This window comes from Acanthopagrus latus, chromosome 10, assembly GCF_904848185.1.
Source record: "Acanthopagrus latus isolate v.2019 chromosome 10, fAcaLat1.1, whole genome shotgun sequence".
Classification (NCBI taxonomy): Eukaryota; Metazoa; Chordata; class Actinopteri; order Spariformes; family Sparidae; genus Acanthopagrus; species Acanthopagrus latus.
In genome coordinates, this window is record NC_051048.1 from 1,814,292 (window position 1) to 2,088,008 (window position 273,717).

The following is a 273,717-nucleotide window of genomic DNA, read 5'->3' on the forward strand; positions in this document are numbered from 1 at the left end:
GTCTGGGACCTGCAGGAATCTGAATCCAATAAGATAAAGACATGAACGACCTTCTGTAGGGCAGACGGAGATAAGAAAATCCTAAATCAAAACATTCTTATCAGCTCAAATAGACTTCTTACAGTTCCATCATCGTCGTCATCCCTCCATCCTGTTAAAGGCCAGTCGGAACTGACTCAACACAGTTTGAAAGTAATAATGACAAAGACTGATTCTGACAAATCTCCTCTCAGCCAGACACATCTTAACTTTTTCATTTATATGTTTTTGTGACAAACCTCAAGGACACCTAGAAGCCTGTCATGGACTAAGTGTTGCCTGTGTCAGAACAATACAACCATCAGATGCAGATAAGGTGACGTTTGCTCTTTAATGGCTCTCAGTTTCACCTGCTGGCTTTAAATGCTCGCTCCACATCTCTGAATCTCACAGTGTGTTGCTGAAGCAGACAGAGGTTTTAAACAAAGTTAATATCTGCCTGATTTGTGAGATGTCTGGTCTGGAGCTTTGTGACTGGTCAAAAAACTCCAGACCAACCGTAGACGAGCTGTAGACATCTGAATCCTCTGTGAGTCGGCACATTTCTGAACTATCTCTGGTACGTTTGTGAGATTGTTATCCAGGTTTGGAACGATGCTCGAGCTTCATCTAAAGATTCCTTTGTGCTCAATGTTAACACTATCTATCAGCTGTTCTCTTTGATTGTACAGTCAGAGGGCTGTCGTGTCTGGTCACATTTTACTGTAGAGTCTCATTTCTTTTTTATCGGTGGCAGGTTCGGTTCAGGAGTGCAGACGATGTGCAGACATCCCACAGTGAGATCATTAACATTCTCCTTTCATCCTGCCTTTATTTCCCTGCAGCGTGCGCTGTTTGTTTCTCTAAATTACTTTGAGATGTAGGGAGAGGAAAGAGTGTGTGTGAGCATGTGTGTTGGCTTGTTTTGATCCCAGATTAGTGAGTACTTAGAGCTGCTTCAGGTGGCTGAGAAGAATCTCCTGTCTCACTTTTATCTGCTCCAACTTTTAACAGATCGTAGAAATTCATTAAAAGTTTCTGTATTTTGTTGTGTCCTTCAACTTGTGGACTTTTTTTTTTCTTGATCCAAACTTACAGAAGAAATGAAGCATTGCAGTCACTTTAAAACTTTTAAACTGAATCATTTTCTCCTCAACACAGGATGGAGACTTCAGGTTTCTTTGTTACTGTGCAAGCAGAAAAAAGTTGCAGTTGCATCAACTGAACACATAAGAATAAACAAGACAAGAATGAGATAACAACAAACAAGAAATACAAGAACCACAGAGTATGATCAGAACCACGTGTCCCTCGTCTGATTGACGTGTAAAGAGGCGACCATCATCACAACGCTGCGACACGATGACACAGGCTGTCAGAACTGTGTCTGTCGGCTTGACTTGGAATTCTTCTGACTCCCTAATTCAAACAACATCGCTCGAAATGCCAGATAAACGCTGGCATTCACATCTTAGCACTCAAAGCAGCACACAGTCGCACATTTCCCCAGAGACAGGGAAGCTTGACGAGGCAGAATATCAGCTGAGGAAGGCAGAGGGAGGCTACAGATGGAGGCGAGGCCGTGGTCTGGCAAAACCTCCTGTCGCTGGGATAATGTTAAGAGACAGGCTGTGTTGTTCCCTCTGTTCTCCTCGGGGAAGCTGTTCTAGTTATTAAACACACTACATCAGGACAACTGATCCATGATGCTGAGGAATTTAAAGGCTCCCTGAAACAAGAAATGCATTTTTCATGGTTGGAGCATCCTGGGCTGCCAACTGTTACGCTGTGTGTCATTTTACTACATTTCTTTATCGGATGTGTCCTTTTCTACAGTGTCATTTTAGGATATTTCCATTACTGTCACATCTGAGGATAAAAGCCAGAGGATAAACTGTAATAACTTCAGTGATCTCTGGACGTTCCCTCTGACTGTGAGGTTGGTCTGTGTCTGAACAGCAGTTTGACCAAATGCCATGAAATTTGGTACCAACATTCATAATCCCCCAAAAATGAAGCCTAATATCTTTGGTGATCCGGAGGCTTTTCAACCTTCACCATCATTAAATCAAAGGTTTTACCGTCTTAGCAGTTCTTCAGTATGTTAGCGTTGCCGTTTTGAGCACGTTAGCCCGCTGATACTAGCATTTAACTGACAGCAGAGCAGCACGAAGCCGCTGTCATCGTTGTATTGTTGGATATTTTATCTGATATGGGCTGGATTACTGTCACATCTGGGGGAGATATTCATGATCCCCAGAGGATAAACTGTAATAACTTGTGTGTTTGCTGGATGTTTCCTCTGATTGTGAGGTTGTCTGAACACTATTTTGACCAAATGCCATGAAATTTGGTACCAACATTCATAATCCCTGCAAAATGAACCCTAATAACTTTGGCATTTCATCTACCGCCATTATTAAATCAAATGTTTTTACCGTCCTACCAGTTCTTCAGTATTTTGGTGTTGCTGATACGAGCATTTAGCCGACAGCACTGCGGCACAAAGAGGCTAGCATTGTTGTCATTTCCCAGTTTCATTTTTTTACAGCAGAAAATCCAAAATAAAATCTTTATTCAAGCCACTTCAGCTATTTTATACCCTATGAAGTCGTTGTTCAGGCTCACCCAGATTTGTTCCCAGCGTTCATATCCATCGTTAGCACAGTGGAAACAAACCATGTTGTGTTTGTTGCGTTGCCTCCAATTCTCAGAATGGAAAGTGTCTAAAATGCCATAAAGATGGTGACAAACAGAGCAACGAAGCAACAGAATGGAAAGATTGACTTCAGTGATATTCAGTGACTTCTCCCGCTGTTTTTATTAACTCGTGTGAGCAAAGCTTTTAAGATCTGCCTATTCATCCAGTTTCAAATCCAATTTTCTGTTGATTTGACAGGCAGTCATTTTACATTTACTGTTTTGAGTCAATACATGGTGAAGCGGAACAGCCCGGAGGGGAAAGAAATAATGTCAAGAGATTATGTTCCCTTCTGAAGGCTCTACCTTTCAGGCCATTCATAATTGATAAGCTCAGCAGATTCTGAGTCAGTATCCAAATCCCACGATGCCGTCTGAAATCATTACATCTTCCCTGGACTGTAACCCTCCTCCACTGTCATAAAGATGCAGGAGACGCTGTTTTTGTTTTGTGCTGAACTCTTGACCTCGGCCTCCCCACTGCTCTGTGGGGATTTAGCTCTCCTGGCAGAATGAATGTTCTGGGCCAGATCTGGCTCAGTGCATTACAGTACAGAAGTCGGCTTACTGTGGACAAAAAGACAACAAACGTATAGATAATTCAGGAGCACTTTTTGAACTTTCTGTAACCTTTTACAGTTTGAAAAGTTGCTGCTGTTATTTATTTATTATCTCATCTGAAGACTCCAGTTACCTTTACCCTCTGCTTTTCTTTTTTTTTTACAGTGATACTGAAGACATTTCACAACATTTTTCAGAGTATCACCAGGACAAAGTATGGCCAAACAATGACGAAATACCAGACTGTGGAAATATGATCAGATCCTTTTTAAACAGCTTGAATGAAACCCACAGTAAGGTGAGAAAAGAATCTAACATTTGTAGTTCATGGACTAAACCAAAACAAATTAGATTTCAGTGTCTCGCTCAAGGGACATTTTGGAATGGTGTGCCACTTAATGTCTCTGTGTGTGTTAATGTTTGCTCTTATGATCCATTTTTGAGGGCAATTTAAGTATCAGACCTTGACAGTGAGGGGAAAAAGACATTTTGGAAACAATTTTCTTAGATAGCTGAAGACTTTTGAAAGTGACATTATTTTTAAGCACAACGACATTGTCGTGAATTGGGTACATCTTTGGAAAATGAGGACATTGTTACAGGAAAGAAAATATTGTCCTGTTCTTCTCTGTTTGAGGGTTAGAGTAACTTGGGATTCTCTCGGGAGGCATCAAGCTCATCAAATTTCTATACATATCCATTCAGCAATGCAGTGCAGCGCCCAGCACGTGATATATTTCTAAAGCCAGTAGTCAACTTTTCAAACATCATTGTCCTTTTTCAACTGTTAGTCAGGATGCATGCTCATATAAAAGTTTCAGGTTTTTGCAATTAAATTCTATCAAACAGGGAAGCTGCAGCCTCTGCATCTTCCTTGACAAATACTTTCTCAACAACACAATGCAGTTCAGCGTCTGCTTTTTAAACAACATCAAAAGTTGTTAGCATCAGCTTTTCAACAGCTAACATCCACACTGCAGTTTCTTCAGAAGCCTCCGACTCTACATGACAAAAAACATCTTGGCAAACTACCTGTCTATCTTACATTTCCTCTGAACAATAAATCAAGATCATTCTGCACTACAATTTAAGACTATTTGGTTTTAATCAATTTTAAAGCAACGATGTGTAAGAACTTGTGTTTTGTGCAATTTGGTGCTCGCAAAGTTGGAGTGCATCACCACTTTTTTAAACACAAATCCCAGGTTTCTGTAACAATATTATCAGATGAGCAAACTAGCTGCCGGCAGCTGCAGTTTGCAGCACTTAACAGTTCATTTAGCAGCAAGTGAAGGTAACTGTCCAGCAGGAAACTCCATTAAAAACAGAGACACAACTCACCTCATTACAAATCAGTGTTTACTGAAATGATTCTGAAGCTTTTTTATTTAATACACAAAGAGGAGTGTTGTGACCTGTATGGCTTTACTTTGCTGTATTTGTAACTTCAAAATTATTGTTTTAATTGTACTTTTGTTTCTATAATTTTTATATATATGGTTATTTATATATGTTGCTGTTGTTGTGTCTTTGCAAATGAGAGTGAGCTCTCAGTGGCCTTCCAACAGGGTGAAAAATGGTAATTAATTCCACACACGCATACATTGATATGCACAGGAATAATTTAGCTAGTCATGCAGAAAGACACACACACACACACACACACACACACAATGTGAAACCATGTAAAATAAATCGAATCATCCCCTTATTCATACATTAGTTAATTGTGTCATGTACCTGTCAATCTGTTGTCATGTTCACTTCTTACTCGTCTGTAAATGCACACACATACACACATACACACACTCCGCCCTCTACAGCAAATGTATTCATACCACATGTGTGTAATGATGCATATGAAAGTGCCATTTCAACAAATTGTTTACAGTAATAATGAAGCGCATCCTCGGTCGCCTGTCACATTAGCATGAGTGTGTTAGTGTTAATGTTTTGGCAGACGTTAACTTATTAACTTCATTCGATAAATTGCTCATGCTGCCGTTTGTTTTTACACAAATAAATAAATATTAATAGAATAATAATAACTCAACAACTCACTGAACTGACACATTTGTTATGGGAGTCTTTCTCCCCGGGACAAAGAAGTAGCCTATATTGTTGGCAGGTAAGACTTTAGACACAGAAGCAGACAGGCTGGTACAGACATGCTGCCACAAACTGACACTTTTAACAAGGAGACAAACAACTTCAGCTGAAAGATTTAATGCTGAATTTACAGCAAGGACACTATGATTCAGAATCGGTCAGAGACACAGTTTGTCTCTATGTTATAAAGTTTATTTTACATCAGCAACTCTTAAAATCACCACATTTGTTAATGGAGTCTGGTGATGTTGTGTTACTGGCTCGGTGGTTGGATCAGCTGAAACAGACTCGGGGGTATTCTCACCTCCGCTGCCTACTTGGGATCAGATTAATGTTAAATATGAAGCTACAGCCAGCAGCAGCTTAGCTTAGCTTAGCATACAGACTGCTGGCAAGAATATGAATACAAATTCAAATCAGTACATACCCTCTAACACCCAGTTAACAGGTGCAGAAATAATAAATGTAAACACATGGAAGAAACACACAAGCACACAGATTCAGTACAATAATGTGTGAACTCATCCAGATGATTTATTGTCTGTAATTTATCTCCTTTCTTCCTCACACACACAGAAATCACTGAAGTGTGAAAAATATTCAAGGATGATTAATGGAAATCTCCTGCGGCTACAACACACATGCACACACATTGTTTGAATGCCACCTAATTAAATTCCTCAGAGGAAATTTACATTAAAGTGACCGTGTTCTCGAGGTTCACATGTCCAGACTGCTTTAATTAGCTGCAGATCCTTCCAAGTGCTCACACATACATGCAAGCTCACATTTTCCATTTGTTTTATTTAGATCCATAAAAAGTGCAGCCTTCTCTCGTGCAGGCAGTGTGGCGCAAACCTGACGCATCACACCGGAACAGCTGTAACATTTTACAGAATGTGCATTATTGATTAAGAACAACAGCAGAAAGTATAAAGAATGACGTGAAAAATTAACAACTCATTATCTATCATGCTGTTCTTGATTCATTCCTCATTTTTTCTGTGGGAACTAAGCATTGATAAGAAAACAGTCGCAAGAATAAATGTCGACATTGTTTCTGCAATGCACTTTCTGTTTGTTTAGGTTGAGGTCTCTGTTTCTTTCTTGTCACAACACTGTCCTGTGAGACACAAAAACACTTGGTTAGGGTTAGGAAAAGATCATGTTTTGTCTTAAAATACCCAGTTTTGTTGCCCAAAAGACAGCTGGAAAATGTTCAAACTGTCACCAAAATGACCTAGATGTCTCGCCATCTCACTTAGATGTCTCGCCACTACCATCCGGTGCTCCTCCTGATAAGAAACTGAGCTCACATACATGTAATTTAACCATCTTATGGAACATGAAACAAACCCACTTGTGTGAATTAACACTTCCTGTCACAAGATCACGCATGAAAACATGCATGAAGACGCACACATACACAGGATTTATGCACATCTGCACACGCACACTGTCATCACGCAATATGTAAACTCAATATGAGCATCACAAACAGAGATCGTGGCAGGCAGGGTGTGATCTGAGTGGCTGAACACATTAAAAATGCATCAGAAGCCAATTAGCATCGGTGTGAGGATCTGTGAGAGAAGAGAAGAGAAGGAAACAAGTGGAGAGTAAACAGAGTGTGGAAGTTGGAAACAGCAGATATGGGCTGCTTTTCATTACTCTGACCTCACTCCTCCTCCGCAATCATGGAGGATCACCCAATCCCTTGAATATACCTCACGGAGCGGAACGAGAGGACTTAAAATGGGCGGCAACACTTGAATGATCAAAATTCTGTATTGATCTGACCGAAGAGTGAACGGTCCTACAGCAGATCAAGAAAATACCTGTGGAACAGAACCTGGCGGCACAAACAGCATCATTTATCCACAAGATATAAACTATCGATTTCTAAATCAATCACAAAAAAAACACTCTTGTCACTTTCCTCTTTTGTATTTCAAGTATGTCTCAGCACCTTCAGGAGGATGAGTGGAGGTTCAGGCCCTGCGTGAGGAAAATGCAATTGCTAAGTTTTGAAAAGTCATCCACGTTTTTACCGTTCCTTGTGCAGCTCGTTTGCAGCTTCTTAACTTGTTTGGTATGTAAAGTAATAGGTCGGCAAGATGAAGGTCCGGTAGCAACAAGCTGAAACGGTGCGCATCGCCATCTATCGTGGTGGAGTCGGACATACTTTCGTCGATAAATGGATGCTCCCCTGGTGCTTGTATACTGGGACAATGGCAGTAGTACAACCTAATGTCCAACCACACTGGGCTCAAAGGTTTCCTGTAAGGCAGCGGAGGTTTACAGCAACCCAACCAACCCAAAGATCTGCTAAAGAACTGCTGAAAAACCAAACAGAGTTTAAAGTTGCTATACAGCAAGTCTACCACCGCAAAGTACCGTTGAAGAACCGCTAAGGAGACCACCATTTTTCTTTGTTTATCATTCTATCCGTCTGGTTTAGTGTTTTGAAATGATTCTTAAATAGCAGGTTCTGTGGACGTTACCACTCAGTTTGACAGGTCATACAGGTTTGCAGCACCATGTTAAGTGCCTGATGTTGCTTTTGACTGACTGCTACGGATCCTGGAACTTGCAAAGTGGTAAGGCGGGAGGCGGGGTAACGTCACCACCTGCCAAACCTCAATCACTAAGGGTCAGCGCGGCTTGTCATTCACCATCACCACCTTCTGTTCTCGAGAGAAGGAGGGTGAGACGGGGATGGAGGAGGGGAACCTTTAAGCTCCTCTTTACATGACCCGAGGACAGAAGAGGGTTTTCCTGGAGGGACGTTATTTTCCTGCCAACATGTCAGCGTCTCGTCAAATAAAGACTCGGCTCACTTGAATCCTCTTGAGTTTCACCAAAACACACAAACCACAGAAAGGCAATTTGTGTGCAAATACTGACCTGCCAGTTCTGTGTGTGTGTGTGTGTGTGTGTGTGTGTGTGTGTGTGTGTGCTTGAAGCATTAACTAGTAAAAGGGTTTGATGATAGAGGAGGGGGATGTAAACCTGTAATCTCGCAGGGCCACAGGGGTGATGAGAGCTTGTGCGGTAACGTTCACAGGGGAGGCATGAAATTGAGGTCAAAGTGTTGCACCTCTACAAACAGCTCACAGACTATGAATACTAATAACTGACTTTAAACATCTGCTGCTTTGAAGAGTGTGTGCTCATTACCCATCAATATGTTTTTGGTCCAGACTGCAAAAGAAACAAAAAAAATGTGTGTTACAAAACCTGGTTTGGAGCACAAGCTGCAGAAGGAGCGATGCATATTTTAATGTAATCGTGCAAATAGTAGAAATATATCAATCAGTTGTATGTACTGGGGGAATACACGTTTTAATTGGCTTAAAAAGCCAATCAAGATGAGATCTGTACTCTTATACCAGGGGAGAAAAAAAATCAGATTGTAGCTTAATAGCGAACAGCATAGCTGCACGTTTCTGTGCTGTACATCTCATCTAAAACTACAACCTTTTATTCAAACTCACATACAGAGAAGCTACAAGATGCTCTGTGAGTCCATACATCAGCTGAGAGGGAGAAGGTGGATGAATTATTAAAGGTTTGCCCAAACTAAAAAAACTGAAGATACTGAAGAAACTGAAGGTCGATACTTGTAGCAGACATTGCGTATCGTGATCACATTATACGCTGGTAAATAGGCGACCACAGTTTGTGTTATATCACTGGATATTTTTTAAGGAGACTTGCAGAAGTTTACAGACGTTTTGCCGGCGACCAAAAGCGTCTTTTTTCACAGGAAGTTAAAGATTGTAGCGTGCCGAATCCAAACCAAAGTGGTTTATGTGCCTCAAACTAACCTGAGCATAAGCAAAGCCCTGTGACACGAGAGACGTATGTTAACGCTGGTAGGTATAACTGTTATTCAGACAGCTGCTGTGAAGGCGAAAACGCCCCCGAGCAACATAACTGGCAACCCAGCAGGGGGGAAACTATTTATTGAATTCATACTCCAGACAATGAGGGGCCAGAATAATACCAGAGTAGATGAGGAATCATTAAAAAAATCACAAAAATCTGAAATTAGATGACGCTGTTTGCAAACATCTAAAACCGTGACTGTCTGACTGACCCCAGTATTCCACCTCCAGCTCTGAAAACAATGATGAAACATAAATTCATCTGAACATATTGATCAACTTCAGCAAGTTGGTGAGATCCGAAGAGAAGTTTGACGTTAATGATGTTGATATATGTCGTTTCAGTGCCACCATGTTCCACCACAGCCACCGTACGTGGGGAATACAAGGATCCGCTGAAGTTCTTGTACCTCAGCCAACTGGCTGAGTGAATCTGTGTGTTTAAAATGTAAAAAGGAGGCGATGTGGAGCTGACAGCGTGTTTAAAAACAACTACAACTGGGGCTTTGACTGAAACGTCGCCCCTCTAATTGAGACACAGGAGATTCGTGGAGTTTGCTAATGTGGGATTTTGGTGTCTGTTGTTCACACTGAAGGGAAATGTTCTCCTCACAGGAAGCGATCGGCCAGATGTTAACGCAAAGTGCAGCGACCCCCCGAGAGAGAGAGACAGAGAGTGATGCACAAAGTGTGACAGGTGTTTTTTACAGAGGCAGGTACAGAGAGAAGACATCAGACGTGCTTGTTGTCTGAAGACTGTCACATGCTTCTGCTACATGAACAACCAGCTCATATTTAGCAACACAACTCACTCACGACTGAAGGGTTTTTGCAGTCCTAGCGCTTGCTGCGGATTCGTAAACTGAATGTTTTGGGGTTTTGGTCCGAGAAAACAAGACATTTAAAGGCTTTTCTGGGGGTGTTTCTCTGACCGTGACACGCCAGAGGGTTCGTTTCATGGATCCATCTTGGAAGGAGCCGTTAGAAAACATCTTTTCCGTCAAGAAAAGCCTTCAGTGTTGCTCATCTTTTTAATGAAGAAACGTTGTCCAGTTGTTATAAAACTGCGCTACAGCAGCATCCGAGCTAACTTCCTTACACACCTGTGATCCTGAGAGTCCAGCGGCCACGTGAGGTAGATTTGATCCCTCACAACAGTAACATAAAAACATTAATGCTTTCACATGCAACAGTTATCGTTCCCTCTGTGGATGTAAACCCTGAGAAAAGCTAACTCTTTCCCCCTCTCTGGATTTAGTCTAATTCACTTGCTCCCAACATCCTGATGCTCGTGACCCTTTAATATGCAGCAGCATCTCCTTGCGATCCCTCGCGACAGGCTGCATGAATAATATTTTTCTCTCGCACTGTTTCCATTGCATAACTTTCAGAGGCCTGAAAGGGTAAAACAAGAGAAAGTAAAGAAGCAAAGAATACAAAAAACTTTCTTTCTCACAGTATTTCCAGAGTTGTGGAGCTCCAGACCCCCCAAGTGAGAGAGAACTGCTCTACTTACCAGGTTTTTGAAGCGTTTACTGCTCCTACACGCTCATTTGAAAGAGTAATTCTATGTTTGTTTTTTTTTTAATGTATCCTGAAAATATCAAATAAGCTCAAATGCCGTCTTTCAGGCCGGCGTGACTGCAGCCCTGCAGCGATGTTTGCTCGGTGGATTAAAGACGTATTGATGTGGCTGCTCCTGCACGGCCGGCTCAGGCTCATATGTGAATTCATTATGTATGAACAGAGACAAGTCTTTGAATTTAGAATGAGGGAGTCAGTTAATTGAGGTTCGCAAACGAACAACATTAGTAAAAGTCACTTCAAAGGGACTTCAAAAATGTCTGTCTTCAAAAGAGCAAATTATCAAAGGACACAGTGTGTGTGTGTGTGTGTGTGTGTGTGTGTGTGTGTGTGTGTGTGTGCTCAATGCATAATGGACTGTTATAATCAATTGTTAAAATCAAATCGTGTTTTCTTTCAGAGGATCAGAATCTATTTCAGGCTTTGTTTTACAAATCCAGATCCCTCTGCGTTTACATTATTCTCCTGTTTGCTACGTTTCCGTGCCTCACGTGCAGATGAACTGTTTATTTTTTAAATCATTGCCAACATTTAGTTTGAATCAACCCTACTGTAACGAGGATGTACAGTGACGGCAGCTGTACGAGGACAAACGCTGATCATGTGGCGTCATCTAGTGGCGTCTACAGGAGAGCTACACCTGAGGATCTGATGCAGCACAGTTTCTTTTATTCCTATTCTTTGTGTTTGCATGTTTATGATCCATATTCAGACAAGATTATTTTGTGTGTCTACTGTGACAGAATAGGGAAAACATGTGTCAGCAGTAACAAAGTACAAACACTTCTTTCTGTGCCTAATTTGTCAGGTATTTGTGTTTTACTTAGTACTTAGTAATTATTCAACTTTGGATTTTTCCTTGCATTATATTAAATAACTTTCCCTTATTACATTATATGATATTGTATTGTGTTATATAATATTATACTATATTATGTAATAATAATAATAATAATAATAATAATAATAATAATAATAATAATAATAATAATAATAATAATGCATTAATGTGCCATTCTTTTTTATGCATTATATTATATTATATTATATTATATTATATTATATTATATTATATTATATTATATCATATTATAAAGCAGTGATATTAAAGCTTTAAAGAAGAAAGACCAAACGCGTATGATCCTATTTTGTCCTCATCCAGGTGCTGTTCCTCAGTTACAAACACAAGCAGCGATTGGCGCCGGATTTCTAAAAGAACCCGCCCCCTGTTCAGTTTCTCGTTGCCCATTGGTCCTCAACCCCGCTCTTCGAATAAACCCGGAAGACAACAAATACTTCGGAGCTTCTTTGGTACGTTTCGTTGTTTTCAATCAGTTTTTTTGCGTTCTAGTAGCAGATATCACAATATTACAACACCGGAAGAGTACTTTTACAGATAGAGAGCGAAAAGACATCAGAAGACGTTTATTTATCTTCGCTTGAAGCCTCCAGCAGCAGGTCAGCTGAGACCTGAGTGCTTTAATACACTGGGTTTAGCTCCGTGTGGTGAGTTTAATGCTGAGATTAACCGGCTTATTATACTTTTTTTAAACTTGTATTTGAGAAAATGTTACACAGCTCGATGAAGATGAAGTGAAACAAAGATAAAGTTTGAAAGATACGAACAGTTTTAGCCAGCAGTCTGTCCTGGGAGCTGTGTGGGAAGTGTTGATGTTCAGACTGTTAATCCTTCACATTCTGCAGAGTCGATGGCGTCCCCAAGCAGTCAGTCTCTGCTGGGCTTCAGGCGGCTTTCCGTCTACCTGGTGGACTGTCTGAAGACTCCGGCAGACCTGAGACCTCAAAACAGCCCTTCAGACTTTGTGGTGACATCAGAGCAACATGATGCTGCGGATGAGGAGGAAGCGGAGTCCGCAGGTGGAGGTAGAGTGATGAAGTGATGAGATCCATTTTCCTTTGATCAACAGAAGCATCCGCAGCAAATATATTGACCTATAGATTCTGATTTTCATCACTTACCTTCACTCATCTCCGCCTTCATAAAGAAAACAAACATCCCAGCTCAGTCTTACTGATTCATCTTGAACAGAAGCTTTAAATATAAACTATGATAATCACGTATCTCTGTGTTTCTGTCGTCTTTTGTGCTCCACAACAGATGAAAACAAGACAGAGAAGAACCAGCAGGAAGGTGAAACCAAAACCCGGAATCACCACTGTGAGCAATGTGGGAAATCCTTCGTGAGGAGGAGCAACGTCATCAGACACCAGCGGCATCACTGCAGCCGGAGCCAACAGGAGTCTGGATCAGAACCGACAGAGCCGAAGACTCGTTCATGCAACAAGTGTAGCCGGACGTTCCGGACGAAACACCGCTTAAGACTGCATGTCTGCATCCATATGGAGAACAGGGAGAATCAGGAGGGAACCGAAAAATCAGAAGAGGCTCCACGAGAGAGAAGTCATGCCTGCGAGCACTGCGATAAAAAATTCTACTTGTTGCACACCCTCCGACAGCACCTCCTCACCCATACGGGGGAGAGAGCGTACAGCTGCGAGGTGTGTGGGAGGCAGTTTGGGAGACCTGGCAGTCTGAAGGAGCACCAGCTGATCCACACTGGGGAGAAACCATATAAATGTGACCACTGTGGCAAAACCTGTGCTAGGAGGGGAGACCTGAAGACACACATGCTGAGTCACTCTAAAGAGAGACCACACAGCTGCAGCCACTGTGAGAAAAGCTTCAAGCACCAAGCCAAACTCAAGCAGCACGAGCGTGTCCACACGGGGGAGAAACCGTATCAGTGCAAGTTCTGTCCGAAGACGTTTAGAGTCCAGATGTCTCTGGTGACACACCAGTACACCCACTCAGGAGAGAAACCCTTCAAATGCTCCCAGTGCCCCAAGGCCTTCAGCATGAGGACCAACTTAAAGAAGCACCAGATGATACACACCGGAGAGAAACCATACAGCTGCTCACACTGCGGCAAGAGCTTCCGACTCGTGCAGCACCGTGCCATCCACGAGAGCATCCACACGGGGGAGAAACCATACAAGTGCAACAAGTGTGAGAAAGGCTACTCGCATCCATCGGGGCTGAAGGCGCACCAGTCTGCTCATGAGGAGAAACCGCCGCACTGCTCCCTGTGTGGGCAGAAGTTTGATGAGCTCGCCAAGCTGACCGATCATGAGTGCCGAGAGACGGCGGAGAAACCGCATCGCTGCTCCCAGTGCGGCAAGTGCTTTACCCAGATTGCAACTTTGAAGAGGCACCAGCTGATCCACACTGGAGAGAAACCCTACGTCTGTAAGGAGTGCGGGAAGCAGTTCAACGACATGAGTAACCTCACAAAGCACCTGCGCATCCACACCGGAGAGAAGCCGTTTGAGTGTGAACTCTGTAAGAGAGGCTTCAGGCTGCTGCAGCACCTCACGTACCACCGGCTCACACACAACAAGAAGGATTAGAAACTCTGGTTCTGGTTCTGAGACTTTTTATGTGGAAGTGGAAGTGGAGCTGGTTACAAGGAGGCCTCCTCTGTCATCATGTTATGTTAACTATTTCAGTTATATTGAACGAGATGAAAAGTAATTCGTTCACACAGTTCATCTCCTCCATCTCATCTTGTGACATGCAAGTGCCTTTAATTCACGTATTATTGCCGTTTACTAATGAAGTTTATGTAATGTTACCTTATTTGGAGAGTCCATTAAAGTTGACTTACGATGTTCAATCTGCTCTGAGTATCTTTTAAACCATCTGAGGTTGATCAGTCAACACATTCATCCAGCAGGTGGTGCTGTTGCTGCATTCTCCTCAGCGTGTAGCAACTGTGTCAAAGGTACGACTTCACAAAGTCGGTACGATTGCCTGGAAGTGACTCACAGTGATGTTTTCATGTTCCGTTCTCAGAGAAAATCTGATGAAATTATGGGTTAACATTTAACTTTTAAGATTGGATTACATTTACATTAAAGTGGTAGAAATTAATTCAAATTAAAGTTTGAGTTTAATAAACATCATTGAAATGACCTCATGGTGATAATCCTGTGGAAAAGTAGACAGTCTGTCTTCAAATGACAGTGTAATAGAACATCTCTGTATGTTGCATATGTCTGCAAAGAATATCAGCACTCAAAGAAGTTTCAAGGACCTTAATAATCATCAAAGAATCTCTAATATTAAGATTTAAGCCCAAATTTCCAAAAATGACAAAGCAAAGAACGTACAAAAAGAGAAATAAAATTGAGGTAAAACATTAAGATTAAAGACACAAAACTGTTCCACAGTGTTCAGACAACAAAACAGACTTTAATGTGTCATTGCTGTAATTTTTTTCTCTTTATCTCATCAGTTAGTCATAATTGTGACAGTTCTGTTTGTCACTGTTTGCTGTGAGAAAACATTCTGGATCAGATGCCGGGAAGTCGAGTGCTGACTGAACTGATCTGTCACTGTGTTTGTGTTCAGTCTGTCGACAAACAAGCCTCCACATCGATCAGCTGAGGTTACTGAACTCTGATCCATACGTGTCCTGATGAGTCACTGCTTCTTCAGAGGCTTCAAATAATCAGACGGCCCGACGGAGCAGCATTCAGCGACTCGTCTTCACACGGAGGAAGAAGCTCAGACACAAAGATGCAGCGACTCGGTTTACTCTTCTGTTTTATTATCGGTGTTGCTTCACAATCGGTGAGTCTTACAACACTGACGATCTTTAATAAGTAAAAGACAAAAACTTACTACCCGGTACACAGAAATCAGATAAGTCTTGGGGTTTTTTTTTGTTTTTTTTTAAATATTTTGTAAGTTTTATATTCTAACTTTCTTTGTGCTACTTAAATTAAATTATTAAAACACATCTGTACTGTTTGTTACTGTGATATTATTCTGTTCTTGTAATTATTTTCTAATTTAGGCAGTCGCTGTTCCCATTTTAGGTTATTAAACTTGTCAAGTTTAGTTACTCAGGGTTTAAAGTACTTGCATATTTTTTCTGTACTTTTTACTCACTACATTTATTTGACAACTTTAGTTACCAGTTACTTTTTAGATTATGCTCTGCATCGGAGCCAAGGCAGCAAAATTTTGAATTACTTTACGTTTTACCAAATTAATATTTGAACATGCTAGCTTCACTTTTAGTCAATGAGTTTTGTTTATGACTCTGCCAGAAGTGAATAATATATATATATATATATATATATATATATATATATATATATATATATATTTATATTTATTTATTTATTTTTTGTTTTGTTTTTTGTTATTAGAGTTCACATCACTCCTTGTCACATAAAATTGTAACATGTAACTAAATGTAACAGTTTCAATGCAGTTATGAACATTTATATTTATTACATCAGAAATATTTGGTGTAATATGTTTTTTTGGGTCATGAAATCCTGAACAACATTAGAGACAAACACTGAAATAAGAAAGCTCAATATTTTTCCTCTGTCTGTTTTGAGGGCACCTCACAGGTCGACCCGAGAGGAGCTCGTCCGGTGGAGCACGGCACCAGAAGTGAGAAATGTGCCAGTGAGAAGGAGTGGCCTTTCTGCACAACTGACGAATGGGTACAAGTCCATCTTTGCTTTTTCACATTGATGACGTACATTTTCCTGAGCTCATATTTCATCCTGATGCTCAGCTCTCTTATGGAAACACAAATTATTTAAAGTTTTCTTTTGCGCTGTTAGTAATCTCGTTCCCCTCCGTCTTTCATCAGGGCCCTAAATGTCCGTCGGGCTGCAGGATCGAGGGTCTGATGAACAAATACGACCACGGCCTGCTGAAGAGGATCGAGAAGATCCGAAGCCTCCTGGATGAGAACACGGTCAAGCAACGCTCCACCGACTCGGCTACCAAACAGACCTACGACTACCTGAAGGATAAACTCACCACCGATGCTGGTAAGTTAAGTTCAACGTTAAATTAACAAGGAGACACTTTTATATTAATGTTTACAGGCATGTAGAAACATAAATGAGGATGTTTGTGTGCAGCTTTTCTCTCAGCTCATCACCAAAAACTTAAACGTGCTCTGTGGGGTTTTCCTCTGGATTTTTTTTGGGGACCCAAACATGAAAATAATGTTCAGTTGAGATGCCGGCGGTCAAAAACCCAACCCAACTTTAAAAATGTGCATCTGGGCATATATTATCTGCACCTTTATCTTGTGTCAAGTGAAATGTTGAGGTCACGTTGGTCAATTAAACAATACAAGTCATCTCAACTTTCCAAAGTTCACACAGAATTTAACACCAGGACTCCTCTTCCACCAGGTCACGACACCAACTACTACGACTTGGCCCAGAGTCTGCGACAGAGGATCACAGACATGAAGATCAAGATCGACCGCCAGCTGAGGATCCTGGCCACCCTGAAGGATCGAGTCAAAGACCAGGTGGTGGAGATGCAGAGGCTGGAGGTACGTAGATATGAAGATGATAAAGACATGCGATGTAACTGGATGGCTTGTTTAGATTTAATCATAATCTTAATGTACAATTTAACAACATTTGAATATGTAGTTTAATGGTAGTTTGTCACCAGGTCATAGGTTGTAGCTGACATCTGCTAAGCTAATTAGCTTTAGCAAGGTGTTATCCATCAGTGTGGTGTTTAGAAACTGAATTTTACACGGTCCGAAAAAAGAAGCTTCTTTAGCTGAAGCAAAGTATTTTTGCTTCATCTAGCTTTCAAGTTAGTGTTACTTGATGCAGCTGTTTGTTTTTAATCAGCAAGAAATTACATTTTCAATAAAAGGCTACTTTGTATCCAGTAAAACACTTCCCACATTTCCCACTCTTTGTCTCCTCTGTCAGGTTGATATTGATATTAAGCTCCGTTCCTGCAAAGGATCCTGCCGAAGCTACACCGAGTTCCAGGTGGACCGCGAGGACTACGTGGTGCTGGACAAACAGGTAAGGTATATTTACAAAATGCTAACATGATGAGGTAATGACTGAGTAGGTAAAGACAAGCATAAGAACTATAAAAACAGGCTGGTAAGTTAAGAAAATGACATTATATTACTGTGATGAGCTGTTAAAACCAGGACATATCACCATATAGTCTCATTTCGTATCAGCAAAAGTGAGACTGAAGACAACAATTATGATACCAAATTATGCAGTTTTGATAGACCTAGCACCCAAAATCTGGCTTTGTTTTGTGTTTTAGTGAGAAGCCACTCTCTGTTTCTGTCTGTTTCCCAGATTAAGCAGCTGGACTCCCAGTCGGCTCAGAGCATCGATTCTGTGAAGACGCTGTACGTGATGAAGAGCCGGCCGCTGCAGGACCAGCTCGTGGACAGCATCTACAAGTCTAAGGACACAACCGGGGCCGTGGCAGCACAGCGGAGAGAAGATGTGTTCACTGACGTGAGTGAAACCATATGTTGGTTTGTGAGGTCACTTTTGACCTAGTGAAAGTTAAAGTGAGCATTAGCAAAGGACACAGTACCATCCTGGAACCTTCGCAAAAATCATTGATGTATCCTTCCCTTCATCCTTCTGTTTGTTATTATTGGATCTTGGTCCGTCTTTGTGTCCTGCCACCATTTTTAATTTATAAGGCCATATCTCAAAATCACCAAGAGATTCAAAGATCTACTGGAGCTGTGCTCGAAGCTTTGGGGGTCCACTACCTGGTGATCGTCACAGGTTCACTTCGGCTCAAAGTCCCTCATCGCAGCTTCACTTAGCTAACAGTTTGCTACTGAGGCTACTTCTCCTGGTCGTCCTGCCACCCCTTGCTAGTAGAAGGCACAGATATGATATTAAACTATTTGCTTATGGTATGACAGGTTTCACTCCAGCATAATTTATTTTGCAAACAACTGTCCATAATCCATAATTCACACAAAAATACACCGTCTGTTCTAGAACCATGACCACTCTGGCTGAAGTTAATCATCCTTTTTGTCCTCAGGTGCCTATGGTTCAGTTGCTCCTTGGGGAGGAAGGCTCCAGTTCATCCCCTGCAACCATCTCCAAGGACCAAGGTACTTCCCACTCTTCACCTACATTCTCATCATCGTCATCATTCTCCTCATCCTCGACCTCATCTTCGTCCTCCTCCACGCCATCTAAATCCATCACTGAGCTCGGAGGCAGCAGCCATTTGTTCGGTACAGACGGTGGGGTTCAAGGCCTCGGCGGCTCCGCTACTACCCACATGTCCACACAAACCATCAGCTGCACCAAGAGCACCAGGAGGACCGTCGTCCACACCAAGGATGGGCCGGTGGAGAAAGTGGAGGAGGTGTATGAGGGAGGCCCTGGGTGCCAGGCCCTGGGAGACAGCTCAAAGGGAGGGATGGGCGCCTTCTTTCCCACCCTAACCCACACTGGTGGCGCCAAGGGAAGCATCTTAGGAAACACCAAAACTGGGTTTGGGGACCCTTTTGCCGCTGAAGGGCTTGACCTCGGCGGGTTTTTGACGGACAATGGAGAAGATGACGTTCCAGATTTCCACGCCCGCAGTGTGAAGAGCGGTCGTGTTGAGCGGCAGGCCGATTATATAGGAAAAGGTACCGAAACATCTGACGTGGAGTAAAATCTGTAGTGGCCACTACAGCGCAGTCAGCTAGACAGCATGCTTTAGCGTCAGCTAGCTTGCTAGCTAGCCCTATGTACCAAAAAAATGAAGTGAACATAGTAATTTTATGCTTAAAGATTCCCACATTCAGTGTGATGTATTAGCTTGTTAATGAGGAATTTGCTGTCATTACATAATCCCTGAAACTGAATGGAAACTAAAGTTTATGAGAAGTTCTTTTGAACCCATAAAAGTTTACGTGCAGACCAGTCTTTTTGGAGATGTTCCTTCACAACCATATTTAATAAAGCTAACTAAACTCCACCCACATTAAAATGTTTTTTGAGGAGTTACCAGCCTAAGTTCATATAATTTGAAGTGTTAATTTAACCAATGAATGAGTAGAAATGTATTTTCTCTTCTGTACACTGCCAGGCTTTGAATGGAAAATACTAAATCTTTTATTTAGATAAAGATATTTACTCCTAACTTCGGTTCACCCCTCAGATACCCACATGACGTTTTTTGTAGCTCTTGCCATATTTGTATATGCCGAAAAGTCGTGCTGATTTTCCAGATGCAGATTTACGGGGGTTAATTATGGAAAGAAACCGTTAGTACTCAATTTAAGCTAGCCGAGCGAAGGTGGTCCAAGCTAACTCGCGGTTTGCGGTGTGCCCCTCTCTGTTCGCAGATTGTGTCGAAGCCTACCAGAACCACCTGAAAGGGGAAACAAACGGCCTGTTTAACATCAGACCCGGTGGCACCGACTCCACAGAGGTAGTGGAGGTTTACTGCCAGCAGGAGGGGCTTATGGGTGGGTGGTTGTTAGTCCAGCAAAGAGAGAGCGGCGCACTTAGCTTTAACCGCACCTGGGCTGAATACCGCGCTGGGTTTGGCTCAGTTGACGCGAAGGGTAAGGGGGAGCTCTGGCTAGGCAACCAGAATCTCCACCTGTTGACAAATCAGGGTGAGACCATGCTAAAGGTGGAGCTGGAGGATTGGGAAGGGGGTGTAGCTAGTGCGGACTACATAATCAGGGTTGGCTCAGAGGAGGAGGGGTACCCACTGCATGTGTCGGGGTACACTGGGGATGCTGGTGATGCTCTGGTGATGCCCAACTCTGATATGGCATCTTACCTGTCACACAATGGGATGAAATTCAGCACTTTTGACAAAGACAATGACAAGTGGGAGGAGAATTGCGCAGAGATGTACGGGGGTGGGTGGTGGTATAACAACTGCCAGTCCGCTAACTTGAATGGGATGTATTATAAAGGCACGTACGACCCGGAGAAAAACAAACCATATGAGATTGAAAACGGAGTTGTTTGGGTGACATATAAAACGGCTAATTACAGCCTGAAAACTGTCAGGATGTTTATCCGTTCATCTTCTTTTTAATAGGAAAGAAATTGTCAATTTATACTCTTAGACACAAAATTAATTTAAACTCCAAGAAAATGTGGTTACAAAACAGGCAACAGGAGCAAAAACAGGACGTGTTAAAGGCCAAAAATCAATTCAGACTGTTGATCTGTTCGTAAATCATTCTGAGATTTCAAAATCATGTCAAACAGTGTCAGTTTGTCCCTGTGGGTGTTTGTGTTGATTCTTGCTTATGTAAACATCACTGACCTCTTCGTTGGGATTATCTGATCAGTGTTCTTGGAACGACCTGATGTTTCAAAAGTGTTCAACTCTGTGTGGAGAAATGATTGACCTCTGCTCAATGAATAAAGATTGAATGTTCACTTCAGCTACTCTGGTTTGTGGTGTTATTTTAGTTCAAATGCGTATTACAGATATTGTGAAACAATTTTTAATCAGTTAAGTTGGAGCACAATGTTTCGATCACCAGGTGCCAAATCCCCAAAGCGTTTTTGCATAATTTGGATTTTAGCATTAGAATTTTGAAATGGTGGAGAGAAGTATCTTTAATTCTAAGAAAACCAGACAGTAAAAATCTATATTTTTCAACTATATATATATATATATATATATATTTATGTGTTTAACAATATTGAAAATAGTTATTGTATTATATTTTTAGTGTTAAACAGTGTTGGAAAACGTTATTGATATGTTTTACTTGTTTAACAGTGTTGAAAAACGCTGTCCTGATGTTGATTGTTTAAAAGTCAAAACAAACATGAAAGAATGAAGTACTGTGTAATTGAGTAATTATATTTAATAAATACTGCACACAAACAGTGTTTGAAAAGACACCTTGTGAAAAATAATAAATATTAGGGGTTTATTTGACAGACATAAACAGAACTTTAATAAATAAAAAAACAGATGTCTACAAAGTTATTTCAGTTTAAATCACCTGTCTGTACGACAAAGTTATGGTGAACGACTGCATAAATTGGTGATTATGTACATAAAATACTACATAAAAACACTGTAAAACATAAGAACAGAAGTAAAACTGTTGATATGTGACAGGAAATAACATTTGTTTCTGTGACTTTTATTCTTTTAAAATTATACATGAAGGTCCTCATTTGTCAGAATGTCCTCATTACGTAGGTACGGTCTCACTATCACAAACAAATAAAAAAGTTAGAAAAGTTTTCTAAGTGTATTTCAACACTCAAAAATAATTTTTTGTCTAATTTACTTACACAAGTGTCTTAAGTAATGCAATGTTTTTCTGTCACGTTGAGTCGATGTGAATGAGCTAAATAACTAGAGTCTGATTAAATTAATATGGACAATTTCTACATAAAGTGTTCTTTCAGTTTGGCCTTTTGGTAATCGAGCTTTGATTAAAGGCAGTTTGAACACAAACGTAGGAGAACATTTTACGAAATCACTGAAAACAATCCAAACTTCAGAGCAGTGACAGAACACAGACACGTCTTATCTTTGCAGCATGATGTTTGAACTGGAGCTCTGTTGAAGGTGAATCGACCCACAGTCCTGTTTGTGTTTGTGTTTGTGTTTGTGTTTGTCTGTCTGCAGTGTGTGTGAGGCTGAAGCAGCAGAATCAAGATGGCCGACAGCACCACAGTAAGGCCTACAAAAGGCAAAAATGTCGAGTGAGAAAAGATGTCCCTCTGTGTTCAGATGATGACTGGGTGAGAACATCCATACAGAAATTAGAAATATATAGAAATATAGAAAAAGAATTTTCCATCGATAGAATTTTTTCCCCTGTAACTACGAGAAAATAAATTCCAGGAGAATTTCTTTACTTTTTGGAAGAAATTTCTTTCAGGAAAGTTTTTTTCTGACAAAATTTCAGGAGAAATTATTTTCCATGAGAAATCTTTTCATTTTTTCAGGAGAAATTTCTGTGATTAGATTTCTTTTCCAAATAACTTTTTTAATTGCCTTGAAACAAAAATAACCTGAAAAGAAAGAAAAGAAACACATTGTTTTGATATTAGTTTTTTTTTAATCTGTTTTCGCAGATTTTTCTTGAAGGAACTTAGAAAGCTTATTCTGGCAAAACTTCTTTGAAAACTTCTAAAATCATAAACACCGGAGCACAACATAGTTTCATCTGTTGCAGTATATTTATTATTGTTGTCTCCAAAACTGCTGGTAAATCCTCTCAGACATTCTCGTAAAACCCTCGTGTTCTCCACAGGTCTCTAAATGTCCCTCTGGCTGCAGACTCCAGGGTTTGATCTCACAGATGGAGCACGAGGTGGAAAGAAAGCTGAGGAAGGTGTGTGACACAGCAAAGACTTACGAAGACGTGGCTGAGAAGTCCATGAAGGCGATGACGCACATCTACAACTACAACCGACGAATCATAGTCAACAGCTACAGTAAGACTGACTGTGACTCTCTGACTTTTTGATTTGGATGGACAAAATATAACAATTACATATTTGTCTGCAGCTTCAGAGCTGAAGTTCGTGGAACAAGCGGAAAGATTGGCCAGGAATCTCACATCACTACAGAAACGGTCATTCAGGCTGTCGCGGGAACTCGATGAGCTGCGCCACAACGCCCAGAAACAATTGGAGGACTTATATCGAACTGAGGTGAGGCTGACGAGAGGCTTGTTCAAAGTCACAAGAATCTGTAGTGTCTTTAAATCCTTAAAGCTGCACTCTCTATGTTTTATTATCAAAGGATCACCACATGCAATATGGAAGATGGTGCTTCCAGTGACGACATTCCGTCATATTTTTTTCCCCCCTCCAGAAACCCTTTTCCTCCTCGGTGTTTCACACAAAACATTTCAGGAGAAAACACGTTTTTTTCCTGACTCATCTGGTTTCACACTCATTTTTTTTCTTACTTGGTTTCACACATTAAAGATTCAACATCAAAAAAAAATTGAAAAAACATTTTTCTACTCAGTATCAGACATATTTTTTTTTTTACCCCCTGCTCAACCTTTTTTTTTTTCTTTTTACTCCATCACACATGGGGGGAAAAAAAAATTAATTCTTCTAAAATTAAACTTAAACAGGAACTTGGAATTGCCTTAAATGCACTTCCACTGTGGACCAAGTTTAAGTAGAGTACTGCATGCTAACTTGTGTTTCTGACGTTTCATTTATGTCACCAGGTGGACGTTGACATGACGCTGCGAGCCTGCTCCGGGTCCTGCCGGTCGGCGTTACCGTTCAGCATTGATCATCAGAGTCATGAAGCGCTCCAGACTGACATGGGCCAGATGGACAAGACTCTCACCCAGAGAATGAAGGCAGGAACACCTCCTCAAGACATCCCACATATCAAGCTGCAGCCTGTAGACTCAGACCTGGCACCATCCTCCGAGTATAAAACCATCCCGACGGTCCGGAGAGAACTATTGACCCAGTTTGAGGACATTGGGCAGAACGAGGTGGTTCTGGAGGAGCTGCTGGCGGAGGCTGCAGATGCGGAGGCTCTTGATCCTCTGGAGCTGGAGTGAAAGGATTTGGCTTGTCTTTTTTCCTTCTCAAAAGCACTTTGTAATTAGGCTTTGAAAGGACCTTTTTCAATGAACGTAATTGTTTTTCTTTCTGATTGAAGATGTAAAACACACCGTGCTCTTGGATCGTGCAAACTGTGGGGCCGATCGCACTCAGATGGCTGGATGGTTTTTAGACGTTGATGAGTTAAATTTTTTCGTGCAAGTTGCTGAGTCACGCAATTATTTTTCTCCATTAATCACATTCAGTCCACTGTTGCGTACTCAGCCCTGCTGTGCAGGCACGAGATGCGGTTGACACTTTTCAAAGGTGTCAGTTTCAATAATTCACAGTCATTCAGTGTTTGGACAATATTTCTCCTCCCCCTCATTCTTTTTCACCAGTTTCAGAGGCAGAGCGTCACGCCTGCCTGATGTTGCAGAGATCCATTCATTTTATAACCTTTTCTAGACATTTGTGCAGTTTTAGTTTGAAAATTCTGTTGAAATGTGTCGTGGCACAGCTGGTGGGAACACGAGCATTGTCCTGAATGGCTGCAATGAGACGGTTCTGGTGGAATCTGCGGGTTAGATGCTGATCACATCAAGATTACGTTTTTCTCACAGGTTGTAGACGTTTTAATTTTTCTCATGAGAGATTTTCACCCTCATAGCTCTCATACCGGCTCAGCTGCTCTGTGAATCTTTACCAGGAGTGAGTGTTAACTTTTAGAATTTCATCACTTGGTGCAACTCTTGGAAGATTTATGGGTTCTGTTTTGGAATCGTCTGGTTCTGCAGGCCACCAAAAGCTCCTTTTACCTCCGTCCTCGAGGGCACACTCCTCTATTTTTCCTGTTTCGTTATTTATCGGTATTTATTTCCTTAAAGATGATATTTGTAAGAAAAGTTGACTCTCTCCTACAATCCCAGAGGGTCAGTTATTTGACGAGTTGAGAATCAGACTCAAAAATCACCACATCTTACAAATAGCACAGAAACAATTACTTTCATGCCGTACAGTGAATTTCTGGATGCATTTAAGATGCTGCCTGTTTTTGTCTGTAATCTTGTGGTTCACAGATCACTTAATAAATAACTGTTTTGCACAAGTTTGAAGCCTCTCAGAGCCTTTATTCTGTTTTACTCTCGTTTCTTATCGGGAAGTTTCCCGTCACCAAGTTTATGAATAGACATTAAATATTTTTCCTTAAAAAGATCACTTCACATGTACTGATCAGCAATACTGTGGTAAGTTCTTACTTGTTTTTATGCAGATGACTGTACTTTATACATTGACACGGTGAAAGAACAATGAGACCAGACAGAACGTAGGTTCCTCAATGTGTTTATTGAGTAGCGGAGGACAGTTGTCATCAACTCATCCTGTCAGTGCACACTGAATACGTCACACGCAACAAGAAAGGATGGATCGCAGCTCATTCACTCACAACCAGTAAGATTTTTCTCTTTATAAGTAAGTTTACCTGATGTTAAACCATCTTGTGTTTTCTTTATTTTGTTAGCGTTGCTCATTTTTTAAACAGATTTCTTTTACACTTTCACAGCACGTCATGTGTAAATGTCCCTCAATATAAATTCTTTTATTCTGGCGGTTTCCTGACTGTGTCACGTGTGCGTCGACTTGCTCAGACATTATTTACTGGGGGGGAAGTAAGGCCTGATCTTCATGCTGATGGCCTTGAGGGAATACCAGCTGCCCTTCCAGTTCATCCACACCACGCCGTCGTCTGTGCCGTGCTTGGCCATCTGTCTGGTGTAGGCTCCGCCCATGTAGTATCGACCATTGGGATTGGCCGAGTGGCAGCGGTTGTACCACCAGCCACCTCCGTCCTCCTTGGAGCACTGTTTGGATGGATCGCCAGGGATCCTGGTTCAGGGGACAGGGACAGAGAAAAACTTAACACCATTCTTTCATAGTGCGTGTTTAGATCACTAAAGTAACTCAAAGTCGTCCTAAAAAGGGGAGAATTTCTCTTACCAGTTGTCGTTGTCTCTGTCGTAGGTGCTGAACATCATGCCGTTGTGAATTGTCATGGTGCGGTTTTCACCGTAGAGCTCCAGAGATCCATCCAGGAAGCTGTTACCAGCAGTACCGGAGTAGCCGTCCACTGCTAGCACATAGTTGGATGTCTCCGATTGGATGGTGAACTGGTTGTACTGGGCATGGACCTAAACGATCGCAGAAAAAAAAAACTGAGTTTCAATTTGAACAAAGACATTAGTAAAATATTTTATGTGACAATTTGTATTTTAGCAATGTTCAAGAGCTGGAATTTTCATTGTTTCATTGTCCACAAATATCTTTATGCAGCTCTAAAGCCCTGAAATCCCAAATTGATTTGAAATTTCTTTTATTCATGCCCTTCTTCGGGCATAAATCTTCTCTGTAGCTGCTAAGCTGACAGCGTTTGCTGAGTTTTAATTTTTGGCTCAATGTGATTACCAAATAATAATTTTCTCTTGATCAAATAAAAGTTTCTGCAGTAAACAGAATCCTCACCTTGGCTCCGGTCCAGTCCTCCATCTCAATCAGAACCTCAGTGGGGCCCATCTTGGTCAGCTGACTAATGCGGTCATTACCCAGCCAGTATTCACCTGTCACATGACAAAGGTTAGGAAGTCATTATCATAGTAACTTCATCACTTAACTATGGTTTCCTATTTTGAAAGTCTCACCTGGAGACTCGCAGTGACCCTTGCCGGCATCGAAGGCGATGTTGCCAAAACCACGTCGGTATTCGTCCCAGCGTCGGCCGAAGTCGACACTGCCATCAAGCCTGCTCTGGATGAGAAGCCATCCTGGGAAAATAGAAGACGTTGTCTTGAAAACACTGAGACCTCCATCATTTATGTCATTTACAATGAAAAACTTATGAAATAATCCTAATTCTCTGTTTTATCCTCACCTCCGTTCTGGCTGGTCTGATCACAGAAGACCTTGTATGGAGGGTAGAAGGCGTCGGGCTGGACTATGTACATCTGGGAGTCTCTTCCTCCACGACGGTAGATCTCCTCACACTCCTTACCTGAATCACACAGGTGAATAGTTCAGCAGAGGAAAACTTTTGTACACACAGATTTGTATGAAAGACACTTCTATACCTATTATATGGACCAAAATGTTTCCTCCAGATGCAATCTATTCTAGGGAATCCCAAGAACTGGACTGTTTTTTTCGTTGGTGTTAATAAAAAATGCCTCGTATGTCAGCATGAAGCTTGCATCTCGCTATAGCCATCATTAAAACAAGTTGTTTGGCGTCTTTTCTATAATCCAAAACAGATTATTATGCCAACAGTGCAGCCACTATCGGCGATGTACTCACCAGACACGACTGGTATGGGACATTTGGTCTTGCAGGGTTCCTTGCACTCCTCCCTCTGGGCCTGGATGGCCTTCTCCAGCCTCTGGATCTTCTGCCTGATCTTGTCCAGGACGCCCTGCAACCAGGACACATAATATGTCACATTTAAGGCCCGATGTACTGGTACCATTTGTTATTTATGTTTGATGCTCCTCTTATGAATAAAGAAATGTTTTCATATTATTGAATGTGTTTTAAAAAAGGAAGTTTAGTTTCCATGTGGATGAATTTAACATGACAGAAAGAAAGTTTTCTCTTTCAGACTCGTGTCAGCTCTGATTTACCTGCAGCACTCTGATGTTGGAGGGGAAGACGGTGTCGACTGTCTCCTTGATGTAGACGTGCTGCTCCTCCACCCGATCGGTGTACTGACTGACCGCCCTGCTGTTGTCTGAGAGGAGGAGGTCATGCAGAGAGAGATGGAAGTTAAAGGACGTCCAAAAGGGACGATTAGACTCTTTATAAATGTTTCCACTGTACAGTAACTAGTAGTAACTAGTATTTATGGAATACCAGAGGGAAAGTAAGATTTTTCTTCCCGATGACCCATTTTTTTTTAAAGAAATGGAAACAGGTTAAAAACAAAAAGGTTGTTAAAATAAATCAGGCGATTTTTTTTTCAAAACACATTTTCAGGAGAATTTATTTTCAGATGAAAATAGAAAGGTTTTTGTGTTTTTTTGTTTTAAAGATGAGTGGAAGAAAACTCTTCTCACCGTCGATGAGCCTCTGCCTCTCCCGCAGAGAGTTGGAGATGCTGTTGACGTAGTTGAAGACGTGGTTTGTGGATCTGGACAGTTCATCCACTTTCGGCTTCAGATCATTGATGCTCTGTAAGGAATGAGGAATTAAATAAATCAGATCAGTCAACTCCAATGTTTTCTCAATAACGTGACAAAGGTGCAATTTTTAGCACTTTTCACATAAACTTCTGTTTACCGTCTTGACGTTCCTCTCCTGCTTCAGCAGGGCGGTCTTCAGTTCGCAGCCGTTAGGACACAAAACACCCTGTTGGATGGGAAAAACTCCGATCAGTATGTAATGTGAGAAAAAGAAGGAAAGAAACCGGAAAATATTTGTGCGTCAGAAACAACAAGAACCTCAACCAAAATAACGACGGAAATGAACTCAAACCAACTGTTGGTGAACTTATGCTCTAACAAAACATCTGGGGTTCATAGTCACTGTTCTGAAACATGCTAAAAGGAACTCAGCTCCTGTGGCGGCCTCCTACCATCTCCTCCGAGGCGTGGGTGCATCCTCCGGACTCCGGCTGCTCCTGCTTCTCCTGCACCTGTGGTTGTCCGACTGGAGCGGGGGTGGGGCGGCCGCGATACCTGGACGAACAGGAACAGATGATTCGCCAACATGTAACTCTGATTTCTGTCGACTGCTTTGTTTTATTTCTTTTGTCTTTTTTTAATGTTTAATGTGTTTGATCAGGCATGTCTCAATATTCACTCTAACTTTGATATATTGATATGACACTGTTGTGTTTTGAGTTATTTATTGGACAAAAAAATGGAGAAAAACATCCAGTAAACAAAGTTAAAGATAAATTTGATTGGTAGCATTTCTTTAGATCGCTATAGATGTAATATTGTTGTCATGGATTATTTTAGTTTGATGTTTTTTTCATGTATATGAGTGTTAGTGTACCTGCCGCGGCCACCGATAGGAGGTGGGGAATAGCGGTTGTTTGTGTAGACGTCTCGGCCCCTCGTCGTTGGACGATGACCTCGTGCATTTACGGCCTGCAGGGAAACAAAATCAAACAAAACATTACAAAGGAAATTTGTGACAAAATATGAAAATACATGAAACACATGAAACAAGTCAGATGGCTTCAGCAAACTGTACATACCGTGCCGTTACCTGTAGACGGACTGTTGGTGTCCTGTTGGAGACAATGTTTATGAATAAATGTGAATATTTAAATCTTTTTTTTTCCTCTCAGGCTTGTAACTGTCATGTTAAAGCTTCATTTTCTATTCACACAAACCAAAAACCCTGATATCTGAAGTTTAACTTGAATAAAATAGAATTTTACGTTGAGGAACAAACTGGTGTGTATCTGAAAATATAAAATCACAGGTGTTTTGTGGGTAATGTATTCACATTCCTTTGCTCTGATATTAGTGAACAAATCTTTAGAAGCTCGACCAACACACTCACGTCGTAGTCGTCATATTCCAGATCATCTTGGGCCCGAGCTGCGTACGCACACAGATACAGCAACAGCAGCGTCCTCATCGTCCACCGTTGATAAAGTTCCACTTCTCAAATTGTCGTTGGTCTTCAGTGTGCCTTCACTCCTCTGTCTGTCCCTGAAATCTGACTGGACCAGGTATTTATCCTCCTTCTGCCTGTGTGTCGACATCCTCCCACACTTTTATTGATCCTCTAAAACTGGTCAATAACTCTGGGGACAGTTTACCCAACCTGACTCACTGCTGCACACGGTCAGTCTGGACTTCATGAGGGAACAAAAGGGCACAAAGACTGAAGAGATTCCAGTCGTTGCAAAACAGATTTAAACGTTTAGCTGGTCTGAGTCAGTCGTTCCGGCTGATAAAGTGTCTTTCCGGAACATTTTCAATTTTGATTTCATTCTTATTAACACTGTTACAGCTACGACTGATGTCATGTCATGTATGTTTTGGGGAAATATGGGGTTTGTTTTGCAATCATGTGTTGATGAAATGGATACATGGATCCTGTACTTCTTTTATATATATATATATATATATATATATATATATATATATATATATATATATATATATATAAAAAAAATCAGGAGAAAACAAAATGTTTTTTCAAGAGAAATAATTTTTTCATGTGTGAAGTCAAGTGAAAAATAAAAACATCAACTAGAGAAAAAATACATTCAAATTGAAAACTGAGAAAAAAAAAAAAAACTAAACCAGGGAAATATGTGTGAAACGGTATATTTTTTCTCATTTGAAAAAAAAAGAAATTCTTGAGATAAAACAAAATATAGTTAAAAAAAAAATCATGTGTGATTCTAAGCAACAATATAAAATCATAAAAAAAAACTTTTCTTTTCAGATCTTTAAAAAATCTACAAAAGTTATCCTGAGGTCACCATCTACAGAATACTTTTACTTGCAATTTTAAATGTTAATTATGTCAAACTGTTTATTATCTTGCCCTCTGATATTGTCACAGTAACACTGTGTGCACTGTGCATTAACGTTACAGTCAGTGTTTGTTTTGATTTTGGTGAACATGCAGTGAGTCCACCGCTGTCTGGAAATGAAGTCGATTGAGTAAATGCTGTTTGTTTGAGCTGAAGGTCCAAAGTTCAGCGTTATGAACTGACAGGCATTAAAAAATAAACAACACTTACTAGCTGCCTGACCAGAATCTTTGGAAAGAAACTCAACTTTAATTCTATTTGGGGCAAAGTAAACTTGATTTGACATGTGACACTGTTGTTTTATTAACATTAGTTAGTATTTAATATCTTTTGTTTTTTACAATTTGCATTAGTTCAACACACGTAGAAATGAATGCTATATTAAGTTGTGACACAAACCTTCACTGTTTCTCAGTCAGTGGTGCGAACATTTTTTTATTAATATAATTTCTAAAAACTCTAATGTGTTTATTGAGAGTGTTGCTTATGTAAGAGTTACAGTTCTTACAGCAGATGAGACGCATGCAACATGATTTAGAGTTAGCCCAGAGTCAGCCCTGCAGGTGGATTAGCCAGACTCGGTGTAGACTCACAAAGAAAACTAAACTCTAAAGCCATGCACGCTAATATCTGTCACTAACGTCTATCAAAACGACGGAAAGAAAGCAGTGTGAGGAGCTGATCGGGACTCCAACTGTTGGATCTAGTAATGGGTCATCTTGGAACAAACAAATGGGAGCGTCTCATTGCAAGAACCGTGGTGCCACTTCAGGTTATCTGCAACGCAAAGACAGACAGAAACACTTAAAGTCAAGCATTTCACAAGTTCTAGTAATTCTCTAATATTCTGACTGAGTGACCAATTTCTCTTGATATTGCATCAACCCCAACTTGTCAATTACAGCAGCTGGTCAGCAGTTTCAGGCTTCAAACTAAGACGCTCTACCTTCCTCTCATGTAAAGTTCAGGAAAACAATAACATGTAACATTCTAAGTCTGGTTAGACTTTCAAAGTAAAGCTTGAGGACAAACAGTTCACATACAGGATTATGACATAATATGACTTTTGGACTATTACTAACATTGAGAAAAAGATGTTATTTTGGGTTGAAGTAACTCGAATGCATCACATATTATGACTTCCAGAATGTTTTGATTAGGTTTGGTTATGTTTAGGTGCAACATTTTACTTAGTTAGGGTTAGGAAAAGGTTTTACTTGGTGTTAAAATAAATGTGTTCAGTGTCATGTCACATGATGTGAGGTCAATGACAAAAGTACATCGCATATCATAACTTTCTGACTGTTACTTTCTACTTACTTACAAATTGTTAGGAGTTTGCGTGTGTTTGTGCACAAAAAAACTACTTGGCAAGGTTTAGGTAAAGATCATGTCTTGGGTTAAAATTACTGTACGTATGTAACTCCCATGACAAAGTCAGTGACTCAAGTACATGGCATATCATGACTTTTGAACTGTCACTAACTTTGTCAAATGATCGCAGGTTTGGTTAGGTTTAGGAACAACATTTAACTTGAGTTAGGTTTAGGAAAATACTTTTCTTGGGGTTAAAATAAATATGTTCATAGTTGTGTCACAACATAAAGTCAATGACAAATGTACATCATATATTGTGACTTCTGGACTGTAATTAACATCATCAAACAGCTACACTCAGTCTCATTACAGAAGTTAGGTAAGTGACATGAGTATAAGATGTGTTTTGGACTGATAACACGGTCAAAAGTCATTGTTTGGTTTGGTTTTGGACATAATCAAACTTTGGGCTAAAACAACTACATTCAGTTTCAGAACGTAAGTGATTTACGTCATGTAGTAAAAGTACTAAAGATGTGTCTGATTTCCCTCCAGTATCTGTGCACAATAGTATAAAATCCAATATGCACTTAGTTTTCGCCTCCTAACACTTGGCTAGATATTTTCTGAGGGATGAAATATTGTAAAAGGTTGAATATTAAAAGTGTGTGTGTGTGTGTGTGTGTGTGTGTGTGTGTGTGTGTGTGTGTGTTATTACATCCATAGTTAATCTTCAGGCAGCAGTCAGTTTTCTCCATTTCGTCGTCCATGTCCATTTTCTTGTGCCAGTTGTCGAAGTCAAACTTGGTGCCATCATTCCACATCCAAAAACAAGACTGTGGACAGACAGACATGAACATTTATGGTCTAGAATTTAAATGTGCCTAGTTGTTTTTGTTATATTGCTTTATAGCATTATAGCATCTCCAGATGTTTATAACAACTTAATTTCCAGTAAATTTCATCCTTCTCTTAGATTAACGATTATACAGAAATACTGAATGAAGAGTTTTTTGTTTTTCTTCTGGAGACCAATTTTCATGACTTGGAGCAGGTGGAAAAAAAACTTTTGCCACGATAATCTTGATAAGTTTGTAATTTTATCCATCTGTGAAAACACGTGGCAGAAAACTTTTTTTTTTGTAGGATCATTTTTTCCTATCATTCTGGTAAATGAGCCTTTCCAAAAACGTTTTTTTCTCCTGCCAGAACTTTCTTCATTCGGTCTCTCTTTTTTCACACATGAAAAAAAAACATCCAAAAAATGTTTTCACACACATCAAAAAAATAAGTGTTTTCAAAAATAGATATTAAAAAAATCCTGAATTTCTAAATATTATCCTGGCAAAACCTTTTTTACCCCCCATCGACTCTGATGTCATTTAGTACAAATATCAAAAATGCATTGGCCCAAACAAAAGAACAAGAATACTTCAATTACCCCTCGGGGCGTCCATACTTTTACTGTCATCAGTATAGAAAAGTGCATTGGCCAATTTGTGAAATGTCCTCAGTTAACACATACTGGCAAAAAATGAATAAAAAATGGATACAAAATATGTATTGATGTTGCCATTGATGTCAGACTAGTGTGTATTGATCAACATGAAAATGTGTGTATATTGAACACTGAATGAGAAAATCTCAGGGTGTACAAGGTAATGTAACATTGTCGACTAAATCAAAGGATTTACATACGTGTACGGCGTTGTGGCCACCGAGCCAGGTTAGGGGAAAGTCGTAGCTGTGTGCTTTGGTCAAAGACTGGATGAAGTGACACTCCTCTTCGCTGTGGATCGATGCCAGGTTTGCTCCTTCGAACAGACAGTAACTCTGTAGGAGACGTAAGAGGAAACACATTTTACGCGTTACATCAAGCTATTCGTCAGGATATTAATGACTCTGTCACGACACTTTCATTTTGTGGGCTCAACATTGCAGCCTCAGGTGGACGCTCCTTCTATCGTCCTCACCTCAGCTTCAACCCATGTCTTCGGGCTGTCGACGAAGTAGTAACAGCGTTTGCCAAAGTGGGACCAGTCGTAGGGGCAGTGGTATTCCATGTCTACAACAAATATATAGAATAAAAATTAACCAAATAACTACAGTAACTTCCAGAGTAGCAGAAAACATAAACAGTCAAGTGAAGTCCGGCCCTTGTGTGCAGCGTACAGCTGAAAAGGACACAATTTTTAAAATCACAATATACATGCTGAATTTAAAATTGTCCCAAATAATGCAGAATGAGTCAGAGACAGAGTTTCACAGAGTTTATAAAGTGTCTCCAACTTAACAACTCACTAAACTGACACATTTGTCAAGGGAGTCTGGGGACTTTCTCCACGGGGACAAAGAAGTCGCCTATATTGTTCCTGTTTAGTGTCTCTGTAACATGTGACATGTTTAGATCAATAACATGTTTCTTCTCTCATAAATGGAGTGTAAAAGGTGAAATCAGTGTAAACAGTGTGTTCAAACAGCTGATCAATGTTGGCAGGTAAGACTTTAGCACTTTAGACACAGAAGCAGACAGGCTGGTACAGACATGCTGCCACAAACTGACACTTTTTACAAGGAGACAAACAACTTCAGCTTCTGGTTTAATGCTGAATTTACAACAAGGACACAATGAGTCAGAATCTGTCAGAAACACAGTTTCACTATGTTATAAAGTTTGTTTTAACGCAACAACTCTTAAAATCAGTGCATTTGTTAAGGGAGTCTGGTGATGTTGTGTTACTGAGGACAGATCTGAAATGTGTCCTCAGTGCATCTCGGCGGTGTTTCTGTACTCAGAGCTGTCCACCTGTGACCGGATCACCCAGGATGGATGTTGATACCAGGTCTGAACAGGGCCTGTATGTTCCTCCAAATTGTCGGTCATCACTTACCACAGTTCACAGGTATGGCCCCTGGCGGAGTCTCGGTGCCCGGTATCTTATCTCCGGTGAGGACGTTGACACACCAGCAGTATCCGGTCGACCCCGAGCACTGCTGCGGGAGGAAGTTCCCGTTGGCGTCACACTGCGGGACGAACATACCGATGGGTACGTGGGCAGGTAAATTGTGCACAATGTACGCGCAGCGGCCCGATTGTCTGGGGATGTCGTGGACGGGGGAGGTGGAGTTGGGGTGGAGCGGGCCGGCTCGGATCAGGGCCAGGAGGGAGCACAGTGCCAGAGACACACTGAGCCACTTCATGGTGGTGGTGGTGATGGTGATGATGGTGGTGAAGAAGTGATCGTGTGACCTGTCAACAAATGTTATTGATCATTTTTGTACTTTGCAACAAGTTTGAAAGATATTTGGTTCTAGCGACGTGGTGATCACTGAAGTTTGCTACGGGCCCCTCGTCACTGAGTCCACCACCTGAATAAAAGTCTCTCCTGTTAAAGTTGGAAACACTTCCTTCTGTTCCTGAAGAAAACCCTCGCCAGCAAACGTGATACAGGCAGCAACAACAATTCCTCTAAACTTATAAAACAAATAAATGGTATACAAATCCGATTCTGTATTAGAAAATGTTTTTGTTGCAATTCCATATGGTTTTCTTGAGACGTGCAACTGCTCATTGTTATTGTATTAATGACATTTGTAGTTACTGTTGTTACTATTATTCGTAGCATCATTTGGGAAATTTTGAGCACAAGCAAAAGTTCTTTGCACAACACAAAGTGTAAATCTAAACTTTATCATTTGTATAGATGTTAGAGAAGGGTGCAAATGAATAATGATATAGAGCACACAATATGTATACAATCTATGTGCTTGAGAATAAAGTGCTCTGGCAATGACACAAAACTATGTACTGCAATCCCATGGTAACAATTTCTATTACAATTCATAACAACTGTCATGAACAATCCAAATCAGACTCACCTGTTTCAGGATCAGCGTGTGTGCTAAACCAATTGCTGTCCTCTGCTGCTTCTCCGCCTTTTATCCTGATGCTTCTCCTGTGTGATGAATTCATTTTCCCATGAACACACAGCAGCTCTCAGATCAGATGTTGCACTAACAATGACCCTTTTTTTTTAATTATTGTATATCAGCAGATGAACCCTTGTGTATGCAGTTATTCTTTTTAGACGTCAGGACACGTTTTGGGTTACATCGTTTTTACATTGAACTTTAACGTCATTGTTCAGTGTCTCTAATTCCCAGACTCTTTGTTCCAGCTCTCTAAAGCTGCACTTTTTTTACCGCCTTGTATTGTGCAAATCTGGGTTACAGACTGTTTCTGCAAATAAACACTGACACCACTTGAGATGGGCTGAATTCAAGGTTCAAGGATCAGGTTTATTGTCATTTACCCTTAAAGAGTAGCATGTCATTTCACACTGACAGGAGCGATTTATAATGTATGGCCTGAATATTAGTTTAACACAAAGGGGGAAAAAAAAATAAGCTGAGATTATCAGCAGAATGTGAAGACAATAGTGTTGACATATGTGTTAGCATGCAAACCAGCCAGCCAGTCTGGAGTTTGATATTAAAACTAATATGCTGACAAAATAAACTCACAAAATGTCAAGAGAGGAAATATTTTTACAGCTATTTTCCATACTACACAGAAAAATACAACCATGCACCGTCTAAATTTGAGTTTTTCTCTTTAACCAAATTAAGATGAACTTAATGACCTTGTGAACACACACATGAAACACTTACACGAACCGGGAATTGGCTAAATCAAACTCACCACAACGGTCTTTGTGTGAAAATGCCTGCTAACGATGTTCGACTCTCTCTACTCTGCAAAGAGCTACAACATGTTTTGCAGAGCATTATGATGACGACAAGGCATTAGACATTTGCTATATTTATTCTATGAATTCTGCAGTAACAGCCAAAATTGTCTTTTGTGGGGTCACAGTAAACTTTGACCTTTGACCAACACATTCCAGTCAGCTCATCTTTGAGTCCAAGTGGACATTTGTGCCAAATTTGAAGAAATTCCCTCAATGCTTTTCTGAGATATTGCATATACGAGGATGGGATGAACATACAAATGTACATAAATTGGCATAAAAACAATAAGAAACCAGAAATCCTACTAAAGTCTTTAATCACTATTTTGTAAGCTTCCCAGAGTTAATTATTCCTGGGGTAAAACCCGAAGGAGAAGCTTGTCCAGGATTAGCAGCATCACCTTCACACTAAAAACCAATAACCGGTGGACAATCTGGGATGGAGGCTGCATACAGAGGGTAAAGTAACGTAGCGTTTCCACCATATGTGCTGGATGATTTAATGTGAGATAATCTAAACCATCTCAGGTGGTCTCACAAAGATAGTACCTCCGATTTGCACAAGGGTATGAAAGAAGAGCAGCTTAAGATAAAACTGAAGAATAAAAGATTTTGATGTGTCATGCTGTTTCTCTAGAACCTACCGCTTGTCTGGGAGGGTGTGACACAATGAGACACTGTGGACAATGAAATGAAAATGATGTAACCTAAAACTGTCAGTGATTACAATAGTCTGAGAAAGAATAACAGGGACACAAAGGGTTGGCCCGCTGATATGTAATAAGTAAAGAGGTTAAGACAAAGTATCTCTTCAGTGTTAACCTCGGAAATCAATCCACTGTTAGTGTAACATCTGATCCCAAACTCGTGGGAAATGTAATAATGACAAAGCAAAATCTGAGTTCAAGTTCTCAACCTCAACCCCAAACAAGTGTATATTCACATACAATAATATATACATATATATATTTATATACATGCAACTGCAATAATTGGTATATTATTGTCAGTGGATTGTATCATAATCATATATTTAATAGCACATTGTAAGTACATTATTAAATATATATTTGAATAAAAATGAACTCTTCTCTCTCACTATATTCGCTTTTCTAATTTTTCAAAAGTTTCTCTCATTAAGTAAACTAAAGAAATAAAACTGAAAGCTCTTTGTGATTCTGTTTCAGCCTAAGAAGTCTCTTGAGAGGGAAAAAAGAGGAAGTGATGCTTAGAGGCAGAACGCCAGAGATGGAACGGAAACCATTGTGGTCATGGTGCTGTTTACATACTGAGTACATCATGTAAGATAAGATAATACAGCACTGGACTGCTTTAGTTCAGCGTGTGTCTAGAGTTATGGTTGACAAGACAAGTTCAAGTAGGCAGTGCTTGTGCTCAGTAGTTGTTTAAGATTATAATCTGTCATATACTATGTATTGTACATTGATTTTAAGGTTGTTTTTTATATAAAATACACAACCATGTGTTTAACAAGTCAGATCTCATGTGTCACAAGCCCCAAAATATGCAAAAGATGAATCGACTGCACTTTTCTTGTACGTGCCTTATTTTTAAAGGGCACACTCGCTCAGATTTCCTCCTGAAAGATTTATTTTCATGTTCACTACCTCTTTTCAGGCCAGGCTTCAACTGTCACCAAAGAGATTTAACTTCCTCTATTCTTTATGACTTATGGTCGTAAAGACTTCTTGCACTTCTTCCAAACGGTGAAGTTTTTCCTGCATTATTAAGAATCAGCTCAGCAGCGAATCAGGTAAGGCACCGCAGATTAGAATCCCTAAAGTCCTTTTTGTCTCTCCGTGCCATCATGTTTGAACAATTGTATCAACGGTGTTCCAGTTATGATTTTCTCATTTTACGACTCCGATTTGTTGCTGTACGACTGTGTAACCAGATGGATGATGCAATAAAAGAAGCATCTGAGCCAACGAGGGCTGTAGGACAGAATTAATGCAGTGACATTTCATTTCTTTTAGTTTCAGTGAATGATTCTGCCAGCCGCTTTGTGTCTGAATATTGTATTTCAAACTGTCTTGACGAGTCAGATCTTTATAATCCCAGGAAGTCACAATACCAGCAGAAGCAGAAATCAGCTTTGTGCATTTTTCTTGTATTGTCCGTATCATGACCAAGACCTAAGTCAAATCTGTAGGCTGTGTTGTCTTAATGCTGCGTCATACAATAATATTTTTCAACAATCAACCTCCAAGTTTGTGACAAGACTGAAAGAGGATTATGGCCACTGTGAAAAATGTTTCTGAGTTCTGAGTTTCAGAAAAGAAAGTGAGAAATTTGACATTTTCAGAAGAATTCTGACTTTCTTCCTCTCGACTTAAATCTCAGAATTCGGTCTCTCAAATGGGAATTTTTCACAATAGCCCTAACCCTCCTACAAATACATCTTTTGATTCCTAACTGTGTACACTTGTTATCACATCTGTGATCAAGCTCACAAGCTTCATGACTGATGGTTAGCTGGCATGTCTCCAGTGGGCTAACGTGTTTGCCCACCAGCTAGTGTAGCTACTGATCCTACAAGAAGTCACTACATCACAAAGCTTCAGGAAACACATACTTGGAGAAGATATGAGGATGAACTCTGCTGTGCTACATTCTGGTGTGACGCGGCCTCAGGCACTCAGGTGGAAAGCCTAAAATCAGAAGACAGAGTGGAGGATTTCAGTTGAGTTTAACCATAAGACAGCTGGAATGTTACACAGTTATTTGCATAGTCTTCTTCATAGTACAACTGAATGTGAACAAAAGTGTAAATGCAACAATCTTGTTTTCATTATAACTGTACTTTCACATCTTACTTCCCCCTCGTATTTCTGTCACGCTTCACTTTCCTCATTTTCTTTGACCTTCTTGCTCAGTTCACTATCTGATTGATTTCCTTCCTCCTCTGTCAGAATTCCCCTCGCTCCCCACCACAGCATGGGACAGCCAACCAACCTTTACTCCGACTTCCAGATCATCATCCTCCTCGCTCTCTGTTGGGGTCAGAGGTCAAACCCAGATGACGAGAGGCCATCCTGCGGTCGCTGTGACCTTCGGCTCACCTGTAACTGCTCCTATGACGGCTTCACGCGGGTTCCCATGGTAACAGACCACGCCCTGAGTCTTGACCTCTCTTACAACAACATCACCGTGGTGACCGATGATGATCTGACAGGCCACAGACAGCTGAGGGCTCTGAGTCTTCACGGTGGGTATGGGCACAAATGACACTTACCAGCTCATCCAAAGCTTTGAATTGAATCTTTTTGAATCTTGAAGCTTTTGAATCGCATTATACAACAACAATCAACATTTGAGGTACTTTTTCGAATGAACATCAGAACTGCACCATTACCCAATGTGGACAAAAAAGGTTTTGAGTTGCTAAGAACAAAAATAAAACAGGACATTTTGTCACCAGGAAGCCAAACTAACTACAAGCACCTTCACCAGATCTGGACCTAGTAAGCACCTGATTACCTGACTGATGACTGAGGAGCACGATAACAACATAATGATGATGACAAGAATAATTTATACAAAAAAATATTATTATTAGGGTGATAAAGATTATTTGATAATAACTGATGGTCAGTTGTCTGAGGATTGACCCTTGTTAAACTCCTGACAACATTCTTGCAACACATCCTCTATCACTTCCAAAGCAACATGGCCGCTGAAACATACTAGACCTTCATCATACCATTGCTGTTTGGCTAGGTTTTGTCAGGTAAGGTTAAAAAAATTGTATATTAGGTTAAAATAAATTAAATAACTCACACGGGACATTATCTGAGCTCTCCTGTGTAAACGTCCTTTGCTTGGATTGGAGGATTTTATAAATCGTCATGTAACTTCCTCATTTGCTGCCGTTCTACTTACTACGGCCACCTTTAACAACTAACTTAAATATGGGTTGTATTAAGCTACTTGAAGGGTCAACCTTTGAGTTTCTTTCCTGATGAGGATGGGTTACAAGAATGTGGGATGTTTTCATATATAGACACTACTGTCATCCAGGTAACAAGATAGCTGAGATCCACCCGTCAGCGTTCGACCCTCTGTGGAGCCTGGAGGAGCTGGATCTGTCTGACAATCAGCTGACTGCTCTCAACCAAAAATGGTTCAACAAGCTAGAAGCTCTACAGCAACTCAACCTGCTCAACAACCCATACAGGTAGAACAGTCACAGCTTAAAAACCAAGCAGAAAGCTCCAGACTGTGTATGATGTTAACATACTTCACCCTCGTTTCCTGCAGCTGCCTGGGTTCTCCTCCAGTGTTTCAGGGGCTGATCAGGTTGAGGAGACTTTGGTTTGGAGGTCCTGCTCTGGAGGAGCTAAAGAGAGGAGATCTGTCTGGAGTCACTGAACTGGAGGAGCTCACTGTGCATGCCAACAACCTGATGAGGTTTGGAAGTGATGCTGTCTTTGTGTCAGAAGTCTGTATGTGTCAGATTTTAAAAGCTCTCACTACGGCGAATTGTTTTATTAGTCCATCTCTCAGTACTTTCCAGCTACAGTGTCTGTGGCTCTTCAAGCCCACTGGTTCCTGGTGAAGACATAAAACTGTGAAACCATGTCGTCTCTGGGTTCTCTTCCTCAAAGGTGTCGGCGTGTAGTTTGATGATACAAGAACTCTGAGGAGGCCAGTCTGGGTGGGATGATAGACCAATCTTTATTAAAACAGGTCTCAAGCCAGCATCCTAACCAGAAGTGGCTGCATTCTGGTGCTCTCAAATCTATGGCAAAAGCAATGGCAAAATGCTTCAGAAATCCTATCAAGCCTTCAATCTTAGGAAATCTACCAAGTACCACCTAACCTTCTCTCCTTGGGCTGTACCTGCCTACCTAATTGCTCACTTTGGTGGGATGAAGGTCCATCTGTCCAGTCGACTAGAAAAGGAGCTGGTCTATCTCCCTGCTCATCTCCCACAAACTACTAACGACTAAATCTGTTACTGTCACTCCTTAGGTCACGTATTCCAAAATTACCTAAACGATTCCTCGATCCTTTTCTGGAAATGTACATGTTTAGACATCTCCCTCCATCTGACATGAGGGTCAGACTCCTTTTTAGTTCTCTATATTGGTCTTGTCTTCTGCTAACCTTTGACACAGCTGTGAGCCCTGCACTGTCTACAGTCCTTAACTCACACAAACTGAGCTACTGTGTGAGTGTTTTGTTCTTCTCTGCAGGTATGAGTCCGGTACTCTGGCATCCATTTGGCCATTGGGTCATGTCACTTTGAGCCTCCACAGTCCATTTTTAACAAATGAGGCCTTAGCCTCAGCTGTGCTTGGTGATGTTTCATACCCGGAGACGCCCATCATTATAGAAGACCTCCATGTCATTGGGAATGATACTGTTCAGCCTTTCAGAGCGGCAGCCAAGAAGAGAATCAGGTCTGGCCACTTTTCTTCTCTTTTAGTTTTCATGCAGAATGACTCATTAAGTAATTTCCATAAAAACAAACTATCTGAATTCTCCATAGGCAACAATACCACCAGTGAGAAGATGCTCCATGTCAATAAGCATCAGACTGACAGTTACTGTGCTATGATGTCACTCTTCAGGTACCTAACTTTACGCAACATTTCTGTGTCTGATGAGGCCTTGGTTCACTTCCTGGAGGAATTCAGTGGAGTACCGCTCACTTTCTTCATGTGTGATGGCGTCACGTTAACAGGCGAGGGCAGGTAGGAGAGAGCAAACAGTAGATCTGTGTAGTCTCCAAAAAAAGAGAAAATAAAGTTGTTCATGGCTTAAAGACAATTTTACTATAGTACTATTTTGTATGGAAAACAAACTGTGTCTTAGTCCTCATTGTTAAATAGTTTGTTGTCTTTTTGGTTGGTTCTAGGTGGGAGAGAGCCAGCTGGACTGATCAAAAAAGCATTGACGAGTTCTACATACGAGACGCCGTGGTGCTGGATGTCTTTAAGTTTGTCTCATTTCTAGAGCTGGGATTTCTGCTGCAGTATCCCAGGAAGGTGTCTGTCGTGAACTGTAAGGTAAACAACACAATCAAACCAATGCACAAAAGTTTGGACATTGTTAACAGAATATGATCTAATGACAAATACTTAAGTGAAAACAAAGGCTAACTTACCTACAGGTGTTCGTGATGCCCTGTCAGACGTCCGCCCTGCTGAAGAACCTGCAGTACCTTGATCTTTCAGACAACCTGCTGAGTGACATGACTCTTAAGGAGACGCTGTGCGATGGTGACGGCACAATGAAGGACCTACGAGTTTTGAACATCAGTGGAAACGCTCTGCAGGTGCCTTCATGAAACCTTGAGGAATTCTTTTTGCCTGTATCTGACCAGCAGGAAATCTAAAAAAGGTCTGAAGGTTTCAGTTTTGGAGAAAAATGACCTGCTGCCTGAAGACTTGTCTGTGTCTGTCCCGCAGTCTTTGTCCTTGCTGACCCACCTGGTGCTGAAGCTCTCTAAGCTGACCCACCTGGACGTCAGCAGGAACGGATACAACTCCATGCCACAAAGCTGCTCCTGGCCCTCCACCCTGCAATACCTTAACCTCTCCCAGACCTCACTCACAACCATCACTCCCTGTCTACCCAAAACTCTGAAGGTACAAGAGTGGCTCAGGCAGCAGCAATCCTGACAGACCTGACACTATCAAGCTAAAAACACTGACCAATAACCCGATTTTATTTGTTTTTTATCCTGTACAGGTGTTGGATCTGAGCAACAATGATCTCAAAAACTTCTCCCAGGCCCTGCCTGCCTTGAGAGAACTCCACCTCACTGGGAACAAGTTCCTGAGGCTGCCCTCTGGATCGCTGTTCCCCAATCTGCAAACACTTACAATACAGGTAAGAATGAACTAATAATTACATTTCCTCTTCTGATCCTCTTTGTTTTACCCGGTCTGACCCTTCTTGTTTTTCCACAGTCGAACACCTTGAACATGTTCAGCCATTCAGACCTCCAGTCATACCAACGACTCCAGAGCCTCCAGGCCGGTCAGAACAAGTTTGTCTGCTCCTGTGACTTTGTTGACTTCTTCCAGTCAGTCATGAAAGGAAGTGGAGACGTGCATTTGACAGACAGAGAGGAGATGTACATCTGCGACTCTCCTCTCTACCTGCAGGGGGGAGAAGTGGGTCAAGTCCACCGCTCCATTGTTGAATGCCACCAGGTTTTGTTTGTGTCTGTGAGCTGTGGAGTGGTGCTGTTAGTCCTCATCCTGCTGAGTGTCCTGTTGTGGCGCCTCCATGCCATTTGGTACCTGAAGATGACATGGGCTTGGCTGAAGGCCAAGCGTAAATCCCGGCAACGACGGTGCAAAGATAGGGATGCAGAAGCGTTGCTGTCCTTTGATGCCTTTGTGTCCTACAGTGAGAGAGACGCCAGCTGGGTGGAAAACTTCTTGGTGCCTGAGCTGGAGGAGCCAAGGTTACGTCCACATTTTTTGTCTAACGTCACATTTCTGTTGTTTGTTAGCAGGATATCACTCATCAATGTTATTAACTGGGTGTCTTGTAAAAATTATTTTTGGGGAGCTTTCCTCTCTGGATAATGATGTACAGAGGCAGACAGGAAATGGGAAGAGGGTCAGGTTTGACTTGCAACAAATGCAGCCAGCTAGATCAAAGTGCTATAACCATTCAGCTACCAAGGCACTCCAATAATTTGGCCTATAATGTTAGTTTTCCCGTATTTGGTTGCTTGAATATTTTATTTAGATGTTGCTTATTTAATCTGACGATTGACAGTTGTGAAGGTTCAAGTAGACATTCTCTTAAAAGTCTGAAGAAGTGGTGCATTCCTGTGAAGTTGGTGCTTTTGGAAAAAAAAAGTCTTACCAATTAGAAACATGCTGTTGTCAATGCCATGGCAGCTGATTCCCCACAGCCCACGGAACCACACCAATCAACAATAAAATCTAAACCCAATGAGAAACATAACCTGCTTTCTGGTTTCAATCCTGCAGGGAGACTGATGAAGGCACGATGAATCCCAGACATCCTCGGCCTCTGACCCTGTGCCTCCACAAGCGGGACTTCCTTCCCGGAAACTGGATAGTGGATAATATCATCAGTGCCATGGAGCGCAGCCGCCGAACCATCTTTGTCCTCTCAGAGAACTTTGTCCAATCTGACTGGTGTCGCTACGAGCTGGACTTCTCCCACTTCTGGCTTTTCGATGGGGATTCTGGCCGAGACGCGGCCATCTTGATCCTGCTGGAACCGCTGTCCAAGGACGACATCCCCAAACGCTTCTGCAAACTGCACAAACTCATGAGCTCCACCACCTACCTGGAGTGGCCTCAGGAGGAGGAGAAGGTCGAGGGGTTCTGGAGGAGTCTCCGCAACGCTTTGAGAGGAGAAGAAGAGGAGGGTGACTGAGGGGGAAAACACAAAGTGATGAAGAGAAAAGATAAGAATAAAGGACAAAATCAGAAGTTGAAAAGGGTGGAGGAATAGTTAGAGGTGAAGAAGAGGAAAAGAAAGGATGGAGAGGAATACTTCAATATTAAATGAGCAGATGTGTCTCTCGGATTATTAATTGTTCTTTTAACTCGTAAAATATTGTTGTCTAATGGAAGCTTGGTATATTTGTTTCACTAAAGCAACACAATTAACATGATGAAATAAAAGTTACCTTCAGCTGCACAACAAGTAATTATATCCAGTCTCACATTTCCTCAGTTTGAGCACCAGGAGCATCAGTAGAATAAGACGTTTAATTTACAAGTTATGATGTAGTGCAGAATCAGCCTGGTAATCTGCTGGTAGTTTGATGAAATGTCCACTTGGGGGAGCAGTTGATTGATTTTTGCCACAACCTCATGATGCTGTCAGTGGATGTGAAACCAGTTCTGCAGTAAACAGTCTGAGAACTTACATGAAGTGAGTCAACTTTCTGTAAAAAGAGTGTTTATATAGATATTTTCTTCTGCTTGTGTGTTTCATCATTTAGTACGTTGTCACTCCACTAGACTTGAAACTGTAGCTTCTCTCTCAAACGTCATTTTGTTTTGTGATAGCTTGAATCATTATTTATTTTATACTCACATCAGACCACCAACATCACATGATTTTACATTTTACATGGCAGAATATGGAGATTTTATAGTGAACTGACATGTAATGGGAAAATATAAATCTTACTGTACCTGCACCAAAGAGACACAGATCAAACTTAACTGGTCAAGATGGTTTTTCAACCCTTTGTCTAGACTGAGAGGAGAAAATGTTGGGAACTATAATGTAACGTTATGGGGAAAAAAATAACAGGAAACAGATTTTGAAGAGAACCAAACTGGTTTTATTAAGTACTGCAAAATTAATCAAAAACATCATCCAAATCACAGATGCTGCATTTTATTTGACAAAGGTCAAGTATGTAACAAAACAGATGTTCTCCAGATGTAATAAAACATGTTTGTTTGGTACAAACCCAACAATTGTCACATTATGTTACAACCCACCCAGCTTGCTATGGGAATGGGAAGCAACATGAAAACAGCAAAGTTGGTTAAAGCACAAACATTAATTCATAGGAGTCACAAACACAATGAGGTGAGGCAAAACTACAAAAGAAAGAGTTAACTGGTGCTGTTAAAACAAAGACATGAAACCAAGACCAAAAGAGGACCAAAAACTATTCTTAAAACAAATATCACAAAACAAATCTGAAAGTAAAGCCTCACCATCTAATCCTAAACAGTGAAAACAGAACCCCTAAATCTAGAGTGTCTAACATAAAATTACTGACTTTGAAAGCACAGAATCAGTTTTAGAACTGTGTCCGGCCCAGTCCAGATAGTTTCACTTATAATCTAAACCAAGTTACAAAACAAAAGTTAACAGCAGATTGTTGAGATAATAGTAGACCAGCTTCTTAAGGAAGGCTGGACTACAGGAGCAATGCAATAAAAGCAACAAAAAACATTTTTACACTGAAATTAGCTTGTCTACAAAAAAACCCAAAAGTAACGCTAACAGTAGAAACACTATCACACTTAAGACAAGGAAAGCATCCGATCATAGACGACATCCAGAGGACATTAAACTTGATTCACAGAGTCTCAAAAACATTCTGAATAAGACACATTGTTTTTTTTCTGAAGCCGATGTTGGACGTTGCTCAGGGAGTGATCCATTCTATCTGATCCCTGTTGAGAGTTGCACATGCACAGTACCAGTCAGGCAGCCTACAGTGCTCGTGTAGTAGCACAGAACTGACACTGAGACTGTAACGTGGTTACTTTCTTAAATATCTTTCACTTCTTTGCATCTGAAAAAGGGGAAGAGCCAATCAGAGCTGGAGCTGGTAAATGCCCTCACACGCCCACATTGTAGACCAATGCCAGATGTTAGTGGGCATTAGTGGGGTCTTTGTTCAGTGTGATGGGGTTCAAGATGTTTTGCTGTGAAAATAAAAAACTATACCCACCACAGTGAATGATTATAATTACAGTAAACAACAAGCATGCTGGCATCCAGCTCACTGCCCCATAAAATACTTTAAAGTATTTACATTTGAAGTAATGAAATAAAATGACTTGGTCACTGGGATAATAATGATTTCATGAACTAGAAACAACAACCTGTGCAGCCAAATGGGTTTCCACACTTGTCTGATGAGCCTCTGAATATTTAATCAGTGTGCATTGGTTCAGAAGAGTCTCAGCAGTTGACTCAACTTTGACTACCTATGCTTCAGATACAGTCTTCAGGACTTTTTGTATTTCTGAGTTTCCCTTTGCTGCCTCCTCAAATCTCTTTAACAAGTCTTCAGGTCCCTTTGTTCTAAGCATATTCACAAAGTGTTTCAGTATAGTACACAGTGGTTGGGCGAACTCTATCACACTCTCCTCATGTTTTGGAAACCCATAGACGTATCCTCCAGTGTGCAAACCAAAGACTTTGCACTGAGCATCAAACACTGGACAGCCTGAGGAGCCATGGTACATGAAAGTGTTGTAGGTTGACCTTTTTTCTGCCAATTTCCCACCAATCATGATGTTTTCAATGCCCTGCTCTCTGATGAGGTGACTGATTGAGTGCAGAATGAAAAGACTGTCTCTGTATGGATGTACATTATCATAGACAGCCTGCCCCCTCTTCTCTTTCTCAATGATACATGTGGGATCCATTTTTTTCACTTCTCCTCCCGGATGACCGATAAGACAGGCTTCACCATTCTGAGGCATTGGACCAACGTCCTTCAGGAGCCCTGGTGGTATCTTAATTTTCTCTGTTTGGGTTTTATGTTTGGACACCCTCTGACCCTCAGTGTTGAGCTGAAGTACAGCATAGTCAAGATCATCCTCTTTGAAGCAGATGTAAGAGTTAGCTTGCTGGAAGTAGTAATAGTTTGTGTCTGGCTCAGGATCGTCATAGTCGAAGAGAACAAACACCTCCACACCCTTCTTCAGTGTTTCTCCTTCAACACAATCTTTAAATAGATGTGCGTTAGTCAAGATGAAGTTGTCAAACAACACAAAGCCTGAACCTTCTCGTACATCCTTAACAATCACTTTGCAGACTGACCTTCCCAGTTCCAGCAGCTTCCTCACTCTGTGCACTTCACTAAACGACTTCTGGATCTTACCAAAGTCTTCCTTCCTCAGCTCTACTGCTTTCTGGTAAGAATCACCAGGGAATCTGCTCTGCATCAGTTCTTTCAGAGCTGGAAGCTGCTTACGCAGTATCTCCTCATTGTCAATGCTGCGGTCTACTTTTTTCTTTTCTGCCCTCGCACCTTTTCCTCTCTGATGTGCTTCACTTTGGACAGGTGTTGATCTTGTAAGGCACCCGTTCTGTGGATTATTTGATTCATCTGTGTTTTCCTGCTGTTTTTTATCATTTGATCTCTTCTTCCGTGGAAGACATATCTTGAATTTGTTTCCATTTAAGCCATCAACATTGTCTACAGGTTCAGTGAGGCAGTCAGGATTTTCATTGTCAGACAAAGTGAAGTTACAGAGATCATCACTGAAGCGACCGTCTCTTTGCAGAGCCTCTTCCACCGTCATCCCCTTCTCCCCATAAACACCTAGATACTTGAACTTTTTGACAGCATTACTTCTAAAAAGCTTCTTTGTTTTGGCGTTTTTTCCTCCGACTGTATCAATGTAGAAAACAGAGTATCTGTCTCTTGAATGTATTGCTGTGGCAGGTTGGATTTTGGCATCTTCAACCATTTCAGATTCACATGATATGGTCAGAACCTCACCACGGGGGACACAAGAGGAAGGGAAATGAGTTGCAACGATATAATCACCTCCTTTTCCCATCTGAATGACAAGGTTTTTCTCTGGATAATTCAGCTGTTTGTATTTCTGTTTTGTTTGTATTCCCTCCAGCACTGTGCAAGGTGGATCACAATCAACAGTGTATTTGATGTCTTTGTGGCTGAATTGCACTTTGAAATGATGTCCACGCCCCCCCTGCAGGAAATCAGAGTGAAGAAATAAGTAAGGTTACACATCCTCAAATGTAATAAAAAATGCAGTCTTTTTTGTACATGCAGTGTATCACACCGTAATTCGCCTCCTTCCCTCTTCCATGGCTGTATTACGTTCCCTGTCAAATTTGTAATATAATTGTTTTTAAGATTGGGTCCAAATTTGGTTTAGATGTTTTGCATTTGCAATCTTTCCAAAGGCCATACTTGATTACTATAATGATTTGTGGCAAGTTACATTTACATAATACATCTGACAGCGGTGAAATTATTGACTGATTTTTATTCTATTTAATACGAATAGATTTATGATCAAGTGTGTGTGATCTGAAGGTTGAGAGTGAAAAACTCCATGCTCATGTGGATGACCAGGACAGCACAGGACAGCAGAATATCAGAGTTGTTGGTCTTCTGGAGAAAATTGAAAATGGCCATACCACCACCTTCAAGGAAACTTTCCTGGTGGAGGTCTTAGTGGGAGGACAGCTTCCCTCGTAAACCAGCAGTGGACTGCGCTCACCGTGCCCTCAGACCGCCACAGCCGAACGGGTCTCCACGAGCCATGATTGTACGTCTGCATCATTACCGGACGAAAGAACTAATTCTACATTTATCCTGGGAGTGGGCTGGGCAGCTGACATACCGGGGGACAGAAGATCAGCTTTTACCTGGACCTCAGCATTGACCTGGTTCGAAGGAGAGCTGTTTTCAACCCAGCAAAGAAACAACTTCAGGAGGCTGGTGTGAAATACTCGCTCGCATATCCTGCAACGCTCTGGTTCACACTTAACGGGTCTAAACAAGAGTTCAAGTCACCAAGGGTTGCATCGGGGGCCACAGGAATGATGATATGCCCACGTTGGAGGACTGGTTCCCTTAGGTGGTGGCAGAGCACATTTAGACAGGCTGTTTGATCGCTGAAATGTGTGCGCTGCTGGAGAATATTCCCCCGATCACAATCCATAAGTGGTGCAATGTTCACTGTCTGTGTCGTGTTTGTTGGACTGCCAACGACATTAGACGCATCCCTGCCCATTTCAGTCATTCTTGTTGGTGTATTAGGTTGGAAAATTGAAAATAGATAAATAAAAAAGAGCTTAAGGTAACCACTTACAGTGTACCAGTTTTGGGGATCTGTTTTACTAGTGATTCGTTTTGCACTAAATGCAACTTTGCATCTAAGTTGTGCTAAGTTTCTATCCTTTATTGCTCATATGCTTTTTTTTTTTTACTTCAAGATGATATAAGTTGCCACTCTCAACTTTGGAGTTTGGTAAGGAGTGCTAAGATGCATGTGTTAGGTTCAATGCATCTTAGAAACATTTGTACTATTTTACCATAGTACTCGGCAAGTGCCATTGATTTGTTTTTGGTCAATAACCGTGGAACCTGAAGTGGTCTATATTAGTTAGTTATTTAATGGGACATGTATGATTGTCATAATTTACCGAGTTTTTTACCGTGCAAGGTGAAGCTAAGCATTTGGCCATGCAGGAAGGCTTTAAAGATCTCTCGAAGAGTACCGTGCGAGATATCTGGTGTAGCATTTGTTTCAATAAAGAATTTCATCTGAGTGCTCACACATTTAGTAAAATTAGAGTCTGAGAGTAAAAGAGTGTTCAAGGACCATGCTCTGCACGCAGCGGGTTGCTCAGGCAAAGATAATTCAAAAGAAAGTGGGGTGTGTTTTCTGGATGACCTACAGTGTCAGTGCTGTACTGTGTTGGACAGTGTTGGACAAAAGAGGACTCCCCACTCACCTGGAACCCTAAGTGTGAATTACCTAAGTGTCATCTTTGGATGAACTGTGAATTTAACTTAAATCACCTCAAAATCTAAATATTAATAAATGTATTTATATTTCAGTCAGCTGATGAGGAGAACTCACCTGAGGGCCTGAGGCTCCACCTGGCTGGTTACTCTCCATGGTGATCAAGCTGGTGCTGCGAGGACGTCCTGATAAAATGATGCATTCACAAAACAAACAAATCAGTTGAACAAGCTGAGGCTGATTTATGCATCAGAATGTTCCATCAGCACAATAATACATTTAGTTTAAATGTTTCAAAACATAAACATCAGAAACATTAAAAGATAACGGCAGTCTTAACCAGCAGGACAATTCAGCGTAAGCTTTACATTGATGAGCACGTCATGACATGTCAGAGGTCCAAAAACTGTTTACCTGTACATCGTTCAGCTCACATAACGTGTTCTGTCATTGTCTCATAAGGTTTGGGGAGTGCAGTTTCATCGTGCAGTTTTGTGTGATGCATCTACAAATGTTTTTGTTAAGGTTCCTGTTGTTTAAAGTGGTAAAAACGTCTTCTTTGCCGCTCTAGAAACAGTAGTTGCCAGGGGCACAGCGCAACTTCCTGTGTTGGCTTTTAGCGCCGTGAAGAAGAACTGATTTGTGTTTTTTTTTGTTTTTTTTTTGTCGTGACAAGCCGATATAGAAAATTTCCCCGGGTTTCCTGCCAACAGCTTTTATATTACTGAGATGACTCACCAGAGTATATATGATTGGACTCCACCCGAACCCTCCGAAACCCTCCAACCAACGGATGGTTGAAACCGATAACGTCCCCTGGCCAAATAAGGGCTGATGTCGACTGTCTAAAACAGATATAAAACAATAAAAGTAAAACTCTGTGACACAACCCACAGAAATACGTTCGACAAAGTACAATCTGGGCATCTTACCTTTGATTGCCACCTAACGTTGCAGCGAGATGACATGCAAACGTATTACGGAAGTACAGTTAGTTCCGGGTTCACCAGTCTTCTCATTTCATCCGGTTCAGTCTTTCGACACGCCCACATCCATGACCCAGTGCCGCTCAACAAGTCAAGATTTAGTTTCAACATTTCAACCGTAAACATGTTAATGTGTTAAGCAGTTGGTACAGTTTGAGTCCCATGCAGCAGACAGCGAAGCGGGAAACAAAGTAGATACAGATAAATTCTGTGTTTTCATTGCTTCAGATCATCTAATGTGATATAAACCGTTACTGGTACCCTGTATTTTATGTGTTGCCCTGCCCCACACTTTACATGAACAGAAAGAAAACACGTTTTCTCACTAATGTTCTCGCAACACAGTTGCAACACAGAAAAGCTCTGTTAGAAAAAAAGGGACAAATTGGAAAATGAACGAAGAGGAAAGATGTGTTTTAAAGATTGCTTGTACCCGTCAGCTCTGTTCACGACACACACACCTATTTGCATACCACAAAATGTAACCAACCCACAGCCACGGCGCACAAAGACAAACATGTCCGCTGTGCAAGTGAATGAGTCATTACTTCAAATTAAAAGAAAAAGAAACTCGTGATGAGCTTCGAAACAGAGAAGCAGAGACCTGGGGAGTTTGTGCATGAATAACGTTCTGACACACAGATGAAGTTACAACGTTTAATGAATTAAAAGTCAATTTTAGCAGCAGTCTTGACAAGAGAAAGGTCCAAAAAAAACTTTTTAGAGGGTGGTTACCACAGTTTTGTTGGAATGTGACATTAGTATATATACTTTATTTAAAGCCTTTGTATAGCACATCATCTCTTTACCAGACTTCAAGTAGCTTCTCTCTCAAACATTTTTGTTTGTATTTGCTTGACTCATTATTTAATACTCACATCAGACCGCTGACATCACATGCTTTTCGATTTTACATGGCAGATTATGGAGATTTTATAGTGAACTCAAGTGTAATGGGAAAATATAAATCTTACTGCACCTGCACCAAAGAGACACGGATAAAACTGAACTGGTCAAGACAGTGTTGCAACCCTTTGTCTAGACTGAGAAGAGAAAATGTTGGGAACAATAATATGACTTTATGGGGAAAAAAACAATGACAGGGAACAGATTTTGAAGAGAACCAAACAAGTTTTAATTAGTACTACGATAAAAAAAACAAAAACAAAACCAAAACCAAGAGCTAACTATTCTTAAAATAAACCAAATCTGAAAGTAAAGCCTCACCATCTAATCCTAAACAGTGAAAACAGAATCCCTAAATCTAGAATGTCTAACATAAAATTACTGACCATGAAAGTGCAGAATCAGTTTTAGAGCCAAGTCCGGCCCAGTTCAGTTTCACTTATTGTCTAAACCAAGTCACAAAACAATAGTTAAGGTAGATAGTTGTGATAATAGTAGACCAGCTTCTTAAGGAAGGCTGGACTACAGCAGCAATGCTATAAAAGCAACAAAAACCATGTTTACACTGAAATTAGCTTGTCTACAAAAAACACCAAAAGTAACGCTAACAGTAGAAACACTATCACACTTAAAACAAGGAAAGCATCCGATCATAGACGACATCCAGAGGACATTAAACTTGATTCACAGAGTCTCAATAACATTCTCAATAAGACACATTGTTTTTTCTCTGAAGCCGATGTTGGACGTTGCTCAGGGAGGGATCCATTCTATCTCATCTCTGTTGAGAGTTGCACATGCACAGTACCAGTCAGGCAGCCTACAATGCTCGTGTAGTAGCACAGAACTGACACTGAGACTGTAACGTGGTTACTTTCTTAAATATCTTTCACTTCTTTGTGTCTGAAAAAGGGGAAGAGCCAATCAGAGCTGGTAAATGCCCCCAGATGTTAGTAGGCATTAGAGGGGTTTTTGTTCAGTGTGATGGGGTATGAGATATATATTTTTTTAAATAAAAAACTACACCCACCACAGTGGATGATTATAATTACAGTAAACAACAAGCATGCTGGCATCCAGCTCACCGCCCCTAAAATACACTTAAAAGCATTTACCCTCGCTGTAATTAAATAAAATGACTTATCAAAAATAACCATTTCATGAACTAGAAACATCAACCTGTGCAGCCAGGTGTGCTTCCACACTCGTCCGTGGACTCTCTGAATGTTTAATCAGTGTCCATTGGTTCAGAAGAGTCTCAGCAGTTTCCAGTGTCTGCTGGCTCAACCTCGACTTCCTGTTCTTCAGATACAGACTGAAGGACTTCTTGTAGGTCTGAGTTTTCCTTTGCTGCCTCCTCAAATCTCTTTAACAAGTCTTCATTTCCATGTGCTTTCACAAAGTGTTTCAGTATAGCACACAGTGGTTGGGCGAACTCTATCACACTCTCCTCATGTTTTGGAAACCCATAGACGTATCCTCCAGTGTGCAAACCAAAGACTTTGCACTGAGCATCAAACACTGGAGAGCCTGAGGAGCCATGGTACATGAAAGTGTCGTAGGTTGACCTTTTTTCTTCCAATTTCCCACCAGTCATTATGTTTTCAATGCCTCGCTCTCTGATGAGGTGACTGATTGAGTGCAGAACGAAAAGACTGTCTCTGTATGGATGTAAATGATCATCGACAGCCTGCCCCCTCTTCTCTTTCTCAATGATACATGTGGGATCCATTTTTTTTATTTCTCCTCTTGGATGACCGATAAGACAGGCTTCACCATTCTGAGGCATTGGACCAACGTATTTCAGGAGCCCTGGTGGTATCTTAATTTTCTCTGTTTGGGTTTTATGGTTGGACACCCTCTGACCCTCAGTGTTGAGCTCAAGTACAGCATAGTCAAGATCATCCTCTTTGAAGCAGATGTAAGAGTTAGCTAGCTGGAAGGAGTAAAAGTCTGTGTCTGGCTGAGGATTGTCATAGTTGAAGAGAGCAGACACCTCCACACCCTCCTTCAGTGTTTCTCCTTCAACACAACCTTCAAATAGATGTGCGTTAGTCAAGATGAAGTTGTCAAACAGCACAAAGCCTGTGCCCTCACGTACATCCTTAACAATCACTTTGCAGACTGACCTTCCCAGTTCCAGCAGCTTCCTCACTCTGTGCACTTCACTGAATGACTGTTGGATCTTTCCAAAGTTTTCCTTCCTCAGCTCTACTGCTTTCTGGTAAGAATCGCCAGGGAATCTGCTCTGCATCAATTCTTTCAGAGCTGGAAACTGATTACACTCACCAGTGTCACCACTGTTGCTACTCTCTTTCACTGCTGCCCTGACACTGTTTCCTCTCTGATGTACTACATTTAGGACCGATGTTGATCTTGTAAGGCGCCTGTTCTGTGGATTACTTGATGCACCTGTGATTGCCTGCTGTTTTTTATCATTTGCTGTCTTGTTCAGTGGAAGACATATCTTGAATTTTTTTTCATTTAAACTGTCAACATCGTCTTTACATTCAGTGAGGCACTTTGGATTGTCATTGTCAGACAAAGTGAAGTTGCAGAGATCACTGAAGCGACCGTCTCTTTTCAGAGCCTCTTCCACCGTCATCCCCTTCTCCCCATAAACACAAAGATACTTGAACTTTTTGACAGCATTATTTCGAAAAAGCTTCTTTGTTTTGGCGTTTTTTCCTCCGACTGTATCAATGTAGAAAACAGAATATCTGTCTATAGAATGTTTTGCTATGGCAGGTTGGTTTTTGGCATCTTCGACCGTTTCAGACTCAGGTGATATGGTCAGAACCTCACCACGGGGGACACAAGAGGAAGGGAAATGAGTTGCAACAATACAATCATCTACTTTTCCCATCTGAATGACAAAGTTTATATCTGGACTATTCAGCTGTTTGTATTTCTGTTTTGTTTGTATTCCCTCCAGCACTGTGCAATGTTGATCACAACCAACAGTGTATTCGATGTCTTTGTGGCTGAATTTCACTTTGAATTGATGTCCACGCCCGCCCTGCAGGAAATCAGAGTGAAGAAATAAGAAACATCCTTGAATGTAATAAATACCCAGTCATTTTTGTACATGCAGTGTATCACAGTCTACTAACCGTGGCTTCACCGTAGTATTCCTCCTTCACTCTGACATGGCTGTTTGTCTGCAAAATGAGAAAAGTAAAAACATCAAGCCTCATTCAAGAAATTACTGAATGCATGAATTTGATCCCATTACGTTCCCTGTTGAATTTGTGATGTAATGTTTTTAGGAATGGGTCCAAATTTAGTTTTACATCCTCTGCTCATGTTGATGCACACAGGCGTGTGCACATGGCTGTTGTTGATTATTATAATGGTCTGTAGCAGGTTATAGTTAAATAATACATCTCACAGATATAAAATGAATACAACAGATCTTTTAAAACATGCATTGAGATTGTCTAAACTGTGGGCTAAAGAATGCTGTAGTCTGTAGTCCTAAAAGCAGAAATCTGTTAGCATGTTAGCACACACTGTTCCCTCGTCTCAAAGTCTTTGAGGTTTCTGAATTTGTTTTCAGTTAAAAAATCCATCATTAATGTCCCCCAGTTTAATCCTGAAGCTCTTCATGTGCTAACAACAGTTAGCGGTTGCTAACAAGTGTCTGAATGAGACTACAGAGGCTGTCGGGGACATTAAACGTCCTCACAGCAACACGGAGACTCATCTACTCACTAGTCCGTCTTTACAGGCCACTTTAGTTCCACACTGTTCTAACTCTGACTTTACAACTTGGACACTGATCAGTTTATAGAAAACCTGGATAGTAATTGTGCAGTAAGACTCTTAGTGGTGGAGACGTTTCAGTCATGTGACCGTGATGTCGTCGGTTTGTAGCCTAACATTAGCTTCTTACTGCTACACAGTTAATTTAGCTTCACACATCACAGAGTGGAGTTCATCTGTGGAGACTATCTGGATCAACAGAACCTGGACGGATCACACACTTTTCTTTTTTCGATGATATTCTGAAATCCAGATAAAAAAAATCCCACAACGGGAACCAAAGCCAAGCTAACTTCAGGGCTGGATTATAAAAATATGTTATCCCTACACCACTTAATATAAAATGAAATATGCCTTTGACTTAAACCACCTCAAAATCTTAATATAAATGCATGTATATATATTTCAATCAGCAGATGAGGAGAACTCACCTGAGGGCCTGCAGCTCCACCTGGCTGTTTACTCTCCATGGTGATCAAGCTGGTGCTGCGAGGACGTCCTGATAAAATGATGCATTCACAAAACAAACAAATCAGTTGGACAAGCTGAGGCTGATTCACCCCCCCCCTTATATCCACCCTTGCCTACAGCCATTTCATCCATGAGAAATCTTGAGATGACTCACCAAGGTGGTAATGATCAGGCTCCACCCAAACCCTCTTGGCTAAGAAAACCTTATGTCGACTGTCTGCAACAGATACAAAACAATAAAGGTAAAACTCTCTGATGCAGCCCAGAGGAGTACGTTTGACAAAGTTTTACTAAAGGACTTCATTAAAGCATCAAACAGTTTATTAATCAGGACTGAGTTAAGATGTTACAGATAGAAGTTCAGCCACAACAGAAGCTTTATAGAAAACTGAGAAACCCAAATGAATTGTTATTTGGTTTCTATATATTGCTATATATATCTATATATTAAATCTATTAAATCCCTAAATATTCATATTTAATACACAAACGAGGAAACTCTGTGTCTTACCTTCACCTCGATCGACTGGCGCTGAATAGCGGAGTGCAATGATGTGCAAACATATTAAGGATGTACCCCTGACTTCCTGTATCCTGGGTGTTGCTCTTCTCATTTCAAATGCATCATGTTAACCCTTTCAGCACACCCAAATCCATGACCCAGCTCTGCTCAACACGTCAAGATTTAATCCCGTTTCAACAGTTAACATGTTCATTTGGCTCAGTTTGAGTCCTATGCAGCAGATGTTTTCCATAGCAGACACCAAAGCGGGAAACAAAGGAGATACAGATTGTCGGAAGAGTTGAGATCCATCTACTCCTGTCTAAGAGATATCAGTATGCACACACACACACACACACACACACACACACACACACACACACACACACACACACACTCACAACATACACTCCTGCCAGACACCAGACATCATACAAAGTCCTGAAATGATTCTGCAACATGTTAAAGCTTGGCCTGCTGCATTATGTTTGCCATAAAGTCATTTAAACTTCGCTGTGTGCCTGTGTAAAATAAGGAACTGCACTCAGAGTTTGTCTCTCTGTCTCTGATGATCAGAATGAGAGTTAAGTATTAGCTTTGCAAAGTAGAAAACTGTGTAATGTGTGATTACGTTTGAAATCGATGTATTAGAGGTTGGCAGTGTAATGAAGGGAATGTTGAATCATTCGAGTAAAACAAAGACAGGTGAAGGGGGTTGTGAGGAGAAAAGGGGAAGTAGCAGAGGCTGTGGAAAGAGGAAGTAGCAGAGGCTGTGGAAAGAGGAAGTAGCAGAGGCTGTGGAAAGAAGAAGTAGCAGAGGCTGTGGAAAGAAGAAGTAGCAGAGGCTGTGGAAAGAGGAAGTAGTCAGGCCTTGTACAGAATCACAGTATGATTGACCTGGTAAACTGGAGCATGTTAAACTAATGCTAAGAGAGCTAATGGTAATCAGTAAAGAAACAGCGTGGGCACAGACCGTGATAAAGTATTATGAAATCTTAATCAAGGGGTGATCAGCCAGTGGATGGAGGGATGCTGAAGAACTGTCCAAATAATTGCATGAGACCAAGCTAATATCAGAAGTAAGAGGGTGTAAGACCAGAGGAGCACGGACTAAAATCAGTTCTTCCACTTGAGACAACACCTGAGACGGATTACGTGACCGGCCTGGACATCGCAAAAAGGATTACAAGAAATCTTCAGCAGCAACAAACCAAGAGAATAAAAGAACAAGGGATTAACCATTTTTCCCAACCAGCTGAGCATTATTAATTGGCACTGGAATACTTTTGTTCACTGCTGGGAGGGAGTTTCAACTTCGAGGGAGTTCTGAGGGCTTCAGGTGCCAAACCAGAGGAAGCAGGGTGGACGTTAGGATTCAGGCAGTTAGAAGCTAGCGAGCCTCCCTATTACCAGCTAAAAATCCATATTTAAAATTCACACTTTTTAGCAACGTATTTGTAGGTTTAGGGATCAAACCCTTTATAAGGGAGAGCGGGTCGAGTATCTCCTGGACAGGGGTAAAGCTCTGATGTGATATAAATCATTAACTGGTTAACTGTGAACAAGTTTTCTCACAAAAGTTATTACAACACAGGTTGGAAAAGCTCTGTTATCAAAAAGGGACAGAATGGAAAATGAATGAGAAAGAAAGGTGTGTTTAAAGATTGCTCGTACCTGACTTGCACTCAGCTCTGTTCATGACACCTATTTGCATACGACGAAATGTAACCAACCCACATCCACAGCGCACGAAGACAAACGTGCCCGCTGTGCAAGTGGATGTTGAGTCATTACCTCGAATTACAAGAAAACGAAACTTGTGATGAGCTGAGAAACAGAGAAACAAAGATGTGGAGAGATTGAGCATGAAAACATTTTCTTACACACTGATGAAGTTCAATAAACATTTAATAAATTAAAAATCAATATTAGCAGCAGTCTTGACAACAGAAAAATGTCCATCTGACAAAAAAAGCGACTTTCTTGTTGCGGCTCTACAGCAAAAGATGAGAGACTCTTAAAGATGTGAACAAACTTAGAGGGCAGTTACCACCGTTTTGTTGGACGATGACCAATCTCCTTTATTTAGAGCTCGTTTTATTCTGTTCAGCGTCACACTCCTGAAGGTCTGAGTCTCAGTCGCACCACAGACAGTTAACACTATGGAGGCTCGGCTCCAGCAACAGTAGTAACAGACATCCTAAATAAAACCTTTTATAATAAACAAAATGATCTGAAATGTAAACGGGTCATGTGATGTTGTAATGAATCTGAAATGTAAGAAAGTAACAGCTTGTGTCAGTGGCATCAACAGAAGCGGCAGTGAGGCATGTGCAAACTATAAAACTGTTCAAAAAGGCTTTTTTTTCCAATCATACAGTACAAAGTAACGCAATGATTTATAACAAAAAACATGACATGCATGACAGCAACGCTTCCACATGTTCCAAAGTAAAATCCTCTCGAGACTTTCTCATGTCATTCGCGATGAAATGATCAAATACTGGATCTGTGCTTCAGGGTTTTTGTTCAGGTCGGCAGCAGTTGGTCATCACAGTGTCCTTTGCACGCAGAGACCCAGACTGCCTGGGTTCGCTCTGCTGGAGACTGTGCAAGCGTTCAGTCCAACATGTACAGAGGAAACAAAAGACTTCAGAAGAAGCCTGAATCAGGTCTTTGTAGCGCTGACTTTGACACTTCGCTGCCAAATGTTTCTCGCGCTGTTCGCGATTCCAGGACGTACCCACAGCTGCGTTCCTCAGGGCTCTATATTCTATTCGAGGCCCAGGGAGAAGTTAATCCCACGGACGATGCCGATGATGATGGGTTGCCAGGCAACCAGGTATCGGAGCCAATCGAGCAGCTGCCCGTACAGGACATGTGTCTTCTCCCAGCTGGCAGGGGACAAAGGAATTAAGGAGAGCACTCAATAAAGAAGTTTAATGGGTCAAGTCTTGTTGGACATCAGGATGCAACCTGTGAGGAGATTTATTTAAACGAGACAGTTCCAATGATAAAGAAAGGAAGGGAGGGGAGAGGAAAGGAACAAGATGAGAGGAAGGAAAGGAAAGGAAAAAGATGAGAGGAAGAACAGGAATGATATAAGGAATCATACTTCCCCATCATTCTGCAAATAAAAGGATACGGGTTGTTCATCATCCTCTTCAAGTCAACCTTCTCGTTGCAGTACGGACACGTCTGCTTCTTACCCACGATGCACCACCCGCGGATGCAGAACTCGTGGAATCTGAGCGGAGGGGCAAGTTAAGGCAGAAAACCTGAAACTCCTTTACTCTTACATTAACAAATGACACAGTCACAGTTTACCAATGTCTGCACAATTACATTAGCTGGGAAACACAATGGGTCCACATCATATAGTCTTACAAGTACAAAAGTAAGATTACAATATCACTGAAAAGTAGCACTTAACACACGTTTTTCTAATTAAATATTCAGGTGCCTTGCGAAAAGCGGCATTGTGTGCCCTCACAATACCCCTGCTTTATAGTGAATTGAGCATTTGACTCATGATAATTCTTTATTGATAGTTTGCTTTGATTACTTATCATAATTAATTAGACAGCCAAATTTAACCCCAAACTCCCTATTAATGTTGCATGAAGCACAACACAGGTAACTTGCTGTTGCAGTTTAACAAGTTTTTTCTGAAATAATATTGTTTAGGGACAGATAAAAGCAGTAAAAAGCATCCATGACCTGTTTGTTTGCTGAGTCAACCAGCTACAAGACACATAAATCTTTTTCTCCTGCAGGATTTTACTGAGCTTCAGGATACATGTGTCCACAGGAGAGCTGGTAGGTGTCTTCTATGAATCCTTCCTCCTCCACATCCACCAGGATCCTCTGGCCACACACTGCGCAGATATCGTCAGTCAGGCTCCTGCTGGGCATCCCTCCCTTGTTGTAGTACTGGAAAATGCAAAAGCAAGGCCAACGGTTTGTTAATTTACAACAATAGAGTCTAAAAATATGCCGAATTAGCCATCAGCAGTTTCTGTTTAAAATGTACCAATGGATGTGCAGGCAGCTTCCAGTGGATTACTTTAAAACTGAAGAAAACCTAAAATTGCGATGTTTTTTAGGCAAGTTCTGCAGTTATAAGGAGCGCCTGTTTTCTATGATATTCAAGCAGATTTTGGATGTTTGTTATGATGTTGATTCATGAACTAAATGGGGGAAACTAAATCTAAAGGGTGTTTAATATAAACTAGCACTGATACTTGAACATTTTTCATGAGGAATCCATCTTTTTCAAAGGTGTTTTACCCCGATTGTAGAAGCCATGCAGTCAGAGCAGATTTCAGCGAAGTCTCTGCCCATGACGCCGTAGTAAAGCCCGTAAAACAGCATGATGACACCGATGTCCATCGAGTCCTCTGCCTTGATCCTGCAGGGAGAGACAAAGATCAGCTGTCTCTTCATAAGTAGAAACAATCAATGTGTATTATCTTGCCAATTAAAGCCATAGAAATTGTGCTTAGCTGAACCGAGAGACAATTAAATTGACAGAAATAACTTTAAGGCCATTATACTGCACACTGAGGCTTTACAGTCTATTGTTATTACAGTTTATCAGCCTTTAAATAAAGAGAGCAGTTCTGCTGTTTCACTGCTGGAGCAGCCAGAGATCAAAACATAAAGGCCACATATTCAACATGAAGGTGGTTGTACTGAAGGTTTCTCCCTTATTTGTTCTTCAGATTATTTTGATCATCTGTTTATCATTTCGGTCACTTTTCAACTAAGTTAATATTTGACTTTGGCTCCTCCAAACAACAGAGGAAAAGATGATTAACAAGTTTTACAGGATGTCCACGATGAGGATTTGACGCTTTTCTTTGTGTGACAGTAAATGAAGAATCTTTGGCTTTTGGTTTTGACTGTCGGTTTGAGATACGAAGAAAGTTGTAGATATCAACTTTTATCACAATTCTGACATTGTAAAGATGAAACTGCAAATAATCTGCGGAATAATCGATAGTAAAAATGTTAAAAAATATTGTTATTTTTTGTTTGGATAGCAAAAATGTGGATATAATTCCCTTCCCCCGAGTCTAATGACGAAACAAACATCCTCACACGGAGGGCAGATTCAGATTCATCAACATCTGAACTCTCACACCACCTTCAAGACTTTATTAAGGATTTTTTTAAGCAATTAAGGAAGTCACATTTTTCAGCCTTTCCCTTGCACCTCCATCACTATCACTCAGGCCTCCAGACTGAGACGATTTTTGGAGACCGATGTCGAAACATTATACAAAATTGACAACCAACAATAACACAGTGACAACTGTTCAAGTTTGGGCTCTAACAGACACGTCTGATCTACTGACTGTCAGCGATGACTCACCTGAAGAAGCCGTTGAAGCCGAACATGGTGAACATGATGGCCAGGTAGCCCAGGATGCCCACCGCATAGCTCAGCTTGTAGATCAACAGGAACCACTTGTACACCATCCTGAAAAACACACCATAAATAAATCATCACTCCATGACAGGGCTTTGCTTTTCTTCTAACTCAAATAGCACACCAGCAACGATCTTCACGGCTCAGTTTCCAGGATCGTTAATATCCTAAACTTTGGCCCATTTCTTCTTCGTCTTTTTTAATAATGAACTTAAATGAAAAAACAGCCCAGTGATGAAAGTCAGGGCGTCTTTCCTCGTCTCACCTCGGCGTCCTGCAGGACAGCGGCTTGCGGGTGGCTCTGAAGATGACGTAGCTGGTGACGACGGAGAACATGCCCCACATGGACAGAAACCTCCACCAGTACAGTTTGATGGTGAAGTACAGAGGAACCACCCACATCTGGATGAGAGTCACCAGCTGAGGAGGAGAACAACACTTTACTATACTTTGTAATAACTGATTCTCCTGCTGCTTTGGCCTGATCTTTCTTCCCCTCTTGTTCCTGACGCTTTCTAATCGATTGTACACACTGTGAAACCTTCTGAGGGACACTTGTTAAAAATCTAAGCAGGACCATTTTACACGTTAGTTCATCAGTCATGGTTAGAAGTCTTCAGGAGCCGACAAAGAGGAGCTTTGTCACATCTGAGCGAACAACACCGGCGATGTCGTCAGATTCATGTCACAGTCTGGAGATTGTAAATTTAGCGGAAAGCTGCTTATAAACTGAAGAACTGGAGTTTATAAGATGGAGATATTTACTGGGCAGGAGGAAGGAAGTTAAAGAATGTGTGAAACTTCTTTAAATACCACACGATTAGTAGGAGCCACCAGGGGACTGATGGAAAGTCAGGTGAAGTATCGCAGTGTGCAAAACATTTCTGGAGCTTCACAGCAAAACACAGTCGCAGCATCCTGCTAAACAACTTAAGTGGTTTTAAATCAAGTCTCCAGCTACGTCAGTTGTTTAGCAGAATGCTGCAAATCTGTCTCAGTGTGAAGCTCCAGAACTGTTCTGTGGACTACGAGACTTCACCAGACTTTCCATCAGCACACAAAGGAGGAGGTGACGTCTCCATACGGACAGTCCATTCACATTCAGAACTTGCCTTGGAAACTTCACGTTTTTAAGTTTTCTTCTGTATCGAAGTGTTCCAGTGATGGTTATCTGTACATGCACATGTACACTGCAAACAGGAAGTGCTTCCAACTAATTCGGGCAAGTTTAAATTGAGGGTTTTTTTTCCCCTTGTTTTACATTTCAAAACAAATCTCCAGCCACTTCAGACTTCGACCTGACTTTGCAACAGCATGGAGGGAGGAGATGATACACCGTCACCACTCACATTGTAGGACCGGTGGTGCCGCTGCTTCCACTGCACCAGGACTATCTGAGCCACCACCAGCGTGGCGATGAGGATCACCACCATCTCTGCATGCATGGCCTTATGACCCCGGTGCTCCTCATGCAGACGCTCATGCCGCACCCTGGCAAGAAGAAGAGAGGGGAACAGTAAGCATGTGAGGATGGATGGTGGAGGTGGAGGTGGAGGGGCTGATGCATGCACAATTTCAACACATGACCAGTGATGACAATGGAAACCAAGTGGACCAGAAACAGGCTGTGTGCTCACTTCCAGCTCTCTTCGTGTGTCATCTTCAGCAGGCCGTCCTGTAACAGAGACAGAAATAGCAGCTGGGAGTCTCTCTGGACGCGTTTATGTAGGTCAATACAACTTCCCACGCTTGTTAACACGTACAACGTTCAGTCAGAGTGAAGTGGGCAACATAAGATGTGACATATAGTGAAGAAAAAAGGCGTTTTCTTGTGTGTCTGTGTTGCCACGTCCCAACAGCTGCAGCCTCACATCTGACAGCTCGTTCACAGCTGACCAGCTAGCTAGCAGGACGTTAGCTACAGTTAGCCACAGTTTACTGCTGAGTTTTACGTTTAAATGGTCGTAAATCAGGACTAACGTTGTGCGAACAGATGCGTTAATAACCCGGGTTCTTACCTGGGGGTGCACACCCGCCATTCTTTGTTTGTTTTGATTTTTTCAGCCTCTCCCGGTGGAAGCTAGCCGGCGAAGAGCAGCTACGTTAGCTCTGCTCTGACAGCAGCTCCCCCGCTGCTCCGTGTACGGCAAGTCAACAGGGCCAAACTCATACGTGCATGACATATGGCTCAATTTGTCCCCATCACTTTTTAGAGCCAAAATACTTTAAAAAAAATAAGAGTAACATGGAACCATAAATGTTAAGGTTAGCGTTACAAATGAAAATGCTTAACAGACATCCACTTTGGTAATTCTGGTGCAAAATAATTACCAAATAAACATTTTAAGATCTTATTCCTACAGGAATCTACCAGGCTGTGCACTGTAAAATCCAGTTACTGAGTCCTCAAACAACTCACATGTCTGACATAAGGTCTCTGTGTATATCAGGCCAAAAAAAGGCAGCTAAATGAGACCACAGAGGTCATCAGATATATTTAATATCATGTCATGGTATCAGTGTCCTTTTGGCAAATTCTTTTATACTTCAAAAAGTTCATTATCTTGCAGAAAAATAAATGCAAGTACCATAAGCTTATTTTCTGTAATAATATAAAAATCTTGAACCGAGGTACTTAAGGGATTTTTTAAGATTTTTAATTGTTTCTATGCCCTTTTAACAAATCTCCATGCAGTGTTGTCCCCACTTTTATCATCTCTGGCATCATACTAAACCTTTTACACTGCCTGCAGTCACACATGTTGAGACGGGTTGAAAATGTTCCACCACTTTAACACAACTCACTGCAAGTCAATGATACAGGAGACAGAGTTATTGAATATCTTATAGCAGCATTCAAATGAAATAAGCAAATTTTATGTTCTGGTCAGTATCTTGTTTTCAGGTCACTACATGATAACGTCACCTCCGGTGTGTGCAGTCTGATGGTAGTTATAGAAATGGAAATTTCACAAGTAAAAAACACTGTAGACGAGAATATTCACACTCATCCTTTTATTTCATTGTGGTTTGATGCAACAGGTTAGCAACAGTTTCAACTCTGCATACACAATCTGATGAAAAGATTGTGGAAAATCCTCTTGAATCGACTGAGGAGAAATGGAGGCTGCCTCATGCTCATGTTCTTCCTGTGGGAGGAAAGAAAGAATGTATATTAACTAACACGTCAAACATTTTGGTCTTACAGCTGCAACTAGAGCCGAGTTCGCTCAGACATCCAAGGAAGGTTTGTGCCATCTTTGGTCTTTCAACCTCTGGTGGAAACTACGAATGGCAGGAAAAAGCATCATCACAGCGAACTGTCCGTCTGTACATTACTACTGGATCAGATTTTCAAACTAAAATACATACCAGACAAGAAGCAGCACCACGTGACACTGGAGATCATCATGAAGCATCTCTGGCAGAGACTTCCACCCTGAAAGTGACAAGTAACAAGTTAGCTGAGAAGCTTAAGACAAGACTTTGATTTATTCACATCTTCTGAATTCGCTCAGACATCCAAGGAAGGTTTTGGCCATCTTTGGTCTTTCGACCTCTGGTGGAAACTACGAATGGCAGGAAATAATGTCATCACAGCGACTGGTTGTCAACAGAAATAAAACTTCACGGAGCAGCTTCTTTAGAAAGGACATTACTCTTTAAAAAATAAAAACCTACCAGCTTCACAGGCTTCGATTGCCATTAATGTGATGGACAACAGCGCCGCCAGCAGGATGCTGACCCTGAAAGTTAAGACAGAGAAAGTTAGATCTAAAAGCAAAGAGATGTGTGAAGTTCACAGATCTTTATTGTTCGCTCAGACATCCAAGGAAGGTTTTGGCCATCTTTGGTCTTTCGACCTCTGGTGGAAACTACGAATGGCAGGAAATAATGTCATCACAGCGACTGGATGCAAGCAGAAAAGCTACCTGAGCAAATATTGTTATCCTAAAAAGCAGACGTACCAGCTTCACGGCCTTTGACTGCAGTCACTCCGACAAGAACTTGGATGGATGCTGAACTGTCATCACCAACACGTTCATCCTGAAAATTAAGAGAGGAAGTTAGATCTGAAAGCAGTGAGGTGTGAAATGACAAGTTTACAGATCTTTATTGTTCGCTCAGACATCCAAGGAAGGTTTTGGCCATCTTTGGTCTGTCGACCTCTGGTGGAAACTACGAATGGCAGGAAATAATGTCATCACAGCGACAGGATGTAAGCAGAACAGCTACTTTAGCAAATGTTTTAATCATGAATACATACCAGCGTCACAGGCTTTGATTGCCGCCACTCTTGATGGTAAATCCCACCACCAAGACCGTCAACCTGAAAGTCAGACAGATGAATTTAGTTCTGTAAGTGATGTTAGGTGACAAGTCAACATATCTTTATTGTTCGCTCAGACATCCAAGGAAGGTTTTGGCCATCTTTGGTCGTTAGACCTCTGGTGGAAACTACGAATGGCAGGAAAAAATGTCATCACAGCGACAGGACTCAACATTTCACACAGCAGCTTCTGTAGGAAACAGATTAAAAATACCTACCAGCTTCACAGGCTTGGATCGCCATCACTCTTGATCGCTTTGATGGATGCAGCACCGTTGCTTCAACAAGACGTCCACCCTGAAAGTGACACAGATTAAATAAGTTTAAAAAGGCCAAAACACGTTATGAGACAAGTTACACACTGCTGGTTTTCGCTCAGACATCCAAGGAAGGTTTTGGCCATCTTTGGTCTTTCGACCTCTGGTGGAAACTACGAATGGCAGGAAATAATGTCATCACAGCGAAAATATGCAAATAGTCTTCAATCACGGGACACAAATCAAAAGATCATTTGAAGAAACTCATTTCAAACAGAGACTGGAATACACAGTTAAACATTTCTATGTAGTAACATCTTCAAATTAGTTTTCATAATCAACTAAATCCTGTTTTTTTTTAATTGAATTTAATGCGTAGATTCTGTTCTGTTTTCATCTTATTTTGGGTTTTATTGGTACATGTTCAGAATAAAATACAGAATTTGCTCATTTTCTCTGAATTACATAATTTTAAATGGAACTGTGTTATACTTTTGACTGTTCGGAGGGTGCAAGTCAACATCACGTCGAAGTCCTGACTGGCATTCTTCATTGTTTTGTTGACTTAATCAAAATATATTGGTGCAGATTTTTAAGAAGGATCTTTGGGGTATTTCTGATATATTGTTGGCACAAAAACAGCTCTCGCTTAATAAAAATTTATAGTCATTATCCAGAACTGGAAGACTGAAATTATGAAATCATAAAAATAGTTGGCAAGTCATTTTCTTTCACTCAACTGATCGGTTCAGCCCAGCATCTACTTTTATTACTTCACTGTAGTTTTATTTTGATATCACAAAAACCCAGTAAATGTATTGATCAACTCACCGGTACCGAGGGTCCAGTGGAGCGGATTCATTTCTGCGTGGCATCTTCCAGAGTGTCCCTGAAGGTCATCATCCCCCTGAAAACAAGCAAATGTCAAATTAAATAAGCATGTTGGAGCCCGTCATTAACTCAATTAACGTCAAATCAATTTAAAAGGACACGCTCAGACATCCAAGGAAGGTTTTGGCCATCTTTGGTCTTTCGACCTCTGGTGGAAACTACGAATGGCAGGAAATAATGTCATCACAGCGTAGAAGGACACGTGGTTCAGAAGGTTAAGGTGGGAAAATATCTTAATAAACCATCTCTAACCTTCTCGAACACGTGGGCAACAGCTCCGAGGTGACGCCGGCATCATCAAGACCAAACGGGCGCCAAGGACGAAACACTTTTAAACCCTGGAAAGATAAAACAGAAGTCATTAAAGTCAGTTAAATACACATTACTCTTTGGAAAAGTGACCCACGTTTAGATACGCAACATCATTGTATATCTTTTACTGTAATATTGTTCATATCTTGACCTCTTTAATCCACTTTATTTTCTATAAAGCACTTTAATGCTGAGAGACTTCATTGGATGAGAGCTGATTTTTCATAATACTTGTTGAATTTCAGTCCATTTGTTCTTTGCTAGAAGCCACAGAAACAAACACGGATGTGTATTTTATGGCTTCATCTCTTCCATATTGGAAAGTTCCAGCACCTCCAACTACATTTCTCTGTGATCTACATCACTAATGATGAAAGAAACACGAGGTCTTGCTTTAATGTGCCACTAATTAATGTGGTTGTAATGAAGAAAAGGCTCAACTTTAACCGTTTTAACACGTTGAGTTAAGACACCGACAGGGACATTTTTTAACAACGTGTGCAGAGGCGTCGTTTCTGAAACAAATCTACCACCATCCGTGAAATTAACTCACCATCTGTGCCGAGGGTCGCCATCTTTACCTTCTACACACTGTTCTCAACACGTACAAGCTTCCATTTGATGTGTAAAGAGTCGTTTTAAGGTGTATTTACCGTGAAAGTCAGGAGAGTGTGGATCCTCCTGCTGCCTGGACTCCTCCGCAGCGTCAAGTGAGCGCAGAGCAACGCTCGCTTCTTTATGAGCCAAAATGGCGGCGGGTAAACCGATTAATGGCGCCTTACCGCCACCTGCTGGACTGGAGGGTAAACTGTTCGGTACTCAGTGTTAATAAGTACTGTTTACATATCTTCTTCTTCTTCTTCTTCTTCTTCTTCTTCTTCTTCTTCTTCTCCTCTGTCTTCTTCTTCTTCTCTTGTTGTTGTTTTACTTCTCTTTCTTCTTCTTCTTCTTCTTCTTCTTCTTCTTCTTCTTCTTCTTCTTCTTCTTCTCTTGTTGTTGTTGTTCTTCTTCTTCTTCTTCTCTTTCTTCTTCTTCTCCCTCTTGTTGTTGTTGTTTTTCTTCTTCTTCTACATACCTGTTGTTGTTCTTCTCCTTCTCTGATCACTCTTCTTCTTCTTCTTCTTCTTCTTCTTCTTCTTCTTCTTCTTCTTCTTCTTCTTCTTCTCTTGTTGTTGTTGTTGTTCTTCTTCTTCTTCTTCTTCTCCCCCTTGTTGTTGTTGTTTTTCTTCTTCTTCTTCTACATGCCTGTTGTTGTTCTTCTCCTTCTCTGATCACTCTTCTTCTTCTTCTTCCTCTCATTGTTGCTCTTCTTCTTTCTCTTGTTGTTGTTGTTCATCTCCTCCTCCTCCTCTTCCTCCCTCTTCTTATCATTATTAGTAGCAGTATTTTGGTAAGTTAGTTAGTTAAAAGTTAAAGTCACTATTCTTCCACTCCACCACATTTTGGAGGCAAATATTGTACTTTTCACTCACCTTAGTTCACTTGATTACTTTATTTACTTTACAGACTACATGCTGCATCAGAGCTAAAGTAAAACATTTGGAAATTTATTCATTTTATTTGCAATGATAACATTGAAAAAACAAACAAACAATAAAACCAAACGTAAATATATGCATCATTTACTTTTACTTGTACTTTTCATACTTAATACAGTATCAGATATCAGATTTATACTGGTGATTTCAACTATACCAGAGTCTTATTTTGGCACAGTATCTTTACTTTATCGTGGTTTCTGGTAATTTACTGGCAATAAATGTACTGAAGTATCAAAAGCATGAGTACAATATTATTATTTACATGTAAATTATACACATAATCACATGTATGTATACAGTCAACAGGTAGTCCAACTGACAAAAATAGATCACATGAGCTTTAGCAGCACAATATATTTAGCAGAAAAAAACATGATATTAAAAAAAAAAAGGAAACGAAAACTAAACTAAATTTGGAACATGAGGAAGTGAAAACGAAAAAAAAGGGAGAGAGACATTAGGATACACAGAGAGAGAAAGAGAGAGGGTCATACTCCCACACTACTATGACTGACAGGCAGATGAACCAATCACCTCTCTCCTTTCTCCCTCCTCTGGCTCCTCATTGGTGGATGCTGGAGCGAGGCCTTCTATCCCCCTCTCCTCCTCCTCCTCCTCCTCCTCCTCCTCCTCCTCCTCCTCCTCGGCCTGGTGGTGATGCTGCTGCTGCAAGCTGCTGGTGTTGCCGTGACGATGATATCCTCCCCCTCCCACTCACACACACTCACACACACACACACACACACACACTCAGTGGAGGGGAGAGGAGAGGGAGCAAACAAGACGCTATCATGACGCGATGGCTTCAGGCTGGAAAACAGGAGCTCAGTGATCACCTGCGACTGAGGGGAACATGGTGAGTGCTGGCTCTCTTTCTTTTTATAGGAGGGTGGACGGATGGATTAGATGGATGGAGAGAAGGATGGATTGATGGATTTATGGGTGGAGGAATGTTTGGGGATGACAGCAGCATCTGTAGCGTGGCGTGCCTCCCTGAGAGAGAGGGATGAGGGAGGGAGGGAGCTGTGATGGAGGACATGAGGATGGACAGATTGCAGGATGAACGAGGGTGGAGTACGAATGAATGAACGCAGGAACAGACTGATCCATCTCAGCTTCAGAGCAAATACAAGTGTGTGTGTGTGTGTGTGTGTGTGTGTGTCAGGCCTGTGAGTACAGCACATTAGCATCCTGTGTGCTAACAGTAACAGGAGGTACGTCACTTCTGTGAACAGAAACTGGGCTCATCCACCCTGATTTTTTTGTAGCTATGGGTACTGGACGGGCCCTGACACACGGGCTGGAGGGGTCAGGAGGCCCTCAGACCAGAACCTCTGGATGAATTATACACATTTACTGTTGCAAAGTCAATCAACCCACTACTGTGTGACACATAATGACCAAATTAAGACAGAGAATGAGCATTAAGAAATGCAAAATGACCTCGAGATGTAACACAAGGACACAAGAAACCATGACAAGGAGACAAAAGATGACAAAAACGTGGTGCAAGAGACCAGAAAGAGAAGCCAAACGACTACAGAGATGCAGAGCAACCACAAGATGTCACAAAATGACCACCAAGAGATGCACAACGACCACGAAGAGACACAGAGCGACCACGAAGAGACACAGAGCGACCTCAAAGAGACACAAGATGACCACAAAGAGACACAGAACAACCGCAAAGAGACACATAACAACCGCAAAGAGACACATAACAACCGCAAAGAGACACAAAACGACCGCAAAGAGACACAAAACGACCACAAAGATGCAATCCACTATGAAGGAGGCACAAAATTATAAATCAAATGATGGGCAGTCCTGGCAGCAATGAGCAGTCACATTTCAGAGGACTTTGGTTGCATGCAGGTCAACAGCAGTAAACAACAAAGCTTTTTTTAAACGAGTATACGATTTCCATGTAATATTTACAGTGCTAAATTAAAAAGAAATAAACCATGAAGTGATTTCTGTAAGTCTGAGCCGACATGATTGTTCTTGATGCAGGCAGAGGGAGGGTCAGTGTCCTGACCAGCCACCACTGGGCTCACAGTGGAACAAAAGCCTGATGGGCTCTGTAGATTGTGAATCTGGAGATATCTTTGCATGAAGACTCTGCATAATAACAATATTAAGTGTTAACCTGTTTTAAGAAACGTCACCAAAACACAGACAGATAGATTCTAAACCTGGAGGGAGGAGCGAGTGATTAAAACACAAAACCTGACACAGAGAGACAGAGTGACCGTGAACTTTCCCATGGGAAACTGAAGAGAATGAGATCAGATTACCAGTGTGTGTGTGTGTGTGTGTGTGTGTGTGTGTGTGTGTGTGTGTGTGTGTGTGTGTGTGTGTGTGTGTGTGTAGTATACCTCAGCTGTATCTTCGTCTGTCACTGTGACGTCACACAGTAGATTCACTGACCAGCTCCTCAGAAACTGGTTTGACTCTGGCAGTTCAGTCTGGAGTGCAGATAGCGCTCCTCTGAAGCTGATCCTCATCGAGCGTCTGGGAAATTTTTAAAAAATCTGGTCCGTTGAGCCGAGAAGACGTGAGTAGGTTTCCAATCAGTTAAGAGTGTTTTACTTTGTAAGATTCATCGTCTCAAATCAAAATGTAAAATATCGTTTTGCTGTGAAGATGGTTCTACAAGATTAAACAGGCAAGAAACAGCAGATTAATGTTAATTTTATTTGCCATGAAATTAAAGAAATATATCAGTGTTAACGTCAACTGTGATGTTACTTCTTAGCAAAAATAAAAAAGATTGTCTCCTGACAAAAAAATGCCAGAACTGTTGTTTTGTGGGTGCATTTTTGATGCATCATTGAGAGACAGTTGCAGCAGTAGCAGAAAATTAGCATTAGCAGTAAAAGTAGGTGTCACCTGATTGGACGAACGCCACCTGATGGCAACATGGTGGCTTGTTTGGAAACGTTCTCAAAACCAGCTCAGCACCATATTTCTGAAGACAGTTTAAGAGAGAAATAAGCCTAAAATAGTCTGTGTTTATTTGGACCCCAACATGTTTAGTTTTTAATATTTTTTCCAAGAACTTCAGGAGGTGTTGCATCACCCCGGACGCCCCTCATCTGCAGAAAGTATCCAGAATTCAATGTAGCGCAAATGAGGGGCGACGCAACGTGACGACCCTTCTCTCGAAACACATCGAGTGCAAATTACACTTGATTACACACTGCACCATCTCCTGTGAACCCACTGCATGTGAGGGAATGGCAAACTCTCCACATAATGAGGTAATTACTGATCGCAGAGCAAATTGTTTCAGACACTGAGTTTGATTCAGTTAAGATTTTAAGGATTCCAACATTAACGTTGTAACCTTTAATCGGTCGTAAGTGCAAAAACTCACACATGAAGTTTTGAAGTAACAAGAACTGATAAAAAAGTAGTTAAATTCAGTCTTATTCTTCATGTGTGTGAACGTTTTGTTCTTCATGATGTTATGATGGTGTGTTGAAGTCTACATGCCTCCTACAGAACTGAACCTTCACCAAACTGTGGGGATTGATCTGTCGGGGGCAGATGGGGAACAGACGTTTGGCCGAACATCGATACGTATCATATATCAGGTTGATAACGAGAACACAGACATGGTTAAAATTCTGGGTCCAAATTTCAGTTTTAGATAGAAAGAAAGGAAGGAAGGAAGGAAGGAAGGAAGGAAGGAAGGAAGGAAAGGGGGAAGGAGGGAAGAAAGACAGAAAGGGTTCATTTGTCTCTCGCTCTGTAAGTGACAGTTACAAAGAGTCACCACAGAATCACAAGGCCCTGACACACACACACACACACACACACACACACACACACACACACACACACACACCCTGCTAATAGAGCCTCACTGTCACCCCATAATCCTTTGCAGCACTGTACTGCAGCGACTCATTGAATGAAGTGTGGGGGTGCAGCAGTTCTGGGAGTGTAGAATGAATTTTCCTGAAAAAATAAGATTAAAAAATCCATGCGTGTGTGTGTGTGCGTGTGTGCGTGTGTGCGTGTGTGTGTGTGTGTGTGTGTGTGTGTGTGTGTGTGTGTGTATAAGGCCACTCTGGTATCGGGGTGGTTGTGTTTTCTGAACAGAGTCTTTGAGGGGGGAGGTGTTGGAACAGGATTATGAACAAGATCACAGGCAACTCACAACCATAATCCCTCCCCTTTATGAATTATTCAGCCATATGTCGGGCTCATATTTTTACACAAAGATGTGGTAAAAATAAAAAAAATACTGTCTGGAAGGGAGACGTGAAACAATAACACAAAGGAAAACAGATATGATGGAGAGAAGAACGGCTGAAAATGCTGAAGGTTTAACTTGAAACAGTAAAAAGAAAGTGAAGTTCACACAGCAGATATTTAGTGTAACTTATAAAATGCTGCTCAAATACTTGGATGTAATTAATTTACAGAGAAAGACTAACAACATGAGATAAAAGATTAAATACTAGATACTTTACTCCCAACGTCCACTCCAGGACTAGAAATGTAAAAAATAAAAGATCTGTCATTTTATTCAAGGTAACATTTCATTTGGTCGTCAGCTTTAACTTCCATGAGTGAGTTGGAGATCGAGACTAAAACGTAATATGAAGAAAACTTTACCTCGTCTATGAAAGCTAAAAATAGACTAAACGAAGTCAACAGCTGATCCCTCGCTACGCTATGTTTGGGGTTTTTTGTTGTTTTTTTTGCTTTGATTGTGTTGCTTTTAAATCACTTTTAGCTCTTTTAACCACCTTTTATAGAAAATACTTGAAAAAAACATATTAACAATATAAGAAAATGTTTTATCAGTTTTTAAAAGAATATGATAAAAAGAAAACAACATAAACAAAATGTGAATACATATATTAATGTCACGTATAGTTTAATTCAACCTTCTAACAGTTATTATATGTTGTATTACTTGTGTAACTATTTTTACTCAGCAGTCTGGTGCAGATCCAGAACATCTGGAGGATCAAACACCTCAGAGATGACTTTTTAACTTCTGGGATTAAAACATGGATTTATCTTCACTCCTATTTATCAACCTGACTGCAGCAGTGATCCGTGGACCTCATATCAGTCACACAGCTGTTGTATGAACAGTTGTATGAGCCTGTGTTTTATGAGTGTTTATGACCGTTAAGTGAAGTTGTGGATTTCTCTGGTTTGGGATAATCTAAGTACACAGCTCGATAAAATAAATATCAAAGGTCGAGTCATTTTTAGATGTTTTTAATGCAGAAATCTCACATATCATATATTTTAAAAAGTGTAGAAATTGAAAAAAAAAATGAATCGAAGAACCTCAAAAATACTTGACAGAAACACATTTTTTGATCAAGCTGAAATTTGTTTTTACAGATGTTTGTGGTTCCTACTGATCCTACCTCCCTCTCATCACATCTGTGTGTCTTTCATGATCTGGGACACTGAATCATCTCACACACTGTTAAATTTAGGATTTTTTTAGGATTAAAGGGACCACAACTGCCTCACTCTCTGTTGTCTCTCCCCCCCCCACCCATGCAGTCTGTCGCCATGGTAACCTCAGCCTCTCTTTTTTTTTTCTCCCCATCACTTTGAAGACATTTTGGTGACCTACATTTCTGCTCCTACAAGCTCTTTATTGGTATCGTACTGTTCATTCACCTCCCTCTGTTGGTCTGACATGCAGCGCAGCCCTCCACCCTCCCTGTCTGAGGATCGTACCATCTGTATCTGCTCCTCACTGCAGAGCGTACTACCGTCTGGGAGTTAATTAGGGGTGAGCAGGGATCTAATGCGCCACCTGGGTGGAACGTATGGGCATTCCTGTAGTGGGGAAGACAAGCTGTTGACGTCTTGTCTCTCACGTTTTTTTAACTTCACTTTTTTAACAACTAATCTCACACATTTGTGGACAAAAAATATCACATTGTCTGATTTCGACCTTGGACATCTGTCAGTTGGGGGAAACACCGTCAGGGTGGTGCAGTCTGGGGTTTTCCCAGTCGCCTCCGGGCAGAATCCTCTTCATGAATCCTCTAGTGGTGCTTAAAGGGACTGCAGCTTAAAGGCACTGTTTAGTAATGGAAATACAGTTAAAATGAACCTCAACTGCCTTTCTTATTTCATGTTTACAAGAAACAGTAATAGACTACATTCAAAGTTCAATAACCTCCTCTTGTCCTCTTTAAAAGAGTGCTCAGGTCAAGTTCTCAGAAGAATCAGCAAATATTTAAAGCTCCCATGAAGTCAAAATCGATGCCTGCTCTTGCTCTGTATCTCATCAACAACACCCGACAACAGGGAGACTGTCCACACATTAATCATCCAATAAATATTCTTTCAGTTTTTATGACTCTGCCACGGATGATGAAGGATGCCAAGAGAGCAACCATCGTGGTGGAAACTTTTTGGTACAAAGTGCTCAGAACATTTAGTCCCAGGAACTTTTTCAGTCTATCACCGTCTGCAGATCCACTGGAATCCAAAGACCTGTGAAAATTATGCAAATTATTCGGATGATATTTGTGATAGCTGTATTTACACATTATTGTATACAACTCAATTTTTGGTTCATCTGTTGCATGCTTTCTTCTGTAACTTAATGGAACAATTCACCAACTATCTGATGAAACTTCAGGTGGAATGTTGTAGCCTACAAAACATTTCTGGAGCTTCACAGTAAAACAGACTTGCAGCATTCTGCTAAACACCTGAAGTAGCCGCAGACTTGTTTCAAGACAGAAAAAAACAGCCAAGAAAACATAAAATGGCTCCGTACAGCTCCCAAACCGATTTTAAAAGACGTTATTTACACTGTTTATTTACTTAAATCTTCCCTGTAGCTGCTAAGTTAAAAGTGGTTGCATGAGTTTGACCCCCGTGTTGAGGGTGTAAATAACATCTTTTAAAATCAAATTGGGTTCCTGCAGTAGAAGCCCTTCTTTAAACATAACTATCACTAAGCATGGCAGGGAAGAATTCAGCCAAGAAGTTTTTTTTTAACATCCATGTTTATTTGCTTTTCAACCTAATCCTCATCTCTGTCTTCTCTCCTCAGGAAACTGTCCTCAGTTTGAACTCTCTGTGAATTAAATCAACGCCAACGTCTGCTGCTTTTTCCTCAAATCAGACGTGAAGAGGATTGACTTTTTGGTATATTGCTCTGGGAATAGACAACACATGGAAGCAGACGGGTGGTGTAATTGGAAGATTTGGATCCCTTTACACCTTTTTATCCGACAGGACTGGACCAGAGGCTCAAATAAAGGGCATGTCTGAAATGTTATCCCTCCCTCTTTTTGCCAGAGAAATCAAGGAATTAAAGCTCTGACAGAAGTGGATGACTGAACATTAAAATCACAGAAAAAGAAGACCTACATCTCATTGCTTTTGACTTTTTTCTGGCTGCTGTGTGGAAACATCCTGGATGTTTAATCCCTCAGATTTGAGCCATGCTCATCCTGAGATCCAACTCGTGCCAAAGGTCATCATAAGGAGTTTGTTTGACTCTTTTGCCCTTTCCCTCTCAAACACACAATGGAATAAAGTGTGAAACAAGGAGTTTACTGAAACGACCACACAAGCAGACAGTAGGAAACCTTGTACCTGAACATCCAGCCCCTTCCCCTGGCTGCCGTGTGGAATAAGGGGTGTGTTCGGAGGTTCACCCCCACCAGGCTGCCACTCGCAGATGGAGGCCCACCAACACTCCCCAGATAGCAGCAGTGAGGAGTGTACCGTCCTGGAGGCTCCGCCCGGCAAAAACGCCTGCCCGCAACATGCAGGGAAGGTAGGAAAATATATCCGTCAGCCAATTCCCACACATGACAACCAGCAAAAAGCTGAAATCCAACAGTGAGATTGTTGATGAGAACTTTTGATTCTTTTTCTCTGCTCACCTTTTCATCTACAGGTGGCTGACCTGTACTGTTCAGCCTGCGAGTGTGTGCTGTGTGAGGACTGTTTGTCGGAGCATGAAGAGCACCCTAAGGTGGCCCTCAGCCAGGCCCTGGAGCAGCACCGCAGCAGCCTGCAGGAGAAGCTGGGGACCGTCCAGAACAGGTAAACTTGGTTAACAAACCATTTTTATGACTTCAGCCTCGGTTGGGGACCTTCTACACATTTCATAGTAGAAGGGGACCTTGCTTTTACCTGGGTGGATGCTGTCAGGCTTTGCAGAATCAGTAATTTATTTTTTAAGTTGACTTTATTAACTAACTTCTTAGAAAGCCACATTTATGACATGCTTTTGAACATGATGTTGCTTTTCATTGTTATTATTCTGTTTTATTTGTCTATAATCCCATTTTTGTGATCACAACTTGTATCTATTCATGTAATTTGTGTTTTCTTGGCTTTTCGGCTCTAGCTTCTATTTCGTCTGGGCTTGTTACTGTCTTTAAAAGTACTTTGTAAACTCTGTTTTTAAAGGTGCTATATAAATAAAGTTATGATTTCCTTTTTTTCACCTGTAAGGATGCATCGTATTTGAATTACTGATCATGTGTTTTGTGGTGGACTTAAAACTGCAATATTTACCTCTGGACTCGAGTAGAATAGAGGCAAAAAATAGCATAAAATGGAAATCACAGTAAATCACAAGCACCTTAAATTTCTACTCAAGTAAACAGACTCAATTAGGCATACAATCCTGCATTGTATTGGGACACAGAGGGGAAACACAGCTACTACTGTGACACATGTTGGAGTGAAGTGGAGAGGCTGACATCTGGTGGACTGTCAGGGAAATGCAGGACTGTTGGAGCAATGAGGACACAACAGGAGAAATATCGTTGTAGACAGCGATCAAGCATACAAACAAATACAGTGTGTCTTGCATGCTCATTACGCCCATCCATTAGTGATTCATCAGGATGCGGAAGATTTTAAATTTTAAATAAAGAAAACTATTAAACAGTCTTATATTCTCTCCGGGTTACAAACATGAATAATTCATGAGATAAACAAGCAACAAGGGATTCCCTGGTGTGTACTGTGGTGATGTCATTTTCTAAATGAATGACAATGATAAAATATTAATTGTACAAGCTTCTTGTCCCCATTACCCTTCATGTTTATTGCCCCAGACTCCCTCAGATTTCAGACGCCCTGTCCTTCGTTAAAGAGATCCTCCAACAGCTGACCAATCAGAGAGCTTCCATCGAAGAGGACATCCAGTCGAGCTTCGAGGATCTGCACAAACAGCTGGATGTCCGGAAGAGTGTTCTGCTGATGGAGCTGGAAGTCACATATGGGCTCAAACAGAAGGTCAGCTGCAGGATTTGGCAAGATTTCTACTTCGCGAGATACAAAACATCAGACAGCACATCAACAACATTATATGTCATGTCTCTAGGTCCTCCAGGCCCAGGTGGACAACCTCATCCGGGGAGAGGGGGACATCACGGCCACCTGTACCCAGTCAGAGGAGGCTCTGGCTGGGGAGGCGTGCGTGGCGAGTCTGCAGGTCGAGCAGGAGCTCCAGGAGAGGCTGGGCGAGCTGGCCTGCCTCGGCCTGCCATGTCAGCCAGAGGAGAACGACCAGCTGGATCTGGTGATGGAGACTGATGGGCTCAGGAAGTCCATACACAACCTGGGGACCATTGTCACAACCAGGTGAGAGCATGCTGACACAAACTATTAAAGATGAAGAAGCATTTTTGCATTTAAGAGCATTTAACTCCAACCTTGCCTTTCTCAGTGCTGTGGCGAGCCAGAGCGAGGCTATGGGCGCAGGCCTGGAACAGTGCATTGTGGGACATCCTGCCTCAGTTACCATAGTGACAAGAGACAAGTCAGGAGGAGCCTGTAAGATTGGAAATGCAATCCTGTCGGCGGAGGTTCGTTTTATGCTTCCACTCAGATAAAATGTGATGCAATTCTTTAAACACTTCCACAAAAAAAGACTAAACATCTGCTGTGTTTACGTTTGTTAATCCAGGTTTTTACCCCAGATGGCAGCATAGTGGACGGTGAAATAGTGGACCACAAGAATGGGACTTATGAGTTTGTGTACATAGTGCCGAAAGAGGGTGACTTCTCATTGGCTCTCCGTCTATACGACCAGCACATCAAAGGAAGTCCCTTCAAACTGACTGTCAGCAGGGTCTCAGAGACAGAAGTCGAGGTGGGTGGAGGAAGTGTGTGAGGAGGAACAATGTGAAGACATCTCTTAAATTTAATAAAAACGTGTGAGAGTTTATTTTTACTTACCCAACACTTGGGTTGCAACTGACTGAATTCCTGTAGAGCTTAACTGTGAAGCAGGCATAAGGTAGGCATGAATGAAAGGGACGTCCAGCTACATCTCAAGAAAAACATGTTTGGGTGGCAAGGAAATTCCCAGAAGCATACTGATCCCTTTAGAGAGTTATGTAGTGCCAATACTATTGTGGCACTACATGTATCTTGCTCAAAGGGAAATGGTTCCATCTCCCTCTTGCTAACTTACCACACATCACAGGAAACAGGTCCACAGGTCACATTAATGTGCAGTCATTAATTAACATTTGTTATAAAGAGCAATCCGGTCACATAATTCAAGCAACTAAGTTGACTTACATGAGCGTGGTTTCCCCTGCTCAACCTTGGGTAAAGAAAATGTACTAAATGTTTTCAAGTTAATGTGTGCATTTACTAAAAATTCCCAAATTCTTGTTTGTAAGAACTGTTTTCTCCTTCTATCATTGTCTCTAGGTGTCCCCCTCAACCACCACAGCAACCAACTCAGCAGCCTACGCTACCCCATCCACAGGCTCCTCTGAGGGGGCAAAGAGAAGAGGAAAGTCTCCTGGACAGAAGAAGAAGGGTTCAAAGAGAGCCAGCAGTGCACTCGGAACCCCACGACGCAAAACCCAAAACCCCATTGAGGATGACCTCATCTTTAGGATCGGTGAGACATTCATTACCATCAAAATAAACCATTAGATACAGGTGCCTGCTTTATCACACCTAATTAAGAAAAAACTTGCACAAGAGTTACAGATTGTCCTAGAATGATAGGCTGAGCAGATGCTTAAATTGGATTATTTTGCTTTTCTTGCTCTCTTCAGGAACAAAGGGGCGGAATAAAGGAGAGTTCACCAACCTTCAAGGAGTGGCTGCTTCCTCCAGCGGCAGGATTCTAATTGCTGACAGCAACAATCAGTGTGTACAGGTAAAGCACGATTTGTCCGGTCCTCTAATCTTCAGCTGGCTGTTTGAGGGTTCGGACTTGGATTATGCATTATGTATCTACCTCCCCACTCCAGATTTTCTCCAATGAGGGTGAATTTAAGAGTCGTTTTGGGGTGCGTGGACGGTCGCCGGGACAATTGCAGCGTCCCACAGGTGTAGCTGTTCACCCCAGTGGTGACATTATCATTGCTGACTACGACAACAAGTGGGTCAGCATCTTCTCCTGTGAGGGCAAGTTCAAGGTAGGTGCATCAATGTGGGTTGGAGCTTTTGAACGATGACGGCTTCCTTTCGAGGACATTTTTACGCTGGTAGATTTTCTAATGCATGAAAACAAACTGTTGACTGGTTCTTACTAATCATTTGTTGTTTTTCACGCCCATCAGGCAAAGCTTGGCTCTGGTAGACTGATGGGGCCGAAGGGAGTGTCTGTGGACCAGAATGGTCATGTGATCGTGGTTGACAACAAGGCATGCACTGTATTCATCTTCCAGCTGACCGGAAAGCTCATTGCTAAGTTTGGTAGTCGAGGCAACGGTGACAAGCAATTTGCAGGTAAAGTTTGTTTAAAGACAGAAACTCCAGAAATGAATAAAAAGCCAAGGAATAAGACTGATAAACATTCCAGTCTGAAATGTTTTTAGACTAAATTGTAATCGTCCATTTAAAGTGCAACAACTGAAAGTAGTTGAAGTGTATGATGAAGTGTCAGGGCCTGTGTCCACAATATGTATTATAATTTTCAATCAACCAATTACAGTATATATTAGATCAGGTGGGACTCACCATTCTTCACCCTGGTACTATAGGAGAATCTTATTTTGGCCCAATCTGTCCACTGCCCATGCTTTTCTTTTAGAAAGAGATGTTATGTGGACATAGTGCTGAAAGCAGGTGAAGATTTTGGATGATGTCCTAATTGCACAACTTGTTTTTGTTCTTTCTGTCCTGAAGGTCCACACTTTGCGGCAGTGAACAAAAACAATGAGATTATTGTGACTGACTTCCACAACCACTCTGTCAAGGTGAGGTCTCACTGACTGAACATTACCTTTACATATTTTTCCCTTGTTCCAGGTGAACAGCTAGATAGTCATTTTCTTGCTCAAAGTCCGTTTTCTTTCTCTGTCATGGTCAGGTTTTCACCCCCGAGGGAGAGCTGGTCTTGAAATTTGGCTCTAACGGTGAGGGGAACGGCCAGTTCAACGCTCCCACTGGTGTAGCTGTGGACATTAATGGTAACATCATCGTAGCTGACTGGGGCAACAGCAGAATACAGGTACTGCAGTGTCAAACTGTCAGAAGCGCCTTATTGGGCGTGATTTTGCAATCATCTTAATACATTTTTGTTGTTCCAATATTTCCAGGTGTTTGATGGCAGTGGCTCTTTCCTTTCCTACATCAACACATCAGCAGACCCCCTGTATGGACCCCAAGGTCTAGCTCTGACCTCAGATGGACATGTGGTAGTGGCTGACTCTGGCAACCACTGCTTTAAAGTCTATCGTTACCTACAATGATGGAGGCTTGGACGGAGAGATGAAGCAGAGGCAGGAGAGACGGAGAGAGGGAGCAGATGTGGAGGAAAAATGTTGTGCACGATGTCAAACTCTAGGAATAATTGCATGAACTGCAGCCTGAAAAGATGGAAGGAGGGATGGAGGATTAAGGTGAAGAGGAGGAAGCAAAGAAAAAGGATTTGCTGTCATTACATCATTCAACCACAACAAAAATCCGATCAAGATCTGATGTCTTTGATGGTTTTGATTAAGTAATGTCATCAAAAGTTAATCCATGGATATAAAGAAAGGAAGGACGAACACCGGTCTTGACCTACAGTCTCTTGAATTCTAACGATGAATGATGATTTTGGCAGATGAGGCAAAGAAAGATGTTGGCTTCAAGACCCAAATTTGAGAAATATTGCATATTGGAACACTGAGTAATGCAGAGGATGGCGTAAAAAAAAAAGTTATGCAACGACTAATTCATGATGTCAATTTCCGGAACTCCCTGTTTCTCCAAGTTTGGCATTAGTAGAAGAATGGATTCAATAAGACTTTTAAAAAAGAAATTAATGAAGAACAAGTAAAGGATGCAATGAAGAGAAGGTCTTCAGAAACCGCTGCTTCCTAAACCCACAATTGAGTGAATGACGGATCGAGGGATCAAAATATTAAAGGCATGGATGAATGCATAAAGGATGGATTGAAAGATTAAATGTTTTCTATTGCTCTGCCTTCTCTTATTGTATGTATTGACAAAATAGTGGCCAGTGAGCTAAAACAGGTCTACGTCTTGGTTTGACACCATTTGCTAATCCAGGTCATTATCACAGACTTCCCTTATGGCTTCTGTACCTTAGTTTACATTTGTACACAAAGATCAACTCTGACAATTGGAAGCTACCATTAGTTACCAGCTCTTGGAGCTTCTTTGTGTACCTGTGAGCAAAGCACTTAACTTAAAACTGGTCCAGTGGTAGAAAACGGTGGTAGTAAACGTGTAAATCTGTAAATATAAAGCAAGCTTGAAAAGGGCAACCTCACCAAGCCCAATTTCCACTGACTGTTCACTCTGCAATGGTCATGGATCACATGTGAAGCTAAGACATGGGCCACTTTTAGCCTGTTGTCCATTGTTTGTACATTAGGATTGTCTGAATATGGAATGTTTCTTATTTTCTTGCCACATGCTAGCATTCTTTACAAGTCTTAGGCAATAGATTCATTAGCAGACATGGTTGCTTGATTCTTATTCTGACTGAATGATTGATCGATTTGGTTGATTGACACGGTAGCTTTGACGAGCAGCATTGTCTATCTGTGCTAGGTTTGAGTGCTCATATATTTTTCCTCAGAAATCTGTTGCAAGGAGAAAAAAAAGTCTATAAATCTATCCTATATATTTGTGAGAATACCTTTAATAATATCATGTAAAATGCTCAGTCATTAAGATATTTGGAATCAGTAACATTTTTACACAGTTGTTTCTGCTCTGCATTATTTTTTGTTTCCCAAGGATGTTCCACCAAGTCTCAAGGCCCTACTGTGCTGTGATTGGCTGGCAGTACTGTGGTATGACTGTCTTGAACTCATTGCGCTGCTGAGTCCTTGTGATTGCATCTGACGTTCACCCAGAAGACCAGAAGACCAAAATATTGTCAGTTTTCAGCTGCAAAAAACTACTTGCTTTCGTTTAGGTGACAAAACTAGTAATGGTACCAGCCAATCACAGCAGTCAGGCTAGACAAGGTGAAACGGTCTTGTGTGGAAAAAAAAAAAAATGCTTCTGCTCGCTGTCTCAAAAAGCAAGTTGCCCGGGGGAGGGGCATTCTAGAATGTTTCAACTCATTCCGTCATATTGCCAAGGATTCTAGAATTCCAAGAAGTGCTGTCGCTGGCTTGTATAATTCCACATGTTCTGCCATCACCCGTCGGACAATACCTCATTGTTCTAGAAGCATGCCTCTGTATTACGTGATTGTTGACATCAAACATACCACTAAAAACATTTACAAACAGTTCACCCGCTCCTCAGAAGATTCACAGTGAAGTTAAGTACTGCAAAGGACATGAAACAAATGAGACATTGCAAAGCATTTACAAATTACTTTTGGAAAAGTACTATGTGTAAGTGGTGATAGTGATACAAAGCATTTACATTAATTATTAAACAGAAAAGGGTTTTAATCACATCAGAATTAAGTTGGTCGCTTTAATCTTCAATATTAATAAACAGAAAACACTGTTGTCGACTAACAGATGCTTGTGGTAGAGGAAGTGGTGTCCTTTCCATTATTAACATGATGTTGTTTGTCAGTCTATTTACTGAAGCAGGAAGTGAGAAAGTCATTATCATGGTATATTATGTTTCACAACTGATACAACGTTTTCGCACACGTTAAGTCAGTTATTTTATTTATTTATTTATCTATTTATTTATTCATTTAATCATTTAAATCTTTCTATATTGCCATTTGATTGTGTTCCACCATGTGCATTGACATTCTTAAGTGCCCATTATATTTCTTCTTTTTGTACATTTCGCCTGTTGTGTTGACTCAAACTATGATTGTTGGTATTTGATACATTTTATATTGACTGTTGTGAGTGGACAAATCAGCATTTAACATTCATTTGATTATTTTTTTGTTAAATGAAAGTTTTCGTGGGGGAAAAATAATCACACCAGCCAGTCAGCAAAATTAGCTTGTTAGTATTGCATTTCTAATTGAAACCAATGGACACTTTTAGCACAAAGCTGATATGTTGGCTGTAGCTAAGAATACGGCACAGTGAACAAACTAACAAAGCATTAGCTGTCCAGGTCAGGAGATATGTTTGAGGTTCAAGTACTGTTTTTTTTCCCTTTTTTGTAACAAATTGTTTAAATAGTTTTAAGCTTACTTAGAGGATTTTGGTTAATTGTAGCCATGGGTTTCAATGATGAAAGCTAACAATGCTTGCAGTCTCTGTTACACATAGCAAAGACAAAATAGGTTTTTAAAATCAATGTGATAAGTGCATGTTCAATAAAAATAGCAGTTCAAACGGTAAGTTGTCAATATCCCAAACAGGAGTTCATTTTTCCCCCCAATGGTGACTGAATCTCAAATTGTGCTCATTGATTCTGAGCTGGGATGACATTTTTGGATTTGTTGGCATTATTGATTGTTTCAACAAAACCAGGTTGTGTTTCTTAAAATAATCTGGGCCTTGTTTGCTGAACATTCGGCCTTAATGTCAGTAATACGTTTGAATGTTGTTTCAAAGTTGATATGATGGAATTGCCTTCTCAGTAATCTTGGTTTGAAAGTTATTGCAAATGTAACAAATAGCTATTTGTTAAACGAATGCAATAGAACTCCAAACAAATAGCTCATTTCTAGACTAAACATCCATTTGAGGGAATATGATGCATGGAATTTATTATATCAGTTGGTAATGTGAAAATAAAGTAGAAATTCCTTAATTAATAACAGGCTTTGGTGTGTACCATTGCTTTTTCTTCAAATGGATGTGTAGTGCTTTGAAATACAGCTGATAGTTTCTTACAGTGTCACTTGCCTGCTCTTTCTCTCTCTCTGTATTTACTATCTGTCATGTCTGTTCACTGGTATGGACTGTCTCTTTAATATTCACACATACACGCTCAACACTGAAATAAAGCATTGATTCCTAAATGGTAGCCATTTCTTGTGGTTTGGTTTTGTGAACATTTGTGCTTTGAAAGGTGTTTAGCTGACATTTGCATCCTAACATCAGTGACTTTGGAAATTACCATATTTGTTCAACACCATCTCAAGTAAAGTGCCAGTAAAGAAAATGGCTAATCAGCATGTTCCCAGTCTTTGGTCTCCAGTGCTGCTGTTCAGTCTAATGTAAGTCGGCACAAATCTACCACAGCTAGACAGGGTGATGAGGGTTATTCAGCATACAACATGCAAATAACCCAAAAAGTATGTTTATTTTCCACAAACGTATACATGAGACACACCTATATCAACTATATGTTCTGACAGGGCACCTGTGTATGGCATTCTGTGGGCATAAACAAAGGGAAACAGCTTCATCAATACAGAGGAAACAGAGTTTAGGAAAACACTACTGACCAGGTTGGTTGTTATTTATTTAATTTAGTGTATTATAAGTTGAGGGTCAACATCAGTTAAGGGTTAGGGGGTTAGGGTTAGGGTTATGTTATATATAATATAATGAATATATTGCATTGTGTGGTCAGGATCTGATTATTGAAATGCTGTTGAACAACATGCAGACTGGACTTCTAAAACAGTCAGGGGAGGATCTATTGGCAGAAATGCAATGTAATATCCATAGTAACATTTTTATTGGTTCACAAGTAATAATGCAATTAGGCAGGCTGAGTTCTTTATTTAGGAAAAGACCTTTATTGTCCAACATAATTCGACTTTTCCTTTTGATTATGTGTACATTTACATTTAGAGCATTTAGCAGACGCTGTTGTCCAAAGTGATATTCAGTAAGTACATTTGTCACAAGAAAGAAACCACTCAGAAGCATCCACCCCAAATCACCATGTAGCAAATATAACAAAAATTCTATAGAAACAAACCTGAAACCCTGACGAACCACATTACAAGTCACATACAAACAAGACGTCACTGAGAAGAATTGTTGCTGCACCTTTGAAACAACTCAATACCCAACAGCAGAGGCGATCTGATTAATTCATCTGCAACTATAATTCATTCTCTAATTTGCAATCTTTTTTTACTCCAGACGTGTACTCATCAAACCCAATCAATGCACCCAATCAATTACTTTTTAATAATATTTGTAAAATTGACAAAATTGGACTAAAGTTGGTAAAAGTGTTTTTGAGCCACTGAAGAGCAAAACAAACAAGATTAAGATGTCTGTGGAAAACAGGGCAGTAGGCGAGTGTAACTTTAGAAATATGAACTGATAATCACTACATTATTACAAACACTCACCTCATAAGTGTTCGTTGCTGATTGTCCACGTCTCCAAGCTCACTGACTGCTGACAGGGACTTTCCATTGACACTTACATGAGTGTGTTGATCATGCTCTCGTGTCGGACAACAGCAGGACTGTTGGTTTTCTTTCATGACGTCATACAAACAACATGATTTTGTGTGTGTGTGACTATGCTGTAAATTGGGCAGCTTTTCTTTTCAAACTTTTCTTAAACCCTTGGGTCAGACTGGTTTACACCAAACGTTAGGCCTTAAATACATTTACTCTTGTTCTGCAAACACACAAAAAAATAAACTGAGAGCCCGTTGAGTAATATTTGTTATTATTTTATGACAGATTGGTACCATTCAGGATTAAGTGAGTCCATTGTTATTATTTTATTATTCTTATTCAAAGTGCTCTTATAGTGTTCTAATAGCAGGGATCTGTGACTACTTTCCATATACAGTAGGATGCTATGCATAAGTCCATTACTTTTGACAGGATTCAAATGGCCTGCAAGCATAGACAGGTGTTTATTCAAATCAGGTAGTGCTATGCAGACTGTGTGTACACAGGACATAGTGCAGTTTGCTGGCAAATCTCCTGTATTTGCTTGATGATGACCTTCAATAAAAACAGTTTTTGTGCTGAGTTGTTGGTGGAACTGTCACTATAGTTGTTCAGGTATTAAGTCAAAAAATAAACAACTGTGAATTAATTGTTACCCTAATGATGGTGCTAGAGAAAAGATGATGTGAAATGAATATTAACTGATTGTCAAGATGATTGAGTGTTCTGAACAACACCAGCATCTACACTCGGCCAAATGGACAAAACACAGGTGTTCTGATTTGCAGCAGGTGGTTTACAGGTTATTTGAATCCTGTCAAACGCAGAGACTGAATGAAGTGTGAGCAGTGCATGCTTGTGGGAACATTTCCTAATAATATATTCCCTATTGGGTCAGTAGACACCCCTCACGTATTCACCTTCACTATCAGTCCATTGCATTTGCATGATCATCATTAAACTGTTTTGTTTGCCCGAGCATTGCTGCAGCTCTTTAAGGACACGTGTGCTTGTATTCAACTGTTTGATCACAAGGTCGCTGGTTCGAATCTGGCCTCTACATTTAAATGACAACTACTACTACTACAACCTTTTAGACCTTTTACTACCTGTACTAGTAGTGATTAGCAGTAAGTATACTGTATTTCCAAACTTTATACATTTACTTAGTTGCCTGGATGATTGATTACACCTGCAGCAGTGACAGAAGAACAACTAGAACTTCTCTCCTTTTAGTTCCGATTACAGGGCACAAGTTAACTACCTATTCTGTTTCATTTTTTGTGAGGTAAAATGTTCTATAATACATAGGATTCCCTAATTTTTTAAACATTTTTCAAAATCTGAGTGTGGCCTCCAGAGTGGCACAGGAAGTCAGTCATTTGGTACAACTTATAATACAAGTCAATACAATAAACTAGCTCCTTTCTTTTGGCCTGTGGTCCATTTCAATCTTGGCTCTCAGTGGGAAACGGCTTGGTCATCCATGTTTTAGAATTTTATATTAGTGACATAAATGTAGTGATAGATATGGCTGGCCCAACATTCATTTTATACAAAAGAATAGAGAACATAGTGGCTCACATAAATCTCTGTCTGTGTTGACAGATATTTAAATGCATTGCCATTATTAACATTATGCTTCAATCCATTAAATTTACCTTGCTGTTTTGCAGCTGCCCCGAGTCCTGACCTCTCTGTCGAGGAACGCTGTGACCGTGTTTGCCTCATGAAATACATGAGAGATGATTTTTTTTTTCCACTCCCGTTCCAGAAAATACGCAGTCCTGCCTCCAACCACACTTTACATATACATGAAACACAACATAGAAGCACACACACAGACAGATGTATTAATAAATTATCCGGACTGCAAGCTGTCACACAGCAACGCTGACACAGGAGAAGGAAGATCAGGTAAGGTGGAAGTTTTCAATCATTTTATCTTTCTTTTTGATCATTTCATAAGACATTTGTTGAAAAAGCAGCAAAGGTAAAGGTGAAGTTAAATAAATGTTTTGTTGGTGACGAAAATGTAAATTTTTTCATTACTCATCGTCATGTTAGAAATAGTATTTTAAAAGCACAGTGATGCTGTTTAATGATGATGTTAGTTCAGACAAGTTTGAAATTGTAAAATAATCTGTAAGAAACTAAGATTAATATTTTGTCCACAGAGAACGTGATAACACCATCTATTGTGCAAATATAGAGTAGATAGGATCTGATTAGATTAGCTTGATTGTCCACCTCAATTTCCCATCTCCCAAAGTACAACAGAAATACAAAACCTACGCATTTCACCACATACAAACAGACAACATACAACAAATGGGATTCAGGGCTCTGAGTGCAGCAGCTGTGAAATATGGGCAGTTTTATGTTTTTCTTCCTATGAAACACATAGATAATGATAAAGAAAATAATAATTTCCACATTTGCTCCATATGTTACAGCATGTAGTAACGTGGAAAACGGGTCATCATGTGGATACACTAGGAGAACCCCTGTGATTTTTTCTGTCCGGGTCGTGTTTTTGCACAATTCATGACATTTTCTTTCATTTTGTAAATCTTATTTTCCTTCCATGTTTGTGTCACAGCTCTACAGGCGTCTGCTGTTTGAAAATGTCAGTCAACTACTCGTCCTCCACTAACTTCTCCCTCGATGTCCCTCGAAGCCCTGACTCGTGCTTGGGTGCAGAAATATTGATTACCTTCTCATTTACAAACATTATCTTCCTCCTCCCTCTCTCCATCCTTGTCCTCAATCTGGGATTCCAGCGATGGAAACAACAGCGTTCTGTTTCCTCAGCAGTGGTCATGAGTTTCTCTGACTTTTTCACCTACAACATGGCCGTGATGGAGCTGTTTGGAATATTTGCGTCTATCATAAACATTTGCAACAACTACCTTCGTCTCTCTTGGTTGGCGGGGATGAGTGCCGTCATAGTAGCTTTCCCCTGGAATGGACAGATGTGCTTTCCCATCCTGACCTGTTTGGATCGCTACGTGGCCGTTGTTTACCCGATCACCTACCGGCGACTGAAACAAGTTGCTGGTCTCTACATCAGAAATATCAGCACTGGTTTCGTTTGGCTGCAGAGCTTTGCAGGGGTGGGTTTTTTGTACTTGGCAAGAAACAACGCTGGTTCCAGCCTTATACCAACTATCTCGTTAATGTCCATTTTTTTGATTGCTGTAACTTTCTCTAGCCTTTCTATTCTTCTTGTCCTGATTCGCCCACGGCCAGGGGAGGTGGGCAGGAATGGGGCACGCACTGACAAATCAAAGCGAAGAGCTTTCCACATGATCATAATCATAATGGGAGTGCTGTGGTTGAGGTTTGGAGGGGCTCTGGTTTGCAATCTTGTGTTAGTCTCACCAGGAGTGAGCCCTGGTGTTCAGTGTGTGGTGGGGGCAGCTCAAGTTTGGTTTAGTGTGCCCAGCAGTCTGGTGTTACCTCTGCTGTTTCTACACAGAGCAGGAAAACTACCAGGCTGTAAACACAACACTGAGTCAGGATGAGGATCGGCTCAGCTCAGAGTATGAGGAGTTAATGTAGATTATTTAAGATAAGAGTGAATTCCACTAAAGCAGCAGACTTATTTGGTCCAAGGTAACAAAACAGGGGAGTTGAAGAAAAAGGTTGTGTAGCGACACGTGGTAGCAAACAGCTGAAATCATGATGTACACAAAGCATGTGAACTAAATGTCACTCAAGACTAAAGAGACAAATAATAGTGGCAGACAAACATGTGATCTGATTCTCACAAGAAATAAACAATGTTTCTGTGGTTTGTGATCTGCTCATTTCCATGATGTTGGGGCACCACCGACTTTATCTCAATGTGCCCAATTCCTAAAATTAGTTTCAACTTGTGGGTAGAAACTTTGTTTTTGACAACTTCATAATAACTCAGTCAACATTTGTGTTACATTTGGATGGAAAAAAAATGTTTTATGGTTAATTGCCACTTACAATTTTACATACAATGCCTTCTTCAAGGTACCATTCAAGACAATTAAGGTGAATAAGTGTATGTGTTGAAGAATTACCACCCCCTTCTTGTCAGTGGACAAAGCTCTAAAGTCCATTGATATTCAGTTTGGTCATTTTAAGTCAAGGATACAGTCTGATAAATAATCTATGTGAGGGGATTTAATTGTGGCCTCCACATCAGGAACTCTTTCAGACTGAATTCTCAGGATGGCTGAATCAACATAATGTTCTCATTCCAAGACTTTACTTTAATCTGAGCTCTGTATGTTTACATGTTTTCTGAGATTATAGTTTTGGAATAAACACCTTTTTAAATTTTGTATATTGATTTAACTATGTTGGGAAAAGTTCTAGGTGTAATTTATTGCTTAATAATGGTCCAAAGTGTCTTTGTTAATATTTAACTAAATTTTAATCTGCCTTTTAAGGAACATTTGTGATTTTTGGACCAGTTCTTTATATTGAAACTGGGATTGATGCTAAAATGGAGTTGTAGTTTAAACTGATGCTGACATTTTATTACCTTTTCTGTGTTTTTTTTAAAGTTCTGTGCATGTACTTCATTTTTATCAATTTGATGTAGTGGCTCTCATAATCATGTTCTGTTTCCAAAAGCACAGGTTTGCAATATAATGTATTACAGGTTTATAATGACATACTGTTCTAGAAATAAAAGCACTGCTAGTATTCACTCCATGAGCCTGAGATGAAAAGAGTTGTTTTTATCTGTGTTGTCACAAGTAAATGTCACCAATATGAATTGTACTGGAATCAAAGTCATAAAATATCTGATATTAAATTAACTTAAGTATCAAAAGTACAAGCAGAAGTAAAACACACCTATATGTTTTATGTATGTATCAGAATCAGTGTGTTTTGTTCATCCACTTGGCTCTGATGCAGCATGTAATGTGCAAATTAAGGAGAAACTAAATGGATCAAATAAATGTGGTGGAGTGGAAGTATAAAGTAGCAGAAAATGGACATACTCAACAAAAGTAGAAGCACGCCTACCTTAAACTTGTTCTTAAGTAAAATACTTGAGTAAATGTACTTGGAGACATTCCATCACTAGTACATTCATAGTGTTGTAAAAAGTACCCAAAAGTCATACTTGTGAGAAAAAGTGAAGATATTGTGTTAAAACATTAGTTTGGTAAAAGTTAAACCCATATGAATAGTATCAGAGTCAAAGTCTTAAAATATCTGAAATTAAATGAACTTGAGTAACTTGAAGTAAATGATTCATATAGTGATATGATCCAATTAGCTAAAGCAACACACAAAGTCATGATTGAACCCTTTAACTCAGGTGTGTTTTGGCCACAACTCCCTACAGGTACAGTTACGACTGTAAAGGTGCTCAAACACCTTTAACAATGTTGATTAAACAGTGTTTTTATAGAACACAAATGTCTGTATTCACAGTCATCATGAGTCATCTTTTAAACTTACCTTTAGGAGGCCAGGATAATCCATTAAACCTGCCTTAGTGCCTTCGAGCTAGGCTCTGGTTCATCTGTGTCCTGACCTCCCTGTGGAAGAATAATGTGACATTAAAAATTCAACATCAGGTAAATGACTGATGACTGCTGTTTTTCCATATCGAACAAAAAAAACCATGCAGCGCTGCCTCCAACCACACTTTACATATGTGCACACACACACACACACACACACACACACACACACACACACACACACACACACACACACACACACACACACACACACACACACACACACACAGGTGCACTTATGTTCGGACCACAAGTCCTAACTCAACAGTCAATGCCTTTGACTCAGGAGAAGGACGATCAGGAACTGACTGGTGAGGTAATCATCTTATCATGGATTGACTTCTTAATGTTTTATGTGTTTGTGTATTAACAGTGACAACAGTGGCTAACACTACGTGAAGGGCCAATTTGTAACAAGAGTTGATCTTTCATTCTCATTCCCAACTCTTCAAACACTGATGCTTTGTGATGGCAGAAGATCCGTCCTACAATCCCAGTGCATGAATTGCATAACTTGTACTAATCCATTAATGTTTTATTTATCCACATTTCAATTTGTCCAATACTCAAAGGTGGTGAACTGAGTAAATATTATATATGCTGAACATCATTGTGTTGGTATTGTTACTCTCAGCATGTCAGCATGGCTGTAGACTCACACAACTGATTACAGGAATGTTCATGTTTCTCTCCTCTACAGGCGTCTGCTGTTTGAAAATGTCAGTCAACTACTCGTCCTCCACTAACTTCTCCCTCGATGTCCCTCGAAGCCCTGACTCGTGCTTGGGTGCAAAAATATATATTAGCTTCTGCTTTACAAATGTCATCTTCCTCTTCCCTCTCTTCATCCTTGTCCTCAATCTGGGATTCCAGCGATGGAAACAACAGCGTTCTGTTTCCTCAGCAGTGGTTATGAGTTTCTCTGACTTTTTCACCTACAACATGACTGTGATGGAGCTGTTTGGAGTATTTGGGTGTATCATGTACATTTGCAGCAAATACTTTCATCTCTCTTGGTTGGCGGGAATGAGTAACTTCATGTTAATTTTCCCCTGGAGTGGACAGATGTGCTTTCCCATCCTGACCTGTTTGGATCGCTACGTGGCCGTTGTTTACCCGATCACCTACCGGCGACTGAAACAAGTTGCTGGTCTCTACATCAGAAATATCAGCACTGGTTTTGTTTGGCTGCAGTGCTTTGCAACGGTTCCATTTTATTCCCTGACCACAAACAATCGTAGTGTCTTCCTTACAACAGCTGTCTGCCTAATGTCCGTTCTTTTAATTGCTGTAACTTTCTCTAGCCTTTCTATTCTCCATGTTCTGATTCGCCCACGGCCAGGGGAGGTGGGCAGGAATGGGGCACGCATTGACAAATCAAAGCGAAGAGCTTTCCACATGATCATAATCATAATGGGAGTGCTGTGGTTGAGGTTTGGAGGGGCTCTGGTTTGTTATGTTGTGTTACTCTCACCAGGAGTGAGCCCTGGTGTTCAGTGTGTGGTGGGGGCAGCTCAAGTTTGGTTTAGTGTGCCCAGCAGTCTGGTGTTACCTCTGCTGTTTCTACACAGAGCAGGAAAACTACCAGGCTGTAAACACAACACTGAGTCAGGATGAGGATCGGCTCAGCTCAGAGTATGAGGAGTTAACATAGATTATTTAAGATAAGAGTGAATTCCACTAAAGCAGCAGACTTATTTGGTCCAAGGTAACAAAACAGGGGAGTTGAAGAAAAAGGTTGTGTAGCGACACGTGGTAGCAAACAGCAGAAATCATGATGTACACAAAGCATGTGACCTAAATGTCACTCAAGACTAAAGAGACAAATAATAGTGGCAGACAAACATGTGATCTGATTCTCACAAGAAATAAACAATGTTTCTGTGGTTTGTGATCGGCTCATTTCCATGATGTTGGGGCACCACCGACTTTATCTCAATGTGCCCAATTCCTAAAATTAGTTTCAATTTGTAGGTAGAAACTTTGTTTTTGACAACTTCATAATAACTCAGTCAACATTTGTGTTACATTTGGATGGAAAAAAAATGTTTTATGGTTAATTGCCACTTACAATTTTACATACAATGCCTTCTTCAAGGTACCATTCAAGACAATTAAGGTGAATAAGTGAATGTGTTAAAGAATTACCACCCCCTTCTTGTCAGTGGACAAAGCTCTAAAGTCCATTGATATTCAGTTTGGTCATTTTAAGTCAAGGATACAGTCTGATAAATAATCTATGTGAGGGGATTTAATTGTGACCTCCCAGAAAATATGAACCACATCAGGAACTCTTTCAGACTGAATTCTCAGGACGGCTGAATCAACCTAATGTTCATGTTCCAAGAATTTACTTTGATCTGAGATGTGTATGTTTAGATCTTTTCTGCAATTATAGTTTTGGTATAAACAACTTTGTTTTAACATTGTATATTGATTTAACTATGTTGGGAAAAGTTCTAGGTGTAATTTATTGCTTAATAATGGACCAAAGTGTCTTTGTTAATCTTTAACTAAATGTTAATCTGCCTTTTAAGGAACATTTGTGATTTTTGGACCAGTTCTTCATATTGAAACTGGAATTGATGCTAAGATGGAGTTGTAGTTTAAACTGATGCTGACATTTTATTACCTTTTCTGTGTTTTTTTTTTAAAGTTCTGTGCATGTACTTCATTTTTATCAATTTGATGTAGTGGCTCTCATAATCATGTTCTGTTTCCAAAAGCACAGGTTTGCAATATAATGTATTACAGGGTTATAATGATATACTGTTCTAGAAATAAAAGCACTGTTAGTATTCACTCCATGAGCCTGAGATGAAAAGAGTTGTTTTTATCTGTGTTGTCACAAGTAAATGTCACCAATATGAATTGTACTGGAATCAAAGTCATAAAATATCTGATATTAAATTAACTTAAGTATCAAAAGTACAAGCAGAAGTAAGACACACCTATATGTTTTAAGTATGTATCAGAATCAGTGTGTTTTGTTCATCCACTTGGTTCTGATTCAGCATGTAATGTGCAAATTAAGGAGAAACTAAATGGATCAAATAAATGTGGTGGAGTGGAAGTATAAAGTAGCAGAAAATGGACATACTCAACAAAAGTAGAAGCACGCCTACCTTAAACTTGTTCTTAAGTAAAATACTTGAGTAAATGTACTTGGAGACATTCCATCACTAGTACATTCATAGTGTTGTAAAAAGTACCCAAAAGTCATACTTGTGAGAAAAAGTGAAGATATTGTGTTAAAACATTAGTTTGGTAAAAGTTAAACCCATATGAATAGTATCAGAGTCAAAGTCTTAAAATATCTGAAATTAAATGAACTTGAGTAACTTGAAGTAAATGATTCATATAGTGATATGATCCAATTAGCTAAAGCAACACACAAAGTCATGATTGAACCCTTTAACTCAGGTGTGTTTTGGCCACAACTCCCTACAGGTACAGTTATGAATGTAAAGGTGGTCAAACACCTTTAACAATGATGATTAAACAGTGTTTTTATAGAACACAAATGTCTGTATTCACAATCATCATGAGTCATCTTTTAAACTTACCTTTAGGAGGCCAGGATAATCCATTAAACCTGCCTTAGTGCCTTCGAGCTAGGCTCTGGTTCATCTGTGTCCTGACCTCCCTGTGGAAGAATAATGTGACATTAAAAATTCAACATCAGGTAAATGACTGATGACTGCTGTTTTTCCATATCGAACAAAAAAAACCATGCAGCGCTGCCTCCAACCACACTTTACATATGTGCACACACACACACACACACACACACACACACACACACACACACACACACACACAAGCACACACAGGTGCACTTATGTTCGGACCACAAGTCCTAACTCAACAGTCAATGCCTTTGACTCAGGAGAAGGACGATCAGGAACTGACTGGTGAGGTAATCATCTTATCATGGATTGACTTCTTAATGTTTTATGTGTTTGTGTATTAACAGTGACAACAGTGGCTAACACTACGTGAAGGGCCAATTTGTAACAAGAGTTGATCTTTCATTCTCATTCCCAACTCTTCAAACACTGATGCTTTGTGATGGCAGAAGATCCGTCCTACAATCCCAGTGCATCAGTGTCTGACGGGTTGGAAACGAGACTCAATAATAAACTTTTCTTACAAAGAGGTCCTTTAATGGCATGTGGATTCATGCATACATGTTACATCATAGCAAACATATCTAAGTGTAAAACAGGCTCAATAGGTTTTACACAAACATATCAAGCATCCCGTCAGTATGACTTGTACTAATCCATTGACTGTTTATCTACCCGCATTTTAATTTGTCCAATACTCAAAGGTGGTGAACTGAGTAAATATTATATATGCTGAACATCATTGTGTTGGTATTGTTACTGTCAGCATGTCAGCATGGCTGTAGACTCACACAACTGATTACAGGAATGTTCATGTTTCTCTCCTCTACAGGCGTCTGCTGTTTGAAAATGTCAGTCAACTACTCGTCCTCCACTAACTTCTCCCTCGATGTCCCTCGAAGCCCTGACTCATGCTTGGTTGCAGAAATATTGATTAGCTTCTCCTTTACAAATGTCATCTTCCTCCTCCCTCTCTCCATCGTTGTCCTCAATCTGGGATTCCAGCGATGGAAACAACAGCGTTCTGTTTCCTCAGCAGCGGTCATGAGTTTCTCTGACTTTTTCACCTACAACATGACTGTGATGGAGCTGTTTGGAGTATTTGGGTGTATCATGTACATTTGCAGCAAATACTTTCATCTCTCTTGGTTGGCGAGAATGAGTAACTTCATGTTAATTTTCCCCTGGAGTGGACAGATGTGCTTTCCCATCCTGACCTGTTTGGATCGCTACGTGGCCGTTGTTTACCCGATCACTTACCGGCGACTGAAACAAGTTGCTGGTCTCTACATCAGAAATATCAGCACTGGTCTCGTTTGGCTGCAGTGCTTTGCAACGGTTCCATTTTATTCCCTGACCACAAACAATCGTAGTGTCTTCCTTACAACAGCTGTCTGCCTAATGTCCGTTCTTTTAATTGCTGTAACTTTCTGCAGCCTTTCTATTCTCCATGTTCTGATTCGCCCACGGCCAGGGGAGGTGGGCAGGAATGGGGCACGCATTGACAAATCAAAGCGAAGAGCTTTCCACATGATCATAATCATAATGGGAGTGCTGTGGTTGAGGTTTGGAGGGACTCTGGTTTGCTATGTTGTGTTACTCTCACCAGGAGTGAGCCCCGGTGTTCAGTGTGTGGCAGGGACAGCTCACGTTTGGTTTAGTGTGCCCAGCAGTCTGGTGTTACCTCTGCTGTTTCTACACAGAGCAGGAAAACTACCAGGCTGTAAACACAACACTGAGTCAGGATGAGGATCGGCTCAGCTCAGAGTATGAGGAGTTAACATAGATTATTTAAGATAAGAGTGAATTCCACTAAAGCAGCAGACTTATTTGGTCCAAGGTAACAAAACAGGGGAGTTGAAGAAAAAGGTTGTGTAGCGACACGTGGTAGCAAACAGCAGAAATCATGATGTACACAAAGCATGTGACCTAAATGTCACTCAAGACTAAAGAGACAAATAATAGTGGCAGACAAACATGTGATCTGATTCTCACAAGAAATAAACAATGTTTCTGTGGTTTGTGATCTGCTCATTTCCATGATGTTGGGGCACCACCGACTTTATCTCAATGTGCCCAATTCCTAAAATTAGTTTCAACTTGTAGGTAGAAACTTTGTTTTTGACAACTTCATAATAACTCAGTCAACATTTGTGTTACATTTGGATGGAAAAAAATGTTTTATGGTTAATTGCCACTTACAATTTTACATACAATGCCTTCTTCAAGGTACCATTCAAGGCAATTAAGGTGAATAAGTGAATGTGTTAAAGAATTACCACCCCCTTCTTGTCAATGGACAAAGCTCTAAAGTCCATTGATATTCAGTTTGGTCATTTTTTAGCCAAGTTCACAGTTTGACAAATAATTTAAGTGAGGGGATTTAATTGTGACCTCCCAGAAAATATGAACCACATCAGGAACTCTTTCAGACTGAATTCTCAGGACGGCTGAATCAACCTAATGTTCATGTTCCAAGAATTTACTTTAATCTGAGATGTGTATGTTTAGATCTTTTCTGCAATTATAGTTTTGGTATAAACAACTTTGTTTTAACATTGTATATTGATTTAACTATGTTGGGAAAAGTTCTAGGTGTAATTTATTGCTTAATAATGGACCAAAGTGTCTTTGTTAATCTTTAACTAAATGTTAATCTGCCTTTTAAGGAACATTTGTGATTTTTGGACCAGTTCTTCATATTGAAACTGGGATTGATGCTAAAATGGAGTTGTAGTTTAAGATGATGCTGACATTTTATTACCTTTTCTGTGTTTTTTTAAAGTTCTGTGCATGTACTTCATTTTATCAATTTGATGTAGTGGCTCTCATAATCATGTTCTGTTTCCAAAAGCACAGGTTTGCAATATAATGTATTAAAGGGTTATAATGATATACTGTTCTAGAAATAAAAGCACTGTTAGTATTCACTCCATGAGCCTGAGATGAAAAGAGTTGTTTTTATCTGTGTTGTCACAAGTAAATGTCACCAATATGAATTGTACTGGAATCAAAGTCATAAAATATCTGATATTAAATTAACTTAAGTATCAAAAGTACAAGCAGAAGTAAAACACACCTATATGTTTTATGTATGTATCAGAATCAGTGTGTTTTGTTCATCCACTTGGCTCTGATTCAGCATGTAATGTGCAAATTAAGGAGAAACTAAATGGATCAAATAAATGTGGTGGAGTGGAAGTATAAAGTAGCAGAAAATGGACATACTCAACAAAAGTAGAAGCACGCCTACCTTAAACATGTTCTTAAGTAAAATACTTGAGTAAATGTACTTGGAGACATTCCATCACTAGTACATTCACAGTGTTGTAAAAAGTACCCAAAAGTCATACTTGTGAGAAAAAGTGAAGATATTGTGTTAAAACATTAGTTTGGTAAAAGTTAAACCCATATGAATAGTATCAGAGTCAAAGTCTTAAAATATCTGAAATTAAATGAACTTGAGTAACTTGAAGTAAATGATTCATATAGTGATATGATCCAATTAGCTAAAGCAACACACAAAGTCATGATTGAACCCTTTAACTCAGGTGTGTTTTGGCCACAACTCCCTACAGGTACAGTTACGACTGTAAAGGTGGTCAAACACCTTTAACAATGATGATTAAACAGTGTTTTTATAGAACACAAATGTCTGTATTCACAGTCATCATGAGTCATCTTTTAAACTTACCTTTAGGAGGCCAGGATAATCCATTAAACCTGCCTTAGTGCCTTCGAGCTAGGCTCTGGTTCATCTGTGTCCTGACCTCCCTGTGGAAGAATAATGTGACATTAAAAATTCAACATCAGGTAAATGACTGATGACTGCTGTTTTTCCATATCGAACAAAAAAAACCATGCAGCGCTGCCTCCAACCACACTTTACATATGTGCACACACACACACACACACACACAAACACACACACACACACACACACACACACACACACACACACACACACACACACAGGTGCACTTATGTTCGGACCACAAGTCCTAACTCAACAGTCAATGCCTTTGACTCAGGAGAAGGACGATCAAGAACTGACTGGTGAGGTAATCATCTTATCATGGATTGACTTCTTAATGTTTTATGTGTTTGTGTATTAACAGTGACAACAGTGGCTAACACTACGTGAAGGGCCAATTTGTAACAAGAGTTGATCTTTCATTCTCATTCCCAACTCTTCAAACACTGATGCTTTGTGATGGCAGAAGATCCGTCCTACAATCCCAGTGCATCAGTGTCTGACGGGTTGGAAACGAGACTCAATAATAAACTTTTCTTACAAAGAGGTCCTTTAATGGCATGTGGATTCATGCATACATGTTACATCATAGCAAACATATCTAAGTGTAAAACAGGCTCAATAGGTTTTACACAAACATATCAAGCATCAGTATGACTTGTACTAATCCATTGACTGTTTATCTACCCGCATTTTAATTTGTCCAATACTCAAAGGTGGTGAACTGAGTAAATAATATATATGCTGAACATCATTGTGTTTGTATTGTTACTGTCAGCATGTCAGCATGGCTGTAGACTCACACAACTGATTACAGGAATGTTCATGTTTCTCTCCTCTACAGGCGTCTGCTGTTTGAAAATGTCAGTCAACTACTCGTCCTCCACTAACTTTTCCCTCGATGTCCCTCGAAGCCCTGACTCGTGCTTGGGTGCAGAAATATTGATTACCTTCTCATTTACAAACATTATCTTCCTCCTCCCTCTCTCCATCCTTGTCCTCAATCTGGGATTCCAGCGATGGAAACAACAGCGTTCTGTTTCCTCAGCAGCGGTCGTGAGTTTCTCTGACTTTTTCACCTACAACATGGCCGTGATGGAGCTGTTTGGAGTATTTGGGTGTATCATAAACATTTGCAACAACTACCTTCGTCTCTCTTGGTTGGTGAAGATGGGGACCATCATATTAATTTTCCCCTGGAATGGACAGATGTGCTTTCCCTTCCTGACCTGTTTGGATCGCTACGTGGCCGTTGTTTACCCGATCACTTACCGGCGACTGAAACAAGTTGCTGGTCTCTACATCAGAAATATCAGCACTGGTCTCGTTTGGCTGCAGTGCTTTGCAGGGGTGGGTTTTTTGTACTTGGCAGGAAAGGACACTGATTCCAACCTTATGCCAGCTATCTGGTTAATGTCCATTTATTTAATTGCTGAAACTTTCTGTAGCCTTTCTATTCTCTGTGTTCTGAATCGCCCACGGCCAGGGGAGGCCGGCAGGAATGGGGCACGCACTGACAAATCAAAACGAAGAGCTTTCCACATGATTATTATCATAATGGGAGTGCTGTGGTTGAGGTTTGGAGGGTCTCTGGTTTGCTATGTTGTGTTACTCTCACCAGGAGCGAGCCCCGATGTTCAGTGTGTGGTGGGGGTAGCTCAATTTTGGTTCAATCTGCCCAGCAGTCTGGTGTTACCTCTGCTGTTTCTACACAGAGCAGGAAAACTACCAGGCTGTAAACACAACACTGAGTCAGGATGAGGATCGGATTAGATGATTTGAGATATAAAGTAGATTGAGTTGAGGTGAAACAGGGAACAGAAATAGTCAATGCATGTGACTTAAATGTTACTCATAGCTGAAGAATATGAAAATACTTGCAGACAAAAACATCAATACCGTTTCTCAAAATAATACATCAAATAGACATTCAATATTCAAATATCTTAATATTTGTATAATCTTGTGCTCGGAAACATGCATTCATTTCCATTTTTCTTTGTCAGTTCTAACATAATGACGCCTACACTGCCTTCTTTGTAGGTACGAAGGCTATGCAGTTGAAAATGTTTATATGTCTCCTGTGAATTAGATATAATATGTCTTTGAGAGTAATATTGCACCTCTCAGATGTAGTCCAAATTCCAAAAATCCTAAAACTTATGTCCAAACTAGACAGGGCCGGATCCAGAAAAGATGAATAACCCAGATTCTCAGGGAACACAGGAGATGTTGGACAGTTGTGGCGACAGAAGATCAATAGAAAAACATAGGTTTAAATAGACAGTGACTAATTAACAAATGAGACACAGGTGAACAGGTAAAAAGGAGGGAAAATGACATGAGGGGAGAACTATGAAATAAAACAATAAATATCTTTACGAAAAACTCAAGTCAATCTCAGACATACATTCACTGCATTAACCTCTTTAATAATTTAGTTAGGATTTGAGTGATGTTATCATGTATTAGTTCGGATACTCCACTGATGTATGTTTCTTAGCTACAGAAGATGGAATGAATTGTTGTTCTGTGTTATTTGATTAGTTTATATCACAAGTTCTCTGTACTTCCACTGGTTCTCACGATGTGTCACAATTATTGATGATGGAATGAGTGAGGTTCCAGTTTTGGCTCTTCATCCTTTCTTGGGCTCCATGTCGTTTTTAACGATAACCCAAAGATCTTTGAAACCACTTCATCAGCAATGGCTTGTTAACTAATTCAACCATTAATTCATGCATTCATTCAGTCAACCATTGTTATATGTATGTATGTTCAGTGGGCCTTATTCAACCCTTATTAATTCAATAAATGTCTTGAATTAAGTTGTTGTATTTGTGTTTTCCTTTATGACGGAGATGGAGGTCAACGTAATTACAATTTCCAACTATCAGTTATAAAAGTTTTCATCTTATGTGATGTATCCACTAACAGTTGCTGTATGTATTAGTGGACTTAATGAAGCAGCTTACAGAACACCTCTGCCAGAGACTTCCAGCCTGCATGACAATATGTCATTTGAATAAACATCAGTCCTCAGGTCATTTGAATCCTGTCAAGACGAGATGGACAGAAAAAAATGAATGATGTAAGGTGTTGGCACACCTCAGTGCTACAAGTGACACCAGTCACACAAATCATTGAGTGGAGCTTTATTTGAAATAAATATACATTAACTGTAAATTTATCAGTTTCTGTTTATTATCAATGCACAAAATAAAAAATAAAAAACACTTTACAATTTCAGATTCTGTTGCTGAAATGTCTCTGAATACGACCACAGATCACCGTGATGTTCATCAGCAGACCCTAATACAAGACTAAATGCTTGATTATCAAACACTGTGTCTATGTTTATGAAACTGACCAATTAACATGACAATTCTTAACTGGTTATTACCCCAGACTGGCAACAAACGGGACCACTATGGTGTTGTTTTCACTAAAATTTCATATCCTCAAATCTCCTGAGGTAAACACACAAAATATACACAATACTGTTTGTTAATAGCATCAATGTCATCTTTCCTTTTGTTAGCTTTAATCAGTTAATTACTGGAACATCTATTACATTTTGTGAAACAGCTGGTTGTGAAAAGAAATTTAAATTGCAGAAGCGACTTATTAGAACCTTATAACTCATGATGGTGTTTAGCTCCACCTGACTCCACTGAATTCTCGAGTCCACCATTGTTAATATTCATAGCCGCCCTGATTGCAGATTTCATGGACGTCTCGATCCAGGCGTGAGGGAAGGCCGTGTGTTCACCAGCAAAGTGAACCCTGCCTTCACTTCTGAAGAGCTCTTTGGAGTACTCTAAATGTTGATAGGGTGTGAAGAGAGCGAAGGCACCCAAGCTGTAAGGATCTACGCTCCACCTCTTCACCACCACCCCTGTGCAGAGCTCCCTGACACGCTTGCCGTGGATTTTCACCAAGTCTCTCAGAGCCATCTCTTTTAAGTCTTCATCGCTCGCACCTGTGAAGAGGAGGGAGTCATCAGACCAGGTGTAGGAGGCCAGGAGGACACCAATCTTGTCATTTTCTGGGAAACTGTGGCTGGGGTAGTAGATGTAACGAGAGGGTCCATCAGTGATGCTCTTCCCTCCATGGATGCCGTCCTCCTCCCAGAACTTATTTTTAAAGGTGAGGATTATTTTAGTGGAGCTTTCATAGTGGACTCCCCTCAGGGCCTCCATCTTTTGGATGGAGAGAGGTGGATCAAAGTCAATGAAGAGGGCTGCTTTGGCTGTGGTTGTAACCAGGACAAAATCGGCATGAAGGTCTGTCAAAGAGGACTGTTGGTCTGTCTGATATGATACAGTTACACCCTTATCTGACCGGCTGATGCGCTTGACCTTAGAGTTGAGGAGGATGGGGACATCAAGAACAGTGAGGAAAGCTGTTGTCAGGAGATCCGTCCCGCCAGTCACTTCATCGTACCTTCAAAACAAAAACACACATTTTTAGTTTCTTAGTTGGAAATTCTAACTGGTCAAACCAGATTATCAAATAGCATCCAACACCCCAACATCCAAGCCTTTCCCAAATATGAATTCTACCCCTAACATTTTTGCTCAATCCTCTTTGTAGTTGTCATCCCTAAGTTCAGGTTCCTTGCAGCTCAGAACAGAGTTACAAAGAGAAATGGTTGAATCCTCCCCCGAATCAAATAGGACAACCCTCCAAGAGCGTCATACTGACATCATCAGTAGTCTTTGATGGTGTTTATTTGAGCAAATCAAAGAAACGTAAATGTGTTAAATGAACCAATCTTACGTGGTGCTGTCGCTGACATCACTCTGGATGTAGATCATCTCAGTTAGCGCAAGGTGCATGAGGCTTTGTTCATTGAGCAAGTCTCCGATCATCCTGACTGCCTCAGCACTCAAACCACCTTCTTGTTTCAGGTACTCCTGTTAAACAAACACGTGGTGTCCACGTTTGGTGTTCAATTGCTCAAATTTAGTCTTCTGTTCATGACTCGTGATGTTTGTGTTGATTTACCTTCACAGAATAGTGGTCGTACTTCTGTAGTGCAGCGTGGCAGCCATGTGCCTCCACTTCATCTTTCACCTACAGAAAAGATCATTTACATCCAGGTCTTAATTACAGCGGTGCCTCTGCAGACACACAATCATCCACCACCTGTTGTATACTTTGTATGAACCATCATTTTAAGATACTGCAAAACACTTTCAGTTATTGTTAATCCTGGCAGATCATTTGCTCAGAATATATGTTCATACAAAACCTACTGGAACCATGACATTTAGAAAAAAAAAAAAAAAAAGCCAAGCTACAACAGATACAACTTATTGGGAACTATTGATAAATTGATATCTAAGGCGATATTACTTAAATCCGATTATGATAATAAGTGTATGTTTAGAACATTATCTTTTCACCTCATTCCCCGGTTGGGCAATATATGCAATTTATATAACGTTATTGTGTTATCAGACTCCCCTCTTCAATTTTGGATAAAGGCATAAGGTTTTATATTTCAATTGTTGTCTGTTCCTGGGTCTAAGGACTGCATTACAGTAAAATGACTTGTTACAGACTGTTACTTGTCTTTACCCACCTTCATTATTGATCAAAAAAATCAATTTTGTCAAAGTACCAATAGTCATTCCTACGGCATTGTTGCATTATAAGTATCAAGGTTTTTGGTAAAAAACATGGTAATATTGTGCCCAGTCAAGCATTCAAAATATTGATATGTATCATGTATGACATTATCAGCCAAACATATTGAGGTACTAATTCAAAGCCATACCACCCAACCCAACCTCACCATGTGCTGTATCAATCCTTCCTCCCTTCGTATGCACTGTACCTTCTTTAAAGCTTGCTGTAGCAGCTGGTCGGGTGACTTCCCCTTCTCGCTTTTCCGCAGCTTATACTTCAGGATGGCAGGGTTTGCCTTCACTGCGTACGTCCTCTTCCGTAGCCCATGGACCTGGTAAAAGGTGTTTATGTCTTCCATGACAAATTTATTCAGCTTGACGCCAAGTTCTTGGGCAAACCATCGGACAATCCTGTAAAAAGATGGGGTGATAAATATGGGAGTCAAAAAAATGAAGCAAAGTAAGGAAACATTCTGTTTGTGCAACAACTACTGGAGTGTCCTTGTGAATGAAGCCTAAAATGTATCTGAAGCTGTTACGTGTTGATGTTGAAAGTTAAGTTAAGTAATGTAAATGATTCAGCAGCACGTAGATTGAAAGACTGTTTTAATGGGCCTTTCAAAACACCACAACATATTTAGCCAACGCTAACAAGAGCCAAGAGACATTCCTTTGAGTACAAAACTCCCAAATTCATGACACATTTTTACTCACTGGTGATAACTTGGGATCCTCATGGCTCCCATTTCAGCATACCAGCCCCCTGTTTCATTCCTGTAGGTCTCCACCCGTCCTCCAACACGACCGCTAGCCTCTAATATGGTTACCTTTAAAACAGATAGTGCTTTACCATAGGAGTCTGCTTCATGATGACAAAAAACATGTTATGCACCCATACATAAATACATGTGTCCATGCAGTCCATGGTTTGAGCCACTGGGGCCACAGTGTCTGAGTTCTGAGAGATCTAAGAGTCATACAACCATAACTATTATTATAAGCCTGTGATTTGTGGAGGCTTCACATTTTTCAGCCTGTTTAATAGTTGCTCTGCCCCCTGGTGGCCAATAAAACGATTCAAATAGTTGCTTGTACCTTATGTCCTGCATCTTGCAGTAACTTGGCAGCTGTCAGTCCAGCCACACCTGCACCGACAATAACGACACGGTGAGATGTGTTCACATGTGGAAGGCCCTTCTTCACCGTGTGCAGCAGCTTTTTGTAGTCTCTGTCCTCCAGACAGTCCTCCAGATGCTCCTTCAGACTGACACCTGTCGCATTGCTGTAGTAAAGTGTGAGCAGCAGCACACCAACTGGAAACAAACACAAAGCAACTGAAGTGACATTTAAAAAGACCTGCAGAGCCAAAGTCAGGTGGAATAATTGTAATTCTGGGTGCAGCACTGAGAAGAAAAACTGCCTATTATATTAAAAGGTCACGTCACATGACATCATGTCCAGTCTAGCCTCTTCTCCACTAGCTTCTCAAACTCAGTGAATCTCCAATTCACCAGTTCTTTCTCAGCCCACCAACACTGTCTCAGACATCTATGAACTAACCGCAACCCCTCAATGAGTATATCATGACATTTAACTGTAGGCCTCATGGGAAATTGTGTTCATTAGTGCAGCTTATATCCAGAAATATTGATTAAACAATGATCAGTGTTGTACAAAAGTACCCGAAAGTCATACTTAAAATTAAAAGTAAAGATACTTTGTTGAGTTATTTAGTCATCCATGTAGATAGTATTTGATTAAAAGCATTAATACTTAACTATCAAAAGCACAAGTAAGAATAAATTAAATGCATATTTGGATGTACGACCACTGATATGACTGATTTCTAGATCCACTATTCTGCCTTTTTTCTGATTTTCAGAATCAGTCATTTTTCTTGTTCAAATGCCAATAAAATACATCTGTTGAAATGTTGTTCTTTGGCTTTGCTGCAGCGTGAATCAGCCAAGTGACTATAAATTAATTGGCATCAAAACTACAATATTTCTCTTGCTACTTAATATAAAGAAGAGAGGAGTTTCCTTAAAAGAAAAACTTTGTTGAAATTAAAATACATATTGATTTATTATTCATGGTAACTTAGTTCTACATATATGCTTCCCTGTAGAATAATTTCACATTTTTGCACAGTAGGCATATTAAAACATTTGAATTCATGAAGGATTTCAGTTCCCAAAATCATCAGTCAAAAGGGAACAGGTTTTTTGCTTCACAAATCAGACTTCTTCGACTCAGCATGTGGTATTTATTGCTGAAGTCCACAAAATCCTTCCCTCTTCTAATTTCATCATGTAGTGATTCAAGTGAAACTGCACCCATGTAAACCCTGTCCTCAAAAGCAGAATGAGGTACAGCTGACATTTCGTGTGTGACTCAAAACCTCAGATGAGGATTAAGGAAGTGACAGCAGCAAAGTATGCTTGTGCAGCACTTATTTGAAAGGAAAGAATTATTACATAAATAAAACCAAAAACAAAATCAAAACAAATTCAACCTTTAAACTTCCACAAGTCAGTAAGTGGAATATCAACATCGCTGTGAGTTTTGGAATTGTTAAGGATTGGTGCTCTCAGTGCTTTGTCTATGTATAAAAGTATATCATAATATTGCTTTAAAATACTCACATAATTTCCACCTCATGGCATGTAAATCCATCCAGGTAAATGGTAAGTAAGCTTGTCTTCTTCAGGTCTTCATGGTGATTGGTCGAGGAGGAAAGAAAAAAATGTTTAAATCCTGGAAAGGAGTTTGAGCTTCGACAGCAAACATATGTATGTATGTTACAAAACAGGTTTTTGGCATTTAGCTTATGATTTATTTAAAGTCTCACGGTGAAAATTAATAATATAAATACACATTGCCATTTATATTTTAAGTACATTTTCATGTTACATTTACAATTATTTTGTGTCATTCCTGCCTGCTGATATTATTTTTGTTTCTTTAACATATTTGTTACATATTTCCATTTGAACAGTACTTCGATGATTTTTTTTTTTCCCAAGGACATTACTGTGTTGAATAATAGGAACATTTGGGTACAGTGAAAACTAATTTAATGGTTTATAACGTATGCAAGATGGAACTTTACATCACAGTCTGGTTTAAGTCTTGTATAGCCTATGTCATGTTTTGCAAAGTTGCAGATGCCTTTTATAAGAAGAGGAAAAAGAACATATAAACAGATCATTTGTTATGCTGTTCTATTCATAATGACAATTTAATATAGTATGATATGATAAATTCTTACCTGTCAAGGTCTTGAAAAAACAGCATCTGATGTGACACTGAGCAGACCAGCTTTTATACAACGTACTTCACCCAAATTACTGGAGATTTTACTGGAAAGCCTGATCTCAAATGGACGTGATTTCCTAAATGTTCAGTTTTCAGTTTCAGTTTTTCACCAGCTCAGGCGATCTGCAATAACCTGCTCAGGTCTCATGACCACAATAAAATTTTTATATTACTCAACATCACACTACAATGAGGAACCATTGTAAACCAGCCATTCATTTTGGATTGAAGCGGCTAACCACATCTATCACCTGACTGTCAGATGTTTTCACTGTGACTCATGGTGGTAACTGGGTTAACTTTTAAAGAAGTCAGGAAAATACGAACTCTTAGCGCTACCACAGTGCATTTTGGTGGTCATATGACACATTTATCTACATGTTGTGAATTTCTTGGTCAACTATTGGGAGAACTATACTTTAGGTCCCTTTGGTGAGTACAGAAAAGGCTCTTTTTCTTAGAGAAGCGTAAAGTTAAATCCCATCTCTGTCATCTTTTACAGAGGAGCAAACAAAAGCATCTTGACTGGAATTGTCAAAAACTTGCATGGTTCATGCACGGCCCAGGATAGTGAGGCCTTGCCTTGGGTGCTTTAAACAGCAGAGTCAATCATCTAAGGAGCATCAGTGACATCGCTGAAGTGATGTGTCTGCACAGACGGATACTAAAAGACAACACTCAATGCTTTGACATTATTATTATTATTTTTATTATTATTATTATTATTAGTAGTAGTATTAATAAACATGTATTAATTAGTCTGTATTGGCTTTGTTTTTTTTGTTTAGGTAGTCCAGCGAATTCCAAACAGAAATTTAATTATACAATTTTGTATTGCATAGTGACAATTTTGCCCAAGGACACCTCGACATGCAACCCAGGGGATCTGAACTAGTAGTGACCTTCTGGCTCTACCCCCTGTCACCCTGTAAGTAGTATGTTTCTTAGGTTAATCATCCTGTCATTGTCCTTGAAAAAAAGGCTTAGAATTTGATTGCTTAGGATGGGTTACATGAAGTGAACTATTTTCCCAAATGAAAGGAGAACCTACTGGTAACTTATACATGCAGAGATGATAACGTTTGGTATGGTATGACAAAATGTGGACAAAATTAAATCAGACTCATTTCAGCCACATGTTGTGTGCATGAAAACTAGGCAGCAAAGCAGCAGAAAGGTTGAGGTAGTTACCCAATAATAGCAAGCGATAAATGGTTTAAATTGTAAAGTGAGAGGTAATATGCACATTACATAATTAGTCAAAAGTAAGCATTTATCACTATCTTGTCAACTCTCCAAATAAACCATTCATTTGTTAATGGACACCAGTTGAATCAAATGATCACAGCCACTAGTTTGAAAGATGTGTCAAACAAATCTGTTCCCTTTAATTATGTATGATGCAGAAGTGTTGGTGTAGAAATACAACCGAAGCAAGAAGAAAAAGGAATGTAATAATGGAGGGTAAGTTTGCAGCAGGTGGTCTTAGGTTCAAACCCAGTGGCTGGTTTGGCCCTTTATGTGGGGTGAGCTCAGACTCTTACGCTCACTCTTACTTACTTCTTTTTGGAATACTTTTTTAGTGTAACAGTTAAATCACAGCAAAAGAAAGAATTCATGTTTTTCTTTTAATTTAATTTCATTAATTCATTTTTAAGGGACAAGCACAGAGAAACAATGACAGTTACATAAGAAGTATTCGATAAGCTATATATATGTGGCATTAGTTGCACCTGTATTCTCTTTATTAATACCAAGATACGTGATTATCTAGACCCTAGAGCTCATCTCGTGCCGGACCTTTAGCTGACTCTGAATGCAAGAGCACCAAATTGTTAATATTCATAGCCGCCCTGATTGCAGATTTCATAGATGTCTCGATCCAGGCGTGAGGGAAGGCCGTGTGTTCACCTGCAAAGTGAACCCTGCCTTCACTTCTGAAGAGCTCTCTGGAGTACTCTAAATGTTGATAGGGTGTGAAGAGAGCGAAGGCACCCAAGCTGTAAGGATCTACGCTCCACTTCTTCACCACCACCCCTGTGCAGAGCTCCCTGACAGGCGCATCATGGATTTTCCCCAAGTCTCTCAGGGCCATCTCTTTTAAGTCTTCATCGCTTGCACCTGCGAAGAGGAGGGAGTCATCAGACCAGGTGTAGGAGGCCAGGAGGACGCCAATCTTGTCATTTTCTGGGAAACTGTGGCTGGGGTAGTAGATGAAACGAGAGGGTCGATCAGTGATGCTCTTCCCTCCATGGATGCCATCCTTCTCCCAGAACTTATTTTTAAAGGTTAGGATGATTTTAGTGGAGCTGTCGTAGTGGACTCCCCTCAGGGCCTCCATCTTTTGGATGGAGAGAGGTGGCTCAAAGTCAATGAAGAGGGCTGCTTTGGCTGTGGTTGTAACCAGGACAAAATCGGCATGAAGGTCTGTCAAAGAGGACTGTTGGTCTGTCTGATATGATACAGTTACACCCTTATCTGACCGGCTGATGCGCTTGACCTTAGAGTTGAGGAGAATAGGGACATCAAGGACATCGAGAAAAGCCTTTGGGAGAAGGTCCGACCCACCAATCACTTCATAATACCTTTAAAACAGAAAGATAGATAAATGCTCTTATTGCATGCCTTCTTGTAAAGAAAGGGGGCAGATTTACAATGATGACCATATGCTCTGGTTTAAAGATATTTACATGATAATATGCTGTTTAGAAGATTCAGACTGGGAGACCAGCCCACAGTAACAAATCAGTCAATCAATATCTATTGAAATTAGGTTTGTACTGCCATTTCTGTTGGATGTGTGTCAGGTCATATACAGATAAAATGGAAATCAAAACTGTGTAAATTCAAACATGTAGAATTGCATCATCTGCAAATAAGTGAAGAACTTCATTTCTTAGACCTTTCATGATGACTTTGGGTTCCATCACAGCCAGGGATTTTATCATTTGTAACTCTACCATGTGAAAGAATAGTAATAATAGTTGACAGAGAGGAATGTAGGGCCTTACGTGACATTGTCATTGATGTCAGCCTCGTCATAGATCAGCTCAGTCAGCGCTGTGTACATGAGGCTCTGTTCGTTGAGGAGGTCTCCAATCATTCTCAGTGCTTCTGAGCTCAAACCTCCTACTTCTTTTAGATACTCCTGTTCAACAGACAAAGTCATGCTTTCTGCCAGGTTCAGAGAGAAGGCTTCAAATTCATTATAACAGAACATTTTCTCTTGACAGGTTTTCAAGCATCATGTCTCACAGTTAAGTAGTTAGGTAGTTATGAGTATGTGTATATATGTATCCCACCACCTAATGTGAAATTTCAGCAACCACTTGTCAGCCTTGCATTCTTTGTTTTCACAAAGTTCAAATGTGTTGACAATTTTGGAAATATTAACTTCATAGAAATTATATAAACTGCTGGGGAAAACCTTTATCCCACTGACTTTTATCTACTTTTATTGATCATTGATTGATCATTTTATTGAGGGTTAGGGTTAGGGTTGGGGGTTAGGGGTTAGGGTTATTGTGTTTTACCTTCACAGAATAATGGTCGTATTTCTTCAGTGCAGCCTTGCAACCATGAGCCTCCACTTCATCTTTCACCTTCAAAAAAACGTAGAGAATAAAAGGTCACTCCTATGGATGAAAGTAACTAAATCATCTGTTGAGTTGATGTAGTTTTCACAAGTGCTTGTAAATTGCTCTCTTTATGTACTGAACCAAGAATATGTAACTCATCTGTTGAGTTACTGAGTCAAAGACATTTGTTGGATGAGTGTTAAATTAGTGCAGCTCAGGTGTCTTTGTGCAACTTTCTTGTGAGTACTAGGCATTCAGTTCAATTCAGTTAATTGATATTTGGTCGAGGGCCTTTGATTCCATCCCTGACTCCTTTACCTTTACTGTTTCCCTTGTTTACATACCTTTTGCAAAGCTTGCTGTACCAGCTCGTCAGCTGACTTTCCTTTCTCACTTGTTGACACATTGTAATTCAGGCTGTCTGGGTTTTTTTGTACTATGTATGTCCTCTTCTTGATCCCGTTAACGAAGTAAAAGGTGTTTGGGTCATACATGCGGAATTCTTCAAGCTTGACCCCAAGCTTTTTGGCAAACCAGCGGACGATGCTGTACAACAGAGGAGGTGACGGTGGAAGTGTTAGCTTGCAACTGCAATTATTTAGGCTAAGCTAGGTAAGCTAGACTAAGAATATGCAGTATTCAAAAGCCCTTTAGAGGCATAAGGGATTCATGTACATGTTTATATGTTATTCATGTATTTAAAAAAAAAAAAAAAAACACTAAATCACCTGTGATCACTTGGGATCCTCATGGCTCCCAGTTCAGCATACCAGCCCTCTTTCTCATTCCTGTAGGTCTCCACCCGTCCTCCAACACGACCACTAGCCTCCAATATTGTTACCTGGTTACCAAAACAGATCAACAAAGTGAGGCCAGCCATGGAATGATTAAAAGGCTTTACACACTATCATAGCTACAAGAGTTAGATGGAGCTGAACAGGAGCTGTGAAGCTTTGTTTTTTCCCTTCATAATAGCATGCCTAACCCATCAACCTGTCGCGTGTACCTTGTGTCCTGCGTCTTGCAGTAGTTTGGCAGCTGTCAGTCCAGCCATGCCAGCTCCAACAATAACAACACGATGAGATGTGTTCACGTGTGGGAGGCCGTTCTGCACCGTGTGCAGCAGCTCTGTGTAGTCGCAGTCCTTCAGACAGTCAGACAAATGTTCCTTCATGCTGAGGGAGGCAGCATGGCCGGGGTACAGTGTGAGCAGCAGCACACTGACGGCAACTGGGAACGCACATGGAGAGAAAAAAAAAAAAAACACAAACAGGGAACTTCTATTTCAATATTTCACTCCTCATTAAAGTATCAATTTACTGGAAAATGTAGTAAATGTCCCAGAGAGTGATAAGTTCTGAAAGTTAAGAAAGTTCTGCTTTTTTAGTGCTAGACACTGTGGCACAGTATCAGCCTTGCACTTAAAAAGCAGAACTTTGTTCAAAGGGTCTGAGTTGCTGACAAGGAATAAATCAAGGAACTGATTGGAGGAAATGAACAATTTCAATATATTACTCTCTTTGACCACAGCTTTATTCATATAATGCACAAACTCACAGTGGGAGTGAATTGGTCAAACTACGTTTGGGACTTAATAACTCATATATTATGATTAATATCACAAATAAGGTTAAATTGAAGTTTGCAATGTCAAGGCTTGAAAATACTCACATAACTTCCATCTTGTCTCTGGCAGATCCATCTTGGTAACTAAGTGTGTCTCCTTTTGCTCTTTGGTCAGGAAGGAATCAGGTGAATAAAACAAAAAAACATCATGTTTCAATCCTGGAAAGTCCTTAACTTCTCTCTCTGACAAAACTGCATTGTCAGCAACATTCTTTTATGAACATCGATAAGTGGCGGGACAAGAGTGAAATTTGAGATATGGAATTGAGCTATATCACTTCCATAACATGTTTTAATTTAAAGTAGTGTAAAGCAAATGCACAAAATACATGCTTAGGTTTCTACAGATCATTCACAGCCTGATTCATAAAACATTTAACTCTTACAAAATGTCAAATATATATATTTTTTTTATGGCTGTTGACAACATTTTCTGATTTATGGAGTGTTTTAAAGAGATATCCAAAATGTTCCCTTTAAAAACAATCAACTCTACCATGTCAACAAAAACAAACAAGATTTCGAATCTAATGTTCAGATTTCTTTTCTGGGAATTTAAGTAAATTTGTGGATTTTTGATAAAATAAATAATAAAACACCAGAAAATTTGAGGTACTTGCATTCTATGATTTAAACTTTTTATCCCATTCACCTGTAGTGCCCCCAACCCCCCATTAATTTAGTGCAATTTACTGGTATTCAAACAAATACAAAAAAGAGTTCAACAAGACAACACCTGATGTAAGGTCATCATTTGTAAACTTTCTGTAAATTCCTTATATTTACATATTTTATGTTCAAATATATGCTGTAAAAAAATCTTCTTAATCATGCCCTATTTCAATTTGTTGTATGTTAAATATAGAACATTTTGTGATCATAAATGTTAAGATAAAAAAAAGTTAAATGACAGATTCTTACCCTATAAGACCCTTTCAAGTTAGAGCCACTTGAAGTGTGATCTTGGGCACTTAAATACTTTGATTTAGTGCTGGGGTTTGGTGCTGGAGACCTCACAATCAGGTGATCCAGAACCACCAGTTACTGAAAAAATTAAGGGAAAGAACAGAGAGGAGGAAATAATCAAAGGACGATTTTGGTCATTGATTCATCCTGGGCTCATTGTTCTTACCACGTGATTGTCATTCACTCGTGGTCAAATTCCCAGAGGAAGGTGTGGCACCGACATTTCTGCTTTCCAGAGAAACACTTTCAGTTTGACCAGCATGTGGTGGTTGTTTTAAAGTGTAATCTTGGGGCGAGATAAGTTCATTTCAAAAGACCAAATGACAGTAACCCCACAGGAGAAACCCCTGTATCACGAAATAACTTACATGCATGTGACTGTTTTTTTTTGTTTTTTTTCTCATTTAATTTCAAATTGTTTACATCTCTGTCATTAATAATGCGTTCACTGTTGGGTCACAGACTTAATAAAAATGCTAGTAAAGCAATATATTACGTGAAATAAAGACAGCAGAAACATCAAATAAGTCAGCCCAACATGTTTGACTTTATATCTTTCAGTGTTACAGTCATGGCTGAAAATAACAATAGAAATGAACAAGTTACCTGATGACATTTATCACCACAACACAAATCAGAAGGCAGTTTTTTTTTTACCTGGAGGTGACCGCGTTGTCACTACAGCATGACGTCTCAGTGATCCATGATCATTGGTTTTGCTTGTGGAGGCAAATTAAACATGAACTAAAGAGGAATGGATTACAAATGGCTATGAGATGGAAACCAGTGGCGCTAACTGGCAATATAAGTGATAGTCAATGTGTTCACCAAGAGCTTAACCAACCCCTTCAATAAAGTATAGTACTACAACCTAATCACCAGAACAGATATCGCTAAGTAACAAACCACAGATAAGTCAAATCTGTTTCCTCATGTTGTTTGAATTTTTCTATTTATGCCCGGTCAGAGTTAGAATACATCATGATTTGCCTTAAAATATCTGTTTTGTCACCACACAAACAGCTGGTCAGCCGTTTGACACGCCACCACCTTCCCCTCCACCTCCTGATCTGAATGTTAGCTGTAAATCAGCATATAATGTGAACAAGATATGACACGTTTGGTACAAATGTCAGTCTTAGACATATCTGTGGTTTTTGGAAACAGCTAACATTGAAGTATATTATATATATTGTAGTGTTTAGACTTGTCTGCCATAAAATGTTGACAGACAACAAAGAAACAATAATACAATTGTAAAAAATGGTAATTGTAACATAAACCTAGATGTGATTTTATGGAAATGTCCATCCCCTGGTAAACCCTAAAAACTCATCTCTGTCCCTCACAATTACATATTCAGAGTTTTATTTCCATGAAAAAATCCCTCTGTGGTTTCAAAATGGCTTGGATGTAACTTTGGATGACACTCTCTGGTTTATCAGGTTTTAATACAACAATAAAATGTTTTGATTTCTACTGGCCATCTTTCCTTTTTCATTTTATTGTAAATTATTATTAAATCATGTCTGAATCATGACTCACATTCTTAAATGAGCCTGCTCAATCTATCAACGACTCAGAGGAGAGGAAAAAGTGACGTTTTACATCACAGAACAAACAGAACTACACGCTGATGCGTGGAACATGACTTTTAACTGCTTTAATAGCAGTTGTATTTGTTTCTTCTCATCAGTAACCTTCAGACTTTCATTTAAACGCTGACTGTATCCAGGTTATTACACTGACCACAGACTCAGTGTGTCTGCATTAGATAAAAATTATGCAGCACCAAAAGCTCGTAGCTCACCACAGCTAGTGTATAACTGGCTGCAGCAGCTTTACTCCTATGAACTGTGGCCTCACAGGTGGGAACAGGAAGAGCAGATGGAACAAGTTGGTCAAACTGTGAAACTGTGAGGTTCTGAAACTGATTCTAATGAGTAAATAAAGGTTCATGTCCCCACACAAAGCTGCAACATAAAAAGGCTCCAAGTTGAATTTTAATACAATAAAGTCTGCATGATAACATCAAAGTCTTGTTTATTACATAAATCACATTCATTCACCTTTGTTTCACTCCGTTATCTTACCCTGGTGAACCCCCACCCCACAGCAGCTCCACCAGCCCTGTTGGAGAACTGCGTTAGCTAACTGCTAGCTGCTAAGATAAAGACCTTGGTCCATTTTGAAAAGCTTTAAACTCCCCATACAATCATGTCAGTCCAGTTCAGTGAGAAACAATAAGAGATATGATTCATATAAAAATACACAATTTTAACTGTTACATGCACAGCACTACCTGAATGCACACACCATCATTTTTATCAACATGCTCACCTACAAAATGACACAATACCAATCACCTGAAGTAAATTTGTCTGTCCACATTATTTGTACAGGAAAAACCAGACAGTATAATTGTAAAACAGAAAGCAGATATGAAACTGAAAGAAATAAAACCTTTCACTGAGCAGAAGTAGCTCATTTAATTACAGTACCAACAATTCACTGAGTTTCAGTGTGAAGCCATCTCCGTCTGTCAGCTGTCACTAATCAACCTGTAAGACACACAGGACATACAGAAACAAATCTAAATTTTATGCATCAGAGAAATACAAAGTAAGCATTCAAAACCAGCTTCACCAGTTTTTTTGTTGAACATACAGTATGTCATTTCCACCACTAGGGCTCTCTGACTCAAAACAGAACATGAGATGTAAGTAGCCTGGGATCATTGGAATCTTTGCTGTTAAACAACCACCAGTGTGGATGAAAATCTTCTTGACTCAGGCAGAAATATTGACAGAGTAAAGCTGTAGGTCAATGTTCATAATTTAACAACAATTAACCCAAATGTATATATAGTGTGCAATGTATTTTATGTAGGGTTAGGGTTTCCTTTACCATTGATGTACATGCTCCAAATATGTAAATATAATAATCTTACAGAGAAGCCACACAAATTGTAGTGAAAACATGTTAAAATCACATGTGAAATATGTGGAACACATGCTTTGAAACATGTAGGTTGAACTACATCTTTGTTGAGGTTTTGGAACATTTTCATGCCATAATATGTGAAATATAGGAAAAGTTAGCAATGCTTGTTGCTAAAGTAACCGCTAACAACAACCTCAGGGAGCCGTGTCAGGACCAAACAAAGACTCCAAGAGCAGCAGGGAATCCAGTAAGGAGGTTTACAGAATTTAGCAAATAATCTTCATGTGGAGAACTGGACTGTGCCTGTGGTCTGGTGTGGTGATGCAGAGAGAACTAGAACATGGTCTGCAGCCTGCTTAAATGCAGGTGAGCCACATCTCCCTTGACGAGCCTGACTAGTCCCTCCTACCTGACCATTTTCAGAGAAAAAATTCAAATAGAACTCCGCCTCAACACCCATGTAAAGCCCATGTGCACCCCATGTAAACTTATATACTGAATGTGAATTTCATGTACAATCCTGCATACAAAAATAAACTTTGGAGGTTGTTGAAAAATTCATACACTTAATTTTCTATAAAACATTTAACCAAATACAGACACAAATATAAGTTAGGACTACAAGCTGTGATGTTAGAAGGTTAGACGTTTTACATTTCAGATGTAATCGCACAGTCTTTGTGGGAATTTAAATGGATTAACACGGGTAAATACATGGGTTTCATGTGGTGCCACATGTTCACACACGTTGCATCATGTGGCAAACATGGAAAATTCATGTTTTTTCTGTGACAGTCCAGTCTCTACCATTTAACACATGTGACAGGAATGCGGCAAAAAAGTCAGTTGCGTCTCTGTGCTTACCAACTGGATTGTAGAGTAGAAGGCGTCCTCTGGTGGGTTGTGTACTGTGTAGTTGACTGTGCTGCAAGATGCTCCTGGTGGATCTGCTTCTGCTTCTGAATACACATGTAGTTGTCAGTGTACTAGAACACCTAATTAAATTTATTGCTAAATCTGTGATATTCCCAACAGCAGTTACCGATCAAATGGCATTAGATCAGAATGAGTCTCACCGAGTTGTTCATTTTCATCCACGCCCAAGATGTAGTAAACTGGTTTAGACATTTCATCCTCATCTGACAGAGAGAGAGCGAGACGGTGTTAGTCATTTTTGTTTCCGGTTTAGCATCAACCTCAAGTGGACACGGAAATTCATAAGGAAGCAAAGGAGGAAGTCACGAAAAGCAGTAGAAAGAGCGACAGTCGAAAAGAAGACTGTTGTTCTTATCTGGTATGACACCAAACAGTGAGATGTTTTGACTTATGTAACCTACGTACACACACTAAGTGTTTAAATAACATGATCATATGCTGAATTTATCACATTAAAGCAATGGTGATGTATATCATGAAAGGAAAGGAAAATACAAATATTCTTACACCTGTTCATTAAATAACCATGTGGAGATTAGATTAGCCTAGCATAAAGGCTGTCAGCAGGAAGACGGAGCTTGCCTTGGTCTGTCCAGAGTTTAAAAATACACCAGCTAACATCTCTAAACCTTGCTAAATAAGACTATGACCTCCAGTCGACACACACTGCTGAGGGGCCCTTCAGCCTCTTTAGCTCTGTGGTTTTCTTCTGTGGTTCAAGTCCAGGAAGCTCAAGGTACAACGAGCACCTAGACATTTATCACACTCTCCCACGTCCAACGTTGAGTGAGACAAAACCAAGCAGCACTACTGCGTATGAACATTATAATATTTAACACCACATTTATATGCTTTTGAATTACATATTTGCTGTGTTTTGTATATGAGTTTAAACGTAAAGTTAAAACAACATTATAAGTGTGAAGTACCTTTCTTCTTCTTTTTTCTTACAGTGGCATACGTCTCTTTGGCTGCCTCAGCAGGCCTGTACTCTACAGGGAAAGAAAACTGCATTTCAGCTCACATAGCATATACTGGCTACAGACTGAAACACACAAAGCATTTGGCAAAATAAACTCATGTTAAGCGGTTTCGTCTATTCTTTAAGGCATATATTTTCTTCACACAAACAGAGAATCCGTCTTGCTTTAGAAAATCTGCGAATAAACGTCTGTGAAATGAACAAACTGGGTATTTTTGTCTACTGGCTCGTTGGTTGTAGTTGTTCCTGTTTCACAACACAAATGATTCAGCAAGCAGAAGTGAGTGCATCAGACAGGGAGACGTAGCTTTAGCCATTCCAACTCACTTTTAAAAGGTCATTGTGAGGTCATTTTGATCCGCTCCTTGTCTGAAGCACTTTTCTCCTTATGTTACTATGTTTATCATAATCAATGTCGCATTCCTGCAACATTACAGTAACACATAGTTGTTGCTCTCACCTGTTTGATCCTCAGTGGAGCCTGACCCAGGTGATAGTGTGGACAGGTAGAGCCATACTGCTGAACATAAGGGAAAATAACAGTCAGCATTAGCAAATCAGGATTAGAAGGTAGTAGTAGAAGTATCAGACATGATACAGCAAATGTAGCAACTCCCCTGAGTAAACAGTTTGAGTTAGTTCTGTTTTTGTGAGAGTAAATATTACATGAAACGTATTTTTTTTATTTATTGACGTAGTATCACTATAGACTACGGGTGGCAATTTGTGTTTTTCGTAAGCTATCCTGCTGGATTTCCACTAACAACGCCACATTTGATGCATAGATGCTATTAAGGAGAAGTGCACTAAAGTATAAAGCAGAACTGGGCTGACGAGCAATCCACGGAAAATAAAAGAGCTCCATCTACAGACAAACTGCATCAACACCTACAAAGTGTGCACGGCTTTCACTAATGTAGTTTTTAGTGAAATGCATCTGTACCTCTGCTCCAGGGACTTGTGCCAAGGTGACGTAGTCCGACCACCATCAGCAGAACCAGCAATACAACAGTGACAATGATCCAAGGCGTGGAACTGGAGGAGTGCTCTTCTTTATGTTTTTTTGCTGTAAATTCAGGAGACATGAAAAAGATGATGTCTAGTTTCTGGTGCTACAGAAGTCATTTAATAATGAATTCTATATCTCACCTATGACAGCCAAAAGACTTTCCGATGATTCTCCAACTCCAGAGATGTTACACTTGTACTGTCCTTCATCGGACCTGGAAACACTGTGGATGATCATCTCTCCTGTAGAGTTGCTCCTGATCAGGCGGCCATCTTTATAGAAACCAGCTGTGAGGTTGGAGGAAGTCGTCTTGGATCTGCAGCGCAGAGTCACAGCAGCTCCTTCCATCACAGGAAGAGCAGGACTGTCCAGGATCACAGAACCATCTGAACAACATATAGTTGATAATCATTTCATCTTTCATTGATGATGAGTTTATGACAAATTCTTGTTGTCTTAATACAAACGTACTGGTGACAGTGAAGGTGATGTTGTTGCTTCTCTTCCCCTCTCCGTCCTCACACCAGTACTCTCCACCCTCTTCTGGATAAACATTTTTAAAGCTGCAGGACGAGCCTGTTGATGTCGCCCCATCAGTTAGTTTACAATTGGGTTTTTCTACCTCTGACTTATGTACAAATTTCCATTGAACCGAGCCAGATGATGCATCACAGTGTAGAGCTACAGGGTCATATCGAAAGAACTGCTCTCTGTTTGGGTCGACACGAAGAAACAATGAATCTAAAACAAAGACACAAAAGAGGTTTGTTTAACTATAATATGTTTAAATATATATTTTTAAATATACATTCAATATTTTTAAAGAATGAATAACATTTCATAAAAATATAAAAGCAAGGCCATCATAAAGGATCAGTCCATCAAACTCACAACTAAAGACATTTCCTACTTCCTGATTTTCTTTAATACTCTAAAAACAGCAAGAAAATGATCCTTCAAACTAACTGATCAATATAAATGAGCAGATCACTGGTACTTACCAGCTGTGTGATCAAGTGCACTCAGCAGGAACAAAACATTCATTACTGGAGACACAAAAGAGAAGAAAGTTCTCACAGCGACTCTTGTGGGTCGACGCATAGTTCGTCACTGATACGAAAAATACAACGGTCCAGTTAAAAGCCTTGATAACACAGATTTGCATCATGAAACCTGCAACATAATTCATCTCACAGCCTTAAGTTCAAATGAGCACTTTATCTTTTAGTTTGTATCAAACAGAGATGGTCAGTACTCACGCAGGCGGATGCAGAGAGCTGTGACCTCCATGTTGTCTCACTGCTGACTGAACCTCAGACTCAAGTGTACCGTTGGTGAGGACAGGTCTCTTCCTGTGTGGGTTTTCTCAGAGACAGAGCTGCTGTCAGGTAGAAATTAGCCCTCAGTGGTTAGGTTAAGTATCAGAGGGTGGAGACTCGCAGACCTGAAACCAGGACCAGGAACTGAGAGTATTTTACCTCGTTTTGGAAGCATCAGTGAGGCTCAAACAAATATAAAAAAGCTAAACTGCATTTCCAATTGGCCTCCTTGCACCCAAGAACAAAGTCAGAGGCAGTGGTGTAAATCTCCCCCTTTTGGGACATCCTTTAAAAACCACATATGTGATGGTGATGAAGATACAACGTCTTAGTTTAGCACATTAGCATGCTAACCCATGATAATTAGCACTAAAGCCAAAGCAGGCCCACAGCTGAGGCTGATGGGCGTGTCAATGGGTGTTGAGATACTTCTACTGCAAACAAAAATGTCAACCTCCTGGCGCCACCAGAGGAAAATTAGCAGTGTTTAATGAGACAGTGGGATTCATCCTCTGGAGTAACCCAACCCAGTCAAACGTACACACTTGATTTACAAGTCCTACTCTGCCTCCTGCTGTACATCATTCACACTACACCATATGAAAAACAGTTACAAGAATATACATTTTATTTCACATGTATCAATACAAATGTTAAGCACATACATGTGTTTATATACACATTATATGCATATACTGTATATCATTTATGTTATAAACATATTATAACAATATTATCATGATTATATTCTCATTGTTAAAAATGTGTTTTATAACTGTAGGAAGAAAATACAAGCGGAAAGTGAACTTTAATGAGCATTACTGCACGGAACATTTCACACTCAAGTCCAGCACAACCGCAGAGTGTATTCATAGATATGCAGAGATGCTGTGGTCTCTCTGTGGATGGTTTCTCAGAGTTGCGATAAATCGACTTCTGAAAGACTCGTCTTGATATCGTCGCAGCAAGTAACACATCAGCTTCTAGACCCTCAGAGACAAGAGTTAATCAATGGAAAACATGTCTCAGAGCAGCAGGAGATTTAATTTGCATCATTTTATCAAGCATATTTACAGATTTATTTTTATTGTGATTATTTTTGTATTTGCGATGTGATCACATGTTTGCACAACAGGCATTCAATGTTAATGACACATCAGATCAAACTTTCAGGTAAAATATTCAAAGTTCTGTATCGTAGGCAACTGGACTTGTTTCAGCTTCTTCACACCTGGGCCCTAATGACTCTGAAACATAGAGCTCACACATGTCCTTAACGACTCTGTAAGGACGCTCGCACACAGAGTTTAAAAACTATGTGACTCTCCTCCAGTTAGTTAGAACTTCAGTAGCCTCTTGGACGAGAGGTGAAATGTCTTCAAGGAACTGAAACATGTCCAGTTGCCTATGAAACAGCACCTCGTATGACCATGACCTGGATGACTGAGAACCTTCAACAACACAAGTAAAACATGCAAAGATGACGTGGGAGGATGTTTAAATATGATGGGCTGTTAACTGCTTCATTATCTAAGCAAACAAACTAGCCATTAGCGTACTCATCATTTATTTGTCTTTGACCCAGTTCTATTCTTTTATTGTGGTTGTTGCATTTCTATCTGAGTGGACACAAGGTTGTGTTGTTGAACTCTGAGTTTCCCACAGTGAAGCACTCCCAGCAGCCCGAGCAGCATGGCCATCAACACAATGGGGAGAATGACTCTTAATGTGGAGAAGACATTATCAGAGCAGTGATCAGTCTCTGGGTGAAGTGCTGCAAGGACAACAAGGAGTATCTGCTTTAATGACATCAGACAGGGTGTTGAGTCACTGTGTTACATGGTTTCTACAATTGAACTTAAAACTATTATAGTTTAGAATAGTATAGTAGAATGTAGTGTAGTATAGTATATCATACTATATCTAGTAAAGTAGCATGAGTATTGTATCTTGTGTCATGTCTTTGTCTAATTTTCACTGCCAGTGAACAGAATCCAGCCGCAGTGTTTTTTTTTTCCCCAGAATCACATTTTGAAAAGTAAATTAATGTCATTCAAACATGTTTTGCAGTAGAAATGGTTTGTTTCAAACAGAGAAGCTAAAAGAACTCAACATTACCATCGCAGCTATTATTAAAAGCAAAAGGATAAAAATCTGTTATAAAAAGTTGGTACAATTAATAGATGCAGTGCTGAAGCTTTTCAAAGTCTCACCTATGACAAACAACCAGCTCTCTGGCGATTCTCCGACTCCAGAGATGTTGCACTTGTACTGTCCTTCATCAGACCTGGAAACACTGTGGATGATCATCTCTCCTGTAGAGCTGCTCCTGATCAGGCGGCCATCTTTATAGAAACCAGCTGTGAGGTTGGAGGAAGTCGTCTTGGATCTGCAGCGCAGAGTCACAGCAGCTCCTTCAATCACAGGAAGAGCAGGACTGTCCAGGATCACAGAACCATCTGAACAACATATATTTGATAATCATGTCATCTTTCATTGATGATGAGTTTATGACAAATTCTTGTTGTCTTATTACAGACATACTGGTGACATTGATGGTGATGTTGTTGCTTCTCTTCCCCTCTCCGTCCTCACACCAGTACTCTCCACCCTCTTCTGGATAAACATTTTTAAAGCTGCAGGACGAGCCTGTTGATGTCGCCCCATCAGTTAGTTTACATTTGGCTTTTTCTACTTCTGACTTATGTACAAATTTCCATTGAACCGAGCCAGATGATGCATCACAGTGTAGAGCTACAGGGTCATATCGAAAGAACTGCTCTCTGTTTGGGTCGACACGAAGAGACAATGAATCTAAAACAAAGACACAAAAGAGGTGTGTTCACCTATAATATCTTGAAATATATATTTTTTCAAAATATATAGTAACATTTTGTTAAAGCATGAATAACAGCACATAAAAACATAAACCCAAGGCCATTATAAGGATCAGTCCATCAAACTCACAACCAAAGACATTTCCTACTTCCTGCTTTTTTTAAATACTCATCTACCAACCCCCAAAAAAAACATATGCTTCAAGCCAACTGATCAATATAAATGAGCAGATCACTGGTACTTACCAACTGTGTGATCAAGTGCACTCAGCAGGAACAAAACATTCGTCACTGGAGACATAAAAGAGAATAAAATTCTTACAGCGATAACACAGTTCTGCATCACGATACCTGTGACATAATTTGTCTCACGGTTTGAGGTTCAAACCAGCTCTTTATCATTTTTTATCAAACAGAGACGGTCAGTACTCACACAGGCGGATGCAGAGAGCTGTGACCTCCATGTTGTCTCACTGCTGACTATCTGAATCTCGGACTGACATGTACTATTGGTGAGGACAGGTCTCTTCCTGTGTAGGATTTCTAAGAGACAGAACTGCTACCAAGGTAAATAAAACCTCAGTGGTTAGGCTGAATTTCAGTGGGTGGAGCCAAAAAAACAAAGCAGGCTTATGTAGGTTAAGAATATAGGTGGAAATAAAATGTTTGATATTTTTACATATTCATGTGTTCTTCAGCAACAGTCTTCTGGTTTGTTCTTCATACGTGTTCCGGGTTGAACTCCCTGCCACCATTATGAAGTTGATAGAAAGGCACCAAGGGGAGGGGCAACGATCATATGACTCACTTCTCGGGACTCAACTATATCTCCTCCAGCCCCTGCAGAGGACCAGGTCTGCACAATCATCCCTTGCACATGCATCCCTCCATCCCAGCATGCTTTCCTCTTCTCTTCCTTCTCCCCTCCCTTCCGCTGAAGTAGCTCCCACAGCTACAGCTAATTACTGATTTCCAGCCTGACTTCCGCTATCCCTCCCAACTGTCCCACTTCATCCGCATGACCTTCACCCATTTCAACTTCCCTCAGGCAGCAGATCCTATCTGATACATACACTGACCTTGCTGAACTTTTTCAACGGTCAAATTGCCCCTCTGCTGGCCCCAAGGAGCTCCCCATACCCTCCAGCAGAGCCCAGCTCAGGTATCCCCCACCGCCATGTTCCCAGGAACTCAGACCAGTGAGTTTGTTCTCCCTCTTTACCGGGACACCAATTTGATCAGTCTTTCCTGACTACAGTGCCGAGCTTGACTACCACCTCTCCACCATCTTGGGCCTGGCTCTGCGGTTCAGCAGCACAGATTTTTATACATACCATATCCTCTTATCTGCCCAAGCCACAGGCCATCTGCACCAGTTTAACTAGGGCACCAAGTGGGGGGCCCTGGACTCTATTCACAGCTAGACCCATCCCTGACCTGCAACCTCTGCAGAACTCCCTCACACCCAGCTACTTTACCAGTCCTGGCCCTTGTCAGACATATCTCCAACTACAAGCACATGATGGCTTAAGCTTTACAGAAGCATGTGCAATATGACATGCTAATATTTTAACTTAATTTGGTTTTACAACTAACTGCAGACTGCATTGCATCCTCTCTAAATGTTTCAACAAGCCAAACTGATCCAGTGGGGGGCAGCGTCAAGCTAAGAGCATTCACTGTGATGTTATGGATGTATGAGGTCATTTCAAAAGAATAAAAAGGACACTGATCAACATGTGCTATGAAGTTATTTTCAGCAAGTGTAAAAGGCCTTGTGCACTATGACTATTAAACTGTCTTGAGCTGTTTTACTTGTGAGTAAGTTGTATTTCAGATAGAGGTGTTTTATATCTATACAAATGTGGACTGGTAATGATGACAGTGGTAAAACTGTATGCAACATTTCAAAAGCTTGTAATAACAATTGTGGTCAGCTTTGGTAAACTGTTTACTCTGTTGTCATGTAGAAATGTATTATTCTAAATGTGAGCTGGAACCCTTTCTATAGTAAGAACTGGTGAAATTGTATTCTAGAAAAGGTGTGATGACGATAATGTGGATGGTTTATCAGGCTAACGTTCCAATCGACCTAGAGGTCAATGTTACATCAGCATTCGTGACAGAGTGCGACCACAGAGGCTACAGTGAGTGTATGTATAGGCAGCAGCAGCCTTCTTCTTAGCAACAGTTCTCAGCTATGTGAACAGAGAAGAGAAAACAATGTGGTTAAACTATAACGAACTGACACCTCTAAAAATATAGACACTGATGTCATGAGTTTGCTGAAACTCTCACTTCCAAAAGTATGGGTATCATTTAAAATAATTTTATTGTCATGAGCAAACAAAAATACCTTCAGGTTTTATGAAATGTAGCCAAACAGATCAAAACTGTTAGTCAAACAAAAGGAAACCCAAAAGCAGACCCAGAGGCAGGCAGATGTGTAAACAACAGTGAGCTTTAATGAAAGATGATCGTCAGAACACAGAAACATAAAATACAGATTACAAGCATAAAAGAAAAGCACAGTAAAATCAATAAATGCAAAGGCAGGGGGTCCAAACTCAGGCAACCAAACTGAAATCCATGAGCAAGAACACAGGACTGGTGGACAGGTGAGACACAAATGAACCAACCAAGAGTGAGGAGAAAACAGGCTTAAAAAAGGAAGTGTGAAGTGAAATGTGAAACATGAGGATATAACTACAAAACAAAACAGGAAAAAACACCAAACCATGACAAAAATAGCTAAAGGTACAAAATGTCCATTAAAGGCATTCGTTTTAACAGATGTGTGCAGTCATATGACCCCGTCCTTGTACACTTTAGAGTGCCTTGAATGGTTTCTGTTCCCCTCTTCAGTCAGGTGTCTCTGCTCTCAGTAACCTACAAAACACACAAGACACCACACAGTACCATCACACTGGGCAAAACATTAACACTCATGTTTGTTAACTCCAATTATAAAAATCTAAACTATAAGACAGGTTACCCCCTCTCTACCACCTGTCTGTATAAGAAGGCAGAGAGTAAAAATATACTTGAGACCAGTATTACAGTGGGGCGGCTGTAGAGCAGGTCAACTAGTGATCAAAAGGTCGCTAGTTCAAATCCCGGCTCCGGGCAAGGCTGGGCTGCATGTCGAAGTGTCTTTGAGCAAAATACTGAACCCCACATTGCTCATCAGTGAGGGCCCTGCGATGAGCTGGTGACTTATCCAGGGAGTACCCTGCCCTCGCCCTGAGACAAGGCTGGGATTGGCTCCAGCAGCAACACCCCGTGACCCCATGGAAAGGGATAAGCGGTTACGGACAATGACATGACATGACCAGTATTACACTCAGTTCTGCCCAATCCAATGTAAAACAGAAGTGATCCTTTGTAGGGTGGTACCTGCAAAGGGAACTAGCATCACTGAGTAACTGGATCCTCCTGGTTCTGCTCTGAGGACACATTTCAATTCATTTTTTTTTGTTTTTTGTTTGTTTTGTTGTTTTCATTTACCCAAAAATGAAAAACTGTTTGACCCTGAATAAATAACACTGAAATAAGATCTATAAGAAAATAAGATAATTACCTTTTAATGGTGGACTTGTCAATCCTTCCCCAGACTTAACGTGTGGTAAACAGGGTGATGGAGGGATTCATCATCTGACAGAAAGACAATTTACAGAGCCTGAGATGTACACTAATAACATGATTCAACATTTATTTGAATGCCTGCTGGTTTTAATCAGTCTTTTCTCCTCAGATAGACCATCCACACTTTTGATGTAGTTTTAATCATTATCATGCAGATGATACACAATTTCCAATCTGGGCTAAAAATCCATTAGATTACTGCACTGAAAGCAGTTCCTCAAAAATGTTAGAATAGCCGTTGCTTTTGTTATTTCTTCATGAGAAGTCAAAATCTACAAAATGTTAGCATTACTTGCACATCAGAGTTTAAATCTTGGTTAACAAGTTTGCCCCATTACATCTTTTCACAGTTTGTATGGATACACGTCATGGTATTTGGATCTAGGACAAAGTGTATCTGTGAGAAAAAACTGCTACACTACACAAGTCTGCTGATTGTTATTTATATAAATACTGACCATCCACTCAGTTGGTGCTCTGACCAAAATAAATATAGTGTGTGCATTGTTGTGTGGTACTTTCATGGTGGCTACTTGACAGCAAACAGCTTCTATAACTGTGACTATAACCACAACAACAGCAGCTACTCAGTGAACTGAGGGGCCCATCAACGTTTTATGGTCTGTCAGTTTCTCGCGTGGTTTTTGTCCCCGCGGTGAATGAAGATGCACTGACATTTGCTAACACTCCTTAAATAGACACACGCTCACTGAGTGGTTTTCACCATTAACCAAAACAACAAGTGGTGCTGCAAACTTTACAGTAAGGGAAGGTTGTCTTTAACACTCAGTGACATATTTTCATTAACTAGCCTTTTACAATAACGGTGTTATATATTGCATTCCTCTGTGACAAGTTGTTACCTTTCTTCTTCTTGGGTTTGGTGACGAGAGCATATGTCGCCTCAGTATAGATTGGAGCAGCTTCACTCGCCTCTTCAGATACTGAAATATAATGAAAACACAACTACTTACACATAAAGAGCAGATAGTGTGAAAGCACAAAATGATTTACAAAATTACACACTGGCACAAAATGAAAATAATTTATTTCAAAATGAAATTAGCCAATTTAAGGAATCTGTGTTATTCCTGAGATGTTCTTAGCTAACATTAGCTCTGGCTAATGGGTTGGATAATTTACATACTGACACATTTAAGTTGAGAAAAGGTTGATGTGTGTTGGTTCACCTGTTTGTGGGGAAGAGGAAGACTGGCAGGAGTAAGAAGCAGTTGTGGTATCTGTTTGACACAAAGAAAATGTGTTAACATGTGACGGACCAGCAGTGCTCACTCGAAAGTTTTAACACATCAGAACAACCAGATTTTAGTATGTTCGGTGTCAGTCATTGAGGTCAACTTTCTTTAGTTTTCATCTCTGTACCTCTGATGTTTGGTTGACGTTTCCGACACGCCAGTAATACCACCAACAGCAGCAGCAGCAGAGCCAGAACACCGAGGCCAATCCAGAGCAGCAGAGAGAGTTGAAGGGCATGATGGGAGGACGGAGCTGCTGGAGAGATAATTATAAGTGCTGCTTAACAGACTTGACACTAATGCTGTAAAAGACAAGCCTTTTGATTTCATTACTTTACATCAGATACAACCATTCTCCTGAAGTAACTTTAAACATATCCTCTAAAAAATGTACATTTGTGAGCATCCACAGACCTCAGCGTACAGTAGGTAAGGTAAGTACAACTTAATACAGTAAAACAAATGTATGTTGAACCAGTGGTATGACTCACCTCTGACAGTCAGCCAGCTCCCCCTTGATTCATCCCCAGAGATTTTGCAAGTGTAGAGTCCTTCATTAGACGTAGAAAAGCTCTCGATGGTCAGGTTTCCTGTAGATCTGCTCTCCATGACGTGGCCATTTTTGGAGAATTCAGCAGTAATGTTGGAGGAAATTGTCTTGTTTTTACAATACAGAGTGACAGCATCGCCTTGCTTCACAGGATGGACAGGACTCTCCAGGATCACAGAACCAGCTAATAAAACACATCTTTATTACATAAAACTCGTAAGATTGTGAGGAAAGTAATATTTCTTATACATAAAGAATGAAAAATGAATCTTTCTTTCATGTAGAATGCAAATTGTCAGAATTTAAAGAATGCCCGATAATTTATCATCTGTTCCTGTTCACACTGGGTTACTTTGATTCTCAAGAATCCTTTTTCAAGAAATTTTAGTTCTTAAGTGTTTGTTCCTGATGGTTTCTAAGCAGATTTATGGATGTTTGTTTGCATGATAATGATGAAAGTGTGAGTCAAACTGAATCAAATAACTTTCAATTAACTGTTTGCATACCAGTCACAGTAATGTTGATGATGTTGCTTTTCTTTCCTCCCATTTCACACCAGTATTGTCCACTGTCTGATGTCTGATAGGTGTTTGTAATTTTGCAGGGTCCAGTTGACTTCGTCCACTCAGGAATACATGTTTGAACATCTTTGTCTTTGATCTTTTTCATCACTCTCCATCCAGTCAGTCCCTCCAGTCCCTCACAGCTGACCTCAATGGGATCAAGCTCAAAGAGCTGCTGCCTGTTTGGAACAACCTGAGGGAAAGCTTCATCTACGACAGAGACACAGAGAAACAAATACTGATTGTCATACTGATTATTGTGGGACTAAATTGTCAAAAGATTGAAATTAATTTATTTCTCTTGAACAATATTAATACAGAAATCCAAATCTGACTGCTACTTACCAGCTGTTTGAGAGCAGCTGAAGTCAACTTGTACTATGAGCAGCAACAACACCGTCATCACTGTAATGTAAGCGTAAATTTGGACGATTCGTATTCATTTGCATTAGAAATTAAGAATCTCTCCACATTAGAGTCAGTACTCACACTGTCTGATGCAGAGAGCTGTCACCTCCATGCTGCCTCACTTCTGATGATCTGAACATCAAACTGAAGCAAATATATCATCAAATCAGAAGCTGCTCCTCCTCTTCCTGTTTCTGGTGTGATGACTGAGGAAGCAGAAAGGTTCCTGGTCTCTGACAGACAGACCAACTATAGGTTAAATACAGTACAGTGTCAACAGGTGGTGCCAGAGCACCTGATTTTTATCATTGGATGTCCTTCTCTGGATGGATGTTGTATCTGGGCAGATTCTTGTTTAGGGTTTTTCCATCAAGAGCAAACAAAAAAAATCTACAAAAAGACCTACAAAAAAGTAAATATGTTATATAAAGGTAACACCACCGAGGGGTTGACTGTGTGTTGTTAAGTGGTGAGGACATACAGTAAGGGCTCAGTTAACACTAGTTGTTATCGGTCTACAGGAATCAGTTACAGCAGTCGCAAAAATGCCATGGTCATATATCAGCTATAACAAAAAGTTCTTGCCTTAAAGTCAAAGTGACAAAGTAGAAAGAACTGAAGGCATGATGTTAACAACAGTGACTTAAGGAAGTAAATGAACCTTTTCTATGATGTTAAGTTGAGTCTGTTCTCATCAATTTTAGTTTATTTCGACCAATATTCATGTCCATTGTTAGGTGACAACCTTCAGCAGCTGTAGTAATTATTGCAGCTATAAAGAAGGAACAGAGGAGTCTGTATAGGGAGGAAATCAGGGGTGGACGGTTGGGTTAATGAAGCGATGAACGTTCATTCAGGAGAGAGCAGTTCATCAAGTACATAACATAAGGAAAATGACTGAAGTGACATCAGTGTGTTTGTACCAGATGTTACAGAAGCAACATAATGAGCACACAACCACGCTCCAATGTGTCGCTGTTACGCTGAACAATCATGCCGTTTTGGTAATGATCAAACTTGTCTTTGTATTGGGAGACCCTGTCTATTGACCTGTTCTGTTGTTCAGGTGCGAGGGTGCGTTGCTCCTATTACAGTCACCCAATATCCAAAATCACCAGTGTCAATTTCCACCAATACAGGATGCAAAAGGACAATCAGAGAAAAGTACAACATCTGCCAACAAAGTTTAAAAATTGTAGTCTAATTTATACCAACCCAAACCGCGAGATATCAAAGAGAAGCAGCAGCACTATATTATAAGTGACAGTCGAGCTATTCTAGCTCATTTGAGAATGTGCGCAAATGATTATCTAATGATTATCTAATAACACGGGTCATGCAGGTGTTACAGGCTGTGGCTTACCCCAGGTTTATTACAGTCTTGGGTTCATATTTAGTCAGAATGTTAGTTACTGCAGCAGGTGCCAATGAAGAGCAAAGTGTTTTAATGTGTTTGTTAGTGTAAATGACACCAGTAAGCATCACTGTCTCACCCCTTTTCCAGGATAACTTCAGTTTTCAATATTACTGTATGTTGTGAGGGTATAAGTACAGTTTAAAGGAGAAGAAAAAACAAAACGTAATTGGATTTTGCAGGTGAAGTAGAAACTGTAACAGCACATAGACTAAATGTTACACATGTTCAATTTGAAATTCTAACTATGAAACATCTGTCTAAGAGAGTATGTGAGCCTTGGCCTCATAGTTTTGATTGTTTGGCCTGTTTTCCCTAAGGATGTCAGGGCGTTTTTTTGGCCTTTGTGTTACTCTTCCGCTCCAGCTGCAGAACCGGGCTCACATTACACTCCTCCTCCTTGCTGGATCTCTGTGACGTACCCTGCCCTTTGTTTGCAGGGACGGGGAAGTGGCCATGACTGGTCCGTCTCTCTGTGTGCTTCTTGTTTCTTCGTGGACACAGAAGAGTGTTACCTTAATAACACTAAAGGGAACAACTCATGTAAAATCCTGTCTGTGATGATGACAGTGTTATCAAAGGGTTAACCAAGTGGAGACTCTGACCTTTGACCTTCTATTGTCATCACTCACATTTCTACTGAAGCAGCTTCCTGGTTACACCCCCATCTGCTGTTTACTCAGTGCTACTGCAGTCTGTTGTTCACAGATGCCAGTTGAGGGCAGGTCCACCATTTATTCACAGAGGGAGAGAAAACGAAAGTACAGCTGGAGGACAAACAGAACACCAGGACATTTTCCAGTAAACTAAGACTGGTCTGTGGATTTGATTTCACTTTGTTTTCTGTGATTAGGACAGATTCATGCAACTCTGTGTTTTACACTGCTGTATTAACAGATCTTATCTGCATTACAGAGGCTGTGGTGAATGTACATGTGATTTTATCTGAGGCTGGTTTATGACAGTGCAGCTTGCTCTTTGAGTCGAGACGACATGGTGACACAAATGAAACAGGTATGTAGCCTTTTTATGAGAAACTCATACTTATAACTTCTAGTCGATACATTTGGAGACATTTTTGACAAGTTGTTTTGATTATTTATAACCTGTATCTAGATTCATAGTACAATCTTTATCTGCAAAGTTATTTCATAGCTCTCTGTGGAATTTGGTCCACCAAACAATTGCAAAAAGAATAACTTATTAAATGATGTAACTTTAGATCATGTGGAAAATGAAACTGGTTTGCAAAAAATGTAAAGTATGAAAGAGTGACTGTATGTTGTTGTATCAGTGAATGGCCTAGCTAATCTGTGACCAGTCACAGCATTTTACCCTCTATTCCTCTGGCTTGAACTACAGTGTTTGGTTTTATTTATACAAGTTTATCACAATGTTTAGGTTATAAACAGCTCAACCAGCAGTGTGGTCACTAAATGGCTGAACCGTTTGAGCCCTTCACAGCTTCAGTTTTATGACACTGCAGCGAGGCGTAGTCACTTGAACTGATCTCACATATTTTATAGTTTACTCATTTTTTTTCTTTTTTTTCTCAGAACTTGAGGATGTTTCACTTGAAGAACAGACTCCTGCTCAGACCTCAGCTCAGTGGTGTCACTGCATTGGTCTTATATCACACTGTTTTCATCCTTCTCCTAACATGTGCAGGTAAATGACACTCACAAACACATTATTTTAACATAATGGTTACATGAACATTGATATTAAATGATACTATAAAATATCATTTAGTGGAATTGTACAGAAGGGCACACTGCCGACCGAACCACTGTGATCATGTTGTCACAACACAAACATCCGGGTATAAAACTGGAGTTGATTTTCATTATTGAGAAATGTGAAAACTGCCAACTTTGTTATTTCCTGTTATATTTTTCAGTCGTAACATTAAAATCCAAAGGTGGACAACAGAAGACGTTATTTTGAGCAATCTGACATTTCTACTGTGATACTTTGATGAGCTTTGTTGGTTTGCTAGCATCTCTGCTATCTCAGACCAGTCTCTAGTTTTTGGTAAATTGAAGCAATAAATGTCATGTGCCTGTTGCCCAACAGGTAAATAAGGTCTCCAATGTAATGTTAGTGACAGTTTTGCTGTAAATGAGATACAAAATTGTCCTTTTTCAGCTGTGCCAGGGATTCCTCATGTTGATGTCAGTTGTTAATTCAATGACTGCAGGCCTAAGATAGTGTCATGCGATTGTCATGAGATTGAAGAAATGTAATGTGTATGGTAGTGATAGTAGTTGCATATTTACATACTATGGTCTCACTTTTGCATAGTGGTGTTAATCTGTCAAGCCTAAATTATTCAAATGATACTGAAAATACTTTTGTACTAAACTATACTTTGTGAAGAGGCAAAAGAAAGAGTTAATGAAAAATACATGCTTTTATTCCCCTCAGGTGAGTCATCTCAGCCAATAGTGGCAATGATAGGTGATGACATAGTTTTGCCATGTCAAATGGAATCTGCTGTGGATGCCAGTGGCCTGACTGTGGAGTGGTCAAGACCCAACCTGAAGCCCAGATTTGTCCATTTGAGGCGAGACAGTGTGGAGCTGGTGCTCGAGGAGAATCCGTTGTACAAGGGAAGAACGTCACTGTCCACCAACAAACTGAAGCGTGGAGACGTTTCACTGAAACTCTCCAAAGTGAAAGTGTCTGATGAGGGAACATACAGAGGCTATGTTCTCACAAGTGGTAGGCCGACAGACTGTGTGGTTCAGCTCACTGTAGGTAAGTCAATATTAATCTGTGTTGCATTTATAAAACCTATTATCATCCTGCAGAGGTATAAATGCATTACATAGTCCCATGATACTCTTTTCTAGGTTCTGTCTCCTCCCCCGACATAAAGATCTCTAGAGTCAGTAATGGAGTGTTGTTAGTATGTAAATCCACCGGCTGGTATCCAGAACCTGAGGTGTTCTGGCTGGACGGTGAGGGAAACCTCCTCTCTGCTGGACCTACAGAGACAGTCAGAGGTCCTGATGACCTCTATACTGTCAGCAGCAGAGTGACTGTGGAGAAGAGACACAGCAGGATCACCTGTAGAGTCCAACACAACCACATCAACCAGACCAGAGAGGCACTCATACATGTTCCAGGTAGGAAAAGGTATTATTGATGTCATCACTTCATTAGTTCCATACAGTCTCATCTTAACAACACATGTGGATCTTTCTTTCTTTTTGAATTTCAGATGAACTCTTTTTGGCCCAGTCTAGTTCTGCTGTTCGGATCTCCATCTGCCTCATTGCGTGCATCTTGACTATTTCTGCAGTCGTGGTTATTGTGTGGAAAGGGCGACAAAAGACAAAAGACATCAGTAAGTCACAACTTTAATGTAAGCTATTTGTTTCCAGACTTGAAGTTGCTTTCACATAGAGCTGGGCATCATATCGAGATTATATGGTGATCATAATATACAAAATATATATTGTTTGTTCAGATTTTATTAAGCATTATAACATGATATGTCAGAAGTGATGTCTTTACATCTGCATTACAGTTTAGTAATGTGAGTTCCTGAACTGCTCTACTTCCTTCTGTGTGACTTGTCTGTACACACTTCATCATCCCTACAATATTGCTGCAATATGTTCAAAAATATCTAATCATTTTTTTCCACATAGAAATCAAAACCAGCAGCAGTGAACTTCAGCCACTGATGGACGGAGAGAAGCTCATGACAGGAAGTGAGAAAATACAGTATCTGGAACATACAGAGGCCAAACTTAATGAGGACTTACAGAAGACTGAGGGAGAACTGACACATGTAATACAGGTGATTACAAGCCTGAACAAGCAGAAAGAAAATCTGAACAAGCAGAAAGAGAAACTCATCGCACTGCAGCAGGAGGAGAAGACACTGATAAAAGAGAAGGAGGAGAGGCTGGGGAAGAAACGAGTGCTGCAAGAAGACAAAAAAAAGGATAAGCATGAAAAAACCAAAAAGTATTTGGAGGACACAAAGAAAGAACATGAGAGTATGTTGGAGCAAACAACAAACCTATTGGTGACAACAGATGATCTGATTAATAAAATGACAGAAAGGAAGGTAAACCTAGAGAGAGATAAAGAGCAGATAAGTAGAAACCTGAAAGAGAACAAGAGACTGAGAGAAGAGGCTGAGAAGAAACTTAAGTCAGAGCAGGAAGAGAGACTGAGAGAAGAGACCGAGAGGAAACTTCAGCCAGAGACAGAAAAGGAAACAAATGAGCCACCATCCAGTGATTCTGTGTGATTGTCTGACTTCAAATCTGACTTAAATCACACAATTTGATGCCATGAAAGTTTGGTTAAGATCTTCAGTGTCATCTGTTTGCAACCTGCCTGTTAGTCCAAACCAAGGCAGAGTGTTGTCTGTTTCACATTCACTGTATATTGTTCTATAATTAGTGAATCTGATTCCTCCTTCACTAACATCAATAACACTGTGTACAGTTTGTGTGATTATAATCCCAAATGATTTATAGTACTCTGTAACAGTTCTTTTTCTTATGTTTTTAGTGGTTAATTTTAAACTTACGCATATTTAGGATGAAATACTTACATTTATTTGACACATTTTGAAAATGGTTTACAAAGATGTCATCTTCTGTTGGAGAACATTTTTGCACTTGTAGTTTCTGATGCTTGAGGATGACTTAAACATGTTGCCTTACAATGATTTGTTTTTTTCATTAACATGCTTTGTCATTAAAAATTGTGTGTTTTGTGTTTTATATACATTTTTTCATATAAATCTCTCGTATTTTTTTTTTTTTTTTTTACTTTTTTAGATGTGCATGTGAATGAATAAACCATGTAAGTGGTGAACTGTGAAGAATTAATTAATAAACCCAACTAATAAACCCTAAAGCTGTACCTCTGTGATATATACATAGAGACAAAACAGGTGAAGTTATTATGCTGAAAGAAACATCTTAATATCACTAATGTTTCAGAATAAATGTGTTTTAAAATGAGACACCATAAACTAAAGGACCAGGCAAGATAACGTACACACTGAAAGGGACATGAAACATTTTGTTTTACCAAAACTAATCTGACTTTTCTATGTTAATATTGTCTTTACCTTAATGTCTAAAACAGAACATAGAAGAGAAAGTAAAGTTTGTCCTTGGAAACAGAGTCATGTGACCCTCTGTGGCCTTAAACCTGTTCTGCCTCTGTCTGGTAATAATCACTGCACACAGAAACAAGATGGGCAGATATGATCATATCTGGAGGGATGCCAAACCCAGCAAGGCATGCTGGGATATGAACTGCTTTCTTAAATTATTAAGTATCATCCAATAAACTACCCTTAGTGTTACCTGTCATTTACTCTTCTGCTTCATTCAGTTTGTTCATTACCTTGGTTTATGAGTGGACATTTATCATTTTGTTTTAACTCAAAAATAAACATAAAAATGTTTAAAACAGTGAAGTGCTGCAAAGACACACGCACACACACACACACACACACACACACATACAAACATAGTGTTATTATACTAAAATATTTAAAATTGGATCTAAAGGTACTATAAGTGCTTATGGTGTATTTCTTTGTGACTGATTTGTCAGCTGGATAAAGTTCAATAAATGATCAGATCTTGACATGCAGCACATCAGTCGATCAAAATACTATTAAATTATGTCATTATACAGTGAAAATGCAGCATTTAATATAAAATGAGGATATATTGTTGTACTTGAGAGCTGCAGCAGAACAGCAATGAAACTTCAAGGGTTAATCACACAGTGTAACACTCCCTGCCATCCCCTAGCCATATGGAGAAGTAACAATATAATTTAAAATAATTTCAATGTCATAAACAAACAAAACTACCCTCAGGTTTTGTGAAATGTAGCCAAACAGATCAAAATTGTTAGTCACACAAAAGGGTGCCCAAAGGCAGACACAGAGGCATGATTGTTGGAATACAAAAATATAAAATACAAGCAAAAAAGAGGGTTAGAACAGAAGTGATCCTTTGTAGGGTCGTACCTGCAAAGGGAATTGGCATCACTGAGCAGAAGGATCTTCTTGGTTCTGCTGTGAGGACAAATTTCATTCCATTTTTTCCCCTCATTTACCCAAAAATGAAAAACTGTACGGAAAAAAAATACTATAATTCCCAAACAAGTTGCCTTGACTGAATATTGTTTGCAATGGTGTTTTTGTGTGGAAATCAGCAGTTTCACATTTCAAGGGTTTGAACATGTCTGTAGGCTGACTAAAGAATGGCTTTACCTAATTTTTTTAAGACCTGAGGAACCTCTAGAAATTATGGTCCCCACAATTAATGATTAAAAAGTTAGTCCCCACAACTCACATATACCTGTGTGTGTGTGAGAAAGCGTGCGAGTCATTAAACCACAAATGGGGCTAAGTATGTAATAACTAATAAACCTGTATGATATCATTATATATTACCAACCTGAACAGCAAATGGATAGTTTATATTTATATTTCACAGTAGATTAGATACATGAAACAGTTGAACAATGATATAATCTTTATTTTGTTGAAACAATAAAAAAACAAAGCACAATCAGAGACCCTTCAAAAATGTGCTGCAAAACAAATTAACTTACTCCAGGAAGGTTATCGTCCACGTTTCCCACTGGACACTCTGTTGTCTTAAAGGGATATTCTGGTGTAAATTTAATCCATGGTCTAACACATCGTGACACCAAGTTTTTTTTTTTTTGCTAGCCCCTCTAGGTATTCTTCAGTTTTGCTGCAACAGTTCCCAGACACACTAATCCTACATTTCTTTAAAGGTGATAAGAGGGAGGGAGTCACCAGAATTTGGTTGTAGATACAGTTTAATACCTGCCAAATAGAAAAGTTGTTGTTTTTTTAAAAAAGGTTTGAATGAGACTGGGACGAGTAACAATTTGCTTAACCTGAAATTGACCTGCATTTTGTTTCGGTTAAGCTAATATTAACCCTCCAACAAACAGAAAGACCCTGCAAGGAGCACTTCACCCTTCGCTGTCTTTGTTTTTGTGGTTTGTGTCTAAGAAGCTTGAATTATCAGCAGCATCTGTAGTGTCTAAAATAAAATATAGAAGACGCATAGCAGGCCATGTTAAAATAGGTCACATGTACTCGTGTGGTTTTTCACCTCTACAACGTGTGAGAAAGTCTGATAATAATCCCCACACATGGTAGCAAGACTGACCCTGTAAATGCACTAGTAATTTAATCAAATGAAGGCTGTACACAAGCAATTGGTTCAACAACTTTAAGCTGAAGCTATACAACGTTAAGGTAATGGTGAGTTAAAGCAGGTAGGCACGTAAATGAAAGCAGTTTCTAATCTTCTACAGGACGGAGAACTTAAGTATCAGAGTTGCCTTCAGTCAACTCTTCTTTCACGCTATTGTCCGGATCGGTTTGGCATTTACCTTTGCACACTTTACATATACATACATATGTTGGTGTAACTCTGAGTTTCCCACAGTGGAGCAGTCCAACCAGCAGCAGCAGCAGAACCACCATCAAAATGGTGGAAACAGTCCTTAAGATGAGGTACGGATGACAGGAGAGTTCTGAAGATGAATATGTCTCTCTGTGACGTGCTGCAAAGACAAAAGTCTACATGAGAGACGGAAGTGTTTCAGTGTGTTTTATGTTGTTTTTCACAATTATTTGTTTGATTATTAAATTGTGGATGTGCAATTTACAATATGTAATTTACAATTTACAATAACATATGAGCTACAGTCTTTAAAATCTACCAATTTACAATTCCTTTGAACCCAGAGCTTTTAATAATTAACCACAGTGGTTTCATTACGGTGTTTAATTTTGCTGTGACTTAAATTAAATTTGAATTCTGATATTCTGCCAACAATCACGCAGAACAATTGATCCCTTATTACATCTTACCTCTGACAGCCAGCCAGCTCTCTGCTGACTCTCCAAAGTCAGAGATGCTGCACTTGTAAAATCCTTCATCAGCTTTAGAAACACGCTGGATGGTCATCTCTCCTGTGGAGCCGGAGCCAATGAGGAAGCCATCTTTATAGAAATCGGCTATGTGGGCTGAAGAGGTCCTTTTACTTCTACAGCGCAGAGTCTCAGTCTTCCCCTCCAGCACAGGGAGAGCTGGACTCTCCAGGATCACATCTCCGACTAAATAAAAAATGATTTAATAGAAATAGTTCAAAATTAACTGTTGCTGTTGTGTTAATCCATGAACTGGCATATAATCATTTAACTGTTGAAAAAACTTACGATGAAGTGAACACATATAATTACAGGTTTACACATGAGGAGATTCTAATCAGTATGACAAAAAGGTATCTAATTCTTCTAGTCTAATTAAACAATGAGAAATTGCTTGACAGAGAACAGACAAATATTGTAATATTGTATACATCCTAAAATGTGGATTTTATTTAAAGGAGCAAACAATGATATTTTGATTACTGTTAAGTTTACCTACCTCACTCTGTAGAAAATGTACAAAATGTAAAGATGCACTCACATTGCTGCATATGTTTTAAACTCATTAGTAATCAATAAATGTTTTACGAGTGATAGTGATGTTGACGATGTTGCTTCTCTCTTCTCCGGTCTCACACCAGTATTCTCCGCTGTCTGTCGAGTAAGCAGGTTTGATGGCGCAGGGGAATTCTGTTGCTCCGACCCAGGTACTAACACACTCGCTGACATTTCCCTTCACCTTTCTCATTACGGTCCATCCAGCTGTGGCTTTAAAACCCTTGCATGAAAAAGCGATGGAGCTGTACTCGAAGATCTGCAGCCGGGTCAGAACAATCACAGGAAAAGCTGCATTTGAGACAAAGATACAGTTAAAGAGAGGCTATATGAGGAGATTCAGCACTATTAACTTGTATTTGTATTTGGAATAAGATTTAAATATTAGATTAAAAAACAAAAACAAAAAAACAAACATCATTATGGCATTGTGTAAAATGCACATATTTCTTGTGTCACAATCAAAAATTGTCCAACAGCCACTTACCATTTTCCTGGGTATAACTAAGGTGAACTGCAACCAGCAGTGTCAACACGTTCACCACTGCAGAGATGAAAGATGTTTTTATTTGTAGTTTCATGTCTTTAGGTTCCTTTTATACATCTTTAATTGACTGAGCATCTTAACGTCACATCTATCATAATTGTGATGTGAATTACTCTTTTTAATAATAAATTTAAAAAAACATATTTTTGTTGTTAAATGTAAATTTAGTACTCACACAGTCTGATGCAGAGAGCTGTGACCTCCATGTTTTCCTGCTGCCGACTGTCTGATCAGACTGAAGCACAGCCAAAGTGTAACGCAGAGGAGAACTTCCTCTTCCTGTGTTGTTAACGGATGATGTTGACGCAAGAGTGAACTTCGGCTGTAACACAGAGGAGCTGTAAATTATATCCGTTTTTCTTTTATATTACACATAATATCCATTTTACTTTTCATGGGCTACACTCAACCTGTGAAAACATTTGTGTGAAGTTATTTGTGGAACATAAGTAATGACATTCTAATGAAAGATGCTGGTGAGTTGCATCATGGGAAATGTAAGATTCAGGATTTTTGAAGCTTAATGTCAGTTTCTGTTGTTTCAGTTTTGATCCTTGTCTGTTAATCTGTCTCTGGGGCATGTCGGCACATTTAACAGTAACTATATATGTTTTTATCTTATTTCATTTCATTTGATTAAAAACAAGATTAGAAGATAAAACTGATATTTTGTGATTGTTGTTAGGTACTTTTCTGCATCTTTGAATATTCAAATGGACCCTGATATATTTTTTGTCAGTGACTTATGTTTTCTCATTACAATAACATCTGAGTAGATGAGGTTATTATGAGCTCTACCCAGTTGACACGCTGTCAGTCGACCACAGAGTTATTTTAAAAGCAGCAGCAGCAGCAGCTCAGTTCTTATAAACGGCATCTTCAGACGGGCGAACAGACAGAGCTGAGAGAACAGTGTGGTTTAACTGTCGCGATCTAAACCGCTCACTCTTTACACTGTTGCTGAGAGACAACGAAGACCTCAGATAGAGGAGATGTTCGTAATGATGATTACATGTCAGTCAGTTTTTAAGAAATAAATAAATGAAGCTTTAGTTTTACAGTTGGTTCAGTTCATTTCAACATTCTTCATGTTAATTATATTTCTGAACGAATCCACATGTCTTATATTTCATACATGCCAGATTTCTTTATTAGGAGTATATACAATAACTCCAACTTATATTATCAAACTGATGACTGCATATTGTATATAACATAGATAACACATGCATATATACTGTATGAAATGTTTAATTCAAAATATTACGGACTTCTAAATGTGAATGTTAAAGGAACATTAATTAAAAAATAGCGTTTTGTGTGATTTGGCGCCCCCTGGACAATTCTTTAGTGCCATCAGCACTGATGACTGACTTATGAAAACAAATGGGACCTGGAAGGCACATGAGATTGACAAAAAGACAAAGATTTGAAAAAAGACACAAAAGACTTTCATCAGCTGTCAACCAAAAGCAACTTCAGCGAGAGATTTTTTAAAAGACTAGTGCTGCCATGTGAATACACAATAAGCTCATAGTTTTGACTGAAAAAACTCACCTCAGATTGAATATTAACCCAGTCACTATGTTGAGTGAAAGGAACAAGCACACTGTAAAATCCCACTTGTTTTTATTTAACTTTGTATTTGAGTTTTGCTTTTTGTTAACTGATTCCAATAGAAATGTGTGTGGTAAGTCTTTAAAAAGACTTTGGTTGTTTCTATGTGTGAGTGTGTGTGAATAATTAAACTGTACATGGGGCTGAGTGTGAGAGTGTACTGATAAGAAACAGGATGTGTTTATTTAATTTGCCTCTCTCAGATGAAGCGACGCTCTGAGCCTTGAAACAGGTACGTGGTGGTTATGTTGGCTTGTAAATCCAGCAGTGATTTCATGGATACTTAAAGTGTTTAACAAAAAGTATTGGTGACTATGACATGTTAAAGGGAACCTATATGGTGGATATGTTTTGTTCACTGTAAACATGGAGGAAGGAATAAGATGCACATTAAATTTATTCAAAACGAAATAATTTAATGTTAAGTTTTCTGTAGCACATGCAATCTGATCTTACATATTCTACCTTTACGAGTGTTCATGCTTATACTTTAAAATAAGTTTAATTTAAGATTGATATGAGTTATGATTAACTTACCTTGCCTTTACTTGAAGGTTTCACAACTGATTTATCCCAGTTTTCATGACTCCACAATGCCTCACCTGAAAGATGGACTCCTCTTTACATCTGTGGTTTTCCATAATGCTGTTTTCTTGCTTCTACTAACACAAGGCTGTGCAGGTAACATACACACAAACACAACCTGCATAGCATAGCGTTCTCTTATGTTCCTTTAACTGTTTTTGTGTACTTCTGTTGGAACTTGTTGTTCTGCTGGTGATGGAATCATACAGTTTTTTTTTGCTGCTCCATGTGTGTTGTGTCCAGGTGCATGTTGTCATTCCTAACTGTGCAAGATGTCCTTAGATTGGGTTGTGAGAGTGCTCCTATAGAAATATATGTGCATGTGTGGTGTGATAGTTGGTCTGTCTGTTTCTCCCTCAGGCCAGTCTGCAGTCTTTGGTCCACTTCAGCCCATCGTAGCATCAGTTGGTGATGACATCACATTGCCGTGCCACCTTGAACCTGCCATTGATGCTGCTGCCATCACATTTGAATGGACCAGACTTGACCTGACCCCCAGATTTGTCCATGTGTGGCGTTCTGGTGAGAACCTGATGGATCTGCAGAATCCTTCCTTCAAAGGAAGAACATCACTCTCTGAGGAAAAACTGAAGTCTGGAGACATTTCACTGAAACTGTCTGAAGTCAAACCCTCTGATGAGGGAAAGTACAGATGCTTCATTCCTACACTGCACAAAGAAACTATTCTTAAGCTTGTTGTTGGTGAGTAAACACACACTGTTTTGATACTGCACATTTTGTTTTGTGAGATGTTCACCTGCAAATAATCAGAGTTTTGTCATGCTAGTCAATCTAGAACCTTTGTATATACATTCTCACAAGGACAATGAAGCAGAACCTCCAGCAGGGCTTGTTGTCTAATGGTAGCTTTTTATTGAAACCTCTTTTTCATGTTCCTCCTTTTTCTTATTAGGTGTCGTTTCATCAATCTTTATTAGCTTAGAGAAGACTAGAAAAGATGAAGTCAGTGGTGGACTGGTTCTACAGTGTAAGTCTACGGGCTGGTATCCAGAACCTGAGGTGTTCTGGCTGGACGGTGAGGGAAACCTCCTCTCTGCTGGACCTACAGAGCCAGTCAGAGGTCCTGATGACCTCTATACTGTCAGCAGCAGAGTGACTGTGGAGAAGAGACACAGCAACAGCTTCACCTGTAGAGTCCAACAGAACCACATCAACCAGATCAGAGAGGCACACATACATGTTCCAGGTAGTGAATGGTTGCTTGTAAATTTCTCACCTGTTCTATTTATGTCAGCTGAAAAATGTAAAGATCTAATCTTGTTTCTCATTTCAGAGGATGTATTCATGGAGCCATCTTCTTCTGCTGTTCCTATCATCGTGGTCTTCTCTTTTGTTTGCGTCCTGCTTTTTTCTGCACTTCTCTTTGCTGTTTGGAAACAAAGAAGAAACAAAAGCCATAAGTCATGGACCGTCAGTGGACAGAAGAAAATGGAGCACCCTGATGAGGGAAAGTTAAAGGAGAAAGTGGATGATGATGTACATGATGTACGTGTTTTCAGTGTTGATGGAAAAGATGAACGAACTCGAGCACCACAGAGACAAACTAATGTCTCAGATAGAGAGGGTGGAAACAGAGAGGACAGAAAATGAGAAGAAACTTCAGTCAGTTATGTCTGTGAATAAAAAGAATCTATCAGAGATCAAACTGCAACTGGACTACAAAAAGACTGAATATGAGAAATCTTTACAGAGAATCGAGGGAAGAATACAGACAACTGAGGATTTTATTACAAGAATAACAGAAAGGATGAAGAAAGTAGAAAAGCAGATTAAGGAAATGAGTGAACAACCTGAAGACACAAAGCATTAAAGAAATTAGATTCAACTTCATTCAGATCAGAACAATGATCAAAAAACTTGAGTAGACAACAGGACAAAGAGGCAAGATTTATCTTGAGAGTACATTATTTCATTTAATTTCATAGTGCTTTTATTTTGAAACACAATCTGACACTCAGAACAGAATCAGTGTATTTCGCTGACAGTCCAGCAGGGGACACTCAGTCCACCCACACACGTCCTTTTTATCCACCACTATGTAACCAAAAGCTTCCTCCCTGCTAGAAAACTGACCAACAACGATGTGCAGAGACACAACGTTTTAAATGCAACACTTTGTGATTTTATAACACTGAATTCTGACTTTTCTTCACTGAATACAATCTGTGTAATGTTAAATATCTGCTTTCTGTGTGTGTAAATAAATAATGATGTTGTGCTTTGGTGATATACTGAAATTATTATTTACTTTGAATTGGTATGTTGATTATCATCCCACTTGTTTCCTTAATCAAGTAATAAAGACTATTGGGAGGTTTCTGTTGTTTTCTTTTGGGCAGGCAGTCTCTGAATCCATGTTTTATGATGGTATATTTTATCAGTCACTTGTAAAGCAAAATTGAACTTAAATAAAGTTAAAGTTGATTGAATGAAATGTATTCAAAGCTTCTGTCCATGGTCATTTTCACCAGTGTATTTTTTCCACTTGGATTCTCCTGATTACTAGTTTTATTTCAGGGTGCAAATGTTCTTAAAATACTGTAAAATAATCATGGTTTGTTTTTTTGCTTTTCTATTCTCAGAATTCTGATGGTTGATAGTTAAAACACTCCTCATAGCCAGAATGTGTTACATATATGAATTTATTGAACAAATAAGCAACATTTCAAATATCTTACCGTCCTGGTCATTTAAAACATAAACCCATCACTTTGTCTCAAACTGCTCTTCACTTTTGAAGGTGACAAAATACAGAATTGAAGATAAAGACACTTTCTTTCCTTTAAAATACACACTGACGCTTTACTGTGTGTCTCTGGTTGACGAGTGTCTCCGACCCGTGTGAACTTGGTCGTGGATTGTCACGGCTCAACTCCCAAACAATATATGTCTTCATCGTTCTGTGGTTGTTTGTCACAGTGTGCTGAGGTCATCTGATTAAAAAGGAGAGTGTGATGAGCCAACAAGCACCAGCTGTGACCATCAACTCACCTGGTCCTGCTGTCATCAGCCCCACCCACACCTCCTCCTGCAGCTCAACGCTCATGTTCACACAACTCAAAGACACAAATACATTAAATTCTTCCAACTACAATAATCAAAGAAGGGTATTGTATCTACATACTATCCGTTTTGATATATTTGATAAGGAACTCTGTAAATTAGCACCACCCTGGTTCACTGTGCGAGTTCCCAGTTGAATTTTGGATTACTGCAGAAAATAAGTAAAAGTCTACAAACACAATGGTCACATGGCTTCACTGCCTCCTTATTCACTACACTGTACACACTTTACTATAAATCAATAAATCTAAAATTTGGACAGTAAGATTTTGCACAGTTTAAAATCACAAGTGGGGTATTCACTGATGTATTGATGTTTTAATCCAAACCCTATTTCAGACATTTCACCAAAAACCTTTGAGACCAAGAGAGTGCATAAATAAAATCTTAATTCCAACATTTAGGGCTCGTTCAGGGTCGCTGGTTGTGTTTCTTTTGGGTTTGGGTTCTTGTTTCTGTCAATTTCTGGTCCTGCAGTGACTGGATCATTTGTGTTGAGAAGCATATAGGTTTGTACTGTAGATTGTTTTGTCCTTCCCCCTTTTGCTCTGTCTCTCTGTCCTCAGACACATCCTACTTTATACACACAACACTCACTGTAACTACTGCAGCAGGGCTGGCACACAGGGCACAGTCAGTTACCACATCCTGGACAACAGGACGTGTGTTGTTATATTACCTATCTACAGGACAAATATTTGTGCGGACAGTTATATGATGGCTCATCTACTATCCCTCTGTCAAACAAGGTAAACTATTCAAATTAAGCTTTGAGACTTAGTTGTAGAGTAAAGGGTTAATATTGTTTACAGTATAATATAAAGTCCTCTTGGGGCTCCAAAACTGAAAACAAAATGTAATTATGTACATGTAATATTAGCAATGAATAAACATGACATGCATCAGAGATTAACATGCAACAGGCTGCATTTGGGTCACCTGATAAGGAGCAGGAGGTGTGATGACTTTGTTCAGTTTGCTTTTGCTCCCTGAGATTCCGTGACACTTCGAGCTATGAGACAGGTACGTGCCTATGTTGGCTTTAAAATGACATTTTCCAGGAATTATTAAATAGATTAAATCCAGAGGGAATCTTTGTGACATTTACATGTTCCACGTAAACGTGTGAAACATAAGAACAGCTGGTGGCTATGGTACATATGGAGAGGGAACATGTATGGTTTATATGTTTTAACAGAATACAGTGCACTCTTAAATCTATTCAAAACTAACTTTTGATTTAAGGTTATAATCAGGTTTTTTTGGCTACAGCTCCCTGCTCCCTAATTAAGATATTTATGGCATGAAATTCTTTTTTCTTTCGGAATATAGATGGTGTACATCCATACAAAATGTGGTTAAGTAAATCTAATTAAATGAGACACATACACAGCTAAAAGTCACTCTTTATTTGGTGAATTGTTTTCTGAAGTTCATGCATTATGCTCTTAAATACTTTACCTTTGAGACAGTTAATCAGTATTATATTAAGAAAGAATTATATTATAAGAAATTTGATAGTGACAATGTCATTTTGATGTATGTGGGTACAGTAACCTGTAGAGATCCTCCAGCAGCAGAAACCATTAGTCCTTACCCTGTGGACATTTAGGCACAGCAGCTTTACTCCTGCCAACAGGCTGACAGGACTCGTCAGAATCTGATTTTAATTAATGTTCTGTGTTTTTCTACACATCCAAAAAGTCATGCACTCTGTTTTCTCTGGAGAGTTTCCTCTTTTCTGTCAGGTTGAGAGCAACAGGTTTTTATTTTGCTGCTTACATGTACCATTCTATTTATGTCATTCATTGACAACACAATACAGACAAAACAATCAGACAAGCAGACTAATGAGCAAAATGATAAAAAGAAAACTATGAACTTGGGATTGGCAGCTGTCTTGCTTATAAACAGACACACACGTGGATGTGATATGACCAGTATCATCAACATCTATAATTAACATGAACAAATTTGAACATGAGTCATTTGCAGAATCTTAAAAAGCAACCATCTTTTGGCGACTGTGCTAAACATAACCCACTGAATGATCGAGATACATTTTTGGTTGATACGCCACATTTAGAGATGCTGGTATCTGCTACAATTCTCCTTGACAATAACCCTTCAATTTACTTTAACCTTTGATTTACTTGAGTTTTCAGATCTTCACGATGCCTCACCTGAAGGAAGGACTCTCCTTTAAACTTCTGCTCAGTTCCTTCAGCTCTGTGGTTTTCCACACTGTTGTCTTCCTTCATCTACTATGGCCCTGTGCAGGTAACCTACACCTGAACACAGCATATGTATTAAAGGAGGATTAAATGAATATGCAGTTGGATTGATGAGACCACTTTGCAACTGAAGTGTGACTAATATTTGTATTGATTTATTGTTAGCTTTATTAATCATAATAATAATAACAATGCTCTCACTGGAACAGGTTTTCAGTGCATCTTCCATCTTGGACAGCAACACCAAGTCCAGCAAATGATTATGATAATGTTTGAGATTAATATTAGCCCTGTATAGATAGAAAAGGCGGTACATTTGCTCCAAGGTAAAGGAGGCAATGTGCCGCCCTGTCTCTCTAAAATGGGTACATAATACTCCTCCTTTTCCAAAAACCGCCACTGGGATAGGCATAAACATGTGATGTGATGTGAAGCTCAAAGTTGGGCTGTGAACAGTGACATCAAATTTGTCTTCAAAATAAGAGCTTTAGATTGCACCCCACTGGAGTTTAGAACTAGGTTCTTAGCAGGGGGCTTTTAATTTGAAGGTAATGGCCATTAGTAATTTGCCGCGACAACAACAAGCGGAGAACTAAGACAGCTACAGAGACCGAGGAGTCGCTAGCATCTCCCAAACCTTAATCCAAACTGTTGTTTCCTCAGGTCAGTCCCAGGTGGTTGGTCCATCTCAGCCAATAGTCGTAATAGCTGGTGATGACATCATTTTACCATGTCAGATTGAACCTGCTGTGGATGCTTCAGTCATGACCGTTGAGTGGACAAGGCCCGATCTCAACCCCAGATTTGTGCATGTGTGGCGTGACGGAGTGGAACTGGAGAATAAAAAACATCCATCCTACAACAGAAGAACATCAGTGTCCGTCAACAAGCTGAGGTGTGGAGACATTTCACTGAAACTGTCCAAAGTCAGACTCTCTGATAGCGGCAAATACAGATGCTTCATCCCCACACTGGGCAGAGAATCTACAGTTGAACTTGTTGTTGGTGAGTAAATATGCTGTTTTGTGATACAGACTACACAGTTTGTTCAGGCTGTAAACTTTTAAAATGCAAATAATCTGAATTTTTTCAGCTGGAGAGCTAGATTTTCTAAACTAATTCTGACAAGGACAAACAAAGAAAAACCTCCATGTAGGGTTTCATATTGTAGCTCAAATGGTAAGTTTTATTGGAGCCACTGTTTTCTGTTTCTGCTCTTTCTCATTAGGTGTCATCTCATCAATTGTCCTCAGCTTAGAGAGGACTGGGAAAAATGAAGTCAGTAGTGGACTTGCTCTAAAGTGTAAGTCTACAGGCTGGTATCCAGAACCTGAGGTGTTCTGGCTGGACGGTGAGGGAAACCTCCTCTCTGCTGGACCTACAGAGACAGTCAGAGGTCCTGATGACCTCTATACTGTCAGCAGCAGAGTGACTGTGGAGAAGAGACACAGCAACAGCTTCACCTGTAGAGTCCAACAGAACCACACCAACCAGACCAGAGAGGCACAGATACATGTTCCAGGTAGAGAATGCTTTGTGAATTTTTCACTTTTTCTATTTGTGTCTGCTGGAAAATATCATGTTGTTCTTTTGTTTCTCATTTCAGAGGATGTATTCATGGAGCCATCATGTTCTAATGTAGGCCTTCATATCATCTTGTCTGTTGTCTGTGTCCTGGTTCTCTCTGCACTTGTCTCTGTTGTCTGGAAGCTGAGACGAAACAAAAGTCGTAAGTTACACATCTGATTTAATTGATTATTCATGTCAAATACTGTCACTCTTTATTGTCTGCTGTAGCAGAGGTCTGTTCGAGCTCTACCATCACTTCTGTTGTGTTTCTGTATCATGGTCTCGTGGTTAAAGCAGGTTTAAAGTTTCAGTTCAACAGTGTCTTTCCTCTGTTTGTGTGCAGAAAACAAGAAGCACCACAACAAAAGACCTGAAGAAGGACCAGCAGAAACAGAGCTGCTCGTCAACGGACAGAAGAAAGTGGAGCATCTGGATGATGGAAAGCTGGACATGACTGAGACTGATTGGGTTTCAGTGATGACAGTAAAGAAGAACAAACTTGAGCACGACAGAGACAAACTGAAGTCACAGATAGAGGAGGTGGAAACAGAGTGGACAGAGAACAAGAAGAAACTTCAGTCATTGCTTCCCATAAATAAAAATAACCTATTAGAGAGGAAACAACAACTGAATAACAAAAAGAATGAATATGAGAAATCATTACAGGCAATCATGGGAAGAATACAGACAACAGAGGATATTATTTCAAGAATAACAGAAAGGATGAAGAAAGTAGATAAGCAGGTTCGGGAAATGATGGAACAACCTGAAGACACAAAGGGCCAAAGAGACAAGTTTCATCAGCAGTCAGATCAGCCAGAGAGCAAAGAGGAGACAGACAGAAGTACTGATGTGTTGACAACAGCTGAGACACAAACCAACCTGCATGTCTCTGACAGTCCAGCAGGAGGCAGCAGCTCACCTGGAGAGTCGAGCACAGCAGAGCAGACTGAGATCAAAACAGGAGAGATGATGACTGATACAGTGAGACTCTAATAAGTAATTCTAGTGATACATTTTTAATTGACTTCCTTGTGATGATGGAACATTTCTCCTTATAGACTTGTCTTCACTGAGTAACTTGGTTGCACAGATGTTATAAACTTTTATTTACCCAGAGTTTTATTTGTACCAACTTTATAAACTGCCTAAACTTTGTTATAGCAGTGGTTCAATCAGTCTGCTTGGACTCAGCCTGGGAACTGGAGTGTGGTCGGTTCAAATACAGCACTGACTGTTGACTGGCAGCTGGAAATGAACCAGTTAACTACTTTGGACAAATATTAAAAGAAAAAAAAAAGCAATTTAAAAGCTAATTCTTATTAATTTGAGTGCTCTGGAGTTTTGTCATGTTTTTTAGTCATTTAATCATAAAGCAGTAACCCCTGGTTCCTGACTGATCTGTCATTCTGCAGGTTGTCCTGGTTATGAACCTGCTCTCCACAGTCACAATGTTACTGAAATATAACAATTCTCATAAAATTGCAACTGACAGATTCTGAAATTTCAAATAACACAAATCCTCTAAGTGACTTCCTTTCCAAGCCAGTGTATGTTCAAAATAAACAACATTGTGCTGATAGATGAAAAATAGATAAGAAAACAACGAGAAAAAATAACCTTTAATCGAACTCATGTTTCTTTATTTCCAAAAAACTTAAGTCTATGTTACATTTTGAATATGATTTTGTATAATCTCATCATTTTATTGTCCTCTTGACGATGTTACTTGTTCTCTAAATGTGTTTTTTTAAAATAATTTTTGTGGATTTTAGTGTGTGAAGGGGGGATATGTGTGAACAAATATATGTTATACATATATTAAACATTGCATCTGTGGTCTTTACTTTTAAAATCATTCATGTAACCTTTCCAATTATTATAAAAAAACAACCAAATAACATGTTCTATCCCATACAACAGTAATCTTTCTGAAAATGTACTTTATCATTCAGTATTGATCTTTCTTAAGTCATTAAGATTCATGAAAAATGTCTAATTAACGTTGAGAGGAGGTTAAAGCACAACTTAATGAAGGCAGTCATTGGCTGAATGCTTTTGGTTTGGCCTTTAACGGCCTGTGAATAAAAACAGAATTGATTTTTGATTTCACAAACTACTTTCCTAAATGGGAGGGCAACAACACAACATCAGGTTATTTACAGTCTTCAAACAACAGCTCTGTCATGGCATCACTGTGTTTACATGCCTTCCTCTGTTTAAGAGATAATAATGATAATAACATTAATATCATATTAATATCAACACACATCATTAAATGATGTGTGGAGCATGAGCTCATATTGTTCATCTACTCCTAGATCATAGAATCTGCTTTAAATTGCACAGTCATTATTTTCTCTTTTAATCTAAATTTGAATGCACTGGTCTGTTAGAGTGACTGGCTGCCAGCAGGTCAAACTGAGGTTAAACCATCATGTAGCTGACCACAGACACCCGGCAGAGCAGATAACACACTGTGGTTCAACTGCTAAACCACCAGCATTCTAAATATAGACTCTGACATTGCGATGCAGTTCAAGATGTCAAGCGATCATGGTGACATTTCAGCCTATTTACAACAGAAAGTCCGTTTAAAATTACATTTTTGATATCTGCTCTCTTTGTTCAAGCTTTATCAGGAATATTATACATATTCAAACCTGAGGGAAAAATGTCAAGAATCACGCCAAGATCTGACATTTACTCTACAGAACATAAAAAAGGTATTAAACATAGGTATGTATTGGTTCTATAAAAGCAATTAGCCATTAACGCTAAGACACAAGCAACATAACAAATACAGAAAAGTACAGAAAGACAGGTAAAAAGTGCCATGACAGGCTGGGATGTACTATAATGGGCTAACCTGTTGAATTAGACACAATTCAAGCTTGGTCACTTTTACTTTTACTCTGCGATGGTTGTATTTTACAAGATAGTGAAATTAAATGATATATTTTTTTTCATTTGAATCTCAGTATACAGGGTTATTCAAAGTTACAAATTGCTGTAGAAGCTCAAGTTATAGTTGCATCACTTCTAAGTCTCACACAATGTTTAATGGTGCTTTCACAGCATCTCTCCTCCATCCTTCATTCATGTTTCAGCTTGATGACCTGGTAGAGACACAGGATGTACAGTTGGTTGATTATTTTTTCGTGGCTAATATTTATGCATTCTGCATGAATGTGCTATGCATTTCATTTTAACTCTTATGTAGATGGAACTACATCTACATAAGAGTTTTTGTTTTTCTAAAAAAAACCAATTCGACTCAACAAAACTGATGCTTTGTATGAGTAATTGGCTAAATTGACATTAGATTAATGCAATTGGCAACAATTTATAATTATTATTATTGATCAATGGTAAGTCGATAGTTAATCAATCTTAGGTTGTTTCACTGTTAACAAACAAGACATGCTTTTTGTACTATTTTATGAGAAAGCTCCAACGATGTTTAAAAAACTTTAACTAAGACTTACCATTAATTGACACAAGCTATTATAAAGTGTTTGTATACTTGTAACATTCAGAGGGTACTCAACTTAAATCATGCAAGGAAACACAAATATACAAATAATGCAAAATAACCACAATCAAAGTAGATAAAAATAAAGACTAAATAAAACTCATAAACAAAAAAATGTATAAGAGACTAGTATATTCTACAGAAGGATTGTAACCCTCCAACATTCACACAGTGGTTGAGGAACTTGCCGTATTTTGGTATGAGTAACAAAAATTTAAAATAAAATACCTTTCTTCTTCATCTGTTTTGCTTTGTTTGTTTGAGCTCGATTTGCGTCTCCAGACACTAAGAGATGAGGGGAAATGAGCAGTTATTATTATCATCCAGAATTTCAACAGAAAAACGAAAATCAAAATGTACAACTCATTAAACTAAAGTGGTGAGCACAATATATACACGTTATATCTGGTTGGCTGAAATGTAGGCGTTGGATAACTGTAGGAACATCTCATTAATATAAAGGTGAAGATCTCTCTCTCAACATGTCTTCTTCATGTCAAATCATGTTGTCAGTGGTTAGCCACAGTTAGCCGTTTTTAAATGCTGCAGCAGCTCTATTCTTGTTAACAGTGTCATCAGACATATGAAAAGACATCAGATATAGCAGGGTTGTCTCACGGTTGAAGCCCTGAGAAACTTCTTGCTCTTAAAAATAGACACTGATGCAGCGAGTGAAGTGAAGCTCTCAGATCAAGGCTTATGATGAGAATAATTACCACTTACAAATACGCCAGACCGGATTCAAAGACCTAAACGTTGGTCCAACTTAAATGTTCGACTCAGAAAATGCACGTTAAAGCAGATACACCAACTAAGACATACAGTGTTGCATCACAGCTTTGATGTTATTTGTGCTAAACGGTCTTCAGTCTGTTATTCAAGCCATGATAGCTAAATGTATCATAAAGTCAATATAGTACCTCTTTTGTTCTTCTTTGTTGTGACAGCCGGATACGTCACATTAACATATGCATTTGAATTTGCCTCCTGATGACCTGTAACATTAAAACAATTTACAGTCACCCATCATTTCAACAAAACATATAGATCAAGTGTTTTTGCCCACAGGTGGAAACAAAGACACACTTATAAAGCACATATCCATAAAGTTGTACGTTTAATAATTTCTATGCTGATGACAGCCATTTTTATATTTCTGTTAATCCCAAAATTATAAACAGTTCGGGTAAAAATTAAATTGCGCATACAAAAGTGCAGCATGGGTAATTATGAGCAACCTGCATTAAGCACAGAACATTAAAATACACGTTATATCTGGTTGGCTGAAATTTAGGCGTTGGATAAATGTTGGAACATCTCATTAATATAAAGGTGAAGATCTCTCTCTCGAAATGTCTTCTTCATGTCAAATCATGTTGTCAGTGGTTAACCACAGTTAGCCATTTTCAAATGCTGCAGCAGCTCTATTCTTGTTAACAGTGTGATCAGACATATGAAAAAAACCTCAGACAGAGCAGGGTTGTCTCACGGTTGAAGCCCTGAGAAACTTCTTGCTCTTAAAAATAGACACTGATGCAGCAAGTGAAGTGAAGCTCTCAGATCAAGGCTTATGATGAAAATAATTACCACTTACAAATATGCCAGACTGGATTCAAAGACCTAAAAGTTTGTCCAACTTAAATGTTCGACTCAGAAAATGCACGTTAAAGCAGATACACCAACTAAGACATACAGTGTTGCATCACAGCTTTGATGTTGCTTGTGCTAAACGGTCTTCAGTCTGTTATTCAAGCCATGATAGCTAAATGTATCATAAAGTCAATATAGTACCTCTCTTGTTCTTCTTTGTTGTGACAGCCGGATACGTCACATTAACATATGCATTTGAATTTGCCTCCCGACGACCTGTAACATTAAAACAATTTACAGTCACCCATCATTTCAACAAAACATATAGATCAAGTGTTTTTACCCACAGGTGGAAACAAAGACACACTTATAAAGCACATATCCATAAAGTTGTACGTTTAATAATTTCTATGCTGATGACAGCCATTTTTATATTTCTGTTAATCCCAAAATTATAAACAGTTCGGGTAAAAACTAAATTGCGCATACAAAAGTGCAGCATGGGTAATTATGAACAACCTGCATTAAGCACAGAACATTAAAATAACATGAAATAACACAGCTACCTCTTTTTTTCTTGTGTCTTGGGACGTTAGCATATATGCTCATTTCTGGATCAGCTTGAGTGACATGTTGGTACACTGGAACACATTTAAAATTATTTCTCAACAGAAGTTACATTAGTGGTACAACTGACACATATACATTTAAGATTATGATCAATGGCAGTGTCATTGGAAATACTACAGTGCTGACATCCTTGAGTATAGAAAGAAATGTATTCAGAATAATAACACTATCTTACATAAATACAGTTCTACAAAGACAGCAATATATTATACCTGTACAAGTATTTTGTGGTCCTTCAATACTTGATGCACCAGGATCTGGTCCTGTTGTTGGTGTCTCTGATGAAAAACATGCAGCTAGTTGGAAAAAAAAGGAAAAAAACTGGTTCAAAATTCGTGAACAAACATATTGCACTGAAGTCCAAATAAAAAGAAAAAAAAATGAGAAGCTCAACAAAAGTTGGCCTTTTTTAAATCCAAATTTCCAGTAATGTGATTCTGAATTAAGTTTCATGCATGTTTTCTGGCTCTTATCTTTAATTATAGAGGTGTGGCAAAAGGGGATAAGTAAATAACACAATGGGTGTATCCAAGATTTAAAACTCTGCCACTCTCGGGAAGTTATTTTTAGTTTGTACCTCTGTGTTTCCGATACTGAAGCAGTCTCACGACCAACAGCAGCCCGGCCAGACACAGAATGGTGAAGAGAACCGGCAGCAGGATGGAGAGCTGAATGGAGCCCGGGCTGGGAGGAGGAGCAGGAGTTTCTTCACCATCAGTTGGTGGTGTGTCTTGAGGTTTTGGGCCATGAAGTGCAGGAGTAATATATGCTGGTAACACCATAAGAATAGGTAGTTTCAACAATGAGATGGATTTGCCTCATAATCTGGGTTCAGATAGTCATTGTCCCCAGAGGATGAAGCCTAATAACGTCCCACGACAAGATTAACATTTGTGTTTTGAGGTAAAATATCTCAGCAACTACCAGATGGCTGAATTTGGCTTTATGCATTGAATCTCAATAGAGGTTAAAACATAACTACTTTGGTGATCCTCTAACTTTCCATTTAGTGCCAACTGCTGGTCAAAGTTTTTAATTATTATGCGAAGTATCTCAACAACTGCTTGATGGCTGATGAATTTGTACTGATATTCATGGTTCCTAGGCAATGACTATTATGATGCTAAAACTATTGACGGTGACTGACTTCCTGATATCCTGACTCTTTCTGCAGGACCACCATGAGGTTGACATTTTTGGTTGTCATGTTGCCATAAAATGAGGTAGGGACATTCCCAGAAGATAAAGTCTGGTAGTTTGGTAAATTCCATATGTTTCCTCCAGCTGAACAATGAGGTTCAGATTTGTGGTTTTGAGAGAGTAGGGTTAGGGTTAGTAACAATGTCAGGATGAATTGCCATGACGTTTGGTGAAGTCATTCACAGTCCCCAGAGGAAGAAATCCCCCTTTACCCATCATGTTATACCTATTCTTTCCAATTATGTGATTTATTTCAAAACACTTGCAAAACAAATGCTAGCTAGATATGACGGTATCAGAGCATGTTAGCATGATGATGTGAGCTTTTATCTCAAGTACACCCTCACAGATCAGCTGGTGTGGCTTTAGACATTCTCTTTACATAAGAACAATGAAATTAATATTGTTATAAGTAAGTTCTAGGCTTTACTTTCTGATGCAGTATTGACATGTTTGATAAATTGATACGTCTCACCTCCAACAGCCAGCCAGCTCTCTGCAGAATTTCCAGTCCCAGAGATTCTGCACTTGTAGAGTCCTTCGTCAGACCTGGAAATGCTGTCTATGGTCATCTCTCCTGTATATCCAATCCCACTGAAGTGGCCATCTTTAAAGAAATCTGCTGGGAGGTTGGAGGATGTCACCCTTTTTCTACAGCGCAGAGTGACGCTGTGTCGCTCCATCACAGGGAGAGCAGGACTCTCCAGGATCACGTCACCAGCTGGACAAGAACACAAATCAGCAATTAATCATGCAGAATAAGACCATGATCAGTTAGTGGACACTGCAGTCAAACTTCTAAACCAGAAAAATATAACTTTAGATTTGTTTTCTGAACATACCCGTGACAGTTATGTTGACAGAGTCTGTCCTCTCTCCGGCTCTGTTCTCACACCAGTATTCTCCACCCTGCCATGCAAAGGCTGGTTTAATGATCACCGTTCCTGTCGATGTCTCCCACTGAGAAGTATTTGAGGGAATCTTTGTCATCACCCTCCATTCAGTCGGACCGTGAAGCCCCGTACAATTTAATGAAAATGACTCATACTCAAAAAACTGCAGCCTGTTTGGATCAATGTGAGGAAAAGCTGCATCTGTGACAGAGAAACAAACACAGATATGCACTCTTTAAGAAAACTTGTTGCATAGTAATTCTGTTTTTTCACTCATCACTCTGAGGCCAAAATACATAATGTCTTACATTTAAAGGACGAGAAAGGCTGTTGTTCAAGGATTAAATACATTTTCAAAAACACCGGTTAAAGTTTAAAAAGCTATTTAACAGCCATCAACTCACTGGTCACAGTTTTGTGAACATAGACAGCGCTCTGAGCAGAGAGTAGCATCAGTACGTTCACTGTTGGAGAGACAGAAGAAGAGAGCATTGTGTCAGCAAAAATGTCTTCATATATACCCAACCTGAGATATAATCAATTAAACAGTAAATACTAATTATTGGAGTTATTATCAGTGAACTCACTCAGTCTGGTGCAGAGCGCGACCTCCATGTTGTCTGGCAACTGACTGAGCGACAGACTAAATGGAAGCTATTGTGATGTAGGTGAAGGTGAAGCACTTCCCTTTCCTGTGCAGAGGAGCGACCACAGCAGTTTATAGCATCACTACTGTTTTTTTGTCACGTTTTAGTTGGTCTGAAATAGAGAGGCGTTTCTATTCAGCCTGCTAGCTGTCAGAGCCAGTCGGGGTTACTGAGGGCAGAGAAGCAAATCTGACCGACAGAGAAGGAAATCTATAAAAACATATTGTTATTTCATTTATATTGTGTTCAATTGAAATGTATTAAGATTAGTTTACTTGTTAAATTGCATTATCAGTTTTTTTTAGCAGTTTTACAAATGGGTAGAATGGAGTTTGAAAGACATGAGCAGTTTGTTGAGTTGCATCATGGGAAATGTAGGATCTAGTACACTTAAGGTATAACCAATACCTGTCAGTAAAGACAGGATGTTTCAGCCTCTGCACGTGTAATAACAGCTTTGTTCCATGACATTTAAAATGAAGGTGATGTATTAAAGATCCCACACACCATTTCTGCACATATAAGCTAATTTGTAGTTTGGCCAGCTCATGGTTTTCTTTAAACTGTATCCCTCCTGTGTGCTAAGATAAAACCACTTCCCAGGATTAGAATCAGTCTGATGCTGAAACAGTCGAAGAACATCAGTGAGTTTTCAGTTTATGTTCACAGAACATAAGTGACAGAAGTGTCCACATATTTTTGGCCACAGGTCATCTCTCTGTCACAGTCACATCAGATGTGTTACTGGCTCTATTCTGCCCTCTGCTGCAAGTCACTGACATACACACATCTAAAACACTAACCAGCCTTAACAGTTAGACCATTCCCCAGCACTACAACCCATAATATTCCCTCAGCTACTTATTAGTATTGCAACATAAAATAAATCAATCTAATCTAATTTTTTGATGCAATCCAGTCCAGAAGTGTACGCAGTAATTGTTTAAAAAAGAACACACCGTGTGACTCGGGTCAAAGTCTTTAGTTTTAATGTCTTCTTTTTAATCTTTGGACTTTGGCTGAACAGCTTCGTAGTCTGAGGGGAGAACCGACTCAGAGATACAACAGGTAGGTGCCTTTTAGTTTTTAGATATAGTTTTGGTTCAGTTTTCACAGAGTTTTCAGTGAGTATGACATTATTCAATCTGGAGAAAATCGGTGATAATGTCCCTGCAGTGTTTCTTTGACTCATTCATATAAGACGTCTTCCAGTTTTTACATATATGTTGTGTATTATATATTACCAGTGTTGGAATGTAACTGCGTACATTATGAGGCACATGTACTCAACTTGAGTATTTTTTCTTTGATTCCAGTAAACAAAAAAAAGCCTCATATCTTTCTTTTGAGACTTTTACATGTACTGCCAATAAAATAACATTTAGTACTTTGCCTTTCACTTTTACCAAAGTAATATCTGAACACAATGTATTTAAGCCAAGTGTGATGACTTATTTGACAAAGTATACAAATGTAAGGGCACAGTGTTAATTTTTTAACAATGTTCAGAGTTCATTTTTTAACAGTGTTTGGGGTTTTGTTTGCTTTTTCAAACCATGACCCGTTAAGAATTCCAGCAACTGTCGCAACCAAGTCATTTAATTATTAACAGGAAAAAAGTTAATTTTTACCTGCATACAATATCTGTGTGTGTGTGTGTGTGTGTGTGTGTGTGTGTGTGTGTGTCTGCATGTTACTTTTGATTGCTGAACTGGTGAAAAATGGTGTGAAAATGTTCCTCAATTTAATGATCAGCTGCAGTTCAGTAGAAATCAGTTAGAAACCACTGGCTATTTATTAACTCCTTATTAGTAAAGAGCAAACTATTATTATTTAATCATGTTGGAATCATTTTCAATACATTTGGAGATAATTATTATGGTAATCTGAGTGCAGTTTAAAAGAATTTTCAAATATTTTGGTAGGAAGTTATCAACTAAAATGTGTAGACCCGTAAAAGTAAAAGTGTTAGCCATATTTCCTAACATAAATGGATTCTAGTGATTATTTTTTGGATTTATCTTTACTACTTTCACATCATAAGGCCTTTTTAATTTTCCCAGAATTCCAAGATGTTTTGCCTGAATCGTGGACTGTTCAGTTCCATCAGAGGTTCTGTGTTCCAGCACATGGTGGTCCTCCTTCTGACAGGCTGTTTTAGAGGTAACTTACACCCAAACACCAGCACCATGTGAGTCCAGTATGAAGTTCTGAGTACAGCTTTTTAAATGTGTTCTGTGTTGTTCCAGGACAGGCTCAGAGGGTTCCACCATCTCTGAGAATGGTGACATTAGTTGGTGAAGACGTGGTGCTGCCGTGCCTCCTGGAACCTCCCCTGGATGCTGTTTCAAAGAGCGTGGAGTGGGCGAGACCTGACCTGGAGCCCAGATTTGTCCATGTGTGGTATGAAGGTCGAGACCTCCTGGTGAACCAAAACCCGTCTTACAGAGGCAGAACATCAGTGTCCATCAACAAACTGAAGCAGGGAGACCTTTCACTGCTTCTGTCTGCAGTGAAAGTCTCTGATCATGGACTCTACAGATGCTACTTTCCCCAAAAAAGTAAAGAATCCACTGTTGAGCTCATTGTTGGTGAGTCAGTACGTGATTCTTTTTGTCCATAATGCTCCTTCATAATGTTTAAAACCACCATGTGTAGCAGCTTCTCCTTCTCCTCCTCAGGTTCTGTCTCCACACCTGTCATATCAACGACTAAATACAACAGCAGTTCTATAGATTTACAGTGTAACTCTACAGGCTGGTATCCAGAACCTGAGGTGTTCTGGCTGGACGGTGAGGGAAACCTCCTCTCTGCTGGACCTACAGAGACAGTCAGAGGTCCTGATGACCTCTATACTGTCAGCAGCAGAGTGACTGTGGAGAAGAGACACAGCAACAGCTTCACCTGTAGAGTCCAACAGAACCACATCAACCAGATCAGAGAGGCACAGATACATGTTAAAGGTAGAGAATTATTTTGTTAATGTGTCATGTTTTCAATTTTTATCAACTGAAAAATGTCACATTGATCTTTTTCTTCTCATTTCAGAGGATGTATTCATGGATCCATCTTCTCCTGCTGTTGCACTTCTTATCATCTTGTCCGTTGTCTGTGTCCTGCTTCTGTCTGCAGTTGTTTTTGCTGTTTGGAAACTGAAACGAAACAAAAGCCGTAAGTTATCATCTGATTTAAATTATTTCAAAATTTCAAGCACTGTCACACTTTATTGTCTGCTGTAGCAGAGGTCTGTTCGAGCTCTACCATCACTTCAGTTGTGTTTCTGTATCATGGTCTCGTGGTCAAAGCAGGTTTAAAGTTTCAGTTCAACAGTGTCTTTCCTCTGTTTGTGTGCAGAAAACAAGAAGCACCACAACAAAAGACCTGAAGAAGGACCAGAAGAAACAGAGCTGCTCGTCAATGGACAGAAGAAAAGGGGTGCTCTGCATGAAGAGAAATTACAGGAGAAAGTGGAAGAAAAGACAAATATGACATATGTGATTTCAGTGTTGTCAGAAAAGAAGCTAGAACTTGAGAACCAAAGAGACAAACTGAAGTCACAGATAGAGGAGGTGGAAACAGAGAGGACAGAGAACGAGAAGAAACTTCAGTCGTTTTGGCAATTTAATAAAAATAACCTATTAGATATGAAACTGCAGCTGGAACACAAAAAGAAAGAATATGAGAAATCTTCACAGAGGATCATCGGAGGAATACAGACAACTGATGATATTATTACAACAATAACAGAAAGGATGAAGCAGGCTCGGGAAATGAGTGAACGACCTGAAGACACAAACGGCCAAAGAGACAAGTTTCATCAGCAGTCAGATCAGCCAGAGAGCAAAGAGGAGACAGACAGAAACACTGATGTGTCGACAACAGCTGAGACACAAACCAACCTGCATGTCTCTGACAGTCCAGCAGGAGGCAGCAGCTCACCTGGAGAGTCGAGCACAGCAGAGCAGACTGAGATCACAACAGGAGAGATGATGGTCGACACAGTGAGAGACTCTCATTATGACTGAACAACAGTCAACCTTTCTCCTTCATCCTATTGTCTTTTGTAGACTTGTCTTCACTGAGTATAATGCGACACCAACTGAAATATATTTTTTAATGGTTTTCTAAATAATTTGGTTGTACAGATGTTATACACTTTTATTTACTCAGAGTTTTATTTGTACCAATTTTACAAAATGTCTAAACTTTATTGGAGCAGTCAGTCTACTGACTGTAGACTAGTAGCTGTAAATGAGCCAGTTAAGTACTTTGGATCATATTCTGTTTCCACTCAAGGGATTGAAAAGGTACTTATATTCATTTTAGTGCTCTGGAGTTATGGATCCTATCCTAAACTTTTGTTGAATAGTAATAAAACATTCCAACACATTCTATGTATCACTCTTTGTCATTTTGCAGGTTGGACTGGTTATGAACCTGCTCTTCACGGTCACAGTGGTTCTGAAATATAAACAAGTCTGGGGAAGTTAATTCTTCCTTCTGTTGCGACATTCAGAGCCAACAAAATAAAGTAGATGAATTAGAAATAGATGAAAAAACACTGACAGTAAATCAACCTGTGAGTCTTATTAATTTAAAAAATGCAACCTTTATTAAACTTACATTTATTCATTATAAACAATCTAAAAGTATTACTTACTACTTTCTGCCATTGGAGGGCAGTATTATGAAGCCCTCACACTCCAGGCTATTACTTAGAACAAGAGTTCTGTCATTGCATCAGTGTGTTTGCATGATTTCCTCTGTTTAATAGATAATAATAAAAATAATAACCAAATATAAACCAATATAAACCAATATAACAAATACCTTTCACCTTTGTAATGATCCAAACAACTCACCGGTCACAGTTTTGTGAACACAGACAGCGCTCTGAGCAGAGAGTGGCATCGATACGTTCACTGCTGGAGAGACAGAAGAAGAGAGCAGCGTGTCAGACATAAATGTCTTCAGATGTTCACAACCTGAGACATCATCAGAATAATCAGAGATCAGAGAATCAGAGTGACCAATACCTGTCAGTAAAGTCAGGACGCCTCGGCCTCTGCACGTGTAACAACAGCTTTGTTACATGACATTTAAAATGAAGGTGATGTATTAAAGATCCCACACACCATTTCTACACATATAAGCTAATTTGAAGTTTGGCCAGCTCACGGTTTTCTTCAAACTGTATCCCTCCTGTGTGCTAAGATAACGTTCAGGTGAATTTGAATTACTCATCAGGGGCTCATTCACCTGCAGCCATTGTTCACCTGTGATGATAATGGCTGTAAGTCAAGTTTTCAGCCGTTCTGGCTGTTTTATGCACAGGGACATGTATGAACAAGAATTGCCACAAGGACTCACAAACTAACATCAGGGAGAGCAGCCACAGAACATAAGTGACAGAAGTGTCCACACATTTTTGGCCACACATGTCATCTCTCTGTCACAGTCACATCAGATGTGTTAATGGCTCTATTCTGCCCTCTGCTGCAAGTCAGTGATGCACACACACCTATAACACTAACCAGCCTTAACAGTTAGACCATTCCCCACCACTACAACCCATAATATTCCCTCAGCTACTTATAAGTATTGCAACATAAAATAAATCAATCTAATCTAATTGTTTGCAGTCCAGTCCAGAAGTGTACGCCGTAACTGTTTAAAAAAGAACACACCGTGTGACTCGGGTCAAAGTCTTTAGTTTTAATGTCTTCTTTTTAATCTTTGGACTTTGGCTGAACAGCTTCGTAGTCTGAGGGGAGAACCGACTCAGAGATACAACAGGTAGGTGCCTTTTAGTTTTTAGATATAGTTTTGGTTCAGTTTTCACAGAGTTTTCAGTGAGTATGACATTATTCAATCTGGAGAAAATCGGTGATAATGTCCCTGCAGTGTTTCTTTGACTCATTCATATAAGACGTCTTCCAGTTTTTACATATATGTTGTGTATTATATATTACCAGTGTTGGAATGTAACTGCGTACATTATGAGGCACATGTACTCAACTTGAGTATTTCCATTTTCTGCAACTTTGATTCCAGTAAACAAAAAAAACAAAACTTAATATCTTTCTTCTGAGACTGTTACATGTACTGCCAATAAAATAACTTTTAGTACTTTGCCTTTCACTTTTACCAAAGTAATATCTGAACACAATGTCTTTAAGCCATTTTTGACAAAGTATACAAATGTAAGGGCACAGTGTGAGTTCATTTTTTAACAGTGTTTGGGGTTTTATTTGCTTTTTTAAACCATGACCCATTAAGAATTCCAGCAACAGTTGCAACCAAGTCATTCAAAAGTTCCCTCACTGCAGGGAACATTTAATTATTAACAGGAAAAAAGTTAATTTTGACCTGCATACAATATCTGTGTGTGTGTGTGTGTGTGTGTGTGTGTGTGTGTGTGTGTGTGTGTGTGTGTGTGTGTGTTACTTTTGATTGCTGAACTGTTGAAAAATGGTGTGAAAATGTTCCTCAATTTAGTAAGAAACCAGTGACTATTTATTAACTCCTTATCAGTAAAGAGCAACCTATTATTATTTAATCATGTTGGAATCATTTTCAATACATTTGGAGATAGTTATTATGGTAATCTGAGTGCAGTTTAAAAGAATTTTCAAATATTTTGGTAGGAAGTTATCAACTAAAATGTGTAGACCCGTAAAAGTAAAAGTGTTAGCCATATTTCCTAACATAAATGGATTCTAGTGATTATTTTTTGGATTTATCTTTACTACTTTCACATCATGAGGCCTTTTTCACTTTCCCAGAATTCCACGATGTTTTGCCTGAATCGTGGACTGTTCAGTTCCATCAGAGGTTCTGTGTTCCAGTACATGGTGGTCCTCCTTCTGACAGGCTGTTTTAGAGGTAACTTACACCCAAACACCAGCACCATGTGAGTCCAGTATGTTAAGTATGTATGTAAGTTCTGAGTGCAGCTTTTTAAATGTGTTCTGTGTTGTTCCAGGCCAGGCTCAGAGGGTTCCACCATCTCTGAGAATGGTGACATTAGTTGGTGAAGACGTGATGCTGCCGTGCCTCCTGGAACCTCCCCTGGATGCTGTTTCAAAGACCCTGGAGTGGGCGAGACCTGACCTGGAGCCCAGATTTGTCCATGTGTGGTATGAAGGTCGAGACCTCCTGGTGAACCAAAACCCGTCTTACAGAGGAAGAACATCAGTGTCCATCGACAAACTGAAGCAGGGAGACCTTTCACTGCTTCTGTCTGCAGTGAAACTCTCTGATCATGGACTCTACAGATGCTACTTTCCCCAAAAAAGTAAAGAATCCACTGTTGAGCTCATTGTTGGTGAGTCAGCACGTGATTCTTTTTGTCCATAATGCTCCTTCATAATGTTTAAAACCACCATGTGTAGCAGCTTCTCCTTCTCCTCCTCAGGTTCTGTCTCCACACCTGTCATATCAACGACTAAATACAACGGCAGTTTTATAGATTTACAGTGTAACTCTACAGGCTGGTATCCAGAACCTGAGGTGTTCTGGCTGGACGGTGAGGGAAACCTCCTCTCTGCTGGACCTACAGAGACAGTCAGAGGTCCTGATGACCTCTATACTGTCAGCAGCAGAGTGACTGTGGAGAAGAGACACAGCAACAGCTTCACCTGTAGAGTCCAACAGAACCACATCAACCAGATCAGAGAGGCAAATATTCAGATTTCAGGTGATTTTCTCTCTAATATCATTTTTGTTTCTTCTTCCAGTTGATGTCTAGTTGTGTATAACCACTGTTCTGTTGTGTGTTTTGTCATTTCAGCTGACAGCCTCGAAGCCACATCTTGTTCTGCTCATGTTGCTGTTCTAGTGGTTTTTGTGCTCCTTGTTATTCTTGCAGCAGCCTGTGTTGTCTGGAAATGGAGACAAAACCAAACCAAAGGTGAGTTTAACTGATGTGACGTGAACAACTGGCCACAAGATGTGTTGATGGTGTCTTTTTTTTTTTTTTGTTTTGTTTTGTTTTATATAATATGAATTAAGGCTCAATTTCATTGGAAAAAGATGTTCAAAAGGAAAAGTCTGTATCGACGATATGATAAAATACTTTGGTGACTTGACCTGATGATCCTCGTGTCACGAGCTGGTTTTGGTTCCAGTCCACCCTGAAACTGCAGATTAGATCTGAGTATGTCAGAAATCAGATCCTGCTACAGATAGTGTTTAACTTTGTAATAAAACACTGTTTATGCTGTAAAATATTCTAATGCTTCATTGTGTCTCTGTGGTGTTCACTCTGACACCTTCTCTCTACAAAATGCATCAGCAGAACAAGTCTGAACTGAATCTGACACTGTTTCCTGTTTTTATTACCACACAGAGACAAAGATGCACAGAGAGGATCAAACTGAAAAGACAGAAAGAAATCAGCTCATGGGAGACAGAGAGAACATGGATAGGTTGCAGGAGAGACTGGTAAGACTTGAAGAGGAGTTAAAGAAGAAAGATGAGAGGTTGAAGAGGAATGAGGAGCAGTTGAAGAAGAAAGATGAGAGGTTGAAGAGGAATGAGGACTTTGAGCAGGAGGTTCATAATAAACTGACTGAACAAAGTGAGGAACTGCAACAGCAGAGAGACAAACTGAAGCAACAGCAGGAGGTCATGGAGACAAACATTAACAATATGGAGAAAGAGATCCAGTCAGTGGAGAAGATGGCAGAAGGTGAACGATTTTACAAAATGAAAGAAATCACATTAACTGCCAAAACTCAGCTGAACAAGAGAAGACAAGAAGATGAAAATCTTCAGCTACAAACAGAGACAATAACGAAGAAAAATCATGAAATGTTAAATATGATCACAGACGGGAAGAAGGAGGAACCACAAGAAGAAAGTCAGTGAGCAGCTGCAGCAGATTCAGAGGAAACACATTATTAGATCGTCGCTGATGTCTCAATATTTTATGGTGCTGATAAAGATTTGTTTATTTCAGTAATCAGACAAACAGTAAAATTATGGTAATGAAAATAATGTAATTATCGTCAATAAGAAAGATCAAAACTGCAACTATTTTCTACAAAATTCTATTATTTTATATTTTGTAAAGCTTTCAGTCATGACTATTGTTTAATTTTACTGGGTTTTTTAAATTGATCTTGGGTTTGGATTCACTTTTGTTTTTTGTGATTAGTGTGACCAAAGCTGACAGAACTGGGATCTTTCTTCATTTCCGTACATGTTGTATGCACAGAAATGACAGTGACTCAGTCTTTGGCAGTGGTTCTCAGGCTCACTTCAACATTTCTGACACAACAAGAATGAAAATAAAATCACACAAGAAAATCAGAAGTGAGAAAAAGAGAATATGTGGTGCACATATATATCTGCTTGTAAAATAAACATCTGTGTCCTGTGATGTGTACAGAAATACAGTATATGTATCCAAGGAGACTTATGCTGTTGTATTTTTCACACTTGCTGTCATCTGCTTTGAAAGTATTGTGGTCAACACTGAAGGGAACTGAACACACAAAGGCAGGCAGGTGAAACAGAAGGTGAGCTTCAATAACAAACTGATGTCTGATATGCAGACAATCCAAAAATACAAGCAACAGTTCTGACTGAAACCAGTCCAAGTACAAACCAGAAACCCAGAGAGGAATCAGAAATACACAGAGCATCACAGAGACACTGGGAACAAACAGATGACCTGATACAGACAGAAGGAGGGACTGATACTTAAATAAACAGGCGGCTGATCAGTAAAGGTGGAACCAATCAGGACAAAGCTTATCTGTGACAGCTCCATACTGCTTAACATTTGCAGTGAAGCAGTTTGTTGTTGTGATGAAAGCTTCAGCAGCTGATCTGTAGCATCAAAACCAAAGAACGTGACTGTTGTTCTGTGTGGGCGAGCTGCCTTCACAGAAACAAACCCACAGCTTCTTTTCACAGAGCTGCAGAGACGCTGTGGTCAGCGTTCACAGGGTCAGTCAGGGTGAACCAGATTATAAAAAAATAGTGAAAGAACAGAAATAAATATGACGAGCAAGAGACTGTGTCTTTACTGAGACCTAAAATATCTTTACGGTTGTTCACCCCATCTCATGATATGCAGCACATCACAAATACAACACACTCAAGCCTAGACATGCTGAAAATAATTTTACTGGTTAATCAGTCACGAAAGTGCTCACGAAAAGAAGCCTCCCATTACAAAACCATAACACAACATGTTACACAGATGACTCTGCCAAGCATCATTAGTTCACTAAACTTCCTCCATCTGTGATCAAATGTGCCTCAATTTATTTCAATTCCATGCAGCTAAAACAAAGATAATGTACAACGATCTTCACTCACAGTTCATCAACCCCTCTACTCATTTCTGAGTTTGTGCACCATGATTTCTTTCTTTACGGTGGCTGATGAGCTTAGTTTGAAAACTGATGTGCATAATTAAGGAAACATGCTGCAAAACAGAAAAAAGATCATCCAGAAATGATGCCAAGTCTAAAAATGTGCAAACCCCAAAAGCAAATGCAACAGAACAACACTGTGACACCCGTTTCCCCATCAGAGTGCACCAGGGCCCTAAAGTACAACTCTCTGATGGTAAGGTTTACCAGTCAGAGAGATTCAAGACATTTAAATGATAAACTATGGGTGCTTCAAGTGATCAGCCATCAACTGATACCAACCCATGTCCAATTCTCACTCCCAACCCTTGCTTTGCTCCTCCTCAGAGTAGTGGTTGAAATCGTCCCTACGAGATAGAACAATCCCTCAAGAGCCTCATTAACCATCAGCTGACATCAACGTTGCTGTTGTTGATATTGTTAACTTCTGGATACAAAATGAATAGTAGAATCCTGCTGGTCTGTGTATTCCAGCTGTGCCTGTCACGCCTCTCTCGGCCACAGGTGCAGAATAAGTCACACCTGTGCGTCCTCGTTCACGGCTCCCCTGACAGTCCTCGTCTCTTCATGAGTGTTTTAGGAGTTGCGGCATCCTTCAGCATGTCTCCTTGGTAGCACAGGCACAAGGGCAGAGGAGAGCAGAGATAAAGAAGCATAAAATAGAGACCTTAAAAGAAATAAATTGACTTTATTCGTGCAGCTCAAGTTACTAATATTTTTTACCTTTGTGTTTCCCAGAGTCTCGTTTTTTCAACACCAACAGCAGCAAAGCCACACAAAAAACTGTGCATACAGTCTTTAGGAGGAAGTAGAGGAGAACAGGAAGTTGGTCGGAACAAAAGGGAACGGTCCCTCTGTGAAATTCTGGAACGACAATACCATTGTTAATGTCCCAACTTTCTATCCAGTTGATTAACCGAACTGTGAAGTCTTTGAGTCAGCAAAGTGATCTGATTTCACTCAGGTTATCTCTCACCTGTGACGGTGAGCTGGCTCACTGCTGATCCTCCAGCTCCAGAGATGCTGCACTTGTACAGTCCTTCATCACACTTGTTGACATGTTGAATCTTCATGTCTCCTGTCGTGCTGCTCCTGATGAACACGTCATTTTTATAGAAGGAGGCTGAGATGTTGGGAGAAGGTGTCCTGGTTCTACAGTGTAAGGTCACATGGTCTCCCTCCATCACTGGGTGGACAGGACTCTCCAGGATCACAGAACCAGCTGAACACAGACATTATTGTTGTTATTGTGAATGATGTATAACATCGGGGATCAACATTTCAGACAGACAGTGTACTTAATGGTTACTATACAAACCAACTGTAAGCTAACTGACTGGAGATTAAACCTGCATTCATTCATACATGGTGATACCTGGTCATGTGGACCAAGCTGGTGGTGCTGTAACACCCACATGGAGACAGCCAATGCAGCAATACACTGAACAGCTCTGTGCAACCAGGAAATACCAAAGTGAGTGATCACGCTGTTGACCTACCAGTGACGCTGATGGTGACAGTCCCACTCTTCTCTCCTTCTCTGGTCTCACACCAGTACTCTCCACTGTCGTCTACATAAACATCTCTGATGATGCAGACGGACTTATTTAAAAATCCCCAGCTTGTGCCACATGAAGAATTTTTACTCGAGATGTTCTTCATCAGTCTCCATCCAAGCGACCTCTGAAAGCCCTCGCAGTAAAAAGCGATGTGCTCGTACTCAAAGAACTGAAGTCTGGTAGGAACAACGCGAGAAAAAACTCCGTCTGACGACAACGAGAGAGATGTAGATGTTGGATGAAGCAGAGAGAAAGATAAGAACTAAACACAAAACTTTTGGCTGCTCTGTAAAGGCTGGAGAAAAGCCAATGAGGGAACGACTAAACAGACAAACAGTTATTACATTAAACAAGTGTGTCATGTATAGATCAAGGAAGCCAATTACAAAATATTATTTTCCTTATTCCTTCTTGTTGTCTGGACATCGTCTCTTAATGATGTTCTTTAACTGCACAACATGTAAACCTTGCTTATGTCTTAGAATAGGTAATAATGCAAAAAAGTGAGTGTTAAACATAACAACAAAATTGAATAGTTACTTTATACTTACAAGCTCTTCGAGCATAGGAACAGTCCTTAACTTGTGTCACCAGCATCAACAACAGATTGACAACTGTACAGACAAAGGAACAGAGTTGTACATAAGACATGTGTATAAATACATCATCCAGCAGAAATAATCAATAAATAAATAGAACATCTCAATAATTTCAGAGGCAGCTCATTGCCTTCAATGCCAACTGTAAAGTAAAAACTCAGTGATGTATATGGATAAGCCTTAATCCATAAAATCTATCATATTTTATCAACTGCTCACATGTTTTTTTTACAATCTTGGTCAGCAAGGTAACTAGTGACTAACAGATGCTGTACATGGCAAATGTAGTTACAAGGGGATTATACACATACAGACCTGAATGTAGTAAAGCTCAAGTATAAAGTATCATCACTCGTCAGTTTTGCTGACACTGACTTTATCTGAAGTAATGACATTAAATTAAACATATATAAGAGTTCGACCTCTCCTGGTCTTCATCAGGACATCACAACATGAGACGGACTCAGTACTCACACAGTCTGATGCAGAGAGATGTGACCTCCATGATGTCCTGCTGCTGACTGAACACAGACAGACTCGTCTGCAGTTGACGTTCAGTGCTGCGTATGAGTTCCTCTTCCTGTGTGGCTAACGCCTGCAGTTATGTTGTTGCTCTGTCATCTTTCTCAGGAGGGAGCTGTCCTACACTGCCCTCTGCAGTAAATCAGCCACTGTCACCACCTGATACTACCCATGAGCCTGAAGACTCGTGTTTCAATAAATACAAATCATTGATGATATTATTGTTATTAGAAGTATTAAAGGTATTGGTGGACAGAAGGTGACTGGAGGTTGCAACAAACAAGCAAACAAACAAAAAATAAAAGTTTAATCAACAAAACATGAGTGAAACTGTAACCATTTACAATGTTCAACCCTAATGTGGAAGACACAGTTTAGACACCTCATACTTATAATGAGTAATTAAGTCAGCACCATGCACACAGTACAGAACATACAGCGTAAAGACTTGTCTGAACAAACAATGTCAGACCTTCAGGGGGCAGCAGTGAGATTAGACAATCAATCATCAGTGTTTTTAAATGTGTGGATGATTGTCCACGTGGTCGATTTGTTTTCAAGATGTGTCAAGCGACATTTACACATAAACACTCAATAATGGAAACCATGCCATCACAGCTTCTAACTTACTGCAATGCAGCATAATTGTGGCATAAAGCATAGGAATACAGATATCCTAAGGCATAGGTATATATCTATATCTGTTACATTACAATCCAAATATTAAAATGTATGAGTATGACTGGAAATATCAGACATTGTGGGATCTTTTGAATGATCTGCAGCCAAGTCCACTAAAAAGCCACAAAAATCCTGAAATATAAGAAAGTTCATCTAAAAGCTAAAAGACTAATTACATGTTACAGTCCTGAGTCCCTTCATACATTCTGGATGTATGAACACTCCACACTAAATCTCTCTTTGTCTTCTCTTCTTCACTCAGATGTCATTGCTCAATCATGCCTTTAAGACACATACAAACATATCTGCAACACACGCATCTGCTTACTTTTACTACACAAGATATCAATAGAAATCCAAAGCAAAGTCTGAGTTTATATTGCCTCATTGATGGTATAATACAAACATCTGTCTTCCATTAGAAGTGGGTTGATACTTGAAGAGGGATCTGGTGTTGCAGTGGAGCTGGATGCTCCTGGTCCTGTTGTTAAAAGAAATAAAATACTACCAGTCAGAAAATACTTTATTCTAAACTATAAAAGAATATAGGCCTTATAAAAAGCAACAATAGAAGGGTTTTTTGGGGGGGGGGGGGGCGGGGGGCCCTACGTAAGAGTTGCATGGATTTTAGGGGACTTGGCTGTAAAGTCTTACCTGTGTTCAAAGTATGTACAACTTGTGCAGTCAAGGATTGACCTGATAGAGAGAGACACAGACAAGGACAGCAAGTAAATTAAACATTGGAATATTGGGATGATGTATGTTGTTATGCTATTGACCAGTTATTGTTTGAATGCATTCACTAGGCCTAAATTTTAGTCAGACTTAATAGTCTCTGTATATATCTCCCCTGAGCTGCACAACTCACTTTGTATGATCATTTCTTTGCAGATGACACCCAACTTAACATTTGTGTTGAAAACTGATACAGATGTTGGTTTATGAAGCACTTAAAGCTGGATCTTAATAACTGTGGCTGTCATCAGTATAATTGTTTTTCAAAGATTGAGAGAAAGAATAATTAATATGAAATACTGTTAATAAGTTTTAATAACCCTATTCCACCTGTACACAGTTTAGACTTACAGTTTTTGTGCTCATGAGCACTCAACCAACAAAGCTCCAAGGTTGCTGCAGACTCACGTCTCTGCTCGGTTGCAGCTTCCTCCTTGACTGTCAAGCCAACACAGAGTCTGCTAACCGTTTCTGTGTGTGGGTTTCATGTGTGGTTTTTGACTGAGATACTAATAAAAAAGCTAAAATTACCACAAGCACCTATGCTCCTGAAGCACACGCAGGTGCAGAAACTTTAAAACCGCACAAAATAAACAAAAGCCTTGATGAAGAGTTAGATAAAAAGGAGATACAACTGAGAGGTGTGCTAAAGATTATTGAGACATTAAAGAACCATAAGAAGGCTCTGAAGGAGCAGAAAGAGAGAGTCTCTGAGATATTTACGGAGATTTTAGAAAAGGAGGTGAAGACAGAGGAAAAGAAGTGGTTTAATAAGAAAAAAGAGATCAAACTGAGAAGAACTGCAGCACGTGATGAAAAACTTAGGAACACAGATCAACTGATGGAGACCACAGAGGAAATGATTATTGCGATGACAGAGATGAAGGTGAGGCTAGAAGAAGACCAGAAACAAGTAAATAAACAACTAAAGGAAGAAAAGAGATTAGATCTTGATGAAAACAGAGTGGTTAGAGAATGAGGACATAAAACGATGCAGAGCCCTTGTTTATGTCACATATCATAGAATAGGAAAATGTTTGAATCTCACTCCCAACAAGTAAAAAAAAAACTTTTTTATTATTAATAGCTCCTTTAACCCATCCCAAGTGAGCAGTGGGTGAGGGTCATGCCTGCTGACCGCTCCAGATCTGAGCCAGCACACTGGCAGAAGAACAAACCTGTGGTGCATGTCTTTATGGTGGGGGAAACCAGAATACCCAGGTGCAAGCACCGGGCGAACATGCAAACTCTAACCAGAAAGGGGTTCTAATCCCACTACGGCAAGAGTGCTTACCACTACTTACCAATGAGTCAAGAATGCTTACCAAAACAGAGCACAAAATATATTTAACAGTATAACTAATGGATATATAGTTAAATATATTTTGTACTCTGTTTTCACATAATGAACATGAACATTCTTTTTTTCTGTTTTTGTTTTTCTCCTTGTCCTCTGATCAGCATCTCAGTTTCATAGTACTTCATATTATTGTTGGTGTTGCATTGCAGTTGTTTTTAATATATTGTAATATTGCGATGACCGATACTGTTTTCTTCAGTGACATGTACAGGCCAATCCTAAATCAAATTTCTTATCAAGTTTTTATAAACTTTTACCAGTCATTGATTATTAATGTGGCATTTGTCAACATGCATGTGTGCGAATAAGAAAAGTGAAGTTGGCTTCCTACAAATTCATGAATCAATACACATATTAAATTCTGTACAGACAAATTGCAATCAAGAGCAGTGTGACAATCTTACATGTACAGACACTCATCATCTTTATTTTCATTCTTGGACTTTTTTTAATGAATTCATTGTATATAACGTAACCAGTATAAACCCTGTAAAAATGCTTTGCAAAATAATTGGTAATACATTTTCAAAATAAGCTACAATTTGCTAACACTACTTAAATCCTGTTCACCAAATATCTGTTAGTGTCTTGTGTGGAATATGGAGACACAATGTAATCACTAAGTCCTAAATGTGTTAAATTATTTTTAATGGCAACTTACCATCACAGCTCTTTGATCAATGTTAATACAAAGACTTTTCTATTCTGTTTAATATAGCAAATATTGTTTAGATAAGTAATATGGAATGTAAACCAGTCTCTCTTCCAGCTGTTGGTGGTTGTGGCTTTTCCCCTACTGCATCTGGTCTGGACCAATTCTGTCACCCTCAGCTGTACCTTTGAGTGTAGTGCTAGTTTTCAAATGTTAGCATGCCAACAGACTGAACTAAGATGATGAACATGGTAAGGAACTGTTCAAATTTATGATTGTCATGCACAAAGCACCACTTAATACAGGCTCACAGAGCTGCTAGCATGGATTTAGACTCTAACTTATGTTGGATTATATTATCATCTGAGCATCAAAAGCTGAATATTTTCATACTGCCAGTGTATTAAGTACACTTTTAGGGTCTGAATTCATCATCTGTTTTCTTTTGTGCTTCTGTGTCTTGTGGTTTCTCAATAAAATCAAACACAACATTTTTATGTTTATATGCACATTTTACTTTGCCTTTTGTGTATTTACATAAGGTCAATGATGAGTACAACATCCATGGGTAAGAGGAACCATTAAGTGTAATAACAATGCTTTATGATTTTTTTAATGTATTTTGTCACCTGCACAACATGAACACAACATAAGCAAACCTTTTTCATTGACAGTGTTTCATCTTTGGAGGGCAGCATTGAGCTATAAGTGCTGACACGTGGACACTTACTTAACACAAAACGTGACATTGTTCACTGTGTCTGCATGTTTTTTTTTTCATTTGACACATTACATTTCACGTTTGTTCATTATAGATCTGTGACACTGATGTTAGTGGTTGACCACAGAGACTACATTTAAAACTCGCAGCAGCAACTCTGTTCTTGTCAGTAGCATCTTCAGATGAGGCAGGTATAGTCAGTCACACGATGATAAACCACAAACTTTCAAAAATAGACTTGCAAAGCTCTCAGATGAAGGCTAATTTGATCTCTAAGTCTGAGAATCACATCAGTCTATTTTAAAATGCTTTCAACTGCCATTCTACTTACAATTTCTTCCGTCATATAACCATGTTTATGTACATATATATAGCAGTATGCCGTAAGGTTGCATTTCTTTCTGTCTTGCAATCACTGTTTCTCATCAGTCCTTCAGTGGATGTTTTTTGCTGTCAGTAACCTGGAAGATACAGAGTTATAGTGGTCAACTGGGTAGAAATACGGTGATATCATATGCATGATCAGAGATTAACACATTAGTCAAGCTTTTATATAACTGTTATTTATTTTACTATGAAGTGATATTTACTAAAATGTGCATTACTTTCCCCTCTCCTTCCTTGTTGTTGTGACAGCATATGTTGCATCCTTCATGTGATAACCTCTTGACTACCTGTAACAATATATTTATTTATATCATGATCAGCCTTCTTTGTGTTTCTCTTGATTCCATTTAAGCATTTGCCAAAGTTGTTCCCCTCTCTGGATAAAATTTTCAGCTTTCCCCACTCAAAAAAAAAAAATGCACATTTCCAAACCAAAAGCAGCATAAAACTCTAAAATCTGTCTATGGGTTTCTCATGAATTCTCGTGAATTATGAAAACAACAAGAAACAAGTTCCAAGAATATGAATCTATAGTAGAAATAATATCATTTAAAGAAAATTACCTCTCTTCTTCTTGGGTTTTCTGACAGTAGCGTATATGGGTATTTGTGGATTAGGTAAACTTCCATGTTCATCCACTGAAAATATAGATATAATAAAGTATTTAGTAGTAGGAAGAGATACAGTTATGTGTTATGCTGCTTTATTTCATGGGGTTCCCAAAGGATGCATCACAGGTCCCCTCTTGTTTATTCTATACATGTTAACTGTAGGGCAAATTTTGTGTAAAGATGCCTTTGATTTCCAGTGCTATGCAGAAGACACCCCACTGTAAGATCTGGCTACTAGACTTGCTGTCATATCTAAATGTATTTCTATAATGGCAGAGTTATAAAATGTCACTGAAGTGTATTGTGCCCTAGCCGAAAAAGAAAAAAAATGGATCAGGATCAGATTATAACATAATTTGAGTTATTCTTATAAAATGTTTTTGCAAGTAGTTACCAAAAACTAATCATGTCATTTCATAAAACCTTTGCTGTTCTAACAATGTTTTCTTTGTCTTTTTATGAATTGAAACGTTTCACATTATGAGGTGATCATTCATGTTGTTACAATGTGAAAGAACTGAGGACAGAGTTAGCAGAGAACAGATGCATGCTTTTGAAACAAGACAAATAGTATATTAAAGAAAATAAATAGTAACAGAGGTTGGATTTAGTATCACTAAGGCAGTGAAGACATCCATTAAAACAGTGTTTGTTTTCTTTTACAAATTGTATTGTGTAATTTTCTCCTGAGACTTAAATCAGTTCAATTCAAAGTTCAAAGCTAAAGTGCAAATGTTGAGGCTCGAGACATTGAGCTCAGACTACACTGTCTAACCTAAATTAATTTCTGAAATGATGGTAATATACAATTGAATACTTGTGACTTTATACTTACCTTCTTCTAATTCTGCTGTTGGTGCATCAGAGGAAACAAATGCAGCTGTACAATAAAACAAACATCCTGGCTTCAGTGAAAAGCAAAAACTTTTTTTTATGTGTATTATTCAAGTTAGACACTTCATTACACAATTTTTAGACTTAATATTAGACTTAAGTATTTTTTCAGTACCTCTGTGTTTCTGACGCTGTAGCAGTCCCAATAAAAACAGCAGTACTACCACACAGAAAACAGCGATGGCCAGTGTTACTATGATGACAAACAGAAGGGAGTCACGGCGAGGAGGTTGAGGAGGAGCCTCATGACTCTCCAGAGACGTTGTGTCTTGAGGTGCAGGAGTAACATATGCTGTAAAACCACAAGAAAAGATGGTTTGATAATATGGAAGTGCTGAATGTAAAACAGTTTACACAATCAGCCAGTAAGCTAATACGTAACTGTCTCATCAAAGTTATATATCATTTCTCTGACAAAATAGGTCAAGGTATTTCTTTCCATAGTTCCCCTATCCATGGATCTGCATCTACATGTTGCTGTTGCATAGGCCAATGTTCTTTGTATTTCTGTTAGATTAGAAAATCTGTGTGTGATACTGCATTGTGACCAAAGTCTGATTGTAGATAGTACTGCTATGTCAACTGTGTTCAAAGACAGATTTCCCCCAATGGAGACAATAAAGGCTAATCTGATGTAAACTACTCTATTTAATGAAAGTAGGAATCTTGTTAGTGTGCCTCAAAACATGTTTTAAATGACCATACCCATCCGTAAAGTACCTTTATTTAAAGTACAGTAAACTGTACTCTAAAAAGTAACTCACAATTCAGACAAATGTAATGGAGTACAGAATAAAATGGAAATCCTCAAATAAAGTACGCTAAAATACACTACTTGAGTAAATTGAGACGTGCCACTACTGGTCTTTCGTCGTCAGTCCAGACTGAAGTAAATTATCATTTTTTGGGTGAATTGCCATGGAAGTTGATTCAAACATTGATGGTCCCCAGAGGATGAATCTTGCAACGTTGGTAACCCCTTGACGTTTTTGTCTAGCACCACCAGAAGCTTGAGATTATGGTTGTTACTGAAATGTCTTAATAACTACCGGATGGAATGACATTAAAGTTGGTATTGACATTCATGGTCCCCAGAGGATGAAATGCAATAACATTGATCCCCTCTCGTTACGTCTCTGAATTTGAGTTCACCAGTGCTATCAATAAGGTGTAAGTATAGAAGCATTTCTTTTACCATCCGTCTGTTATTATGGGATGTAATGAACAACCTTAAGGATTCACTTGACATTGATAATCACTGTTGTTGAGCTTTGTTTTCATACATGATTAACAATGAAACACTGATAAGTCTCACCTCCAACAGCCAGCCAGCTCTCTGCAGAATATCCAGCCCCAGAGATTCTGCACTTGTAGAGTCCTTCGTCAGACCTGGAAACACTGTCGATGGTCATCTCTCCTGTATATCCAGTCCTACTGAAGTGGCCATCTTTAAAGAAATCTGCTGGGAGGTTGGAGGATGTTGCCCTTTTTGTACAGCGCAGAGTGACGCTGTGTCGTTCCATCACAGGGAGAGTAGGACTCTCCAGGATCACGTCACCAGCTGGACAAGAACACAAATCAGCAATTAATCATGCAGAATAAGACCATGATCAATTATTGGACATCATCCAAACATCATCCACTCCACATCATCAGCTGTGGAGTTACACATGGTAACCAGCCAGGTGACCCGGTAACATACCAGTGATAGTTATGTTGACAGAGTCGGTCCGCTCTCCATTTCTATTCTCACACCAGTATGCTCCACTGTGCGATACAAAGGCTGGTTTAATCTTCACTGATCCTGTAGATGTCTCATATTGAGCAGTTTTTGAGGGAACCTTTGTCATCACCCTCCATTCAGCTGGACCGTGAAACCCCACACAGTTAAATGAGATCAAGTCATATTCAAAGAACTGCAGTCTGTTTGGATCAATGTGAAGAAAAGCTGCATCTGTTAGGGAGATAAGAGACAGGTTTCCATCCATAGATAGAATATGGAACAACAACTTGAGCATGTTGGTGTATAATATTCCAAGATTAAAGAATTGTTGAAATGCTTATGTTAGTTCTATCAAAGAAGAAACCTGGACTCACCAGCTTTGTGATCATAGTAATCACTCTGAACATTGAGCAGCAACAATACGTCCACCACTGGAGAGACAGGAGACGAGAGCAGAGCAGAGTTCATGTCTTTAGAATATTTGTATAGCTGTACAGTTACAGCCAACGCACTTAACAACAATTAACACTGCTGACCATCATTAGATTAGGTTTGTATCAAAGGTCCAGGTTTTAGTCTTTTGGATAATTTACCAAAGTGACCAATTAGGAGAAGTAGGTGTGTACTGGAGAAGGGACTTTAAAACGGCCCGCACGGGAGAGAAGGTCGGGGTGGTTACTTGGAGATTTCCTATGATTGAAGGTTCGAGAGGATTTCTGGTAGAGCAGCGGGCAAAGCATTGGGCAGAACTTTGCCAGGATTTGAGAAAACCAGGGAGCGGCCGCCCTGATTTAGATGCAGGCGTGAGATCTGTTTCAGTAAAGATTGCTCTATCATTCCACCCAGCCTCGCCTCCGCAAATTCTTTTATCATCAAATTACACACCAACACCTTTTGATGAAGAGAGTACACCACTTCTCAAGAATTCACACAATATGTATGATAACATTTGACATACAAATGTCTAAAATGATTAAATGATGAAATTATGCCGTTTGATATCCAAAAGGTCATAGGTTAAATGCACTGTGACACAATACCACAGCTCTGGAAGAACAGATTGACTGGTGCACAGATTCTAGTTATTTGTAATAATGATAACGTGATCATAAAGGATAAAGTTTGGACCAGGATCATAACAGTATCGTGCATTGTGATAAACATCCACAACACAGTGATACTGCCCAAAGCAGTTAGTACTTGCTCTACAGCTAGGTGCAAGCTGCACTTTGATATTTAAATACAGTCAGCTGTTAAGAAATATCAAGTTAATGGATTAGATTTGTATGGCGCTTATCAAGTCACCCAAAGTGCCAGTGACAGGGTTCCAGGTTCCATTCATTAACACACAGTCATACTGGTGGTGGTAAACTATATTAGTAGCCACTGGGGCAGACTGAAGGAAGTGTGGCTGCCATTAAGCGCCTACAAGCCCTCCGACCACCACCTCGAACATACTGCAGTCATACACATTCAGACGAGGCAAGGTGGGTGAAGTGTCTTGTCCCAAGCACACAGCATGTAGCAGTTGGTTGGGCGGGGATTGAACCACCAAAAATCTGCCTTCCTTTTTAAAACCAATGGTTACAAAAACAGAACTCACAAAAGATACTACAATATATGAGCTATGATTAACATCACTATGACACAGAAACTTTGAAGTAAGAGGTGTATCTGCAAACACCGCCATATTGTCTACACACGTATAACTGATAATCCTTGATCTGATCGAACCTGGTTTTGTTTTCAATTCAAAGTGTATTCTCTATCAAACTCTTCTGATTAGATTTGCTGTCAGAGTAAAAACAGAAAGCAGACTCACTCAGTGTGATGCACAGCGCTGTCACCTCCATGCCGTCTCGTCTCCAACTGTCTGAAGATCAGACTGAACGCAGCCTAAATATGATGTAGGTGACGGTGCAACACTTCCTTTTCCTGTGCAGCGTAGAGACCATAGCAGTATATAGTATTATAACTGTCAGCCCCGAGTTTCTCTGAAGGATAAAAATACTCAGATTTAGCAGGTCAACCGTCAGAGCCTCTTTGTGTCTGAGTGCAAACTATCAGGTGAAGTAAAGTGAAAATCAGGGTTATTATTTTAACTCTAAAAATTCAGATCCTTCGACCTGTTTGTTGTAGAATTAAGTACTCTCTGCACTGAACACAGTAGACATCCCACACAACAACATACATGTTGGCAATGTGAGTTTTTTAAAAATCACAAATAACTTCACATTTCTTCAGGGTCCATTTTGAGTGCTTATCATGTGACAATGCTGCACTTCCCAAGATACCCTCAGAACTAGCCAGTGGTGTCACACATATAAATGTTGAAACACACCTCCACTGTCCACTCTACCTCCAGTTACAGCACTCGTAATTACTTGTTAAAGCAATATGACATGTATTAGAGAGGTCCGTATGGTCAGAAGGCCTATGACACAAACAAATTTGAAGGTCAAAAGTATGTGGACAACTATGCATTACTACCATCACATAACATGTAACTCCAAAACCATGGTTGTTAATCTGAAGCTCTCACTCGTGCAGTTTCAGTCTTTTGACCAGATTTTGTTTGCTGGCTGCAGGTATTTGTCTCTATTTAGACACAAAGACAGAGCAGTCCACACAGTTTCAGCCATCTTTTCTCTCTTCCTCTCAGACACATTCACAAACTAACAGCTAAAACTAGTTCAATGTCGCCCTCTGTTGTAAATTAACCATTATTATGCATATCAAACAAGATTATTTCATCTATTCTGCCAAAAAACAAGGAAGAAACCCATTGCTACTATATAAAAATAAATCACCTACCGAGGACACTATAGTGCCAAGTTAAAAGTACCACGAAGTTTAAAATTAAAGATGAAAACTGAAAAACCAACAATAGTGAGAAGGACCAGGTCTGCTATTAAAGAATATCAGTTCAGTGTACTCACATCATGACCAGAGTCTGCACGCACTTTTTTTGTGTAAACTTTTTCAAGACAGAATTAAGATAATCATTTCAAAAATATGGGAATTATTAATTTGAGCCTAACTTAATAATAATAACTTTATCTGAACAGCTCTGTTAATGCAACTATCCTGTTCAGAGTGGTAAACAAGGTCTGATGAAAAAATAAAAAAAAGTTAAAACAGTCATACAATTAGATAACAATATGATAAACATTAAAAAGTGCAACGTTTTAGAATCCAATGATGGGCTGAAGCGTTGGAACAAAACATGTCATTATTAGTCATAATCAATATGCTTGATGTGTGATTGTGATTGTGAGATAAAAGTGAAGTGAACTGCATGCAACATTGTTCCTGCAGTGTGAAATCTACACATGCATGTCGATCCGAGCTGCAGTGAAAAGGAATGAAATGCAGTGTGACCAGAGCTTATTTGTTGACAGGCTGCCAGAACAGTTAAGGACTTTGACCTTGCAGCTCGTGAACTGAAGTCTTGCTGCTCGCAAAAAGGTAAGAGGACGTTTTAAATTTCAAATCTTTAAGTAGTCTATCTGTGCAGATTTGATTAAACCGTTCTAAAAAGTTCTGTTTTCAACTGCAGCTGTATCCTCTTTCATCAAAGTTGTTAAGTAGTTAAATGTGATATACCAATAAAACAAGTCACAATAAGGTCTGAATCGATCTAAATAATATTAACTCTGCCATGGCATGGATAGTTTACATGGGGTGAACTTGATGTCTTCAGTTGGAACTCTGCTTCTGTTTTAGACATGATGGTGAATATGTTGATGTGAGAATAGATTATAGTGCAAGTAATCTATAATCTGTTAATGTGTTGCCCTGTGTTTTATGATTTCAGATGGTTGTTTCATGGTCAAATCTCTCTCCGAAAGGACAAGTTATTGTTGGTGTGGCTGCAGTGTGTAGTTCTGCAGCAATTGCTGTATGGATGTGGAAACGTTCCAAAAAATGTGAGACACCAACTCACTTTCTTGTAGCACTGTGTCATGAAGGGGGGTCATTCAGATTTTCCTTACAGCCTTTGAAAATAAAAACATGTTCATAGTATTATCTCTAAATTATTATTTATGAAAATAAGTAACGTAGACATAAACTAATTCAAATCCTCCTTTGACTTTGATCGTGAACTTTCTTAGTGGTCAAAATAATTGGTCGATAAGTTGTGAGATAACAGTGGCCAAAATAAACTTGCTGTTCACATTTTGAAAAAATAAAATGAAAAACAGGTGTAGGCAAGGATTTTTAGCTTTTTTTGACAGAACTGAAAAATCAAACATCAGACTTGGAAAAAAGCTTTACGTGGGTTTAGCACCGCTGTAAATACAAAGTAATTATTGTTTTTGTGCCGTGTCATATAAAACCTTCCTTTAAAAAAAATCATGTCTATGTGTTTACCTCTTGTTATAACCATAATAATAATTGCTTTCTCTCATTTAGCGTCACATTGTTCCTCTTCAAAAGAAGGAAGAAATCAGGACTCAGATGAGATAAAGGCCAAACCTCAACACCTAGAGAAGACAAAAGAAGAGCTGGACAATGAAGTGTACAAGATCATCATGTTTTTATGCCAGCGGAGGCTTCTGGAGAACCACAGGGAGCTGTTCAAACTGCAGCTGGAAGACGTGGAGAGAGAGAGGGAGGACAACAAGGAGAAGATCCAGTCAGTGGAGAAGTTAATAACAGAGAGCGAGAGAGAAAAGGCAACTGAGACAACAGAAGAACTCCTCAGAGAGAAACAGAAGCTGTTAAGTGCTCAGTGGAAGCTGGAGAGGAAAAAGGAAGACCTTGAGAAGTTGCAGCTGAACACAGAGAAAGTGCTGCAGTGTGAAGAGGCAGACGGTCTTCTGACCAGGATGACCGAGAAGAAGCAGAATTTAGAGAAGAAAGAGGAAGGAATGTGAGGAATATTCCCACTTTCAAGAAGAACTTAAATTTAAACTTTACCATGTAGTTGTAGTTGCCTATTTGACATTGCGCTTTGTTGAACATATTCTGTATAAATTATTAAATACAGTGTACAAATAATTGATAACGAATAATAAGTGCAGTTACATGCTAATTATGACCACACCTGGAACGTAACACTGGGGGTTGTTTATAACAGTTTACATTAACTTTGTCGGGGCTTGAGTCAAGTTTGGATGTAAAAAACACCAACTACATTTTTTTTTATCTTTTTTTCATTTATTTTCCACATATTTTCAGTTCCTTGTTGCTGTTTAGGTACACACTTGGTTAGGTTTAGGGGACATATAGTTTGGGTAACTGTATGTGGATTACTTCTGCCATGTGTGAATTTTTGCAGTCTTTCTCTTAACAGCTATGACTTCACAAAAACATGAGTGGTCAGTTACAGTGATGTTCCTGGATCATCATTAACGATATTGTTCCAGGAAGATCACAAACACGGTATGTCGGATCGTTTAGATGTCCACACATGTATAGAACCGACTCTGCAGCCAGCGTGGATCAGGTACTGACACTGACCCTTTTATATAACAGCCATTTACTACAGAAGATATCAACAGCAACAAATACGCGTGTTTAGTTTGGAGGACTTGTTATCAAGACATGTAATTTCACCTCTACTTGAATAAAGTGCTTTTCTGACTTGGCCAAATGTTTTCTTCATTAATACAAAGCCAGTTGCTTCTCATATTTAGAGTGTGACTGTGCTGGACAATACATTAAAGAGTGGGTCATTTCTTTTTGGTCAATGTAATTTTAGTAAATGGACATTACAAATATTATCTTTTAACTGAATAACTAGACTGCACTTGCAACCTTAATAACGTCGTCCTATGTGAAATGTTATTTCAAGATCGTTATATATCTTTCTGTCCCACTATGAGATGGTGTGTTTCACAATAACAGTAAAACAGACAGGTCAGTTTGTTAATGTAGTAATCTATTATGTTGTATAACTGGTAATCATTTACTTTGTCGTTAGTTTTGTGTACAGAGTTAAACAGCAGCTATTCACACAGTTAGGCTGAAAGTGAAAGGAACTTGATATCTGACTGATATGAGTCTCAGATTAGATATTAACCATATTCACCTGACTGGAGATAAAAGTCAGTGTGTAAAATCTTACAGAAAGTTTGATGTTCATTTTGAGTTTTGTTTTACTGTATGTAAGCTTCAAAGATTATTCTACAACGACGCATTCATTTGAATGGGTTTGTTGTTAAATGTCCAGTGATTAACATGGGTGGCAACTCATAGAGAGAATGCTGAACAAGCAGAACACAGGTGAAGATTTTACAGGCAGAGTTTGATCAGGCACATCATTTCTGTGAAGCTGAGGTTATTCATTGAGCTTTTAGAAATTCTATTCTTGTTCATAAGATGTTTATTTCAATGAAGAATTTTATTAAGATGACTGTATTTTATACAAGAATATCCATTAACTATTGGTGGAATTGTGATTCATTGAGCATCAAACTGTTGTTTTGTGATATTAATCTCTCAAACGCCATCAGAGATTTAGCCTGATGCTATATGGTAAAAACCATCCAACATTTTTTACAGAAATGTTAGAGGGATCATTTCTCACTGTGTGATTGATCAAGACATTACTTACATTCATCATTACGAGTTATATAACACCAAAGAGCGGGTGATATTCATACACCAAGCTGTATATGGTGACTTGGGAGGCAGTTTTGTCTCCGTTGACGGAACTGAAGACCGAAGTTGTGAACCAGAGAGAGAAATTGAGACTGCAGCTGGAAGAAATAGAGAACGAAAGAGAGGAAAACAAGGAGAAGGTCCAGTTAGTGGAGAGGGAGATAGCAGGGAGTGAGAAGGAAAAGACAACTGACAGAACAGAGGGCTACCTGAGAGAAAAGAAAGCCCTTTTAAATGCTCAGTGGAAACTGGAGAAAAGAAAGAGGGCATTATGGTGACAGTGACAGACAGGAAGAGGAAAGTAGAGAACCAACAGGAAGTGATTAACTCAACCCTGGAAGAGATAGACAGTGATAACGAAAACACTCACCTTCACGGAGAGTAGTCGGGAAGTTCAGTTTGTAAAACCAGTTGTAAACACAGTCAGTTAAAATGCCATTAATGATTCTATATAAATAAATAAATGTTGAATACATAAATACCTTTTTTTCAATTAATTCATAAATGACGGATAAAGTATTTTATGGTATGTTAGAAATTACTATCGTTTAATTAATTGTGAATGGAGCACGTATCAAAGATGGTTATACATGTTTCATAAGCATCTCAGTCCTTCCTGCAGAAAATATACATGCTGATTGAGACCAAATTAATAAAAACTGTACTTGGACTTAAAGTAACTATTTGTTTAAATAAGAAGATTTTTGAGTCTCATTACCAACTTGTCAAATAATGATGCTTTGAGTTGTTGGACGAGGCGGCATTTTTCCAAATTAACGTCAATGAAATAAAAAATCTTTAACACTAAGATTGTGAGATGACTTAAGATTGAAAGACAGCTATGAAACACACACACACACACACACACACACACACACACACACACGTCAACAGTGCCAACAGGGGACTATATGTGTCCACAATCTATGAGGAGACCTCTTTCTGGTTAGTTTGAAGAAACAAAAATGGAATAGAAAAGCTTATTTTAAGGTATTTTAACATAAGATTACTTCCTATATATGTGTGTGTTATGTACATCTTTAAATACATAAATACATATACATAAACACTTTAATCCTGCTGTTCCATACCCATTTTTCAGGTTAGGGAAAGTGGTGAGGACCCAAATGCAGAAATACACAGGACACAAAAGCTAAAACAAGGCATCACCTTCGAGCAAAGCACGCATCAGGAAATAATATGAGAAATAAAGTGGAAGCGTAATGCAAGGAACAAAAATCAGAAAACATGACAGAGACAATATGGAAACGACTACAGAGAGATCACAGACTTAAATACAAACTAAACTAATGAGAGGATGAGCTGCAGGTGGAGTGAGACGGAGAATCACAGGTGAGAGAAATGAACGGAAAAACACCAGAAATGGGGAAGAGGCTGACTGCGAATCACAGGAGGGAGGAAAAGGCTACTGAGGGAGCTGCAGTGCAGGTGTGGACGGACACCTGTTCCCTTTTATACATCTCACTACTTAACTCCTTAGTGCTCACTTTTACTCTTTTGCTATTATTTTGTTTTCATTTTATTTCATTTTGTTATATTTGATATTAACTTACTTTGATAATTGTGTCGCAGAGTTTCTCAACCAAACAATTTCACATGATTGTCCAACCTGTCCAACCAGAGTGAGGATAAACACCTTGAATATTTAATCAGCTGAATACTTCAGTTACAGAATAAAACTTACAACATTATTCATGTCATGTACTCAACAGTACTTTACTATACAGTGACTTAATGTACTGCTGTCTAGGAGTGAACACAGTACAGTACACACCTCATCACATGGGTTGAAGTGCACTTTTTTTTTTTCAATGAAGGACTTTGGACGTTTGGCTTCATAGACTCTGGCGAGAACGGACTAAGAGACGCAACAGGTAAGAGTCTCTTGTTGAGAAAACATATTTTTATCTAAATCTTAACACCGCTCTAACTATTTTTTTCATTTTAAGTTTCATTTATGTTGTTTGATTTTATGGAGCAAAACCAAACTGGTTATTTGCATCACTGATAAGAGCAGCTGCTGTATTTGCAGCCGTGTGGTCGACTATCTCCTGCAGTGTGTTTAGTGTATGAGTTCGATGTTTTCTAGCTTTGAATCATTTCTTGCAGTTTAGTTTTTCACAGATATGTATGCAGTGAGTTTTATTTTTTAATTAGTGCAAAAATCTCACATAATCACTGAGAAGGTCTCTTATTATGAGTTAAAACAATATGGAATTTTACAGTTTAACTTAACAACTAACTAACTACTGTGTCCATTGACATCGTTGAGCTGTAATTGAAACTAGTTTTCATGATGTGCAGCACGAAGTGCACATCATGTCTCACTTCTGTCCACAATAATAAAGGTGAAATGTTCATTTAGTCCAGTTTCAATTCATAAACAAACATGACAATGAAGCTAAATAATGCAGCTGGAGAACATGTCTTAATTTCACTGTCTGTTCAGATGTTACTGATCTCTTAAATCGGTAATCTTGTGGCAGAAGGAGCTCAAACTTTTTTCTCCTCAAGATCAGAATCTCAAACCACTGCCTCCCTTCATGGTGATGTTTTAACTTGTTCTTTAACTTGTGTCACTTATTTGTAGAAGTTTTTATATTCAAATGAATATGAAACATATAAAATCAAAATGGAGGAAAATTACTATCTGACATGGCGGCCATCCTGCTCTGTAACAATAGAGAAGTGAGGCGTGGTGGATTCTGCTTTATTACCTAGAAATGAGGTGAAGGTCAGACGTTTAATGTGCGCTCTGTTACGTTTGCTGAAAGAGGAAGTATGGACTGGCGCTGGTTTTTGTGAACTGTGCTACTGGCCTTTTAGTTAATGAATAGTATTCTTAATATTACAGTGTTATATATGACCACGGTGTGTGTGTGTGTGTGTGTGTGTGTGTGTGTGTGTGTGTGTGTTACGTCACGGTTCCATTTTGAATTCAAGTTCAAGTTAATGTAAATTAATATTAACATGGAATTCTATTTGTGCTTCAATTTTGTGCATGTGATCGAAGAGGAAAAAAATAACTTACTGTATCTACTCAGAAGTTAGTCTACATAGCTAACCAAATGTATGTCTAGTCTGATCATCATTTTGGTCTTCTTATCTATGAATTAAATATTTTATTTCCCCAGGACTGCAGGATGTGCTGCCTAAATGATGGATTTCTCCTTAAAGCTGAGCTCAGTTGCCTCAGAGCTTCAGTTCTCCATCACACTGTGATCCTCCTCCTACTGACAGGCTCTTATAGAGGTAATTTACACTCAAACATCAGCAACATGTTAAGCCTGTATTAAAAAGAGGAAAACAAAACCAACTTATTTGTAAAAGCCAGTAATAATTTTGTGCGCAAGACTTAAGATCCTGTGTTGTTCCAGGCCAGGCTCAGGGTGCTCATCCATCTCTGAGAATGGTGACATTAGTTGGTGAAGACGTGGTGCTGCCGTGCCTCCTGGAACCTCCCCTGGATGCTGTTTCACAGAGCGTGGAGTGGGCGAGACCTGACCTGGAGCCCAGATTTGTCCATGTGTGGCATGAAGGTCAAGACCTCCTGGTGAACCAAAACCCGTCTTACAGAGGCAGAACATCAGTGTCCATCGACAAACTGAAGCAGGGAGACCTTTCACTGCTTCTGTCTGCAGTGAAACTCTCTGATAATGGACTCTACAGATGCTACTTTCCCTCACAAGACAAAAAAACAAATGTTGAGCTTGTTGTTGGTGAGTGGGCATCTGTTCATTGTGCATATTTGTATAATGTTCCTACATTACTTCTCATTTTTAGTACCTCCAATCATAACAGGAGAAAAAAATGTCTTTTATTGTCCCAAACATGACTGAAAAATGTCCAGCAATGTTGTTAAATATGTCTGATTTGGTTTAAAAAATACACTTGGAGAAATGTGATGTCTTACTATAAAGATTTTTCCTGATGTTGCCTTGAAATTATCTGGTTTTATTGCCCCAAACATGATGGGAAATGTCCCACATCTCATCAAAAGTATCTGTTGTGTCAGAACAAACGCAGGTGAAAAGTGTCCCAATGTCACATTTAAAATATTCAACTATGCTGCCACAAATATGGCTGGAAAATAACACAACGTATTGACTTGGCATCTTTCCTACCTACTTCAAAAACCATATGAATATGGTATACTAATACAAATGTTAACCTGTTGGTGTTTTGCTGAAACCAAACACACTGACATGATATATTATATATAATATGGTAATGTCTTCTCCTTCTCCTCCTCAGGTTCTGTCGCACCACCAGTCATAGCTGAGATAAACATAAACAGCACTGCAGTGGTTCTACAGTGTGAGTCTACAGGCTGGTATCCAGAACCTGAGGTGTTCTGGCTGGACGGTGAGGGAAACCTCCTCTCTGCTGGACCTACAGAGACAGTCAGAGGTCCTGATGACCTCTATACTGTCAGCAGCAGAGTGACTGTGGAGAAGAGACACAGCAACAGCTTCACCTGTAGAGTCACACAGAACCACATCAACCAGACCAGAGAGACTGAAATCAAGCTTTCAGGTTGGTTTGTCAGTTTTTTTTTCTCTAAAAGCCTTATTTTATCTTCAAACAGCTGAATTGTGGTTTAATATAACCACTGTTCTGTTGTGTGTTTTGTCATTCCAGCTGTCTGTTTCGAGGCCACATCTTGTTCTGCTCATGTTGCTGTTCTAGTGGTTTTTGTGCTCCTTGTTATTCTTGCAGCAGCCTGTGTTGTGTGGAAATGGAGACAAAACCAAACCAAAGGTGAGTTTAACTGATGTGATGTGAACAACTGGCCACAAGATGTCTCTGGTGGTTCTACTATAGGAATTAAGGCTTTAGATCATGATGACTATTAAGGAAAAATCAATAAAGAAGTTAAAATATGGCTAAGTTTAGTACACATGGTGACTTGACCTGATGAGTCTTGCGTCACGAGCTGGTCTTGGTTCCAGTCCAGCTTGAAACTGCAGATTAGATCTGAGTATGTCAGAAATCAGATCCTGCTACAGATAGTGTTTAACTTTGTAATAAAACACTGTGTATGCTGTAAAATATTCTAATGCTTTATTGTGTCTCTGTGGTGTTCACTCTGACACCTTCTCTCTACAAAATGCATCAGCAGAACAAGTCTGAACTGAATCTGACACTGTTTCCTGTTTTTATTACCACACAGAGACAAAGATGCACAGAGAGGATCCAACTGAAAAGACAGAAAGAAATCAGCTCATGGGAGACAGAGAGAACATGGATAGGTTGCAGGAGAGACTGGTAAGACTTGAAGAGGAGTTAAAGAAGAAAGAGGAGATGTTACAGAAGAAAGATGAGAGGTTGAAGAGGAATGAGGACTTTGAGCAGGAGGTTCATAATAAACTGACTGAACAAAGTGAGGAACTGCAACAGCAGAAAGACAAACTGAGACAACAAGAGGAGGTCATGGAGACAAACATTAACAATATGGAGAAAGAGATCCAGTCAGTGGAGAAGATGGCAGAAGGTGAACGATTCTACAAAATGAAAGAAATCACATTAACTGCCAAAACTCAGCTGAACAAGAGAAGACAAGAAGATGAAAAGCTTCAGCTACAAACAGAGACAATACAGAAGAAAAATCATGAAATGTTAAATATGATCACAGACAGGAAGAAGGAGGAACCACAAGAAGAAAGTCAGTGAGCAGCTGCAGCAGATTCAGAGGAAACACATTATTAGAGAGTCACTTAAGTCTCAATATTTTATGGTGCTGATAAAGAACATGTTAAGTGTAATCATAATATAATTCTGAAAAAAGTTTGCAATTATGACTTTATTTTGGCTTTGATCAAACCATAATATCATGATTTATTTCTCCAAATGTTAATTAATTATCCAAATGATTGTGTGTGCATATTTTTTGTGTATATTTCATTTTTTTTTACTGTTTATGGTTTGTTTTTTCCTTGCAACATCTTATATAAAGCTTAAAATGCATTAAATTATTTTATTTTATTTTTGTGTGATGATAGCTTCACGCCGCAGCTCCTTTTTATTTTGTGAGAGATATTAATTAAAGCATTAAAGTAAAATTATGCTCTCTGTCCAGAAGCAGACAATCAATGCAGCTTAATTATCTATTATTATTATATTCTGCAGTAAAGGATATTATATCACATACAGCAGATTATTGAACTCATTAGTACATTTTTAATGAGACCATTTATTCACATTCTCTATAACTTATCTACAGCACATTTACAGCAAGTGATGAAAGACTCATCAGCTGTTCAAAACCACAGTGTGTGATCATAGTTCTCTGTGGAGACGCTCAGGTTATTGTGCACAGCGTCTGTCAGGGTCACACTAAACACACAATGTAAAGGAATATAATTCTACAGAGACTGAAGGGTATAAAAGCACGATTCATATTTTGACCTGTATTCACCTTCATCTCATGACCATACTGTGGTCACAGCACATTGAAGATCTGCTGAAGGGTTTTATGAAAATATAGCAAGTTCAAGAAGTTAAATCAGACAAACTAGACAGAGTCACTTTTCATACACATACGACGAGGCATACAAAGCCAGAATAAGTGATCTTCTGTCCAGAACTTAAAACATTATTCATATAGTCACAGCATCTCTCTCATCAAGATGACAGAAGCAGCTGAACAACAGACAGAAAGCTGCCCCACAAAGACAAATATCAGATACTGACTCAAACTGGGAAAAACTGGCTCAAAATGTTCTGACTGTCCAGTCAGATGCATTGTCAGCATTCATGTGCCAATTAAATATGCACCGTCTCTTATAAATCATCACCAGTTATTTAAATAAAGATACTGATTCTGCATAAAACTTTGTTTTAATGTTTGCAAGAAAAAAAACAAAACAAAAAACAATGAAATAGATGAATGCTTATTGTGATAAGTTGTTTTGTTTTCAGAATTAGATTTTTTATTCTTAATTATATTTTAATCATGTAATCATTTCTTAAAGGAAATAAGCATCCATCAGGTTGAGAGGAGCAGCCAAAGAGGCAAGGTTACACCTGAGGTTACAAACAAAATGCTTAAAAAGAAAAAAAAAAAACTGAACGTGGTAAATACCACAACTCTAAGATAACATGAACGTGTCATGTGTTCATTTATATTTCCGTCACTCAGCGTGTCTGCCTCAGGTCAAACTGCTCTAACAGCGTCATGTTGGTAGTCGACCACAGTGAGTGTATTTAAAAGATGCAGCAGCTCTGTTCTTATAAAAAGTGTCTCAAGACGTTTGAACAGATGTCTGGAACAATGTGGTTTAACTGTCACAGTGTGAGAAACCACTCACTCCTAAAGACAGACAGCGACGCAGCATGTTGGCTGAAGCCCACAGATGAAGGGTTGATATTAATGATCAAAGTCACGTCTTCAAGGGACACAAACTCTTCTGAGGTTAAATGTGTTTTCTATATTTAATCTTTATATCTACTCATCCACAACAACAGCAAGTTTTTCAAAGAGTTCACAGTATTAAAAGTACAAAAGTTTTGAAAATCATCACTGCTGGACACAAAAAATATGACTTACTAATTGTGTCTTTGATACTTAAGTCCATCCACCTGAAATTGGCTGAACTGGCGGTCTCTGTTTTTTCTCCCCTTTGACTAATTTCCCTGGTTTTGAACATGCATGCATTTACCACAGAGTGCCGGGTCATTAAAGATCCACTAGTTTACTGTAAAACATACAGTATCACTCCCTCCTCGTATCCATGTACGACAGCACAGCTTTTAGCTCCTCGCTAGGCCCAAGCTTCTGCTCTCGGTGACCTGTAAGTCAAACATTTATTAATTTTCAAATACAAAGACAAAAGAATTGAGTTTTTATTTTTTTACAAGACTCCTCCTGCAGTATCTGGATGTTCCACTTTCTTTACCAGCTAGTTGCTAACATTGTCTTTGGTGTTGTTAGCATTCTCAACTCGACTTGCCTCATTCACTCATTAACCAAAGGTCCAGTGGTTGGATTTAATGGCAGACAGCCAGCACACTGCAAGATGCCACCAGTCCTACCCGCTGGACTTGTTAATGTTGTGAATATCATCTGTCATATTTAACATCTTGTCTACTTTAAAGCTGTCAAGGGTCAAAATGTACCAGTATTATTGTTCTGTAATTTTTTTCTGTTGAAATTACTTTTCCTGTCTGTCACATCACATCACCATTAACTATCTGCTTGTCACTAGTCAATGAGAATGATGCTTTAAGAATAGGAATTAGTCACATCATCAGATTTTTTACCCTAAATCCCTGTATCACACTCACCTCAACTGGATTGTAGAATAGACGACATCACTGGCACCTGCTGAAGATATTTGCCTGGCTGAGCTGCTGGATATTCCAGGTTCTGCTTTAGAAACAGAATTTGCCTTGTGAGATAGATTCATTGTATTGTCATTGAACTTTGTCCTATGCATGTCTGACGTGTCGCAGGGCTCAATTCTTGGGCTTATACATTTTGAGTTCAATTACAGCTCTGGTCATTTATGAATGTAGTGAGATATTGACAAGTGGTTCTGATCATACTGCCATTTAATTACTTGTGATGCTAAATATACATATTTAATCTGTTTGCTGATGACACCCATCTTTATATTTCTGTTTAGCTAATTGGCTACTTATGTTCTCATACAAATTTCTGGAATGTCCCTAATGTCTTGAATATTTATACGTCAGTCAGTATACCTAAGGGAGAGTCTAATAATATGTAACGGGTCTCAAATAAGATACAAATAAGATATATATGATGATGTATCACAGTTAAATTGACTATATTGTAGAGGTTATTAATAGAATTCTAAAAAACTTCAGAGTGAGTACTTTTTAAGTGTGTTTTTCTCATGTGGTTTGTGTCATAAAACTCAAATGATCAGCGGCACAAGATAACGAGACAGAACTTGGAATAATTCATAATCATCAGGTGCACATTTGTTTCTACAATTTTTTCTGCACACCAACTTCTATTCTCAAGGGCAACTACAGTTCTTAATGGGCAGCAAGCGCTCAGCATAAAACAGTAAAAACACTATTTTAATATTTTGTTTCTCACAATGTAGTCTTAAATGTTCTGTTAAAATTCTCAAGTTGTTGCATCACCAATGTGCCACCCCAGTGCCCAAAAGAAGGGAAACACAGATGTATAATAATAGTATAAAACAATGTGTGCAAATCATTTTACCTCTTCTATTACGGTGTTTTGTAACAACAGCATATGTCACCATGTTTTCAGCAGCAGCAGCAGCCGCCTCCCTAGAGCCTGCAACATAAATAAAATACAACTATAATGCAGTAATATTAATTTTCTGTAGATGGTATGTTGTTGCTGATATACTTAGGTACTGTATATGTATACATATTGAACTATAATACTAAGTGTTGTGCAGACTGTGGATTCAAGATAACTTTACTTGTTCTGAGTGAAGATTTTGTTATGGACCCAACGGCTGACCGACCTGAATCTGTTCCTGGTGTTGTGTCTGAAGACAAGCAGCCTGCTACGGAACAAAAACATGAACAATAATACTGTCAAGACAAAACTGTGTATGTAAGCAGCTCAGTAAATAAATGAGAAAGGCCAACCATTGTGGCTGAACAGGAACAGATCTGTATACCATAGATCATTCTGAACATACTCTGGTTTAATACATATAAAACTGATCTTTACCTTTGTGTTTCAGGCAGTGAAGTAGTCCCACCAACATCAGCAGCACAGCCACAGACACAGTGGTGATAACCACTGGTAGAAGGATCGAGACCTGAGGGGAACCGTCGGTTGTCTCTGAACTTTCTTGAATCTCTTTGGGTGATGAAGTTATATGTGCTGCAAGAAGAGAGAAAATGGTGGGGACTTAAAAACAGTGAATGATATATAACACACTAGAGTGTACAACCATCCTTGTGGCTCGGAGTGTTGCAGACAGAAGTGTAAAGATATAAAATCAACATCAGAAATATCCACCTCATCAATCAATCCAGTAACTGTTGACATATTTCAGTCTAGTCCAAATGGATGGACCAACCAAAATTATCATCCCACAGTGCCTTAATGTTAGAATCACTGAATGAAGCATGTTTATTTGTTGTTCAGTTTTGTGTTCAGTCATCTGATAATTGTTGTTATGTTCAAACTACATTTTGTAGGCAGTTGAGACAATTATTAATTACACAACATCTTGACTTTTGCCGGTTTTCACTTCTGAAAACAAAAAGCTTGGTCTCTTGATTGATATATATTCTTTTGGTTTGAAAACTGGTCATCTCACCTCCGACAGCCAGCCAGCTCTCTGCTGATTCTCCAACTCCAGAGATTCTGCACTTGTAGAGTCCTTCATGAGATTTAGAGACACTGTTGATGGTGAACATTCCTGTATATCCAGTTGCAATAGAGAGGCCATCTTTGTAAAAGTCAGCAGGAGGGTTGGAGGTCTTCGTTCTGCAGTACAGACTCAAGTCTTCTCCCTCGGTCACAGGTAGAGCAGGACTCTCCAGGATCACATCACCATCTAACCCACATGAAAACATCCTTTTGTCATAGGTTTGTTTTACTGTTATCCATGAATTTTCATTTTAAAACGTTGCCTTAGTGTGTTGCAGAAAAGAACAACTGTAAGTGCTGTTGACTGAAATAGATCCTTAGGCTTACACAGTGTTCATCATCTATTAGAATAAAAAAGAAATAGAAAGTTAAGTAAAAGCTTGTGAAAAAATACCATGAAGAGTCAGAAATTTCACATTGTTGAGAAAAGGACCCTTTGTAAAATAAGGATGCACATATTGTCACTCAGGAACAGTTTAAATCTCTCTCTTTTGTTAGTAACCTAATTAATAATACCAGTGACTGTGATGTTGATACTGTTGCTTCTCTCCCCCTCTTTATTTTCACACCAGTACTCTCCACTCTCTGATGTAGAGTGAAGTTTAACAGTAATGGATCCTGTTGATGTTTCCCACAGTTGAGTTGTATTTGTTGAATCCTTCTTCAGCCTCTTCATCACTCTACATTCAGGTGAGCAGTCCAAATGTTCACACTGCACAGAGATTGGACTATATGCAAAGAACTGCAGTCTGTTTGGTTCAGTCCGAGGAAAAGCTGCATCTGCGACAGAGACGCAAAAAAAAGGAAGATGAAGCTAAATTAAGTTCATAAACTTATCTGAAAAATATGAATCAAACACTAAACGTCACTGATTGTAGTTTAAAAGAAGATTTAACTGATACACTCCTGCTTTCTGAACACATAAAGCGTAACAACGGTCACGCATTTGGCTAAAAATAAATTATAAGGCAACTTTATGTAAATTTCAAGCTGGTGTGTAATAATAACAGTAAGAAAATGCACCAATTAATCTAATAACATTATTAAGGATTAACCAATTACGTACCCAGTTTTTGAGAATAGCAACAGTTCTGAACTTGTGCAGCAAGCAGCAGAAACACAGTCATAACTAGAGTGAAACATATTAGAGATTAATACCAAAAATAGATGATTTCAGAGCTAATTTGATTTATTAATTGATTTACATAACTTAATTGGAGGAAAAATCATGTATCATGTCATCGTGGTGCTGTGGTGCCTGAAATTTTTAATTTAGCTACGAAAACATTTTGAGCATTTGTGACAGTTGAAATCAATGGTTATACTGTTCAATTATAAAATAAAATAGTCTATAAAAGGATCATCCAAAAAGAAATTGATACATCAAGAATACTTAATTCATGACAGAAGTGAGTCCCTGGTGTCACTTTTCTGTTTCTGTCAATATGCAATATTACTTGGACTTCTGAGCCAGAAGAATAATGAGCAGATATCACTTTAGTTAAGCTAAGATGTAACTCAACTCTTATGAGTATGAAGATATAATAAGACATGTTAATTCTGTATGACAGACACAGAATGCAGTTTGGTAATTTGATTAATTTCACATTAAGGAAGAGCAGATACAAAAAAATAAAAAATGATACAGATCCATCTTTGTATCTTGCAAGAATGTTTTATCTTTTGTAATTTATTCATGATTTTAGTATAAAGAAATGTTTAAAATGATTCATGCTCTGCCTCTATTGTGCCAGAAACAACAAAAACTGCAAAGGAAATCACATTACTGTCCACAATTAGTTTATGATGCTTAAATATATCTAATATTGAAATATTTGTTAACTATATACTGATGTTTACATTGTGATCATTTAATGTGTCAGTACTCACACAGTCGGGTGCAGAGAGCTGTTGCCTCCATGTTGTCTTGCTGCTGACTGAACATCAGACTGACACATTTTCTTAATCCCTCCCCTTCCTGATGCAGAGTCTAGAGAAAAAACACTGAAGTAGTTGTGATGTCATTATTGGTGTGCATTCAGAACCATCAGGTCCACAGATGATGCCATATCCATTGTCCTCCATGTAGTCTACAAACACTTTAAATTAAGATTTAACAATCTGCATTTGGGTACATAAATAGACCCCAAACCTGTGACCCACCTGTGACTGCATCAGACGTCAAGAGAACTCTGTTGTTCAGTATGTGGACGACACCACCATCACTGGCCACATTATAAACAATCATGAAAGTTCATATCAGGAAGAAACTGTGCAGAGTTGTGCACAGAAAACAATCTACTGCTCAACGTCACTAAAACCAAGCAGACTCACCCTTGTCCTGCAGATCTTACTTCATAGTGAGTAACCTGACCTGAAGCCACAGGCTCTTTTCACACAGATGCAGAGACGTTGTGGTTAATCTGCACAGTGTTAAAGAGAAGTGTACTGTGGTCAGAGTGGAGAGAAGGTATGTAGACTCTCATGTTTAAATACAAAGATAGAGACAGAGAGCAGCACATTGTAGAGAAGCCATGTGGTTTAAAAACAGACATCTTAACCATCTTCAGCCCTGAGAAACTTGTTCTCATGAGCACAAATCTATTTATAGGCCTTATTAGAATATCAAGCAATGTCAAACATCAGTCAATCGAGTGATATATTCACAGAAAACAGCAGACTCAACTCAAAAGTTTTTAATGATGTTTGTTAACAAAATTAAAAATCTGACTGTGAAATTATACACACATTTGCAGTATTCACTTTTATTAGATACACTTCATGTCCTGATCACTAACCAAGGCTGTTACGTTAGGGCCCTATATGTGTGTGTGTCCTCTGTCTCCGCCCTGCTCCGCCTTCCTGAGCTCAGGTGTGGGCAATCACCTGAGCAGGTAAAAGCAGGCAGTATCAGGGCGTGGCTCTCTCTCTCTCGCTCTCTCTCATTACAGGTGTGTTGCAGGAGGAGGGAGGCTGCGCTGGCCTCAGTCTTTTGCTGTTTTCTACTTTGTGGTTGATTTGAGTTTGGGTTCAGTTCCCTGGCCTGTTAGAGTGCCAGGGCTTTGTTGTTTTAATTCGCGTTTGAGTTCCTGGTAGTCCTGTTTTTATATCTTTTGTTTTCTTTCTCTAAGTAGGTTAGCAGTTTTTGATTAGGCAGCTTTAGTTGGGAGGATTCCCCAGCTGCAACGGTCATGGCTGGTCTGGGGTCTCTTCTCTCTTTTTTTCAGTTTGACCAGGAACTCTTGCCCTTTTTCTTTTGTTAAATGAAAACATTTCAACTTGACTGTGTTGAGTCGGCGTCCTTTATATGTTACTGGCCTCTTTTTGTTCGAGTCTTTGGTTGTGTTCAGTTTGGGGCCGTAACAAAGGCAGAAAACATGCAAACAACTGAAAATATCATGTCAAACAAACACAATTTATAATGTAACACAAAAAGTTGTAATTGACTGTACAAGGAAACAACATGTTACATGTGTATGATCAGTTTTAGTTGGAGGTCATCTCAGTCATCTGTAGAAAGTAGAGCAGAAACAACAAACACGTTAGCTTGTATTTACATTGTTGATGATGACATTGTTTTCTATTACTATTACTCTGCTCTGTCACCAAGCTACCACAGACCTACAGATGTGTGTCTCTACCAGTGTGTTGAACAAATTGATGATTGGACCACATCATTTCTTCAACCAAACAAACACACTGAATTTGGTGCATGTTTCCATCGTTTCATGATTTATTTATTCATTTACTTATTTTTACCTTGATGAGAGTGACATTTTCTCAACACCAATAGCAGCAGAGCCACCAGAACAATGGTGGCAACAGTCCTTATGAGGAGGTAGAGGAGAACAGGAAGTTGGTCAGAACAAAAGGGAATATTCTCTGGAAAGATGACAGAAAGTTTCTGTTGTAATTTCATCAAACAAGCCTTAGAATAAAATAAATAAACAGCTATGATGAAAAGGAACTTGTATCTTGATGTTATGAATTGAGATAAGATATTAAACACTTGCACTTTATCTCACCTCTGACAGCCAGCCAGCTCTCTGGTGATTCTCCAGCTCCAAATATGTTGCACTTGTAATGCCCCTCATCAGACTTGGAGACACTGTGGATGGTCAGGTTCCCATTTAAGCTGTTTCCAATAAAGAGTCCATCTTTATAGAAATCAGCAGTGATGCTGGTTGTCATCTTGTTCATGCAGTGTAGAGTTACAGTGTCTCCTTCCATCACAGGAAGGACGGGACTCTCCAGGATCACAGCACTCACTGATTAACATGTGTTTCATAAAAAAGTTCATTAGAAAAGCAATTTATGAATCCCTAACCCTCTTTTTCATTTCCCCTTTTAACTCTAAATCTCCCCATAAATCGTATAGTTCTGTCAAACTGAAGGAATGACTCCACCTTCACCCCTGTTTAATAAGTTCATTCTTTAAAATCGGTTAGCTTGATGTGGTCTTCAGATGATGCAGCTAACTTAGTTACACAGTATTATTTATCATCTGCATAAAGCCAATGCGTCTCACCTCTGACAGTCAGCAAGCTCTCAGCCGATTCACCAGCTCCAGAAATAATGCACTTGTAGGGTCCTTCATCAAACTTGGAGACATTGGGGATGGTCACATCTCCTTTATAGCCCGTCCCGATGAGGACGCCTTGCTTGTAGAAATCAGCTATGTTACTTGTGGGATTGTTCTTCTTTCTACAGCGGAGAGTCACAGCAGTTCCCTCAGTCACAGGGTGGATGGGAATATCAAGGATCACAGCTCCAGCTGATCAACATATGAAAGACATATTTCATTATTGTGGTCTGGTTTGTTAGAAATCAAAAATACATCCTCATCATTACTGTCCCTGTTGTCCCTGGACCATCACTGAAACCTACCAATCACGTTTTTTTAATATATTTTCTATCTTTGGGAAAAAAGATAGGAAAAATATGTACATGGGAGAAGTTGCATGTTTAACATTTCATCCCAAACCATCTGTTACTAAAAATAACCAGACATGTTTTTTTTTTTGTTACGTAAATCTTACTAAATCTATTTTTGTCCATTGCCGCCTTTTTAAAATCCCCTCACCTCTGACAGCCAGCTGGCTCTCTGGTGAGTCTTGAGCTCCAGGTGTGTTACACTTGTAGAGTCCCTCATCAGACTTGGAAACATTGTGGATGAGCAGAGTTCCAGTGTCACTGCTCCTGATGAGGACGCCGTCCTTATAGAAATGAGCTGTGAGGCTGAATGAAGCCATGTTGTTTCTGCAGCGCAGAATCACAGTGTCTCCTTCAATCACAGGAACCACTGGACTCTCCAGGATCACAGAACCAGCTGATCAACATGTTAACAAAACTCGCGTGAGACAAAGCTTGTGTATCTAAAACCCAAAACTAATGATTAAGACAGACATGACAGGATGAGACAATACAAAGAAAACAGACATAGATAAAATAAGTACAAAAAAAAAAATGTGAGGGTAGAACGTTTTCAAGTCAGTGATGCAGTTTATCATCTACTCACCGGCTTGTTGGAGCCACAACACATTCACCACTGGAGAGAAAGAGGCAGAAAGCTTTCTGTCAGATGTTGAAAACGCCTTCAATGTCAGTAAATAAAGAAGAGGAACTAAAGCTGAAGCCTAAAGAGGTCAGAAACATGTCGTGTTAGTCATCTCGTCCACAGTGATAACGTTATTAGTTACGGACATTTTAATGTTAATTCATCTGTGAAGTATCAACTAACTAAATATTTCCGTTTGAAATGTAGAGGTGTTAAGTTGTACAAATATGGAGAACAAATACCGAAAAACTTCACTTAGTCACAGTCAGCCAGTGAATGACTGTATATGATGTTACTAAAGAAAGAAAACAGGTTTTTCAGTGTTGGGTTTGGTCAATGAGGACTTTATCTTAGCCTCAGTTCAATACAGTGTACAACATGCTATCATAACACAGATCTTGTGTAGTTTTACTGATCCTATCATGATAATAATTCTCACAGGGAGACTCAGTACTCACATAGTCTGGTGCAGAGTGCTGTGGCCTCCATGTTGTCCTCCTACTGACGTCTGACTGAGGTGCAGCGATAGTAAAATGTGTGTGAGACCCTCCTCCAGACCTAAACCCTTCCTCTGCAGCTCATCTCTGGTGTTCAGACGAGGGTAAACCAGTCTGTGTTCTGATCTCACAACTCTGTTTCTGGGTCAGAACCTCTTAAGGCTCATTCATGTATTGTCTCTGTCCAGATGTTAAGAGGTTTCTGAAATATGAAATCATAAGTAATTTGTTTTATTTTCCAAAATAACTTCACTGTGTTTCTAAAACTAACTCATTTCCTCATCAGGTCATGACGTGTTCCTCCCCCAGCCTCCCCTGGCTCTGGGCTGGGTTGACATAATACAACAAGAAAAAACCCTCCCATCTTGTATGTGACAGTGATAACAGGGTTTTGCATGTCTCCAGTGTGGAGCTAAGCTGGACTGGACCCTGTCACACCTGCTACAGGTATGTTCTGCACCAGATGTAATGCTTTATTCAGACAAGAAAACTATTTTTTTTTTTTTATGATTTGTTTGTTTAATTTCTCATTTCAGTGACCTAGGATGTGCTACCTAAAAAATGGACCATGTTTTAAATCTTCACGTACTTGTTTTACTGCTGGTCCATCCTCAAACATCCTGTGTTACAGGTAACATACTGCACACAAACACATACAGCAAGTAACAGCTTGATGAAAGTTACAGTATTTTTTTTTATTATTATTATTATTCACAGTAATCACAGTAATGTGAAGGAAGTGGTCGCTGTTTTTAGATCTGACATGTCCAGACAGCCAAGCTACCGGACATCTGATACATATTAATCACATGGAAATTCAAACTGTCGCACACTGTGCAGGTGTTTTGACTGAACGTCATGGTATCTCTCCTCATCCCACAGTCTTTACATAAAACAAAGTAGTCAGGACCCAAACAGAACACAGCCAGGAGGAAAGCAGGGTAAAGGGGAAAAAAGAGAGTGCTTTGTATATGCAACACACAAAAGTTAAAAAAAAATTCAAACCAGGAAATACAAGAGGAAGAAGAGGTAGAAATAAACCATGGGAGAAGGGACATGAAGACAGAGGTCCAGGCTGAGGGGAACAACAGAGTCAAACTGACAGAGACAGCAGGGAGAACACAGACTGTAGGTGTGACAGGTGAAACACATCATGGCAGGCACACAATCAACCTGCAGGGAAATCACAGGGAGGGCTGCTTCAGAATAAAAGAGGAAACAACAAAACCACAACTCAAACTCTGACAAACGTCATTGTAGGTTCGGGGCCGCTGAGGTTTAACTCGACCAATGAGATCTTCAGAAACATTGTCAGCTGATTCACTGTCGTTTCTTTAGGTCATGTTCGGGTCGTGGGTCCAGCTCAGCCAGTAGTGGCAGCAGTGGGTCAGGACATGGTTTTACCGTGCCACCTGGAACCTGCTACCAATGCTTCAGAACTGACAGTGGAGTGGACGAGACCCGACCTGGACCCCAGATTTGTCTTTGTGTGGCGTGACGGAGTGGAACTGGAGAGTAAAAAGAATCCGGTGTACGAGGGAAGAACATCAGTGTTCAGTGAGGAACTGAAGCACGGAAACATTTCACTGAAACTCTCCAGAGTGAGAATATCTGATGAGGGACGATACAGATGCTTCATTCCAGATGTGGGTGACTCCCATGTTCAGCTCATTCCAGGTAAGTTCATGAAAAAAGTTTCCATCAATAATATCTACAAAGTCGTTTTTATTTTGTCTGTTTGTTACACTTGTGAAAAATCTGCTGTTAAACATTACACTGTTATCCATCAGCAACATGCAAATGTGCCTCGATTACTCTGGTTTATGAGTTCAACGGGCGGATCTGTAAATGTGCATCAGTAACCTGTCACCTGTTCCTCCTGTCCTCCATCCTCAGGAGCCGTCTCTTCACCTTTCATAGCAAGGATAGAAAGAAGCAGCAGTGGACATGTGGTTCTACAGTGTGAGTCCACAGGCTGGTATCCAGAACCTGAGGTGTTCTGGCTGGACGGTGAGGGAAACCTCCTCTCTGCTGGACCTACAGAGACAGTCAGAGGTCCTGATGACCTCTATACTGTCAGCAGCAGAGTGACTGTGGAGAAGAGACACAGCAACAGCTTCACCTGTAGAGTCCAACAGAACCACATCAACCAGACCAGAGAGACACAGATACATGTTCCAGGTAGACATTCTTTCTTCAGTTTTAGTTTCAAAACACACATGTGCATTTTTCTACACTGTATATAATCCAGAACATCATGACGTTTGTGTTCTTTACATTTCAGATAACATCTTCAAGGCCCAGTTCAGTTCTGGTACTGTCATTGCTTTGGCTGTTTCTTTGGCCCTTTCTCTCCTCACTAATGTTATCCTTTGGATATGTTACTGTCGAAAGAGGTAGACGACTGTGTTAGTGTTAGCCACTTTGTATCTGTTGTGGCAGTGTGGATGTGAATATATATGCTGCCTAAATATAATAATTAAAACCTGTTTTTTTTTTTAAAAAACCCTGTTGTCTGTGGTTTGTTGTTAAGAACAAATATTTGATTTTAATCATAAACTGAGTTAGTAGTTGTTGACTGCTTCATATGCAGGGTCCAACAGAACAGCACCAACCAGACCAGGAAGATCAGATCATTTAAACTAAACAGCAATACTGACAGAAATATCAACCCTAACCCCCAATGTTATTATTGGTGTAACCTATATTACAATCATTTTCATTGTTATTACCCAGATATAACCTGTTATTAAGGAGTGGTATGCACTTTTGACTTAACATGTCTTCCTGCCTTGCAGAACAAACAATTAATCAGTCAAACTGGACTCTCTGACTCGCATCCAGCTGGTGGAGCTCCAGGCCTGAAAACAACCCTGCTGCTGCCAGACGTCAGGGACAAACTGTTGATCATGTTGATCACTTCTCTGCATGAGTACTGAGATTTAGATTGTAGTTATTGCAAGTTAGAAGCACATCTCCTGGCATTATTAGACTGTCGGGCTATAAACTGATCAGATGCTGAAACAAAACTCAAATATCACAAACTCATCCTGAGCTTGTACATAGACATAAAAAAGAGCTAGATGATGTTAGTGTCTGCACAAGACTGTGGCTGTAAACTGTGTGCGTCTGCTTCAGGTCAAACTGCTGCACAGTCACCACCACAAGGAGTCTATTTAAAAGCAGCTGCAGCGAAACACCGTGGTCTAACTGATGCCTCAGTAATAGACTCGAGCTGTGGGTTAGCTGAAGCATCATCAGCCTGTTGTGAAATGCTATAAAGAGGCCATTTATTTTTGATTCTTGTAACATATGCTGCCATCGAACTCTGCACAGAAGGAAGAAGAGTCAACTAGAACCCATTAAACAAGTGAACTTTAAAACAATAGTTCCTAAAGAGCTGTTCTTTAGATTATCATGAGAATGTTAAGACACCTGCAGTTAAATTACAAAAAATGTTTATTAAAAAAGATTTACAATTGCTATTACATTGCTGTTTTACAGAGAGTAACCAGGAAGAAAACGAGACACAAATAAAATGATGCAAATTCGTACTTGACATAGAGAAGACTCAGATGAAACGAGAAACATACAGGAAATACAAACAAAAACCGCGACAAAAGTTGTACTCGGCTTTGAATGAAATTGAACGACAGCACACTGTATTCTTGTTAAATTTACTGACTATATGTAATATTAATCTGATCACATGTGGCAAACTGCCAAATAAAGTACTAAATATTAAAAGCAAAGCTTTATGGACTACTGCAACAACTTCCTCGCACAGTGTGATGTAAGCATCTCCTTCAGTATGGAGATTCTTCCTCCATGGTCTGCGACACACACAGGTACATGGATACATGGATAAAATAATATTGTAAATACCAGCAATCAACGCTTCATCACAAGTGACCACATGCACTACAATTTCCAGTATTTTCTTTATACCACCAGGTACATTTACTTGTCACTTTAATATCAAAGTTAATTTTGATTGTAGCAGTATCAACGGTGTCATACTGTATCGATGGAAGCATATTGGGCATCTGAATCTGTTAAAGGTGGATCATCTGATTCTGGAGAAAATGGAAGAAAATGGAATTGTTTCAGTCTTTTCTTTGAATTGGTCAGTGTCAAACATCTCATTTAGTCTTATTCATCTGGGGATGGTTTGTCATCAGAAACACGTCAATGTAACAGATAACTGTTAAAATGGGATCTAACTGAGGTACATGGCCTTAAAATTATATTGCAGTATTTTTAAAGCTATAACACACAAAATACACAAAATATGTCTATGTTTTTCACCAAATTATTCAATATCAACATTGCAGCAATATTGTAGATGACTATTGGTACACTCACAAAATATGAACACAATGAGATTTCTAATCAATAATCATCAGTAATGTTGATATAATGACACTGTGGGTACTTGGTGTATGTCACATCACCATATAATCCCCAAATTTCACATGATATATGTTTCATATCGTGGTTACAACATAACATTGATATATAGTCTAGTGTACCACTCTGAGCATTGACCATTTAACTTGGCTCATCTTGTTACGTCTTAGTGATTAGTGATAAGCTCTTTTACTGATGCTCTAAATGTGTTCATGTGCCCTGAGGTTCTATCTTGAGCATTTCATTTGATCTTCTGCATGATCTTCAGCCGTTACAGGAACGTTACAGGAATGTTTACCATTTTGTAGAGCTTGTGAAGTGTCATCGTCGCTGAAAGAGGAGTTCAAAGACTGAGACAAAGATTCCTCCTGACCTGATAGAGACACAAATAAACACATACAAAATGACATTATACTGTGTTATGTAGTTGGTTTCAAGCTAATATCAGAATGCTGCTTTGGTCCTGTGGAGGCCTGCAGACTGCAGACTGAAGGGGCTGAGGGGCTCGTCTTACCTTTTTCTGTCTGTGGTTTTGTGCCGTGGTTTGTGTCACGATACAGGCTCAAATTATCAGCAGCGTCTGCAGCACCTTTAACACAGCACCATGACACGTAGATGACTTGAACTTTCACAACGGTTTTCGACATTTGTGGTTACACCTTTAAACTGACATCTATCTATCTAGCTGCACCTGCTGTCACTGTTGTTGAGCTTTTTAGCAATTACCTTCTTTTTTCTTGTCTTTTCTGATGACATCATGCAGGTCCTTGTTTGGATCATTCATCCTTGCTTCAAGTAAAACTGCAACATATAAAAAAACCTGTTGCTTACTTTGGTGTTCGCTTTAGAGTGTTTGTATTTGGTATAATTTTGGTACCTAGCTGTTTCTTCCGGTATAGAAGTCCAATAACCAGCAGCTGCAGCACCAACACGACAATGATGACGATCCACAGCAGGACGAAGTAATGGCGGGAAAAATAAATCTGTTTAGAAACTTCAAAGATGACATAAAGTACCTTGTTCAGTGAAAGGCTAGAAAATACAGAAATATCTGAGTGTTTGTTTTGTAAAATGGCCCCTATTGGTCAAAACGTAGACAGAGAAGCTTTATGAATTCATCTCTCATCTTTATCATTTATGTTATAGAACAAACAATGAATTTATCACTTCAGTAAGACAGATTAATAAAAATAGGTCTTAGGTGCAGCTCTAGTTTGTACAACATATTCGACTACATTTTAACCTGAAAGGTGCTTGCTTTCTTTTGATTTTGGTCATCTGCCCTGACTGCTTTTCCCCTCTGCTGAGTGCTGTTTGATCATCGACCTAGTAAACTGACCTTTTGCCTTACCTGTTCTGTCTGTGCGCTCTGCGTTTGAGTCCTCACTTTTTTTCTCTGAGCCATCATACGTTGGGCTCTCCTCTAGAATTTGAGATAAAGTTCTGTGAGTTCAGGGATTTGATGCTTTTCATGAGTTTGTACGGACTCACCTACTTGCCTAGAGTCTGCTGTGTTAGAAATTATTGACGGTGCTGAAGACAATCAGCATCTGTGCTGCACAACAATTAAAAATGTCGCTCCATCCACTCCACATTTGAGGTGCAACCCAATCCGCAGAATAAATGGAAATAAGTTATCTGTATGAAACATATATATTTGAACATATCTTTGGTTTGCAGAGATTAAAAAAAATCCCAACATGTAATTCTGGCGACTGGGCTGTTGTTTGTCCTGTATGTGTAGAAGAATAAGCTGTTTACTGACGATATGTCTCACCTTTGACAGACAGCTGTCTCCCTGGTGATTCTCCAGTTCCAGATATTCTGCATTTGTAGAGTCCTTCATCAGACTTGGAAACACTGTGTATGGTCAGCTCTCCTGTAGAGCTGCTCCTGAAGAGGCGGCCATTTTTGTAGAAATCTGCTTTGAGGTTGGAGGAAGTATTCTTGTTTCTACAGCGCAGAGTCATGGGGTCTCCCTCCTTCACAGGAACATCAGGACTGTCCAGGATCACAGAACCATCTGAACAATGCCATAGAAGATATTTGTAACAGTTTTATGCAAACAGATAATGGATAGTTCAGGGTTGCCTTTTCAAGCGTAGATTGAATGTAAATCAGTTAAGTTGCAGCTCATATCTAGAGTTGACTTGATGAAACAATAAAAAAAAGGACACAAACATGCCTTTCACTTTATCACATTTACCTCTCACATGCAGCCAGCTCTCTGGTGAGTCTCCAGCTCCAGAGATGTTGCACTTGTAGTTTCCTTCATCAGACTTGGAAACTCTGTGGATAATCATCTCTCCTGTAGAACTGCTCCCAACACGGAGGCCATCTTTATAGAAATCAGCTGGCAGGTTGGAAGAAGTCTTCTTCTTCGTGCAGCTCAGAGTCACATCTTCCCCCTCCATCACGGGCAGGACAGGACTCTCCAGAATCACAGAACCAGCTGAACAACATTACAAACGGGCAATAAAAGCAATATAGCGTTAGGGACGGGAGGTAACATTCTCATTGATGTATTATGATAGAATCGAAATCTACATACGGCCAACATACCAGTGACAGTGATGTTGACAGTGTTGCTTCTCGCTCCTCCCCCACCTTCACACCAGTATTCTCCACTGTCTGATTTATATGGATAGCCAATGGTGCAGTTCAAGGTTGACGTCATATCGACATTTGAACATGCTTTCAAGAATTCCTTGGCATTCCTCACTGACCATCCAGCCGAGACATTTACCCCAAAACAGGTAAATGAGACGGACTCGTATTCAAAGGTCTGCAGTCTGGTTGGAACGATACGAACAGCTCCATCTGACGCTGAGCAACAGAGAACAAGATTAATTAAGACTCAGTTTACTTACAGTTATTGTACAAATATGTTAAGAAAGTAGACCTGAAGCAAGCAAATAGGCTTGAGTCATTAGATTGTACACTCAATTACACCTCTGAAGCATATCTGATGGCAGGAGGTTTCTTGTGCATGACTTGTCAAAATAACAGTTACAAAGTGCTTTGAGGAGCGTGAACAATGATAGTAATACTTTGAGGCCTTAATGATACAAAAGGTAAAGCAGTAAACCTAAAGAATGCAGTGGAAATACTTGTCATCAGAAATATATCTCAAGATGGGATTTCAACTGCATGCTTAAACAGGAGTCGGATGATGCAAAAAAAAGTCCAAAGCCATTCAGCTCACAGGTTATGATCTGATTAATATGGGGGTCAAGAGTTCAGAAAGGTAGAATGGGGCCACATATTGGTTAACCTTGAATGTTATTACTGAAAATTAAACCAAGTTTATCATGGATCAAATAAAATCTCATATGTGTTGTCATTTACTGTCACAAAGCAACTAGACTGCAAGAATTCCCAGGAGAGACGGATAAATTAGCGGAGAGTCATCGGCGTAAAAGTTGAGCTTCATTTGTTGTATCCCATGACATTTAATGAAGCAACTTGTACTCACCAGATTTCTGAGAGTAACTTGGCTGAACATGTGCAACCAGCAGCATCAACAGACTCACCACTGTGAAGCAGAAATAAACAGAGCTTAACAGTTGCTTATATTTAATTACCAAATCATATGCAGAGACATATTTAAGTGGCTTACTGTTATGTACTCTACTAATATGGAGACACAAGGAAATGAAGAGGACAAATTCAGTACTTACACAGTCTGATGCAGAGAGCTGTAACCTCCATGCTGCCTCGCTGCTGACTGAGCGGCAGACTGAATCAAGGCTAAATGCAGCACAGTGCAGTTGAGAACTTCCTCTTCCTGCGTAGATTATTTCTGGTTTTAAGCGGGCCTCGACTTCAGTGTTACAACCACGTCTGTCAGGTAGACGTACTCTGGGTAAAAAGGGGCATGTTAATCTTTGCTAGTTAACACAAAACAACAAGTAAACATTGTAAATTGTCTTGAATGTTTATTCAAACATCCATGGGAATCCCTCCAGTAATTCTTAAGGAATTTTACTGACTGGATAATTCAAATCAATGATTCACTGATTGGATAGTCGTGAGGAGAGGGAACAGTGAAAGAGCTAGAGTGTAAATAGAAGTGAGGAGTAAAATCTTCCTGTTTGAACTTCTGCTGACCTCCTAATGTCTGACTTTAATAGACTGAACAGTAATCAGGAGTCCTTTTCTGCCCCCTGCAGACCCATAACAACAAGCTGTTGCCATTTCTCCAGATTCATTGGCTTCAGATATGATTATACGACGATATATATACACTTACTTATATGTCACACATTAACAGAGACACTGAATGCAAGTTTGAAGGCAGCTAACGGCTGGCACAGAGACATATATTATGACACAGGTGAAGTCTGATGCCAGGAGCCAATGGGTGGGTAAGTAAGGTAAGTAATTGCACCTGGTCACTTCAGGCCTGGTCCTCTTTGGGTTGGCTGTGTTGCTGTCCTCTTTGTCTTCTCTTCTTCCCAGGCCTCCAAGAACCAGACGGATGAAGGTTTTGTGTTTTTTTGTTTTCTTCACTGTAACCTAGGCTCAGGTCAGAAATACACCCTCCTACTTTGCTTTCAGAATGTCAGATTTTTAGATTTTTTTAGTAAACTGATTGGATGCAGATTATTGCCACTTTGAGCTCTATGTATTAAAATGATTACATTAAAATATTTATTCTCTTCCTCTTCTGAATTGCCAGAGTAGCTCTGAGGATGTTTTTCTGTTTAGAATAGACATTAATTAGTCATTATTCATTAAATACTTAATCATAAATTAATAATACTTCATGAGTTGTTCCTAGTTGAGTCATCTAAATTAGTATTTACTTGCAAGTCATACTGTGAAGTTACCATGTGCCTGTTTATTCCTTAATGATTATTTTACCTTCCTTAATAATTACTAACCTCTCAAAGTTATTCCAAGCATCATCCTTCCAAAATTAACAATTAGCTACTCTTGGAAATAAACATCTGTTCTTAACAACAAACCACAGACAACAGGATTTCTTTTTTTAAAAAAACAAAAAACAAAACAGGTTTTAATCATCATGTTTAAGCAGCATATATATTCACATCCACCCTTTCACAACAGATACAAACTGGCTAAGACTGCAGGGATCAACAGCAAACCAGCATCTGTATCCAGGGAAGCAAGTTAGCGAGTTGTCATTGTCAGTACCTCTTCCGACAATAACGTATCCAAAGGAAAAGATTAGTAAATAAAGAAAGGGCCCAAAACACAGCCAAGGCAATGACGGTACCAAAACTGTACTGGGTCTTGAAGATGTTATCTGAAATGATAAAATAAACACAAAATTGTATACTGTGTAGAAAAATGGGTATTTGTGTTTTGAAACTAAAACTGAAGAAGGCTTACAATTATAAAACATGTCTACCTTGAACATGTATGTGTGTCTCTCTGATCTGGTTGGTGTGGTTCTGTTGGACTCTACAGGTGAAGCTGTTGCTGTGTCTCTTCTCCACAGTCACTCTGCTGCTGACAGTATAGAGGTCATCAGGACCTCTGACTGTCTCTGTAGGTCCAGCAGAGAGGAGGTTTCCCTCACCGTCCAGCCAGAACACCTCAGGTTCTGGATACCAGCCTCGAGACTCACAGTCTAAAACCACCCCATCACTGCCTCTGTCAATACCAACGATGAAAAATGTAGACGCAGCGTCTGACGGAAGAGAAGATAAGAAATGATACTCTTTAAACTCTATCTCAATATATTCTTTCAGAAATTTACATTTGTTGGAAATTTGACACATTTCTTTGGCAAAAAACTGAAGCAGAGTAAAACCACCTTAATTAAAGAATGGAAAGTATCACCATGTGGACGGTTTACATGCTGTGTACTCAATTACCAACAACGAGCTCCACAAAGGATTCCTTCTTCCATCCTGGAATGAAGCATCTGTACTTTCCCTCGTCAGAGGGTTTGACGTTGGACAGTTTCAGTGAAATGTCTCCAGACTTCAGTTTTTCCTCAGAGACTGATGTTCTATCCTTGTAGGCAGGATTCTGCAGATCCATCAGGTTCTCACCAGAACGCCACACATGGACAAATCTGGGGCTCAGGTCAGCTCTGGTCCATTCAAATGTAATGGCAGCAGCATCAACGGCAGGTTCAAGGTGGCACGGCAATGTGACGTTATCGCCAACTGATGCTACGATTGGCTGAAGTGGACCGATGACTGCAGACTGACCTGAGGGAGAAGCAGACTTGTTTTTAGCTTGTATACTTGTGTCAATATGCCCTCCCACGGCAGGGGACGTATTGAGGTGCACTGATCTATCAGAACACAAACACACTCTGGAACTGATTAGGTGAAAAATCTGTATGAAATATTACAGTGAAGGATTGAGTTACAGACTGCTTACTATACATCATAAACAGCCAAACCCAGGTCACAATGAGAACAAAGAAACATATGATCATAACACTATATGTGAAAACTGAAATGATTGAATGCATTAAAAACTATTTTAAACAAATACATACATGAAAATATTTGATTACACTTTGGTTTATAATTTTGGCTCCTGTTGTCTCCGGATTATGATACAACAGTGCTAGTTTACTGTATTTTTCCTTTGTTTTATTTCTCTGTTTGTACCTACACATGACTTTTTATTTTTTAATACTCTACCTCTACATGAGTCTGGCAGGAGAAGTAAGACAGCCACAGCACTGAAGATACTGAGCTGAGACAACATATGGTGAATCATGTTGGAGTTTAGATCTAGAAATTGACACAAACCAGTTGTGAGATGTTACAGTCAAGTAGACCAACCACAACAATGATGAATCTGAAATGGTGGTATTTCCAAAAAAAATGTAACAAACAACAAACATACAAACAAAAAACACTAAACAAACACATATGACACTGCACATTCTCATATTTTCAGTATTGATATTCACTGGGCATCACACAGTGACCATATCAGAATGGTCAGTTCAGTATTATTTCACTGTGCTAGTGCCAGAGTTCCAGTCATAACCAACTGAAAGCTGACCTACATTTTACACTGCTAACCTACTTTGTTCAGGGAGTTACAACTGAGCTCTCAATCTAGGCTTTGTAGGTACTTTACAGATGTGTTGTTTTTGTAGTTATATGTATCTGTGGTGTTACTTCCATCTGACTTGTTAATGTCAAATATTCATTTTAGGTTGTTCTTTATCATAAAACACTTCCTTAGCATGTTATCATATACTGTCTCCCAGCATATAACAAACTACCACTGATTAAGTTCTACAATCAAAAATCTACCTTGAAGTTTATAAAGTATGTAACATTTCAATTCATAACAGTTTGATTTATCAGTGTTTCAAACATAGAGTTATATCTGCGGTGCCATAGAATTATGTTCATGCAATAAAGGATGACAGTAAAACAAGGAAAAACATCCAGATTCAGGGAAAACTACAAAACAGTAACGTCATGTTTAAACTTTCATTTCAAATGATAGTTTCTATTAAATGACAAATGAAGCTTATAAAAGCAGACATACCTGTTTCGTGGCTTAGACACCTCTTCTCAGAAAACGTTATCTGTCCAATAAAATGTAGACTTTAACCTTAGAGAGCTGACACAAGGTGTTGTAGGTTAATAAATAATGAATTATAATCCAGCAAAGTGTTACTTTAAATGTAACAAAAGTACAGACTCATTTCTTTATATTTATGCAAAATACAATTGTAAATTAAATTGACGTCCCCTGCTGCTATCAGCCTTCAAAACAATTCAAATCAAAACAACCGTATCTGTATATTTCCTAACAAAAATATGACCATTAACATTTCGGTATGGACTAAGGAAAATGTTTATGATGATGGCAGGTGTGTTTCAAGAGTTACTTTGCATTGTTTCTCTCAGCCTGTGTTTGTATGTGTGTGTGTGTGTGTGTGTGTGTGTGTGTGTGTGTGTGTGTGTGTGTGTGTGTGTGTGTGTGTGTGTGAGTCAATTATGTTATATAAGTTAATGCAGTATATATTGAATCAAATACAATGTACAACATTTGTTTAAGATAAGCTTATATGATAAAACCCAAGTAAACACAGTACTGCAGCCTGATTGTTACCCCTGTATTAAAATGGTGACAAATAAGCAAAGTTTCTTGTAAGAATAAAGCTATATTTACAGTGGTTTTTGGTGTCCTTAACATTTTTTTTTCTATGTTGTTCACTAACTCTTTTGTCTGAAAGTAATGGTTTCTGAATGTGCCAGTTAGTATTATCTCAGTCTAACTGATGAGCCCAACAACAAGTCAAGTCAACGAGTCAAACGTCATCAGCAAGTCACTTTATTCTGTGTGTTTTACGAGTCAATAAACATATTGAGGCATACAAAAAAGCAACCAAACCACACTGGCTCCACTTGAGCATCAAACTGAAATCACCATGTGGGCGGTTAGACCACATTGAGAGTATTTAACAGCTGCAGGAGCTGCGTTCTTATTAACAGCGTCTCACACGTAGCAGACAGAACAATGTGGTTGAACCCAAAAATAAACACCAGTGAAGTGACCTACTGTTTGTCTATTAAATACTACAGCCTATTGTCTGAAGTCCCCCGATTAATAAATGCTGTCTTTTAATACAATCCCAATCTAATATAATAATGTTTTGCATTCAAGTAAAATGACAAAATTAAAGTTTCTTATGTTCAGTTTTTTGGCGATGAAAAAGAAAGTAAATGTAACATTTTCAAGTTATGAAAGGTTTGATGTGTTATTTTAATAACTGACTTTAAAAACGAATAAGTGCAACACAGAGCTTTACAAACATATGTAACTTTTTCTATCTTCTTCTCTGTCTTTTCTTCCTCAGTCAGGTGACTCAGCTCTTTGTGTCCTGTGAGACAGAGAACACAGAATACGTTAGTGGTGAAACAATCTAAACTCAAGGGACACTTACTCAGAGTCTTCAGGAACTTAAATGACTGGAACTTAATCATGTGTCCTCACATGATGTAGGTTCTGAACAATGACGCTTTGGAAGATGGCATGGACTTGGTCATGGACTTATGTCATCATACCAACTTTGTAGTGTTCTGGTTGGTGCCAGACTTTAGGACCAGGTTCATTGAAGCCTATGGGAGATGCATGGAGTAGATTCTGAGTATCACAGCATCCTGAATTCGCCCATTTAACCCTTTTATATCGTGAGGGATTTGTTGTTACTACATTTACATACTGCATGTACAAACATTTTCTCATGAGGTTTGTGTCTGAGGAGCTCAAATTATTACCAGCATGTGTGACATTTACTGACTGAGAGAAGTCACATGTGGCTTTATAACAATAGTCCATGCATCAGTCAGTACCACAGTGGTTTTTAGCCTTGTCTCAGCTAGAGAACGTCTAACAGCCACTCTGAGACTGAACACATCAAGGAAGTCAACACACCTTGAACCCACTTTGAACAATAATAAAAATTTAATTGCATTTTCAAGTGCATCTTTTCTGACATCACTGATTTCCCTAACATAAAGCATTATGAAACATTATCATGATCTTAATGACCAAACTATCTTCACCTGTATGAGTTACGTGAGTGTAACTCTGAGTTTCCCACAGTGAAGCAGAACGACCACAGGCAACAGCACAGCCACACTCACAATGGTGAAAACGGTCCTTACGAGGAGGAGAAGACAGAAGGAGTGATCCCAGGAGAAACAGGTCACTCTGTGAAGATCTGTTGAGACAAGACGAAATATCTGCTTTAATAACATGCAACAGGCTGTCTCTAAGGGCTGCTGAAGCGTTACTCTGAGACACAACTAATTAGTTTGGGTTTCTGCAGAATTAACAACTAGAGGATGAAGTCAAAAGAAATTCTGCAACTGTGCAGTGTTTACCTCTGACAGCCAACCAGCTCTCTGGTGATTCTCCAGCTCCAGACATTCTGCATTTGTAGAGTCCCTAATCAGACTTGGAAACTCTGTGGATGGTCATCTCTCCTACCAAACTGTTCCCAATGAGAAGTCCCTCTCTATAGAAATCAGCTGGAAGGTTGGAGGAACTCTGCTTGTTTCTACATTGCAGAGTGACAGCATCTCCTTCCATCACAGGAAGGACAGGAATTTTCAGGATCACAGAACCATCTGAAAGATTCAATAGATGTTTCTGTTACTGATTGAATCAACATTGAATAGCTATCCTTGCACTGCAGGGATGCTATAACCTAAACTATGAAAGATTTTACCTCTGACAGTCAACCAGCTCTCTGGTGATTCTCCAGCTCCAGAGATGTTACACTTGTAGAGTCCTTCATCAGACATGGAAACACTGTGGATGGTCAGGGTTCCTGTGGAACTGCTCCCAACATGGTGGCCATCTTTATAGAAATCAGCTGTGAGGTTGGAGGAAGTCGTCTTCTTTCTGCAGCTGAGAGTGACAGCATCCCTCTCCACCACAGGAAGGACAGGACTCTCCAGGATCACAGAACCATCTGGACAACATTAAAGAATTGTAAGAGGCTCAAGTGTGACCAATTAGGTTCTTTAGAAATACAGAAGGAGGGACTAAATGAAGTCAACATACCAGTGACAGTGATGTTGACAGTGTTGCTTCTCTCTCCACCTCCACCTTCACACCAGTATTCTCCACTGTCTGATTTATATGCATAGTCAATGGTGCAGGTCACAGTAAACATCTCAGTGCCAACTGAGCATTTTGAAAAGAACTTCTTGATGTTCCTCACTCTCCATCCAGCTGAGACATTAACCCCCAAACAGGTAAATGAGACAGACTCATATTCATAGACCTGCAGTCTGGTTGGAACAATAACAGCTGCATCTGATGCGAAAAAACAAAGAGCAATGCAAATTAAGAAATTGGCTGCCAAAAAGAAAGAAGACCCAATCACAATTCAGAGCAGTGTTTGTCATTTAAGTCTGAAGATACCACTAAAAACTGATGGTGATTGAATAATGGTTAAAAGACGAGGATGCATTCTATTACCACCCACAATGTGGTGATGTTCGTACAATGATTCACTATATTGTGCACATACACATGGAGAACTCCCATACAAAGTTGCATATCCTTAAAGGCCACATAATGGTAGAAATATCATTTAGAATTGTTACTGTAGCCTCCTTTGTGGTAGAATTGCTGCAAATGTTACACACCAGAGCAGTGAGGTTGTGTAAAAGATTCACAAATCTGGTATCAAGTTTGTATGTGTGTATTTGTTATAACAAGTCAAGTGCATCACAGCTAGATAAAGCAGAAGTAGTAACAATGAATAGCTCAGCTACCCTTGCACTACATGGATGCTAAATGATGAACAGTGCAATCTCTCACCCCTGACAGCCAACCAGCTCTCTGGTGATTCTCCAGCTCCAGAGTTGTTCCACTTGTAGAGTCCTTCATCAGACTTGGACACATTGTGGATGATCGTCTCTCCTGTGGAATTGTTCCCGACGTGGACTCCATCTTTACGGAAGTCTGCTGTCTGGTTTGATGTGAGGTTGGATGTGGTTCTACAGCACACAGTCACATCGTTTTGCTCCGTCACAGGGAGGACAGGACTCTCCAAGATCACAGAACCATCTGAACAAAATGCATTAACAGTATACTTTTGAAACACAGAACAAGAAACTGGAGGTATCATTTCTGTTGTTGATATTTTGTGATTTTTGAGTTGAAATCTACACACAGTCAACATACCAGTGACAGTGATGTGGACAGTGTTGCTTCTCTCTCCTCTTCTTCCTTCACACCAGTATTCTCCACTGTCTGATTTATATACATACTCAATGGTGCAGGTCACAGTTAACATCACTGAATCAATTGAACATTTTGAAACAAATTTCTTGATGTTCCTCACTCTCCACCCGGCCGAGATGTTAATCCCCTCACAAGTAAAAGAGACGGACTCATATTCATTGACCTGCAGTCTGGTTGGAACGATGCGAAAAGCTGCATCTGAGAAACACAGAACATATTATGATTATCATGGTTTGGAAATAATAAATAACGGCAGAATGCATTGCTAAAAGTCTACCGTCTACAAAACCTGCTCGCTCACAAAAAAATGCTGTTCTCAGAAGCATTTTGACATTGCTCACAGCCCAATACAAATTATAGCTTGTTCTTATAAGGTAGGAAAGGCAAATCTGGAGGAAGATTGTTGATTATGTTGTTGTTGATTGAGTCTCATTCATAATTCAATAATCAACCATCTCTCTCCAAAATTGCCTTCCTTAATATTTGTAGCTAATTAATATGCTTAAGTCAGAAGGTGATTCTAGGAGATTTTCTAGTATGATATTTTTCGTGCAGGATTCCTCAAAACAACAAAAGTTACCAAGTGCTTCATTAAGTGTAATTGAAGATGCAGGAGATTATCTGATGGCTTTCAAGCACTGATGTTTTCTATGAACAAAAACATGCTAATGAAAGCAATGTTTTGGTGTTCTGCTTGTTGAATTAAATTTAGAAGATAACAAAAAAATGTGTTCGGCAACAAATACTTGAGCTGTCCTCACAATGCAGGCATGCTGAAAGACAGTACTTTAACATGAAACAGTGCAATATCTCACCTCTGACAGCCAACCAGCTCTCTGGTGATTCTCCAACTCCAGAGATGTTACACTTGTAGAGTCCTTTATCAGACTTGGAAACACTGTGGATACTCATCTCTCCTGTGGAACTGCTCCCAACATGGAGGCCATCTTTATAGAAATCAGCTGGCAGGTTGGAAAAAGTGTTCTTCTTTCTACAGCTTAGAGTCACATCATCCCACTCCGTCACAGGGAGGACAGGACTCTCCAGGATCACAGAACCATCTGAACAAATTGCATTAACAATATACTTTTGAAACACAGATCGAGAGACTGGAGATAACATTTCTGTTGTTGATATTTTGTGAATTTAGAGTTTAAATCTACATCCAGTCAACATACCAGTGACAGTGATGTTGACAGTGTTGCTTCTCTCTCCTCCTCCACCTTCACACCAGTATTCTCCACTGTCTGATTTATAGGCACACTCAATGGTGCAGGTCACAGTAAACATCACTGAATCAACTGAACATTTTGGAATGATTTTCTTGATGTTCCTTACTTTTAATCCATCACCTCCTTCACAGGTAAATGAGATGGACTCATATTCAAAGACTTGTAGTCTTGTTGGAATGATATACAAAGCTGCATCTGACACTAAGAGACGGGGAAATAGATAAATTAAGAATCAGTTGATTACCAGTTATTATGAAAATATATCATAAGAGGTCAAAAAATACAACACACAACCAACTCAAACACGCAGGTGACACATGGCTGCACTTTGTCAGCACTTTTGTTTGTGTATGACTCAAACAATAGTTACTTAAAGGACAATAAATGAAGGAAAGAGTATGGCAAGGCATAAAAGGTAAAGCAGTAAACCCAAAGAATATTGCAACCATTACAATGAAGCCATTGAGCTCTGATAACAAAGTCAAACATCTCTAGTTGCAAGCAGACAGAAAAGTTGAACACAGGTTATGACCCGACTAACACAGGGGTTAACAGCTCAGACTGGTAGAATGGGGCTAGATATTGCTGAACCTTGACTGTTATTAGTAAAAACCAAACCAAGTTTATCATTAATGAAATAAAAGTAGTCCTTATTCACTGATGGTTCCATCAGATAGCAACTGGACTGCTAGAATTTCCAGGGAAGACTGATCAATTAGCGGAGAGTCGTCAGCGTAAAAGTTGAGTTTATCTGTGCTCTGATTAATTGGGAAATACATTTCATGATTTCCTTTTATAGAAGAAGACTCGAGACTTAAACACAACCCTTCAGTGGTGTTTTTGTTATACAGGTGTTAGGCTTTCATCAATCTGGCTCAAGAAAAAATGTTTTAGGGTTAGAGCTAGTAAAAGAGGTGGGAGGATAATTATTTGTATCCTTTTACACTCATCCAAGTGCTGCTCACCAGTTTTCTGAGGGTAACTTTGCAGAACATGTCCAACCAGCAGCATCAACAGGTTCAGCGCTGTAAAGACAAGTAGAGAGCTGAATATGAAGTGGCTTTCATATGTTATCATTGCAGAGACATATGAAGTCATGTTTGTAATCTATTGATCTAATCTCAAACATTTTGAGCAATTAAAAACTCAAGGCATCTGCTGGACTCTATAATATATATTGAGTCTAGTGTTTATTCCTTTCCATAGGAACTTGTTAATGATAAATGTTGAGAAAGGCAAATTCAGTACTTACACAGTCTGATGCTGAGAGCTGTAACCTCCATGCTGTCTTGCTGCTGACTGACTGAGTGTCAGACTGACTCAAAGCTAAATACAGCACAGTGCAGTTGAGAACTTCCTCTTCCTATACATATTATTTCTGGTGTTGAGCCGGCCTTGACTTAAGTGTTGCAAACACTTCTGTCAGGCAGATGTGCTCTAATCTTTCACACCACTTGTAGTGATGTAGTGACGTGCTTTAGCCTTCAAATGTTTTGATTTCTGTCAGCTATAACTTAGCTCTCTCCTTGGACATTTTACTGCTTTGTTAAGCTTCACTGTGTGCCAATAACATGCTCTTGTGTTTACCATTTGGGAATTTGAATGATTAGCCCCAACATTTGACATTTGACCCTGGCAGGTGAAGTGAGTGTCACTGATGATATCAAAGGACCTTGGTGGGAAACCTTGGGTCATGGCATTCATGTGAGTGGCCACTTGAGAAGCCCCACCCACCCAAACACAGTTACAGACTGAGTTTACCCCCTCATGGCAACAGCAGTCCTCAATGGCAGCGCCACCCGGAACAGGATAATGTGCCTTGCCACACCGCAAAAACTGGTCAGGAATGGCCCGATACATTTGATGAAAAGCAAAGTGTCAGCAGTTTGATAGCCAAGCACAGGGGGAGGAGATGGCAGTGTGACTCTGCATTGTTAAGTCTGTCCTCCCTCCTGTTTGAACCTTTGCTGAACTCTGATATTGATGGTGTGGACATGAATAATCTGTCCTCTTCTGCCCCCTGCAGTCCCATTGTCTATCTCATGATCCATTAACCAAAACAATAAAGAAAGTGTTATCACGTCTCTGGTTTCATTGGCTTCAGATGTGATCATGGTACTTTACAGTTGTGGTGAGCAGTTACCTGGCAACTGGATCAAAGTTCTTTTATTTAGGTCCATTTGTTACACATTAACAGGGACACTGAATGTTTACAGGCATAAAGCAGTATACTATTGGTTTAACATTTTAACAAACTAATCAAAGAAACAAATCCATTGATTACAATTTTTTCAGACAACATACTTTAAGGAGTTTCCAAAACACTTGGAAAACTCTTAATCCTGATGTGCATGGACCCTTTTTAAAGCCAGTCATACAGACTTGGATCTAATAGGCTGAGCGTGGGTAGGGACTTAAAAAGATAAGACAGAGCGGGCGCAGTGTAGTAATTTGATTTATGGAGTTGAACCGTGTGTCACTGACTGAGAAAGCAACTAAAAGGTAAGACATGCGTTATAAATAAAACTCTAATTGTTATGATTTTATTTTCAGTTAAGTGGAAATTGCATTGTATTTGCCATCACTCATAGTACTGTATCAAACACAGCTTATTTTTCAGAGTCCAAACACGACGACTCTTGCACTTTATATCATAGGTAAAATGCAATATAAACATGTACGCGCACAGCGAGTAGTATACATAGAAGCTTAGGAAGACATGATTTCAGACAATTGATATGTTCATTTCAACAGAACGTCAAAACATTTTCTTCTTGTTGAACTATATGGTATATTTTAATTTTCAGCGCTGCATGATGCATCACCAGACAGACAGATTGACCTGGAAATCTTTGATTTTCCGTCATGCTGTTGTCTTCCTTCTCCTAACACACTCTCGTGAAGGTAACTTCTTCATTAATATTATGATGAAAGGTCATTGTTTTCGAACTGATAGTGGAAACATTATTTAATACGTATCACTCTATGTATGAAAAAATTATAAAGTCTTTTAAATGTGAATTGTAATTTTAGTGCACAGACCAACGTTTGAATAAAATGATCTCACCTGTTGCAGTTCGTCCACAGTGGAGGGCGCCACAGTCCCACTGTATTTAAGCTGAGTGGTGAAAATGAAAGTGAAAACCACCCTCTTGTTTATTGACCGGATACTGCATGTTTGACTTTGTGAGGTCAGTTAGATAACAGATAATGTCTGGGTTTGTATTTAGAGTAAGATGGAAGGGCCCAGGTTAATCATTAACTCGTTCCTGTGTTGCTGTGCAGAGTTTATTAAAGTGATCACAGGTGCCGGTGTGGTTGTAATCCAGAGTTCAACACGTGTTAATTATTTATTGAAAATGAATTAGTGTTAGTATATTTTTAGCCATGCTAACAGTGTATGTGCTGACTGTTCTTCAAATATGATCCAGAGAGAAATATATCTAAAAACAGTGACACTGATATTTGGTACTGATATTCATGGTTCCCAAAAGGATGAATCCTAATGACTGTGTTAAATCTGTACATTTAGTTGGAAGATCCAACACTTGTACGCTCATTCACAGTCCTCAGAGGATAATAAACATGAGGAGCATCAATACGAGGCTGACATGCAACATTTTGCAACAGCTACTGGAAGGATTGCCATGAACTGCAGTTCAGACATTCACACCTCTGGATGAACCATATTAGCTCTGACCATGTGACTTCATTTAATGCCATCATCAGGTCAAAATTTAATCGTCTGATGATTTGGTTTATGTGCATCAGCCTTACCTGAACTTCACAATGTCTGCTAAAGTGTAGATGTTAGCAATCTAAGAATCTTAACTGAGATGGTCCTTAGCATCAGCATTGTCATGTTGGCACATTGATATTAGCATTTTACAGATACAGCGATTCTGCAATAATCTATACATTGCAAGACAATCAATGACACATCAATATATCTTTCTAACTGAAGAATACAAATACACAAAAAAGGCAAAGTGCATGAACTATGTTTCTTCACTGCATTGTGCTGTCAGAACACACAAAATAGAAAAAATTGAATTTATTGAAACCTAATGTTGTGCAGGATCGTACATTGCCCATGTTTATTCTGGTGATTAGGTCAAGTATGGCATGCTAAAACATATTATTTTCCTCAGGTCTAAGTCAGGGGAATGGTCAATCTTCTGAGCTGATATCAGCGTTGCTCGGTGAGAGCATCACGCTGCCGTGCCATGTGAGTCCTGCCACGGATGCAGTTAACACGATGCTGGAGTGGGCGAGACCTGACCTGGACCCCAGATTTGTCCATGTGAGGCGTGATGGTGAAGACCGGCTTATTGATCAACACTCATCATACAAGGGGAGAACATCAGTGTCCATCGATGGACTGAGACGGGGAGACATGTCACTGAAACTCTCCAAAGTCAAGTTTTCTGATGAGGGAACCTACAGATGCTTCGTTCCAGGATTTGGAACAGATACTAGTATTAAGCTTGTTGTTGGTAAGCCAGCAAACATGTTGAGCGTCCAATTTCAAATTATTTTTCATCATCTGCACAGTTTTGTTCAGTGTGCTCTTATTCAATCATGCTTATTACAGTCTGGGTTTTCTCTTTCTCATCATCAGATGTTTTCATTAAGATAACCAACGTCAGTCGTGGAGTTCTGCAGTGTGAGTCTACAGGCTGGTATCCAGAACCTGAGGTGTTCTGGCTGGACGGTGAGGGAAACCTCCTCTCTGCTGGACCTACAGAGACAGTCAGAGGTCCTGATGACCTCTATACTGTCAGCAGCAGAGTGACTGTGGAGAAGAGACACAGCAACAGCTTCACCTGTAGAGTCCAACAGCACCACATCAACCAGATCAGAGAGGCACACATACATGTTCCAGGTATAACTGAGTTCTGTATGTATGATATGATAACAGTTGAGTGTCACACAGCTGTGGTCTAGTTGAATAAATATGTTGTTCTGTGTTTTATTGTTTCAGAGGATTTCTTTAAAGAGCCGTCAGGTTCTGGTTCATCTGTTGCTGCCATCATCTTTGCACTCGCTGGCGTCACTTTGGTTCTTTCTGCTTGCTTTGTTGTCTGGAAACGAAGACAGAGGAGAAACAGTAAGTCAGTGGTGTGACGTTACAGCAGGGTATCTTAACATCAATATAACTACAAAAACACTAAAACGGACAATAGACAAAGACAAAACGTAAATTAAGTTTGTCTAGAAATCAAGACAATCAAGCATGTTCTCATTCCCGATGTGTCATATACAGCAGCCTGATCAATCGCCTGAAGCTAGTTTGATGCTGTAGTTTCCACTCCAATAATAATATATAGAGCAAGAAAATCACATCTTATTTGTGATTGTCAAGCGTGATTTGTTTTTAATTTATATTTTTAACGTTAGCTGTCATAAGTATCTTCTCTTCTCCTGTTAGTAAGATAGTTATACTGAATTACTTGGTTTCCCAAATCATCAAATGGTTTGAAGTTGAAGTTCAAAGCAGCTGCCATCCAAAAGTATCAGTATTTGACTAGGTGGGAATGAGACTCAAAAATCACTCTTATGAACACAAGTTTTAACCTAACTAAGGTGATTTTTTTGGTAGGAAAGGCAGTTCCAGAGAAAGCATGAGAGTATGTGCAACCAAGGAAAGAGACTTAACAATCAGCTCTTCTTCCAGAATCACCTTCCTTACCTTTAAGCAGTTGGATAAGTTGGATAATATTATATGTAATTAATTTTATTTTGTATTTATTTACTCATGTATTTTTATATTACTTCTCTATGTGATGCCATTATGATTGGGATTATATTATCCAACAGAGGGAGATGAGACCAAAATGTACTGTGGTGATCAGGTTGTACTGCCACTTGTCGGTCAGTGCAGTACTGAGATACCTCTGGTAGGACCGTGTGTCTTGTCTTTCCTCATACGTGTGCACAAGATAAATTAAACAGGGAACATCTCAAAAAAAACATAGTGCTACATTTTACTTTGTACACCTTCCAGAATTTTAAATGTATGTATTTTTTTTCATTTATCTGAAAAATCATAGCTAGCATAGGATTAGGTCAGTTTTGGATTATCACAGCAAAACTAAACTGATGAGTGTTTCTACACACAGGCTTCAAGCCAAATCATTCGGATGAAGAAACAACAGGAGGGGGTGATGCATCAGAACAGGAGCACCTGATACAAGCAGCAGAAGGTGAAACACTGAGGAATCAGAGCGAGATGGAGGTTGTGAATAACAGCAAATATGAACAAACAGGATGGTCAGGTCAAATTGAAGAGGAAAAACCACCAGAGAAGTTTAGCATGGAGGTAGAAGAAAATGTAGAAACAGGGTCACAATGTGTGGTGGAGAATGAAAGGCAGCAAGATGAGGTCCAGACAACAGAAGATTTGGACAACATGAAGAAAACGACTGAATCAGCAAGTGAAGGTAGTTCAGATCAAGAAGAGACGGAAACAGAGAAACCAGAAAAGAGTGAGGACATGGGAGACAGAGAGGAGGGGACAAAGTCTGAAACAGAAGATCAGGCTCTGATGGAAAGAGGACGACTACAACCGGTCGGGGCGAGTGCAGAAGCAATGACTGATCCTTACAAGGCAGAAAATAAAGAGCAAACACAAACTGAATCAGCAGGTCAGAGTCCAGCTGATGGAGGAACACAAGGTGATCAAACCCCAGCAGGAGAAGAGACAAATCTTGGTTTGCAGGAAAAGTCAGAAGAGACTAAATCAGTAAGTGAAGGTAGTCAAGATCAAGAAGAGACAAATGGAAGAATACAAGATGATCATCCCCCAGCAGGAGAAGAGACAAATCTTGAAATGCAGGAAAAGACAGAACACAGTAAAGCTGAAGATGGAGGTGGAGGGGATAAGACAACATCTACTGAAGAAAACTCAACACCACAGTCTCCAGTGGACGGACAAACAGGTCATTTCAAAGACACAGACGGACACAATACTTTGGACGAAAGTGATAAAAACAAGGAAGCAGAAAAATCTACAGATAATGTAACAACAAGTCAGGGACAGACGGCTGGACAAACACAACATGAAGACAGTGCAGACGAAGGGAGACAATCTAACGAAGACACTGACTCTGACAGTGATAACACAAAATCCCCATCTTCAGTAAATCCAGAAACAAACACAGGGCGGCAAACTAGTGACGAGTCAGAGAAGAGTTCTGAGAGCAGAGATGGAGACAAGAATAAGACATCAGGAGATGATGTAACAACACCAGACCAGACCTCAGCGAAGGATGGAGAGAGTGGTGAGGAGAAAGAAGACGATGATCACAGTCAGAGAGTGAATGATGCAAAGAATGAAGGAGATGACACTGATGCTTTAAGTAACAGCTCAGGTTCTCAGGATGGGTTAGATGGAGGACAAGACCAGGTGGATGAAGACAAAGAGTCAGGTGATGGAACATCAGATTAATGTTACGAGCGATTTACAGCAGAAAAGGAGAAACACATCACTGATAGACCAGGACAGAGAGATGAGAACCTGCAGAACAAAGAAACAGGACAGAAAGAAAGAACTTTGCTTAACGTGCTGCTGTAGGAGAGGACAAGCAGCGTAAAAATAAAAAACACTTCATAATATAACTTACATAATATTCTGGCAGCCTGGGCACCAAAAATAGTGTAAAGGAACAGAAAGTATCTCACAAAAACACAGGACATGTATCACAGTCTGGTAGTTCTTAAGTATGGTGTGAAATACATTGCTAGAAAGTTAAAATTCATTCCTTCCACTTTTTTGTTGTGAAATTTTCCATTATATTTGTCAGTTAGCAAACAATTACAAACCTTCAAAACCAATTCTTCTTCTCCTGTTGTCATTCACATTATCTAACTGTATACTTACAGATTGTTCATGTTATCTTACATTAACTATGTAAATTCACAGACAACATTTGTAATCGTATTGATATTTCATTGTATTTCAAAAACCTGTAAAATCAAGTTTGGATAAATACAATAATGGATTTAATTATATTGTTATTCTTATCATTGATACAAAATGTCTTTTATTTGTTGCTGTTTTCACTGAATTTGTAATTTTATAGACTCAATAATAGAAAACATGTCATGAAATTAATCTTTTCTGTCTGGTATGAATTATTTTCCAGCTGCAACAAACTCAAAAGAAAACCAGGAGCTGGAACTTTAATTACCATTGAAACATTATTGTTATTTTTTTCATACTTTTAATGTTGAGATGTTACACTGTGAACACTCAAAAGGCTCTGTCAAAAAGAAATGTTGTCTGTTTCTGTGTTGTGGGTTTTTTTTTTTAGCTTTTAGCATCATATTACAATTCCTGAATTCTTTTTTTATTACCATCTTTTAATGTTTTATAAGTGTGATAATTTCTCTACATTAATCATCCAGTGATCACCTGCACTGTTTGACATTCATGAAATAAACCTAAAGATCTCTGTCTGTCTTCATATATTAAAAGCAAATCATTGTTTTATGAACCATTATTTACAGCCGCTGTGGCCTCTCGAGCAAATAAATCATCATCTTGCAGAAATTAACAAATAACTGCAGACGGTGTCAGGGAATTGTTCCTCCATAACAAACCAGAGGCAGCAGCAGTCTGAACAAGTTGTAATTATCATGTTCAGACATATATTCATTAATATTTACATCAATAACAAATGTAAACCAGTTATCTTGTAGGTTATACACACATTTGTTATTCATGAACATTCAACGATCGTCACACACAGTGAACGTCAGAACGCCGCCTGCTCAGAACCACCATGATGGAAGTATCTAAAGATGTGTTTAAATATGTGACACGATCATAAATTCTGGACTTTAAACTGCAGCTTGAGTCACCAACAGCCTGCAGGTCAATTTAACCACCTGTGGATCATTAACTAACATTAACTACACATTATAATCTCATACAGCTGAGTACAACAGTTCTGCCATGACTTCTATGATGAGCATGATTTTGATTTCGTTGACGTGTGTTAATGTTACTCCACCTTAAATTCATCAGGGACATTTGGAAAGTTAACTTTAGGCCTGTTCAGGTGTTATTTTACCTGTTGGCTATTAGTTTTCCATCCTGTTTATAAGTTATAGAGTAGTTGTAAGCCTTTGGTTTATTCTCTCATGATGAAGTTAAATGAATCTCATCACATTTTAATTATTAGTTTATATTAGTCTTATGTATAGTGCACAGCAAGCATCTGTTGTTTTATTAAGATGTAACATGCAGTGGTCACATCTTCTTCTGACACAGCATGTATTTAGTTTGTAAGTAAATAGAATATTCTTTAATAGGTTTGCGCAATGCCCTGTTTATATTGTATTTTTATCACTTGTTTCTTTCTTCAGTTTTTATTGTGATGTTTTTGACTTAAAAGAAATACAATCTTGAAAACATACATGCAGTTTCTGTGTGAGTGTATGAACATCGATTGTGAAACTGACTGCGACGCAGGGGGGCGCCGGCTAAGATCCTGGTCTTGGTCAGGGCCGGCGCTGTAGCAGGTCTAAAGGTTACCAAGTTCACAACTCATGATTATAATCATATTGTATTCTTATCAGTTTGTTCTGCAATTTTGGCACAGAGTAAAATAAAAACACAGGTGATGCAGAATCACAGCAGGTAGTTTAATGTGAATATTTAGTTTATTTAACTGTTTATTTCTGCTAGACGTCTCCTGAACGCCTCATCTACATACAAACATTTTCTCATGTGGTTTGTGTCTGAGGAGCTCAAATTATCACCAGCATCTGTGACACTAAAACAGAACACACAACAACTTTTGCACAGACTGAGAGAAATGACCTGCGCTTTATGAAAATAGTCGATGCAGCAGTCAGCACCTCTGTGGTTTTCAAACCTTGTCCGAGTGTGAGAACGTCAAACAGCTACTGCAAGACTGAACACGTAGCACAAAGCGGATTACAACCAAACATTAACAATAGAAAAGGTTAGAACAGACAGAAGACATAACATGAAACCTTGTTGATTGCCCTTATAAGTGTCTCTGCCAGATTTCTGAGATCCAAAGCATGACAGTGGATCGTAATGATTAAACAAGCTTCCAAGACACTCTGTCAAACATTTATCAGTCTGCTACATTTATACAGGTTTGAGTTATTTGTGTGTAACTCTGAGTTTCCCACAGTGAAGCAGTCCCACCAGCAGCAGCAGCAGAGTCACCAGCACAATGGTGAAAACAGTCCTTAAGACGAGGAGAAGGTAGAAGAAGGGACACGTCTCTGTCTGCAGAGCTGCAAAGACAAGAGAATATATCTGCTGTAACAGCATGGCAGCGTTGTCTGAACGGGCTGCCACAGCATCACTGTGGAACAAAGGGAAATTTGGCGATATGCTGAGAGCCATGAGTTGATGTAACACTAAGAAAAAAGGCTGAGTGAATAGATACGCTGCCTTCTGACACACATGTCACATCACACATTGTTGCCCTCCATCACAGGGAGGACAGGACTCTCGAGGATCACAAAACCGTCTGGAAAACAAGAGATTTGGAGCATTTTCTGAAATTTGATAAATTGCATTCTTACGTGTTGTTACTTAATACTTGTTAAATCAATAAGGGGACTTATACAAGAAGATTGATATCAATAAACTTCAAAACATAAACTTCAATTTCAGTGTGATTTTGACAGGAACATAAAGACACCAATGACAGGAATGTTGTTTTGGTGTGCTGCTTTTTAATCTGAAACAGTGTATTGTTTTACCTCTGACAGCAAACCAGTTTCCAGGTGATTCTCCAACACCGGGGATGCTGCACTTGTAGAGTCCTACATCCAACTTGGAAACGCTGATTATGGCCATCTTTCCAGCAGAACTGTTTTCCATGAGGAGGTCATCTTTGTAGAAATAAGCTTGGAGATCAGGGATAATTGCCTTGCTTCTGCAATTCAGAGACACAGTGTCTCCCTCAATCCCAGGAAGAGCAGGACTCTCCAAGATCACAGAACCGGCTGGAAAACATGTTGAGAACTAAATGTCAGTCCTTATGCAGAAACCTGAGTAAGTCACAACAGTAAATGGGGGCAGACTTAACACAGACAAATGTAGTGTTGGGTGGTTACATTCAGAGAATGAAAAAAAAAAACATTTAAGAAATGCAAATTATATATGTATAGTACTGTATCATCTGCATAGTGATGCAAGTGGATTGTCTAGCCCTTTACATTTGTAAATATTATTCTATAATTAATACCCAGACAAATAACATCAAGTACGTGACAGTTTATTTCTCTATGGCAGCTCAACTCTCTGAAGTGTATGTACAAATATCTGTCAGCAAAAGCTAAATATAACTAGTTACATAATTTATTAAACTAAATACTGTTAAATCGAAACTTAAATATTGAAATTGTTCTAAAGTGTGTTAGCAATAATAGAAGATTTTTAGAAGTGAAAAAGCTGCTTGATATAGGGTCATGCAAGTGCAGTATTGTCAAGGATTTTTATAACTGCTACTCTTGTTACAACTATGACATTTTTGTGAACAGTCATAACTTGCTGCAACATATTTACAGAGCAAACGGTATCTCAGACAAGGGGTCACATACATCTGCACCATAGTTTATTTGTGATGTCTTCATGTTCAAACACCAAGTTATCATGATCAAAGAACTGTTAAAATACAGATTTGAGAATAACCCTGCATGAGTTCCTAGGACATGCAGACTGAAGAAGCATTCATGTTGAGCGCGAGAGTAGGTGAGTTTCTTCTTGGGAACAGGTTACTCTGGAGCGTATGGTTTATTACAAGTTTCTTGGTAACGTTTTGTTATTTCTATTATTTGTCCTTTCATTTAAAGATTGGCTGCTTGGCAAAGTGGTAGATTTTTAACACAATAAAAATATTTTATCAACAAGTTTTACTGATATGAATTTACAGTCTGGTTGATCAGAGCGCTTTGAATTTAGTTAACTGCACATGCAGGATGAGAGACTTCAGGTAGTTGCAGTCTCAAAACAGAAACAGTATTTAATTGTTCAGTTGCAATAAACTTACCAGTGACAGTGATGTTGACACTGTTGCTTCTCTGTCCTCCTTTAGTCTCACACCAGTATTCTCCACTGTCAGCTGCATAGATGTTACTGATAGTACAGACGAACCCTGTTGATGTCCTCTTACGTTGACATTCAGGATTAATTTCCTCTGAACTCCTGACTCCTCTTAACTGAGCTGAACCGTCACCTCCTTCACAATGAAAGGAGACAGGGTCATATTCAAAGTGCTGCTGTCTGTTTGGATGGATACGGAGAAAAACTGCATCTGAAACCAAGAAAAAGATAACAGTGTCTGGAATTGTATTAAGTCCTTAGTATAACAGATTAAACAAGATCTAAGTTTGTGTGGCTTTGAATTGTGGCAAAAAAAGAGATTTTTTTTGTAAAACATATTCTGATCCATTACAGTACACGTAACTGAAAACTATATTACGTCATAGATACAAAAACTGATTTAAAAGGTCATATTCAGTGTTGGTTTGTCAGATAGAAACCTTAATACTAAAAAACAAAAATGTTAAAGAGAATTTCAGATTTTCTATTGCTCACTCACCACTTTTCTGAGTACAGGTGTTCTGAACTTCAGTCCCCATCAGAATACATTCAAACAGCACTGGATTAAAACAGGAGCAGAGTTAAATATCCGACATCGATGGTTTGATCTACAGGATTTAAAACATAGAAATAAGGAGAAAACCTGAGACTCACACAGTCTGTAGAGGAGAGTTGTGACCTCCATGTTGTCTTCCTGTTGACTGAGTATCAGACTGAAAAACAACTATGAAGTATGTAGCTGAGAACTTCCTCTTCCTGTCCAGTTAATGCTCCTCCTGTCAAAGTGTTCTTGACACAAAAGACACAAAACCCCAAGTTGCTCCTAGTGGTTGCACCTGAAGTGTCCTGCAGGGCAGCATGTTGCCGTTTTTAGGTGTGTTTGAATTAAAACACACACATTTTATTAAGTAGTAAAGAGGAGGTCACATCACTTACTTATCAAAAATGTATTTTTTGTACAAATATTAAATCAAATATTATCATGTGTGTTATATTAATCTGTTCAAAACATGATTTGTTTGAAATTTGGTGGAATATTTAAATTTTTATTATGGTATGTGTTACTTAAGATATGATTTAAGGCCAAATCCTGAAATTTAAAATATTAAACTTTAATGAAGACAAATATTAAATTAAACCCAATAAGCAAAGTCAGGTTATTCAGGAAGTTTTTCTTATGTATTGTTGCTACATTGAATATTTATATTATAAAATATTTGGTGTGCAACACATTGTTGTGTTTTGTAATATTGCAAGTTGATTTATACCATTTTAAAGTGTTATTGTCTTAAAGAAAGCTCACTATAAATACAAATTAATTATTTTTTCAGATAAAATGATCCAGTCACATGATAATCCCAAATATAGGGAAATCTGAAAGATAACCCAGACTTTGTTTAGCAGAAATATGTATTTTCAGTTTTTGATTATATTCTTTATATACAGCACAAGCTCCAACCCTGAATACTGAAGCTTGTTAGGGTTGTATGTTTTTAACAGCTGAGGAAAATATAATGTCTTTTAATTAATCTGACAGGGTTGGGAGTGCATCAGTGTGGCTGTAAATGTGTTTCAGTAGCTTCAGGTCAGACCAGTGTAAATGTGTCATGTGGTGGTTGACCACAGTGTGAGCAGCAGATGTGAACAGACAGATCAGATGGAGCCGTGTGGTTTAACTGTGACACTGTGAGAAAAATGATGTGGATGAGGGCGGTGAGTAGGTGACTAAAGTTCACTTAAAACTGTTCTGTCTGACCTGATCTGACTACATTTATATGCTTGTTTAATATGAAACATATTACAGTTTTGAATTCAATTTAAGATTCCACAAAGTGCAAGTGTACATGATTTTTGAATTTATTTTTGTCAAAGACAATAAACAAAAAAATAATGCAACACTGTATTATGTAAAAGCTTTATGTATGCAAAATAATATTGAATTCCAGTTTTTAAATGATGATGTTTTGAAATAACTTTTATTTTAAAAAAATGGTGTATATCATACTGTTAAAATTATTATTTGTTACTTCTTCAGATCAGATCAGTCTCTCATCTCTTCTTCACTCAGGTGTCTTTTTGACCTGTGAGACAGAAACACAAAGAGTAGATTTCTGGTAGAAATATAATAAACTCAATGTTCTTCTCTCAGCTTTTCTCTGAGGTTTTAGCCTCTTAGATCTCATGTCATTTTAATTGAATGGTACCTGCTTGGATGTAATCACATGACCGAAACAAAAAAACAAAAAGTACACAACTTAACTTTATGAAACCTGCACCCTCATATATAAAGGTTGTCTTAGAATATATACTTGAACTTAATCTTAAGATAATTTCCAGTGGTGTGTTTTCAATTCATAAAAGATGCTGAGCATGAGAAGACTTCTGAGAGGAGGTTCTGAGGATCCCATTTGTAGGTTACACACCTGCGATCTATAACTCTCATATCATTTTAAATTGACGGCACCTGCCCATTAATTTGGAGGGTTTAGTCAGAAACATCCAGAGACCAAAAGAGAAAATCTAATTTTGTGTAAAATGAGATCATGGTAATTATAGAGGAAACTGAAGCTGTGCAACACATCTCAAATTCAGAGGACAATGTTGCTGGAAGGTAGAATTTCCATCAGTCTTACCATCTGAACAGCAGAATACAGAACGTCTGGCTCTGCTGAATTTGGGTCTGTGGCTGCTGTGGAGCTGGATAATCCTGGTTCTGCTGAAGAAACAAGAAGACTCCATGTCATTATGGGGATTGAGGGAATATTACAATCTGCCATAAAGATTTCCATAACAAATATATGAACAGACTGTGAGGATTAGTCCTTTTATTTTTTTGACTGCCATGAAAGAATCATGAAGTATTGATTTATTGCTATTTATTAGCTCTGTCCAACTTTTTTTTCCAGGTTTAATCAAAAAAAAAAATGCAGCATTGGTCTGGTGTTGCTGTTTTGGGGCGTTTCTCTGTATATCTGGTGTCAAAGTTTTCCACATAGGATAGGATATAGAAGAGTGCTGAGGATGAATTAAGTAATTATTGAGTAGAGAAGCTGCTCTTTCACTGAACGGTTTGCACTTTGTTTCTGTGATGAAATATAACTTGAAGATAAAATGTCACAGCTCTGTCACTGGTGACAGAAGATTTTGGCTCATCACTTCTGTACAGAGAGATTTTTAGAAAACATCTGAAATGTTATAAATAGTCAACATCTTTTTCATCACATACGAACCAGGTTCAGGAGCTTTGGGGGTCTTACTTATGGTCACAGCAGAGTAGACGAGTTGGTGTGAGAACTCATCCTCGTCTGAAACAGAGAAACCAACAGTAAGACTGACAGATGAACTGTAAAGAGCTAATTTTAAATATGGGCAGACTGAAGCGATGAGGGGCCCATTCGCCTCCTTCACTCTGTGGGTCTCTGCTGTGGTTTGTCTCAAGGTGGAGACTCAAACTATCAGCAGCATCATGTCGAAAACAAAAAACCACGTCCACGCTGAGAGGACTTAAAAAGAATCCATCTGTGCTGCTGTGGAGCAGGTCACAATCTTTTCTGGTAACAGCAGCTCAACCACAACTTTCAAAATGGATGACAGCGACACAAAGCAACTCTCGTTATTAAAGTCAACATGAAGTCAAGTGAACCTGTGTTTCTTCTCTGTTTTGTGACGACGACTGTCACACCATCTGGATCGTCTGCAACATCATCCCCAGACACTGAAACAGAAAAGATGATGTTTGTGGAAAGACAGAAAAAATACATAAAATCAAACAAACAAGTAAAAAGTCAGCAGGTACAGTAGATGTGCAAATGTTATGCATAGATAGAGAGCAATATAATCTTATTTTTCACAGTTGTTCACACACACATATTTTACTATATATGTGAATATATATGAATGTAACTTTATGACCTGTCACACTGATAGTATGTTGTTATGACAAGAGAAGTTTTAACAATATAAATTATTAATCTAAAATGAAATATTTCATGTTAAAAAATACATTATTGTGTCATTATCTTAAATGTTTCACATTTTAACACAATCGTGTTCTGCATCAATACACTGCTGTAACACACGTATACACAAACTCTTTGGTCTTTAAATCCTAAATGGTCCCTAATCCTAAATAATAACCAAAATAACATGTTTGCACTCACCTGGATGATTGTCTTTTATTGACTGTGATGCTGCTGTTGGTGTCTCTGAGGAAACTGATGGATAAGACAGCAAATGAAAACTGAGATCAACAGATAAATAAAGAAGGGGAATTTAATGTTTGCTTTTTCATAACAGTGCAGAATATTCTTTAAAATCCTGTTTAGTCTTGGTTACACTCTGTACAACAACTTTCCTGAGTGAAAGTGTGTGTAAAAATGCAGGAAAAGTGAAAAACTCACAAGTGATACCTAAGTTAAGCCTGTCTTTCAGGATGGACAATAAAATATAAAATATGAATATGATACTTTTATGATACTACTCTTTAAGTATTTCTTTGGCAGTTATTCACAGAAACATGGTAAGATAGCTCTTTTCCTTTACCTCTGCATTTCTTAAGATGAAGAAATCCCACCACCAGCAGCACCAGAACCATCATCACAATGGTGACAGCAACCCACAGCAGGATGATCACATGAGGGGAGTCGGAGCCATTTTGGAGGGTCGTGTTACCAGGAGGTGTAGAGGTGATAGAATCAGGATTTGCTGTAACAAAACAAACATCATGTTAACAAAGTGAATTCAAGTGATGGACACTCTGTTGGTTTCTTGGGTTTACTTTTCAGTTCTGTAAAGTCACATTTTAGCATTGATGGTCACAATACTTAAAAAAAGTTGCAGGTGTTGTACAAAATATCCACCAAGCTTCAAACAACTGGACTTTCATAAGAAGAGATTCCATCACCATGTTTCACCATCAACCGTTCTGGCCATACGTCAAGCAAAAATATCCTTATGTTATTTCATAACACAGTTATACCTCACCTATGACAAACAGCCAGCTTCCTGGTGATTCTCCAACACCAGGGATGCTGCACTTGTAGATTCCTTCGACAGACTTGCTGACATTGTGAATGGTCATGTTTCCTGTAGGACTGCTCTCCATGAAGACATCATCTTTGTAGAAATCAGCCTGGAGATACGTTTTCTTGTTTGTGCAGTGCAGAGTCACATCTTTGCCCTCCAAAATAGGAACAACAGGACTCTCCAAGACCACAGAGCCAGCTGAACAACATGTAGAAAACATATAAAGTTAACCATATATTGCATTGTTGAATGTTGAATTTATACGGGTAAGGATAAAAACAGCAGATACTAGAATGTAGGCTAAACATGAAAGGCAAGGTATTTCATGATTCTGCAACAATATGCATTAAGAAAATCTGTTAATAACATTTATTTACAGCCTGGTTGACCTCAGAGTCAAGAATTCTATCAGTTGAGCATCCAGTATGATTCTGGACATACCGGATCAAAATCCACACATAGTTAGTAAGACACATTTAAAATAGGTACAACAAGTATTGGTTTCAAAAATACGATGCACATACCAGTGACAGTGATGTTGACACTGTTGCTTCTTTGTCCTCCTTCAGTCTCACACCAGTATTCTCCACTGTCTGTTGGATAGGCTCTGTAAATTGTGCAAGAGGATCCTGTTGATGTCTTCTTGATGGAACTACATTCTGCATCAATGTCCTTATCACTCTTTATCCTTTTCAACTGGGCTGAACCGTCCATCCCCCCACATTCGAAAGAAACAGATTCGAGTTGAAAGTGCTGCAATCTGTTTGGAGTGATGCGAAGGAAAGGTGCATCTGAGAGCAAGAAAGAGATGATAGTGTTTTCAAGGAGACACTTAGAATGTTTCAATTATTAAAAGATAAAACCAGATCAAAAATTGATGCGTCCACCTTGTGACATTAACATTTTTGAAAGATTCTGGTATTCTCTAGCAACATCGAAATTAATTCATTAGAAACGGAATATTTCACAAAATACAGCATCATATGACACTGGGACATAAATTACATTAAAGACACAAAGGTTTAGGTCGATGTTTAATAATGTGAGCAATACAACGGAATGTTAATGCACATGCTTAGTATTTCCTATTCCTCACTCACCACTTTTCTGAGTAGAACTGTTCTGAACTTGGGTCCCCAGCAGAATAAATTCAAGCATCACTGATAAAAACAGGAGCAAAGTTAAATATCAGCTATAGATGGTTTGATCTAAAACTTTAACATTCAACTTTAGGATTTAAAACTTAGAAGAAAAGAAGAAAACCTGAGACTCACACAGTCTGAAGCAGAGAGATGTGGCCTCCATGTTGCCTTCCTGCAAACTGACTGTCAGACTGAACCACAACTGAGGAGTGTTTGTGAGAACTTCCTCTTCCTGTACAGTTATTTCTGATGTTGATGTGAGAGCTTGAGAGAGTCACAGTCACTTTAACATGATCTGTCAGTCCTTCAGTTACAGACACTCACCCAAGACAGATGACCATCCCTGATGCTGCAGTTGGCTCAAGATCCCATAGTTAGCTGAACCTGGGGTTGCTGTGGGTTATTAGGTCGAGTGGGCTGTCAAATCGTCCTAGGGGCTGGCATTCAATTGTCAGCTCCTCCTGTCAAAGTGTCCTTGAGCAAGACACTAAACCCTATATTGCTCTGAATTGTTAAGCAAAGCCTTGCTATGTTGTGTGAGTCAGAATGTAAAGTGTCTTGGATAAAACTGAATAAAGGCATCCGATTAGCTCACCTCAGCAAGAATCCCGCACAGCAATTTAGCCTGTCTGGTAAGCATTTATTCCCCAGTAATGATGAAACCATATCTCTATGTCATGAATTCAATTATTAATGGAAATGCTATGACTCTTGTGGCCACAAGATGTCCCTGTAGAACATAAGCATGTCATATCAAAGAGGCAAATAAGATAAACAAGAGTTTTGTCATCAAAACTACCATTGCGGAAATCTGAAATTGAGAAGAACACACAAAAATTGTCTAAACTACTGAAGTATCTGGACGGCAACACATACTGGCCTTTAATTCAACTCAGCTTAAATGTAACCTGTTCCTCCTCTTTGTGAGTTAGGGAATCTAAAACGGAGTTTGACCCTCATGTCAGATGGAGGGAGATATCTAATCGTGTGCATCTCCATAAAAGGATAGAGGGATCATTTAGGTAATTTTGGAGTACAAGACCTAAGGAGTGACAGTAACAGATTTAGTCATATATGGGAAATGAGCAATGAGCTAGACCAACTCCTCTTCTAGTTGATTGGACAGATGAACCCTCAACCCACCACACTGACCAATTAGAAGTAGGCAGGTACAGCACAAGGGACTTTAAGAGAATCGGGTGTGGTTCTTGGTAAATATCCTAAGATCGAAGGTTCGATAGGATTTACTGATAGAACAGAGGGCGAAGCATTTTGGCCTGGCTTTGCCATAGATTCGAGACATACCAGAATGCGGCCCCGCTCTCTGGTTAGGACGCTGGCTTGAGATTTGTTTCACTGAAGTCTGCTCTATCATTCCACCCAGCACTGCCTCCACAGAATTCCTTTATCATCAAACCAGAAACTACACTACTATACAATACTGTACTCTGTACTATACCATACTAAAATACCATACTTAAAAACAAGCATATGAATCAATGAATGGATGGAATCATGTGAAACAAAATGCTAATTTAGTCTAAAATCTCCACAGATAGTTAGTAAATATGTAAACGAATGTCTAGACTCATCATCGGTAAGCCTCAATTTAAATGTCGAATTTTGTCTCATTGCCTCACTTAATTGAAAGAACGGATATTTTAACAATAATGAACGTTTCAAACTCTGGATCTGATTGTAAAAAAGAACAGACCTCATTGTTATAACAACTGAGGACTTTGATTGCAGTTGTATAATTATTTAGTGATCACTTACCTGGCAACAGGTTCAAGGTTCAGCTAAACTGAGCTCAACAGCAGACCGAATTACCATACAGGGTTTAGGGTTGCTCTTGTTTTTAGTTAACATCATGTCTAAACATCACATGCTTTAGCTTTTAATTTAAACTATAGACATTTGTAACTCTGAATATGAAATAAATATATAATATATATAATTTAATTTTCAGTTATAGACACATCTTATTTTGAATCAACTGTTAACCATTATAAACTGCCAATTATAATGTCAAATGTGTTGGATTTCTAAATCTGATTTTGAAAGTGACTGTTGTTCCACCAAAAAATACATGAAAAAAATAGAATACATGAGAAAAGGCTTTCCAGTTAGAATACTTGGCAGTATATAAACCAGAGTGAGATAGAGTCACAGCCTGTCAATGATTTACAGACTTGGGCTGCGCTGCCTGATAAAAATAACCAACATGATGCAGCAGGTACGTCGTCTTCCTCATTTCTTTTTGCTTATTTTCAATCTCTCAACCAAGTTCTATTTTACAACTAAGTATCACTCGCAAATAATAATAGTGGGTCTTCAGTCAGAGTTATGCTGACTGTAAAAATACTCTGTAACTTTGCACGAAGTCCATGTTGTCAAAAGTGAAAGTTAAACTGCATTACGTGTTGTCAGTATTTGTATATATCTTTAAAAATTCCAGTGTAAAATTGCTACACACACAAAAAGAAAATTCAACTTGTTCCAGAGCTTATTTTTCCATAAAATGCATTTCTGGTCTGGTTGATTTCCAGAGCTTTGAGATGCTTTCACAAAGGAATGGTCTTCAGAGTCTACTTAGATGCCGCAGTGTGTTGGTGTACCTTCTTCTCCTGACACACTCTTGTAAAGGTGACTCACACACACACACACACACACACATGCATTTTCAACAGTTTAATTAACTAGAAACTACTAAAGGTTAAAATATATATTTTTTAAAATATAATGACTATACGGCAATAAATTCTAGGTTAAATCACTGGCATTTTAACTAATCAGACACCTCTGAATGCATAATAATGATGTCATCAGTTAAGTAAAGGTACTAAGTAACTTTTGATAGCTATGCCTTGCAAAATAGTTTTTTTTGCATGGATTATGTTCCATGGCCATGATTTTTCAAGCCCAGGACGTGTTAAGTTCTTACAGCACATGTAATTCTGAGTATTCGTAGGTAAACACTATTAGAACACTTTTTCTAAGGCAAGGTTATAGAAATATGGATTGGGTTAAACATTCTATTAATCAAACGTTCTAAGTCAACGTTGACAAAGATGATGATCTTTCTGTAAGCCATGTCTTTGGAGTTGTCAATACAAAACCAGAAGAAACATTAATCATCCTTTAGTAGTGACGACTGAATATTGTATGAAAAATGAAAATAAATAAATTGCTGTGAACATATTTCATAAATGTAATTTCATGTAATGAAATCATTCATCATCTGGTGGATGTGTCGTTCTAATTCTAATTTGACTGTGACTTTCTTGAGCTGAAAATGGTTCTTTTTAATTTCGCAAACATCAAATGCGCAACTCATTGCACAGTTTTAAATGGGATCAAAAGACTATTTGTCTTTAGTCATTCGCTGACAAACATACTTTTGCTGGAAATAAAGTCTCATGTTGGCCCACCAGAAGAGGTGAGACATATTTAACGAGTTCCCACTGCAGGAATAAATAACATTATGTATTTCCTTCCAGGTCAGTCTGAGGTAATTGGCCCATCTCAACCAATAGCAGCAAAAGTTGGCGATGACATAATTTTGCCCTGTCATGTGAAACCTGCAGTGGATGTTGTTTCCTTTATGTTGGAGTGGACAAAACCCGACCTGAATCCTATATTTGTTCATGTGAGGCGTGCCGGTCAGGAACTCATAGACACCAAACATCCATCTTACAAGGGCAGAACATCAGTGTCCTATGATGAAATGAAGAACGGAAACGTTTCACTGAAACTGTCCAAAGTAACACCTTCTGATGCGGGAAGATACGAGTGCTACATTCCAACACTGAACACAGGAGCTTTTGTTGAGCTTGTTGTTGGTAAGTGTGTTGTTGGTAATGTAACTATTCTCCATCCATTGGAGAAGATTGTGGATCTACGGAGTTTTCAGCCATTGACGTCAAAAAGAAAGGTGGAAATAAGGGTTAAATGAGTTTATGAAAACAGCTCTGTTCTACAGGTACAATGTATGGGCACAAATATTTATTTTTTACATAGCACAAAGTCAAGCTGCTCCTACAGAAGCTCAATAGGGTTGGGATCGTTGCTACTAAGACTAGTTTTGTGGTTACCATTTAATGAAGCCACCAGTTTAGGACCTGTGAGGACTCTGTTTCTCAAACTACAGACTCTGATGTAGTTTTCCCCTTTTTCAGTTGTGCACCATGGCCTCCCACTTCTCCTTTTACCCTTGTTAGAGTTGGTTTTCACTGTTCTTTGAAGGTAGAACTGCAAACTGTTGTATTCGATATTCAGTTTCTTGGCAATTTCTGACTTGAAATAGCTTGAATTAAAAAATGAAAATAAAAACAAAAGAATAGATGGATGTGTGTCAGAAGAAGGATTTTATTTCTGGTCATTTTGACCAATCTTTTAAGCACTGATGTCTGTAGGTCCATGTCAAACGATGTAACTTAACAGCTCACACACGTCCATGCCTTCTTTATTTTGGCAGAAATCTGAAGTGATACATCCAGTACTTTGACCTTAAGCACCCCTTTGATCAGCTCAGGGATTTACTGTGTTTCCTGGCCTTTGGCATTTAACAATGGTTACATGTAATGGCTAGAAACAGCAAACTGAAGGGGCAAGGGAGTGTCTGACAGAGAGTCATTTTAAATTCAACGCTAATGAAGAAGGAATACAGTGTTTTAATGACAGTTATACATTCAGGTTTGCTTTTGCTCCTCACCAGGTGCTGCTTCCTCACTGGTCATCAGTCTATCAGAGCTTGACAGAAACAAAGGAGCAGTGGTTCTACAGTGTGAGTCTACAGGCTGGTATCCAGAACCTGAGGTGTTCTGGCTGGACGGTGAGGGAAACCTCCTCTCTGCTGGACCTACAGAGACAGTCAGAGGTCCTGATGACCTCTATACTGTCAGCAGCAGAGTGACTGTGGAGAAGAGACACAGCAACAGCTTCACCTGTAGAGTCCAACAGAACCACACCAACCAGACCAGAGAGACACACATACATGTTCCAGGTAGTGAACCATATTTTTTATGATGTGTTCATTTTTTTAGTGTCAAACAGCAGGTCCAGTTTTCTATAACTGTCATGTTATTCTGTGTTTTATCATTTCAGATGATTTCTTTGAGGTTCAGTCCAGTTCTTCTTCTACCACAGTTGGTTTGGCTGTTAGTTTGGCTGTTTGCATCCTGGTTATTCTGATTCTTGGCTTTTTTGTGTGGAAATGGAGACAAAACATATTCAGTAAGTCAGATATTAATATCAGTTCTTGGTAAATGTCTCTCAGGTTTTGCACACAATAGTGAAATGAAATTATTGTCAGTATCTTCTCTAAAATGTGGTTTATCTACTTGTATTCCACTGATTGAAATAGCCAGTTAACCCATCACCTGATTATTGTTTAAAATGTCTAATATGCTGTGATACCTTCCTGAAATTCAAGTAAATGTTTTTTTAATTTTTACACAGATCAAACTGATAAAGGAGAGAAGAAGAACCTCTCAAAACGTAACGATGCTGAATATCAGGTTGTTACTGTAGAAGAACCAGAGAGACAGCAGCTCCTGACAGATGGAACAGATCAGATAAAGGATCTGAAGGAGAGACAGGCTGCAGGAATCAGACCAGAGGTACACATGATGTTTGTCTCTGTCATGTGTCATGATGTGCCCAGATCACATCATGTGTTCATCTTGTCTCTGTTCATCTCTCTCCAGGAGGAGCAGCTGAGGAGGAGAGAAGCTGAGAACAGACTGAAGCTCCTGAAAGAGGAGCTGGAGACCAAGAAGACTGAGGTTCATCTTCACTTTCACAGTTTAAGATTGTGATTTCAGTTCAAAGTGACAGTCTTTATGTGTTTAATAGTGTAGAGGGGTCGATGTTACAGCAGTCTGACAGTCAGTTACAGACTAAATGTCCACATGAGGCTCAGCAGGCTGAATCCAGAGAACTGAACATGTCTGTCTTTGTCTCTCAACCTTCTCTCTGTCCCTCCAGATTAGACAGAAACAAGCTGATCTGCAGCAGCTGGATGAAGAGAAGAAGAAGAAGGAGGAGGAAGTGAAGAGACTGAAGGAGCATCTGGAGAACAAGAAGACAGAGGTTCATCTCTTCATCTGCATCTGTTTTATTATAATTCATGTACACAATGTGATCTTATTAACATGTAGCATACAGAACGTACCTGACTGTATACAGAGATACTTGATTAACTGTCATGTTGTATAATTATTCATAAGCTTCAATGTTGTTCTCATGTCTCACTTCATCTTCTCTCACAGGTGAAGATGTTAGAAGCTGAACTAGCCAGCTATTATCGGTATTCTTTGGTAAGTGTTCATGATTTAAACACAATAACACACTCTGATGTGTCCTCATATAAAGATAACAAACAGGCAGTTATTGTATAAATCTGTTGTTGTATAATGACTCGATACCTTTCACTACCAGACTGTGACTGAGATCAGTGCTGATACAGACAGACAGACAGTTATGAAACAGAAGTCTGACTAAATGCAGAGTTGAGACTTCTCACTTGTTATTCCTTAAAAATCAGAGGCTTCATTTTTTACCATATGAGTCATATTATTGTATGTTCAGTATCAGAGTTCCAAAAGGGAAAAAGAGCAGAAGAAGAAGAAGAAGAAGGAAGCTGAAAATGAAGCTGAGAATCTGAAGCAGCAGCTGGAGACTGAAGAGAAGGAATTAGACACCAAAACCAAACAGGTTTGTATTTTTTATCTTTTAACACATATAATCACGTGTTTGCAGACTCCTAGTTGTTTGTCAGTTACTTTTACAATATTACCATCAAGGCTGTATTTTCATGTCAGCACTCAGTGGAGAGACTCAAGTGGTTTAATTCAAGCGAAGATATTATTGATCTGTGTCTTCTAAATCTGGTACAAACAACGAATATCATTTTTTGTATGACTTAATGTCACTGACATGTTCGTGTTGTTCTGTGACACCATCTGCAGGATTCATACAGCTGTTAGGAGGACGGTTTGTTGTTGGGCCAATAAAACAGCTCTAGTAGTAATTAAATGTCTTTCTGTCTGCAGCAGCTTGACATAGACGTACAAACTGAAATGGGCTCTTTTCTTTTCTTTCCTTCCAGTTTAATGACAAACAAGTTGAAGTCCAGCAGCTGCAGGAGGAGATTCAGAAGAAGGAGACCAACCTGAAGACACTGATGGAGGAACTGGAGTCCAACAACAAGGAGGTTCATCTTTTCACCTTTGTATTGTTGTATCTGCTCTGATGTTTCTGGTCTGTTAAAGAGGATTCAGGGTCAATATGCTGAAGTTCAGTCTGGAGCGTGCTGGTCTGCTGTAGAGGTGAACATCACAGATCACTTCAATCATTCTGTTCACTTCAGTTCAAAGATTCCTCATCAAACACAGTGAAGGCAGTAAAAACCTTCACTGACCCTGAGACAGTCCAGACAGGGTGCTGACTTTAGGACACACTGCTACTGTGCTGCTGAGGGTCTAAAACTACACAGAGAAGCTTCAAGATTAAACCAAGAACATATTTTAATGAAAGAACATGTGTCTCTAAATCTCTGGTCCAGTCTGATCCAGTCCAGTCTGTTCCAGCCCAGTCTGATCCAGTCCAGTCTGATCCAGTCCAGTCTGATCCAGTCCAGTCTGTTCCAGCCCAGTCTGATCCAGCCCAGTCTGATCCAGTCCAGCCTTCCTCCTCTCTGGTAAGTGTTTATGCAGAAGAACCATTTATTCACTCTGGAGTTTCTTCATGTAGTGAATCAGAGATTCAGCAGAGAGAAAACACGAGACAAACTGGTTTTCATTCTGTCAGTTTTATTGGTCAAACCAAATAAAATCAGCTGATTGAAATAATACTTAAGTAAAATAGATTAATAAAAAAAAAGATATTGCATGTATGAAATGTGAAAGTATTCATAAGAAGCCATTTTTAAGAAAAGAAAGGACATCTCTACTCTCATCATTCATTTTTACCTGTTATTCTCTTTCAGTGGCCACTTGTTACCAAGAAGAGGTTAAAGGAGGAGCAGCAGAAGTTAAAGGAGGAGCAGCAGAAGTTAAAGGAGGAGCAGCAGAAGTTAAAGGAGGAGCAGCAGAAGTTAAAGGAGGAGCAGCAGGAGTTAAAGGAGGAGCAGCAGGAGTTAAAGGAGGAGCAGCAGAAGTTAAAGGAGGAGCAGCAGAAGTTAAAGGAGGAGCAGCAGAAGTTAAAGGAGGAGCAGCAGAAGTTAAAGGAGGAGCAGCAGAAGTTAAAGGAGGAGCAGCAGAGCAGAGAGGAAGCTGAGAACAGAGTTCAGATCCTGGAGGAGGAGCTGCAGAAGAAGAACAGAGAGGTTTGGATTTATATTCTTCACAGAACTTTTATTTTCAGCCTCCTACCTGATTCATTTAATCCACCTTCAGATCTGTCAAAATGAGACCATGATGGTTTTCATCACTGAGTGTTTCTGTCTGCTGGTTCTGATGAACACCAGTGTGTAACTGTACAAAGCTGTTTGTCTGTTACTGTTGTTGTGTTTCCTTGTTGTCTTAATGAAACACTGTGTCTTCACTCAGCTCCAGGAGGAGAAGAAGAAGAGAGAGGAAGAAGTTCAGAGGAAGAACCAGGAGCTGCAGGAGAAGACTGACCAGGTTCATCACTTTCATTTGATCATGAATGTTCCACAGAAAACTACAAGAGAAACGACAGACTGAAGTTCAGGTCCAGACTGAGAGCAGAAGGACTGGAGGAACACTGTCTTTACACACAATCACATCTTCATTTATTCTCTTCCTCATTAAATTCACATGCAGAATGAATCAGAGTTTTACATTGGACTGATTGTGTCTCTGATCTTTCTTCATGTCTCTCTTTGACTCTCAGATGGAGGGAAGCAAAGATGAAGCCATCAAGAAGGAGAGACGAGATAAAGAGAAAGCTCAGAGTGAAGTGAAGATACTGAAGGATCAGCTGGAGTCCAAGAACAAAGAGGTGAATCTGATCATTATTAACTTTATGAATTCAGATGACTTGTCCACTCAACTCTTTGTCTCTTCACATGTTACTCTGATTTGTCTCCAGCCTCGTTTGTCCTCACTTCTTAAATGTCTCACAGCTGCACTTTTCTGCTTTATTGTGTCTTTAGATTATGATAAAAGGTGAAGGTGTTTTTGTTGTTAAAAAAACTCTTAACTGAGATGGACTGAAAGAAACACTTCACGTTTATTCTCCTCCTTGTTAAATCTGATGCAGAATGATTCATGCTTCACCTCAGGACTGATTGTGTTGTATATTCACTCCTATTACAACAAAAACAGATGATCAAGCCTCTCAGTAAGTTTACTGTCTGTCCATGTGTCTCTGCACCTTCATCTGAAGGAAACAAAGATGATAACGGAGTCCAAGATTAATGAGGTTAATGAGATTACTCTGATATTTGTAACTCGTTAACTTTAGTACACATTCACTCAGCTTTTTCTCTTTGTATCTTCTTCACACAACACTGACTTGTTTCCATCAGCTCTATTTTACTACAAACTAGAAGCACGTGTTGTGTTTAAGATCAGGACTAAAACAGAGAAGGTGAAGCTCCTCAACAGTTTGTTCCCTGACAGAGAACTGCTCCCTAACATCAGCTGACTTCCTCCTTTGCTCCTGTCTTACCTCCTCTGGCCTCTAGAGGGCTTTGTCTCCTCACTGTGTTCTGGGACACTTGCTGAGAGGACTGATGCTGTTGTAGGAGGACAGTGTCTGCTGGGAATAAAAGAAATGATACAATACAGTCATACAAGTTACATCAACACTTTTATTAATGTTGATCTGAAATGACACATACAAATGAAACCTGTCTCATCTTTTCTTTCCCCTCAGTCTAATAACAAACAAGCTGAAGTCCAGCAGCTCCAGCAGCAGATTAAGAAGATGGAATCCGGCCTGCAGACCCTGATGAAGGATCTGGACTCCGACACATTGGAGGTTCATGTTTGTAACTTCACCTTACTGTAGATTTGTGTCTAATCAGGAGGAAGAGTCAGTGTGTGACAGTCCAGCTGTGAGTGTGCTGCTTCTCTGTAGAGGTGGAAATCATGAATCACTTTGCTGATTCTGATCATTTAGTTCAGTTCAGTTAAAGACTGGTAGTCACTGACTGAGTCTGCTCTGGACTTTATCTCCAAAGGAAACCTTCAGAGCTGATTCAGACTGACCTCAGGTCAGATCTTCATTCAGTCTGCTGCTGGTCACAGCTCTCATGTTCACATCACTACAAACTGCTCTTTACAAGCAGCGGACATAAATGATTTCAAGATTTCTGTGGATTTGCACTTTCATGGCTTTAAACCAGTTGTAATATAGTTGCAGTGCAGCCATATGTGGACATATTATTCAGATATTGACAGACTGGGAGAAAACAAGGATTTTCTTTTGGAAAACAGCTCCATGATGCCTCAGAGATCTAAACTCCACAGAGAACCTTGAAGTCTTTTTAATGATTGAAGTAATAAACACATTTTTATTAAGATCCTTGATAAAAACATGTCTCTCCTTAGCGCTCTCCTCCCTCACACTCGGGAAGCAGCTCGTCTGGTCCAACCTGGTCTTTGTCTCCGGTAAGCTTTCATTACAATGTGTTCACACTGTGGTTTCCTGAAGAGGAAAATAAACTGTGTAAAATCAAACAGCACTGTGTTTCAGTCCCAGAGCTTCTTGTATGATCACTGACAGATGAAGAGCTGCTGCAGGACAGACTGAATGTTCTCCAGCTTTAATCACAACATTTCTCTCTTAATCTCTTTATTCCTTCTCAGTTTGGAGGAAACAAAGCTCAGGTCCAGTCTGTCCCTCTGGTAAGTCGTCATACAGGATTACAGTTCATACACTCTGATATAAAGTTGTCCAGATAACCTGCCACAGACAGCAGTGTGCAGCAGTGAACAGACTGACTTGATGTCACAAAGCTTCCTGTAGAGTCACTGACAGAAGGACAGCTGCTGCAGGACTGTTCTCACTGCTGATCACAACCTCAAACCTCAAACATCCAGTCAGGACAAACACGTCATGACACACAGTGACAATGATACAGAATTAAAAACAACCAAACTGGTTCATTTTAAAAACAGTGACAATACTACAAAGCACATGTTACATGTTGGAAATGTGCTTGAATTAATAAAATGATGTTTGTCTTTTAAAGAGTAACTCTCTGGTCTGCTCTCTAATCTCTCTTTCTTCTTTCTGTTTCAGTCAAAGTGGCCAGAAATGTTGAGACAGAAGTTCCAGGAGAAGCTGCAGAAGAAGATCACAGAGGTTTGTCTTTGTGTTCTCCACTCAAGATTTATTTACAGCCACCACCTGCTTCTTTAAATCAGCCTCCAACTGAACTACAACATCATTCATTATTTGTATCAAGTTCCTGAAATATGTTTTAATGTATCTCTGTGAATGTGTTCAGCTGTAGTTTCTTCTTTTCTACATCTTTTCATCATCACATTAATTTGTTTTCAGCCGTCAATAGTTTGTTCCCCTGAAGTGATTTTCCAAGTCGTCCTTGTTTTCTCCCTGTTTTGTTTTTTCCTTCTCAAAGTCTCTGATGGTTTATTTTCATGTTTGCATTTACAATATATTAAATGAACCGAATTACAATAAATATACATTATTAACTACAGAACTGAGACGTCTACTCGACCCACATACATGATCTGTATCCAACATGTTTGTCCTTAAATGTGTCACTGCTGAACATTTTCTGCTCCAAAGTTTTCAGCTTCCATGTTTGATTCATGAATTCATGTTTATCAGAAGATGTAAAATTAAAATAACCAAACAAGTGTCATAGAAGAAGCAGCAGAGAAGAGCTGAACCAGAAGCAGGACGTCCTCCTTTGCTCCTGTCTTACCTCCTCTGGCCTCTAGAGGGCTTTGTCTCCTCACTGTGTTCTGGGACACTTGCTGAGAGGACTGATGCTGTTGTAGGAGGACAGTGTCTGCTGGGAATGAAATAAATGATGAAATACAGTCATACAAGTTACATCAACACTTTTATTAACGTTTATCTGAAATGACACATACAAATGAAACCTGTCTCATCTTTTCTTTCCCCTCAGTCTAATAACAAACAAGCTGAAGTCCAGCAGCTCCAGCAGCAGATTAAGAAGATGGAATCCGACCTGCAGACCCTGATGAAGGATCTGGACTCCGACACATTGGAGGTTCATGTTTGTAACTTCACCTTACTGTAGATTTGTGTCTAATCAGGAGGAAGAGTCAGTGTGTGACAGTCCAGCTGTGAGTGTGCTGCTTCTCTGTAGAGGTGGAAATCATGAATCACTTTGCTGATTCTGATCATTTAGTTCAGTTCAGTTAAAGACTGGTAGTCACTGACTGAGTCTGCTCTGGACTTTATCTCCAAAGGAAACCTTCAGAGCTGATTCAGACTGACCTCAGGTCAGATCTTCATTCAGTCTGCTGCTGGTCACAGCTCTCATGTTCACTTCACTACTAACTGCTCTTTACAAGCAGCGGACATGAAGATCGAACATTTCTGTGGCTATTAAACCAATTGTAATGTACTCAGGATGTAACCAAATTAGATTACATTATTCAGATGCACAGATAATTCATAGATGATTTTAAAATTTCAATATTTCTGTGGATTTGCACTTTCATGGCTTTAAACCAGTTGTAATATAGTTGCAGTGCAGCCATATGTGGACATATTATTCAGATATTGACAGACTGGGAGAAAACAAGGATTTTCTTTTGGAAAACAGCTCCATGATGCTTCAGAGATCTAAACTCCACAGAGAACCTTGAAGTCTTTTTAATGATTGAAGTAATAAACACATTTTTATTAAGATCCTTGATAAAAACATGTCTCTCCTTAGCGCTCTCCTCCCTCACACTCGGGAAGCAGCTCGTCTGGTCCAACCCGGTCTTTCCCTCAGGTAAGCTTTCATTACAATGTGTTCACACTGTGGTTTCCTGAAGAGGAAAATAAACTGTGTAAAATCAAACAGCACTGTGTTTCAGTCCCAGAGCTTCTTGTATGATCACTGACAGATGAAGAGCTGCTGCAGGACAGACTGAATGTTCTCCAGCTTTAATCACAACATTTCTCCCTTAATCTCTTTATTCCTTCTCAGTTTGGAGGAAACAAAGCTCAGGTCCAGTCTGTCCCTCTGGTAAGTCGTCATACAGGATTACAGTTCATACACTCTGATATAAAGTTGTCCAGATAACCTGCCACAGACAGCAGTGTGCAGCAGTGAACAGACTGACTTGATGTCACAAAGCTTCCTGTAGAGTCACTGACAGAAGGACAGCTGCTGCAGGACTGTTCTCACTGCTGATCACAACCTCAAACCTCAAACATCCAGTCAGGACAAACACGTCATGACACACAGTGACAATGATACAGAATTAAAAACAACCAAACTGGTTCATTTTAAAAACAGTGACAATACTACAAAGCACATGTTACATGTTGGAAATGTGCTTGAATTAATAAAATGATGTTTGTCTTTTAAAGAGTAACTCTCTGGTCTGCTCTCTAATCTCTCTTTCTTCTTTCTGTTTCAGTCAAAGTGGCCAGAAATGTTGAGACAGAAGTTCCAGGAGAAGCTGCAGAAGAAGATCACAGAGGTTTGTCTTTGTGTTCTCCACTCAAGATTTATTTACAGCCACTGACCTGCTTCTTTAAATCAGCCTCCAACTGAACTACAACATCATTCATTATTTGTATCAAGTTCCTGAAATATGTTTTAATGTATCTCTGTGAATGTGTTCAGCTGTAGTTTCTTCTTTTCTACATCTTTTCATCATCACATTAATTTGTTTTCAGCTGTCAATAGTTTGTTCCCCTGAAGTGATTTTCCAAGTCGTCCTTGTTTTCTCCCCCTTTTGTTTTTTCCTTCTCAAAGTCTCTGATGGTTTATTTTCATGTTTGCATTCACAATATATTAAATGAACTGAATTACAATAAATATATATTATTAATTACAGAACTGACACGTCTACTCGACCCACATACATGATCTGTATCCAACATGTTTGTCCTGAAATGTGTCACTGCTGAACATTTTCTGCTCCAAAGTTTTCAGCTTCCATGTTTGATTCATGAATTCATGTTTATTAGAAGATGTGAAATTAAAATAACCAAACAAGTGTCATAGAAGAAGCAGGAGAGAAGAGCTGAACCAGAAGCAGGACGTCCTCCTTTGCTCCTGTCTTACCTCCTCTGGCCTCTAGAGGGCTTTGTCTCCTCACTGTGTTCTGGGACACTTGCTGAGAGGACTGATGCTGTTGTAGGAGGACAGTGTCTGCTGGGAATAAAAGAAATGATGAAATACAGTCATACAAGTTACATCAACACTTTTAGTAATGTTGACTTCAAACTAGTTCAATACATATAAACTGTCTCTCTTTGCTTTAGATCCAGTTTAAAGAGCAGCAGGCTGAAGTCCAGCGGAAGCAAATTGAGAAGATGGAGACCAGCCTGCAGACCCTGATGGAGGATCTGGACTCCGGCACATTGGAGGTTCATGTTTGTAACTTCACCTTACTGTAGATTTGTGTCTAATCAGGAGGAAGAGTCAGTGTGTGACAGTCCAGCTGTGAGTGTGCTGCTTCTCTGTAGAGGTGGAAATCATGAATCACTTCGCTGATTCTGATCATTTAGTTCAGTTCAGTTAAAGACTGGTAGTCACTGACTGAGTCTGCTCTGGACTTTATCTCCAAAGGAAACCTTCAGAGCTGATTCAGACTGACCTCAGGTCAGATCTTCATTCAGTCTGCTGCTGGTCACAGCTTTTATTAAGTTATTAAACTACACAACAGCACACAGAACAACAAGCTTAACAGGTGTCCGGTATGTTTGTAACACCTTACAGCTATACAATAGCATAAAGAACATACCTGGGAGGCTGAATAGGCTAAATTAACATAACAAGCCAGCGAGTCCAACAGTTAAGTTACCAGTAAGCAAGCTGTCGACCTTAACTTTGAATTCTGCTGGCAGTTTCTGACACACCTTTGTCCGGGCTCTGATAGAGAGGTGGCTGCGCTGCATGAAGTGGTAACACCACCCACCTGTGTACTCGTTCCTCAAGCTCTGGCCATCTTGCTTTGAGCCCACGATTAGCTTTCTTTGTTTTCTTCATTGTAGTAATAGTAAGTTTTCTCCAGTCCCTCACAAGTTTCTCACTCACACCAAACTTTCTTTCTGCTGCTCGATTACCTTTTTCAGCTGCATATTTAACTACCTGCAGTTTGTAATCTGCAGAATATTATTTTCTTTTGGGGGCATTTTGTTTGTGTTCAGTCTTTCTCAGTTCTCTTTAAGTTAATGTTTCAGTTCATTTTTTCAGTGGTACAGGTGCAGCATATAGTTATCACAGCCTAGAGCGCCCCCTCACTGCTGCTGACAGTCATGTCAGTCAGTATGAGTTAACAAGTATATATATTTTTATAAAGGTATCACTGAACTATCTGTAATAACAACATGTCTCTCTTCATCCCTCTCTTTCCTCCCAGGATCTGAAAAAACACATCTCGTCTGTTTCTGGCAAGTCCTCCTCCTCTCTGGTAAGTTATCATGTAGGATTGCTTTTAATACGCTCAGATGTTTCCTGATATTGAAAATAAAAGATTGAGCAGATTAAATACAAAAGATAAAGTTACACAGAAGAAGTGTGCAGTACTGAACAACACTGACTTGTTCCTGTAGAATCACTGACAGTAGAGACTGATGTTCTCATTCAGACAGATTTAAACAGAAATCCACAACAATCAGAACACGAGATGAAGTTGAGTTTTCATGTTGTGGTATGTTTAGTCACATTAATGACAGATTCTAGAGCTGTCACCAAAATAACACATTCTTCAGATGTGCACAGATAATTCACTCTGAACAGAACAGAGAAAATCATCTGAATCATTTCATCACAGCAACTCAAAATAACTATTGAATAGAAACACAGCTCCATGATGCTGCGGGAGATCTAAACATGTTTTTACTGGTCGACATAATCAATCACTGAAACATCTTTAATAACAACACGTCTCTCTTAATCTCTCTCCTCCCAGTTGGGAAAATTTAGATGCTATAACAATTGAAAAAGAATAAATGACTGTACATTAAGTTATGGCCAGTACTATAACAATAATAAAATAATGTAAATTGGCTTTGTAAGCTGAACTTCTGCTGTTACTGGTCACTAATGTTTCTTCTCTTTCAGTCAGACTGGATGTTACTTTTGATGCAGAAGTTCCAGGAGGAGCTGCAGAAGAGAAAGGAAGCTGAGGAGAAAGTTCAGACCCTGGAGGAGGAACTGCAGACCAAAACCACTGAGGTAATGATGCTTTTCAGCTACGTACCTGCTGCCTTTCAGTTCTTCTAATCAGTCTCCTCCACAACAAGAACATTATAGTTAACATTAGTCTGTGTCTTTATCGTATATGTCTGATATACATGACTGTGTAATTAGATATAACTTTTTATCCATCACTGCTCTCATGTACTCTTTCATGGTTTAATGAGTAAATCCAACACGTGTGCAGACAAAGAGGATCATGGGAAAAGTGAGAGTGAAGACTCAAAAAACACACACACACACACACACACACACACACACACACACACACACACACACACACACACACACACACACACACACACACACACACACGCAGGGGTATGAGCAAGATATTGAAATAAGTTGATTCATCTTTAATAACTGATCTGTGTGTGTTGTCTCCAAGAAACAGAACAGCAGCTCGCTCAGTCAGAACTCAACCACAGGACCTGCAGTTGTCTTTAAGGTCGACCGATTGAACCAGTACATCCAACTTATAAACACATCCACTCAGGTAACGTTGTTCATGTGTGTAGAGCAATTTGTGAGTTTTATACAAGATGAAACAATATTGTAACTAAGTGTATGAGGAATATCTCATGTGTTCAAACCAACATGAATCCATGTTGTCATCTTCACATAAAGAGTGAAATGTAATCATTTATAAACACCAGAGATTTAACACTCGCTCACATTCATTTGTTCTCTCGTCTTTCTTTCTCTTCCTCCATCTGACAATCAATTTCCCTCCTGCAGGACCAACAGCTGGGAGGCTGGAACTTAAAGATACAGGTCAACAACAATAAACCTGTTATACATCAGTTTACAGACTCATTCAACCTCAAGGCTGATCAACATTTCACTGTGAGTCTTGATTTCTTGATAAAAGTTGTTAAATTTGCCCTTTTCTTTCTCTTTTCTTTCACAAACTAAATTGAATTAAAGTAAACTTAAGGAAATACAACTACTATTACTACTACTAATAATAATAATAATAATGATAATAATAATAATAATAATAATAATAATAATAATAATAATAATAATAATAATAATAATAGTTCAGCTTGTATATCTGTGTTACAGGTGGGTTACTGTTGGTATGGCAGTAGTTATCCTCCTGCTGACCTGGTGTTGGAGGACCAGAAGTCCTGGAGCTATACAGACAAACCGCAGGTCTCCCTCATCAGCAACACTGGAAAGATTCAATATAACTTAGATCGTATTTAATGAAAGATAATAATGAGTCCAGATGTCTCAGCATTGTTTCCTCCATCTGACCTGCGAGCGTCTCCTCTGTTAGAGATCAGAGCCATCAGAGAAATGAAGCATCATGAACACAAAGATTCCCTCTGAGGGGAAACAGAGCTGAACTCCAGCAGACTGAAGACATGAAACATCTGGAACATCAGGACTCACATGTTCCTGCTTGTAATGCAGTAAACATGACATCACACCACTGTCTCACCTGGAGACAGCAGACACTAACCTGTGTTATTCATATTCAATGGAACATTATCACAGTTTTCTCTTGTGACATATTAAACATATTCAGTTGTTATAAAGAATAAAATAAAGTCATCAAACTGATTATTTACATTTAACTTTATTTTACATCACAAATGTATCTAAGGTGATTATGTAACAGCAAGTGTATTCTGGATCTTCTGAACAGTAAATATATGTTTTATTATTGTGTTTCATAGTTAATTGTCAACTTCCAGTTATGTTTTTGATGATTTATTGATGATCATCTTTTTTATTGACACATTTCCTGTTCAAACAAAAACAAATATGATTCTGTGTATTATCTGAACTTTATTGATACTAAGAAAGATATTTTAATAGAATTGAGCAGAAAGATGGCTGCTGATTCTTTTTAGTGAATGATGTCACTGGATTTTATGATGCACCAGGATTCAAATTCAGAAATCATAATGAATGTAACGTTCACACAATAACATGTTGCCTGATTCTCTCCTGAACTATATGGAGATATTGAACAATGTGGAGCTATGCTACTCTACCAAAGTTATATATATTAATAAAGCACTTCTTTAAAAACAAAAAAATGTTTAACCATAGTGTATTGTTTGCTCTTATTTCCTGTCTGTAGAAGAATAACTTTTCATATGTTTCATTCAGTTATGGCAACACACCTCTATTTTGTGACAGGAATCATTAAGGTTATACACCTGTAGGACTTGAACCATTGAAGCCAACCACTGTAGCCATTTCAATGATGCAACACCTGTAGTGATATCCATATATATATATATACATATTACAAAGATTTTAGAATGAACTGTCTGTCAATAAAAACAAATAAACACAAGTCTGTTCCAATATCAAGTCAGTCTTCAGGTGAATCGGACACCTTCATAAATTCTTTTTCGTTTTTTTTTTTGTTTTTGAGTAAAATGGAGTTTCTACCACCACTCTTAGTAGAGAAAACTGTCCCTCCTGATTTCCACAAGGATGGAGGGGGATGGGGGATGAAGATGATGAGGATGGATCCATTGGGCTGTGAGGAGATGGAGATGATGGGTGAAGATCAGGAGGCAGTGGGATGGCTGCGACCCGAGCAGCACAGCTCTGTCTGGAACAGTCTCAACAAAAAACCAGCCTGCACAAAACGTGCAGAGCAATCACTGATTCATCCACTTCAACAGTTCACTAGTGTTTCTCATTACAACTAAAATAGTGTACATCTCAATACTCATACATGTATACATGTCTTACCTCCCTTGCTCAATTACGCCACTAGGTGGTGCCAATGGACTATAATAACAGAAGGAGTAATTATTCTTATACTGCCATACCTATTCTGACTAATTAGGTTTTACAATGGCATTTTAGACATAATGGTTACAATGGCTTTGTGACTTCCTACTATGGAACTGCTCCACACTATTACTGCCCAACATTTAATTGTGAAACTGAGCTATAACAAAGAAAACTCTTGAAAAATACAACTCAATATTTGCAATGTTCTCTACCTCTCTGAAGTCTTTGGTCTCTCACTACGTTTACCTTTCTGTTATATTTTTGTCATATTATTTCAGTTTTCAGTTTGTTCTGCTATTTTCAGACAGGCTAAACACAAACACAGCTGACACAGTAACACAGCAGATGGTTTAATGTGAATATTTAGACAGCATGACTTTACATTTCCTTTTATACATTCGAGACACATCTGACCTTTCAAGCTTCTCAAACCATAAACTGTTAGTTGTGTCCACTGAGCCTCCTGAACGCCTCGTCTACTTACATACAGACATTTTCTCATGTGGTTTGTGTCTGAGGAGCTCAAATTATCACCAGCATCTGTGACTCTAAACCAGAACAACATTTACTGACTGAGAGAACTGACACGTGGCTCTTTAAAAATAGTCGATGCATCAGTCAGCACCTCTGTGGTTTTTAAACCTTGTCTGAGTGTGAGAAAGTCAAACAGCTACTGCAGGACTGAACACAGAACATGGAGACATTTTACACCAAAGTTAAAATATCATAAAAGTAAAAACAGATGAAGATGAGATGTACTAAATCCTGGTCACCTGCCAGATTTCCCAGGACAGACAAGATGCTTGGTCACTGAGCAAACAAGCCTGATGTTGGATCGTGATAATCAAGCAAGCTTCAAAGATAGTATGAGTTGGTGATTCATCAGTCTGTTACTTGTACACACGTTTGAGTTATTTGTGTGTAACTCTGAGTTTCCCACAGTGAAGCAGTCCCACCAGCAGCAGCAGCAGAGCCACCAGCAAGATGGTGAAAACAGTCCTGAAGAGGAGGACGACATACAAGTAGGGCCGATCTGAGGAGGGACACGTCTCTCTGTGAAGAGCTGCAAAGATGCAGGAATGTTTGGTAACAGCATGGAAGCATTAATAGTTTGTAACAGGCTGCTACAGCATCACTGTGGAGCAAAAGGAGATTTGGAGATATGCATCTTAGAGAGCCATGAGTTGATGTAACACTGAGAAAAAAGGATCAGTGAATAGATACGCTGCCTTCTGACTGCAGACATGGTAAAAACTGCATCCTTTAATCATTTTCTGCTATTCTCATATTAAATAGGTCAGTGATTTACCTCTGACAGCCAGCCAGTTCTCTGGTGATTCTCCAGCTCCAGACATTCTGCATTTGTAGTTTCCCTCATCCGACTTGGAAACACTGTAGATGATCATCTCTCCTGTAGAGCTGCTCCCAATGAGGAGTCCATCTTTATAGAAATCAGCTGTGAGGTTGGAGGACGTATTCTTCTTCCTACAGCTCAGAGTCACATTGTTGCCGTCCATCACAGGGAGGACAGGACTCTCGAGGATCACAGAATCAGCTGGAAAACAAAAGTTTTGACGCATTTTCTTAAGTTTGATGAAATATCCTTGTTTAATCACTTAATGGAACTTAGACAATGAGATGATTGTCGGTTTAATCTTTTTCTTCATTGTTTTTTAACATTTCGAAACACAATCTAATGGATTTAAGGGAATTTAATATGGCAATGACATAGATGTTAGATTCGGTGCGCTGCTTTTTAATCAAAACAGTGCATTGTTTTACCTCTGACAGCCAGCCAGCTTCCTGGTGAACGTCCAACACCAGGGATGCTGCACTTGTAGATTCCTTCGACAGACTTGTTGACATTGTGAATGGTCATGTTTCCTGTAGGACTGCTCTCCATGAAGACATCATCCTTGTAGAAATCAGCCTGGAGATAAGTTTTCTTGTTTCTACAGCGCAGAGTCACATCTTTGCCCTCCAAAATAGGAACAACAGGACTCTCCAAGATCACAGAACCAGCTGAACAACATGTAGAAAAATGTAAATGACACACAGATGAGGATAGAAACAGCAGATACTAGAATGTAGGCTAAACATGAAATGCAAGGTATATCATGATTCTGCAATAATATGCAATAAGAAAATCTGTTAACATTAAATTACAGCCTGGTTGACCTCAGAGTCAACAATTCAGTTGAGCATCCAGTATGATTCTGGACATACCGGATCAAAATCCACACATAGTTAGTAAGACACATTTAAAATAGGTACAACAAGTATTGGTTTCAAAAATACGACGCACATACCAGTGACAGTGATGTTGACACTGTTGCTTCTTTGTCCTCCTTTAGTCTCACACCAGTATTCTCCACTGTCTGTTGGATAGGCTCTGTAAATTGTGCAAGAGGATCCTGTTGATGTCTTCTTGATAGAACCACATTCTGCATTAATGTCTTTATCACTCTTTATCCTTTTCAATTGAGCTGAACCGTCCATCCCCCCACATTCGAAAGAAACAGATTCGAGTTGAAAGTGCTGCAGTCTGTTTGGAGCGATGCGAAGGAAAGGTGCATCTGAGAGCAAGAGAGAGATGATAGTGTTTTCAAGGAGACACTCAGAACAGGCAAAAATACTGTTTGACACAAGAACAAGAAAACTGGCTGGTTATATGAAAAATTAATACTGGGTATCTTGAAGATTTTCTATTTCTCACTCACCACTTTTCTGAGTACAAATGTCCTGAACTTGTGTCCCCATCAGAATACATTCAAACATCACTGGATTAAAACAGAAGCAAAGTTGAATATCAGACATTGGTTTGATCTACAGGATTTAAAATGTAGACATAAGGAGAAAACCTGAGACTCACACAGTCTGTAGAGGAGAGTTGTGACCTCCATGTTGTCTTCCTGTTGACTGAGTATCAGACTGAAAAACAACTATGAAGTATGTACCTGAGAACTTCCTCTTCCTGTCCAGTTAATGCTCCTCCTGTCGAAGTGTTCTTGTTGAACATGACAACATGTTGCCATGTTTGGGTATGTGTGAATAAAAACACACATTTTAGTAAGTAGTAAAGAGAAGGTCACATCACTTTTCTTATCGAAAATGTATTTTTTTTGTATGAATATTGAATCAAATATTATTCTGTTTCTTTTTTCTGCTCAAAACATAATTTGTGGTGGGGTGCAACACAAATGTACACTGACAAAAGTTACATCAAAGCCGTCTGCAGGATCTTCTTAACAATTGATTTTTGTTTTATTGTTGCTGTTATTCTGTGTTTTGTAATATTTTCAAGTCAATTTATACCATTCTAAAGTGCTGTTATCTTAAAGAATGCTCACTATGAACATCAATTATTTCATTTCTTATGTAAAATGGTCAACATAGCTGAGCTTATTAACACAAGGCACATAGTACCCAACATTACCAGCAGCAGCCCAGTCATTTGAACCCTTTTTTAACCCTGCACTTTTGCTGCAGCGGGCAGAGTCAGAGTAAATATTATATTCACTTTTTTTGCAATAAACACAATTTACAAGTATTAACCTTATCACTGCATTAAAATACCTTGTGTTGTGCTCACCATCGTATTCAAAAATGTACTGGGGAAAATATATATTTCTTTTATCAGTTAATCTGACAGAGTGCATTTGTGTGGCTATAAACATATTTCAGTCGCTTCAGGTCAGACCAGTGTAAATGTATCATGTGGTGGTTGACCACAGTGTGAGCAGCAGATGTGAACAGAGAGATCAGATGGAGCCGTGAGGTTTAACTGTGACACTGTGAGAAAAATGATGTGGATGAGGGTTGTGAGTAGGTGACTTAAAACTGTTCTGTCTGACCTGATCTGACTACATTTATATTCTTGTTTAATGTGAAACATATTACAGTTTTGAATTCAATTTAAGATTCCATAAAGTGCAAGTGTACATGATTTTTAAATTCATTTTTGTCAGACACAATAAATAAAAAAAATAATGCAACACTGTAATATGTAAAGCTTTATGTATGCAAAATAATATTGGATTCCAGGTTTTTAAATGATGATGTTTTGAAATATATATATTTTTTTAAATGGTGTATATAATACTCTAATAAAAAAAATCTATACAAATACAACTTAACAACTAAACTACAATTATCATTTGTTACTTCTTCTCCTGCAGACATTAACACAACAGATCAGTCTCTCATCTCTTCTTCACTCAGGTGTCTTTTTGACCTGTGAGACAGAAACACAAAGAGTAGATTTCTGGTAGAAATATAATAAACTCAATGTTCTTCTCTCAGCTTTTCTCTGAGGTTTCAGCCACATCTCATGTCATTTGAATTGAATGGTACCTGCTTGGATGTAATCACATGACCTAAACAAAAACCTAAGTACACAACTTCACTTCACACCACGACACCTGCACCCTCATATATAATGATGATCTTAGAATATGTATGTGAATTAAGTCTAAAATTCATTTCCAATGGTCTGTTTTCAATTCATAAAAGATGCTGAGCATGAGAAGACATTTTTAGGTTACACACCTGTGATGTCTAACTCTCAAATCAACTGACGGCACCTGTCCTTTAATTTTTGAGGGTTTACTCAGGAACATCCAGAGACCAAAAGAGAAAATCTAACTTTGTGTAAAATGAAATCATGGTAATTATAGAGGAAACTGAAGCTGTGCAACACATATTATTCAGTGGACTAAATATTGGGTTGACTAATGAAGTCAAACACAATTTGGAATCTTTAAAGGGAATGTTGATGGATGGCTGTGTCCACATTTACTTTTACAAGTGAAAGCTTACGGACATTTTAAGTTCCAGAGCCAGATGCCTGGCTGATCTTTCATGGACACCACTTTACATAGAGCTTGAGAAGCCTGAGAGAGAGAAATCAGTCATATTCAGAGGACGGTGCTGCTGGAGGCTCACATTTCCATCAGTCTTACCATCTGAACAGCAGAATACAGAACGTCTGACTTTGCTGAATTTGGGTCTGTGGCTGCTGTGGAGCTGGATAATCCTGGTTCTGCTGAAGAAACAAGAAGACTCCATGTCATTATGGGGATTGAGGGAATATTACAATCTGCATGTGCGTATTAATGAAGATTTTGATGCATCAATTAACTGTGCAGATAGATTTTTAGAAAATATGTGAAATGTTTTAAATATTCAGCATCTTTTTCATCACATACGAACCAGGTTCAGGAGCTTTGGGGGTCTTACTTATGGTCACAGCAGAGTAGACGAGTTGGTGTGAGAACTCTTCCTTGTCTGAAACAGAGAAACCAACAGTAAGACTGAAAGATGAACTGAAAAGAGCTAATTTTAAATATGGGCAGACTGAAGTGATGAGGGGCCCATTCGCCTCCTGCACTCTGTGGGTCTCTGCTGTGGTTTGTCTCGAGGTGGAGACTCAAACTATCAGCAGCATCAGCTGTGTCAAAAACAAAAAACCACGTCCACGCTGAGAGGACTCAAAATAATTCATCTGTGCTGCTGTGGAGCAGGTCACAATCTTTTCTGGTAGCAGCAGCTCAACCACAACTTTCAAAATGGATGACAGCGACACAAAGCAACTCTTGTTATTAAAGTCAACATGAAGTCAAGTGAACCTGTGTTCGTCCTCTGTTTTGTGACGACGACTGCATATGTCACAGCATCAGGATCGTCTGCAACATCATCCCCAGACACTGAAACACAAAAGATGATGTTTGTGGAAAGACAGAAAAAAAGACATAAAATCAAACAAACAAGTAAAAAGTCAGCAGCAGACATGTGCAGATGTTATGCATAAATAGAGAGCAATACAATCTTATTTTTAACATTTAACATGTGAATATACATGTGTGAATGTAACTTGATGACCTGTCACACTGGTATGTTGTTATGACAAGAGAAGTTTTAACAATATAAATTATTTATCTAAAATGGAATATTTCATATTAAACAATACATTGTCTCATAATCTTAAATATTTCACATTATAACACAATCGTGTTCTGCAACAATACACTGCTGCTACACACATGTATACACATGACTCTTTGGTCTTTCAATTAATACAATATTCAAATAAATAAATTCAAAATAACATGTTTGCACTCACCTGGATGATTGTCTTTTATTGACTGTGACGCTGCTGTTGGTGTCTCTGAGGAAACTGACGGATAAGAAAGCAAATGAAAACTGAGATCAACAGATAAATAAAGAAGGGGAATTTAATGTTTGCTTTTTTTGTGAAAAACTCACAAGTAATATCTAAGTTAAGCCTGTCTTTCAGGGTGGACACCGGCTAAATATGAATATGATACTCTGAAAGCTGATAGATGCATGGCAGGCTAACTGTTAATTTAAAACAAAGTGTCATGGAGTGCTATCCTTTTCATTACAATCTTTAAGTATTTCTTTGGCAGTTATTCACAGAAACATGGTAAGATAGCTCTTTTCCTGTACCTCTGTGTTTCTTAAGATGAAGAAATCCCACCACCAGCAGCACCAGAACCATCATCACAATGGAGACAGCAACCCACAGCAGGATGATCACATGAGGGGAGTCGGAGCCATTTTGGATGGTCGTGTTACCAGGAGGTGTAGAGGTGATAGAATCAGGATTTGCTGTAACAAAACAAACATCATGTTAACAAAGTGAATTCAAGTGATGGACACTCTGTTGGTTTCTTGGGTTTACTTTTCAGTTCTGCAAAGTCACATTAGCACAGATGGTCACGCTGGCATGTGTTGTACAACATTTCTAAATGTCTACCAAGCTTCAAAAAACTAGATTTTTCTTAAGCCACAGTATCATCACTGTATATCATCATCATCATCCATCCTGACAATACAACCTGCAAAATATCATCTGTGTGCTGTTTTGTAACCCTGTCATGTCTCACCTCTGACAGCCAGCCAGCTGCCAGGTGATTCTCCAACATCAGGAATGCTGCACTTGTAGAGTCCTTCATCAGACAGTTTAACATTATTAATGGTCATTTTTTCTGCAGAAGTGCTCTCCATGAGGACGTCATCTTTGTAGAAATCAGCCTTGAGGTAGGTTGTCTTGTTTCTACAGTGCAGAGTCACATGTTTGCCCTCCAAAATAGGATCAACAGGACTCTCCAAGATCACAGAATCATCTGGACAACACGATGACAAAAATGTAATGTAGTCTTTGTTTTCTGTTACTCACAATATAAGCCTGAGAAGAATTGGAGGAGAACTGGCTAAAATGGCAGATACAAGAGGCATATGTGAGAATATAGGCTAACCATAAAATGTAGGGTTAGGTGGACAAATTTGGACAAATTTATTCTAAATACAAAATTATCAAATATAGCAGTGAATCATCTGCATAGAAATAGATTCAAACCATATAAGGCTACACTAAGTAGTAACACTTAAGCATTTTAGCATTTTTCTCCACATTTTTGCATGATTCTGTACAAAAGAATTTTACAAATCTAAAACTTATTTAAATAATATTAATTAATCAATCAATTAATTAATTAATTAATTAATTAATTATGTGAATTTACAGTCTAGTTGATCTGAGAATAATGAATATATATAAGTTCAGTTTCCAGTATGTTACTGTACATATTGCATTAGATACATACAAGGCACATTCTAAGTTATTCTTAGTTACAGTATGTATTGGTTTTAAATACAATAATACAATAAAAATAAAATAAACTTACCAGTAACAGTGATGTTGACACTGTTGCTTCTCTCTCTGGCTTTAGTTTCACACCAGTATTCTCCACTGTCTACTAAATAAACTCTATCAAATGTGCAGGAAGACCCTGTTGACATCCTCTTAATATTACATTCCAGATTAAATTCTTTAGCACTCGTGTTCCCTCTGAATTTAATTGAACCATCAATCCCCTCACAATGAAAAGAGACAGGCTGGTTTTCAAAGTGCTGCTGTCTGTTTGGAGTAATACGAAGAAATACTGCATCTGAAACAAAGTAAAAGATGATAATGTCAGTAAAGAAATGTTCAGAATGTGAATTGTATGATGTCTCAATGTCTCAGAATTTTGGCAGAATAAATGTGACTTTTTGTAAAATATATTTTGGTATTTGCTAGTGGCCATTAATTCATCGAATTCAATAAATCTGGAATCTATACTAGAGCATAGATACAAACAGATTTAAAAGGTTCAGATTGATATTTATTGTGGGACCTTTAGATAGAAAGCATAGTACTAAAAAGCACAATTTTAAAAGGGCATCTTTCAGAATTTCTGTTTCTCACTCACCACTTTTCTGAGTACTACTGTCCACAACTTGTGTCCCAAGAAGAATAAATTCAAGCATCACTGGATAAAAACGGAAGCAAGGTTAAATATCAGACACAGATGGTTTGATCTAAAACGTTAACATTCAACTTTAGGATTTAAAAAAGAAGAAAAGAAGAAAACCTGAGACTCACACAGTCTGAAGCAGAGAGATGTGACCACCATTTTGCCTTCCTGCAGACTGACTCTCACACTGAAACACAACTGTAGAGTGTTGGTGAGAACTTCCTCTTCCTGTCAAGTTATTTCTGATGTTGATGTGAGAGTTGAGTGTGAGAGAGTCACAGTCACTTTAACATGATCTGTCAGTCCTTCACTTACAGACACTCACTCTAAACAGATGAGCATCCCTGACCCTGCAGTTGGCTCAAGGATCTCTGAGTCCATGTGTAAAACACCAAACCCCATGTTGTTCAGGTTAAGCCAAGCTCACACAACTGCTGTGTGAGTGAAGTCTGATTTGGATTAAACCACTGAGTAAATGCATCATATAACTTCACTTCTGCAAGAATCCTATGAAGGTTTTAGCAACTAAGCTAAACTTAAATTCTCCCTGTGATGATGAAAGTATTCAGTACAAAAATCCAGTCAGAATAACTGAGGAACAGCAGTAGTCCAAGGATAACATCTTAAAAGAAAGTCAGGGTTAGTCACTGAACTTTATGTAACTGTTCCTTCATCTCCCCATAAAAGCAAGGAATCTCTGTCTGTCTGTCTGTGTGTGTGTGTGTGTGTGTGTGTGTGTGTGTGTGTGTGTGTGTGTGTTCCTCAAATATCTCTGCGGATCAGGATCAGACTGACCTGAGAGTTTCAACATGGCTGCTGTTTGGTTCAAGGGTGTGCAACGTCGGATTTATTTGGACTACAATGATACCGTTAATAAATTATTACATAAATGCTTTACAAATTCCACAAGCGTTGTCCACCGGAGCCACCACAGTCACGTGAGCACCAGAGCCAATCACTGCAGAGCTCACTTCCACGACATACCTTGAGAAATAAGCGGATTTATTTATTGTGGATTAATGAGACTAAACAAGTCCGGACCGTGTCTGTTCCGGTCTGAGGAGATCCGGAGACGCAAGGACAACAAAGTGGAACCGGAATCTGTGGATGTTCGTGTGTAGCTAGCTGGCCGCTAGGCCACCTGCACACAGCCCACCTCCCGAGTCAATGGTTTGTTAAATATAATTGTGGTTTTCACAGGAAAAAAATATTTTTCTACTCAGATTTTATGTTTTTTTTGTTGTTTTGTTTTTGTGATTTTAGGTCGATTGTGTTAATACAGTATGTCAAATTTAAAAAAATAACTGTATAGTCACACATGTGAGGTTGTGCTGAAAATAGTGACACCAAGTAAATAGTTCTTATGGTGAAATATAATGGCAAATTCAAAAATAGTCAATAACGGCCAATGATACCCTGGAATATTGGATTTCACAACAAACCTAAATATCCCTGATGTCCCACCATCAAACACAGCCTCATTTGGCCTCCATGAAAAAGCCACTTAACCTCCCACTTCTCTACAGGAATATTTACTTCCTACGTGCACTGCACTAGTGTATTAAATTCATAATGAAAACTGCTGTGACAACTTCTGGCCACAAGATGTCCTTGTAGAGCATGACAATCAAAAAGAGCAAGAGAGGTGTGTCATCAAAACTACTGTTAGTAAAATCTGAATGGAGGAGTGCACACAGTGACTGTCTAAACCCCCACAGTGAAAAACAAAGGCAAGGGTTCATTTGATGAATGAATGAATCATGTCGAACAAAATGTCTCTTATTTCAGTCAGGTACTTTACATTAATGCTTTTTACAACAATGACGAAGTTGTGAAATGTTGAGTTGAGTAAAATCATGTTTTGTGTAGGGCAGGGGTACTCAAATACAAATCTTAAAGGGCCACAACATTTATTTCAATGACTCAGAGGTCCATGTATTGTGGTCGGTCAGGCCACATGCAATAATACTGTAATATTCAAAAGAAAATGTCCTTTTCATTCAAAACAACAAAATATGAACTAAAATCAAATGTCATTTTGTCAGCTGAATATTTCCTGTTTTCCAAACATTGTGTCCATCACTTCAGTCATGCATTATTTTATTTCATTGTGTCATAGATGTGACAAGAATCCTGCTTGCAGCTTGATATGATGATTTCATTTATTTGTGTTGTGCTTACCGCTGAATTTTGAGGAAACGTCTCTTTAAAATTTCTATGCTTGGTCTCATAATGACGTTTCAAATTGGAAATCTTCATCACAGCTTCTCCTGGCATATTGTACAGTTTTCACATCGACTTGGCTTCAGCTTAATAACGATGTAGCGGCTGGGAACGATGGCTTCATTCAGTAACCATTTGAACGCGGTGTGGAATGATGATGACAGGTGACACAAGTTCACCTGGACGCTGCGCACTCAGCGCCACAGATAACAGCGTCTCCACGCAGCTCTGGAGCCGCTCGGCGTGAACAAATGCCTCAGACTGATCCACCCAGGAGTTATTTGAGAGTACAGACATTCACGACAAAGGTATGAGCCCGACAACACGCACTTCTGGACGATTTATTGACAGTTGCGTGTTTTCGGACGGGCATCTACACAGACACCTGTACTGTCACTGTGTGCTGTGTAGAGCTCGTCTAACAGTAATTTGCAGGTCTCACACTCTGTGTGGATATTAGTGTTCACGCCACGTCAACATGAATACACATATACATGACTTGGATCGATGAACAGGTGATCGGAGGGTTTTTCCTGGTTAGCGGACATGTCCAAGGACCCCTGTCTCTCTCAGACCACGCCTCCAGCACACCTGACCGTCACCAGTCAACCTGTCACACCGTGATTTCCACCTACGCTAAACCGACGTCATGCAGCAGGTACGTCGGTCTTCTTAATTTTTTGGTTATTTTATCAGCTTTCAACTGTGTAATTATTCTACAACACTATGTTACTGTACTGATCTCATCAGCAGTCTCCATTTAGAGTTGTGGGATCAGTACTAATACTAACTGCAGTAACTCTGCAGGACGTCCGTAATGACGAAAGTGAAAGTTAAACTGCAGTGTATGCTGTTGTCGTTATTTGTTGAAGGTGAAGGTGTTTTTGCAGTTTTAGGAGTGTAAAATATATATGAAAATAAATAAATATATATAATGTTTATGTACTGGTGGGGCCAACTGTCTGAGTTGAGGTTACTTTAATTTCAATGTCCGTTATTTTTTGAATATCTTAGTATTTGGCAGATCTTCATTTTACTTTAATGACTAAAATCCACTAAAGGACTATAAGTTGTTCTGTCAAAGTGTGTTTTGGCTCATTATCCTGTGGAAGTATGAATCTTTCTCCACAAAGATCATATCAGAGAGTGGAGCATGTCTCTGATGAATGGGGAGGTGCTTCACCCAGTCAGGGTGGAGTCAGTGCTGTGCAGGAGTCCAAAAACAGCCCCAGACTTAATCACTCCCACCACCATGTGTCACTGTGGGTGAGGAGCTGTGTGGTATCTCTATCTAAACTCTTCCTAAGTGTTTGTCCTTGTTTCCATCCTGACAAGTGTTTTATAAACGTCTCCTCGTCCTCTGAGACACTACAAGACAGTCTTCTTCTGCTGATTGGAGTCTTGTGTTGTTTATTTAGCAAATTCTGTCTCTGTGATGAAGCTGCTTTTCTAACTCTCAGTGAAGTCAGCTTGATGTATTGATTATCTGATGGTGTGGTCACTTTGGGTTAGGCTTTAGGTAAAACTGATCAAGTTTCTGAAAATCCAGTTTTAGAGCTCCATGCACTGCCCCTTAAGAAACCTTCAGCCTCTCTTTACTTAGAAAAACTATCTGACTTTTGACTATTTAATTGATTAGTTTAGGAATCACTTTATTTTTGACTGGACTAGTTTCTCTGCAGTTTCTCTCCATGTCATGTCTAACCGGTGTATGTTGGGTTCTGTCACTCAGGGAAATGGACTTCAGTCTCCACTCAGACCCCTCAGTGTTTTGTTCTTCCATCTCCTCCTGGCACACTTGTGTTCAGGTAACTCACACACAGATGTACTCTCAGTTTAATTCACATTAGTTTAACTGAACACAATAACAAATCATATCAATATACTAAATAGTAGGTGACTGCTGTAAAGACCTTCTGGGTACTTAAATTATTCAAACACTTTCAGTCTGAAGGAGAGAAAAACATCAACAGTAGAGTTGATTGTGGACGTATAAAGTGCCATCAGAGATGAAAAGGCCTCTGAGAGGTCAAGTTAAAACTAAGTTTTTTTTTTAGGTGAATACTTCTAGAATGGTTTACATGTTTCAAAAGCTCAAAGGACAGATTATCTTTTTGATGTTTACAATGGTAAACATTTGTAAGCATTCTAACACTGCTAATTACTAATAAAGTTCTGCAGAGGCTCATAGGCATGCCATCATTTTTGTTGGAAAATTGGTCATAAACTAAACTGCTGGACCAGGTTTGACCAAATGATGGTGCTGATTACTTGTCTTAAAAAATATATATATAATGACAAACTTTAAGTGAAACACAACACTTATTTTAGATTGAGTGTCTGCTGCTATGAGCACAGTGCAGAGGTGGAGAATTTAACTCATCCTGACAGAATAATCATATGTGTTTCTTTCCAGGTCAGTCTCAGTTAATTGCTCCATCTCAGCCAATAGTAGCAAAAGTTGGTGATGACATCATTTTGCCCTGTCACCTGGAACCTGAGGCTGATGTTGTTGCCATGACGTTGGAGTGGACGAGATCTGACCTGAATCCTAGATTTGTCCATGTGAGGCGTGCCAGTCAGGACATCGTACGTGTCCAACATCCATCATTCACTGGACGAACATCAGTGTCCATCGATGATCTGAAGCACGGAAACGTTTCACTGAAACTGTCCAAAGTGAAACCTTCTGATGCAGGAAGATACCAGTGCTACATTCCAAAACTGAACATGGGAGCTTTTGTTGAGCTCATTGTGGGTGAGTGGACACACACAGTGTGCCATAATTAAAATATCTATAGTGCTTGTGCTGAAGTTCATGGTGCAGGTGCATTCAGAGCAGGTCCAACTAAACAGAACAAATGTCACATATCAGTTAGGCTAAACTGCAGATATATGTACATACAAAATGGTGATGCTTTGGACAACAGGACACACCTCATGGTACCAGGGCTGTGTTAAACCAGGATGTCTTCCCTTGATGTTTTATTTGTGTGACGTTGATGGTTAGCCAGCTAGTTTTAGCTAACTACAATAATATGAGGCCTGTGCCAAACTTCACAAGGTGATGTTGTACTCTGTGGAGAGAATAATCACCTTCCACTGTGTCAGTTCAAACCAAACAGCTAAAGAAAAGATGTTCAACATTCACACTGATCAATCAAAGGAAAGATATCAGTCGCTGTTGATTTCATCTGCACCTTCCAAAGACTCAAATGTCAACTTGACAAGTGAGCATAGATAATGAAGCACGAGAGAGTGTAAAGCAGTCATGCACACAGTGCTCCTCTCAGCCGTGTGTTCATGGAGCAAAGAAGGTTTTCCTCTCACAGATGATGTTCTGTGCGCTCGTATCACATCATGCACCTGGTTTTCATGAGCCTGACTGGACTTCATGTAGCACCATGATCAGGTCGGGGATGAACTGTTTGTTGGTCAGATAAGATCCAGAGTTACATGTTAAAGACTGATCTGCTGGTGAGAAACAGAAAACTGAAGGTCAGAGAGACTGAAAATCATTCTGAAGGCAAAGTTACTGTGATTACATGTTTTATCACATTCAGTTATCAGCTTTACAGTTGTGCATTAATATTTAAATATTGGTGATTTTTTTACTGACACCTGTTATAAACGTTTACCTGGTTCATCATCAGGTGCTGCTTCCTCACTGGTCATCAGTCTATCAGAGATTATCAGAAACAAAGGAGCAGTGGTTCTACAGTGTAAGTCTACGGGCTGGTATCCAGAACCTGAGGTGTTCTGGCTGGACGGTGAGGGAAACCTCCTCTCTGCTGGACCTACAGAGACAGTCAGAGGTCCTGATGAC

General features: G+C 39.3%; 35 protein-coding genes, 4 long non-coding RNA genes and 7 other non-coding genes across 67 annotated transcripts in view; 15 read left to right on the top strand and 31 right to left on the bottom strand.

Moving 5' to 3' along the window:
• The first annotated feature begins 12,070 nt into the window (after positions 1–12,070).
• LOC119027470 (zinc finger protein OZF-like) lies at positions 12,071–14,559 on the top strand. Its single transcript, XM_037112689.1, has 3 exons — positions 12,071–12,173; positions 12,567–12,746; positions 12,982–14,559. The coding sequence occupies exons 2-3, from the start codon at positions 12,572–12,574 to the stop codon at positions 14,289–14,291; spliced, it is 1,485 nt and encodes a 494-aa protein (XP_036968584.1). The 5' UTR covers positions 12,071–12,173; positions 12,567–12,571; the 3' UTR covers positions 14,292–14,559.
• An 819-nt stretch (positions 14,560–15,378) lies between these two features.
• On the top strand, positions 15,379–21,133 carry fga (fibrinogen alpha chain). Of its 2 annotated transcripts, none has more exons than XM_037112688.1 (8): positions 15,379–15,516; positions 16,311–16,406; positions 16,559–16,742; positions 17,115–17,260; positions 17,658–17,756; positions 18,051–18,215; positions 18,766–19,366; positions 20,069–21,133. In XM_037112688.1, the coding sequence occupies exons 1-8, from the start codon at positions 15,463–15,465 to the stop codon at positions 20,776–20,778; spliced, it is 2,055 nt and encodes a 684-aa protein (XP_036968583.1). In that variant the 5' UTR covers positions 15,379–15,462; the 3' UTR covers positions 20,779–21,133. The 2 variants fall into 2 exon arrangements, with proteins under 2 accessions (XP_036968583.1, XP_036968582.1); XM_037112687.1 differs by having other exon boundaries at positions 15,380–15,516; positions 16,299–16,406.
• Positions 21,134–21,453: 320 nt separating this feature from the next.
• LOC119027472 (fibrinogen alpha chain) lies at positions 21,454–25,350 on the top strand. The gene is made up of 4 exons (XM_037112691.1): positions 21,454–22,460; positions 22,976–23,159; positions 23,233–23,378; positions 23,912–25,350. Exons 2-4 carry the CDS (start codon positions 23,024–23,026, stop codon positions 24,257–24,259), a joined length of 630 nt encoding a protein of 209 aa, XP_036968586.1. The 5' UTR covers positions 21,454–22,460; positions 22,976–23,023; the 3' UTR covers positions 24,260–25,350.
• A 220-nt stretch (positions 25,351–25,570) lies between these two features.
• Positions 25,571–29,962, bottom strand: fgb (fibrinogen beta chain). Its single transcript, XM_037112690.1, has 13 exons — positions 29,802–29,962; positions 29,491–29,523; positions 29,286–29,380; positions 28,861–28,963; positions 28,566–28,634; positions 28,343–28,457; positions 27,911–28,017; positions 27,588–27,702; positions 27,169–27,288; positions 26,939–27,061; positions 26,763–26,857; positions 26,241–26,431; positions 25,571–26,129 (listed from the first exon to the last, which is right to left on the bottom strand). The coding sequence occupies exons 1-13, from the start codon at positions 29,877–29,879 to the stop codon at positions 25,895–25,897; spliced, it is 1,479 nt and encodes a 492-aa protein (XP_036968585.1). The 5' UTR covers positions 29,880–29,962; the 3' UTR covers positions 25,571–25,894.
• Positions 29,963–31,193: 1,231 nt separating this feature from the next.
• Positions 31,194–41,167, bottom strand: si:dkeyp-75b4.10 (ladderlectin). 3 transcript variants are annotated; one of them, XM_037112666.1, is made up of 8 exons: positions 41,119–41,167; positions 39,454–39,529; positions 35,986–36,062; positions 34,998–35,356; positions 34,080–34,171; positions 33,805–33,939; positions 32,825–32,942; positions 31,194–31,566 (listed from the first exon to the last, which is right to left on the bottom strand). In XM_037112666.1, exons 4-8 carry the CDS (start codon positions 35,305–35,307, stop codon positions 31,493–31,495), a joined length of 729 nt encoding a protein of 242 aa, XP_036968561.1. In that variant the 5' UTR covers positions 35,308–35,356; positions 35,986–36,062; positions 39,454–39,529; positions 41,119–41,167; the 3' UTR covers positions 31,194–31,492. The 3 variants fall into 3 exon arrangements, with proteins under 3 accessions (XP_036968561.1, XP_036968560.1, XP_036968562.1); XM_037112665.1 differs by lacking the exon at positions 41,119–41,167 and adding an exon at positions 39,834–39,972; XM_037112667.1 differs by lacking the exon at positions 41,119–41,167 and adding an exon at positions 39,695–39,724.
• LOC119027459 lies at positions 35,093–35,628 on the top strand. The gene is made up of 2 exons (XR_005077382.1): positions 35,093–35,165; positions 35,422–35,628. It is a non-coding gene; the product is annotated as an uncharacterized LOC119027459 (long non-coding RNA).
• Positions 38,478–46,192, top strand: LOC119027456 (toll-like receptor 2 type-2). Its single transcript, XM_037112663.1, has 12 exons — positions 38,478–38,631; positions 39,791–40,086; positions 40,899–41,055; positions 41,139–41,288; positions 42,077–42,283; positions 42,455–42,577; positions 42,742–42,892; positions 42,997–43,161; positions 43,295–43,474; positions 43,578–43,718; positions 43,799–44,301; positions 44,840–46,192. The coding sequence occupies exons 2-12, from the start codon at positions 39,816–39,818 to the stop codon at positions 45,252–45,254; spliced, it is 2,463 nt and encodes an 820-aa protein (XP_036968558.1). The 5' UTR covers positions 38,478–38,631; positions 39,791–39,815; the 3' UTR covers positions 45,255–46,192.
• A 201-nt stretch (positions 46,193–46,393) lies between these two features.
• On the bottom strand, positions 46,394–52,063 carry LOC119027457 (protein FAM111A-like). Its single transcript, XM_037112664.1, has 4 exons — positions 52,027–52,063; positions 51,833–51,939; positions 51,212–51,279; positions 46,394–49,306 (listed from the first exon to the last, which is right to left on the bottom strand). Exons 3-4 carry the CDS (start codon positions 51,248–51,250, stop codon positions 47,567–47,569), a joined length of 1,779 nt encoding a protein of 592 aa, XP_036968559.1. The 5' UTR covers positions 51,251–51,279; positions 51,833–51,939; positions 52,027–52,063; the 3' UTR covers positions 46,394–47,566.
• Positions 52,064–52,723: 660 nt separating this feature from the next.
• LOC119027730 (protein FAM111A-like) lies at positions 52,724–56,014 on the bottom strand (the record flags this gene model as incomplete). Its single annotated transcript, XM_037113160.1, has 1 exon — positions 52,724–56,014. A coding segment is annotated over one exon (1,770 nt), but the record flags the coding sequence as incomplete, so codon positions are not given.
• A 3,600-nt stretch (positions 56,015–59,614) lies between these two features.
• Positions 59,615–65,460, bottom strand: rnf175 (ring finger protein 175). The gene is made up of 9 exons (XM_037111007.1): positions 65,177–65,460; positions 64,796–64,833; positions 64,508–64,649; positions 63,424–63,578; positions 63,102–63,209; positions 62,015–62,135; positions 61,524–61,657; positions 60,870–60,971; positions 59,615–60,618 (listed from the first exon to the last, which is right to left on the bottom strand). Exons 1-9 carry the CDS (start codon positions 65,195–65,197, stop codon positions 60,498–60,500), a joined length of 942 nt encoding a protein of 313 aa, XP_036966902.1. The 5' UTR covers positions 65,198–65,460; the 3' UTR covers positions 59,615–60,497.
• A 694-nt stretch (positions 65,461–66,154) lies between these two features.
• Positions 66,155–69,810, bottom strand: LOC119027356. Of its 2 annotated transcripts, none has more exons than XR_005077358.1 (9): positions 69,502–69,810; positions 68,889–68,974; positions 68,577–68,652; positions 67,707–67,785; positions 67,426–67,488; positions 67,127–67,205; positions 66,840–66,904; positions 66,531–66,597; positions 66,155–66,307 (listed from the first exon to the last, which is right to left on the bottom strand). It is a non-coding gene; the product is annotated as an uncharacterized LOC119027356 (long non-coding RNA). The 2 variants fall into 2 exon arrangements; XR_005077357.1 differs by having other exon boundaries at positions 69,602–69,803.
• On the bottom strand, positions 66,385–66,477 carry LOC119027894. The gene has a single exon (XR_005077507.1). It is a non-coding gene; the product is annotated as a small nucleolar RNA SNORD14 (small nucleolar RNA).
• On the bottom strand, positions 66,669–66,761 carry LOC119027890. The gene has a single exon (XR_005077503.1). It is a non-coding gene; the product is annotated as a small nucleolar RNA SNORD14 (small nucleolar RNA).
• On the bottom strand, positions 66,975–67,067 carry LOC119027891. The gene has a single exon (XR_005077504.1). It is a non-coding gene; the product is annotated as a small nucleolar RNA SNORD14 (small nucleolar RNA).
• On the bottom strand, positions 67,279–67,371 carry LOC119027889. The gene has a single exon (XR_005077502.1). It is a non-coding gene; the product is annotated as a small nucleolar RNA SNORD14 (small nucleolar RNA).
• On the bottom strand, positions 67,558–67,650 carry LOC119027893. The gene has a single exon (XR_005077506.1). It is a non-coding gene; the product is annotated as a small nucleolar RNA SNORD14 (small nucleolar RNA).
• On the bottom strand, positions 67,860–67,952 carry LOC119027892. Its single transcript, XR_005077505.1, has one exon. It is a non-coding gene; the product is annotated as a small nucleolar RNA SNORD14 (small nucleolar RNA).
• LOC119027895 lies at positions 68,736–68,828 on the bottom strand. The gene has a single exon (XR_005077508.1). It is a non-coding gene; the product is annotated as a small nucleolar RNA SNORD14 (small nucleolar RNA).
• A 1,340-nt stretch (positions 69,811–71,150) lies between the features above and the next one.
• trim2b (tripartite motif containing 2b) lies at positions 71,151–86,857 on the top strand. Its single transcript, XM_037113394.1, has 14 exons — positions 71,151–71,345; positions 77,550–78,281; positions 78,405–78,553; positions 79,579–79,759; positions 79,848–80,107; positions 80,193–80,331; positions 80,433–80,618; positions 81,188–81,383; positions 81,544–81,647; positions 81,742–81,909; positions 82,054–82,222; positions 82,622–82,692; positions 82,806–82,946; positions 83,035–86,857. Exons 2-14 carry the CDS (start codon positions 78,183–78,185, stop codon positions 83,185–83,187), a joined length of 2,016 nt encoding a protein of 671 aa, XP_036969289.1. The 5' UTR covers positions 71,151–71,345; positions 77,550–78,182; the 3' UTR covers positions 83,188–86,857.
• Positions 86,858–104,287: 17,430 nt separating this feature from the next.
• Positions 104,288–110,157, bottom strand: LOC119026630 (L-amino-acid oxidase-like). Its single transcript, XM_037111056.1, has 8 exons — positions 110,015–110,157; positions 109,389–109,455; positions 107,839–108,056; positions 107,458–107,570; positions 106,953–107,154; positions 106,118–106,186; positions 105,890–106,026; positions 104,288–105,553 (listed from the first exon to the last, which is right to left on the bottom strand). The coding sequence occupies exons 2-8, from the start codon at positions 109,417–109,419 to the stop codon at positions 104,743–104,745; spliced, it is 1,581 nt and encodes a 526-aa protein (XP_036966951.1). The 5' UTR covers positions 109,420–109,455; positions 110,015–110,157; the 3' UTR covers positions 104,288–104,742.
• A 1,518-nt stretch (positions 110,158–111,675) lies between these two features.
• Positions 111,676–116,339, bottom strand: LOC119026646 (L-amino-acid oxidase-like). The gene is made up of 8 exons (XM_037111079.1): positions 116,187–116,339; positions 115,311–115,370; positions 114,646–114,869; positions 114,368–114,480; positions 113,984–114,185; positions 113,595–113,663; positions 113,073–113,209; positions 111,676–112,646 (listed from the first exon to the last, which is right to left on the bottom strand). Exons 2-8 carry the CDS (start codon positions 115,339–115,341, stop codon positions 111,839–111,841), a joined length of 1,584 nt encoding a protein of 527 aa, XP_036966974.1. The 5' UTR covers positions 115,342–115,370; positions 116,187–116,339; the 3' UTR covers positions 111,676–111,838.
• A 1,003-nt stretch (positions 116,340–117,342) lies between these two features.
• On the bottom strand, positions 117,343–123,801 carry LOC119027388 (low affinity immunoglobulin gamma Fc region receptor II-a-like). Of its 7 annotated transcripts, none has more exons than XM_037112548.1 (10): positions 123,580–123,796; positions 123,103–123,479; positions 122,573–122,842; positions 122,242–122,487; positions 122,036–122,158; positions 121,553–121,612; positions 121,040–121,102; positions 120,251–120,313; positions 120,039–120,133; positions 117,343–118,792 (listed from the first exon to the last, which is right to left on the bottom strand). In XM_037112548.1, the coding sequence occupies exons 2-10, from the start codon at positions 123,200–123,202 to the stop codon at positions 118,784–118,786; spliced, it is 1,029 nt and encodes a 342-aa protein (XP_036968443.1). In that variant the 5' UTR covers positions 123,203–123,479; positions 123,580–123,796; the 3' UTR covers positions 117,343–118,783. The 7 variants fall into 7 exon arrangements, with proteins under 7 accessions (XP_036968443.1, XP_036968447.1, XP_036968444.1 ...); XM_037112552.1 differs by having other exon boundaries at positions 123,103–123,147; positions 123,361–123,794; XM_037112549.1 differs by lacking the exon at positions 123,580–123,796 and having other exon boundaries at positions 123,103–123,211; positions 123,361–123,415.
• A 391-nt stretch (positions 123,802–124,192) lies between these two features.
• Positions 124,193–126,800, bottom strand: LOC119027475 (Fc receptor-like protein 5). The gene is made up of 5 exons (XM_037112692.1): positions 126,691–126,800; positions 126,504–126,548; positions 125,965–126,234; positions 125,634–125,879; positions 124,193–125,194 (listed from the first exon to the last, which is right to left on the bottom strand). Exons 1-5 carry the CDS (start codon positions 126,719–126,721, stop codon positions 125,016–125,018), a joined length of 771 nt encoding a protein of 256 aa, XP_036968587.1. The 5' UTR covers positions 126,722–126,800; the 3' UTR covers positions 124,193–125,015.
• A 1,902-nt stretch (positions 126,801–128,702) lies between these two features.
• LOC119026887 lies at positions 128,703–133,244 on the bottom strand. Of its 2 annotated transcripts, none has more exons than XM_037111540.1 (9): positions 132,761–133,244; positions 132,617–132,676; positions 132,215–132,481; positions 131,650–131,892; positions 131,286–131,414; positions 131,093–131,143; positions 130,766–130,846; positions 129,838–129,911; positions 128,703–129,146 (listed from the first exon to the last, which is right to left on the bottom strand). In XM_037111540.1, the coding sequence occupies exons 1-8, from the start codon at positions 132,789–132,791 to the stop codon at positions 129,856–129,858; spliced, it is 918 nt and encodes a 305-aa protein (XP_036967435.1). In that variant the 5' UTR covers positions 132,792–133,244; the 3' UTR covers positions 128,703–129,146; positions 129,838–129,855. The 2 variants fall into 2 exon arrangements, with proteins under 2 accessions (XP_036967435.1, XP_036967436.1); XM_037111541.1 differs by having other exon boundaries at positions 131,286–131,411; positions 132,761–133,237.
• Positions 133,245–134,789: 1,545 nt separating this feature from the next.
• LOC119026844 (butyrophilin subfamily 1 member A1-like) lies at positions 134,790–138,848 on the top strand. The gene is made up of 7 exons (XM_037111443.1): positions 134,790–134,908; positions 135,009–135,107; positions 135,650–135,761; positions 136,521–136,853; positions 136,949–137,224; positions 137,320–137,445; positions 137,753–138,848. Exons 2-7 carry the CDS (start codon positions 135,087–135,089, stop codon positions 138,361–138,363), a joined length of 1,479 nt encoding a protein of 492 aa, XP_036967338.1. The 5' UTR covers positions 134,790–134,908; positions 135,009–135,086; the 3' UTR covers positions 138,364–138,848.
• Positions 138,849–141,302: 2,454 nt separating this feature from the next.
• LOC119026893 (low affinity immunoglobulin gamma Fc region receptor II-like) lies at positions 141,303–143,418 on the bottom strand. The gene is made up of 5 exons (XM_037111550.1): positions 143,346–143,418; positions 143,111–143,167; positions 142,657–142,914; positions 142,009–142,254; positions 141,303–141,698 (listed from the first exon to the last, which is right to left on the bottom strand). The coding sequence occupies exons 1-5, from the start codon at positions 143,374–143,376 to the stop codon at positions 141,457–141,459; spliced, it is 834 nt and encodes a 277-aa protein (XP_036967445.1). The 5' UTR covers positions 143,377–143,418; the 3' UTR covers positions 141,303–141,456.
• Positions 143,419–146,380: 2,962 nt separating this feature from the next.
• On the bottom strand, positions 146,381–148,372 carry LOC119026919. Its single transcript, XR_005077258.1, has 3 exons — positions 148,072–148,372; positions 146,610–146,759; positions 146,381–146,520 (listed from the first exon to the last, which is right to left on the bottom strand). It is a non-coding gene; the product is annotated as an uncharacterized LOC119026919 (long non-coding RNA).
• Positions 148,373–149,228: 856 nt separating this feature from the next.
• On the top strand, positions 149,229–153,255 carry LOC119027731 (butyrophilin subfamily 3 member A2-like). The gene is made up of 6 exons (XM_037113161.1): positions 149,229–149,479; positions 150,622–150,736; positions 151,354–151,695; positions 151,919–152,212; positions 152,297–152,419; positions 152,603–153,255. Exons 1-6 carry the CDS (start codon positions 149,471–149,473, stop codon positions 153,253–153,255), a joined length of 1,536 nt encoding a protein of 511 aa, XP_036969056.1. The 5' UTR covers positions 149,229–149,470.
• Positions 152,892–160,722, bottom strand: LOC119027732 (low affinity immunoglobulin gamma Fc region receptor II-b-like). The gene is made up of 11 exons (XM_037113162.1): positions 160,695–160,722; positions 160,512–160,571; positions 160,057–160,308; positions 159,690–159,935; positions 158,592–158,783; positions 158,227–158,310; positions 157,951–158,025; positions 157,586–157,660; positions 156,715–156,789; positions 156,023–156,079; positions 152,892–155,378 (listed from the first exon to the last, which is right to left on the bottom strand). The coding sequence occupies exons 1-11, from the start codon at positions 160,720–160,722 to the stop codon at positions 155,359–155,361; spliced, it is 1,164 nt and encodes a 387-aa protein (XP_036969057.1). The 3' UTR covers positions 152,892–155,358.
• An 871-nt stretch (positions 160,723–161,593) lies between these two features.
• LOC119026851 (butyrophilin subfamily 3 member A2-like) lies at positions 161,594–195,017 on the top strand. Of its 2 annotated transcripts, XM_037111454.1 has the most exons (7): positions 161,594–161,822; positions 162,818–162,917; positions 163,004–163,345; positions 163,436–163,510; positions 192,546–192,752; positions 192,858–192,977; positions 193,390–195,017. In XM_037111454.1, the coding sequence occupies exons 2-7, from the start codon at positions 162,827–162,829 to the stop codon at positions 193,887–193,889; spliced, it is 1,335 nt and encodes a 444-aa protein (XP_036967349.1). In that variant the 5' UTR covers positions 161,594–161,822; positions 162,818–162,826; the 3' UTR covers positions 193,890–195,017. The 2 variants fall into 2 exon arrangements, with proteins under 2 accessions (XP_036967349.1, XP_036967348.1); XM_037111453.1 differs by lacking the exons at positions 161,594–161,822; positions 162,818–162,917; positions 163,004–163,345; positions 163,436–163,510 and adding exons at positions 190,028–190,090; positions 191,351–191,468; positions 191,594–191,935 and having other exon boundaries at positions 192,471–192,752.
• Positions 166,512–169,784, top strand: LOC119026849 (butyrophilin subfamily 3 member A2-like). The gene is made up of 6 exons (XM_037111448.1): positions 166,512–166,550; positions 167,540–167,639; positions 167,740–168,081; positions 168,172–168,453; positions 168,547–168,666; positions 169,105–169,784. The coding sequence occupies exons 2-6, from the start codon at positions 167,549–167,551 to the stop codon at positions 169,623–169,625; spliced, it is 1,356 nt and encodes a 451-aa protein (XP_036967343.1). The 5' UTR covers positions 166,512–166,550; positions 167,540–167,548; the 3' UTR covers positions 169,626–169,784.
• Positions 175,490–183,750, bottom strand: LOC119026888 (low affinity immunoglobulin gamma Fc region receptor III-like). 2 transcript variants are annotated; one of them, XM_037111542.1, is made up of 9 exons: positions 183,409–183,750; positions 181,961–182,017; positions 181,566–181,817; positions 181,179–181,424; positions 179,979–180,155; positions 179,805–179,849; positions 178,922–178,996; positions 178,577–178,645; positions 175,490–178,432 (listed from the first exon to the last, which is right to left on the bottom strand). In XM_037111542.1, the coding sequence occupies exons 1-8, from the start codon at positions 183,437–183,439 to the stop codon at positions 178,623–178,625; spliced, it is 906 nt and encodes a 301-aa protein (XP_036967437.1). In that variant the 5' UTR covers positions 183,440–183,750; the 3' UTR covers positions 175,490–178,432; positions 178,577–178,622. The 2 variants fall into 2 exon arrangements, with proteins under 2 accessions (XP_036967437.1, XP_036967439.1); XM_037111544.1 differs by lacking the exon at positions 178,577–178,645.
• Positions 184,941–186,964, top strand: LOC119026907 (chromosome partition protein Smc-like). The gene is made up of 3 exons (XM_037111586.1): positions 184,941–185,054; positions 185,404–185,515; positions 186,003–186,964. The coding sequence occupies exons 2-3, from the start codon at positions 185,404–185,406 to the stop codon at positions 186,464–186,466; spliced, it is 576 nt and encodes a 191-aa protein (XP_036967481.1). The 5' UTR covers positions 184,941–185,054; the 3' UTR covers positions 186,467–186,964.
• Positions 195,018–195,157: 140 nt separating the features above from the next.
• Positions 195,158–201,105, bottom strand: LOC119026881 (low affinity immunoglobulin gamma Fc region receptor II-b-like). Of its 3 annotated transcripts, none has more exons than XM_037111532.1 (9): positions 200,443–201,105; positions 199,619–199,681; positions 199,069–199,332; positions 198,500–198,739; positions 197,902–198,057; positions 197,690–197,728; positions 197,416–197,493; positions 196,503–196,587; positions 195,158–196,007 (listed from the first exon to the last, which is right to left on the bottom strand). In XM_037111532.1, exons 1-9 carry the CDS (start codon positions 200,495–200,497, stop codon positions 195,980–195,982), a joined length of 1,008 nt encoding a protein of 335 aa, XP_036967427.1. In that variant the 5' UTR covers positions 200,498–201,105; the 3' UTR covers positions 195,158–195,979. The 3 variants fall into 3 exon arrangements, with proteins under 3 accessions (XP_036967427.1, XP_036967424.1, XP_036967426.1); XM_037111529.1 differs by having other exon boundaries at positions 197,690–197,731; positions 200,443–201,103; XM_037111531.1 differs by having other exon boundaries at positions 196,503–196,584; positions 197,690–197,731; positions 200,443–201,102.
• Positions 201,106–201,850: 745 nt separating this feature from the next.
• Positions 201,851–204,598, bottom strand: LOC119026898 (low affinity immunoglobulin gamma Fc region receptor II-like). Its single transcript, XM_037111562.1, has 7 exons — positions 204,568–204,598; positions 204,071–204,100; positions 203,636–203,881; positions 203,081–203,326; positions 202,578–202,820; positions 202,312–202,434; positions 201,851–202,062 (listed from the first exon to the last, which is right to left on the bottom strand). The coding sequence occupies exons 1-7, from the start codon at positions 204,596–204,598 to the stop codon at positions 202,055–202,057; spliced, it is 927 nt and encodes a 308-aa protein (XP_036967457.1). The 3' UTR covers positions 201,851–202,054.
• Positions 204,599–204,967: 369 nt separating this feature from the next.
• Positions 204,968–230,440, top strand: LOC119026830 (butyrophilin subfamily 2 member A2-like). Of its 3 annotated transcripts, XM_037111412.1 has the most exons (7): positions 204,987–205,053; positions 205,143–205,237; positions 205,945–206,283; positions 206,503–206,580; positions 226,651–226,857; positions 226,957–227,082; positions 228,095–230,440. In XM_037111412.1, exons 2-7 carry the CDS (start codon positions 205,168–205,170, stop codon positions 229,420–229,422), a joined length of 2,148 nt encoding a protein of 715 aa, XP_036967307.1. In that variant the 5' UTR covers positions 204,987–205,053; positions 205,143–205,167; the 3' UTR covers positions 229,423–230,440. The 3 variants fall into 3 exon arrangements, with proteins under 3 accessions (XP_036967308.1, XP_036967307.1, XP_036967306.1); XM_037111413.1 differs by lacking the exons at positions 226,651–226,857; positions 226,957–227,082; positions 228,095–230,440 and adding exons at positions 206,891–206,920; positions 207,405–207,454 and having other exon boundaries at positions 204,968–205,053; positions 206,503–206,787; XM_037111411.1 differs by lacking the exons at positions 204,987–205,053; positions 205,143–205,237; positions 205,945–206,283; positions 206,503–206,580 and adding exons at positions 224,187–224,474; positions 224,780–224,876; positions 226,124–226,468 and having other exon boundaries at positions 226,594–226,857.
• Positions 208,161–213,241, bottom strand: LOC119026854 (high affinity immunoglobulin gamma Fc receptor IB-like). Its single transcript, XM_037111461.1, has 11 exons — positions 212,697–213,241; positions 212,492–212,551; positions 211,579–211,842; positions 211,223–211,468; positions 210,794–211,039; positions 210,368–210,439; positions 209,894–210,010; positions 209,743–209,817; positions 209,531–209,605; positions 209,315–209,389; positions 208,161–208,682 (listed from the first exon to the last, which is right to left on the bottom strand). The coding sequence occupies exons 1-11, from the start codon at positions 212,725–212,727 to the stop codon at positions 208,621–208,623; spliced, it is 1,323 nt and encodes a 440-aa protein (XP_036967356.1). The 5' UTR covers positions 212,728–213,241; the 3' UTR covers positions 208,161–208,620.
• LOC119026894 (butyrophilin subfamily 3 member A2-like) lies at positions 214,030–216,572 on the bottom strand. The gene is made up of 5 exons (XM_037111552.1): positions 216,517–216,572; positions 215,649–215,741; positions 214,863–215,204; positions 214,394–214,675; positions 214,030–214,288 (listed from the first exon to the last, which is right to left on the bottom strand). Exons 2-5 carry the CDS (start codon positions 215,725–215,727, stop codon positions 214,170–214,172), a joined length of 822 nt encoding a protein of 273 aa, XP_036967447.1. The 5' UTR covers positions 215,728–215,741; positions 216,517–216,572; the 3' UTR covers positions 214,030–214,169.
• Positions 217,331–223,471, bottom strand: LOC119026836 (Fc receptor-like protein 5). Of its 2 annotated transcripts, XM_037111429.1 has the most exons (11): positions 223,225–223,471; positions 222,938–222,997; positions 221,919–222,173; positions 221,556–221,801; positions 220,681–220,938; positions 220,315–220,563; positions 219,550–219,804; positions 219,212–219,457; positions 218,865–219,110; positions 218,544–218,701; positions 217,331–217,858 (listed from the first exon to the last, which is right to left on the bottom strand). In XM_037111429.1, exons 1-9 carry the CDS (start codon positions 223,253–223,255, stop codon positions 218,929–218,931), a joined length of 1,782 nt encoding a protein of 593 aa, XP_036967324.1. In that variant the 5' UTR covers positions 223,256–223,471; the 3' UTR covers positions 217,331–217,858; positions 218,544–218,701; positions 218,865–218,928. The 2 variants fall into 2 exon arrangements, with proteins under 2 accessions (XP_036967324.1, XP_036967323.1); XM_037111428.1 differs by having other exon boundaries at positions 222,938–223,471.
• A 1,153-nt stretch (positions 230,441–231,593) lies between the features above and the next one.
• LOC119026903 (Fc receptor-like protein 5) lies at positions 231,594–235,090 on the bottom strand. 2 transcript variants are annotated; one of them, XM_037111569.1, is made up of 5 exons: positions 234,724–235,084; positions 234,569–234,628; positions 234,017–234,280; positions 232,725–232,970; positions 231,594–232,250 (listed from the first exon to the last, which is right to left on the bottom strand). In XM_037111569.1, exons 1-5 carry the CDS (start codon positions 234,752–234,754, stop codon positions 232,114–232,116), a joined length of 738 nt encoding a protein of 245 aa, XP_036967464.1. In that variant the 5' UTR covers positions 234,755–235,084; the 3' UTR covers positions 231,594–232,113. The 2 variants fall into 2 exon arrangements, with proteins under 2 accessions (XP_036967464.1, XP_036967465.1); XM_037111570.1 differs by lacking the exon at positions 231,594–232,250 and adding an exon at positions 232,260–232,489 and having other exon boundaries at positions 234,724–235,090.
• Positions 235,091–236,119: 1,029 nt separating this feature from the next.
• On the bottom strand, positions 236,120–241,057 carry LOC119026875 (low affinity immunoglobulin gamma Fc region receptor II-c-like). Its single transcript, XM_037111519.1, has 10 exons — positions 240,369–241,057; positions 240,195–240,254; positions 239,619–239,885; positions 239,053–239,292; positions 238,612–238,773; positions 238,230–238,283; positions 237,713–237,784; positions 237,327–237,374; positions 236,703–236,782; positions 236,120–236,150 (listed from the first exon to the last, which is right to left on the bottom strand). The coding sequence occupies exons 1-10, from the start codon at positions 240,397–240,399 to the stop codon at positions 236,130–236,132; spliced, it is 1,035 nt and encodes a 344-aa protein (XP_036967414.1). The 5' UTR covers positions 240,400–241,057; the 3' UTR covers positions 236,120–236,129.
• Positions 241,058–242,412: 1,355 nt separating this feature from the next.
• LOC119026838 (butyrophilin subfamily 3 member A1-like) lies at positions 242,413–248,370 on the top strand (the record flags this gene model as incomplete). Its single annotated transcript, XM_037111434.1, has 14 exons — positions 242,413–242,472; positions 242,786–242,882; positions 243,737–244,078; positions 244,954–245,241; positions 245,343–245,471; positions 245,697–245,857; positions 245,945–246,022; positions 246,225–246,329; positions 246,509–246,556; positions 246,828–246,953; positions 247,348–247,452; positions 247,804–247,879; positions 247,925–247,938; positions 248,227–248,370. Coding segments are annotated over exons 1-14 (1,770 nt in total), but the record flags the coding sequence as incomplete, so codon positions are not given.
• A 260-nt stretch (positions 248,371–248,630) lies between these two features.
• On the top strand, positions 248,631–258,253 carry LOC119026847 (lamin-B2-like). Of its 2 annotated transcripts, XM_037111446.1 has the most exons (16): positions 248,632–248,863; positions 249,096–249,203; positions 250,083–250,187; positions 250,760–250,819; positions 251,018–251,056; positions 251,454–251,516; positions 252,313–252,417; positions 253,093–253,152; positions 253,351–253,389; positions 253,787–253,849; positions 254,640–254,744; positions 255,740–255,790; positions 256,444–256,557; positions 256,967–257,074; positions 257,317–257,424; positions 257,647–258,253. In XM_037111446.1, exons 1-16 carry the CDS (start codon positions 248,765–248,767, stop codon positions 257,788–257,790), a joined length of 1,371 nt encoding a protein of 456 aa, XP_036967341.1. In that variant the 5' UTR covers positions 248,632–248,764; the 3' UTR covers positions 257,791–258,253. The 2 variants fall into 2 exon arrangements, with proteins under 2 accessions (XP_036967342.1, XP_036967341.1); XM_037111447.1 differs by lacking the exons at positions 256,967–257,074; positions 257,317–257,424; positions 257,647–258,253 and adding an exon at positions 256,690–256,825 and having other exon boundaries at positions 248,631–248,863; positions 256,444–256,627.
• Positions 258,254–259,001: 748 nt separating this feature from the next.
• Positions 259,002–261,918, bottom strand: LOC119027733 (high affinity immunoglobulin gamma Fc receptor I-like). The gene is made up of 4 exons (XM_037113163.1): positions 261,657–261,918; positions 261,130–261,369; positions 260,657–260,902; positions 259,002–259,186 (listed from the first exon to the last, which is right to left on the bottom strand). The coding sequence occupies exons 1-4, from the start codon at positions 261,844–261,846 to the stop codon at positions 259,002–259,004; spliced, it is 861 nt and encodes a 286-aa protein (XP_036969058.1). The 5' UTR covers positions 261,847–261,918.
• A 5,144-nt stretch (positions 261,919–267,062) lies between these two features.
• On the bottom strand, positions 267,063–267,850 carry LOC119026923. Its single transcript, XR_005077262.1, has 3 exons — positions 267,797–267,850; positions 267,624–267,683; positions 267,063–267,320 (listed from the first exon to the last, which is right to left on the bottom strand). It is a non-coding gene; the product is annotated as an uncharacterized LOC119026923 (long non-coding RNA).
• A 2,218-nt stretch (positions 267,851–270,068) lies between these two features.
• LOC119026831 (lamin-A-like) overlaps positions 270,069–273,717 on the top strand; it is an 11,086-nt gene continuing 7,437 nt past the window's right edge. Inside the window, exons 1-5 of one of the 2 annotated variants that reach the window (XM_037111414.1) lie at positions 270,069–270,199; positions 270,407–270,549; positions 271,624–271,699; positions 272,308–272,649; positions 273,545–273,717. The exon at positions 273,545–273,717 is cut by the window's right edge and continues 115 nt beyond it. In XM_037111414.1, the coding sequence (XP_036967309.1) occupies positions 270,541–270,549; positions 271,624–271,699; positions 272,308–272,649; positions 273,545–273,717 (600 nt within the window). In that variant the 5' untranslated portion in view covers positions 270,069–270,199; positions 270,407–270,540. Of the gene's footprint in view, positions 270,200–270,235; positions 270,550–271,623; positions 271,700–272,307; positions 272,650–273,544 lie in introns of those variants that run through there. The other variant, XM_037111415.1, reaches the window with a different exon arrangement.

What these genes read in the sequence shown, in the direction of transcription:
- LOC119027470 (XM_037112689.1), top strand. Translation starts at nt 12,572, where the DNA reads ATGGCGTCCCCAAGCAGTCAGTCTCTGCTGGGCTTCAGGCGGCTTTCC. An exon ending in AGCGGAGTCCGCAGGTGGAG is followed by an intron (nt 12,747 to 12,981) that starts GTAGAGTGATGA and finishes GCTCCACAACAG; the next exon opens with ATGAAAACAAGACAGAGAAG.
- fga (XM_037112687.1), top strand. Translation starts at nt 15,463, where the DNA reads ATGCAGCGACTCGGTTTACTCTTCTGTTTTATTATCGGTGTTGCTTCA. An exon ending in ACGTGGTGCTGGACAAACAG is followed by an intron (nt 17,757 to 18,050) that starts GTAAGGTATATT and finishes TCTGTTTCCCAG; the next exon opens with ATTAAGCAGCTGGACTCCCA. An exon ending in GGCCGATTATATAGGAAAAG is followed by an intron (nt 19,367 to 20,068) that starts GTACCGAAACAT and finishes CTCTGTTCGCAG; the next exon opens with ATTGTGTCGAAGCCTACCAG.
- LOC119027472 (XM_037112691.1), top strand. Translation starts at nt 23,024, where the DNA reads ATGGAGCACGAGGTGGAAAGAAAGCTGAGGAAGGTGTGTGACACAGCA. An exon ending in AATCATAGTCAACAGCTACA is followed by an intron (nt 23,160 to 23,232) that starts GTAAGACTGACT and finishes ATTTGTCTGCAG; the next exon opens with CTTCAGAGCTGAAGTTCGTG. An exon ending in AGGACTTATATCGAACTGAG is followed by an intron (nt 23,379 to 23,911) that starts GTGAGGCTGACG and finishes TTATGTCACCAG; the next exon opens with GTGGACGTTGACATGACGCT.
- fgb (XM_037112690.1), bottom strand. Translation starts at nt 29,879, where the DNA reads ATGAGGACGCTGCTGTTGCTGTATCTGTGTGCGTACGCAGCTCGGGCC. An exon ending in CGTCTACAGGTAACGGCACG is followed by an intron (nt 29,381 to 29,490) that starts GTATGTACAGTT and finishes GTTTCCCTGCAG; the next exon opens with GCCGTAAATGCACGAGGTCA. An exon ending in CCCACGCCTCGGAGGAGATG is followed by an intron (nt 28,635 to 28,860) that starts GTAGGAGGCCGC and finishes CCCATCCAACAG; the next exon opens with GGTGTTTTGTGTCCTAACGG.
- si:dkeyp-75b4.10 (XM_037112666.1), bottom strand. Translation starts at nt 35,307, where the DNA reads ATGAAGTGGCTCAGTGTGTCTCTGGCACTGTGCTCCCTCCTGGCCCTG. An exon ending in GGCCATACCTGTGAACTGTG is followed by an intron (nt 34,172 to 34,997) that starts GTAAGTGATGAC and finishes TATTTGTTGTAG; the next exon opens with ACATGGAATACCACTGCCCC. An exon ending in AGACATGGGTTGAAGCTGAG is followed by an intron (nt 33,940 to 34,079) that starts GTGAGGACGATA and finishes CGTCTCCTACAG; the next exon opens with AGTTACTGTCTGTTCGAAGG.
- LOC119027456 (XM_037112663.1), top strand. Translation starts at nt 39,816, where the DNA reads ATGGGACAGCCAACCAACCTTTACTCCGACTTCCAGATCATCATCCTC. An exon ending in GCAGCCAAGAAGAGAATCAG is followed by an intron (nt 42,284 to 42,454) that starts GTCTGGCCACTT and finishes GTCACTCTTCAG; the next exon opens with GTACCTAACTTTACGCAACA. An exon ending in ACGTTAACAGGCGAGGGCAG is followed by an intron (nt 42,578 to 42,741) that starts GTAGGAGAGAGC and finishes GGTTGGTTCTAG; the next exon opens with GTGGGAGAGAGCCAGCTGGA.
- LOC119027457 (XM_037112664.1), bottom strand. Translation starts at nt 51,250, where the DNA reads ATGGAGAGTAACCAGCCAGGTGGAGCCTCAGGCCCTCAG. An exon ending in GTGGAGCCTCAGGCCCTCAG is followed by an intron (nt 49,307 to 51,211) that starts GTGAGTTCTCCT and finishes GATTTCCTGCAG; the next exon opens with GGGGGGCGTGGACATCATTT.
- rnf175 (XM_037111007.1), bottom strand. Translation starts at nt 65,197, where the DNA reads ATGGCGGGTGTGCACCCCCAG. An exon ending in GCATGGCTTCTACAATCGGG is followed by an intron (nt 61,658 to 62,014) that starts GTAAAACACCTT and finishes TGCATTTTCCAG; the next exon opens with TACTACAACAAGGGAGGGAT. An exon ending in AAGAGGATGATGAACAACCC is followed by an intron (nt 60,619 to 60,869) that starts GTATCCTTTTAT and finishes GTCCCCTGCCAG; the next exon opens with CTGGGAGAAGACACATGTCC.
- trim2b (XM_037113394.1), top strand. Translation starts at nt 78,183, where the DNA reads ATGGAGGCCCACCAACACTCCCCAGATAGCAGCAGTGAGGAGTGTACC. An exon ending in TGACCTCATCTTTAGGATCG is followed by an intron (nt 81,384 to 81,543) that starts GTGAGACATTCA and finishes TGCTCTCTTCAG; the next exon opens with GAACAAAGGGGCGGAATAAA. An exon ending in TCCACAACCACTCTGTCAAG is followed by an intron (nt 82,693 to 82,805) that starts GTGAGGTCTCAC and finishes TGTCATGGTCAG; the next exon opens with GTTTTCACCCCCGAGGGAGA.
- LOC119026630 (XM_037111056.1), bottom strand. Translation starts at nt 109,419, where the DNA reads ATGGATTTACATGCCATGAGGTGGAAATTAT. An exon ending in AGGATCCCAAGTTATCACCA is followed by an intron (nt 107,155 to 107,457) that starts GTGAGTAAAAAT and finishes ATCTTTTTACAG; the next exon opens with GATTGTCCGATGGTTTGCCC. An exon ending in TACAGCAAGCTTTAAAGAAG is followed by an intron (nt 106,187 to 106,952) that starts GTACAGTGCATA and finishes TCTTTTCTGTAG; the next exon opens with GTGAAAGATGAAGTGGAGGC.
- LOC119026646 (XM_037111079.1), bottom strand. Translation starts at nt 115,341, where the DNA reads ATGGATCTGCCAGAGACAAGATGGAAGTTAT. An exon ending in TGCAAGACGCAGGACACAAG is followed by an intron (nt 114,481 to 114,645) that starts GTACACGCGACA and finishes TTTGGTAACCAG; the next exon opens with GTAACAATATTGGAGGCTAG. An exon ending in AGGATCCCAAGTGATCACAG is followed by an intron (nt 114,186 to 114,367) that starts GTGATTTAGTGT and finishes TCTGTTGTACAG; the next exon opens with CATCGTCCGCTGGTTTGCCA.
- LOC119027388 (XM_037112548.1), bottom strand. Translation starts at nt 123,202, where the DNA reads ATGCGTCGACCCACAAGAGTCGCTGTGAGAACTTTCTTCTCTTTTGTG. An exon ending in CATCACCTTCACTGTCACCA is followed by an intron (nt 122,488 to 122,572) that starts GTACGTTTGTAT and finishes TATGTTGTTCAG; the next exon opens with ATGGTTCTGTGATCCTGGAC. An exon ending in AAGTCTTTTGGCTGTCATAG is followed by an intron (nt 122,159 to 122,241) that starts GTGAGATATAGA and finishes CTGAATTTACAG; the next exon opens with CAAAAAAACATAAAGAAGAG.
- LOC119027475 (XM_037112692.1), bottom strand. Translation starts at nt 126,721, where the DNA reads ATGGAGGTCACAGCTCTCTGCATCCGCCTGT. An exon ending in AGCTCTCTGCATCCGCCTGT is followed by an intron (nt 126,549 to 126,690) that starts GTGAGTACTGAC and finishes TTATGTCTCCAG; the next exon opens with TGACGAATGTTTTGTTCCTG. An exon ending in CATCACCATCAATGTCACCA is followed by an intron (nt 125,880 to 125,964) that starts GTATGTCTGTAA and finishes TATGTTGTTCAG; the next exon opens with ATGGTTCTGTGATCCTGGAC.
- LOC119026887 (XM_037111540.1), bottom strand. Translation starts at nt 132,791, where the DNA reads ATGGAGGTGACAGCTCTCTGCATCAGACAGT. An exon ending in GAGCTGGCTGACTGTCAGAG is followed by an intron (nt 131,415 to 131,649) that starts GTGAGTCATACC and finishes TTATCTCTCCAG; the next exon opens with CAGCTCCGTCCTCCCATCAT. An exon ending in CAAACCCAAGAAGAAGAAAG is followed by an intron (nt 129,912 to 130,765) that starts GTAACAACTTGT and finishes TCTTTCTGTCAG; the next exon opens with ATGATGAATCCCTCCATCAC.
- LOC119026844 (XM_037111443.1), top strand. Translation starts at nt 135,087, where the DNA reads ATGGTGACACAAATGAAACAG. An exon ending in TGGTGACACAAATGAAACAG is followed by an intron (nt 135,108 to 135,649) that starts GTATGTAGCCTT and finishes TTTTTTTCTCAG; the next exon opens with AACTTGAGGATGTTTCACTT. An exon ending in ACAAAAGACAAAAGACATCA is followed by an intron (nt 137,446 to 137,752) that starts GTAAGTCACAAC and finishes TTTTCCACATAG; the next exon opens with AAATCAAAACCAGCAGCAGT.
- LOC119026893 (XM_037111550.1), bottom strand. Translation starts at nt 143,376, where the DNA reads ATGGAGGTCACAGCTCTCTGCATCAGACTGT. An exon ending in AGCTCTCTGCATCAGACTGT is followed by an intron (nt 143,168 to 143,345) that starts GTGAGTACTAAA and finishes TCATCTCTGCAG; the next exon opens with TGGTGAACGTGTTGACACTG. An exon ending in TAGTTATACCCAGGAAAATG is followed by an intron (nt 142,915 to 143,110) that starts GTAAGTGGCTGT and finishes TCTCAAATGCAG; the next exon opens with CTTTTCCTGTGATTGTTCTG.
- LOC119027731 (XM_037113161.1), top strand. An exon ending in TACAGTTGAACTTGTTGTTG is followed by an intron (nt 151,696 to 151,918) that starts GTGAGTAAATAT and finishes CTTTCTCATTAG; the next exon opens with GTGTCATCTCATCAATTGTC. An exon ending in GCTGAGACGAAACAAAAGTC is followed by an intron (nt 152,420 to 152,602) that starts GTAAGTTACACA and finishes GTTTGTGTGCAG; the next exon opens with AAAACAAGAAGCACCACAAC.
- LOC119027732 (XM_037113162.1), bottom strand. Translation starts at nt 160,722, where the DNA reads ATGGAGGTCGCGCTCTGCACCAGACTGA. An exon ending in TCAGTATCGGAAACACAGAG is followed by an intron (nt 158,311 to 158,591) that starts GTACAAACTAAA and finishes TTTTCCAACTAG; the next exon opens with CTGCATGTTTTTCATCAGAG. An exon ending in AAGACACAAGAAAAAAAGAG is followed by an intron (nt 157,661 to 157,950) that starts GTAGCTGTGTTA and finishes TTAATGTTACAG; the next exon opens with GTCGTCGGGAGGCAAATTCA.
- LOC119026849 (XM_037111448.1), top strand. Translation starts at nt 167,549, where the DNA reads ATGTTTTGCCTGAATCGTGGACTGTTCAGTTCCATCAGAGGTTCTGTG. An exon ending in TCTGACAGGCTGTTTTAGAG is followed by an intron (nt 167,640 to 167,739) that starts GTAACTTACACC and finishes GTGTTGTTCCAG; the next exon opens with GCCAGGCTCAGAGGGTTCCA. An exon ending in CACTGTTGAGCTCATTGTTG is followed by an intron (nt 168,082 to 168,171) that starts GTGAGTCAGCAC and finishes TCTCCTCCTCAG; the next exon opens with GTTCTGTCTCCACACCTGTC.
- LOC119026888 (XM_037111542.1), bottom strand. Translation starts at nt 183,439, where the DNA reads ATGGAGGTGACAGCGCTGTGCATCACACTGA. An exon ending in GAGCTGGCTGGCTGTTGGAG is followed by an intron (nt 180,156 to 181,178) that starts GTGAGACTTATC and finishes GTGGTTTTACAG; the next exon opens with CATATGTTACTCCTGCACCT. An exon ending in ACAGCGTCAGAAACACAGAG is followed by an intron (nt 179,850 to 179,978) that starts GTACTGAAAAAA and finishes TTTATTGTACAG; the next exon opens with CTGCATTTGTTTCCTCTGAT.
- LOC119026907 (XM_037111586.1), top strand. Translation starts at nt 185,404, where the DNA reads ATGGTTGTTTCATGGTCAAATCTCTCTCCGAAAGGACAAGTTATTGTT. An exon ending in GTGGAAACGTTCCAAAAAAT is followed by an intron (nt 185,516 to 186,002) that starts GTGAGACACCAA and finishes TCTCTCATTTAG; the next exon opens with CGTCACATTGTTCCTCTTCA.
- LOC119026851 (XM_037111453.1), top strand. Translation starts at nt 191,360, where the DNA reads ATGTGCTGCCTAAATGATGGATTTCTCCTTAAAGCTGAGCTCAGTTGC. An exon ending in AAATGTTGAGCTTGTTGTTG is followed by an intron (nt 191,936 to 192,470) that starts GTGAGTGGGCAT and finishes TCTCCTCCTCAG; the next exon opens with GTTCTGTCGCACCACCAGTC. An exon ending in GACTGAAATCAAGCTTTCAG is followed by an intron (nt 192,753 to 192,857) that starts GTTGGTTTGTCA and finishes TTGTCATTCCAG; the next exon opens with CTGTCTGTTTCGAGGCCACA.
- LOC119026881 (XM_037111529.1), bottom strand. Translation starts at nt 200,497, where the DNA reads ATGTTCAGTCAGCAGCAAGACAACATGGAGGCAACAGCTCTCTGCACC. An exon ending in AGCTCTCTGCACCCGACTGT is followed by an intron (nt 199,682 to 200,442) that starts GTGAGTACTGAC and finishes GTTTCACTCTAG; the next exon opens with TTATGACTGTGTTTCTGCTG. An exon ending in TTGCTATTCTCAAAAACTGG is followed by an intron (nt 199,333 to 199,618) that starts GTACGTAATTGG and finishes TCTCTGTCGCAG; the next exon opens with ATGCAGCTTTTCCTCGGACT.
- LOC119026898 (XM_037111562.1), bottom strand. Translation starts at nt 204,598, where the DNA reads ATGGAGGCCACAGCACTCTGCACCAGACTAT. An exon ending in AGCACTCTGCACCAGACTAT is followed by an intron (nt 204,101 to 204,567) that starts GTGAGTACTGAG and finishes CTTTCTCTCCAG; the next exon opens with TGGTGAATGTGTTGTGGCTC. An exon ending in GAGCTGGCTGGCTGTCAGAG is followed by an intron (nt 202,435 to 202,577) that starts GTGAGATAAAGT and finishes TCATCTTTCCAG; the next exon opens with AGAATATTCCCTTTTGTTCT.
- LOC119026854 (XM_037111461.1), bottom strand. Translation starts at nt 212,727, where the DNA reads ATGGAGGTTACAGCTCTCTGCATCAGACTGT. An exon ending in GAGCTGGCTGCATGTGAGAG is followed by an intron (nt 211,040 to 211,222) that starts GTAAATGTGATA and finishes GGCATTGTTCAG; the next exon opens with ATGGTTCTGTGATCCTGGAC. An exon ending in AAAAGACAAGAAAAAAGAAG is followed by an intron (nt 209,606 to 209,742) that starts GTAATTGCTAAA and finishes GCTGTGTTAAAG; the next exon opens with GTGCTGCAGACGCTGCTGAT.
- LOC119026894 (XM_037111552.1), bottom strand. Translation starts at nt 215,727, where the DNA reads ATGATTCACCATATGTTGTCTCAGCTCAGTATCTTCAGTGCTGTGGCT. An exon ending in CTTTGTGGAGCTCGTTGTTG is followed by an intron (nt 214,676 to 214,862) that starts GTAATTGAGTAC and finishes CTCTTCCGTCAG; the next exon opens with ACGCTGCGTCTACATTTTTC. An exon ending in GACACACATACATGTTCAAG is followed by an intron (nt 214,289 to 214,393) that starts GTAGACATGTTT and finishes TTATCATTTCAG; the next exon opens with ATAACATCTTCAAGACCCAG.
- LOC119026836 (XM_037111428.1), bottom strand. Translation starts at nt 223,070, where the DNA reads ATGACTTCATATGTCTCTGCAATGATAACATATGAAAGCCACTTCATA. An exon ending in AAGTTACCCTCAGAAAACTG is followed by an intron (nt 222,174 to 222,937) that starts GTGAGCAGCACT and finishes CCCGTCTCTTAG; the next exon opens with TGTCAGATGCAGCTTTGTAT. An exon ending in TGTCAACATCACTGTCACTG is followed by an intron (nt 221,802 to 221,918) that starts GTATGTTGACTG and finishes CAATTTGTTCAG; the next exon opens with ATGGTTCTGTGATCCTGGAG.
- LOC119026830 (XM_037111411.1), top strand. Translation starts at nt 224,786, where the DNA reads ATGATGCATCACCAGACAGACAGATTGACCTGGAAATCTTTGATTTTC. An exon ending in GGCACACATACATGTTCCAG is followed by an intron (nt 226,858 to 226,956) that starts GTATAACTGAGT and finishes TTATTGTTTCAG; the next exon opens with AGGATTTCTTTAAAGAGCCG. An exon ending in ACGAAGACAGAGGAGAAACA is followed by an intron (nt 227,083 to 228,094) that starts GTAAGTCAGTGG and finishes TTCTACACACAG; the next exon opens with GCTTCAAGCCAAATCATTCG.
- LOC119026903 (XM_037111569.1), bottom strand. Translation starts at nt 234,754, where the DNA reads ATGGAGGTCACAACTCTCCTCTACAGACTGT. An exon ending in AACTCTCCTCTACAGACTGT is followed by an intron (nt 234,629 to 234,723) that starts GTGAGTCTCAGG and finishes GTTTTAATCCAG; the next exon opens with TGCTGTTTGAATGTATTCTG. An exon ending in TGTCAACATCACTGTCACTG is followed by an intron (nt 232,971 to 234,016) that starts GTAAGTTTATTG and finishes CATGTTTTCCAG; the next exon opens with CCGGTTCTGTGATCTTGGAG.
- LOC119026875 (XM_037111519.1), bottom strand. Translation starts at nt 240,399, where the DNA reads ATGGAGGCCACATCTCTCTGCTTCAGACTGT. An exon ending in AAAACAGAGAAGAAACACAG is followed by an intron (nt 237,375 to 237,712) that starts GTTCACTTGACT and finishes TCTCTGTTTCAG; the next exon opens with ACGAGGATGAGTTCTCACAC. An exon ending in CTACTCTGCTGTGACCATAA is followed by an intron (nt 236,783 to 237,326) that starts GTAAGACCCCCA and finishes TTTCTTCAGCAG; the next exon opens with AACCAGGATTATCCAGCTCC.
- LOC119026847 (XM_037111446.1), top strand. Translation starts at nt 248,765, where the DNA reads ATGAAACACTGTGTCTTCACTCAGCTCCAGGAGGAGAAGAAGAAGAGA. An exon ending in CAACCTGGTCTTTGTCTCCG is followed by an intron (nt 250,820 to 251,017) that starts GTAAGCTTTCAT and finishes ATTCCTTCTCAG; the next exon opens with TTTGGAGGAAACAAAGCTCA. An exon ending in AGGCTGATCAACATTTCACT is followed by an intron (nt 257,425 to 257,646) that starts GTGAGTCTTGAT and finishes TCTGTGTTACAG; the next exon opens with GTGGGTTACTGTTGGTATGG.
- LOC119027733 (XM_037113163.1), bottom strand. Translation starts at nt 261,846, where the DNA reads ATGGACGGTTCAGCTCAATTGAAAAGGATAAAGAGTGATAAAGACATT. An exon ending in TGTCAACATCACTGTCACTG is followed by an intron (nt 261,370 to 261,656) that starts GTATGTGCGTCG and finishes CATGTTGTTCAG; the next exon opens with CTGGTTCTGTGATCTTGGAG. An exon ending in GAACTGGCTGGCTGTCAGAG is followed by an intron (nt 259,187 to 260,656) that starts GTAAATCACTGA and finishes CGTTTTGTGCAG; the next exon opens with GCTGGTTTTTTGTTGAGACT.